General features: G+C 42.4%; 3 protein-coding genes, 1 non-coding gene and 2 pseudogenes across 7 annotated transcripts; 4 read left to right on the top strand and 2 right to left on the bottom strand.

The window, feature by feature from the left end:
- Positions 1-6805: 6805 nt before the first annotated feature.
- Positions 6806-8198, top strand: LOC123944352 (GTP cyclohydrolase 1 feedback regulatory protein-like). The gene has a single exon (XM_046009394.1). It carries the CDS (start codon positions 7496-7498, stop codon positions 7769-7771), a length of 276 nt encoding a protein of 91 aa, XP_045865350.1. The 5' UTR covers positions 6806-7495; the 3' UTR covers positions 7772-8198.
- A 127-nt stretch (positions 8199-8325) lies between these two features.
- EXD2 (exonuclease 3'-5' domain containing 2) lies at positions 8326-67168 on the bottom strand. Of its 3 annotated transcripts, XM_046009528.1 has the most exons (10): positions 65990-67168; positions 51448-51938; positions 36330-36586; positions 32419-32545; positions 25137-25468; positions 24002-24108; positions 23633-23768; positions 18275-18631; positions 14835-15092; positions 8326-13594 (listed from the first exon to the last, which is right to left on the bottom strand). In XM_046009528.1, exons 2-9 carry the CDS (start codon positions 51886-51888, stop codon positions 14876-14878), a joined length of 1974 nt encoding a protein of 657 aa, XP_045865484.1. In that variant the 5' UTR covers positions 51889-51938; positions 65990-67168; the 3' UTR covers positions 8326-13594; positions 14835-14875. The 3 variants fall into 3 exon arrangements, with proteins under 3 accessions (XP_045865484.1, XP_045865483.1, XP_045865485.1); XM_046009527.1 differs by lacking the exon at positions 8326-13594 and having other exon boundaries at positions 13602-15092; XM_046009529.1 differs by lacking the exons at positions 8326-13594; positions 32419-32545 and having other exon boundaries at positions 13602-15092; positions 25137-25394.
- On the top strand, positions 31128-31400 carry LOC123944773 (annotated as a pseudogene).
- Positions 67169-112335: 45167 nt separating the features above from the next.
- Positions 112336-215711, top strand: DCAF5 (DDB1 and CUL4 associated factor 5). 2 transcript variants are annotated; one of them, XM_046008783.1, is made up of 9 exons: positions 112336-112535; positions 138680-138823; positions 141294-141330; positions 142209-142348; positions 144037-144166; positions 167624-167837; positions 186306-186372; positions 204995-205122; positions 211057-215711. In XM_046008783.1, exons 2-9 carry the CDS (start codon positions 138712-138714, stop codon positions 212824-212826), a joined length of 2598 nt encoding a protein of 865 aa, XP_045864739.1. In that variant the 5' UTR covers positions 112336-112535; positions 138680-138711; the 3' UTR covers positions 212827-215711. The 2 variants fall into 2 exon arrangements, with proteins under 2 accessions (XP_045864739.1, XP_045864738.1); XM_046008782.1 differs by having other exon boundaries at positions 112336-112714.
- On the top strand, positions 128709-129226 carry LOC123944071 (annotated as a pseudogene).
- On the bottom strand, positions 158083-158185 carry LOC123945338. The gene has a single exon (XR_006819180.1). It is a non-coding gene; the product is annotated as a U6 spliceosomal RNA (small nuclear RNA).
- Positions 215712-226905: the final 11194 nt, after the last annotated feature.

Here is a 226905-nt window from a genome sequence, read left to right as displayed (position 1 = left end):
TCAGGTCATGTCCCAGGGTCCTAGGATGGAGCCCTGCATCGGGCTCCCTGCTCAACGGAGAGCCTGCTTCTCCCTCTCCCTCTGCCTGCCACTCTGCCTGCTTGTGCTCTGTCAAGTATATTAAAAGAAAAAAAAACTTAAAAAAAAAAAAAAAAAAGGAACTCCAAGACTCTTATCAGTCATCATTCTCCTATTTGGCTTTTCAGATTGGTTTCTGCTGCTGGGGTGTAAGCTCCATGAGGCCAGGAGTTCTTGTGTTTTGTTCCCCATGGTCTCCCCAGCACTTAGAATAGCTCGGCATATAGACATACATAGTACGTGCTCATGAAGTATTTGTTGCTGGGAGGGAGGGAAGAGGAGCAGGTAGTTGTGTACAGGAGTAGAGCTGAGAAAGGGAGTGACTCGTCTGTGGTCAGTGTGGGCCAGTGCAGGGACTAACTCAGGTTCCCCAACAGTGCTTCCTTGGGAGCACTGCCCCCTTCCCTGCAACCCCAGGACCAGAGGCCAAATGCTGTGGCCGCAGGATGGCAGGGTGGGGCATGGGGAGCAGAGAGGCCAATCAGAATTTGGGAGGAGTGACCCTGGTTCTGGTGGATAACTTCAGGAATATTATTACTAATCATGAAAGGAGCCAGCTGTTGCATTTGGGAATAATAAGATTGCAGAGGCTGAGGGTTAATTAGAAATGTGTCAAATGCTTTTTTTTTTTTTTTAACAGTAAGGAATTTATTTCTACAAAGGAGAAATGTATAAATAAAGCCAGCTGGTCAGCAGAATTGGTCCTGGAGGCAGGGTCCTTTGCAAGGCCTTCCTGACCTCCCCATCTCTCGGGTGCTCTACTTCATCCCTTCCCCCTCTCCACAGCCTCGAAGGAGATGAGCGGCTAAGGTCCTTAGAGGCAAACAGATGGCCCCAAATGCCAGGGCAGTGTTTGTCACATGCCCGTCTCCCACCCTTGAATGGGAGTTCCTCTGAGCAGGGCCTGGCAGTCTTCTGTCACCAGTTTCTAGCACAGTGTTAGGGCATCGTGGCAGCGCTCCCTGAATATTTGTGCAACGAGTGAATGAGTGAGTAAATACCTAGGGTCCACCCAAGGGCTGCTGCTACTCCCCATTCTGAACCATGGAAATCCCACAAGCCTGCTCAGATGACAGAGCCTGCTTACATAGGGTGGTATGCCCAGTCCCTTTCTTTCCTTTCCTTCTTGAGTGCCTACCATGCCAGGCAATTCTAGGTTCTAGGGATATGAAAATGAACAAAACCTGACCGCAGTTTCTGAGGAGCCCAGTAACTGTTCATGGGGAAAAACACACCCATAAGAGGATATAATGGAACTCTCTAGAAGCACAAAGGGGGCTTCTCCAAGTAAGAAGTCATCTGAGAGCTGAATCTTAAAGGGCAGGCAGGTAGGCAAGAGTGAAAGGGTGTTCTGGGAAGAGGAAGAGGCAAACAGAGGACACGAGGATGTGGAAGTGCGTGGGAGTGCAGGAAATGGCGAGGGGTTTGGGGGTAGGGGTAGGGGGTGGTGATGGTAACAAGGGTAGAGTTGTAGGCATTGACCAGTTAACAGATGTCTTCTCTGTCTTTGTAGGACATTTGGACTTACTCTGGTAAGCCATGGAGAACCATCTAAGATTTTAAACCAGGGAGTGACATGATCAGTTACAAATTTTAGTGAGGAGGCCGGAGATAGGTGGTGGCAGGGGGTCACAAGTATACTGTGATGGTCCAAGCAAGCAGTGCCATGGGCCTGGGTTACGGCAGAAACTCTGGAGGAGAGAGGGCAGACTCAAAGAATTTGGTGATCAGTTGGAAGTGGGGTTAGAGAAAGGGATGAAGAATAGCATGCACATTTCTTATGTAGCAGACAAGTGCTTTGGTGTAAGGTAACCCACTATTAACTGAAACAGGAAATGCAGGTGGAGGAACAGATTTGGGAGGCATGTTCAACTGAACTGGAGCTCTCTGCGGTCTGTCCACAAAAGCAGCTGTAAATCCCAGGCTGGGGATCAGGAAGAGGTGTGGAAGGAGCCAGGTCAGGTAAAGATGAGAAAACCAGAAGCACAACTGGGGCAAATGTGCTGGGTGGCTGCCCAGGCACCCAGCACCTAGGCATACGAGAGAACCATGTGCATCAGAGATTAGGACTTCTGGATCCCTCGAGTGAAAACGAAGCCATAGAGAATTGGTGGTTTTTTTCCGCCTCCATTGGATGTCTCAAGGCCCTGGACCCAAGCTCTTGGGAATACTCATTTCTTTATCAAGGACCTCATCACCTGATACATATTAGAATTGACCCCTAGACTTAGGGCTGGAGCGAAATTGGCTGAGAAAGAGATTATGTGGTAAGACCAGAGAGAATCTGAAATGCAGAGACCCCCGGCCTTGCTCCTGCGCCTCCTTTAGTCTAACTGGGCCTGTAGCTGGTACCTCCCTCCATCTTCCCTGTGAAACTTGGAGGTGGAAACTAAGGGAATGTTCCTGGGATTGGTACATCTTTTGAAGCTCTCAGCAAGGCTGAAAATATCCATCGATATATTTTGAAGTGTAATTTCCACTCCCTTACCAGCCAAAATAATTGAACAGGAAGAAAAAGCTGTTAATGCAGGAGGCGTGTAACATCAGATCCACATTGCCTGGAAATTTACCATTTCAAAGCAATTGAGGGTTTTTACTGCCAGTGTTTATAGTCATACATGTCCCCTCTCACTGAAGCCATCAAAAGGCCCATCAATCTGGGTTTGGACACTGAAATCGTTCAGTGTCTGGAGCGAATGTCAAAGCAGGCAGAATTTAAAAAAATTATCCTGCCGTTTTGTCAGCGTATAAATCAGGAAGAGGGAGTTGCCTCCTGGGAGGTGGCGTAAACAGTTGGGGTTGCCGGTGCTCCTGGATCCCGTGGTGGCAGAGCTCCCTGGTGGCATGGCCAGGCACACCCTCCTCGCGCCCTCAGCATCTCTGATCTGGGCTCCATGCACAGGTTGTCCTCTTACTTGAGTCTGGGTGGGCATTTCTCCCTCCTGCCCAACAAAAAATGCCTGCCTTTGCCTCTGGCCCAGTGACTCCAGGTCCAAGGGGTGCATGTTCCTCAGGAGGGGAGTGACGTCATGCTGCCTCTTACAGCCTCTGCCCAGCTCAGCAGGAGAGACAGTAGACTTTGCTGACTTTCATCTTCTGTCCGCTGCCACTGCCTGTGTGTATGTGCGAGCATCATGCACGCATGTGTACTGTTTTTCAATTAGAACGTGACTTCAGGTTTTTTCTGGAAATTACTGATTTGTTTCCCTATGTTTGTATCCAATGGAGGAAATTTCTAAACCCATGCTCATTCATTTGTCCTTCATTTTGGGATCCCTATTTTTCTAAAGGCCACTCTAAAAGTGCCATTGCCTCACTTGGTGACCCTGGAAAAGTCACTTTCTGGGCTTCTTTCTTGTGTTTGAAATGAAGGCTTTGGTACGAGGGACTCGGAAGGTCCTTTCTAGTGCTAGCATTTTAAGAGTTTATTTAGTTATTTTCATATTTTAAACCATTCCTGCTCCAGCAAGAATTATTGGCAATAAATGGAGACACAGTTTTCTTTATTATCATTTAGTCCCTCCACACACATTACATACATACATATACATCCAAACAATTTAAAATATTCCATTGGGTCAAGAACCTAAAAACTTCTGGATTACAGCAGACCTAAAAAGGAGAAGTAAGAAGAATGTACAAGAAAATTGGTACATCCAGGATGCCTGAAGAGGGGAACTTGAGAAGTGGGAGACTTCTCATCATACATTCTTTTGTATCCTTTGATTTCTTTGCCACATGTGTTTATTACCTCTTTAAACATTTTTTAAGCAAGGGAAGAGTTTTCCTTTCTCCTTCTCCAACCACAAGCCTCTCTGCAGCTCACTTGCTGGGGGGCAGAGGAGACCAGGACAGGGCTGGCGTCATGGGCCAGAAGCCATTCCTCAGCCCAGGCCCTGCTCAAGACCAGTCCCATCCCTCCAGCTGACACGGCCAATAGCTGCCCCATGCGTGTGGAGGGTTCTGCGGGTGGGTACCACTGCGGGCTGCGTTTGCTGCGGCCACTCCGGCTGAGCAGTCAAACGCTATAGGGCCTCCATTCGAGGCACTCCAGAAAGAGGCTAACTCTCCCAGCTCCAGCAGCCTGTGGGCAAAGGGGCCCAAGAGTCCAGCAAACGGGGAAGTACATGCATCTAGCTTTAAATTCTCCAGATCTTACCATTCCCTTTCAAAGACAGATTGATTTTTGTTTTGTTTTCTCTTGCTAATATAACATGAGGGCAGGAACATGAAAGGAAACAGAAGAAAAGGACCAGAGATGCATGGAGAGAAAGGGGCTTTAAGGCTCCCCTTTCTCCATACCCCCCCCAACCCCCCGCCGCCGCTGCTGGCCTCTACTCGGCAGAGCTGGGCTGCAGCATCTCCAGCAGGTCCCGCTCGCCTGGTTTTCTCCCCTAGTGTAGCTCCTGCTCAGCTTTCCCTTGTGACATCCAGCTGCCACTCAGCCTTCTATCTCCTTTTCTGATTATCACCTTTGAAGGGTGCAGGCCATCGCTTGTGTCCCCTACTTTCTTCCACACTCCTCTGACTCACCCACTTCCCTGCCACACTGCCCAGCACCACTCAGACTGGTGCTGCCACCTGCCCCACAACTGGGATAGGCTCCTCCATCGTCCGTTCGAAGTCCCTGTACCCGACTTCTTTCCGGGGTCAACTTTGTCCCCCAGCAGGCTACGGGAAAGTGCAGGCAAGAAAACAACCTGAGAAGCCACGGCAGAGTCCGACAAGGAGCAGCAGATGGAGACACGCACTTGATAGACTGGACACAAGAGATGGAAAGATACAGAGTATGAGGAAAAACAGCTTCGGGGAAAGAAAAAGCAGACAGCGAAAACCCGTAAAAGCGTAATGAGTACTAAAACCAGAAAGGCCTGAAGAGAAACCATCAGGGTAGCAGCAAGCGGAAGCCTGACACCAGTGGAGTCAGGTCAGAGGGAAGGAGCAGGAGGGCTGGCGCGGGCAGCATGGGAGGGGCGGGAGGCAGGAGGCATGGCGCAACAGAACCCTCTCGGGAAGGATCATTCACCTCCCGAGCTGTGGGGCTTACTGGCTGCAGTGAGCAGAATCTACTTAAAACACAGCAAGCATTTTACCTTGGTCTGTTTCCCTGTCTAGAAAAGGCTGGAGCCAAAGGCTTAGGGAACCATTCCAGCATTAGGACCCCGCATGGACGACAGAGAGGAGACCAAGAGATCCTTGCCCCTTCTAGGAATCAGCCTCCAGGCCACTACACTCACAGCTATTGATCCAAGTCCCAAAGGCCACTCGTGCTATCCACTTCCACAGGGAAAGCCTCCACGACTTCCTTCATTCTGTCTTCAAGCTTGTCAGAAAGCAGATGCTGTTCAAATGTGACAGCTGCACTAAAGGATGCTCACAGGGAGCTCCCTGACCAGTGGGAATATTCCGATGATGACTGGGTGATTGGATAACAGCAAGACAAAGAAGAGAGCACCAGAGAACACTGCAGATAAAATGGCCCCAGGGAAACCAGATGGGACTTGAATTGGAAAACACAAACAGCCTCACTCCTTTCCCTGGACTGTATATCTTTGGGAAACTCTAATCTGGGGAAGACCTGACTCTTCACCCGCCTGCCGCCTGCCGCAAAGGAGTACAAAATAAGGCTGGGAGCTCAAAGTGGCGTAGAAGAGCCATCCATCCATCACGCTTTGGTTTCTGTCTGACTGAGAGGGCTGGGAATGAGAGGTCTTCCTTCCCTGGCTCTGGAGTGTGTAAATTGTGTAAAATACTGTTCCTGGCTGAATGTAAGTCCTCCGCTCTGCATGACATTTATATTCTTGAAAAACTTAGTGTATAAAATCAAATCAAATTTTGCCTGCCAGAGAAGTTGGCTTTTCAAAGTAAATTTGAGGTCAATCCTATGTGTAAAGAGAAGAATGGCCTGTGAAGGTGAAAAATCATGCCAGTTCATGTCTGTAACTTTGGAGTTCTGAATGTCTGATTTGGGTGGCTGTGGGGTGGGGGCACGACTGTCTAGAGATCCAGCTATAGTTCACTTGCAGATTGGGATTCAGCATTACTCTAAAACAAACAAAAAACTTAAATCAGATAGGTATGTTGCAGAAGCCCCTGCTAAAAAAATATGAATTTTTAAAAACTGATCAGGGAACACTTCAAGCATGTTTTTTAAAAGTAGCGAGCCTAATCGCTTCTCGGCCTTTTGGCTAAGATCAAGTGTAAAAGTAGCGAGCCTAATAATTAAAAAACCCAACTCTGGCTATTAGAAACTCCGGGCCAACCCTGTGAGAAACATGGACTTTTGAGCCAGATGACAGATACAGAGAATGAATTTTATAGGACAGGACAAACAGGATTAGTCGTACTGAGTCTATAGGTCCAAGTTTCTGCATAAATGCCTTAGACTAGAGCCTGGAGTATAAAGAGAAAGGCTGAGAAATATATTCTTGGTGAACAACCAAAGAAAGCTGGGACTTAAAAAACAAAACTCCCCCTCCCCCCAGCCCCAGGCTGAACTCCCAAGTAACAGTAACAGAGGTTCCCTTCAAGGAGGGAAAGGACTGGGTGGGAGGTAGGGAGGGGAGACAGTCCCTTTTCATTACACATTAAAAAAGATTTTTTTGTACAGTGTGCACACATCACCTGTTTTCTTTCTTCCTTTAAAGCTTTTATTTATCTTTAAATAAAAAATAAAGAGAGAGAGTGAGTATGAGCAGGGAGAGGGGCAGGCAGAGGGAGAGGGAGAAGCAGGCTCCGTACAGAGTAAGGAGCCCAATGCGGGGCTTGATCCCAGGACCCAGGGATCATGACCAGAGCCAAATACAGACGCTTCACCAACTAAGCCACCCAGGTGCTCCCACATTACCTATTTTCAAAAGTAACTTGTAAAGAACAAGTATCGTGAAGAGTTGCAGTGACCACACCAACTACGTATGACAAAAGAGTAAACGCCCAGACACAAGACCACCAGTTCTTCTTGTTTTCACCTGGATTTGCGCTCGTATAATAATTTGCTCAGGTAGATGAATGTACAACCTTCCAATCCAAGGCCATACATCATCAGAATAGATGTTTCATGTACTATAAGAAACCTGAGCTCTGGGGCGCCTAGGTGGCTCAGTTGGTTAAGCGACTGCCTTTGGCTCAGGTCATGAGCTTGGAGTCCCAGGATGGAGTCCCTCATCTGGCTCCCAGCTCCGCAGGGAGTCTGCTTCTCCCTGTGACCTTCTCCCCTCTTATGGTCTCTCTCTTGCTCTCTGTCAAATGAAAAATAAAATCTAAGAAAGAAGGAAGGAAGGAAGGAAGGAAGGAAGGCAGGAAACCCAAGCCCTGAGAGCTGGAGTAACTGGACTTAGGACTGTCCTGGAGCTGGTGGGGTTGGCGTGTGCCCTTAGCCCAAAACCCTGGGTAGGGGCGTGGTTGGGACTCATGTATCATGCCCTACCTGCTCATCAGCACCCAGATCCACAAAGAAGTGGGCCTCACCCTAGTGGGTGCTGAGCCCTCAGTTCCAGAGCTGATGCGGCATCTGGGGGGCCTCAAAGAGAAGAGTGTTGGGAAACAATTTTATGAGTACTTCATCAGTGACCCTCCCCATAGGGTCCTGGACAAGCTGGAACACAAAGGTTTCCATGTGCTGAGCATGACAGAGGTGAGCCAGATGCTGGTGTGGGGTGTGCACAAGGACCGACTCTCTCACACTGAGGAGTAGACAGGGCACCCTTTCCTCGCGCGAATCCCAATCCTGAGTGTCCGTTCACTCACTGTCCAGCCCCTCACTTCCCAAATCATCATTTTCCTTTCCCAGCACCACTGGGCAGTGAATGGCCTTTTCTGAAACCTGCCTCAGGCTGTGGGAGAGGGCAGGGCCCTTACCCTGGGGCTTCTAGCTGCCCCTTCATCTTCAGGCCTGGCCAAGGGACTGAGAAGAGGTCATGATCTCTGGGCAGGCTAAGGGGCTCCCAAGAGCCAGGCTGTCCTAGGCCAGGACCTGGGAGCCCCCAAGGAGCATAGCCCCAGGTTTGGGTGGGAAGGTCCTGCATAGCTAGTCCAGGCCAATAAAGGGCTGTGATGAGTGGCTGCTAAAAAAAAAAAAAAAAAAAAAGAGGGGCGCCTGGGTGGCTCATTTGGTTAAAGCCTCTGCCTTCAGCTTGGGTCATGATCCCAGGGTTCTGGGATCAAGCCCCGCATCGCATCGGGCTCTCTGCTCAGCAGGGAGCCTGCTTCCTCCTCTCTCTCTCTGCCTGCCTCTCTGCCTACTTGTGATCTCTCTCTGTCAAAAAAATAAATAAAATCTTAAAAAAAAAAAAAAAAAGAAAGAAAGAAAGGAAAAGGAAGAAAGAAACCCCAGCCCTGAATGGTTACATGGCTGCATACAATGTCAAAATTCAGAGTACTCTCAAGATTTGTACTTCATTGTATGTTCATTACACTGTGCTTCAATAAAGTATTATTAACAACAACAAAAAGCTTAGCCTTTGCGAAGAAAGAATGAGTCAAAGAATCGCCATTCGGGGTTTATTGGGTAAGTGTTCAGAGAAACCTAGTGTTTTGAGAAGACAACACGATGTAGACTTTCTGCAAAAACTTGCTCTTTGGAAACCATCGCAACAGCATGTGCTTTTGGTTAAGCATTCCATGGCTGAAACGCAACTCTGTGCTGAGATGCCGAGAAGATGAGGCAAAATCTTGGCCAAGGTCAAGCTCTGCTGATGGTTTGAGAGGGGGACGGCAGCCAACTGCTCTGCACTTGTGTAACATTTACAAAAAGAAAAACTAACCCCAAGCCATCTTCTGTCCCTTTTTGGAGCCAACATTAGTCCTGCTCATTGCATCCAAGAACTCAGAGGAAGCTGCATGTATGTTGCTACAGCTCAGGCCTACCAAACCTCCAGGGCCCATACATACCTACTTTAATTTAAAAAAACTAAGCTAGCTTGCTGGGACTCTAGTTGGCTCTATGGGATATGATGGAAGATGTCAGAATTTTAGATGAAGTTAGGGTTCATCCATCAGAGGCAGAGAAATATACTTTAACCCCTTTTTGGGGATCTGGTTACTTTTTCTGGAACTAAACTGCAACAAAATGACCCTAATTTGACAGGAAATGGGGGCTCATGTCTGTATCTGGGTGACTATTATAAAAAGAGCTGCAAGCTTAGCATATTTGGTCCAAATATGGGCTACACAAAGAAAAGCCAATACACCAACACCCTCTTTGGGACTGAACGAAGCGCAAAAAGGAACAGGGAAACATATTTTTGGTCAGGTTATAGGGAACAAATATAGATACACAGAAATGTCTTTCAGCAGTTTATAGAATATAAACTATATTTTGTGCATGTCTGTCTTATAGATGCCAAAAGTAAGAGGGACAAAGTCCAAGGCCAGTCAGGGTTATACAAGATGCAGGCCCCAGAAACTTCCCAGTCTCCCTGTGAGGTGATCATGTCTTAGGATGGGTAACAATGTGTTAACACTGGATCCCTCAAATTTTCTTAGGCAGTCATGACAACATAAAAAAAGAGAGAATATTTTTAACTCATTGGTTTAATGTTTTCCTTTTAAAGTACCTAATTCTATTCAGTCCTCTATAGTATAGTCTTAATTTCTCCTATCCTTAAAATGAGAAACACTCATTCTGTTTTTCTCAATATCTTCCCATCTACAATACTTGGCAAACTTGCCTCATTTCCATTTTGTGCTTATCTCTTGTTAAACCTTACAGCACAAGCAATGCAACTGAAGATACAAATTTCTCTTCTTTCTTTATTGCTGAATAGTGAACTAAGTAGAAATGTGAGTTCCTAAGGCCACAGACAGCACACCTCTGGTGAGCAGTATATTTTGACCCCAGGTGGAACACCAGATGGAGAAACCAGGCTTCTCTCTAGTCAATGAGGCCAGGAGGACATGGTGTGGCATCCTGCTTCCCTCATTACCCCCCTTTCCGTGCACAGTCTCCATTCCCAGAGCTGGGGGCGGGATGAGGGTGTGCAACGATGAAGCAGAAGGTACACAGCTTCCAAGGGAAAGTGCCACATAAGAAACAGTGGGATGTACTGCCGAATGCTACAGCTAGGAGGGTCCTTACAGCACATCTAATCTTAACTTCTAATTTTATTGGTAAAGAAAGGAGCCCAGAAAAGTTAAGTGATGAGTCCAAAGATACACAGGTAATGGCCAGAACCAAAACCTAGGTCACCAGCCTGTTCATCTGATCCTTTAACACACAATAGAACTGAGTACAGGGAAAAGCAAAATAGAACGTTAAGTCCATGGGCTACAACCCCATCAACCCATGAACCAAATAAACATACCTCTTTTAAAACTACCCATATCTTAATCTCCCATTTCTTTTCAGCTATTAGCTTACTAAACTCAAATGTTTGATTCTTATCCAGGACTTAATGGATACCGTGGTGGCCTGGAGAGTCAGAATCCCAACCCTGCCCCAGCATGTTGAAGCCTGAAAAGGGAGATCTTTGGGAAGCAGGAGTAGAGTAAAAGTAGCCTCTCCAACTCAGGAATATTCTGGACCACACATCATGCTTATATTAATGCTGACTCCAAACTCAGCAGCTTTTAGAGCTTATGCAGGCAGAAAAGGCAACAGACTACCCACTTAGCAAGAGGAAAATGCAAGAATTAATAACAAATAAGGAAGCTAGAAGGAGGGTAAATGCTTTGGATTCAGTCTGGAAGGCAGGGAAATTACTTCCATTCAGAGCAGAAAATGACCTTTTAAGGCAGTGTATACTACATTTGAAAAGGATGCAACCCAGGATGTGTGAACCAGGTCCTTTGATATTCCCTATTCCTGTGCAAAGGAAGTCAGTTCCTGATTATCCTTCAAATGATTACCCATTTGGTCTAGTTACCCACAGTATCTAGGGACCTCCAACAAGAGTGGGCTATATAGACAGACCTCGTTAGATGGAAATACTAGTCTAATGTACTTCCCACTTTCCCAAATAACATGCTGGCATTCAAGCAAGGCCTTGGTGCCTCAAGCAAAAGGCGGAGGGTGGTGGGGGGGGCGGTTTGACTAAAGCATCTCCTAGAAGGCTGGTGGGATAGGTAATTGGAACAAGCAAGCTACCCGGATGCATGTCCCCAGGCCATCACTGGATATGAAACTGCTCCAGGACTGGGGACAAGAAGAAGGTATAAGGCTTCAGCATGAGGAGGTAACTTGGTGAATAGCTAAAGTATATCACTGAATTCCAAAGCAAAAGTATTCTGGGGACTATGTATTATATTTACACTACTCAGATCAAGAGTTCATCACAGCAATGTCATTCTTACACCCTCTTTCAGCTTATCTCACCCAAGAAAAACTGATTCCCACTGTATTCCTGAAAGATCAGGTATTCTAAAAATGGCCACTTAGCAACAGAAAAGACAAAAGGTCAAAAAGAAAGACTTTTTTAAAATATGTAATAATTAGTAAACTAGCAACCAAGAAACTGTCTTAACAGTAAAAAGTGATAGCATGGTGATGAGACATGATGAAGGACAAAAAAAAAGGAAACGATCAACGAATGAATGAAAAACTCAGAGAGGTAAGGTAAACTGAGAATTCAGATTATAGTCAAATGTTAGGGCCCCACACTAACAGGTAGGAAAGGAAGCTGAATAGAAGCTCTTTCTGACTGCTGGGCTCCTAGGAGTCTAAAATGAGGGATTAAAATGGCTTTATTTCAACAGAACACATTTTGTCATCTGATCTCCATCCGTGACATGGATAAGAATAAGTAACTTATGGCTGCACTCTTAAAAAGCAACAAATCCCTGAACATTGTGCCTTGTTCACTTTAGGATGGCAAATCACTGCTGTGTATCATACACACAAAAAAGACCTGTCTGTAACTTTTAAGTTTTTATTTTAAAATAGTGTTTCCAAAAAACACTGACTACAAGGGGAAATCAGTCAATAAAGGATGGGAGATAAAGGGGAAGCAGAGAGAAGATTCTAAGCCTAGAAACACAATGATCCAGGTACATTCAGAGGCCCTTGCCGTGACCCTGTCCTCTCACTACTGTTCACATGGAGGCTCAGTAAACGTACCGGGACACAAGCTAAAGGGTTAGAGAGAAGCATTCCCTTAATATAGGCCCCTAAAAGGTGATATCAGTTGGTACTCACTCCAGAAATGTGAGACCTCTCTGCCCCATCCAATCGCTAGGATTCTATCCTAAGTAAATTATCAAAGATATAGTCAAAGATTTATACAAAAGACAGTTAAACACAGTATCACTGACATTAACAAAGGATCTGAAACAACCAAAATTTCAATTGGGAATGGGGCATGGACAACTGAAGGTGTGGGAATGGACAACTTAAGTATGGAAGAGCCACTAGGAATCTACTTTCAAAGATGAGGGGCACAGGAAATTAATTACTTGTGGTACCACGTTAAGTGAGGGGTAAAAAATAGGATGTCACGGTCTATATATATACATGACTCTGAATTCTGTTTGTATTTCATGCATTTTTAAATAGTGAAAGGAAATTTGTGGACATCCCAGCAAAGGTTAGCTCTTTTCTAGATGGAGGGAAGATGGATGATTTTTTATTCCTTCTTTAGACTCATTTCTGATGAACATACACTGCAATAAATACTTCTTTTATAATTTGCCTGCCCTAAAATATCTCATTCAAGGTCACCACTGTCAGTCTTCGGGAAAGGGTGCTAAGGGCCGACTCAAGAGAATGAAGAGTCAAATCCACACAGTAACTTCTGAGAAGGGTGAGAAATCTTACGTGCCAGTCTAGCCTCCTTCTCTACGGTGGCTGCTGGCTCTGGGCTTTGCACACAGCTCTGCTGGAGAATCCATTCCTTCTTCCCACAGCAACCACTGCACCTAAATAACCTCATGTTTCTCCCCTCTTAGCATGAGGATCACAAGGAAGGAAAATGAAAGCACCCTACTCCCTGTTTCAGAGGAAGTTTTTCTGGTAACCCTATCCAAATGGCCCAAATCAGCTATACAGATTTGGAAACAAAAGTCATCAGTTATGTTCAGGAACCATATATAAAAGCCCTATTTCTCAAGACTGACTATAAAACAGAGTCTGTGAGTGCCACCTTGTGGCAAGCCTGACCACTCTAACGACCACCCGTCACGTCCCATGGTTCACCCCTGGACTCCGGAGCATGGGGTCCAGCCACTGAGCACATGGCCCACAATGACCTACCCCACTGAACATACGGTCCTGGAAGAGGCTGGTATTGTCCATCTTCAAGGAGCTCTAGTTTAGAGCCCAGAAATGCCTGTTTTGGGGCAAGAGGGCATGAAGCGGCGGACGAACAAAACGCACACCCGTTAGTGGACGCTTCGCTGATGGGCTGAAGCTGCGCTGTGCATGGTACGTCGTGGCGCACGCCGTGCGTGGTACGTCCGTGTGCGTGGTACGTCCATGTGCGCGCTGTGCGTGGTGTACCTGTGTGCGTGTCATGCTTCTGCCTCGCGGCAGGGACGCCAGGGATGAATATCTCCTCCCCCAAGAATATTTACCGATTTTACAAAGCTGAGAAGAAAAAAAGTTTTACATTTACAGTCAGTGAGCTTTGTGCTTAGAAGTTTTATTTATCAGTGTTAGAGCAACCATCACCAACTTGGGCACAATTTCAAAACAGCTCCTGTTGGATTCTGGCCATAAAATTACTAAGTTTGTTATGATCTTGTCAAGTAAAAAAACTCTCCTCATACTTTAGAAAAACTGCTAGTCACTAATAATTTATGCTTAAAGTGGTGGCTTCACGTAAAGAGATGAAACACCACACTGTTCTGAACATCTAAGTATATGAATTAATCTCAGAGTCCCACGCATGAGAGCGGGTGGAGAAATCCTCGCAACGCAACGCAACCCAACCAAAGGACTCCGAGAGAGAATCAAATGTTGAAAAGAGGTCAGTATTACAAATCAGAAGGAACACAGAACACAGAAGGGACGTGACACTGATTCTGAGAGTAGAGAATCTTCCTCTCAGAAGGGGATTCAGCTAGAAAACCTTGCAGTTCTGGACAGGAGGATTGCAATGAATAGACAACAAACAGCATGAAAGGGAAAGCAAAGCAAGTATCAAAGTTCTCCAGAGAGATGATGCTTGTACCTCTTTCTGCCCCACCCAGTTAGAAGGCCTATTTCCAGAAAAGGATTTCCTCCAGTGTTAGGGTGGAAGCATATGGCAGGAAGTCGCTGCTTTGGTCCTGGCTGTGTAAAGGGGAGCATCCTCAAGTATGGAAATAAACCGAAGTGACCTAGATGGGATGGATCTCAACCAGGTGAGCTGTGGGAGAGCATGAAGTTAAGGAATTTATAATTATGAGCTTGAACTGGGGAAATGAATCTGACTCCTGTTCATCTCTACAACCTCTGCAAGAATTTCTCCTGCCCAACCCAATGGGATTAAAATACTTGACTGCCCCTGTTTGAGAAAAAACAACATACTGGGCAGGGAAGAAATGTATTAAAAACCTGAGCGTCTTGACAAGTCACTTCAGGGGAGAATCCTTCATCTGCTGTCGGTGTACAGGAAGCAAAAGAAGGAAAGTAAAATAAAGGCCAAGGCCCTTTTGTCCACAAAAAATAAGAGGGAAGCAAAAGGAATTCTCACCCTGCCCAAGTAAAATCCAAAACTATAAGCTCCCCTTGAAGCAACAACCCGCCTCCACCAGAAGCATCCTGGGACTGGCGTGGGTTAGCATTCCAAGTTGTGACACTAGGCTCTGACAATTAATGACACAGGAAGAGGTGACTTTCCCACCTTGGCTCAGCTTCCCAGCCATCCTGGGAGGAGAGCAGCTCTCACGACAGCTTGATGGGAAGGTCTTCCCCGTATTTCCGGAGTAGCTTCTGATGGTTGTGGTCCACTGACCACTGCTGGGGCAGGTGCCTGGGCTGCATGGAGTCCAGGAAGTGCTGACGCCAGCGGCTCTCCAGCTGCATGAGGGAGCGCAGCCCGCCCTGGCTGTGGCACTGCACCACCTTCAGCCCATGAGGAATGTAGTTTTCGTTGGAAATCCTGGCAAGACACAAAGCACAAAGGTCTGAGAAAGACAAGCACAGGACGGTGTCACAGACGGCTCCAAATGCTGTGGGCCAGGGGGCTGCCACAACGGTAGATCAGGAGGTTGCTGGACTTCTAAAGGTTGATTACTTTAATGCTTTTTAAAAATTTTATTTATTTATTTGAGAGAGAGCACGTGAGCATGAGTGCGGGGTGGAAGAGGCAAAGGGAAAAGCAGATTCCCCGCTGAGCAGGGAGCCCGAGGTGGGGCTCAATCTCAGGACCCTGGGGTCATAATGTGAGACAAAGGCAGATGCTTAACTGAGCCACCCTGGCACCCCTACTTTAATGTTTTTAAAGCATCTTTCCTACATCTGCCATTTTAAGAAGTCGTTTGGACATACTGTACACAATCTGACAGAAGGTATTTGGGGATCCTGAGCTATATTTGTGGGGAGGCCACTGCCGGAAGCTCAGCCCCCACTACAGGAGCCACACTGTCTGGCTGACAATGAGTGAAGAACGTTGGTCTTTTATTTACTCCGGGGTTACTCAGGTACTAGCTTGTCCTTCTCAACATACTCAGTATTTATATGGGGCTGCTAAATCACCCTGCATGTTCTTATGTTTCAAATGCTGGAATACCTACATGTAAAAATGCAAGGTGGGACGCTTCTTTAGTGCCTCCTTTCTCACAGGAAGAGTGCCGAACCGTACAGCATAGGCAGTAGTCAGTGGTGTTGTAATAGCATTCTACGGTGACAGATGGGCGTGCCATTTGTGGTGGGCACAGCATAACACGTAAACTTGTCGAATCACTGTTGTACACCTGAAGCTAATATAACACTGTGCATCATGTGTCACAATGTTGTGTCAGCGACGCTTCAATTTTTAAAAAATTGAAATTAAAAAAGATGGGGGCGCCTGGTTGACTCAGTCAGTAGGACATGTGACTCTTGCTCACATGGTCATGAGAACGAGCTCCATGTTGGGCCGAGAGATTACTTTAAAAAAATCAACAAATAAAAATCTTGGGGCACGTGGCTGGCTCAGTCAGTAGAAATGCAGCTCTTGATCTTGGGGTTGTAAGTTCAGACCCCATGTTGGATATAGAGATTACTCAAAGTCTTTAAAAAAAAAAAAAGGGGGGGGGGCACCTGGGTGGCTTAGTGGGTTAAAGCCTCTGCCTTCGGCTCAGGTCATGATCCCAGGGTCCTGGGATCAAGCCCCGCATCAGGCTCTCTGCTTGGCAGGGAGCCTGCTTCCTTCTCTCTCTCTGTCTGCCTCTGCCTACTTGTGATTTCTGTCAAATAAATAAATTAAATCTTTAAAAAAAAAAAAAAGCCAAACCATATCCACAAGAGATGTGTTTTGGTCCCATGAAATACTCAGTTGTGCAGCCGGTACTGTTTAATTGGGAAGATAAATCCTTGCCCTCTTCCTAACTAAGCAGAGAGGCTTTAAAAAGTCCTTGGATGTCCTGCAAACAGTGCTTTCACCTCCTGTGAGTAACAGCTACTTTTCTGGAGAAAGCCCCTACCCGATGGACTCAGTTCCCCTCCTTGCATTCATACCCCACTCTCATTCCTCCCTCCCAACATTCCCTCCCCCATTCCAGCAGTACCAGTGCCCTCCGGAAATCTGCAGCCGCCTTACTGCTTAGCTGACAAGTGTCCCTAACTTGCCTATCTTCCCCCAAACAGCTTCCTCTCAGCCCCAGACAGCCAAGTCCAGCATCCCTCTATCCTAGTCAGCAAGGTGATTGGTTAGAAACGTCTGTGACTAAAAGAGGAAGTTTAGTTGTGTTAGCAAATACATCTGGGAATTGGTCGGAGGAACCATTCTCATTAATTTCTCATTGGACCTTGGCAAGTTACTTAACTTTAACCTCAGGGTAGCTAACATAAAAAATAACATCTATGCTACAACCTCACAAAATAGTTAGGAAGAATCAAAATAGGACAAAACTCATTAGTACTATTTTCTAACTTTGAAAGATTTAACAAATGCAAGATATAATGCTAACAGTTTCCAGTAAGAAATCTAAATCCTATTTCAAAGGGTTGTTAGAAGAACCGATTAAGACAATTTATAGAAAGTTTATTAGCTTTATTAAATAGAGCAGGATAACTTGGGATGCCTGGGTGGCTCATTCGGTTAAGCATCCACCTTCAGCTCGTGTCCTGATCTCAGGGTCCTGGGATCAAGTCCCACATCAGGCTCCCTGCTAGGTGGGGAGCCTGCTTCTCCCTCTGCCTGCTGCTCCCCCTGCTTGTGCTCTCTCCCTCTGACAAATAAATAAAATATTAAAAAATATATTTAAATAGATTAAGACACCTACAACCATTTGTTTGATAAATGTTTGCTGCTATCTTTAAGATTCTGGGGTAATGAAACTGAAGTACAGGCAAGCAGCATCGCTGTCACAGTTTTGGGAACTTACAGTGCAATTCTTTCGGGCTCTAGTACTCCTGGAAAAGTGGTAACAGGAAGCAAAACTGGAGCAGGGGGCCCAGAGTTTCTTTCACCTCAGCCCTGTACCCATTCATTTGTCAGGGCCATCGGCTTCTCGTTTAGAACACTGAATTAAATCATGAGTTCAACTCTGTACTCATGGGGAAGGAGAGAAAGCAAAGGAAGGAAGGAAAAAAGAGAACAGTATGAATGGTAAGACCAATTCTGGCCAGTATTCTATTTGGTGGGCCAGTACCCTGAATGCAGATGAGACAGCAAACATGAATCCATTGGGCTCAGTTCCCACAGACCTGGATGAGGTAAGGGACGCAAAGCCATGTACACTGTACTCAAAAGCAACTTCAGAGACTTGGGGTTATTTTTTGAGTATTATTTTCATCTCCTCGCCTGACTTCAGGATTTACTTCTGCACATAATCTCTAAGGCAGAGCTCCACTGCATTTGAACTCATCTGCTCATCATGAAAATGGCTGGACAGAGATGACTCGGAAGGGTCAGGACAGAAGGCAAGTCTCCTATGGAAAGGAAATTCTCACACCGATTCTTCTATCCCAGCCCCATGGTATTTTAAGCCATTAGACACTCAATGGGGTAACAGGAGGCTATGCTCTGCACCTAAACGGCTCTTGCCCCCTGCCTGGCCGGCATCCCCGCTAAGCAGGCGGAGCTAGTGCCCCCAGGATGTCCCCCAATCCCTTCCCAGAGCGGGAACCGTACACTACCTTGTCTCCAGGCTGGCGGCCTCCTGAAGCATCTCTTCCGTGACCGTGTCTGTGTTGTAAAACTCTCTGAGCGCCTGCAGCAGTTCCACCTTTCGGTGCGCGGGCAGGCTCTCCGCGTTGAGCAGGGCCCTGGCCCCAGACCGCACCTGCCGGCGCTCAGGATCTTCCAGCAGCCGCAGCCCCTCCTCAGAGCCGATGGGGGCCTGGAACTCCCTGGCCAGCTGCTGCTTCAGGTGGTTGTCATAGTAGTTAGAGACGGCGTGGCAGGAGGTACAGAGCAGCAGCACGTCGTGGGAGTTGTGGTCTTTCATCTCAATGGGGAAGTGCTTCCGGTACTCGTGCGGAATCACGTTCTTCCTGCCAAGCCCACCCAGAGGCAGTGCTCGTTAGCATCGGACATGGAACGCAGGTGGAGCTAGCAGGCAGGCTGCTGGCATTCTCATATGGGCCTCAACAGGACGGAGAAGCCTTGGGCACCACAACCCAACAGAGACTACATAAAGGCAATACTGCCTCTTCCACTCTCGGCCTACCTACCTACCTGAGCCTTAGTTTCCTCTCCCCGAGGAGCAAGTTCATACCACCTGCTAGCAAGAGTCAGTGGAGGGCTAAGGCAGAGGGAGGCTAACAACAACCTTTGCAAACACTGTGCTCCCAGAGAGGAAAAGTATCAGAGAAATGAAAAAAAATTCTAATGACCTTCAACATCTGGAAAATAACTCTCTCAAAGCATGTAGCAGGTCCCTCTACTCCTGAAATTTTGGAAGCCTCGTGACTTAAAAAAAAATACCAGTTTTCTCATCTGAGGAACCCCTTACTCAAACTATTTCCAGGCTCATCAAGGCCCATTGTTACTTTCTAAGGAAAACTGAGCTCTCAGGAAAAACTCTTGGCACACAACTATTTGTCTCATTTTGTAAGAGGAGAGTAGGAGAGTAAGTTACTCTACTGAAGGCAGGGAATAGAGCCAACGTGTGCCTTCAGGTCATCCAAAAACAGGCATACCTCGTTTTACTGCACTCTGCAGATACTGCATTTTTTACAAACTGAAAGTCTGGGGCAACTCTGCATCAGGCAAGTCTATTGGCCTCCTTTTTTTTTTTTTTTCCCCAACAGCATTTGTTCACTTTGTGTCTCTGTGTCACATTTTGGTAACTTTTCCTTATCATTATATTTTTATGCGGATGTGTGATCACTGTCCTAGGTGTCACTATAGTAACTGATTTGGGAGGCCATGAACCACGCCCACATAAGACCGAGCATGTGTGTGTTCTGAATGCTTCACCAACTGGCCATTCCCGTGTCTCTCTCCCTCTCCTCCGGCCTCCTTATTCCTTGAGATGAAATAATATTGCTCTCAGGCCAATCAGTAACCTGCTACAATGGTCTCTAAGTGCTCAAGTGAAAGGAAGAGTGGCATGTCTCCCACTTCAAATCAAAAGCTAGAAATGATTAGGTTTAGTGAGGAAGGCATGTCAAAAGCCAAGACAGACCAAAAGCTAGGCCTCCTGCTCCAGTTAGCCAAGTTGTGAGTGCACAGGAAAAGTTCTCCAAGGAAATTAAAAGTGCTGCTCCAGCAAACACATAAATGCTGTGCAAACAAAACAGTCTTACTGCTGGTATGGAGAAGGGTTCGTGGTCTGGACAGAAGATCATACCAGCCATACAGTTATCTTAGGCCAAAGCCTAATCCAGGCAAGGCCCAAACTCTTCAATTCTGTGAAGGCTGAGACGGGTGAGGAAGCTGCAGAAGCAAATTCTGAAGCTAGCTGGGGTTGCTTCGAGAAGTTTAAGGAAAGAAGCTATCTCCATAAACATCAAAGTACAAGATAAAGCCCCAAGTGCTGATGGAGAAGCTCCAGCGAATTATGCAGAAGATCCAGCTAAGATCTTTAACGAAGGTGGCTACAGGTAGCAGCAGATTTTCACTGTGGATGAAACAGCCTTCTCTTGCAAGAAGATGCCATCTAGGATTCTCGTAGCTAAACAGACGTCAAGGGGTGCCTGGGTGGCTCAGTGGGTTAAAGCCTCTGCCTTCGGCTCAGGTCATGATCTCAGGGTCCTGGGATCAAGCCCTGCATCGGGCTCTCTGCTCAGCACGGAGTCTGCTTTCATCTCTCTCTGCCTGCCTCTCTGCCTACTTGTGATCTCTGTCTGTCAAATAAATAAATAAAAGCTTTAAACAAAAAAGAGAGAGAAGTCAATGCCTTGCTTCAAAACTTCAAAAGCCAGGCTGACTCTCTTGTTTGGGACTAATGGCAGCTGGTGACTTTAAGTTGAACCCAGTGATCATGGACCACTCCCAAAATCCTAGAGCCCTTCAGAATTATACTAAATCTACTCCGCTTATGCTCTCTAAATGGATGACAGCATATCTGTTTACAGCATAGTTTACTGAATATTTTAAGCCCACTGTTGGGACTACTAATCAGGAAAAAAAAAATTCGTTTTCAAATATTACTGCTCGGGGCACCTGGATGCCTCAGTCAGTTGAGTGTCTACCTTTGGCTGAGGTCATGATTCCAGGGTTGTGGGACTGAGCCCCACATCAGGGCCCTGGCTGTAGAGAGTTGGCTTGTCCCTCCTCCCTGTGGCTCCCAGCCCCTACTCATGCTCTGCGCTTTCTCTCTCCCTCTCTCAAATAAATAAATAAAATCTTTTTAAAGTAAAATAAAACATTACTGCTCATTGAGAGTGTATCTGGTTACCCAAGAACTCTGATAGAGATGTACAATGAAATTAATGATCTTTTCAGGTCTGCTAACACAACATCCATTCTGTAGCCCATTGATCAAGGAGTAACTTTGATTTTTAAGCCTTATTACTTAAGAAATACTTTTCATAAGGGCTATAGCTACCATAAATAGAGATGCCTCTAATGGATCTTGGCAAAGCAAACTGAAAACCTTCTGGAAAGGATTCACCATTCTAGATGCCATTAAGAATATTCATGACTCATGGGAAGAGGTGAAGATACCAACATTAATTAACAGGAGTCTCTAGCCCTTATGGAGGACTTGGAGGGGTTTAAGACTTTGGTGGAGGATGTAACTACAGATGGGTGGAAATGCAAAAGAACTGGAATTACAAGTGGAGCCTGCAAGTGGGACTGAATTACTGCAACTGTTTCATCCCACGATAAAACTTACAAGGATGAGGAGCTGCTTCTTTTTGAGTGAGCAAAGAAAGAGGTTTCTTGAGATGTGAAGACTATTGAAATGACAACAATGGATTTAAAATATTACATAAACTTAGTTGACTAGACAGTGGTATATGAGCGGACTCTCCATTTTGGAAGAAGTTCCGCTATGGGCAAATGCTATCAAACAACATCACATGCTACAGGGAAATCCTTCATGAAGGAAGGGTTCATCAATACAGCAAACTTCACTGTTGACTTATTTTAAGAAACTGCCACAGTCACCACCCTGATCAGTCAGCAGCCATCAACACCATGGCAATAACCTCCCCCAGCAAAAAGATTACGACTCACTGAAAGCTCAGATGTGGTTAGCATTTCTTAGCAACAGAGTATTTTTATTTATTTATTTTTAAAGAAAATAATCTCTATACCCAACATGGGGCTCGAACTCATGACCCCAAGATCAAAAGTCACATCCTCTACTGGCTGAGCCAGCCAGGCACCCCAGCAATAAAGTTTTTTTTGTTTTGTTTTGTTTTATATAGAGAGTGTGAGGAGGGGGGAAGGGGGAGAGGGAGAGGGGGAGAGAGAGAAGCTCAAGCAGGCTCCATGCTCAGCACAGAGCCTGATGTAGGGCTGGATCTCACGACCTTGAGATCATGACCTGAGCCAAAATCAAGAGTCAGATGCTTAACCAACTGAGCCAGTCAGGCACCCAGCAATAAAGTATTCTTTATTTTAATGTATTTTTATTTATTTATTTATTTATTTGAGAGAGACACAGAGATAGCAAGTGGGGAAGAGAGGGAGAAGCAGGCTCCCTGCTGAGGAAGGAGCCTGACATGGGCCTTGATCCCAGGACCCTGGGATCATGACCTGAGCCAAAGGCAGATGCTTAACCAACTGAGCCACCTAGGCATCCAGCAATAAAGTATTCTTAAATGAAAGTATGTACATTGTTTTTTTAGATATAACATTAATGCACAACTAACAGTCTAGAGTATAATATAAACATAATTTTTAGATGCACTGGGAAAGCCAGAAAATTCATTTGACTCATATTTTTTTAAAAAAATATTTTTTATTTATTTGACAGAGAGAAATCACAACTAGGCAGAGAGGCAGGCAGAGAGAGAGGAGGAAGCAGGCTCCACACAGAGCAGAGAGCCCGACACGGGGCTCGAGCCCAGGACCCTGGGATCATGACCCGAGCTGAAGGCAGAGGCTTTAACCCACTGAGCCACCCAGGCGCCCCTGACTCACATTTTTTAAAAAAGATTTTATTTATGGGGCACCTGGGTAGCTCAGTTGTTAAGCATCTGTCTTCAGCTCAGGTCACAATCCCAGGGTCCTGGGATCAAGCCCTGCATTGGCTTCTTGCTCAGCAGGAAGCCTGCTTCTCCCTCTCCCACTCCCCTTACTTGTGTTCCTGCTCTTGCTGTGTCCATTTCTGTCAAATAAATAAATAAAATAAAATAAATTTTTTTTTTGGAAAAAGACAGAGCATGAGTGGGTAGGAGCAGAGGGAGAGAGAGAATCTTAAGGAGGCTCCATACCCAGCATGGACCCCAATGAGGCTTGATCTCATCACCCTGAGATCATGTCCCGAGTTGAAGTCAAGAGTTGGCCATTTAATTGACTGAGCCACCCAGGCAACCCTAAAGATTTTACTTTTAATTAATCTCAATACCCAACATGGGCCTTGAACTTACAACCCCAAGATCAAGAGTCGCACACTCCACCAACTAAGCCGGCCAGGCACCCCTGACTCATTCACTTTATTGCGGTATTTGCTTTATTACGGTGGGCTGGAACCAGACCCGCAATGTTGTACTCCATGAACGGTATCAAGGCTCAGAAATTTGTGAGCCACTCATGGGAGGATTATAAGGACACACAGAGAAAGGCAGCTTCTGAAGGAAACGGGTCTCCAGTCTTTGATGAGCAAAGGGAAACTACTTTCTTTATAGCAAACTGTTACTGAGAAGAGTGCTACATTCTTGAAACCAAGAACGGGGCTCAAGACAGGCAAGAGAGCACAACAACAGGACCATACAGACGGCAGAAATTCTCAGGAGAACTGAGATGACCCTTATGGACACGTCTCTCAGCCAAAACTGGCAGATTCAACCAAGACCCCTGAGGGCTCCACATGTGGCTACAAAGGCAGCTGCCATCAGAGGCAGACAATCTGGGTGGCTGAACCCCACACTCACCGAATGTACGAATCTTTCTTGCCACAGACTACACACAGGTTCTCTTTAACCATCAAGTAATAGTCTCCTGGAGATTCGGGTCTTCCTGCGGGTTCAAACTGCAGCTTGACCACAAAAGGCTCCTCACTCACCAGCTCTGAGAGAAAAGATAAGAGATCAGCATTTGCCCACCTGTCCCTCAGGCCTGAAATGTTCTCTGCAGTGTCCTAGCAGAGAGCACGATTTCTGGGTTTTGAACAGTCATGTCCCACTTGTCTCAAGGTTGTTCTGCCTTCTTCTGTTCCTCCCTGCCCCTTGTCTCTCTCCCCACTCCTGCCAATACCCACATGCACCTAAATGCAGATGCAAGAGGACAGGTGAGTCTCACACCTCCAATGCCTTTGTCCAGGTACCACTGAGCTTTCCTTCGGTCACAAGTGCAGAGAGGCTGTCCGTCAGGAGCATGGAGAAAGCAGTTATCATACAGAGGGGATTTTCTGCAGGGAAAGGAGAAATTAATAAAACTGAAGCTACCTATGGATCAAGGTAGTGGTTGCCTCCCATGTTGTCTTCTGAGTGACTGCTTTTCTCAACACTAGGGTCCAATATTGTATTTATGGAAAGAAAACAAATGGGGCAAAAAATCTTGATTGTTCCTCCATCTTCATGGGGCTAGGAACTAAAGATGAATTCGTTTAGCTAGTTTTTATATTTATGGAACAAGGAGTGAGTTGGGTAGTATATATACAACAGCTCTGTTGTGAAAGCAAACAGGAACAGAGCACCAAGAACACTGCTCTACAGAGTAATCATTGGGTTAAACAAAGTAAATTAAAATTAGAGAACTTCAAGCTAAAGTAATGAGGGCCACATGGGTTTATTTCTGGCTCATACGCAATACTGGCTTCAATTTAATCATCCAATTCCTAAAGGCACTCTGCTACAGGGGCCAAACTTCCACTCCAAAGCACTTATTAGTCATCTTTCTGCAACAGAGGCGTTAAGTTGTACAGAAAAACTCTCACTGGTTAGAGAATAATATTGGCTTAGAGCTGGATGCCTTTCTAAATAATCAAATACCAAATGAACAGGAAATCAGATGATGCATTTCTCCTGAAATGTATGAGGCAATTCATGCTATTCATTTTCACAGCTATCCTGAGCAAGCAAGGAGTAATAATTATACCCTCATTTATAACTGGAGAAGTTACAGGGCTCAAGTCATACCAGGATCAGCAACAAAGCTAGGTTAAGCTCTCCTTATGGCCACTCAATTCTAAAAATTAGAAAGTAAAAGAAGGGGAAAAGGAGGAAAACACATAAATAGACCAAAGGTTAGCTCTAAATGTCCTTGAAGGAAAGGAAAAAAAAAAAAATTAACTCCTGGGGGGAAAAAATTAACCCCTCGAGCACCTGTCGTCCTACCACACACTCTTCTCCCCAGACCTAAGATGAGGCATCATGCCTTTTGCTAGAGGCTGGGCCTCTGCATCTCTCTCTACCAGACAGAGAACAACTCAGTTACCTGGCTGAATAGCCCACCCCCAGGGGCTTTCTTTTATGTTTTCTGGGGTCTTTCCCTTGGTGGTTGCCTGGCGTCATTCCATCTGTCTTAGACTTCTTATTTCTTGGCTTCTGCTGAGCTTCTGCTGTTTCCCCATTAACCTCTTCCCCCAGTCGGCTGAGTCCTTTGCTTCGGAATGGGATGTCTACCACATCCTGGCAATTTTCCAAGACTTTTCTCCAACCCACATGGTCATCGTTTTCGTCTGCAGTTGAATTCCTAGAGAAAGGGTATCCAAGAAGATGGAGAAAGAGAGCCACTGAAATCTGGGCATCCCTGGCAGCATAAATCACCTGAAGAGAAAAGTCAGAGATCAGTGGAATCTGGAAGGCATACCACAGAGAGTAATTTCCAAGTCAGTCACAAAGACACAGACAACTTTCAGGATTCTAATTCAAGATGTACAATACCCAAAGCACTGTGTACTTCTTAAAAACCTTTTATGATGAAATATTTTGCACTATATGAAAGTAAACTGAATAGTATAATGAATCTTCATGTTTCTTGTCTATGTTTATAACTAAAATAGCTAAAATCATGACTTACTTTGAATATTCAAAAATCCTAACCTACACAAACCAGCAAAGTTTCTTTCTCTTTGTTACCAAACCTGATGGACAGACTTTTCTCAAGTTTGGGTGAGGGCCGTCCCCACAAGTGTGACAATTAGTCCATGAAATTCACTTTGGAGGTGGCCATCATCTAGACCACCTGAAAACAAGATTCACTGAGAGGCCTGTGTAATTGCCAATCAGAAACAACCTGCCATACCTATTAATAAGATGTGGAAAACAAACAGGCTTCAAGCATGGGCCTCAAGTCAAAAGTCACAAGGGCTCGTTTCTGAAAGGAATAAATTTCAGATTATATGGTATAATCTACCATAATAATAACGGCAAGTCACTCTCCCAAACAACTGGTGACAGGAAAGCTGGTCACAAATAAAAGTAGCCAAAACTGTCATTAAGAGCTTTTCCCAAAAAAAGGAGTAAAGACTTCAAAATTCCTTTAATTTACCTCTAGTAACCAAGCCTGGTAAATAATACTATTAGGAAGGATTTATTATGCTTTTAGAATAAAACAGGCTTGGATAAAATTTTCCATCTAGACTCAACAATCTATACATCTACCACCCAGCTGTCTCCCACTGGAAAAAACTGTGTTTGAATGTGAAGAGTTTAAAGTGTTTTCAAGGGGTACCTGGGTGGCTCAGTCAGTTAAGAGTCTGCCTTCAGTTAAGGTCATGATCCCAGGGTCCTGGGATCGAGTGCCGCATTGGGCTCCCTGCTCAGCAGGAACATGCCTCTCCTCCTGCTCATTCTCTCTCTCTCAAATAAATAAATTTTTCTTTTAAAGTGCTCTTTTAACAAATTGTTTTCAAATGATAAGGAAACCAAAGCACTTTCAACAGATGCTGTTGAGACAACTGGATGACCACATGTGAAAGAATGAAGTTGGACCCCAACCCTATATCACACACAAAAATGAACTCAAAATGGGTCATAAACCTAAATGTAAGAGCTAAAACCCAAGACTCATAAATGAAAACATAGGAGTAAATGTTCATCACCTTGGGGTAGGCAATGATTTCTTGGATACAACACCAAAAGTGTAAGTGATAAGTGAAAAAATAGATTAACCGGGCATCATCAAAATTAAAACCTTTTTTGCTTCAAATAATGACCTCAGTCAAATAAGTGAAAAGACCACCTGAAGAATGGGGGGAAATATTTACACATTATATACCTAACAAGGGACTAGCGTTCAAAATATATGAAGAACTCTTAGAAGTCAACAATATAAGAACAACTCAATTAAAATATGAGCAAAAGGGGTGCCTGGGTGGCTCAGTCATTAGGTGTCTGCCTTCGGCTGAGGTCAGGATCCTGGAGTCCTGGGATCAAGCCCTACAACAGGCTCCCTGCTCAGCAGGCAGCCTGCTACTCCTCTCCCACTTCCCTGTTTGTGTTCCCTCTCTCGCTGTGTCTCTCTCTGTCAAATAAATAAAACCTTTAAAAATAAAATAATATATGAGCAAGGATCTGAATAGATGTTTCTCCAAAGAAAATATATAGTCAACAAGCACATGAAAAGATGTTCAGCATCATTAGCCACTAGGGAAACGTAAATCAAAACCACAGTGAAATACTATTTCATACTTAACTAGGATGGCTCTAATCAAAAAGACAATAACAAGAGTTGGTGAGGATGTGGAAAATTCGAATCTCCATATATTATTGGTAAGAATATAAAATGGTGCAGCTACTTTGCAAAACAGTATGGCAGTTCCTTAAACAGTTAAACATAAAGGTTATGACTCAGCAATTCCACTCCTAGGTATATACCCAAGATAAGTAAAAACATATGACATATGTCCACATAAAATTTTATACACAAATATTCATAGTGGCATTTTTCATAACAGCCAAAAAATGAAAGCCATCCAAATCTCCACCAATTGATGAATGGATAAATAAAATGTAGTATATCCATACAATGGACTACTGCATAGCAGTAAAAAGAAATGAACTACCAATAAATGTTATAACATGAATGAACCACAAAAACATGCAAAATTAAGAAGCCAATCACAAAAGACCATATATTGTATAGTTCCATTTATATGAAATGTCCAAAACAGACAAATCTATAAAGACAAAATGTAGATTAGTGATTGCCTATTGTTAAGGTGTTGTGGCACGAGATGGGAAGTGACTACAGGATGGGGAGTAACTGCTAATCACTATGGAGTTTCTTTTTGGGGTGATAAAAATGTTCTAAAATTAGGCAGTGGTGATGATTGCACAACTCGATAAAACTACTAAAATCCATTGATTTGTACACTTTTTTTTTTTTTCTTTTTTTAAAGTGGGCTCCATGTCCAACATGAGGTTTGAACTCAGGACCCTGCGATCAAGAGTCACATGCTCTACAGACTGGGCCAGCCAGGTACTCTGATCTGTGTACTTTAAATGTCTGAATGTTATTGTATGTAAGTGATACCTCAATAAAACTGCTAAAAGAAACAAACCAACCAAGGCACAAAGAAGTGACTTACTCCTAGTCACAGAAAGTCAGAAATAGCTGCAGAAAACAAATTCAGAGAATTTGACTCCCAAAACTCTCTTACAGGATAATGTTAGCCTAAAGATACCAGCTAAATCTTTCCAATAACAACATTTTGGAAGGATGAACAAGTGGTGACCAACTCAGCAAACAAGAGAAGGCTAAAATCTGGGCCTATGGGCTGGTAAGCCAAAAATCCAAGAATCAAGTCAATTTGAGCCACAGAGAATGGCAAAGCATTAAGAATGGGAAGCACCAGGTGCTTCTGTGAAAGTAAGTACAAGTAGGGGTGAAAACAAGAAGATAAGGTGAGAGCTTCCATAAAGAACACTTAGGACTCTAGACCCTCTCCTTTATACCCCAGGGGTGGCAATGACTCCTTCTCTAATCCCAGAAGAGCAAAAGTTTAAGTCATATAATGGCTGACTCACAGAGGATCTGGATCTAGTAACACCAGGCCTGGCGCAGGGTGGGGGCAAAGTGTCACCTGGAAATGGGATTATGGGAAAGTGTACATATGGCTTGGTGAAAGTACCAACACCTTTCCCCACTCAGCAACCAGAATATAAGCAGAGGGGCTTATACCTCTTGGGCAGAAGACTAGATGATTCATCTCTGGAGAAACTGAGTAGCCTGAGGAAAAAAGAGTTTCAGTTACTGACATGTGACTATAATCTACAGGTATTGATAATAATGCCCAGTGGTCCAAAAGCCCTGGCTCTATTTGCTATATTCTCAACCCATTTCTGAAAATTCAAATTTAAACATGATTTTCTGTATTTTCTAAAATCTCATTAAGCATTATGTTTATAATTAGAACGAAATAAATAATAAACATTATTGAAATAAAGAATGAACAGGGGCACCTGGATGGCTCAGTAGGAAGAACGTGCAATCCTTGATCTTGGGATTGCGAGTTCGAGTCGCATGCCGGGTGTAGAGGTTACTAAAGAAAATAAATAAACTTAAAAAATTAAAAAAAAAAAAAGGAATGAGTAAGAGTCTTTAGGAATTCTGAATTCTCACAATAATAAGGATCACAAATCTGGCTTCAAGATTGGTAGCAATTACCTTTTCCTCTCCAACTTTTTAAGAGTTTTCAAACCCACAGAAAAAGTTAAAAGAAGCATAATGCCAACTGACATTCACAATCATCAATTTTTGCTTTATCACTTTATAATATGGACACCACACACTTTTTTTTTTTGCCTGAACACACTTCAAAATTAAGTTGCAGCTATTCTGATACTTCATCTCTAAGTGCGTCAGCGTGTACTTCTTAAGAACAAGGACATTCTTCTACATGATCTCATGATTACCACACCCAAGAGCTCTAAAAGTGACAAAGTACAATAATACACAGTTCTATTCAAATGTCTCCAATTGTTCCACACATGTTTTTTCAGATGGTGCAATATTCTGGATTTTTAGTAAACTTCTAGAACTGTACAACCCATCACCACAAGCAACGTTAGAAAACTTCCATCACCTCAAAAAGAAACCTAATACCCTGTAGCAGTCATCCTCGACGTCTCTCAGCCCTAGGAAACCATTAATTTATGTTGTCTCTATAGATTTATATATTCTGAACATTTCATCAAAATAGAATCTGATGTGATATTTTCCAACTGGCTTTTTTTCACTTAGCATAATGTTTCCAAGATGCATCCATGCATGTACCATGTGTCCTTTGTATTTCTGAAAAATACTCCACTGTAAGGCTATACCATATTTTACTTATTCATTCAATAGTTGATGAGCCCAATCAACTTTTTAAGGTGTCTTTAAATATGGACAGCCAAGGATCTAAACATTTAAGAAAAACATTCCATGTGAAAGACAAAGACCAAATCAAACATTTCAAATAAGGAACTCAGAGGAAAATGAAGCAGTACAGGAAGAAGAAAACCTCAGAAATCTTTAATACTCAAATATAACAGAAGATACTGTATCTCTTATACAAAAACAAAGTTATTTTTAAAGCGAATATTCAGAGGAGACCAAGAATCTCTTGTAACTTACAATTATGATAGGAATAATTAAAAATTCAATAGAAATGTTAGAAGACAAACTTGGGGAAATTTCCCAGAAGGTAAAACAAAAAACACAAAGAGAGAAAATATTTTTCCTAGGAAAGCAGAGAATCAATTCAAGGGGGTCCAACATCTAAATAATATGAGTTCTAAAAACAAAAGGGAGGGAAATTTTCAAAGAAATATTATGAGAATAATTCTCTTAACTGAAAGATAGATTGAAAGGGCCCACTGGCTTCTAATACTAAAATGGAAGATAGCCCACACTAATGTATACAATCATGAATTTTAAGAACTAAGAATAAAGTGAAGATTCTCCAGAAAGAAAAACAAGTGACATGCTCAGTATCAATACTGGAAGCTCTGAGACAGGGAACATTACCTTTGAAGTTCTGAAGGAAAATGATTTTCACCCTAAAAGCCGTACTCAGCAAAAATTGCAGGTCACAGACAGGCAAGCCAGTATCTTTTCAGACATGGAGGGTGTCACAAATGAACTTCCTATGCTCCTTCTCTTAATGTACTCCAAGACAAGGAAGGGAAAAGACATGGAATTTGCAAGACAGAGGATCTACTCCAGAAGAAAGGTGAAAGGACTCCCTAGGCTGATGGTAGATGCAGATTCCAGGGTCAGAGCTGGGCAGCAGCTCTGGAAGGAGGAGGATAAAGGATTCTGTCTGGAAGGGAGGGCTCCAAGGGAAAACAAAAGGATTAAGTCACCTCACATGCCTGAACCGGCCAAGAAAAGATACAGGGTTCCATTAAAGAGTCTGGGCTTGAAACAGATAATAGGTAGATAGAAAACAAAACAAACAGCTTTTTGGCCACCAATCTGCTTTGTGTGCCTCTTGCCATGTTTTCTCACAAGACTTTCAGAAATAAGTGATTTCCAGCCAAGAAACAAAAGCAGAATCGTCCCATTCCCCAGTGGACTTGGGTGAAAACTGGTAATAAAATCAGGTACAACTCCAAGAGGAGGCACTGAAGAAGAACCAGGCTGGGTCTAGAAGGCGTCACACGTCATGAGGGGGCACACCTAGTTGGCACCACATATTTAATTAAGCTGCATGAAGACCACGTGTTCTATCCTGTCACGGCCGACAGACATGTTTTATCAGGGAAATGATTTTTCTCTGTTACTACGCCTCTGCACCAGTAGGATGGTTCAGCAATAAATGTGAGAGCTTTCAGCTCTATGGATACTGGGCTTCTGATTTGTGAAGTACTGAAATCCCCTTCCTGTCAGTTCACACACAGCACTGTCCTACAGAACTTTCTGCAGCCACAGAAATACAACCTTGACAACCAAGTATGTAAAATGTGGCGAGGGGGCGCCTGGGTGGCTCAGTTCCTTAAGTCTGCCTCAGGCTCAGGTTATGATCTCAGGAGTCTTGGGATCAGGGTCCCCAGTGAGCGGGGTGTCTCCTTGTCCCTTGCCCCTCCCCCTACTGTGCTCTTTCTCAAATAAATAAATAAAATCTTAAAAAAGAAAAAAAGAAAGCAAACAAAAGTACAAATTATTACAGGAAATCAAAAAGCTATATAAGAAAAAAACTGTAGCTTCCTATGTGGCTCAGCTATAAATAATATCAATATAAGTAGATACTAATCTGATAAAAATGATGATTTACCTATATTGGGAAGATATGGAAGGGAAAAGAATTTGTCTGGGGACAGAGGAATTACAAGAGTACTAAATCATGTCTTCCACTATAAGAAGTCAAAAGATAATATGAAAAATAATAAAGAGTAATATATGCATGTAATTTAAAAATATAACGGTAATTACCAGGAAGAAATGAAATTAGTTACCATTGAGTGGGAGGAAGACAGAGAACCACTAACTGTTTCTTATAATAAGTCTTATAACACTCTGGTTTTCTAATTACGCATTTGTGTTCATAATAAAAAATTACATTTTCTGAAATGCCTGGCATATAGTAAATGCTCAAAAATATAAAACACAATAGGGACTCTTACTCTGTTACTTAAGTACCATTTATAAACCACAGACCAGTTATCTTCAGTGAGTCTCTTCTCAGGTATTTCCACCCAATACTTATAGTTGAAGATTACAATACAAGAACAACTATTCTTCGCAAGCAACGGCTCTTCCATTCTTCAACTACTCTGACAAGAAGTACCTGGTCCTCAGTAAGATTCTCAGCATCCCAGTTGCTGCAACGAAGCAGGAGGGACTTGTCAAGCGGAAAGTTCAAAACCGTCTCAGCAAGTGATTTCAGGCTTAGCCCATTACAGAGCAAATTGTTTCTGCAAGAAATAAGCAAGTTGTGTATCAAAAATGGGCAAAAGAAGAACAGGCAAATCAAAAAAGACATTTAAATGGCCAACACGGGGCGCCTGGGTGGCTCAGTGGGTTGAGCCTCTGATCATGATCTGGTTATGATCTCAGGGTCCTAGGATCGAGCCCCATGTCGGGCTCTCTGCTCAGCGGGGAGCCTGCTTCCCCCTCTCTCTCTCTCTGCCTGTCTCTCTGCCTACTTGTGATCTCTGCAAATAAATAGATAAAAATCTTTAAAAATATATATATAAAAGAAATAAATGGCCAATATACAGATAGACGGCAGACACTCAAACTCACTAGACATCAAACAAAATAAAATAAAAATTATAAATAATTTATCGGCCTGCAGATTTAAAAAAACAACTACATCTACTATTGTTGGAGCATGAAGAATCAGTCTAATCTAAAATTCATGAACTGTCCATTTTTACAAGCTTTATGGGAAATAGTTTAACAATAAAGAGTTTTCAAAATTTTGAACATGAAAATTCTCTGATTCAAGAATTCCACTTCTAGGAATTTATCCTATGGACAAATGTGCGTAAGATGATCTTCACTGCAGGACCATTTATAGGAGCAAAGAATTGGAAACAACCTAAATGTCCATCAACAAAAGGCTAGTTAAATATCTCTGCAATTAAATTCCATACAGCTATTAAAAATAAGGATGTGGATGGGGGCACCTGGGTGGCTGAGTCAGTTAAGCATCTGACTCCTGGTTTTGGCTCGGGTCACGATCTCATGAGTCCTGGGATGGAGCCCTGCACCGCCACTGCCCTGCTCAGCGGGCAGTCCACATGCTGATTCTCTCCCTCTGCCCCTGCCCCCCACTCACGTGAGTGCTCCCTCTTTCTCTCTCTCCAATAAATAAATAAATCTTTAAAAAAAAATAAGGATGTAGATCTATACTGATATGAAAAGATATCCATGACATATTCATTAAGTAAAAAGAGACTGTGCGAGAAAACATATGTTGTGGTCCCTTTATATTAATATATATACCACATTCCAGATGTATGTGTGTGAGAGACATAGGTATGACCTATGTCTAGGTATGACAGAAACAAAGCACAGAGATAACTAGAAAGATATCAATCATATATGTTCATGATATTATCTCTGGGTATGGGACTTACAGTGATTATCTATCTTCTTTACATGTTTCTATATTTGCATTGGCTAGTATTCATGTAATTACCTTTCAAATTTGAAAAAATGGTAATGGCATTTTCATTGAGCAGGTGAATGTACAAAAAACCCAAATAATCTTTCTGTCCTTCAAATACTTTCTGATTAAAATAGCTGCAGGGCAGCAGAAAAAATTAATTTGTCCAAGGTTTGGAGATTCCAAACAAGAAATAAATGTGAAATTAGGAACACATTGGTCTATACAAGTGGCGCTAACTTCCTGGCTACCAAGTGAGAGACTAGAAGCTTTAGAGCAGGAGGCTTGGAGGTGGGGGTTCACATCAGGGTTACGGTAAGCAGGACTCCCTCAGGAACCATAGGAAATGAAATCACTATAATGATGAAGAAAAGGAAGTCTTTTCCTACAAAAACCAGCAGTAATTGATGGATTTCATTTCCCCCAAAAGGCAGCACTGACTAAAAAGTAGAAACAGGTCCAGACATACTTAGGGAAAAATACATAATGTCTTGGTTCGATTAAGTGAAAATTCAGGCTTTGGGAGACATAAAATCTCTTTTGTTTTGTTGGAAACTATAAAAATAATGAATGCTTATTATTAAAAGTACAGACAACAGAAAAGCATCACAGGTGGAAAGTAAAAGCCTATCACCCCATACTTCCACTCCTTGGGAATATTGACTCTTACAGTAGGCTGTGGCCGCTCCAGACCTTTTCCATGCACAGACAGACAGATGGTTAAGCGGAGGAGGAGACAACATGTTTTTGGCATTTGTTCTGTTTTTTGCTCTACAACTTGCTTTATTACTTAATATATCAGAGACTTCCATCCGTGATGGTAAGTATAAATGTACTTTTTTCATTCTTTTTAATAGCTGTGTAATTTTTCAAGCATGGCTATTTCATAATTCTTGAAATCATTACCCCCGGCGAAGGACAGTACTTAATTTTCAAGCTACTTTATTCCATTTAGGTCATTAGTCCTTTTTTAAACGTCATATATGGAAAGGTTGTGCATTTCTTGAGGATTAATTAAAGACAACAGGCCATCTTTGCCATTTCAAATTTTCACTAGGAAAGATTCCAAAGTCATATACAACAATCTCTACAGTAAATCATCTCTGGTTAACATTTAACACAAAAGATAAAGAGTGAGAGCTGAACACAGCAGTACACTGCACTGTCTCTGTGGGACACACTCACACTCAAAGTGCTTCACGTAGTTTAACTCTCGAGATCCTCACACCAATCCTGGGAGGTGAGAACCTAATTATTGCCACAGAGGGAAGTGAGGAACAGCCACTGCACAGCCCACTCCAGGGTCAACTCTTGGCTCCTACACCCACCACCTCTAACAGCAGAGAGGGACAGGGGACACCTCCGGGGGAGCGGTGCCTTGGGAGGGTGGAGCGGAGGGAGGCCTGGCGAGAGGTGCCTGCTGGGGTGACACTCCAAATACTTCACAGATTTAAAATTCTTTACAGTAAGTATGCGATGTATTTCTTGAAAACTTTATGCTTACAAGAGTTGTGTTTACATAAGCCAAACTCCTAAGCTAAAATAAAATTCCATTTTATACTAAAAAAATGACAAGATGAGATTTTAATCAGGCCTTCTCTTACTTTATCAAATCCTCCGCACTTTCAATGTCTGGCATTTGAGGCAGGGAGAGAGGCTACCTCACTCCACTTTATTAAAATGAGGACACCCACCCACGCACACACTCAAGCAAATGAAGGTCATTGCCAATCCCTGAAAAACAATTTCCATAAGAATAGAATTAGTCTGCCACTGCTTTTAGCCTAAAGCAGGGTTTGCAAACTCCAATGTCTATCCGGAGGAGTTGGGGTTACAATGGATGGCAGAGGTGAGGACTGTGGCGATTAAACAGAGCATGGGCATCTAAGGAGGCCAACCTCTCCCCAGCAACTGTTTCCATCTAGAACCCCTGACCTCACTTAGTCAAATCATCTGATTTTTCAAAAGCCCCAAATACAGACTTTTACATTAAATCTTCTGGATTTAAACCAGAAATACCCAAAAATATCATGGTGTGAGGAGGGGGTACGGAAAAAGCAAAAGCAAGGGGAACCTGGGTGGTTCAGTTGGTTGGGTGGCTGCCTTCGGCTCAGGTCATGAGCCCAAGGTCCTGGGATCAAGCCCCGCATCGCGCTCCCTGCTCAGCGGGGAGCCGGCTTCCCCCCTCTCCCTCTGCCTGGGCGCCTGGGTGGCTCAGTGGGTTAAAGCTCTACCTACTTGTGATCTCTCTCTCTCTCTCTCTGACAAATTAATTAATTAATTAATTAAAAAAAAAAAAAGCAAAAGCAAAACATGAAGCCCTGATTAAGCCACTGGTGCAATCAGTTTTCCGACCTGTAGCTTATGGAGACACCTTATCCATGGTTCCCCTACAAAGACCAATCCCAGGTAACTAAAGATTTCTCAGAAGTTGGAATATTCCCTCACAAATTCATATGCATCTCAGAAGCCCCTAGGCTTCTAAAAAACTCTGGATGCTTCCTTACTGTTCTCAGTATTCCAGACATCTTGCTAAGACACTCGCCCCACGGCTCCAGGAACCCCAGCATTCATACGGACCCTACCTCTGCCTCACGGCTAGGTATCGGAGGTCCAGGCACCCCTTAACCACCGGGCCGTAGTCCTGCAGGAGCTTGCTGGCATCTTCTAAACATCCTACTCCAACTTTTAAAATAGTGCCATCTGCCAAAATGTCCAACAAAGTTTTTGGTAGTGTTTTTCCTCCACGGATCAGCTTTGGCAAGCGAACCAAGACACAGAAGCCGCTTGGGGAGGCCATCTGAAGGAGTGACAGAGGACTGACTTTGCCTTCCGAATTCACCTGCAACAAAGGAAAACAGGGCCATAGGTCATGCCTACCACAGCAGCAATTACAACATGAAACAGGCAAAAAAAAAAAAAAAAGTCTAAGAGGGATATCCTTAATCCCAAAGAAAGTGGCTGGCCGAATTTTGGTTCAAATCCAAGGTTGAGCCTATGCTAGCAAATGCAATGGACTCTGTGAAGCTGCAGCCTAAACAAAGGGGCCCCAGCGTGAGCCTGAAATGTGAGCAGCTGTAAAGACTGACACAGAGGACAGCTGGCTGAGTCATGGGAAACGTGCTGGTTTTAAAAAGTCTAAGTGAGAGGGGCACGTGCCTGGGTGGCTCAGTGGGTTAAAGCCTCTGCCTTCGGCTTGGGTCATGGTCCCGGGGTCCTGGGGGTCCTGGGATCGAGCCCCACGTCGGACTCTCTGCTCAGCAGGGAGCCTGCTTCCCTTCCTCTCTCTCCTTGCCTCTCTGCCTCCTTGTGATCTCTGTCTGTCAAATAAGTAAATAAAATCTTAAAAAAAAAAAAAAAGTCTAAGTGAGGCGCCCCTGGGTGGCTTAGTGGTTGAGTGTGTGCCTTCCACTCAGGTCCTGATCCCAGGGTGCTGAGATTGAGCCCCTGCTGAGCGGAAAGCCTGCTTCTCCTTCTCCCTTTCCCCCTCCCCCTGCTTGTGCTCCCTCTCTCCGTCAAAAAGATAAATAAAATCTTTAATAATGGGGCGCCTGGGTGGCTCAGTGGATTAAGCCGCTGCCTTCGGCTCAGGTCATGATCTCAGGGTCCTGGGATCGAGCCCCGCATTGGCCTCTCTGCTCTGCAGGGAGCCTGCTGCCTCCTCTCTCTCTGCCTGCCTCTCTACCTACTTGTGATCTCTCTCTCTGTGAAATAAATAAAATCTTTAAAAAAAAAAATCTTTAATAAACAAACATAAGCTAGGATCCTTCTCTCTTAAAGAGATGAAAATAACTTTATGTATTAATTGATCTAGTTTTAATCTTTTTGAGGTAATAGATAAGTCAGAGGGAAAAAAGCTGAAAATTAAGAAATTATTCCCAGGGCGCCTGGGTGGCTCAGTGGATTAAGCCGCTGCCTTCGGCTCGGGTCATGATCTCAGGGTCCTGGGATCGAGCCCCGCGTCGGGCTCTCTGCTCCGCAGGGATCCTGCTTCCTCCTCTCTCTCTCTGCCTGCCTCTCTGCCTACTTGTGATCTCTCTGTGTCAAATAAATAAATAAAATCTTTAAAAAAAAAAAAAAAAGAAAGAAATTATTCCCAGAAAAATTTACATGCAAAGTTCCCATTAACGCAAGATCCTCTACAGTTAGCCACAGAACCCAGGTTAAACGTCCAAGAAATCCCGCCCTTCTCATTTTGGGGGAGAAGAAATTTAGGACCTACAGGTGAAGCAGTTTGCCCACACATGGAGGGATAATGACAAAGTTAGGACTAGAACCCAAATTCCTCAATCCAGAAGGGCAGTTCTCAACCAAGATTCATTTGCATCCCCTCCCTTACCCCATGGACATCTGGCAGTGTCTGGAGAAATTTTGGGTTGTCCCAAGTTGGGGAACAGGGTGCACAAGTATCTAGCAGGTAGAGGGCAGACTGCTGTCAAACATCCCACAATGCGTGGGACAGCTGCTCACGACAACCAACAGCCCGCCCCAGCTCTCCACAGCAGGGAACGCCGCCGGGGCACTGTGGTGTTCTCACTCGCGTGCCAACTGTGCCAGGCCCTGTGCCACACGCCACTATGGCTATGAAGGCATGCAAGTGATGGAACGTGACTGAGGGATTCTAGCCTTATTGGTAGAGAACGATACATATCAGCTCACACCCCAGAAATGACACAGTAAATACCAAAGGAGTGGTTCAAACAAAGTGTTACAAGTAATCTGAGGGAGGTAGTTCATCGTTGAGGTGACCAGAACCACAGAGAGGAAACGGTCAAGATCACGGTGCTGCTGTGAGAAACAAAACTCAGAGGGACCTCATCTTTGACTTCTACTTCACAAAGTAAAACCATGGTTTGACTCATGGAAGGTTTAGGGTTTCCCTTCTCAGGTAATGCTTTATCAGTGAGGTGAGGGCTATTTTCAGATCCTCAAATAAAAGCATGCCAGTTTGATTTCTATTGTGTCTATTTCCTAGGGTTTAGCCGAGGCCAAAAAAGACCTACAAGAAACTTGACTACTGGTTCCTATTCTTTTTTTTTTTTTCTTTTTAAAGATTTATTTATTTGAGAGACAGAGAGAGAGAGAGAGCGGGGTGGAGGGAGGGGGCAGAGGAAGCAGGAGAGAAAGAAGCAAACGCCACATGTGGAGCCCAATAGGGGACTCGATCTCACAACCTGAACCTAATCAAGAGCCTGATGCTTAACTGACTGAGCCACCCAGGTGTCCCTACTGGTTCCTGTTATATAACAATTCATCTAGATGTGGCCAAACTGCCTTTTTATTAGTGAATAACTGCCTTCCTCCATATACCAGCTCTCTCCAAGAAAAAGCCACACATCTCTACTTCTGATATTAAGCACTGCTAACTGGACATAACACTCACTGCAAATTCCTAAGGCTGGATATCTGTACATCTTTTCAGTCGGGTTCCATTGTCTAAAATACACTAAGTAACTAGGTAGATAAGTTGTTTTTTAAATATTGTTTCTGGATTATGTTTACGATCTAATGCATCATATAAAGTTTTCCCACTAAGCATTCAATTGTTTATGATTCCAATAGGTACCCAATTCATACAGAATGTCTAAGTAGAAGGAGAATGTTTTTAGCAGAGTCAATTTGGCTTAAAGAATAAGATATCTAGGGTGCCTGGGTGGCTCAGTGGGTTAAGCCTCTGCCTTCGGCTCAGGTCATGATCTCAGGGTCCTGGAATTGAGTCCCACATCAAGCTCTCTGCTCAGCAGGGAGCCTGCTTCCTCCTTTCTCTCTGTCTCTCTGCCTATTTGTGATCTCTCTCTGTCAAATAAAATCTTAAAAAAAAAAAAAGAACAAGATATCTAATCTAATCTTCATTTCTCATATTTCCACCTTTTGCTTCCTATGATCTTTTTGCCTTGACATCACTTTCTACTCATGGAAAACAATGGAATTCTTGGTTTACCAAAGCTATGTTTAATAACAACAACAAAAGAAATACAATTAAATTTCATTAACATTATTTAATCCAATGGTCTCTGAATTTTTTAAATATTTATTTATTTTAGAGAGAAAGTGCATGCGTGCAAGTGGGGAGGAAAGGCACAGGGAGAGAGAGAATTGCAAGCAGACTCCCCACTGAGCATGGAGCGTGACACGGGGCTCCATCTCAGGACCCTGATATCATGACCTGGGCCAAAATCAATAGTTGGACGCTTAACTAATTTTTTTTTTAGATTAGTCAACTCATAAAAAATACCTGGGACATACAAAATACATATAAATACATTTTTTAAAAGATTTTATTTATTTGACAGAGAGAGATCACAAATAGGCAGAGGCAGGCAGAGAGAGAGAGCACCACCTAGGTGCTCTCTATAAATACATATTTATACATTATAAACTTGTAGTACTATAATGACATGTTATAGACATTATGAAATACATACAAAAGTAAAAACTTTTAATGAATGATGCCATCAAGAATTTTAGACAAAATTTCTAATGCTTTTTCTGTATTTCAGTGATTCACTTAGAGAGCACTGATTTAGAGAGTCCTTTCTGAGGGCCAGTGGATAATCCATTTTGGCTTCAGGATGTCCAGAGCTGATAAAACTTTTTCTAGAGCGCACAATTCTTTAAATGACCACACGATGGCAGCAGAGAGTAAAGAATGATTTGGGACCATCTTCTGGGCTTTGAACAGATTAATAAGCATCCTTAGTCCACAGAGTTTACGTATCATTTAAATTTAGACCATGCCTTTGAGACAAGAATGAGTTTGTCCTTTTCAAGTGACAGAATAAAGGCTTAATGAGGCTGTCAAGTAATAATAAGAGTATGAGGAGGAAAAAACAAAACAGAAGATGGGAAGAGGACAGAACACAAATGAGAGATGCTGAGAGAAGACAGAGCATATAAGCCCTTAAGTACAGATAAGTAATTAAGACATGTTGGCTCTATTCAGAGCAACGGAAGGGTTTTAAGCAGAGGACTGACATGGTCTGATTTCATTTTTAAAAGTTCATTTTGCTTACTATCTGGAGGCGGGATCATAGGTGTACAGAGGTCCAAGGAGGAAGGCTGGTCAGGAGAGTTCTACAAAGGTCCAGATGAGGTCACTTGAGATTTGGGTTGGGGGGAAGCAGAGGAGATGTAGAGAACTAGAGGGAGCCAACATCTTTTTTGGAGGTAGCACTAGATAGTATTACTGGAAAGGGGCTGATGATAAGCAGAAGGAAGCAGACCTCCAGTAGGCCTGAAGCCTGGGCCTGCAGAACAATGCTCTTCAAAAATGACCTTCACCACTTCATTCAGTCTTTGATGCACTAGTTATTTGCACCTGTTGACAAGGACATCTGTAGCAAGAGACTCTAGAAAAAAATCAGGCAGGAGACAGGGGCCAGAAAGATATTTAACATCTCTATTCCCACCTTCCTAAGAGAAAGGCATGTTTTAGCTTCAAAACACGGCAGAAACCTCATTTTCTATAAGTGATTTATGCACAATTGTACATTACCACGGGTAATTCAGGAGAGTCTGGAAACCCGTACTTCTACCTCTATCTGGTAGCATGCTATGTTATTTCCTATTTCTGCAACCACTTCTCTGAATTTCTATATATTTTGCTATTGAGGAATCCCAGCATACCACAACTGCCTGTGTGTCTGACTTTTTTTTTTTCCTTTTTAAGATTTTATTTAGTTATTTGAGAAAGAGAGAGGGAGAGCTAGAGAGAGCGAGACAGTACCAGCAAGGTGGGGGTGCAGAGAGAGAGAGGAAGAAGCAAGCTTCCCACTGAGCAGGGAGCCCCACTCAGGACTCTATCTCAGGACCCTGGAATCATGACCTGAGCTGAAGGCTGATGTTTAACTGGCCAAGCCACCCATGTGCCCCATGTGTCTGACTTTCAATCCTATCATTTCTGTTGGTTAGCCCTTAGGGGCCTGGATGTTTCCCTGATTTTCATCTTAAAGGTAGAGAAGACCAAGGATAATACAGATTTGGGAAGAAAACTCAAGACTTCTTTTAGGAACATGTTAAGTTTGAGATGACTATTAGACATCAAAGGGAAGATGTCAAGTAGGCAGGTGGATATAAAATGCTGGAGTTCTAATTTTGAGAGTCATCAGCATATCAATGATATTTAAAGCTATAAAACAGATGAGATAACTTAAGAGAAGAATATAGAGAGGACATAAATTAGTGATCCACAGACATGTTTAATATTATTATTATTATTTTGGTCTTCACATATTTAAAAACTTGTACCAAAATTTAAAAATTAGTAAAGCACATTTTAAAAAAATCTGTATTCAACGTTTCTCTTTAAAGAACTGGACAACCTGGCAACCCTTGGCTTGACCTGTACAACCACTTCCTCATTTCTATAAGGCATGAGCTCCTTAATTCACCATAATGTCTTCTCAGCACTAAAGCCAACTGTCATTTTCCAATTACCACTAATGTATACCGCTTTTTTTTTTTTTAAGATTTTATTTATTCACTTGAGAGAATGTGAGTGCATAAATGGGGAGAGGGGCAGAGGGAGAGGCTGACTCCTGTGAGCGCAGAGCCTCCCCCTCACCCCACTTGAGATCATGACCTGAGCCAAAGTCAGACCCTTAAACTAAGCCACCCAGGCACCCCACCACTGTTTTTCTAATAGAAAGAAGTATTTCTAAGGATCCATGTCTCTATTAAAACTAGGAAAATAAAAGATCGTAGAGGTCTTATATTTAAAGAAAAAAAGGAGGGAGCATATTTCTTTATGAAATTTAAGAGTATCTCTGTATGCTTAAAAATGTGAACAATCGGGGCGCCTGGGTGGCTCAGTGGATTAGGCCGCTGCCTTCGGCTCAGGTCGTGATCTCAGGGTCCTGGGATCAAGCCCCACATCGGGCTCTCTGCTCCGCGGGGAGCCTGCTTCCTCCTCTCTCTCTGCCTGCCTCTCTGCCTACTTGTGACCTCTCTCTCTGTCAAATAAATAAATAAAATCTTTAAAAAAAAAAAAAAATGTGAACAATCACTCCACATCTTCATTTACATTTCCCATCTGGAACTTGTAGGCATATGAGTTTGCAATCCCTGGGCTAGATAGAGAAGAGACCAAGTCTGAGCTGCCTCAATATTCAGATTCGAGGTAAAAGGGAAATCAGAGGATGAAAAAGAGGAAAGAACAGAATGATAGGAGGCAGGAGAGTGTGAAGACATGAGAACCAAGAAGAATATCTTACCTAGGAACTGTGCAGATGCTTTTTGAGAGCTAGAATAACACGTGTCCACATAAGCATCTGCTGGAGTAGAAAACAAGAACGCTGACAACTTGATCAGTTTCAGTAGGGTAGTCTAGGAGGAGGTCAGATTGAAGTAGTTTGAAGAATTAATGGAGGATAGCAAATTCTACCCAAGTGAGTAGAAGAAAAAAAAGAGAGCAGACATCAGTGAAATTGAACACAAACATATAATAAAGAAGATCAATAAAAGTGAGAAGTTGGTTCTCTTGAAAGACTAGTAAAATTGATAAGCCCAAAGGAGTAATCAAGAAAAAAAGAGAAGCACAAGTAAGTGATGTCAGAAATGAAAAGGAAGCCATCCCTACATATCCTTCCGATTGGGGAAAAAAACTGTCTGAAGATATTATAAACAAGTTTATGCCCATAATTTTAAAGCAAGTTTTTTTTTGTTTTGTTTTGTTTTTTAAAGATTTTATTTATTTGACAGAGAGAAATCACAAGAGAGGCAGGCAGAGAGAGAGGAAGGGAAGCAGGCTCTCCGCTGAGCAGAGAGCCCGATGCGGGACTCGATCCCAGGATCCTGAGATCATGACCTGAGCCGAAGGCAGCGGCTTAACCCACTGAGCCACCCAGGCGCCCCTATGCCCATAATTTTAAAATCTGAAAGCAGATTTAGATGAAAAAATAATTCACCAAAATAGACAAGAAGATAGGGCAACTGGCTGGTTCAGTCAGAAGAGCATGCCACTCTTGATCTCGGGGTCAGGAGCTCAAGCCCCACACTGGGTGTAGAGATCACTTACTTATAACTAAATAAACAACTTTTTTTTTTTTAAAGGCATGAAGAAGGGACGCCTGGGTGGCTCAGTTAGTTAAGTGGCTGCCTTCGGCTCAGGTCATGATCCCAGCGTCCTGGGATCGAGTCCCACATCCAGCTCCGTGCTCAGCGGGGAGCCTGCTTCTCTCTCTGTCTCTGCCTGCCGCTCTGTCTGCCTGTGCTCACTCTCTCTCTCTCTCTGACAAATAAATAAATAAAATCTTCAAAAAAAAAAAAATAAATAAAAATAAAGGCATGAAGAAACAGAAAATCTGAATAGCTCCAAAACCATTAAAAAAATGATATCCATAATTCAAATACTTCTCTAAAAAAAACAAAAACAAAAAAACTCCAGATGGCTTCCCCAATAGATTTTAACCAAATATTTAAGAAAAAAAGAATGGTGATCTTATACAAACTCTTTCAGAGAATGCAAAAATAAGGAAAGCCTTAACCTATTGTATGAGACCAGCATGACTTTTTTATCAAAAAGGGACAGGATCATTTCTAGAAAAAAAAAATTATAAGCCAGTATCACTCATGAACATAGTTTTTAAAAAATCCTCTAAAAAGCATTAGCAAAATGAATTCAGCAATGTATGAAAAGAGTAAGACATCATAACCCAGTTGAATTTGCTCCAGAAATAAAAAAATCAATGTATTTCACCACCACCACAGAATAAAGGTGAAAAACTACACAGTCATCTCAAGACGCAGAAAAGGGCACCTGGGTAGCTCAGCTGGTTAAGAGTTAGGCTCTTGATTTCAGATCAGGTCATGATCTCTGACCCACATCGGGCTCTACACTGAGCAGGAAGCCTGCTTAAGGATTCCCTCTCTCTCTCTTTGCCCCTACCCTTAAAAATTATTTTAAAAAATAATAAAAAAGGAAATGCAGAAAAAGCCCTTGATAAAATTCAATAACTATTCATAATAATAATAAATAAAAACCTCCTAAAAAACCAATAGAATGCAGTGTATTTAATCTGGTAAAGGGATCTATAAACAAACCTATGGTAGATATCATATTCAATATGAAAATGTTGAAAGCTGCCATTTTGAGATAAGGAATGAGTCAAGGATGCCTACTATCACCACTTCTCCTAAACATCACACTGTGATCCTAGTCATGGTAAAACAGGAGAGGAAACAAAAAGTTTAAGAACTGGAGGGGCGCCTGGGTGGCTCAGTGGGTTAAAGCCTCTGCCTTCCACTCAGGTCATGATCCCAGGGTCCTGGGATGGAGCCCCACATCAGGCTCTCCGCTCCGCACAGGGCCTGCTTCCTCTTCTCTCTCTGCCTGCCTAGTTGTGATTTCTCTCTGTCAGATAAATAAAATATTTCAAAAAAAAAAAAAGTTTAAGAACGGAAAGAAATAAAGTCATTTCTCAAATGATATAACACTGTACACAGAAATCCAAAAGACACTACAAGTGAGTAATTTGAATTAATGAGTTTAATAAGGTCCCTTAAAAAAAGAGACATACATAAAAATCATTTGCATTTCTTTATACCAGAAACACAAAAAATTTTAAAAAGATTTCATTTACAATAGAATTTTTAAAATCACAGAAAACTATAAATAGATTTTTAGGAGAAATTAAAGTCTAAATAAATATTCTTAGATTAGAAAACTCAATATTATAAGAAGTTACTCCCCACAAAATGAGCTATTGATGCAATACAATTTCAATCAAAACATAAAAAAAAAATTTTTTTGTAGAAACTGAAAAGCAGAAATAAATAAAATAAGGAAATGTAAAGGACCAAGTCTAAGATAGTCTGGAAAAAGAACAAGATGGCAGGAGTCATGATAAAATAATAGTAACTAAGATGGTTTGTGATCATAAGTGCAAGAATAGAAAAATGGACTCCTGGAGAGCCCAGAAACAGATCTTATAATCAGACACTTGTTTTGTGGCAAAGTGGCATTGCTGAGCAGTGAAGAAAGGTTTAGCTTTTCAATTCATGGTGCTAGAACAACTGGATATTCATATGGGGAAAAAATGAAACCTGACTCTACCTCACAGCCTACACACACACACACACACACACACACACACACGCACACATGCACGCAGAAACACACATCAATTTCAGGTGACCTGTAAATCTGATTGTGCAAGGTTAAAACCACAAATTTCTAAGAATACAGGAGAGTATCTTTATGACTATGAGTAGGATAAGACTTCTTCTATGCCATATAGAGCTTCTGATTATCAAAAGATAACATTAAAAGAATGTACAGATGGGGCACCTGGATGGCTCAGTCAGTAGAGCATGTGACTCTTGATCTTGGGGTTGTGAGTCTGAGCCCCATGTTGGGTGTAGAGATTACCTAAAAATAAAATCTTAAAAAATAATAATGTAAAGTAAATTCACAGAATGGGAGAAAACTTTTAAGGTATACATTTAACTCACAAAGGATTCACAGCCAGAATATATAAAAAATGCCTTTAAATCAGTAAGCAAAAGACAATTCAAAGAAAAAGGGGCAAGAGACTTGAACAGGCACTCCATGAAAGAGGATATCTAAATGATGAATAAAATGTAAAAAGATGCTCAATCAAAAAATAAAATAAAAACTTAAAAAAATTTTTTTAAAGATTTTATTTATTTGTATCAGAGAGAGAGAGAGAGAGAACAAGCAGGCATTGTGGCAGGCAGAGTCAGAGAGAGAAGCAGGCTCCCTGCTGAGCAAGCTCGATGTAGGACCCTGGGATCATGACCTGAGCAGAAGGCAGCAGCTTAACTGACTGAGCCACCAAGGCGTCCCTAAAAAAATTTATTTTTAAAGTTTTTATTTATTTATTCATGAGAGAAAGAGAGAGAGAGACACCGAGGCAGAGGGAGAAGCAGGCTCCCCAAGGAGCAGGGAACCTGATATGGAGCTTGATCCTAGGACCCTGGGATCATGACCTGAACTGAAGGCAGATGCCTAACCATCTGAGCCACTCAGGCACCCCAATAAATAAAAATTTTTTAGCACAGTGAAGGAAACAATCAACAAAACTAAAAAACAACCTACTGAAGGGAGAAGATATTTGCAAATGACATATCTGCTAAAGGGTTAGTACGCAAAATATATAAAGAACTTATAAAACTCAATGCCATAAAAATGAGTAATCCAATTAAAAAATGGGCAGAAAACATGAATAGATATTTTTCCAAAGAAGACATCCAGATGACCAACAGACACATGAAAAGATGATCAACATCACTCATCATCAGGGAAATGTAAATCAAAACTACAATGAGATACCACCTTAAACCTGTCAGAATGGCTAAAATCAACAACACCATAAACAAAAGGTATTGGTGAGGGGGTGGAGAAAGGGGAACCTTCTTGCACTGTGGATGAGAATGCAAACTGGTGCAGCCACTCTGGAAAACAGTATTGATGTCCCTCAAAAAGTTAAAACTAGAACTACCCTATGATCCAGCAATTACAGCACTCAAAGAATACAAAAATACTAATTCAAAGGGATACATGCACCGCAATGTTTAAGCAGCATTATCTACAATAGCCAAATTATGGAAACAGGCCAAGGGTCCACTGACTGATGAATGGATAAACATAGATGTGGTGTATATATATATATACACACACACACACATATATATACACACACACACACAAAGGAATATTACTCAGCCATAAGAAAGAATTAAGTCTTGCCATTTGCAACATTTAAGGAGCTAAGCAAAATTAGTCACAGAAAGACAATTATCATATGATTTCACTCATATGTGGAATTTAAGAAACAACACAAAGGGGAAAAAAAAGAGAGAGAGAGAGGCAAACCAAGAAACAGACTCTCACCTATACAGAATCAGATAGTTACTGGGGGGGAGGGGGGTTGGCGACAGGTTAAATAGGTTATAGGGATTAACAAGTGCACTTGTGATGAGTACCAGGTGTTGTATGGAAGTGTTAAATCACCGCATTATACTCCTAAGACTAATATTACATGTATGTTAACTAACTGGAATTTAAATAAAAACTCCAAATTTTTTTTTTAAAAAAGAAAGAAAATGCAAGATGGTGTAATTAAATAAATATACTGGATTTTTAAAAATCTTTTTTTTAAAAAAAAGATTTTATTTATTTATTTGCCAGACAAAGATCACAAGTAGGCAGAGAGGTAGGCGGAGGTGGGGGGGGGGGAGCAGGCCCCCTGCTGAGCAGAGAGCCAGATGTGGGGCTCGATCCCAGGACCCTGGGATCATGACCTGAGCCCAGGGCAGAGGCTTTAACCCACTGAGCCACTCAGGTGCCCCTAAAAAGTCTTTTTAAAAAGATGCTTAACCTCACTAGTAATCAGGAATGTGAAAATTATAAACCACAATGAAATATCACTACACACCCATGGACATGGTTAATATTTAAAAATCTGACAGTACTAAAAAATAAATAAAAATTAAAAATAAATAAAAATCTGACAGTACCAAATGTTGATAAGATATATGACAAAAACAACTTTCATATAGTCTTGGTGGGAGGTTAAATCAGTAGAACTACTACCTTTTTTTTTTTTAAGATTTTATTTATTTATTTGACAGAGAGAGAGAGAGACAGCGAGAGAGGGAACACAAGCAGGGGTAGTGGGAGAGGGGGAAGTAGGCTTCCCGCTGAGCAGGGAGCCCAATGCAAGGCTCGATCCCAAGATATGACCTGAGCCAAAGGCAGACGCTTAAAGACTGAGCCTCCCAGGCACCCCTGTAGAACCATTTCTGAAAACTGCAACAATGGTTACACTCATATAATACTGATTGGAGGATACATTAGTGAAAACCGCTTTGGCAAACAGCTTGGCAATACCCATATAGGTAAAACATAATACACAATTCTACAATCCAGGACTCCACTAGATACATATGCCCAATAGTAATGAGTGCATATGTTCACTGCGACATTCTTTGTAAGTGCTCCAAATCACAAACAACCCAAATATCCATCAATGTTAGAATAGATGAGTAAATCGTGGCATTTTTATACAACAGATTACTATATGGCATAGAACCACAGTCACACACATCATAGGCAAATCTCACAAACATAATGTTGAGCAAAAGACGACAGACACAAAAGAAGACATACTTGACTGTTTCATATATATTAAATTTAAAAACCAGGCACATCCAAATTAGAGTGCTTAGGGATGCACGCTTGAGTAATAAAAGCATAACAAAAAACAAGAATGTGAACACTAAGAAATCAGAATAATGACCACCCTTGGGGGATAATGATTACAAGGAGTCATAAGGGGATCTCCTGGGGTACTAGCAATCTTCTATTTCCTGACCTAGTTTCTAGTTACACAGCTGTTCTCCTCAGATAAATCATTTAGCTATTTTTGTTTCAGGCATTTTTCTTGATATGTTTTATTTCACACAAAAAAAGGTTAAGAAAAAAAGACTTAAGGGGCAAGTTAAACAGATGAGACAAAACTAAATAAAGTAAAAAGGGGACTATAAAAGAGACCTAAAGAAACTGTGCAGAATGAATCCAGAGGGATGACAATTATGTTAACTATAAAAGAGAGAGGTGCCTGGCTGGCTCAGTGGGTTAAGCGTCTGCCTTCTGCTCAGGTCGCGGTCCTAGGATCGAGCCCCGCATCAGGCTCCCTGCTCAGCACAGAGTCTGCTTGGGATTCTCTCTCTCCCTCTGCTCCTTCCCCATTTCTAAAAAAAAGAAAGAAAGAAAAAAGAAAAGGAAGAACAAGGAATGAATGACTCTTCCTAAAGCTTTTCTGTGGAAGCAATCACAGCTGAGGGAGATGTGGCCTCCAGCAGGAGCTCGGTACTTACCCAAAGCCAAAAGGAAGTAGGTTTAGGATTACTTGCCACTTTCACTTATCCCTGCCTCTGCTACAGTCATGAAACAACTGCTGTCACTAACTATTCCGTTCAGACTACCCTGCTGCTGCACGGATGCTTCCATTTAGTTAGAAAATCAAGGTGTTGGGCAAGAGTGAATTTTCCTCATCTACTAAAGCTCACTGTTGAGCAATAGTTTCGTCTGTTATTGTTGGTATAACTATTTCTAAAATGATATAGTTTCTTATATAGAATATACCAAAAGTATCCAATTCTTCCCTGGTTGCCCAAGGTCATTGGTAGAAACAACTACTATTATCACTGATACAACGAAATACCCTCCAGTAGCCAAGGAAGGTGGTCTTGTGTGACCACGAAGCCTTGCCCACGCTGCCATGTGTCCCCTTGGTCATCACTGCACTGGCACCTGCTAGGCCTCCCACCATGCTCTGACCTGATTTTGTGGCAGCTCTTCTGCTTAGGGCTTCTGCTGATTCCAGGTCCTGGCTCTAGGCCATATCCTAGATATCCCAAAGAAATACAGCAGAGAATTTTGGCAAGGCATTCTACTGAATTAGTCAGAAATGATAACTATGATTTATTTATACTTTTATAATATCTTCTGTTTCAAGGAGATTAAAGTTCACTCTGTGAATCAGAACAACAGAGGAACAGATGCCTTGTACAATCCTTATCCCAACTATGTCACAACTCTCCCAAAGGAAGAGCTCCTAGAAAAATTAACCAGATGTGGGTTGCCTGGGCTCAGTCAATTAAGTGCCCAACTCTCGATTTCAGCTCAGGTCATGATCTCAGGGTTGTGAGATCAAGCCCCACATTCACTTGGCATGAGTCTGCTTGGGATCTACTTCTCCCTCATTCTCTGACCCTCCCCCCACTCCCATGCTCTCTAAATAAATAAATAAAATCTAGAAAGAAAGAAGGAGAGATGGGGTGTCTGGGTGGCTCAGTGGGTTAAATCCTTTGCCTTCGGCTCAGGTCATGATCCCAGGGTCCTGGGATTGAGCCCAGCATCCGGCTCTCTGCTCAATGGGGAGTCTGCTTTCCTTCCTCTCTCTCTGTCTGCCTCTGCCTACTTGTGATCTCCGTCTGTCAAATAAGTAAGTAAAATATTTAAGAAAGAAAGAAAGAAAGAAAGATGGATTAACCAGATGGTTAAGAAAGCCCAGGGCTCAAGTGGTTACTTTTATGCCTCCTTTCCTAGCTATAAAGTAAAGGTAACAATAGTATCTTTCTACATAGGATTACTGCGTTAATTAAAGGAGACATGCAAACAAAACAGCAAAGTAGGGGGCTGAGAGTAAACAGTATTTCAAATTTTTACTGTTATCTCTTTAAATGCTACTTGTGTAATAATTCCCCTTTAAGTAGACTTCCTTAACTATCTTCTCCATGGCATCCTTACGAAAATACTATTAAAAATATTAATAGTAGCTAATATTTAATGAGCACTCACTACATGTGAAAATCATGCTGAACCCCTCATAAGACTTGTCAATACGAATCCTTTGAAAAGCCCAAGGAGGGAGATACCATCACTTCCCTATTGGACAAAAGTTCACTGAAACTCTGAGAGCTTAAGAAGCTTGTCCAAGTTTAAAGAATGGTAAGTGTTCAAAATGGAGCTCGTGCAGATCTGTCTCACTCTAGAACCCATGACTATGAGCACTCCTCTATCCTAAGAAGAGAAGCGGCTTCTTCTGTTAAATTCTATTTGTGAGCTAGCTGAGAACAAGCTAATTCTCCTTTAATCTTATCTCGATGTGACAATTCAAGTTACCTAGTTAGAAAAGCAGAAAAGATTTACATGTTTTGTTTTTGCTCTTTACTTACCCACTCACAGTCGATTCCAAGCACTGGACAATCTTGTAACTCACTCCTAAGCAAGGGCTCAATTTGATCCCACTCCTCCTCCTGGGACACGGTGACCACCTTCGCTCTGAGGATCCTCTCCTCCCACCAGGCTCGGGGGGCACGGGAATGCTGCTGGTCCTCCTCTGAGGAGGGTGACTCCCCCCTGCCAGGTGCTTGCTGCGGCTGTTGCTGCTGCTGCTGCGGCTGCTGTTGCTGCTGCAGCTGCGGCTGCTGTTGCTGCTGCTGCTGCTGCTGCGGCTGCTGCTGCTGCTGCTGCTGCGGCTGCTGCTGCGGCTGCCCGGTGCGGGTGTCGAGGCTCGCTTTACTCCTCCGCCTCCGGATGCCTTTCCACAGGACAAACCCCCCCACGGCCACACCGACGAGGGTGGTCACTGTCAAAGCCATTAAGTATCTAGACATCTTCAACTTTTTTTTTGCTGTTTAGGAAAGCATATCACTAATCCCACAATCTGCAAAACAAGTGGCAACAATACATTTACATTCAAGCTTTAAACCCAGATGGAAACATGTTTTCCCCTAAAAAGTGTTCTACTTATAATCTATGTGTCCACAAACTAACACAAAATGCTACAAATTTCCATGTGGAGTGATATTTATTTTTCTCACTTTTGTACATTCTGTACTCCATCTATCGCTATCCTCATTCCCACCAGAGAAAACCCACCTGCCCTCTACCAGAGGCCCAGCGCTCACTTAATCCTGTGACAACAGGGCATCTGAACATAGACACACTTGTACAGAATTTGAAAAATCATGGGCGCCTGGGTGGCCCAGCCAGTTAAGTGGCTGCTTTTGACTCAGGTCATGATTCCAGGGCCCTGAGATCAAGTCCCACATCGCAGGCCTTTCTCAGCAGGGAGCCTGCTTCTCCCTCTCCCTCTGCCTGCCGTTCCCCCTGCTTGTGCTCTAATAAAAAAATCAAACCTTAAAAAAAAAAAAAAGAAAAATCAAATTAATTAAAATCCTACTACCCTTAGGTGGTCACTGAGATCAGTCTGATGTTCTAGTATTTTATACAATTAAAAAAAATTAAGAATGGCAGATGGCTTTAGTCAGGGGAACCCCACACAATAGTCTCTCTTCCATTTTTCTTATCACATTAATGAGATTAAAAAATTTGCACAAACTTCTAGTTAAAATACTCTGAGAAGACTTAAAAAAAAAACAACTATCCTTTCCCCTTGGAAACAATACAAAATGCTGGAGAAAACATTTATCTTTTTAATATATATTAAATAACACATATTATTTATTATATATAAATAGATATTTATTACATATTGTTATATAATATATATATGTATAATATAGAGAATATAAGATAGATGTTTTCTCCATCTATCTTTTGTTTTCCTATTTTTGATGGAGAAATAGATATATAGTACCATTTCTGCGCTACTTAAATAACAGCAGAAAATATGTAACAATAAAGGGTAAGCAGCCCTTGGCCTCAGTCACGGAGAGCAATCATGGGACAGACACCATTCAGCACAAAGTGATTGATCCTTTTTGGGAAGCAGGTCCAGTATGATCTAGATATCTCCATTATTCAAGAGAAGTCAGATATCTAAATTTTATGCAAAATGTCACTATTTTTACGTGTCAGCAACAAATTTACAGTTTTTAAAACACTGTACCAGCCAAACAAAAACACTCTGGGCTCTGTGCCACCCATCTGTGGGCTCTGGCCTAAAATCTCTAATGCCCAAAGACACAGAGATCTGCTAGACCCTGCCTACGCTTATCTACGGCTGAGAGTTTCCCATTGAATGTGTACTATTTTTATCATTTTTCAAAGGTTCAGTAACAACTGTTTTTTAAAATAATTTAGTATTTACAACAACCCTGGGCTATGGTCATACCTACAGAGATATTTGGCATTGGAGATGAAAAATGAAATCATAACAATTATTACACTGCTAATGAAAACAAAAAAAATGGCTGTGTTGTTTTAAAAAGATTTACTTTATTGCAGAAACTGTGCTAAGTATTCATGTGTACTTTCTCCAGTACTTTTATTAAAGGCTTAATGAGATTAAAAAATTTGCACAAACTTCTAGTTAAAATACTCTGAGAAGACTTAAAAAAAAAAACAACTATCCTTTCCCCTTGGAAACAATACAAAATGCTGGAGAAAACATTTATCTTTTTAATATATATTAAATAACACATATTATTTATTATATATAAATAGATATTTATTACATATTGTTATATAATATATATATGTATAATATAGAGTTAAACTCAAAAAGAAGAAAGGGAAATCATCAGGTACCAGAAATGGAAGTGGGTGGAAGATACAGATGAGCAGAGACCAGAACTCATAGCAGCCCCAACGCTGGGGTATATTGCCAGCCCATGAGCGGAAGTCAAGGCCACAAGCCTAGGGCACAGCTGAGACCCAGGAGAGTGCTACTTTGTCCATGAACAGGAACTGAAAGCACTCACCCACCACAGTCCAGGCAAGCCACCTGCCCAAGGCTGGGAGTATGAACAGAGCTCCTCACGGGAAGGCAGATGCTCAAGCCTGTACTGTGAAGCAGTACAGGGCCCAAGTTCACATTAACCTCATGAAAGAAAACCCTAAGCCAAGAAACTAAAACTAAAATGGTTAGAATTTGTGCATTCTGTTGGAGTGTGTGTTTGTGTGTGCGTTTCTAACACACAGGAAACACAAAGGACCTCCACAGACCATCAGTCCCTAGAATAGCAATCATAAATGAATAATAATAATAAAAAAATTAAAAACCTTAAAGCCAATAAAAAAAACAGTTCACAGAAGAACCAAACAAAAATACCCGTTATCTGAGATCTGAAAGGAACTTTAAAATAATAACACTCAAGGGGCGCTTGGGAGGCTCAATGGGTTAAGCCTCTGCCTTCGGCTCAGGTCGTGATCCCAGGGTCTTGGGATTGAGCCCCGCATCAGACACTCTGCTCAGCAGGGAGCCTGCTTAATCCTCTCCCTGTCTCTCTCTCTGCCTGCCTCTCTGCCTACTTGTGATCTCTGTCTGTCAAATAAATAAAGAAAATCTTTTAAAAAACCAAACAAATAAATAAATAAAATAACACTCAGGGAAATTAAAGAAAATAAACTAATACATCAACAGGAAACAACAAAAAATAGAAATTCTGGATATTTGTTAAATTTTTTTAGAAGTCTAGTAATCAATAGACAGGTTAAATAGATCAGACAGGGAGACAAGAGTGTTAGGGAATTTAGGCTAAATCTGAGAAACTCACTCAGAATGTAGCACAGAAAGATACAGAAAACAGCAGAGACATAAAGGCTAGATTGAGAAACTCAACATCCATGTAATGAAGAGTGGGAAGATGGAGGTCATCAGATTTAGTACAATTCTCTGAGTCCCAAGCTGGATAAAATTAAATCTATCCACGAAAAGACTTACTTAAGAATGTTCGTAACAGCTTTATTCATAAGACTAAAGATAAATGCATGAATCTTAAATAACATTAGGCTGAGTGAAAGAAGCCAGATACAAAAGAGATACTGTATGGTTCTATTTACATAAAGTTCTAGAACAACTAAAATTAATCTATAGTAGAAAAAGATTTGAACAGTAGCTGTTTTGGGGTGGGGGGAGTGTGGTTACAGGGAAGATAGATTTAACCTGAGCACTGAGTATCAAAAAAAGAGCCAGTCATGAAAATTCTAGAGAACAGCATTTCAGGCAAGAAGGAACTTTCTAGAATTGCATGTAATATCCCAAGTTTTGATGGAAGCTTGGTTTACAGGTATGCACATTTGTCAAACCTCAGCAATATTTTTAAAAATCAGCAATATTTCAGATGTTTACCCATTGGTCTAATGAATAACTGTTGGTTCATTCACTGTCTTTCCCACTAGATTGTAAACTCCATGAAAACAGGGACCTTACTTGTCTCCTTCAACACAATATATATCCCCAGTAACTATCACGGAGCTCATAACAATAAATACTCATTGAATGAATAAAACTCAATCCAAGATGTTACATTTTATGATAAATGTCTCTATTTTAACTATCCAATTATAAAAATCTGCTTATTCCAATGAAAAAAGTATTCTTCCCCTTACTGAGCCTTGATGCTAATAAGAAAAAACAGTAAAAACAATATGGTTCTCATGAGAGACTATAGACTCTGAAAAACAACCAGAGGGTTTTGAAGGGGCGGGGGGGTGGGGGGTGGGAGGTTGAGGAACCAGGTGGTGGGTAATAGCGAGGGCACGTACTGCATGGAGCACTGGGTGTTATGCCAAAACAATGAACACTGTTATGCTGTAAATAAACAAATAAAAAAATTAAAAAAAAATATGGTTCAATGCAGGGCCAGAAATGAGAAAAATCAAATTTTGCATTACAAACTGAAAGTCTATGTCCCTCTAAAATTCATACATTGAAATCCTCTCCCCCAATGTGATGGTGTTAGGAGGGGGAGGCTCTGGAAGGTGATCAGCGGTAGGTGAGGTCATGAGGGTGGAGCCCCCATGATGGGATTCATGCCCTTATAAAAGCTTGCCTCTCTCATCTTTGCCATGTGAGGCTACAATGAGAAGTCGGAGGTCTGCCTTTTTAAAGAGGGCCCTCACCAGGACCTAACCATGCTGGCATCCTGGACTTCCGGCCTCCAGTTTGGGAGAAATCCATCTCTATTTTTTATGATTCACCCAGTCTGTGGCATTCTACTTTAGCAGCCCAAACAAATTAAGATACCTCTCTAAGGGCTTGCTCTGGGATCCAAAGCTTTCAATGCTTCACCACTTTCCATGACTAAAAACAATCTGCCATTTTATTTTTTTTTTAATTTTTTTTTAAAGATTTTATTTATTTATTTGACAGACAGAGAGAGATCACAAGTAGGCAGAGAGGCAGGCAGAGAGAGGAGGAAGCAGGCTCCCCGCCGAGCAGAGAGCCCAATGTGGGGGCTCGATCCCAGGACCCTGGGATCATGACCTGAGCTGAAGGCAGAGGCTTTAACCCACTGAGCCACCCAGGTGCCCAACAATCTGCCATTTTAATTTTTTTTTTAATTGTACATAGTAGGGGTGCCTCGGTGGCTCAGTCAGTTAAGTGGCTGCCCTTGGCTCGGGTCATGATCCCAGGGTCCTGGAATCAAGCCTTGCATCAGGCTCCTTGCTCAGCGGGGAGTCAGCTTCTTCTCCCTGGTCCCTCTGCTGCTCCCTTTGCTTATGTGCTCTCTCTAATGAATAAATAAAATCTTTAAAAAAATAAAATAAAATAAAATTGTACCAGTAATTGAACATCAAACTGAAAATAGTGATTACCTAATGGTAGTAGGATTATAATTTTGACTTTTCAAATTCTATCCATGTGTATCTCTTGATAATTAGAAAAGCACTTTTTAAATTGATGCTTTTTACTGATATGCAACATAAATATCCCACTTAAGACATGATTATATTCCTGAAATAAATCACATTTTTAAAAAAGATTTTATTTTTATTATTTATTTGACAGAAATAGAGAGAGATCACAAGTAGGCAGAGAAGCAGGCAGAGAGAGAAGGGAAAGCAGGCTCCCCAATGAGCAGAGGGCCTGATGTGGAGCTCGATCCCAGGACCCTGAAATCATGACCTGAGTTGAAGGCAAAGGCCCAACCCACTGAGCCACCAAGTAAACAAGTATGTTCAGCTGTTCAGGGAGCAGCCTAAGGTAGAGGATAAGGACAAGGGCCCTAGTATCAAACACCCTGGGTTCAAATCCAGCCCCTGCCACTTGCTAGCAATGTTACTTGAGCAATTCACTGAACTTCTCCAAGTCTCTATTTCCTCATTGGTAAAATGGGAAAGATAGACCCCGTAGACTCCTGTGAGTCTTAAAAAGTAAGGTGATCAATACACTTGACTTCGCAAACCGACTAGCACATTAGGGTTCCATAAATGTCAGCTCTTACTGCTACTGGGCACTATAAACCACAGAACTCCTAATTAAAGCAAAACAAAGAATCACAGAGTGAAAATGCAGGAGCCAAATTCAGCTCCTGCATAAGTTAAGAATCCTTGCTGTGTATCGCTTCTCGGCCTTTTGGCTAAGATCAAGTGAAGAATCCTTGCTGTGTAATCCTGACAGAGCATGACTTGGTCTCTAATACTTTTAGGAACAGAGTTCATTACTTTAAGAGGCAGTTTTTGTTGAAAAATCCTTGCATTCTGCAAAAGTTCCCTACTTAGAAATCTCTCTCAAAGAAAAGAAGAAGAAGGGGCGCCTGAGAGGCTCAGTGAGTTAAAGCCTCTGCCTTCAGCTCAGGTCATGGTCCCAGGGTCCTGGGATCGAGCCCTACATCAGGCTCTCTGCTCAGCAGGGAGCCTGCTTCCCTTCCTCTCTCTCTGCCTAGTTGTGATCTCTGTCTGTCAAATAAATAAATAAAATCTTTAAAAAAAAAAAAAAAGGAAAGAAAGAGAGAAATTGCTCTCATTTTAGGTGTTTTTTGTTTGTTTGTTTGTTTGTTTGTTTTGGAGAGAGGAAATTTTAAGCAAGCTCCACACTCAGCATGGAGGTGGACATGGGGCTCAATCTCACAATCCCAAGATCATGACTGGAGCGGAAATCAAGAGTTGGGCACTTAACTGACTGGGCCACCCAGTCGCCCCAGAAATTGCTCTCTTTGATGTCTTTGATGTTCAGTCTGGCCCCTGAAATGACAACAATGTTTCCTCCTTCCTAAGAGCCTGTGAGATATGTAAAGACAACTTTTATGGCTTCCCTTAGAACATTCTTCTTAATCCAAGCAGCCTTCCTGTGACCTAGAAGGGTCACCATTGTGGCCAGGTCCTTCTAAGCACCTCTAATTTTGTCAATGTATCTCTTTAAATGTGGCACTCAGGTCAGTGTTCAGTACTTGACACAGGGTCCGATTGGTGTAGACGACGCTGTTACTACTACTTCCTCATCTCTGGACCCTAGATTTTATTTTTATTTTTTTAAAGATTTTATTTATTTATTTGACAGAGAGAGATCACAAGTAGGCAGAGAGGCAGGCAGAGAGAGAGGAGGGAAGCAGGCTCCCCGTGGAGCAGAGAGCCCGATGCGGGACTAGATCCCAGGACCCTGAGATCATGACCTGAGCCGAAGGCAGAGGCTTAACCCACTGAGCCACCCAGGCACCCCTGGGCCCTAGATTTTATTAATGCAGCATGAAATGACTTGTTTTTGAGTAGAAAAGAAACCCAACAGTGGATCATATAAAGCTTGTAGTCAACTGAAATTCACTAATACCAAATCGAGTCCCCCATTTTATATACTTATAATGTATATTTTACACTTAAGTCCAAAACTTTACATTTCTTTTAAATTTCTTGTTTGTTTCAGCCAAATGTTTCATCCTTTGAGACCAATCTGTATCTTGACTATGCATTCCCTCTCCACTTAGAAATCATTTTGCAGAGATAAGTGAATTTTTGTTTTCAAAGAAAATTACATCTTCTCACATGTGTTTTAATTCATATTTTACATTTATTTTTGCATCTCCTACTATCTCCATATTTCATGACATTAAAGAAGAAAATGCCTAAAAAACAAAATATTATTGATTTGCTTCCACTGAGAAGGGCTCCCTCAGATATGGAGTTCCTAGGCATATGGTAAGGTCCTGACATACTCTTTGTCACCTGTGGCCCATGTAAGAGAAAGGCCTCACAGGGAACCAGAAGGAGCAAGCAGGGTACCTCCACATGAGGGAATGTTTGGCAACATTCAAAACACATATTAATTCATTCTTACATGGAGAAGTTTTGTGGGTGTATTTTTCCAGCCAAAGGGTTCCTTCAGCAAACACGTGTGTAGCACTTTCAATAAGCCAGCCACTGTGTCAGACTCCAGGTAAAGAGTTAAAAGGCACAATCTGCTCTAAAAAATTTGGGATTCAGGAAATGAGAAACACCTGTAGTGAACAGGTTGCAGGGCAGGGAGAGAACACCGCGGAACCCCGGGTTTGGCAAAGAGGAAGGGACCCGGGTATTGCTTACAGGAACGCTCCAGGAAAGAGTGTGGGGGAGGCTGGTGCTGGGGTCAAAAACTGAGCGCGAGATGTCCAGGTGTGCAGGCAGCTAGGAGAAGGGCACACCAGGCAGAGGGAAGAGCACGTACAAGATACAAAAGGTAGGAAACACCACAGTATAGGTGAGAAAGTTCAAGCAAATGTAATGTGTACTCTAAGTGTAAAATATAGAACGCTGCAGACTTACTATGAAAAAATGTGAAAGTATCTTATTGATCATTTCCATATTGATTTGTAAGGTGGATTTTATTTTAGTAAAATACACAAAACACAAAATCTACCATTTTAACCATTTTTAATTGTATGATTCAGTCAAGCAGAAACCCCACTGAGTGCAGAGCCTGAGATGGGGCTCGATCTCACAACCCTGAGATCATGGCCTGAGTCGAAATCAAGAGTTGGACACTTAACCGACTGAGCCGCCCACATTACCCCTCTTTAGATTTTTTAATGTGGCTACTAGAAATCTGTATTTATGGGGCTCACATTATATTTCTATTGGACACTGCTGAGCTAGAGCATAGTGGGCATACAAGAAAATAGAGACAGATGGTGCTGGAATCAGCAGATCTAGAGCAAGGCATGAGAGGCCTAATGGACAGCCAATAATGGACTTATAAGGGAAGTGCCAGCCTCAGACTCAGATTTCAAAGAACACCATGTGGCTGTGTGGGGGCTAGACTGGAGGAGAGCAAGGCAAGAGGAATGGAAGATGCACAGTAATAGAGCCTGGAAGGGAAGAAATCCAAATCAAGGCAGAAGAAGGCAGAATGAAAAAGAATCATGGGGTGGGTGGGGGTGGGTGGGACAGGAGAGGTCACCTTGGTCACTAGAGCACGGGACTCCCTGGATCATGAGATGTCTACGTTGGGTGTAGCTATTCGTTATAAAAAGACAAAGAAGAAGAAAAAAGGAACCACGGTTCCTAACAGAATGACTGCACTGGAATCACCTGGATAAGTAAACAAGTCATAACTTTCACACTTATCATTTTGAAAGTTTGATAAATATATAAAATCAAGAGCTTTCCAAAACCATTATAAAAACATGAAGAAAAGCCCACTCATAATAGCAACATACACTTTTTTAAAACCACACACAGAACTACCACATGCTCACACACACACCTAGGTATAAACTCAACAAGAAATGTGCAAGATTGATATGAAGAAAAATAGAAAAGTTTACTGGAGACACAGAAGACTGGAAGAGCAGAGAGAGATGATCACAGCTTTCACAGAGCATATAGCACGCGTGAGGTACAGTCCATTATATACAATCATGTATACAGTACTCAATCCTTTCAACAACCTTCTGCAATAGGTACTATAATTACTCTATTTTTTAATAAAGAGATTGCTTTACAGAAACAGTCAAAATAACATAAATATAATGCAAACTTAATTTTAAAAAACTTTTTAAAACATGAATTGACCATCAAGAGAATGAAAAGACAATCCCAGGATGGGAGAAAATATTTCCAAAGCATAGATCTGCTAAGAGCATGTATGCAGAATATATAAAGAACTCTTACAATTCAATAATAAAAAAGACAAACTGGTTGAAAACAGGCAAAGATCTGAACAGACATTTCTTCAAAGAAGATATACCTATGGCCAATAAGTACATGAAAAGCTATTAGGGAAATACAGATAAAAATGACAATGAGATACCACTTCACACCTACTAGGAAGGCTCTAATTTAAAAAAACAAAACAAAACAGGTACCTGAGTGGCTCAGTGGGTTAAGCCTCCGCCTTCCGCTCAGGCATATCTCAGGGTACTGGGATGGAGTCCCGCATGGGGCTCTCTGCTCAGCGGGGAGCCTGCTTCCCCCCCTCTCTCTGCCTGCTTGTGATCTCTCATTCTGTCAAATAAATAAGTAAAATCTTTTTAAAAAGCAGATAATGAATGCTAGCAATCATAAGGAGAAATTATAACTCTCACATATTGCTGGTGGGAACATAAAATGGTGCAGCTGCTTTGAAAAACACTCTGGCAGTTCCTCAAATGATTAAACATAGGGTTGCCATATGACCCAGCAATTCCACTGCTAAGTATATACCCAAGAGGAATGAAAACATGTCCAAACAAAAGTTCATAGCCCCATTATTCATAATAGCCAAAAAGTGGAAATGATGTATATGTCCTTCAGCTGACGAGTGGATACATAAAGTGTACCGTATCCATAAGGTTATGGGTTGATCCGGGTTCTCAAAAAAGAGATGTTGAAGTCCTAATCCCTGGTACCTGTGAACATGACCTTATTGAAAATTAGGTCTTTGCACACATAATCAAGTTAAAATGAGGTCATTTTAAGTAATGCAGGCCTTTAATCCAAGAGAAATGGTGTCCTCCCATGAAGGGAGAAGAGACACAGAAACAGGCTCCCAGAGACAGAATTACGGCATCAAGACAGACCCTCAGGGAAGAAGGCTCTCTGAAGACAGAGGCAGAGGCTAGAGTCTTGGCATATTCCAAGGATTGCCAATAATCACCAGAAGCTAAGAGGCAAGAAAGGATTCTCCTGTAGAGCCATCAGAGATGGAAAAGCCCTGCTGACACCTTGATTTTGGACTTTATCACCTCCAGAACAGGGAGAGAATACACTGCTGTTATTTTAAGCCACCCAGTTTGTGTTACTTTGTTACCTTAGCCCTAGGAAACAAATACAAGGAAGGATGGAATTCTGTTCAGCAGTAAAAAAAAAAGGATGAGTACTGATACATTCAACAACATGGATGAAACCTAAAAACATTATGCTGAGTGAAAGAAACCTGTTACAAAATATCACAAATTATATGATTGCATTTATATAAAAGATTCGGATCTATAAAAGATTTTATTTATTTATTTGACAGAGAGAGATACAAGTAGGCAGAGAGGCAGGCAAAGAGAGTGAGAGGGAAGCAGGCTCCCTGCCGAGCAGAGAGCCCGATGCGGCACTCGATTCCAGGACCCTGAGATCATGACCTGAGCCGAAGGCAGCGGCCTAAACCACTGAGCCACCCAGGCGCCCAAGATTTGGATCTATAAAAGCAGAAAGATTAGGGGCTACCTAGGGCTTGGGTACTGGGGAATGGGATGGGGAATGACTGCTAACTAGCATGGGTTTCTTTTTAGGGTGATGAAAATGTTCTAAAATTAGATTGTGGTAATGGCTGCACAACTGTGAATACACTAAAAAACCACTGAATTGTACACTTTAAACATTGAGTTATGTAAATTACATCTCCATAAAGCCACTTAAAAAAACTACTTGCCAAGCTAATTCTAAAAATCTGGAAAAGAAACTAAGATTAGCCTCAAAATAGTTGTTTTTTTTTTTTTTTAAGATTTTATTTATTTGTCAAAGAGAGAGAGAGAGCACAAGCAGGCCGAGCAGTAGGCAGAGCAGGCAGAGGGAGAAGCAGGCTCCCTGCTGAGCAAGGAGCCCCATGTGGGACTCAATCCCAGGACCCTGGGATCGTGACCTGAGCAGAAGGCAGCAGCCTAACTGACTGAGCCACCCAGGCGTCCCCCAAAATAGTTTTTAAATGAGTATGTGAGCTGAAAAAATATATAATTTTCAATAAAGTAATGACAGTAATAATCATAAGGGAGTATTTATCCTACTAAATATCAAATAGAACATATATTTAACATAAGATATTGTGGTATTGGTCCAGCAAAACAGAAAATTAGGCCACAGAATAGAGGAGTCCAGAAACTGTGTGTGTGTGTGAGAAAGTAGTAAATGATAAACGTGGCATTTCAGATTAATGCATCAGGAGTGTATTTTTTTAAAAAGATTTTATTTCATTATTTATTTGACAGAGATCACAAGCAGGCAGAGAGAGAGAAAGGAGGAAGCAGGCACCCCTCTGAGCGGAGAGCCCGATGTGGGGCTTGATCCCAGGACCCCGGGATCATGACCGGAGCCAAAGGCAGAGGCCTTAACCCACTGAGCCACCTAGACACTCCCAAGAATGTATTTAATATTCAGAGTGACACTGTTGGGAAAACAGTAACTATGCACACACCATTCACTCACACACTCACATACACTCACACACATCCAGAGGAACTGACGAAAAACTCAAACATGTAAGAATTTACAGGAGAAAAGATAGTTGTAAGAGAAAACCCTGTTGTGCAGGGTTTTTCCACATCAGCACTACTGACTTTTTAGTCCAGAAAAATTCTCTGTTGTAGAGGGCTTTCCTATGCATTGTAGGATGTTTAGCAGCATCCCTGGTTCCCACCCAGTAGATGCCTGTCATTCCACAACCCCACTTAGACAACCAAAAATGTCTCTTCACATTGCCAAACATCCCTGGAAGGGCAGAATATCTTGCACTGGAGAACCACTCTGGGAAGGAATGACAGCCACAAAATACAAAATACAGAGTAAAAAACTGATACATTTAAATGTAAAATTTAAAACTACGGTTTGACAAAGATGCTATGTAGTTAAAAGATAAGCACCAACTTTAAAAAGCAGTAAGTTGGGACTAAATACTTAAAACAAATATAAATGACCAAAAATTAATATCCAGAATACATAAAAGACTACTACATATTAAAAAACAGCCCAATTAAAAGGAGACATTTCTCAAAAGAGGAAATACCAATAGCCAACAATCATGAAAAGATGCTCAATCTCACTAGTAACTAGGGAAATGCGAATTAAAACACTGATCAGCATCATTTTTCACCCATCAGATTGGCAAAAATGAAAAAGATTAGCAGCATCAAATGTTTAAAAGAGCTAGGGAAATAGACATTATTATACACTGTGGGTGGGCAGTTGCCATTAAATGTCCACACCGTCCCACCCAGCAATTCAAACTGCAGATTTGAAATGTCCACATGGGCACACAGACACATGTGAAAGGATGTTCTCTGCCATGCTGTGTCTAACTGTAAGCAATCTATGGAATCTCGCATTCTGTGAAATCTTAATAAACCGTGGAATTTACAGAGCAAGTAGAAAGAATAAGGCAGATCTCTACATACACATGAACAAAGAAAAAGTTCCAAGACCCATTCTTAAGTATAAAAAGTCAAGCTGCTGAATAGGTACAATATGCCATATTTATAAAATATATATTAGTAGAAATTTAACATGAAATTTTACATCTTACATACATGTAACTTATGTGAATACTTGTCAATAAATGTCAAGAAAGAGAAATAGAAAAACACATCCCAAACTGGTAACGGGTCTTACTTTAGGGCTAACAGAGTAAAGATGGAGATGGGGCGAGACCAAACAGAATCCATTTTGTTTAAATTTCTTACATGATTGTTTTTTAAAGGCTGTATGCATGAACGACAACTAAAATAAATATAAAGGATAGGGCGCCTGGGTGGCTCAGTGAGTTTGGCGTTTGCCTAGGCTCCAGTTAAGATTCCGGGGTCCTGGGATTGAGCCCTGTTCAATCCCTCTGCTGTTCCCCCTGCTTCTGCTCTCACTCTCTCTCAAATAAATAAATAAATTTTAAAAATTAAATATAAAAGAATACATTTTTAGAACCAGCTCAGCCTGACCAAAACGAATCCTTATTTCCTATTAAGCCGCTTTTCTCCCACACTTCCTAATTCTGATCATTAACAAAATAGTCCCATGCAGTTCCTTCTATCCATGTAATAGAACTAAAACAAAAACAAAAACAAAAACAAAAAACGGTATGGGGCGCCTGGCTGGCTCAGTCGGTGGAGCACGCGACTCTCGATCTCGGGGTTGTGAGCTGGAGCCCCACGTTGGGTGAAGGCATCACTTAAAAGAAAAAAAAATCTTTAAAAATGGTAAAAATAATGTAGTGTGCTCAAGGAGCCGGTCTGTAAGAGAGTTTGCGCCCCATCAGTGTATCAAAAGCTCAGAAAGCGTTGGGTTTCCTTATATGTTAATGAACAAGGATCAATTTCGTAGGCATCTCTAGAGTCTCCATCCCGGGGATGAGGAAAGAGAAAGAGCTGGCTCCCAGCAAGGCCCAGAGCAGCGGGTGTGGTCTGGGAGGAAAGGGGTGGTAACACTGGGGGCGGGAGCAGGTCCCCACGAATGGAGGGGAGGGAACTCTAACTGCGGCCGCGTGCAACACGCAGCGCCCAAGGAGTTGCCAGGTGCTGTGGGCGGTGCCTCCTTTTGAGCTGACGGGGTCTAGAGGCCACGAACGTTTGGTAGGTGCTCCTAGAGACAGACGAAGGGGCCCGGGGAGCGCGTGGTGGGGTGGGCCCCGGGCCGGGGGGGAGACCTCTCGTGGCACACCTGGGTGCTGAACCGCCGCGGGGGTGGGAAGCGAGCAGGCCGCGCCCGGGGAAGGGAACAAGGGCTGGGCCAAGTCCCTCGGGGACGGCGGGGTCCCCACAATAAGTCGCCCCCACACACAGTGACATCTCCAGCTCCACAACGCTTCTCCTCAATCCGCACCGGAATCCCCCTCCTTCCCTCGCACAAGGCGGGTGAAAGGCCAGCGGATCCCTTGTTCTCACTTACCTGCGACCCGGGACCTAACCGGAACACCTGCGGCACCTCACGCTGAAGAACTGGAACCCTCCTCGGCCACCTGCGCGCACCCACCCGGATCCACTAGGGCCGAAACCACTTCCGGTCCTGCGACGGACTAAGAGGACGTAAACCCAGCCGGGGTGTACAGATGGGCGACGCCATGTTGTACGGAAGCTGCTGGGGCAGCTGTGCCCTCCCCAGTTTCTACACTGCTGAACAAAGGATCTGTTAACGTCTTAACGGTTAACGGCTTAACGTTTAACGGCTTAACGTCTCTTCAGAAAAGGGGTGTTTTGTTTTTGTTTCTGGGGTTGTACTTTTATTTGTGTTGGTTTTGGTCTTAACAGAAGAAGCCTCTGGAATCCTCACAAATGCAATATGGAACATCTAATTGTTATTACTAATTAGCTCAAGTCATGTTACTCTTCTGCACAAAAATTATCTTAACTGTTAAATGACAAAGGTAAAGAGGTAAAGAGACACTTGTTTAAATATTGTATTCCTGATTAGCAGTGCATTTTGTACTATTGCCATTGTAATAATTATGCCATCTTTTATAACAATAACCACAATACCTTATGTTTATATTTAAAAATCATTCATTCAACTAGTCTTTATCAGCAACTATTATATGTCAAGAGGCTAATGTGTGCGTGTATTGTTACTCTGTCAATAGAAAGTGTAACAGAAGGAGAAAAGAGATGAGCATACAGAATATAAGGTATAGTAATAGCTGCCATTTGTTGACTATGTACACACCATGTGCTGGGAAATTATTTTATGTATTTTATCTCATTTAATCCTCAAAACAAACTACTGAAGCAGTACTATTAGCAGTGACATTTTACATAAAATGGAGAAAGGTTAAATAAATTTCTCAAGGTAGTAGCAAGGAAGCATTAGAGCTGAAAATCAAACCTCAGTCTATCTTCTTGCAAAGCTTATTGCCCTCATTCTCTGTGTTATACTGCCTCCTATACAGGAAAAGAGGTTCTAAGTTCCATTAGGTAAGTACCCATACAGCAGAAATTTATGGCAGATGTAGAGGATTAGCCCCCTGCATTTTAATACTCCATCCTGAAACACCTTAAAAAAAAAAAGTATAAAGGAAATTCAGATTAAAACCACAGTGAGGGTGCCTGGGTGGCTCATTGGTTTGGTGTCTGCCTTTGGCTCAGGTCATGGTCCTGGAGTCCTGGGAGCCTGCTTCTCCCTCTCCCACTAACCCTGCTTATGTTCCCTCTCTAGCTCTCGCTTTCTCTCTCTCTCTCTGTAAAATGAATAAATAAAATCTTTAAAAAATAATAAAATAGTGGTGCCTTGGTGCCTCAGTGGGTTAAGCCTCTGCCTTTGGCTCAGGTCATGATCTCAGAGTCCTGGGATCGAGCCCCACATCAGGCTCTCTGCTCAGTGGGGAGCCTGCTTCCCCCCTCTCTCTCTACCTGCCTCTCTGCCTACTTGTGATCTTTCTCTGTCAAATAAATAAATATTTTAAAATAATAATAATAATAATAAAACCACAATGAGATGCTTTTACATACCAACCAGAAAGGCTAAAATGAAAGGGACAGAAAACACCCAAGTATTGACAAGGATGTGGAGCACCCAGAACTCTCATAGGCTGCTGAGGGAATATAAACTGGTACAGTCACTTTGTTAAACTGCTTGGCACTATCAATAAAGCTGAATATAGGTATAGCCTATGTCCCAACAGTTTCAGTCCGAGGTGTATGCCCAACAGAAATATGCACATATGTTCACTGAAAGGACCAACACAAAAAAAGCCCGACCTACAATTGGCAATAGCCCTAACCTGGAAACTACCCAAATACTATGCTGTTAGTCAGTGTGGAGTAATGACTGAAAGAGAACATGGGGAGGCTCATGAAGTGCTGATAATGGTCTATTTCTTTTTTTTTTTTAAGATTTTATTTATTTATTTGATAGACAGAGATCACAAGTAGGCAGAGAGGTAGGCAGAGAGAGAGGAGGAAGCAGGCTCCCTGCTGAGCAGAGAGCACGATGCGGGGCTTGATCCCAGGACCCTGAGATCATGACCTGAGCTGAAGGCAGAGGCTTTAACCCACTAAGCCATCCAGGCACCCTAATAATGGTCTATTTCTTAATCTGAGCACTGGTTTACATGCATAAACCAGGTTGCATATTTGTGGACACTTTCCTGAATGTATGTATATTTCAATAAGACTTTTTTTTTTTAAGATTTTGTTTATTTATTTGATAGAGAGTGCACAAGTAAGCAGAGCACTGGGAGAGGGAGAAGCAGGCTCTCTGATCTGCAGGAAGCCTGATGGGGGCTCAATCCCAGGACCTGGGATCGTGACCTGAGCTGAAGGCAGCCGCTTAACCGACTGAGCCACCCAGGCACCCCAAAACTTTTTTTTTAAATGACAGTAAAGGAGTGAAAAGTTTATAAAACCCGAAGAAGCAAAAGAATAATAATGGAGATAACAGCAGACAAATCTCAGTATCATTTTATGAGACGAATTTGATTAGAATGACAGAATATTGGGGCGCCTGGGTGGCTCAGTGGGTTAAAGCCTCTGCCTTCAGCTCAGGTCATGATCCCAGGGTCCTGGGGTCGAGCCCCGCATCGGGCTCTCTGCTCAGCAGGGAGCCTGCTTCCTTCTCTCTCTGCCTGCCTCTCTGCCTACTTGTGATCTCTGTCTCTGTCAAAAAATAAATAAATAAATCTTTAAAAAAAAAAAAGAATGACAGAATATTGACATTTGAGGTATCCCATTGAGAAAGAACAGAATACATGACACCAACATATGCCACTTTGGCATGTGGATTATTCTGAGCTAAAGGCAATTAAGACCCAGCAGATTCAAGAAAATTTTTACCTCTCCCTTAACTACCTAAAAGAATTCAGAATGGGGGTCTGGCCCAGAGAAAGAGCTATTACCAGAGATAACTTTTAATAACTTTAAATGTGTGGCAGGGCAAAGATCTAATTCCCAAATATCTGTTCTTCTTGTCCTGAATTACCCTCCTCCCATTTGAAACCCCAGGCCCCTATCTTAATCTTTAGCTTAGGATGGCATATAAGCCTCAATTGCCTGGCTTGTCCTTGGGTCTCATTCTTATAGGGCTTTCATGTGTACATAATTAAATTTGTTTTCTCCTCTTCCATCAGTCTTATGCCAATTTAACTAATAGACCAGCCAGAAAAATATAGACGGGTAGAGGAAAAATATTTCCTCCCTCACACCATGATAAACTGTCTGGGTCCATAAGCAATCACCCTAAATTAAAGGTCCAATCCAACAAGCCCCATCTGGGTATAAAGAATTCCCAGTGAGCTTTTTAGTACCTCACTCTTTGTCTTAGTCTATTTAGGCTATTATGACAAAATACCATTGAGTATGTGGCTTATAAACTACAAAAATTGATTTCTCATAGTTTTGGAGGCTGGGAAGTCCAGGATCAAAGCGCTGGCAGATTTATTGTCTGGTAAGTGTCTGCCATCTACTTTATAGACCACTGTCTTTTCATTGTGTCCTCACTTGGCCAATGGATAAGGAGCTCTTTCATTAATACCTTTTATAAGGCATTAATCTCATTCATGAGGGTCTTCTCTCATGACCTAATCATCTCCCAAAGCCCCTGCCTCTTGATTCCATTATACTGGGGGTTAGTTTTCAGCTTATGAATTTTGAGAAGACACAAAATAGTCAATGACACCTACATAGGTAATGATATCCAAGAATCACTAGCCATTGCAGGAATATCTCCAACACCATTAATTAACTTTTTTATTTTTTATTTTTGTTAAGAGAGCGAGCATGTGCACGAGGAGGGAAAGGCTGAGGGAGAGAGAGAGAGAGAATCTTAAGCAGGCTCCATGCTCAACACAGAGCCCAATCCAGGGCTCAATCTCACAATCTTGAGATCGTGACCTCAGTTGAAATCAAGAGTCATGCTTAACCAACTGAGGCACCCAGGCACCCCATTAATTAACATTTCCTAAGGAACTAAGGTATAGGACTCTGCACCTAGCATTTTAAGAACACAAATACTTTTTAAAACAAGGAAGGTTTAAGAAAATTAATTTTGATTTAGGCCATTGAGCAACTTCCTACAAATTGCAAAAAATTGCTATCACACAGATCTCATTCTCTGGTCATATTACAATTAAGTTAGAAGTCAATAATAAAATGATTATTTTTAAAACTATATTTAGAGATTTTAAAAACATCTTTTAAAAAAGGTTTTATTTGGGGTGCCTGGGTGGCTCAGTGGATTAAAGCCTCTGCCTGCAGCTCAGGTCTTGATCTCAGGGTCCTGAGATGGAGCCCCACATCAGGCTCTCTGCTCAGCGGGGAGCCTGCTTCCCTCTCACTCTCTGACTGCCTCTCTGCCTACTTGTGATCTCTCTCTGTCAAATAAATAAATAAATAAACTCTTTAAAAAATTTTTTTAAAAGATTTTATATATTTATTTGAGAGAGATACAGAGAAAGCCCAAGTAGGGGGAAGGAGCAGAGAGAGAGGGACAAGCAGACTCCCCACTGAGTGGGGAGCCCCACACAGGGCTCAATCAATCCCAGGACCCTGAGATCATGACCGACTGAGCCACTCAGGTGCTCCTGGAGATTTAAAAACATCTTTTTTTTTCCCCAAGATTTTATTTATTTGAGAGATACAGCCAGAGAGGGAACATGAGCAGGGGGAATGGGAAAAGGGGAAGCAGGCTTTGCACCAAGCAGAGAGCCTGATGTGGGGCTCCATCCCAAGACCCTGGGATCATGACCTGAGCCAAAGGCAGATGCTTAATGACTGAGCCACCCAAGTGCCCCTAAAAAAATCTTAATAATAGAAAGATCAAAGAAGAAATCCCAATGCAAAGTTGTAATATTTGATTTGAGAGGTAATAAAAATACTACATATGAAGTTTATAGGATACAGGTAAAATAATAACCTTATATGCATTTACAGTAGAAAATAAGACTAAAAACTAAATATATGTGATCGGGACACCTGGGTGGCTCAGTTGGTTACGTGGCTACCTTCAGTTCAGGTCATGATCCCAGTGTCCTGGGATCGGGTCCCACATCTGGCTCCTTGCTCGGCAGGGAGACTGCTTCTCCCTCTGCCTCTGCCTACCACTCTGTCTGCCTGTGCTCTCTTTCTCTCTCTCTCTCTTTCTAACAAATAAATTAATTTAAAAATAATCTTTAAATAAATAAATAAATATATGTGATCATCCTAATACATTATGAGAAACAAAAATATAAATCCAAAACAGTAGAAGGAAGAATATAAATAAAGAAGATAAAAATTAATAAGTGAGAAAAAGATATAATACAGATGGCAAAAAAACTAAAATTAAGTCTTTGGAAAGACCAATAAAGAAAACAAGTTTTGGGGCGCCTGGGTGGCTCAGTGGGTTAAAGTCTCTGCCTTCGGCCTGGGTCATGATCCCGGGGTCCTGGGATCGAGTCCCTGCTGAGCAGAGAGCCTGCTTCCTCCTCTCTCTCTGCCTGCCTCTCTGCCTACTTGTGATACCTCTCTCTCTGTCAAATAAATAAATTAAATCTTAAAAAAAAAAAGAAAAGAAAACAAGTTTCTATGAGATTGAGACAGATAAAAGAGAAGTAGCAACAAATAATATTAGGACTGAAAAGGGGAATTATAGCAAAATAAGAAGTTTGAGAAACTAGAAAACATGATGAAAAACTTCTCCCCCCCCCCAAAAAAAATGGCTAGACAAGAAAATGAAAAGACGTCACAGATTGAGGGGAAATATCTGCAAACACTAATCTAATAAAGGATTCCTATGCAGAATATACAATGAACTTTTGAAACTCAACACCCAATTAAAAAGTGAGCAAAAGACCTGAATAGACATCTCAATGAAGAAGATAAAGGCTAGGGGTGCCTAGGTGGCTCAGTGGGTTAAGCCTCTGCCTTCTCCTCAGTTCATGATCTCAGGGTCCTGGGATTGAGCCCCACATCGGGCTCTCTGCTCAGCAGGGAGCCTGCTTCACCCTCTCTCTCTGCCTGCAGCTCTGCCTACTTGTGATCTCTCTCTGTCAAATAAAAAAAAACTAAAAAAAAACAAAGAAGAAGAAGATATAGGCTATCCAAATGAACATATGAAAAGATGTTCAGGGATGCCTGGGTAACTCAGTCAGTTAAGGGGCTGACCTGGGCTCAGATCATTATCTCAGGGTCCTGGGATCGAGTCCCGCATTGGGCTCCTTGCTTATCAGGGAGCCTGTTTCTCTCTCTCTGCCTACAACTCTCCCTGTTTGTGCACTCTCTCTCTCTGACAAATAAACAAAAATCTATTTAAGGGGCGCCTGACTGGCTCAGTGGGTTAAGCCTCTGCCTTTGGCCCAGGTCATGATCTCAAGGTCCTGGGATCGAGCCCCACATCGGGCTCTCTGCTCAGCAGGGAGCCTGCTTCGCCCTCTCTCTCTGCCTGCCTCTCTGCCTACTTGTGATCTCTCTTTCTGTCAAACAAATAAATAAAATCTTTTTTAAAAAATCTATTTAAAAAAAAAGCCTACACACAAATGTTTATAGAAGCTTTAGTCATACATTGAAAGCAACCAAGATGTTCTTTAATATGTGAATGTATAATCAAACCGTGGAACATCCATACAATGGGATATATTTCAGCAATAGAAAGAAATGAACTATCAAACCATAAAGGGACATAGAAAAATCGTAAATGCATATTGCTAAGTGAAAGAAGCCATTCTGAGAAGAGTACATATTGTATGTTTCCAACTACATGACGTTCTGGAAAAGGCAACAGTAAAAGGATCAGTGTCTCAGTCGATTAAGTGTCTGACTCTTCATTTTGGCTCAGCTCATGACCAGGTCCTGGGATCGAGCCCTGAATCGAGCTCTGCACTGAGCACTGAGTGTGGGGCCTATTCGAGATTTTCTCGCTCCCTCTCCCTATGCCCCCCTACACCCACCCTTTGCATATGCGCTCTTTCTCTTGATAGGAAGGAAGGAAGGAAAAGTTCAGTGCTTGCTAGGAGTTCCTGGGGAGGAAAGGAGGGGTGCACAGGTGGAGTACAGAGGATTTTTTAAGGCAGTGAACCTATTCTCTGTGGCACTGTAATGGAGGCATGACATTACCCATGGAACAAAACCCATAGAATTGTGCAACACAAAGAGAAAACCCTAAAATAAACTATGCCCTTTAGTTGGTAATAATATATCAATATTGGTTCATCAATTATAACAAATGTACCACACCAGTGCAAGATTTAATAGTAGGGAAAACTGTATGGGTATGTGTGTGTTGGGGTGGGGAAAGTAGCATACGGAGCTCTCTTTACTTTCTGTTCAAATTTTCTATAAACCTAAAACTGCTCTACAATGAAAGGCCATTCATTTTAAAATATTGTGCCATGAACTGCTTGCTTTGTCTAAAAATGCTTTATTCATTTATTCATTGATTTTGAGGACAACTTAAGGTCAAACACTGGGACGTCATATACAGAAAATTCAAGAATTACGGCAGGAAGTGCTAGTGGCCTACCCACTGTCACCATTCTCTCCTCTGCTTAGGGACATTTTTCAAATACATTCAAAATTGCACTTAAAAATATGTTTAAATTGGATTCATTCAAAAGTTGTTTGTTTGTTTGTTTATGGGGTTTTTTTTTGTTTTTGTTTTTGTTTTTTTGTCTCCATTGGTAATAGGTATGGTCGTCTGATTAAGTTCTAGCCAAAGAGGTATAAAGAAAAGCTTTTGCACGGGACTCTCAGTGTTTCTTTAAAACTGCCACAACCCTATTTTGCCTGTTTGTTGTTACCCTCCCATTATTTCTTGCTAAGACTAGGACTTGATGGCTGGAGCTCCCCACAGCTCTCCACCACAGCGGCACTTTGTGAAGATGGAAGCCAGGTGCCTAGGAAGGTAGAGTGGAGAGACAGAAGCCTAGATCCTTGATGCCTTCCTTCTGTGGTTTCCATATCAACCCTCAACTGCCAACCTCTGGACTTCTTTATATTAGAAAATAAACTAATTTTTAAGCCACAGTAGTCTTTGTTATCCACAGTGAAATCCAGTCCCTAATTGATACATGAAATGAAAGGTATTAATGATAACGCACACTACACAAGTCAATTAAAAACTGTTGAATACATGGGGTGCCTGGCTGGCTCAGTGAGTGGAGCATTCAGCTCTTGATTTTGGAGTTGTGAGTTTGAGCCCCATATTGGATGCAGAGATTACTTAAACCTAAAACATTAAAGGGGCACCTGGGTGGCTCAGTCAGTTAAATGTCTGACTCTTGATTTCAGCTCCAGTTACCATCTCAGGGTCATGAGACCAAGCCCCGCTTTGGGTTCTGTGCTCAGCGGGGCATCTGCTTAAGATTCTCTCTCTGCCTCTCCCCTCCCCCTCCCCCACAATGTGTGCACTCTCTCTCTCTCTCTCATTCTAAAATAAATAAATAAGTCTTTAAAAAATAATTTTAAAAATATTAAAAATGAATGAACAAACAAGCAAATGAAAAGTGAAAACACTACTTTACTGTCTTTGTTTAGTGTCTTGAAGAAAAAGGTCAAAGCTTAGAGGAACCACTAAATAGGCCTTTCCTGAAAGTCCTATTTCCTTCCCTCAAAATTCTATCCATCCGTTCTGCCCACTGATCCTTTCTATAAACTTTTGTAACATTATTAGTTACCCTACAGACTGTAAACACTACATTGCTATCCACTCAAGAAGTGTATAAGCTAGCTAGAAAGAGAAAAAGATTATTTTTTAGCAAACGAGAAAAGATATCCTTTTTTTTTTTTTTTTGTGGTTTAGAGAGATACAGAACTTTTCTCTCTCTCCTGAAAAGGGGAACAAAATGTCCTCTTGGGAAAAAAGAAACTCATGAAGGCCCCTTAGAATGAGGGTGAAACGCTCCCTACCCTGGGACAAGTTCACCCAACAACAGAGGCTGAAAGGCTGAAAAGGAGTCAGCACTCCTTTTGTTTTGCAGTGAGTAGTAAGCACACTTGGGTGTTAAGTTGAATTTCTCTGCAAGGTAAAAGCAAAAGAAATAAGAATATTCAGGAGACCAGTCAGAGATAAAGAGAGGAGTCAGCGTCAAACTACCTGAGAGAAAGAGAAAGATATCTCAGAGGAGAGACTTTTCAGGGAGTAAGAAATGTTTCAAGCATTTGGGGAGTTGAGTTGAAGTTCTTTGGTGTGGCATGTATACATGTAATGTAACCTCATCTTCCGTCTCTCATAGGCAAGTTTCAATAAAGTCTATCATTCTCCAATGTTTTTGCTCCAGTAAATTCTTTGGAGGAATGTGAATACGTGTTTTTGTATCCATGTTTGCAAGAGGAAAAGCAAAGGTTATTTGCCAGCCTTCTGGAGCTGGAGGGTAAAGGGTAGATTGCCATCATCTAAGTCACACAGCAAGAAGCACGAGAAAAGAACTCCAGTTAAAGATGATGGATTGAACCACACGTAACTCCACTTCCTATTGCAATCTCTCTTTAAAATGGGAAAAAACACAAAATCTCAAGGCGAAAAAGACCACCAATATGAGAGCCAACACAGCCAGGAGTCAGCTACTATCCCTCAGATTTGGCAAAGACTCAAAGGCAGAAAGATGAGTGGGAAAGTTTTACAGTGAAAACGAAGACTTCAGATAATGCTCTGACTGGCAGTCATCCTTGTGCGGAAGCTGGAGATGGGCTAACTAGAAGCCAGGCTTCTTACGTGATTGGTTTGGCTGTCTCGGTTTGGTCCTGTGTTGGAAGTGGGAGTGAAATGTAAGAAAGCTGATTCATCAACAAGTTCTAACCATTCTGGGCTGTTTGCCTCAGAGGCTGTTTTGGCTTCCCAGGCTGGTTGCGGTAGAAGTTAGAGTCAGCTTTCTATTGTCATATGTAGTTTGGCTAGTGTCTGTTTGGACAGTCAGTCTCTTAGAGAATAGGAGATAAATCACTAACATTTTCAAAGTTGGAAGACAGAAGGAGAGTGGGAACTGACTTAGCAGACTCCTCATCTATCAAAAGTCAGGCCAGGAGCAAGCCTGGTTGGCCCTAGAGGACCACCAAAAGGCTCAAGACTTGGCAGCACCAGGTACTCAAGAAGCAGCAGTAAAGCTGGGACTAAGAGAAGAAGAATTGGTTAAAAGCCAATTTCAAAAGCAGTTAAACCACCAGATTTCCTCCCTAAGCTGCCAAGGGACGGCTTCTCCGGCCTCTGCAGGTTTAGGATTGCTTCCCTGGAAAGAATAAAGTAGATGCTACCTTGTCTAGTCAAGAATAGGGGAGCCAGGGGCGCCTGGGTGGCTCAGCGGGTTAAGGCCTCTGCCTTCGGCTCAGGTCATGGTCTCAGAGTCCTGGGATGGAGCCCTGCATTAGGCTCTCTGCTCAGCAGGGAGCCTGCTTCCTCCTCTCTGCCTGCCTCTCTGCCTACTTGTGATCTGTCTGTCAAATAAATAAATAAAATCTTAAAAAAAAATAAAGAATAGGGGAGCCATATGAAAAACACAAGAAATCAATGAAAATTATTTACTTTCAAGACTTCCACCTTACTTTCCTCACATTAGCAACCAATGTTAAAGGCCAAGTGTTTAGCGGCACCTGGGTGGCTCAGCTGCGTTCAGCTCAGGTCATGATCCCAGGGTCCTGAGAGCCAGCCCGGCATCAGGCTCCTTGCTCCGCAGGAAGCCTGCTTCTCCTTCTCCCACTCCCCTGCTTGTGTTCCCTCTCTTGCTGTGTCTCTCTCTGTCAAATAAATAAACAAAAATCTTAAAAAAAAAAAAAAAAGGCCAAGTGTTTAAGAAAAATTTTCAAAGGTGCCTGGGTGGCTCAGTGGGTTAAGTGTCCCACTCTTGATTTAGGCTAAGGTCATGATCTCTGCGCTCAGTGGGGCATCACTTGAAAGTCTCTCCCTCCCTCTGCCCCTCCCCTTCAAGCTCTCTCTCTTTATTTTTTTTTTAAGATTTTATTTATTTATTTGACAGAGATCACAAGTAGGCAGAGAGGCAGGCAGAGAGAGAGAGAGGAAGCAGGGTAGAAGCAGGCTCCCCGCTGAGTGGAGAGCCCGATGCGGGACTCGATCCCAGGACCCTGGGATCATGACCTGAGCCGAAGGCAGTGGCTTAACCCACTGAGCCACCCAGGCGCCCCTCTCTCTCTTTAAAATAAATAGATTTTTGAAAAAAAATATAAATAAATATATTTATATAATTATATAATATAATTATATAATATATTTATTATAAATATATTATATTTATAAATAAAAAATAAAACATTTCAGATAATTTTGTTATGAGCATACATCAAAATTTCTTTACTATCTTGCAACAAGGGAGAAGGCCTATAGTAGGACACTTCTAAGTGGACCAAAAGATTATCGGGAAATGGAAAAGTGCATTGTTCTAAGCATACCCTTCCCACTTATCAGATTCTATGGGGTTGGTGCATTTTATAGTCTTTGAGCACTTTTACTACGCTGGAGAGATAAAGGTTAATTTGTAGAAAACTAATAGTAATGCAAACACTTATTGTCTTTAGATGTGCAAATAAATGCTCTTCGGGGAAGCTTCTATTGACAACCCTGTCCCCATAAGCCCTCAGTAAGCCAGCTTTGTGTCTATTGAGATAATTTATTTCAACATTTTTTTAAAGATTGATTGATTGATTGATTGATTTTAGAGAGGGTGGGGAGGAACCGAGAGAGAGGGAGAGAGTCTCAGGCAGACTCCAAGCTGAGTACAGAGCCCCACTCGGAGGTCGATCATGACACTGAGATCATAACCTGAGCTGAAACCGGGAGTACAACACTTAGCAGACTGTCCCACCCAGGTGCCCCATATGTCAACATTTTTGATGGGCTTAGGTATCTGTTTGAGTTTCCCTTTAAACCGACTGTAACATCGTCTCCATTTCCCTCATTAATTAATGAGTTAAGTTAAATCTTTGACATGTATTTATTTTGTATCTGCAACTGAGTCATAATTTTCCTTTTTTTTAACCTATTAAGAAGTCCAATTAAAAGATTTACTTTTGGTAGAGATATTTGGGAGGAAAAGAGATTGATTGGAAAATCATTTTAGGGGCACCTGGCTTGGCTAAGTCAGTGGAGCGTGCAACTCTTGATCTCAGGGTTGCAAGTTCGAGCCCCATGTTGCATGAAGAGATTACTTAAAAATAAAATCTTAAAAAAAAGAAAGAGGGTGCCGGGTGGCTCAGTGGGTTAAAGCCTCTGCCTTCAGCTCAGGTCATGATCCCAGGGTCCTGGGATGGAGTACCGCATCGGGCTCTCTGCTCAGCAGAGAGCTGCCTCTGTGCCTGCTTGTGCCTGCCTCTCTGCCTGCCTCTCTGCCTGCTTGTGATCTGTCAAATAAATAAATAAAATCTTTAAAAAAAAAAAAGAAAAGAAAGAAAATCATTTTAAATTAGATACAAAAAAGAAAAGAAAGTGTGGTGAAATTCACTACAATCTGAACTGAAAGATGTGGGGGTGGATAACTGGTTTCTCGGAAGTTTTAATCCCTTCGGTTTTATCAGAATTTTGTGTAGGCATTTTATGAGAAGTTCTAATTCTTCCTAGAAGGCGGCTGCAATTACATCACTAAGATGAACACAGAAGTGCCTCCTGGTTCCAGTTTGGATTTTTTTTTTCTTTTACAGGTTAATGATTCACGATTCTCTAGTCCAAAGCTGTGTCTCTACTTACTCTCCATGCTCTCAGAGTGCTGTGCCCTGAGGAGAGAAGACCTTGCTCCAAAATGTAAATCATACTGAGCATACTGTTCTGACTCTTGATCTCAGCTCAGGTCTTGACCCCAGGGTCTTGAGTTCAAGCCCTGCATTATGCTTCATGCTGGGCATGGAGCCTATTTTTTTTTTAAGATTTTATTTATTTATTTGACAGAGAGAGATCACAAGTAGGCAGAGAGGCAGACAGAGAGAGAAAGGAGGAAGCAGACTCCCCACAGAGCAGAGAGCCTGATGCGGGACTCAATGCTGGGACCCTGAGATCATGACCTGAGCCGAAGGCAGAGGCTTAACCCACTGAGCCACCCAGGCGCCCCAGCAATTTGGGTTTTTACATGCATTTTTACTTTTGTTTGTTTGTTTATCCATTTATTTTTTTTTCAAAAGATTTTATTTATTTATTTGACAGACAGAGACCACAAGTAGGCAGAGAGGCAGACAGAGAGAGGAGGAAGCAGGCTCCCCACCGAGCAGAGAGCCTGACGCAAGACTCCATCCCAGAACTCCAGGATCACGACCCGAGCCGAAGGCAGAGGCCCCAACCCACTGAGCCACCCAGGCGCCCCTGATTTTTTTTTTTTTCAATTCATTTATATTTTTAAAAAGTAGTCTCCATGAGGGGCGTTGGAGAGTCTCAGTGTCTCAGTTAAAGCCTCTGCCTTTGGCCCAGGTCATGATCTCAGGGTCCTGGGATCAAGTCCGCGTTGTGTTCTCTGCTCAGCAGGGAGCCTGCTTCCCCTGCTTCCTCCTCTCTCTCTCTGCCTGCCTCTCTGCCTACTTGTGAACTCTCTGTCAAATAAATAAATAAAATCTTAAAAAAAAAACCACCAAATTGCTCAAAATGAAATGTTATTCAGCTTTAAAAAGAAGAATGAGATTATAATACAGGGTACAACAGGAGTGAAACTTGCAGGTATTTTTTTTTTTTAAAGATTTTATTTATTTATTTGTCAGAGAGAGAGAGAGCACAGGCAGACAGAGTAGCGGGTAGAGGCAGAGGGAGAAGCAGACTCCCTGCTGAGCAAGGAGCCTGATGTGGGACTCAATCCCAGGACGCTGGGATCATGACCAGAGCCGAAGGCAGCCACTTAACCGACTGAGCCACCCAGGTGTCCCACAGCTTGCAGGTGTTTATGCTGACTGACATAAGCCAGACACATAAGGACAAGTAATGCATGATTCCACTTACCTGAGGTTGCTAGAAGAGTCAAACTCACAGAGTCTGGAGTGGAATAGTAATGACCAGGGGTTTGGGGGGATAGGGGAATGGGAACTTACTGTTTTTTTTTTTTTTTTAAATCAGATTCTGATAAAGAATCTGATAATCAGAGAGAGCACAGGCAGGGGGAGCCGCAGGCAGAGGGAGAAGCAGGTTTCCTACAGAGCAGGGACCCTGATGCAGGACTTGATCCCAGAGTCGAAGGCAGATGCTTAACCGACTGAGCCACCCAGGCGCCCCGGGAAGTTACTGTTCATTGGGCACAGAGTTTCAGTTTGGGATGATGGAAAAAACCTGGAGATCGATGGTGGTGATAGTTGCAAAACAATGCAAATACACTTAATGCCACAGAAGTATACATTTAAACATGCTTACAACGGTAATTTTTATGGTAAATATGATTAATATGGTAAAATGGTAGATATATACATATATAATTGCAATTATAAAAATTATTAAAATGACATCTTTTATGTTTATTTTACTGCAATTCTTTTAGATTGCAGACCAGCGAGTCCAAAGACTACTTTGAATTGTACTATATTAGACTCCAGGCTTCTCAATCTAAATTTATCAACCCCAGCAGATCTTTTCACATGCTACCAACTAGCTCCTTTCCAACTGCCCACTCCACATTTATTCTACCTCTTTCTCCACTAGTCATTCAGTTACTAATGCTAGAAATCTGTGAAATGTCCTAGACTCCTGCTTCTCCCTCATCCTTCTGTGTGTCAATGAGCATTGCTTGGCTAACTGGGCCGGTTGTGAAGAAACCGTTCCTCCCCCGCAAAGTCACCCACCTCTGCCCTGTTTTGTGGGGCTGAGGCTGGGTCTCTGCACTTCCCATTTTCCCGTTGCCAGCCTGGCTCTCTGTCAGGTTCTGCCAACAGTGGGAGATCAGAGGCAGGAGGAAGGGAGAAGGGACTGCTCCTTCCTGTTCGCTTCCTGTTTCTATCTGAGTCACCCAGGCAACAGTTCTTCATGCCAGCAGCAGCAGCAGTTGGTTCCAGCTCTGGACTCCTTTCCATATTCCCAGAACTAGCCTCATCACACTCCTCAGAGACACCAGTACCAGCTAGGCAGCAACCGTCCTCAGAGGTTTAAGTCCCAACACCGCAGGGGCCCACAGAGGAGCTACTGAGGCTCTAGCCAATCGCAACACTGACCCTTTATTTCCCCATCTACTTCTTGCAATTACTACTTCTTTGTTCTACTTTCTCTTTTCAATTCTTCAATGCCTGTGATATCTCCAACAATTTTTTTTTTTTTTTTAAAGTCTGGGCTTTGTCCCATTTATCTATTGAGAGAGAGAGCGTGCACAAGGTGGTGTGGTGGGGGGGAGAGGGCAGAGGGAGGGGGCGCGAGAGTATCCCTAGCAGGCTCTACACCCATCACAGAGCCGGATGTGGGGCCCAATCTCACAACCCTGAGATCATGACCTGAGCCAAAATCAAGGGTCAGACACTTAACTGACTAAGTCACCCAGGAACCCTCCAGTAACTCTTTATATAAATTTTCTTAGTTAAGATAATTACTGGGTGCCTGGGTGGCTCAGTGGGTTAAGGCCTCTGCCTTCAGCTCAGGTCATGATCGCAGGGTCCTGGGATTGAGTCCCATGTTGGACTCTCTGATTGGCAGGGGGAGCCTTCTTCCCCCTCTCTCTGCCCGCCTCTGCCTGCTTGTGATCTCTCTCTCTCTGTCAAATAAATAAAATCTTAAAAAAAAAAAAGATAACTGCTATAATTTTTTTCTTTACTGAAGACTGACCATACAGAAAATGGTCCCAAGAGTGATTCTAGAAAATAGACTTTGAGATATAGGATTTGATTTGTTTATACCCTTAAACTCAAATGCAATGTAGAGCAAGTTGTCAATGGGAAATGGGATATAGCAGCATCATACATGCTCAGCTTATCACCGTTAGTCATTTGTGTTGCAGTGTCCACTAAAGCAAATGCTTTAGAGCCACATGTGACTATCCAATGGTAATGGTGACCGTAACAACTCTATGTTGGGAGTGGCTTCATTTGCACCCACCAAAGAGCTTATATAAGAAATGGAAATTCAAGTCATTAAACATTCAGTTCAATGACAGAGAATCAAAGTTTCTATGGCAGCCCTAAAGAATCCCTTATTTTTTATACCTGCAAACTAATCTTGCTGACAATTGAACATAAAATTTAATTGTAATTTCAGAGTTACAACATAAGTTGATTTTATAGCCTTGCCAGAACTCTCTGGAGAAAAACAGGGCATTGATGGGGAAGGGTATGACACTGAAACTGGAATGGTGACATCTGGGTTAACTCAAAGTTAAGATTCTAGACTGCCCAAACCTCTTTGAACCTCCAGAATCAGTGGAGACAACCTTCTATCCCTTGCTTAAAATCCCTGTAACAACATTATCTAAAAGATGTCTGTTTTCCTCAAGTTCCACTCCAACCACTATTTGTTATCCATAGATCAGGGTTTCTCAACATGTTGGACTATGGATAACTGTTGTGAGCAGATGTCCTGTGCATTGTGAGATACGTAGCATCATCTCTGACCTCTTACCCACTAGCTCCAGTGACACCTCCCCAAGCCCAAGTTGGGACAACCAAAAATTTTTTCAGACATTTCTAAATGTACCCTGGGAGAAAAAAAAAAAATCATCCCGCTTAGAGGACCACTGCTCTAGATCCGTAAGCAGGGTAAGATCTCAACATGTTCCAAGTCTGACTGGGATGAAATGACTTGCACTTATAATTGTGATATTTTCCTCACTTATATTTGCAGACTTGGAGAATATGTAAAAGAATGGATTCTTTTTCTTTCCAGGAAGGCAATAAACAAGGAAGACAGAATCTAACACCAGATCTGGTTGAATTATTAACCAATTCAACTGATGAGTAATTTTACCAGAATTCTTGATTTAACATGCCAGCTTGTGCAGCTGGAAATGGCTCTAACAGTTGGTTGACTGAAACTTTAAGTAGTGGCCTACATTCAATGAAGCTGAGATGCAAGAACTTTCTGATATATCTTAGAAGGAATCCAAGGTCTTAAGGAGATAGAAACTTTGGAGTAGATCTATTATGTATGAATGGACCCTCCCTCACCATTTCACCTAAGAAATCACAGAGGACACTCCATCCACTAAGACATTGAGAAATATATTAGTGGATGGGCACCAGTATGCCTGTAACCTATGCGGTGGCCATTTCCTATAGACAGATCTGGTGAAGGAAGAAGTTACAGTTGAGATGGATTCCCTAATTTCAATGGAGATATAGGATTCTAGAGTAGCAGAGGTCAAAGACAAGTCAAGAGTCAAGAGACAATATGTGGACTTCCTTCCAAAGAGTATAGTATGGGGGTGCCTGGCTGACTCAGTTGGTGGAGCACGTGACTCTTGATCTCAGCATTGCGAGTTCAAGCCCCATGCTGGGTGTAGAGACTACTTAAAAATAAAATCTTCAAAACAACAACAACAAAGAGTATAGTATGAAGAGAGGCTGGGGGGAAAGAGTGACTTTACAGTGTAGAAACCTGACAAAACTACCTCAGTCAGGTTATCAAGGCTATAAGTCATGTTGACACTACATGCCTGTCTAAATAAGCTTAGACTGCCATACCAAAATGTCGTAGACCGGATGGCTTTAAGAACTTTATTTCTCGTAGTTCTGGAGGCTGTGGAACCCAAGACCAAGGCACAGGACAATTCTGTTTCTGTTGAGAGCTCTTTTCCTGGCTTGTAGTTGGTCACTTTCTCACTGTGTTCTCATGTGATGGAGAGAGAGAGAGAGAGATCTCTGGTGTTTCTTCTTATAAGGACACTAATCCTATTAGATTAGGACCCTCACCATTAATGCTTCACTTAATCTTCATTACCTTCTAAAGACCCCATCTCCAAATACAGTCAAATTGAGGCTTAGGGCTCAACATACGAATCTGTGGGGTTGAGGGAGGACATAATTCAGTCCATCACAATACCCGCTGATAAAATTTGATGAAAATGGCACCTCACCTCTGTGGCCTTCCTCCCCCAAACATATAACCCCAGTCTAATGAGATAAACATCAGACAAATACCAAATGAGTAACATTCTACAAAATACATAAGTAGTACTCTTTTAAACTGTTAAGGTCATCAAAAACAAGGAAAAGTCCCAGCCAAGAAGAACCTGAGAAGACAGGTTAACTTAATGTTAAGTGGTATCCTTGATGAGATGTGGAAAACAACAAGGATATTAGGTAAAAGTTAAGGTAATTGAAATAAAGTATGGACTTTAGTTAATAATATGTAATGATATTAGTTAATTATAACAAATGTAACATACAAAGATAAGATTTAATACTGGGGGAAACTGGGTGTGGGATATATGGGAACTCTTTATTCTATCTTCACAGGTTGTCTATAAATCTAAATCTCCTCTAAAACAAAAACCTTATTGGGGTGCCTGGGTGGCACACTTGGTTAAGCATCTGACTCTTGATTTTTGGTTTTCACTAAAGTCATGATCTCAGGGTCATGAGATCCAGCCCCATGTCAGGCTCCACACTTAGCATGGAGTCTGCTTAAAGAACTTTTCCCTCTGCCTCTGCCCCTCCCTCCCATTCTCTCTCTCTCTCAAATAAATAAATAAATCTTTAAATAAAATAAAATAAAATAGGGGCACCTGGGTGGCTCAGTGACTTAAAGCCTCTGCCTTCGGTTCAGGTCATGATCCCAGCGTCATGGGATAGAGCCCTCTCCCACATCAGGCTCTCTGCTCGGCAGGGAGCCTGCTTCCCTCTCTCTCCACCTGCTTGTGATCTCTCTCTGTCAAATAAATAAATTAAATAAATAAATTAAATGAAATGAAAAGCATATTTTTAAAAAGTAAAAATAAACAAAAACAATGTGAGGGGCACCTGGGTGACTCAGTTAGTTAAGTGTCTGCCTTCATGATCTCAGGGTCCTGGGATCAAGCCTTGTGTTGGGCTCCCTGCTCAATGGGGAGTCTGCTTCTCTCTCTCCCTCTACTCCTTCACCTGCCTGCACTTTCTCTCTCTTAAATAAATAAATAAAAAAAATCTTTTTTTAAAATGTGGGTACAATTATATGAGTACCAGAAATGAAGTGGTATTCAGAAAGCTTTGATATGCAAGAATCTTTGGCAGTGGGTGCTCCATCCTGTGTCTTAAGTTAAGTGGATAGCTCCTGTGCTGGTCAAGACATAAACTCTGAACAAAATACACTGAAAAACAACTCCCTGAAGGCACTGGAGAGTGAACAAAAGCAGACCGATTCTGACAGGGAGTCAACACTTATGAGAAATAGCATGGGGTGAATTTTCTTTTAGTCTTTAACCTGAGGGTAGGCTCCTGCCAGTGCTATTTGGAATGCAAAAATACTGATAGAAAAATTCAGTCTTTGTGCCTGAATGAGAAGAGAGAGTTGGGGGGAACCACAGCTGCCAGACAATAAGAGGGGAAAATCCAACAAAGGATGGAACAAGAGAGAGGGAGCCAGAACGCCTAGGTGGCTTAGTCTGTTGGGCAGCTGCCTTTGGCTCAGGTCATGATCCCAGTGTCCTGGGATCAAGTCCTGCATCGGGCTCCTTGCTCCGCAGGGAATCTGCTCTCCCTCTGCCTCTGCCTGCCACTCAGCCTGCCTGTGCTCTTTCTCTCTCTCTCTCTTTTACTCTAACAAATAAATAAATAAAATCTTAAAAAAAAAAGAGAGAGAGAGAGAGAGAGAGGGAGCCGCTAAATTTGTGGTGATGAGCACTGCTCAGCTTCTAGTGAACCCCTGAAGCACACAGGCTCAGCACAGTCTGCAAGCAGCCCAGTCAAAGGAAAAACAACTGAACTGAGGTTTGGGCTGCCGCTCAGAGACAGTATTTGGAGTCTGAGTCCATCTAAATGAATGGCACACTGAAACAAACAGAGAACACAACAAAATAGATCCTCTTCAAGGAAAAGAACAGAATCCACTCTCCACAACAAACAACTCAAAACTACTTGACATATGAAGAAACAAGACTATGCGTCACATCTTCTTAAGAGAAATGACAAGCAACAGACATGGACACAAAGATGACACAGCTGCTGCAATTAGCAAAGATTTTAAAGCTGATACTAAATGATATTTGATAATATAAAGGAAAAATGCTCATAATGTGTGAATAGACAGGAAATCTCAGAAATATTGAAATGATAGAAAAGAACCAAATGAGATTCCAGAACTGACATATATGTATATGTATTGTGTGTGTGTGTGTGTGTGTGTGTGTGTGAAAGAATGTTAAGAATGCTATCATTCTTGGGACACCTGGGTGGCTCAGTGGCTTAAAGCCTCTGCCTTCGGCTCAGGTCAGAATCCCAGGGTCCTGGGATCCAGCCCTGCCTCGGGCTTTCTGCTCAGTGGGGACCCTGCTTCCCCCTAGTTCTCTGCCTGTCTCTCTGCCTACTTGGTATCTCTGTCAAATAAATAAATTAAATCTTTTAAAAAAAATGCTATTGTTTTTGGGGCACCTGGATGGCTCAGTCGTTGAGCGTCGGCCTTGGGTTTGGGTCATGATGCCAGGGTCCTGGATCGAGCCCCGCATTGGGCTCTCTGCTCAGTGGGTAGCCTGCTTCTCCCTCTCCTACTCCCCTTGTTTGTATTTCTTCTTTCACTGTCTCTCTGTCAGATAAATAAATAAAATCTTAAGAAAAAAAGGAATGTTTTCATTCTTAACATGATATATATATATATGTAATCTTACCTGTGAATTTTTTATTTCATATATATGTGTATATACATATATTTTTTATTTCATATATTTCATATATATATGAAATTAAAAATTCACAGGGTAAGATTACAACAGAATAGAAATGACAAAAGAGTCAGTTTAGCTTCATGATAGATTCATAGAAATGATCCAATATGGTTCATAGAAATGATTCATAGAAATGATCCAATATCGTTCATAGAAATGATTCATAGAAATGATCCAATATGAAAAACGGAAATGAACAATTATTAGAAAGAAAATGGGGGCGCCTGGGTGGCTCAGTGGATTAAGCCGCTGCCTTCGGCTCAGGTCATGATCTCAGGGTCCTGGGATCGAGCCCCGCATCGGGCTCTCTGCTCTGCAGGAAGCCTGCTTCCTCCTCTCTCTCTGCCTGCCTCTCTGCCTACTTGTGATCTCTGTCTGTCAAATAAATAAATAAAATCTTTAAAAAAAAAAAAAAAAAAAAGAAAATGAACAAAACCTCAGAAATCCCAGAAAGCAGCAAAAGATCTAATGTATATCAAAATGAGTATATGAGAGAAGAGAAAAGGAGACAGAAAAAATATTTGATGACACAATGATCAAATTATCAAAAAATTCCCAAATTTATAGATAGACATATATTTACAGGCTCAAAGATCTTAGCAGATCCCAAGTTACATAGATTCAGAGAAAATCATCTCTAGGCATAGCATATCCAGGCTGCTAAAAACCAGCCAAAGAGCATGTCTTGAAAGCACCAAGAGAAAAATGACTCATTACATACAGGAGAATGAATTTAAAAAAAAAACCTAACTTTCACCAGAAAAAATGGAAGACAGAAACCAGTGGAACACCATTTTTAAATATTTTATTTTTAAGTAATCTCTACACCCAACTTGGGGCTTGAACTTACAGCCCCCAGATCAATTGTTGCATGCTTAACTAACTTGTCCAGCCAGCTGCACCATGGGCGACCATTTTTAAAGTGCTATAAAATACTCTGATAATCTGGAATTCTATACCAGTGAGAACATCCTTAAGAATGAAAGTAAAAGAAAAACTCTTGTAGATTAAAAAGAAGAACCAAAAAGAGGGCACCTGGCTGGTTCAGTGGATAAATTTGCAGCTCTCGATCTCAGGGTGGTGAGTTTAAGCCCCAAGGTGGGCATAGAGCTTACTTAAAAAACAACAAACAAACAAAACTATAAGAATTCATCACTAGCAAGAGTGTACTACAGGGGACACCTGAGTGGTTCAGTCATTAAGCATCTGCCTTCAGCTCATGATCCCACGGTCCTGGGATTGAGCCCTGCACTGGGCTCCCAGCTCATTGGGAAGCCTGTTTTTCCTTCTCCCACTCCTCCTGCTTATATTCCCTCTCTCTCTCTCTCTGTCAAATAAATAAATAAAATCTTAAAAAAAAGGGGGGGAGTGTACTACAAGAAATACCAAAGGGATTTATTCGAGCTAAAAAGAAATGGTACCTGGTAGAAAATCAGATCTTCAGGAAGGAGTGAGGAACATCAGAAATGCAAATATCTGAGTATATAAACAAGAGGGTTTTTTTTCCTCCTCTCATAATTAAAAACAACAACAACAACACATATGACTGTTTAAAGTGAAAATTGTCTTGTGAGGTTTACAACCTCAACTAGAACAATTGTAGCTGCAATATATAAGACAGGTATAGTATAAAGGAATGGGGGGATAGAAAATCGCTCTGTAGACCTGCAAAGTTTCTACATTCTATGTAAAGTGGTAAAATATTAATTCTAAGTAGATTGTGAAAATTTGAAGATGTACACTGAAATACCCAGAGCAACTGTTAAGAATATAAAAAGTGCAGGGGCGCCTGGGTGGCTCAGTGGATTAAGCTGCTGCCTTCGGCTCAGGTCATGATCTCAGGGTCCTGGGATCGAGCTCCGCATCAGGCTCTCTGCTCCGCAGAGACCCTGCTTCCTCCTCTCTCTCTCTGCCTGCCTCTCTGCCTACTTGTGATCTCTCTGTGTCAAATAAATAAATAAAATCTTTAAAAAAAAAAGAATATAAAAAGTGCAGCTAAAAAGATAGCACATCAATTAAAATTAAATTTAAAAAATATTTAAATAATTAAAAAGGCAGGAAAGGAAAAACAGAAGAACAAAAATCAGAGGGGACAAATACAAAACAAATAATGAGGTAGAAGACCTAAATCTAACCATATTAATAATTGCATTAAATGTTGATTTTAAGATTAAACCCTTCAACTGACAGGCAGAGATTGACAGAATCACTTAATAAAAAAGCAAACTCAGGCATTTATACCTATAAAACACACACAGTAAATAAAATACAATATAAAGACACAGATAGTTTGAAAATAAATTGAAAGAAGACATGCAGGGATGCCTGGGTCACTCAGTCAGTTAAGCATCTGCCTGTGGCTCAGGGTCATGATCCCAGGGTCCTGGAATCAAGTCTCACATCTGGCCTGCTTCTCTCTCTGCCTCTGCCTGCCTGCCACTCTGCCTGCTTGTGCTCTTTCTCTCTCTCTCTGACAAATAAATAAATAAAATCTTTAAAAAAAAAAAAAGACATGTAGATAGTAAGCATATGAAAGTGGAATAGATTTTGTGTGCCCTCTGGTACTTTTCAAGATGAAAATTACCAGAGGGCACAAAAAGGGGCATTTTATAATAATATAAGTGTCAATATATTGGAAGGCATCACAATCATAAATATCTGTATCCCTAATAACAGAGCTTCCAAATATATGAAGCAAAAATTCACAGAATTAAGAGGGAAACAGACAATTCCTCAATAATAGTTGATTTTAGGCAATTGATAGTCCAACGAGATAGAAAATCATCAAAGACATTTAAGAACTGAACAACACAATCAACTACTTTGTCCTAATTGACATTAATAGAACTCTAAGCCCAATGACTATAAAATACCATTCTTTTCAAGTGCAAATGATATTTTCTCAAGGATAGAGTGAATGTTAAGCCATAGAACAAGTACTGATAAATTTTTAAACATTGAAAATTTTAAAGAAAATTTCTCTGGCATTGGAATTAAATGATAAGTAACAAGATTCTTCCTTTTCTTATGTACTTTTTTTTTAATTTGAGAGAGAGAGAGAGAGCACACGCATGACCTGGGGTTAGAGCAGAGGGAGAGGGACAAGCAGACTCCATGCTGAGTGGGGAATCTGATGCAGACCACCCTGAGACCCCAACACCATGGCCTAAGCTGAAACCAAGAGCTGAAGTTCAACCGACAGAGCCATCCAGGCAGCCCAATAACAACAAGATTCTAAGAAAACTAAAAATATCTGGAAATCAGTATACATACTTATAAATAACCCACAAGTCAAAACATCAAGAGACATTAGAAGATATTTTTATTTTTTTATTTTTTTTTTTAAAGATTTTATTTATTTGACAGAGAGAGATCACAAGTAGGCAAAGAGGCAGGCAGAGAGAGTGAGAGGGAAGCAGGCTCCCTGCAGAGCAGAGAGCCGGACGTGGGACTCGATCCAGGACCCTGAGATCATGACCTGAGCCGAAGGCAGCAGCTTAAACCACTGAGCCACCCAGGTGCCCCTAGAAGATATTTTTAAATGGATGATAATGAAAACATTTTGATGGTTGTGGGATACAGGTAAAGCAGTGTTTACAGGGAAAGTTATAGCTTTAAACATGTATATTACAAAAGAAGACCTAAAAGCAGTAATCTACGTTTTCACCTTAAGGAATTAGAAAACGAGCGAACTAAGCCCAGGGGAAATAGAAGGAATAATCAAGATAAAAGAAATCAACAAAATAGGGGCACCTGAGTGGCTCAGTGGGTTAAGCCTCTGCCTTTGGCTTAGGTCATGATCTCAGGGTCCTGGGATTGAGCCCCGAATTGGGCTCTCCACTCAGCGGGGAGCCTGCTTCCCCGTCTCTCTCTGCCTGCTGCTCTGCCTACTTGTGATCTCCCTCTGTCAAATAAATAAACAAAAATTTCAAGTTAAAAAAAAATAAACAAAATAGAAAAATGAATAAAAATGGCAATAATCGGGCACCTAGGTGTGTCTGTTGGTTAAGTAGCTGCCTTCGGCTGGGGTTATGATCCTGGAGTCCTGGGATGGAGTCCCTGGATCAGGTCCCACATAGGGCTTCCTGCTCACAGGGCGTCTGCTTCTCCTTCTGACCCTCCCCTCTCTTGTGCTCTCTCTCATTCTCTCTCTTTCAAATAAATAAAATCTTCAAAAAAAAAAAAAGTCAATAATCAATGAAAACAAAAGCTGTTTTTTTAAATTACTAAAATCCACAAGCTTCCAGTCAGAATGACCAAGAACAGAAAAGACAAAAATTTTTTGAGGATTTGAAAGTTGATTTAACATTTGACAATGAACCAACATTAATTACCTGTAGCATGCTTAATTTACGGATAATTCTGCACCCAACAGGAGACACTGCTCCAGTATTACAACCCTGACCAGGAGTATCCTTGAAAGATAGGAGAGTGGTGAAGGAAAATCCTCTCAGTGAGTAGATCTCCAGGAAATACATTTGGTTGTCCACTTTATCTGGACTGTGAACTGGCCAGAACCCATCTACCCAGAGTAATGAGTTGTTGCTAATGATTTCACTGTATGCTTAGAGACTTGCAAAGAGCAGTGGCATTTGAAGATAAGTAGAAAGAAGGTGTGGGTAGAGAGGCATTGTGGATGGACTTCTCAAAAGGCAGATTGTAGCGATATTTGAGTCCCATAAAAATGCTCACAAAAGGTCATCCATTGCAGAGGAAGCTCTCAATCAGCTGGACAAGATGACATGAAGTATAAATGTGACTCTACCTTTCTCCAGACACAGCAGTGCTTGTTCAAGTTCAAGTACAGCGTGGCCGTGTTAAAGGGATGGAGGCTATGCATGGATTCAACATCAACTTCCCCTCAGTGAGTCTGACCTGGCTAAGTCCTTACCTACAGTAAGGACTTAGGGCTGAACCCTCAGTATGACATTCCCTGGGGCAGCAGCCAGCCAATTAGCAGCAAATTGATTATGCTGGACTCCTTACATCACAGAGGTAAGAACAATCTGTCCTTATGAAACAGACATAGATTATAGGTATGGATTTATCTTCCCTGCTCATAAGGTGCTTCTGCCAGCACCACCATCCATGGACTTAAATAGAACGCCTTATTTACTGTAATGGTGTTTTATATAGTGTTGCTTCTTCTTCTTCTTTTTGTAAGATTTTATTTATTTGAGAGAGTAGAGAGAAAGAGGGAAAAACAGACTCCCCACTGAGCAGGGAGCCCAACACAGGGCTCAACCTCAGGACCCCGGGATCACCACCTGAGTCAAAGGCAGACGCTTAACTGACTGAGCCATCCAGGTGCCCCTACAGCATTGCTTTTAATCGAGAAACATGTTTCACCAAACAAAAAGTGTGGCAAGGGACTCACGTCTATGGAACTCATTGATCTTTCTATATACCTCGTTATCCAGAAGCAGCTGGGCTGATGGAATGCTGGAATAGCCTAGTGATGGCTTGGTTTCAATGCCAATGCCAGTGGGCAGAGAGCATCTTGAAAGATTGGGATTGTCTTGCCAACTTAACTCATCCTTCAGTGTATAGTGCTATTTCTTCTACAGCCAGAATGAATGGATTCACAGATCAAAGGTTGGAAATGGAAGTGGCTTTCCTCATTCTTACACCTAATAGTCTATTTGCAGGATTTTTACTTCCCATTTCTGCAACTTTGAATTCTGTTGGTTTGGAGGCCTTAGCTCCCAACAGGGAAAAGCTTCTACCATGAAACACAGTAATAGTTCCACTGAATGGGAAATTGAGATGTCACCTAGCCATTTTGGGCTCTTCATGCCACAGAACCAACTGGCAAAAAAAAAAAAAAAAAAAAAAAAGGCCTGCTCCCTGGGTGAGGGGATTGATCCTAATTACCAAGGTGGAATTGCATCTCTGTTACATAATAAGGACAGTTTCCTGAGAGTTTCTCTGGAAACCAGGAGATTTTCTGGTAAGCCTCTGAGCATTTATACATCTAATAGGAAAGATTAGTGGGAAATTGAAGCAATCAGAAAAAAGTAGGATTTAAATTTTTTTTTTTTTTTTTTTTTTTGGTGAGTAAAGCGATATAAGTTTATTAAGTGAAGATACAGAAAAAGCTCTCAAGACTGAGAGGGGTCCTGACAGGGTTGCCCCAAAAGCAGGATCCTGAAAGAGATTCAGGAATGAAACTTTGTTCACCCCACCAGGTAAAAAACTCGAAGGTTCTAGTGGAGGGCAAAGAAAATAATGAATGGATAGTGGAAGAAAACAGTTACAAATGTCAACTAGGACCTTGTAACCACTTACAGAAATGAGCATGATAACAGCTATGCATATTTTCTTATAACTTTTTATGTGTGTACATAATAGTAAGACTCTCTCTTGATTCCCCTTTATTTCATATAAGGAATCCTGGTAGGGACACCTGGGTGGCTCAGTCAAGCATCTGCCTTGCAGGGTCAGGATCGCAGGGCCCTGGGATTAAGTCCTGGTTCTCTGCTCAGCAAAGAGCCGGCTTCTCTCTCTTCCTCTGCCTGCCACTGCTTGTGTGCTTCTTCTCTCTCTCTGACAAATAAGTAAAATCTTAAAAAAAAAAAAAAAAAGGAATTCTGGTAGTCATTAACTTTATAATTTAATCTTTTGGTTTCAGCATATTGGGACTAAATATACTAACAGGACCTTGACTGAATGTGAGTAGTTGTTAACATCACTCATATATGGATTCTGTAACTATAACTGAATGGCAAGTATTCTCTGACCTCAGGGCATTTGCATTTGCTATTTCCTTCTCTTGAAATGTTCGTCTGCTAGATATCCACAAGGGCTTCTCCTTCACTTCTTTTTAATCTTTATTACAAAGAATATTCCATTCTCAGGTATGCTTTCCCTGACCACTCTATTTAAAACTCAAAAGTACTTATTTAACATGTATTTTACTTGTTTACCCTACTGACTTTCTGATTCCTGCTCCAGCTTAAATGCTATATCCTCAGGCCACCGGGGTAGCTCAGTCACCTAAGCATCCCACTTTTGATTTCAGCTTGGCTCAAGATCTCAGGGTTTTGAGATCGAGCCCCGCCTCAGGCTCCACCCTGGGATTGGGACATGCTTAAGATTCTCTCTCTCCTCCCTCTTCCTCTGCCCCTCCCTTGCTCCTGCTCTCTCCCTCTCTCTCTCTCTCTCAAAATAAATGAATAAAAATGCTACAGCATCAGTGCAAAGAAAAATGTAGACACTCAAGAAATATTTGTTTATTATGGAACATTATGTTATGCAATTTAAAATAACGAGGTAGGGGCACCTGGGTGGCTCAGTCAGTTAAGCATCCGGAAGAGTCTTGATTTTGACTCAGGTCATGATCTCAGGGCTCTGAGACTGAGCCTCCTGGATGGCCTCCTCTGTCCCTCCCCACACCCCAGCCTTTGGGCTGGTGTGAAGCCTGCTTAAGATTCTCTCTCCCTTTGCACCCCCCATGCACCCACGTGTGCTCTCTCTTTCTCAGTAAATAAAATAAAATAATGGGGTAGATCTATAAATACTAAAGAAGCTGTTATTTCTAGTTTCCTTCCAGAAAAAGCGGAAGAGCATGAATATGGATTTTTAACTTATTACCCAAGTTAAAAAAAAAATTTTTTTTTCAGTTTTTTGGTGTTGGGAGATACTTGAACATACTTGCCAACTTAAGGGAAAAGGCCAACAGCATTGGAGCAGATTAGTACATAGGAGAAAGGGAATAATTGATGGAACAAGGTCCACAAAGAGATAACATAAGACCACTGCAGAGCATAGTTAAAGCGCTGTGCTTAGATAAGAGGGGTTTTGCCATGGGGACACCTAAAATTGAAGGAATTCTCAACTGATGGCCTCCATGGTCCTTGTGAATAGATGGAGGGGTCAAGGCTCAGGGCAAGGGTTTGGGGAATGTGCTCAATTTGTGAGGGTTTAGGAAAAGTATTATGGTTATATATATATTTTTAAAGATTTTATTTATTTGATAGACAGAGATCACAAGTAGGCAGAGAGGCAGGCAGAGGGAAAAGAAGGAAGCAGCCTCCCTGCTGAGCAGAGAATGTGATGCAGGGCTTGATCCCAGGATCCTGAGATCATGACCTGAGCCGAAGGCAGAGGTTTTAACCCACTGAGCCACCCAGGTGCCCCCATATTATGGTTATATTAACAAAATTATTTTATTTAATACTCTCCTCAGTCTCATGAGGTATTATCTTCACTTTAAATATTATTCCATTTTACACATGTAGAAACAGAAGGACTGAGATTATGTAATGTTCACAAGACTACGTAGCTGATGAAAGAGGGAGCCATTTTAGTAAGCTCTAACCCAGGCCCTCTGTGACTTCAATTAACTGCAACCTGTCTAGATCTCACATTCCTCAGCGATGATGTAGAAATGGGCCCATGCTACCCCCTCCTCTAAAGGAATGGTCCCCAAAGTGGGGTAGGATGGGCACAGCCAGGGTCTCCATGATGGTCCACCCTGGATGTTAAAAGACAATGTTAGATTTCTACTTACATTTTATATCTAAAATTTTTTTTTAAAGAAATTCAGATTTGCTACTGTTTATTATGCAGATGGACACTGGCATCCTTATTTGGTCTGGACACCAGCTGGTAGTGAGTCATTTTGGTATCTTGAGGGAGACATAGGAGCTCCATGGTGCAGATGGGTGCTCGCCCATGTTATTTTTTATGCTTAGGGGATGACAGCAATGTGTGCATTTTTGTAGAAACAAGACATGTAGTGGAATCTTTAATACAGTAGTTTATGGGGACTGATGACAAAGGTATTCGGCTTCACTCAGATATGTGAGGTGTTTCTGGTCAAAGTATTAAAATAGTTGTCAGAACCTATAAGTAACTTTGACTTTTCTTTCACAAAAAGACAAACATTTGGACTTTGCTGACTTTTTCAATGACAAGGAGGCTGTCGGTAGTATGCTACTTTATAAACACTAAAGAAACATGCATATAACTGTTCCTTCAAGCTAAAGTTGATCATGTAATGAACGAGAAAACAACTGTTTTTTTGAAAGCTATTACAAACAAATATTTTGAAAAATGATGTTAATTTTGGTGGTTTTCTTTTTAAGATTTTATTTATTTATTTATTTGACAGAGAGAGATCACAAGTAGGCAGAGAGGCAGGCAGAGAGAGAGAGGAGGAAGCAGGCTCCCCGCTGAGCAGGGAGCCAGATGCGGCACTCGATCCCAGGACCCCAAGATCATGACCTGAGCCGAAGGCAGAGGCTTAACCACTGAGCCACCCAGGCGCCAGTGGTTTTTTTTTGTTTTTTGTTTTTTGTTTTTTTTTTTATCAAAAAGTATAGATGTCCTAGGGCACCTGGGTGGCTCAGTGGCTTAAAGCCTCTGCCTTCGGCTCAGGTCATGATCTCAGGGTCCTGGGATTGAGCCCCACATTGGGCTCTCTGCTCAGCGGGGAGCTGCTTCCCCCTCTCTCTCTGCCTGCCTCTCTGCCTACTTGTGATCTGTCTGTCAAAGAAATAAATAAAATCTTTTTTAAAAAAAGTATAGATGTCCTATACCTATATACATTTACTGTTTTTTTTTATTTTATTTTATTTATTTTATTTTATTTATTTATTTGACAGACAGAGATCACAGGTAGGCAGAGGCAGGCAGAGGCTCCCCGCTGAGCAGAGAGCCTGATGTGGGGCTCGATCCCAGGACCCCGGGATCAAGACCTGAGCTGAAGACAGAGGCTTTAACCCACTGAGCCACCCAGGTGCCCCACATTTACTGTTTTTAAAAAAGATTTTTAAAAATCTTTATTAAAGATTAAAATCTTTATTAAAATCTTTTTTTAAAAAAAGTATAAATGTCCTATACATATATACATTTACTTAAAAAAAAAGATTTTATTTATTTATTTGACAGAGAGAGCGAGAGAGAGAGAGAGAACACAAGCAGGGGGAACAGGAGTGGGAGAAGCAGGCTTCCTACCCAACAGGGAGCCAGATTCAGGGCTCCGATCTCAGGACCCTGGGATCATGACCCAAGCTGAAGACAGACGCTTAACCAAACAAGCCACCCAGGTGCCCCTATTTTTTTTTTTAAAGTAGGCTCTACACCTAACATGGGGTTTGAACTCAAGACTCTGAGATCAAGAGTCACATGGCAACCAGGCACCTTGTTAGAAGTATGTCACTTATAAAAAGACTCGTGTTTGCACAGGTAAGAGTTTAGAAATACTTTTCTACTGTGTTAAGAGTCTTCCAAATAAAAAGGATTCAGTGGATTTTAAATATGTTTGTTAAAAATATAACGTCTTCTGGGGTACCTGGGTGGCTCAGTTGGTTGGGGGTCTGACTCTTGATTTTGGCACAGGTAGTGATTTGGGGGTCATGGGATCGAGCCCTAAGTTGGGCTCCATGCTCAGCGCAGAGTCAGCTTGTCCCTCTCCCTCTGTTCCTCCCCCACTCATACTCTCTCTCACCAGAATAAAATATATATTATATAAATTATATATATTTATATAATACCTTCTGACTAATTTGCAAATAGAACTGGTTGATATCATGGAAAATAAAAATTGACCAGCTGTACTTCAATAAAATTGAATGGGACCTAAAAATTAGTTTCATGTTTGAGTAAGCCACCCAAGTATTTTTCCATTTGGATCCTTTATATATTTGTGAGTTTCATTTACCCTAAGCCAAGTAATAGATCATAGAAACTTTGGAAAACATAGTATCATAGTACATTAAGCAACCATTTCAAAAATGAATCAACATCAGATTGTTCTTACCTTTTTTTTTTAAGATTTTATTTATTTATTTATTTGTCACAGAGAGAGAGCACAAGCAGGGGGAGCAGCAGGCAGAGAGAGAAGCAGGCTTCTTGCTAAGCAAGGAGCCCAACACAGGACTTGGTCCCAGGACCCCAGGATCATGACCTGAGCCAAAGGCAGATACTTAACTTAACTAACTAACTGAGCTACCCAGGAATCCCTTTAAAGTTCGGACTTTAAAAAATAGTTCAGGTGCCTGGCTGGTTCAGTGGGTAGAGCATGTGATTCTTGATCTCAGGGTTGTGTGTTCAAGCTCCACATTTGGTGTAGAACCTACTTAAAAAACAACAAACAAACAAAAAAAGTTCATGGGAACAAAAAGGGCTTTTTGTATACATAATAAACAAAGTTTTATATTTTAAAATACTGTTTTTTAAAATCTTCATCTTATCCTTTAATTTTTTTAATTTTAAAACATTTTTGCGATTTAAAAATGTACACAATACACCAGGATATTATTATATGTATACAATAAATCAGTAATATAGGCTCATGTTAAGCAGTGTTTAAAGGAGGGGCCCTGGGGTGGCTCAGTCAGTTAAGCATCTGCCTCTGGCTCGGGTTTTGATCCCAGGGTCCTGGAATCAAGCTGCTCAGCAGAAAGTCTGTGTTTCCCTCTCCCTCCGAACCTCCCCGCACCCTACCTTGTGCTCTTTCTCTCTCTCTCCTCTCAAATATAGAAATAAAATCTGGGAAAAAAAAAAGTTGAAAGAGAATTTGTGGCAACAAAAACTTTGGAGATCACTGTCCAAATACCAGGTTTTTCAACCTGATTACTACTGACATTTTGGGCTGGAAAGTTCTTTTTGTGGGGACTGTGCTGTACTCTGTAAGTTACTTAGCAGTATCCCTGGCTTCGACCTACTAAATGCCAATAGCAAGGCCCACACACAAGCAGTTGTGACAATCTAAAGCTTCCCCAGCAGTGATAAAGGTCCCCTTAGGGTAGGGTTGCCAGATTTAGCAAAACAAAAAAAAAAAGCAAAAACAAAAACAAAAGGGCATACTTATTTTTAATCCTATTCTTTATCTGAAATTCAAATTTAACTGTGTTCCTGTGTTTTATCTGACAACCCCCTAAGGGATGAGAGCAACCCTACTCTCCCACTGGAACCACAGTTGGAAAGTCTATTATGCCTACATTACTCCCTACATCCTTGCCTCTCTCCCAGCCTCTACTACCTTCCAAACTCTTCCTTCCACTGTGCTCGCTGGAACTCATTATCCATAACTTGCAAAAATCCCTGTCTTGTCAAGCTTTCCCTTCAGTTTATCTTTATTAAAATCTGACCGACTCTCCCTTAAAGACGGGATTTTACTGTTGCCCCACCCAAATGGTGCTGTTTATACTTTCAGCTTCCACATACCTCAGAGATGAGAGGTGTGCAGAAATCTGGAATAAGCCAAAACTATCACCAGTATTTCCAATGGACAGCTACGCATTCTTCAGAGCAGACCTTTTCAGCTTATCAGATTCTAGCCTTTTATTGCTTTTGAAGTATTTTGCAACTCTGTGAACTGTAGACAGTTGAGAGCGATGCAAAATAATTCTTGTCTATAGCCATGCAGTAAATTCTGTCCAGTGGAAATTCAATTGACTTGCCTCCCCCAATATGGGTAGAAGCCAGTTTTGCCTGTATTTTTAAGTTCATTTCAATTTTCCTGACTTATACATGTGGATTTACCTTTGGGCATCTTACCAGGTCTCTCATTAATTATGGTTAACTAAAGTATTTAACACATTTCATTTTATATCTGTGTAAGAGTCAAGGTTTTCATTTTTTTTAATAGTTTTTAAAATTTGCCTTTAATAGAGGTGGGGTTTTGTTTTTTTGTTGTTGTTTTTGTTTGCTTCCCATTGATATTTCCTGCCTATTATTCTTATACTTCTGTTTAAAAAGAAAAAGAACAGGGACGCCTGGTGGCTTTGTCAGTTAAGCATCTGCCTTTGGCTCAGGTCATGATTTGGGGTCCTGGGATTGAGTCCTGGCATCAAGATTCCTGCTCAGTGGGAAGCAGGCTTCCTGCTTTTCCCTCAGCCAGTGTTCTCTCCCTCTCTCAAATAAATAAATACAATCTTTTAAAAAATGAATTTACCTTAAAAAAAGAAAAGAAAAAGAACAATTAGATTCTCTGAGATCCATGTGACTCACCTACTACCCAACACTTTTCCTCTTCTTGCTTTTATCTGTTATACTCATGTAAGTCCCCTTGCATTTGAGCAAAGACTTTGGCCTATAAGCCTATAACTCCTATCATAAGACCTGCCATTATCCTGGGTGACTTCAACCATCAAAAAGATGATCCACCCACTTGGGTCCTGGCAGCTTATCTCTTTGATCTCAACATCTTTCTTGACCTCACAGGAGCCACCCACTCCTTCCATCGCCCTTTGGACCCAGTCATCATCTGTAACTGTGCAGTTTCAGAATCTCTAATTCAAGCATCTTCATTAACTAAAATCTCCTGTCTTTCCAAATTGCATACTAACTACTCCTCTAGCTTTTTTCGACCTCACTGAAACTTTCATTCATTGACCCTCATCAGCTTTCTCTCAATTCCTTTCTTACTCTCCTTCCTGATCCAGGTTAGAGTCCATGATCTACAAATTCACTGTTTTGTCAACATTAACAACTCTAAATTCATTGTTCTCATTCTTTCCTTTTTTCACTTCATCTACCTGGAAAATCCCCAAACCTTTATTATCTGCTTTCTCTATGGCTCTAGTTACGGGCAGTTTGCACACTGCTTTAGAAAGTCATATAATAGGGCAAATTGGCTCCACGGAGTTTCCAAATGAGCCCTAAACATCATTCAGGTTGGGTCACCTCACTCTCCAGTTTTTCTGTTAACGCAATCATTCTCTCTCTCTTCAAACTTGGTTCCCAGGGCACCTGGGTGGCTCAGTGAGTTAAGTCTCTGTCTTTGGCTCAGGTCATGATCCCAGGGTCCTGGGATTGAACCTCACATTGGGCTCTCTGCTCAACAGGGAGCCTGCTTCCCTCTCTCTCTCTGCCTGCCTCTCTGCATGCTTGTGATCTCTCTCTCTCTCTCTCTGTTAAATAAATAAATAAAATCTTAGGAAAAAAAACCCACAAAACTTGGTTCCCCTCTTCTTGCCCTATATTCTCAAGAGATGACTTTGACTTCCTTAATAGAAAAAGGCAGAAATTACCACATGGGCACTCTTTTCCTAGCAAACATATAATCCTACCGTCACCTATACCTAACCTGTCTTCCTTCTCTCCTATTTTAACGGAGGAGCTCTCCTAACTAGGTCCAAATTTTTTTCATGTGCTTCGTATCTCTTCTGCCCTGCCTCATCAGTACCCCTCCCTGTTGACAATCTGGCTTCATCTGTGTATCTTTTTCAATTTTCCCCTCTGAATAGGGTCCTTCTCCATGGCTTTTAAACATTTTCAAATTTTTTTTCTATGAAAAACAAATAAATCCTTCCTGGATCTTAAGTTCCCTTCTAGCTACTTATCTAACTACCTCCATTTCTCTTCCTTCCACTTGCTGTTCAGTCCATCCTCCCCTGAAGGAGCTCTGATTGAGATCATGGGGGTGTCTCTTTAGTGAACTACTGGTGTCAACAAATCTAACATTTTTCAATCATCTTCTTGATGTTTCAGCAACAATTGACACAATTGACCACTCTTTCCTTGAAATGCTCTTTTGTTCCAGTTTCCATAACAATAATATTCCAATTTTTTTCTTATACTTTTGGCTATTCCCACTCTTTGTAAGTATATCCTCCCCTACTCAAGCATTAAATCCAAACATCTCAATACTAGGCTTTCAGCCTTCTTCTCTCGCCCACCCCCCTGTAACCCTTTTAAAATTTATTATTTTTTTAAAAGATTTTATTTATTTGTTTGACAGACGGAGATCACAAGTAGGCAGAGAGGCAGGCAGAGAGAGAGGAGGAAGCAGGCTCCCGGCCGAGCAGAGAGCCCGATGTGGGGTTCGATCCCAGGACCCTGGGATCATGACCGGGGCCAAAGGCAGAGGCTCTAACCCACTGAGCCACCCAGGTGCCCCTAAAATTTATTTTTAAAGATTTTATTTATTTATTTGACAGAGAGAGAGTGTACACAAGAGGATACAAGCAGGGAGAATGGCAGGCAGGGTGGAGGGAGAAGCAGGCTCAAGGAGCCTGATGTGGGGCTGAATCTCAGGACCCTGAGATCATGACCTGAGCTGAAGGCAGACGCTGAACCAACTGAGCCACCCAGGCACCCTCTTCTTCCCACTTGATACTTCTGAATATTCTTGCCCATGCCTAAGACCTAACCACCACCTCCATTTCAATGACTCCTGCCTTGATCATGTATCTGAGCTCAGGCTACTGTCAGTTCTTGGAAGCTTCAGAGCCACCTCAGATTCAATATGCATATAACTGAACTCATGGTTTCCCCTCAACACTTAGCCTTTTCCAGGGGTCCTATTTCAGTGGGCATACAAGTAAAAAGCCTAGGCATTTCCTGTGTCTTGTCCCCTCATTCCCCACTCTCTCAAATCCATCACCAGATTTTTTTTATATCAACTCCATCTACTTCTCTCCAACTCCACTTTCAGTAGCCTCGTCTAAGCTACCATCTTCTCATTCCTGTAATACTGTAAAATTCCTAATCATCTACTTCAATCCACTCCTCGCCACTTTCGATCCTTTCTTCTTGTAGCAACCAAAGTAATCTTATAAAACACATGTTGTTTTGTTTTTTTAAAGTAAGCTCCACATCCAACATGGAGCTTGAACTCACAATCCCAAGGTCAAGATTTGCATGCTCTGTTGACTGAGCCATTCAGGTGCCTCTAAAATGCATGTTTGATCCTAGAAGGCCACTGGCAAACATAGACTCCCCACCCCAGTGAGTCTTAGGTAAAGACTGAAATCTTAAATAGGGCAGGTCCCTGCAGAACGAAGCAGCAGTCTAACTGCACCCTGACCAGATATGGTGTCCCCATCTTACCTTCAGCCACTTGGGCCTTCTGGGTTTCCCTCCCCACAGAGCCTTTGCATGTACTGTTACCTTTGCTGGGAGCACTACCCCCAACCATCCATTCGGCTTCATCCACAACAACCTGTTCTTAAGGTCACAGTTCTCTTTAATGTCTCTGAAAGGATTCCTTCTTTTATTCTCTCACTGTCATCATCATCATAGCTAATACAAGTTGGACACTGACCTAAGGGCTCTACCAATAAGACCTTATTTATCATAACAACCCCACTGAATGTATGTGGAAACCGAGGTATCACATCCTTTCATGTACCACAACTGGTATCTTCCTTTTGTGCAAAATGGAACAATAGTAATTTCTCAATAGTAATTGAGAATATTAAATGAGTTCATATCTGAAAAAGACTCAGAACGCTGCCAGTCATCTGGTGAATGTCCAATAAATGTTATCAATTATCAGTATTGTTGTAATCTCACATTTACTGCATGATTATTTGGTTAAAGTCTGCCCCTGTCCTATAAGTACTATGAACATCGGTCAGGGGCTTCTCTTCTGCTCACTATTGTATCCTTTATGCCTACTTACAGCTGTGGCCCACAGTGGCTGCTCAATAAACATTTCTTTTTTTTTTTTTAAAGATTTTATTTATTTATTTGACAGAGAGAGATCACAAGCAGATAGAGAGGCAGGCAGAGAGAGAGAGAGGGAAGCAGGCTCCCTGCTGAGCAGAGAGTCCGATGCGGGACTCGATCCCACGACTCCGAGATCATGACCTGAGCCGAAGGCAGCGGCTTAACCCACTGAGCCACCCAGGCACCCTCAATAAACATTTCTTGAATGAATGGTGAATTCATGTCCACCTGCACAGGGTTGTTACAAAGCTGAAATAAATGTAAGTTATTTTTAAAAACTACATAGGGATATAGAGATGCTAAACATTTAAATGGTAGATTGTGATGTTAACTGTAAGCATAACAAGAATCTAAGGGGAAAAATTAATGTGGGTTAGATTTGTCAGACAAGGCATTCATGGATGTATAGGGTTTGGATAGATGAGGTGGACCTCAAAATATGTAAAGGTTGGGGCGCCTGGGTGGCTCAGTGGGTTAAAAGCCTCTGCCTTCGGCTCAGGTCATGATCCCAGGGTCCTGGGATCGAGCCCCACATCAGGCTCTCTGCTCAGCAGGAAGCTTGCTTCTCCCTCTCTCTGCCGGCCTCTCTGCCTACTTGTGATCTCTGTCTGTCAAATAAATAAATAAAATCTTTCATAAATAAAAAAAATATGTAAAGGTTGTGGAGATTACATGGAGGTATATAGGGAAAAAGACTAACTGGTGGGTATGTGATGAGGGGTAACAGAATCTCATTATAGATATGGTGGAGACAAATCATGGAGGGAATTGACAGGCAGATAAAGGAATATGGACCTGACATAAAAGAGAAAAGGGAAATGGGGCGCCTGGGTGGCTCAGTGGATTAAAGCCTCTGCCTTCAGCTCAGGTCATGATCCCAGGGTCCTGGGATCGAGCCCCAGGTCATGATCCCAGGGTCCTGGGATCGAGCCCACATCGGGCTCTATGCTCAGCAGGAGGCCTGCTTCCTCCTCTCTCTCTACCTGCCTCTCTGCCTGCTTGTGATCTCTGTCTGTCAAATAAATAAATAAATCTTAAAAAAAAAAAAAAGAGAGAGAGAAAAGGGAAAGTCCTGAGCAGGGGCATTTCAGGAAGATTCCATCACCTGACAACAAGTGACTCAGGAACTCTTCTTCATGCTGTAGATTCAGTGTGATCAAAACAAATCACAAATGGTGAAGGGATTTGATCAAGTGATTTCTAAGATCCCGTAAGTTTTATCATTTTGTGATTTGAATAATAAATATCTTCCAGCAAGCTCATCGATAATTAGGTACATCACCAGCTCCAACTTAAAAGGGATCTGTAGCCAAGAATGTTAATTATATTGATATTATGAGTTCATGCAGTTTCTTCAGAAGGAAGGGGGAACAAGTTTATTAACACACGCTGTGGTCAGTTCTTTTTCCAAAAGCCTGTCCTTGATTATCATTGAGCCCATAAAGACAATTTTTTAAAAAAAGATTTTATTTATTTATTTGACAGAAAGAGATCACAAGTAGCCAGAGAGGCAGGCAGAGACAGAGGCGGGAAGCAGGCTCCCCGCTGAGCAAAGAGCCTGATGCGGAGCTCTATCCCAGGACCCTGGGATCATGACCTGAGCTGAAGGCAGAGGCTTTAACCCACTGAGCCACCCAGGTGCCCCAAGACAATTTTTTAAAAAGATTTTATTTGTTTGACAGAGAGAGACACAGTGAGAGAGGGAACACAAGCAGGGGGAGCAGGAGAGGGAGAAGCAGGCTTCCTGCTGACAGGGAGCCCGACGTGGGGCTCAATCCCAAGACCCCAGGATCATGACCTGAGCCAAAGGCAGACACTTAATGACTGAGCCACCCAGACACCCCCATAAATACTATTTAAATTTGACGTCTGTACCCGAGAGTCTTATTACTTCTCCTTGAGCATATTTTATTTTGGAGAAAGGGAATTGCCCAATTTTATTTTTTGAATGGTATTTATTTTCTAAATGGTATTACACTAAAGATGCTCAATAAACATTTTAAATCCATGGGACCATCTCTGGAAAAGATATCTTGACTATATGCTTACATACCTGGTGCAATAAATGTCAACAGTTTCTCACGCCACTCATTTTTCATGTGGAAGCCTAAAATTAAAAATATGTAAAAGCAGCTGGCTCATGATGATTTTGTCAAGGAAACTTCAAATATACAAAACCCAGATGGTTGGTATAGAATAGCGCAGAAAATGTCACTGAGTAAATATCAAATGAATAATCGTGGCCATTGAGAATTTTTGTCCACTTTCACTCCATAAAGGTTATTTCAAACTAGATTTCATTCATCATGAAGAATTATGCATGGCAAACTTGAACCAAAAGTTTGGAAAGTAAGTTGGAATATGATTTAAAAATTTTAGTAACAATTAATATTCTGACTTTACTGAATTCAAGTAATACACAGCCTGGGAACTCACTTCAAGATCTGTAAAAATGCCCCCCTTCAAAAAAAGAATTAGAAATCAATGAATAGATGGAAATTTGGGAAATTTGCGAATGTGTAGAAACTATACACTCTTAAATAATCAAAGAGTCGGGTGCCTGGGTGGCTCAGTGGGTTAAGCCTCTGCCTTTGGCTTAGGTCATGATCTTGGGGTCCTGGGATTGAGTCCCACATCGGGCTCTCTGCTCAGTGGGGAATTTGCTTCCCCCTCTTTCTCTCTGCCTGCCTCTCTGCCTACTTGTGATCTCTCTGTCAAATAAGCAAATAAAATCTTTAAAAAAAATAATCAAAGAGTCGTGGAAGAAATTAGGGAAATTAGAAAACACTTTGAGGGGTGCCTGGCTGGCTCAGTCGTTAAGTGTCTGCCTTTGGCTCAGGTCATGATCCTGGGGTCATGGGATAGAGCCTTCCATTGGGCTCCCTGCTCAGCGGGATGCCTGCTTTCTCCCTCTCCTGTCCCCCCACCCCGCCCCGTTTTGTTCCCTCTCCCGTCTCTCTCTGTCAAATAAATAAAATCTTAAAAAGAAAAAAAGAAAACACTTTGAGATGAATGAAAACACACAACATACAAAAATTTATAGGATGCAGTTAAAACAGTGCTTAAATAGAAATAAAAAGCTATAAACATCTACATTAGAAATAAAGATCTCAAATCAGTAACAACCCCTCCAACTTAAAAAATTAGAAAGAGACGGGCACCTGGGTGGCTCAGTCGTTAAGCATCTGCCTTTGGGTCAGGTCATGATCCAGGGTCCAGGGATCCACTGCATCCCATCGGGTTCCCTGCTTGGCCGGAAGCCTACTTCTTCCTCTCCCACTCTCCCTGCTTTTGTTCCCTCTCTCACTGTGTCTCTTTCTCTTCATCAGATAAATGAGAAAAATCTTTAAGAAAAAAAAAAAAAGAATCATACAATGTGAATAGAACTATAACAAGGAAAGAGATTAAATCAGTAATCAAAACCTTCCCACAAAGAAAAGGCCAGGTGATGTCCCTGGTGAATTCTACCAAATATTTATTTTTTAAAAATTATTTTTAGGGGGCGCCTGGGTGGCTCAGTGGATTAAGCCGCTGCCTTCGGCTCAGGTCATGATCTCAGGGTCCTGGGATCGAGCCCCGCATCGGGCTCTCTGCTCTGCGGGGAGCCTGCTTCCTCCTCTCTCTCTGCCTGCCTCTCTGCCTACTTGTGATCTCTCTCTCTGTCAAATAAATAAATAAAAAAATAAAATAAAAAAAAATAAAAATTATTTTTAGGGGCGCCTGGGTAGCTCAGTGAGTTAAAGCCTCTGCTTTCCACTCAGGTCATGATCCCAGGGTCCTGGGAAGGAGCCCCACATCGGGCTCTCTGCTCAGCGGGGAGCCTGCTTCCCCCCTCTCTCTCTGCCTGCCTCTCTGCCTGCATGTGATCTGTCAAATAAATAAAATCTTAAAAAAATTTTTTTAAATAGTCTTATGTATTTATTTATTATTTTTTAAATAAGAAGTTGTTTTTTTTTTTCTTTAAGATTTTAAATTTATTTATTTGAGAAAGAGTGAGAAAGAGTGATAGTGGGGGTGGGGGGGTGTGGCAGAAGGAGAAGCAGACTCTCTGCCAAGGAGGAATCCAGATGCAAGGCTCTATTCCAGGACCCTGAGATCATGACCTGAGCCAAAGGCATATGCTTAACTAACTAAGCCACCCAGGCACCCCTATTTATTTAGTTTTAAAGTAAACTCTACCCCCAACGTGGGGCTTGAACTCATGACCTGAGAGCAAGAGTCACATGCTCTATTGACTAAGCCAGCCAGATGCTCCCCTACCAAATGTTTAAAAAAGAATTAATGCTAATCCTTCATAAACTCTTCCAAAAAAATAGAGGACGGACTTCCCAACTCATTATGAGGCCAGTATTTCCCTAATCCCAAAACCAGACAAAGATATCATCAGAAAACTAAAGACAACCTTATGTCACAAAAATCTTCAACAAAATACTAGTAAAGTGAATCCAGCCACATATAAAATGGATTAAATACCATGATCAAATAGGATTTATCTAGGAATGAGAGATTGGTTTAATGAAATCAATCAACATAATATAGCAAAGGAGGAAACCGTATGATCATCTCAATAGACAAAGAAAAAGCATTTGAAAACATCTAACACCTTTTCATATAAAAACATTCAACAACTTGGAATAAAAAGGAATTTCTGCAACCTGATAAAGGAATCACATAAAACCACAGCTAACATACCATTTAGTGGTGACTAAAAGACTAAAAGCTTCCCCCTAATATGAGATATAAGCCGCCAAGATGTCCACTCTTTTTTTTTTTTTAAAGATTTTATTTATTTATTTGACAGAGAGAAATCACAAGTAGACAGAGAGGCAGGCAGAGAGAGAGAGAGAGAGGGAAGCAGGCTCCCTGCTGAGCAGAGAGCCCGATGCGGGACTCGATCCCAGGACCCTGAGATCATGACCTGAGCCGAAGGCAGCGGCTTAACCCACTGAGCCACCCAGGCGCCCCAAGATGTCCACTCTTAATACTTCTATTCAACATTGTACCTAAGGTTCCAGCCAAGGCAATTGGGTAAGAAAAAGAAATAAAAGGCATCTGGATTGAAAAGGAAGAATTAAAACTATTTCTATGAGTCTATGACACGCTCTTGCATACAGAAACTTTGAGAAACACAAAAATTGCCAATAAATTGGTGAAGCAAATTTGCAGGATATAAGGTCAATATACAAAAATCTATTGCGTTTCTATTTACTAGCAATTCAATGGGGGAAGAACAGTCTTAAAAAAAAAATACTGCTTAGACAACAGGATCTCCACATGCAAAAGAATAAAGTTAGACCCCTACCTCACACTATATAAAAAGTTAACTTGGAGTACCTGGGTGGCTCAGTTGGTTAAGCAGCTTATTTTGGCTCAGGTCTTGATCTCTGCATCCTGGGGTGGAGCCAGGCTCCCTGCTCAGAGGGGAATTTGCTTGAGGATTCTCTCTCTCCCTCTGCCCCTGCCCCAGCTCACTCTCTCACATACACTCTAAAATAAATAAATCTTGAAAAAAAAAGTAATTTAAATTGGATCATAGACCTAAATGTAAGAGTTAAACTATAAAATTATATCCTCTGATCCTATAGATCTTGTTGGAGGAATTTGTATTTAGATTTTTTTTTTCAAAATTAAAATTGACTGCTGTGTATTTGAAATGGCCAATAAATAACATCCTTTAAAATATAAATGACAGCCAAATTATATGTATAGTTAGGGCATTGATCTTTGTCTGAATTAATGTCTCTTATCTAAGTAGTTTATTTTTATTTTAGAGTTGAAAATGTTTTTAAGTGAAATGTTTCTGAGAATGTTAGTGTCCATATGTAGTTCTTAATAAGCTAGAATTTAGTAAATATGTGAGCAGGGGCTTAGTCTTTTCTTGTTTTTTTTTTGTTGTTGTTGTTGTTGTTTGTTTTATTTTTTTGTTTTTTTTAAGAGCATTTCTTTAGCATCTAGTCAGTTTTTAAAGATCTTTTTACTCTTCCTTCAGTGATATTGGCTCAAACAAAATAGAAACTAAAGAACAAATGAATTTCTGGGAACTCTATGTTTGATCAGTATTCTTCAGATGGTGGAGCAAGGAGTAAATGGTTCCCATGTTAAGTAATTTCCATATCTTGGTTTTTCCAGAATGAGTTTTCAAAACAACGTTCTTCCAGAATGAAATTCAAATGGTGTCAATATGTAGGAGTTTCTGGGCCTAGGTGAGAAAAATATGAAGTTTCCACTCTTTTTCCCTTTCCTAGTACATTCTATGTAGTGGATAGATTATCCAAGAGTCCAATTTCATTCCCTATTTTTAAGTTAAGTACACTGGACTTTTCACTATAAATGCCTGTATCAGAAAGGCCAAGCTCATATGATCACTGAAGTTGATTAAATGTTAAACAGTTATGTATAATATTAGTTTGCAATAAATGACACAAGAGACCATGTTAAATTCATAATAAAAGCAAATAGATATCATGGGGCTTGATCTTCTGAAGCTGGATTATATTATGGGTAGGGCTGCCAGATTTAGCAAAAGATATAGGATGCTCCAATTTGGTTTGAATTTCAGATAACAATGAATAATTACTTTAATATAAGTATATTCTGAATATTGTACAGAAAATATATATGCTAAAAATTACTGTTTTTCTGGAATTCATATTGAAGTGGGCATCCTGCATTTTATCTGGCAACCCCAATTATGGGACAATGAAGAGAGAGATTTTATGCATTTTCCTTACAAAAAGCTGCCCAGACCAGCAGTAGGAGATAAACAGACTGAGTGGTCCTACATTTCTGTTCTGGTTGGTCACTGAACGGTTAAGGAAGTTTCTAGCAAAGTCCTAGAATTGGGCTGGCTTGTGATCAGATCCTTGTCTATTTTTAGGCTGCGGTAAATGGGACAGTTATTCCAGGGATTGGGGAAAAGCAAGTCACATTTAAAGTTGTGGAGAAAAGGTACATGTTTAAAGAGGGGAGAGCTTGAGAGTGTGTCATATATTGCCACAGTAAAGGCCACTTGAACCACAACATCACTGTGTCCATCTCTCCCCTTGCAAGCAAATAAGGTAGGTATAAATGATGTCTTGTTGATCTAGAAGGTGCCAGATGACTTCTGTTTTTGAATATGTGGACTGACTGTGTTAAGCAAAGGAACAGTGAGATAGGAAACTGGCCTTGAAATCATCTCCACTGGAATGAAGTACAGATATCTCAAACTCAATCCTTCTATAAGTCATTACCTTCCCTTCCAAATTCTTCCCCACTCCTTAAGTTCATTCAAATATTCAACAAATATTCAAGTGGTCCCTGAGTGCCAGGATGTACTGGCTCTGGACATAAGAAACACATGGTCCCTCTCTGAGAGCTTACAGCAGAGTCGGGGACAGTCTGATAAAAATAAATGTTTAATTACACATTATGATATTGCTATGAGGAAAAGATGTTGGGGGGCACCTGGGTAGCACAGTTAAGTGAGGGACTCTTGACTTCAGGTCAGGTCGTGATCTCAGGGGCCTGGCATCCAGCCCTGCCTTGGGCTCTAAGCTCAGCATGGAGTCTGCTTGAGATTCTCTCTCTCCCTCTGCCCCTCCCGCTCGTGCTGTTTCTCTTTCTCAAATAAATAACATCTTTAAAAAAAAAAAAAAAAGATGTTGGGTGCTAAAAATCATTCATTAAGCTGGTATAGGATTACTGATATTTATGAGGCTATTATAACGAATAAACACAATGAAGCATCCTGAGAACAAAACTTTTTAAAAAGACAGCACTAGACATTTCCTATTTAGGAAAATAATCTCCATTAAAACCATAATTCCTGAAATTTGGTGACTATCTAAGCTATCAAATAACATTTGCTATTATGTTGACTTTTAAACACTTAATTGCATATGTTATTGGTATGATTAACCATATTGCAAAAAGTAGGAGTAGGTGATTTTGTCTGATGGGTGTCCTCTTCCGTGTTCAGCCCACCCTTGAGGGTGTATACTCAACCGCCCCCTGTGCCATCTTTGATACAGAGGATGCAATTCCTGCTAAATTGAAAAGGCAAAACGGACACCTGCCTGTTTTAGGAGCCGACCATGTTTTCTTTCAACGACAGAGGATAGCTTCTAGCAAACTACAACACGCGGACAGGGGGACTTTTACTGCATTTGGTAGAATTCCAAAGCACTTAACACCCAGTCTTCTTGCTGGGGTCAACAGAGAGGCTCCTGGTCTTCTGTAGTGCAGCTTCTTCTAGCCTGGAACACAGCTGCTGGCCAACAGCTGCACAGCGTCAGGGCTCCACACTCAACCTTGAAGAGCTCACTGCATCCAATTAAATAACATATATTGCTGTTTTCGGGTAAAGCTTCTTGTGTCTTGCGAATGAATGTACCTAGAATTAAAGGACAGAATACTTTGTTTCTCGGAGCTTCTCAACTCAGTTTGGGCAATTTTCGCCCTCCTTATTAAGAACCCCAACCCCTTCCCATATACCACTCTTACTATCTACTACTAGACGGACAGTATAGCCTTTTTACTGAATGGCTGTAGGAAGGGAGAACTGAACCGGGGGCGGTGGGGTGGGATTCGGGTAGTATTAAAACATTTACTTGGTAGGGGAGGGACGGGTGCACTCACAAAACCCCCAAGCGGCCTTACCCCGTGTCCAGCCCTAACTCCAGGTTCCCCTTCCTAGGACTGGGCTGGGGGCGGGTAGGACGAGACGAACCCGGGGCGGGCTACCACAGCCTGTCCCCCACCCCTTCGCCACCCACGGGCTGCATTCTCCCCACCGAAAAAAAGGGGAGCGGGGAGCCGACCTCGCCCCGACGCCGGGCCAGCGGGTGGGGAAGGAGCGCCGGCCGCCGGGGGAGGAAGGCGAGCCCGCAGCCCCGCTACCGCTCCGATTGTTACGCGCCCTCAACTTCACAGAGTGCGGCACTCAGGGGGCGCAGCGCCGGGAGGAGCTGCGGCGGGAAAGTCGCGCCGCCGCCCGCGGTCTCCAGGCCAGCCGCCCGCGTTCTTCCGGCCAGCAGCCCGCGGCGGGGGAGGGGTAGCCGCCGCCCGCGTTCCCCGGCACCGGCGGCCGGCGGAAGGGCCGCGCATCGCGGAAGCGCGGCCGCAGCTGAGGATCAGCTGCTGGAGGAGGCGGAGGAGAGGGAGGAGCCTAGGGGGGGTGGAAAGGGAGGGAGGGGACCCTCAGGAAGCCGCGAACGCCACCGAGTGTCTGCACACCTCGCTCCGTCTGCCATGGCTGGTTAAAGAACCATCCGGATCGCAGCGCGGGGGGAGGGTTGGGTGGGGGGAGCGCGGCGGCCGCGCGTGAGGCCGAGGGAGGGGCGGCGGCGCGAGCGGCGGCGGCGGCGGTTCCAGCATGAAGAGGAGAGCTGGCCTGGGGGGCAGCATGAGGTCAGTGGTGGGCTTCTTGTCCCAGCGGGGCTTGCATGGGGACCCCCTGCTCACTCAGGACTTTCAGAGGAGACGCCTGCGAGGCTGCAGAAACCTCTACAAGAAGGACCTCCTCGGCCACTTCGGCTGTGTCAATGCCATTGAATTCTCCAACAATGGAGGCCAGTGGCTGGTCTCAGGTAAATCAACCCCCTTCCCCGCCCCGCGCCTCCCGGCCCCCTTCCAACCTCCCCTTTCGCTCTCCCTCGCCACCCTCCTTCTGCCCTCCGCCCCCACCCCCTCGCTCCTCAACCCCCCTTCTGCGGTGGGAAGGTTTGGTGTCAAATTCAAACCCTTGCAGGGGGAGGGAGGGGAAGGAGAGGATGTCTTCTGTTTAAAAAAAAAAAAAAAAAGACCTAAAATGGTTGACAGGTCCTTAATTCGCTTTATCCCAAGTGCAAAGTGATCTCTCCTGATGACTGCCCTGGAAGTGTGGGTCGGGGGTTGGGGGGGGGGGCGAGATTACCGCCTGACAAAGTTTGATGGGAAACTCTTCCTCGGTGTACTTTAAAAGGTGCGGGGGGCATTTTGGGGATTCGGAGGGGGAGGAGGCCGAGGCGCGCCGGAGGCCAGGGAGAGCTCGAGTCCCTGGCGCCGGCGTCCGGGAGAAGGGGCCTTGGGGCTGGGGGCCGGGTGGTGACAGGGCTGGCCGCCGAGGGGTCGGGGGCCGCGACTCGGGGGGCTGACTGGGTGAGCGAGGAGAGGAGCCGGGCGGGTAGCTGTTGGCCGCCCCCCCGTCGGCGCCCTGAGGGGCCCGGCTCCATCTCCCCTTTGCTGTAGTGGCCTCTTCCGCGTCGTGTTTTTCTTACGGTGTGGGCAGTGCTGGGGGCTCTGGAGGCTATGGGGCACCGGCCAGAACTTGAACGCGTAACTTGTGAGGCGAGGGGTGGTGGGTGGGCGACCCCCAGAGACTTGTTGGCAGCAGCCCCCCGCCCGTACCCCCTTTGCCGGCCGCTGCCGTTGCAGGTGGTCTCCGCGCCTCCTCCCTCCCGCCCAGCTGGGCTCGGCTGCCCCGGGCTCCCCCTCTGGTGTGGGGAAAGTGGCGAAATCGAGGCCGGGGCTCCGGCCCGGCGGTGTAGGCCTCGCTCTCCCGGGGCTCCTAGCGACAGGCAGCTGAATCGATAGCCTATTGCTCCCGGGGAGGCCCGGGCCGGGCGGGCCGCGGCGACAGCTGCCCCGGGGGAGGTGCGCCTGCTGCCCGCGGGGGCGCTCGCCGCCGCCGCCCTCCTCCCGAGGGGTCTCGGGCCCCAGGCGGGCGAGTGGGGATGGGGTCCGCCGGGCGGCTCCCCGAAAGCGGTTTGAAGGGGAGGAGGGCGAAGACGATACGCCTTCTTCCCTGCTCTGTCCCTTTTCCTGCGTTGAGAGGGAGGAAGCGGGAGCCTGGCGCTGGACGTGGCGCTTCGCTTCACCCAGGCCGGTCCCCGAATGGTTTTCTAATTTACGTCAGTGGGCAGCTGGCCAGAAACTTCTGCGATCATGGCAAAGCATCCGTCTTCATCGCGAGTAACAGTCGGAAGTGGCACGGGCGTACAGTCCAATTTAGGGGTAGCAGAGATAAGACTTGTGTGATCCTTTCACGATAAACCTTCTGGGGTTTCTCCAGAACTCACTTGACTTTTCCACCCTAGATCGTTTTCTCTTTGACTAGGTAGATTTTGGCCCTAGATCATCCACTGAAGAAACCTGATATTCTACTTCAAGGCATACCCCAAACAAAAGCTTCCTTCCCCAACACTGCTAAAAAATTCCGAGGGCAAAAATGGGGAAGATCTCTTTAGAGAGCTCACCGTTTTGTTTGTTTTGTTTTTCCTTCTGTATTCACTATAGTCTCCTTAACAGACTGATGTTTTCCAACAGAGATGTCCCCAGACACAAGGAAATTCTTCCTACTTGGTGAGGGAATTTGGGGGGTACTCTTAAAGGCTGAACTAATTATGGTACAGTCATACGTTGCCCGGCTTAGCACTTTTTAAAAATAACAGATTTATTAAGATATAATTTACATGCCTTACAACTCACCCAGTTTAACTTAACACTTTTGAAGAAACACTGAAATGTTGTCTCTATTCTCAATAAGTTAACCCTTGCTCAGGACCCTCTCTTGTGTCTCAAATGAACCCCATTTTCTCTAGTCTTGGCCAGTTAATTTATCTTAATGGTAGTCCTATAGAAGAGGAGAGTCCTTTCCACAGGGCAGGCCCTGGCAAACCTCCTGGTTTCAGGCATTTATTTCCTTATTTTTCTAGGCCTGAGTTGCCCATCTCCATCATTACTTTCTGGGTTTCATTCTTCTTCGCTCCTTCCTTACTCCTCCTCCTTTCCCCTCCACACTTCCTCTAGCTCAGTCCTTCCTGTTTCCTTTTTATCTACTCCTGTCCTTGTTCCTAGTCCAGGCTACAGGACCCTGAGGGGCCAGCGCCCCCCCCCCCCCATACACTTAGCTTTTCTTTCTTATTTCCTGAACAAAAACTTTTGGTTAAAAGCCTTTTTAGCTATTCACCTTCCATTATCAGTACAACTTATGCTAACAGAAATTTCCTCCTGTTTGCTTCAGATAAGGAAGCCCCCTCTGGGAGTCATAAATACACCTTAACTTGTTAAAGCTAATTAAATATTGTTCTGGGAAGTCCTTCAATAATCTTCCCCAATTTAAAACTATTTAAAATGTCAGGTTTACATATTCTCTTATCTGTCATTGTCCTTTAGCAGTTAACACCAGGGGAGAGACTCTTAGGATTTTGAGGCTAATGCTGTGTATCCCTTATGTTTCACAATAATGTGGTGCAGAGGCCAGACTCTACGATGGTAATGAGATTACCTTTATGCATTTTGTTGTTCTTCTATCTTGTCTGGATTGGTTGAAGACTTTAGAAAGCCATGATTAAAATAGTATGTTCATAGTTTGTTCACTGTTTTTATTTCCTAAATGTTTGGGCAGGCTCACATTTCTTATAACTGACACATAACTATTTGGCAGAATTAACTTATACCTAGGGCAAAAATATTTGCATGGTTCTTGTGGCCTTATAAAATGTGATTTGTTAAGGATACATCATTGCTGTTTTGTTCTAAGAGCTGGGCCCTTTTCCAGGGCACAATGAGGCCAGCAGATACTAAGAGTAAGCCAGAGAAAATCAGGAAGGAGAAAAGGTGTTCTGCTGGGCAGTGAGACTGTGACAGCAACAAGTGGGAGGATTTTTTTTTTTTAAACGTTAAAATACTTTTAACTTAAAAAGTGTTTTTCTTTATTGTTGATCAGAAAAGGGCATTACTTCGCCATCCTGTAAGGCAGTGGGGGTATAGCATATACATAGTTGAAATCACTGTTGTGTCATTTAGTGTGTGACCTTGTAGTCAAGTTGCTAAGCCTCTCTGGGTCTGCTTCCTTGATGTACCAGCACTTACCTGAAGGGCTCTTGTGAGAATTACATTAGGTAAAGTTTAGGCTGTGAGCTGAACAGTGTGACCTGTCTCTCAGAGAAAATGCTGAGCTTGTTTTCCTTCCCTTTGGTACTTTTAACCTGTGATATTATTAGCTGACACTTGTTCTTACAGTATTGGTAACAGACCTGTGCAAATGGGGCAGACGGGATAGTTTTGTGACTTTTTGATGTGGAATGAAAAGGCACAGGGTATGTTGAAGTACTACTCATAAGATCCTACCAACATCAAGGAATTTATGCCAGAACACATATTTGGGGGATATCCTGGGTTTACCCTTTAAGTCTTCGGTTGCATCTAATAATACTATTTTCCCTGAAATTGATATTTGAGACTAATTGATAATGAGAACCTCTAGAACTAGCAGATTAATAACCTATTAGTATGAAGTTTTAAGTTTCAGTGAGAGATTATGATCTCTTTCTTGATGCTTATGGCTAAATGTAGGAAAAGCACCTTTAGAAGTTTTTCCAATAGCATCTGTAACTGTACTGTTTCAGCGTTAGTTAATAGGAGTTGTACATGGGGAGAAACATTTAACTATATCTACTTGGTCATAATATTTATAAGTGATAACTGTTTAGTTCTTTTTCTGTTTCATGTGGGTCTCTGACTTTATTATCATAAGTTAGGTAGAGATTAATAGCGTGAATTCTGGAGTCAGGCCCTCTGGGAGTGAATATCAGCTACTTGCTAACTGGGTTACCTTTGTTAAGTCACTCACTCTCTGATTCCTCAGCTGTATATTAAGAGCAGTAATACCCCACAGGGTTGTGGTGAGGACTGTAGAAATAACACTTGTTAAGTTCTTAGCACCAGAGCCTAGCCCCTGCTTTTGCTCTGGTTGCTATTGCTGCAAAGCTTTGTATGGTTATTTAGCTTGACCCTCACCAAAAGTTTTTAGGAGATTGACACTTTCAATATCTAACATTTATTTGTCCATAGGACTGTACAATGTGAAAAATTGAGAAAGGTCTCAATGAGATGAACTGTTAAAATGCTTTGTAAGGGGCGCCTGGGTGGCTCAGTGGGTTAAAACCTCTGCCTTCCGCTCAGGTCATGATCCCAGTGTCCTGGGACTGAATCCCGCATGGGGCTCTCTGCTGGGTGGGGAGCCTGCTTCCCCTCCTCTCTCTCTGCCTGCTTCTCTGCCTACTTGTGATCTCTGTCAAGTAAATAAATAAAATCTTTAAAAAAAAATACTTTGTAAATAAGCTTAATCCCAGTATTCTCATCAAAGCGTATTTTTAAACATCGAATAATAGCTGTGATAATAACCATATGCTCGATTTGAACCTATCAATTAATGATCATTTCCTGTTTCCCAATAGCTAATTCTGTCAATTTTATGGAATCAGTTTTTTTGTCAGTTCATCTAAGAGCATGTTATCTACAGGTAAAGTGTTTGGCTTTAGCCAGTGGAATAAAGTTTTAGCCTTATTAGAACTTCTCATGTGTTTAGTTGGAATGAATTTGTTGGTCCAGTGGTTAGTTGACCAGGAAAAAATATGGCTAGTGGTAGGGCAGATTTGTGACTTGAAAAAGCTTTCATAGTACATACATTTCAATAAGGTGATTAGGGAATCAATTATTGGATTTTCTTCTGGGCCTTTCTATTTATCCATAATCCATTGCTGTGAAGGTGTTAAATTTTATCCTTTGGTCTATTAATTAATTTAACAAATAGTTTTTGAGTGCATAGTTTATAAAGCAGAAGCAATTAGAACAGAAATGATGAATCAGGTATAAACCATGCTCTTAACCTTGCATTTTAGGAACATTTACTTATCATCTGTAATAGTGCATGGCCCTTTAAAAAATGTTTCCCCTCTGCTTTATGATACTTTAGTAGATACCTGATTTTTCTCTAGTTTGCTGTACTTATTATAGCAAATAATCCTTTTGTTTATGAGTTTTAGCGGAAAAGAAAGGGTTTGTAGAGATGGCCTTGGAAGACATTGCTATGACAAATTATAGAGATCGTGTCATAAGGATAAGGTAACATGGATATTTATAGATGCACATTATTTTTCCCACTTATTCTTCAGTCAGCTAATTGATACCTATCAGAGATTGGCAGATTTAGAATTATGCCCAGGTTTGTCACTTCTATTTTAAAATAAGCTAGTGAGGGGACACTTGGGTGGCTCAGTCGTTAAGGGTCTGCCTTTGGCTCAGGGCCTTGGATGGAGCCCTGAGCCCTCTATCAGGCTCCCTGCTCAGCGGGAGGCCTGCTGCTCCCTCTCCCACTCCTCCTGCTTGTGTTCCTCTCTTGCTGTCTCTCTCTCTCTGTCAAATAAATAAATAAAATCTAAAATAAAATAAAATAAGCCACTGAGGTTGAACTGATGACCCACCAGTCTTATTACACATTATTAGCACAGCAAAAAGTTGTCTTTGTGTTCTGTATTGTTCAAAGGATCATCACTGACTTAACTTAATGCCAGTGTGTTTTTGATTTTACTAAGAGTTTCCAAGAGGAGCAGTAGCCCTTAGTTATGTATCCTGGGGACCATACAAGTGCTTATTCACTGATTATTGTTAGATTTGGTTGTAAAGTGCAGTTGGAATCCTTTAGATCAGGGAAGATTTACTGACCAGTAGAACTTGAAACACAGATAGATGCTGCCTTCTGAATTGTGAGTTGAGAAGTAGTTTCACTTATCTTACTCATTGAACCAAGTGAAGGGCACTTTCATTTGTTAATAAACAGCACTTAATTTTAATTTTTTTCTTTTTTATGGTTCAAGAAAGAAGTAATTGCTTTCCTTATTGTTTTAGTCTGAATTTAGATACTCAAGGGTAGTATTAAAGCCTTTTAAAATTAAAGGAACTAAAAACCCCAGTTCAAATGAAGATTGTGTAGCTTAAGAGGGAATCAGTTCTGTTTTCAATTTTTGGTAACCCACATAAGTATTGTCTTTTAACAATTAAAGAACTGAATATTTATCTGTTAAGATTAACCTCAGATTATTGTGAGAATGTGAAATTACATTTCTTTTCTACTTGGTTCTCTGTTGTGTTTAAAATTTTGATTTTAAGTTATAAGGGTTAGGTTACTATTTGCCTGTGGACATGTAAGCTGATTTTAAGTGATCTTTGAATAAATATTTAAATGGAAAAGTTAACCAGCATATATAAAATATTTTTAATGAATTTATTGCTTAAGGTGAGGTTAAAATTTTTTAAAGTCAATTTAAAGAAAAATAATGGTGAATGTGTTACAGGGATATGGCTGAAATCAAAAGTTGATTGAGATTGACTGAAGCTTAGGAAGTACTGCATTAGGTGGTCTTTTTTGTATCTTCTTTCTTCCTCAATGAATCAGAGAGAAGGAAAGATCTTCATATTACGGAAAGGGGAGTGGGAAAGTAGAAAGATGACTTGCCGGGAGCTGCCTTGTAAGTGTTTGGCAGTCCACAGGTCAAGTTGGGCCCATTGCTCTGAGGCATGTGCTGTTTCTGAGTTGCCTTTTTATATTTTTCTTTCCCTTTTCTTATAGGGTAATTTACCTTTTCTGAATCTTTTAAAAATTGAAAACTGAAAAATTAGCAATTTCTGAGCACATGTGCAACTCTAGTTGCTCCTCTTAGATGATTAATTATATTTCTGTGTTTTGCTGTAAATAAAATTAACTTGTTCCACACAAGTATCTTATGTTTATTTGTTCATTAAAAATATTTAATGGGAATATACCGTGTGTGCCTCTTTAATCTTAATTAGCTTATAATGTATGCCAGGCTCTCTGCTAAGCACTTCATATGTTTTATTTGCCACTTGGAGAATAGCCAGTGTTATCTATGGCCTAGTCATTTGAAGGTTTTTTATTAATTGTCATAACTAAGTGCTAAAAAAAATCAAGAAAGGACACCGATCAATGAGTGCTGAGGGTTCTGTAATGCAGAGAACAGGTAGGGCATTGGTGGAAAAATAGATATTGGAATTCCTTGTTTCTGGTTAAAATTAAGTGAAATATAATTCTAGGGATGAAAAAAGGTTATTACCTTGGCCTGTTACCTTGGTCTTTGTAGAAAATTTGGTTCCAGTAGCTGCTTCAGAAGTTTTTATTCTTTTCAGCTTTAATACTTAATAGTCACTGCTGCCAACATAAGCCTCCCAGAACTTAACTGTCATGATCACACATCTGCTGCTGATCCCTCAAAGAAATCTGCAGTGCTCCCCAGGGTCCACCAAATTAAATAGGAATGCCTTACTTGGTGTTCATCTGAGACATTGCTGTTCACAAAGATAAATGTTAAACAAAAAATAGCTAATTTTTGAGCATGTCATTCATTTATCACGTATTATTTGGGGGTGTTTCCTATGTCAAGCACATTAATGTAGGTGACCACATTTAATACTTAACCTTACCAATGGTAGGGTTAGTGCTGTTATCCTTATTTTACCTATGAAGAAACTGAGGCACAGGGAAGTTAAGTGACTTCCAAGGCTCCTGTAGTTTGTGGTAGAGCTGGATTTGCAGCTGGAGTCTGCTGGAGCAGTTGAGATATGCTGACTACTCTGAAATTTTTAGACTGTTCTGTAGGCTCTGACTTTTCCCCAACATTCTCTTCTCTTGCCATCGATCTGATACTTTGCTAACTGCTTTGCCCTCTGCTTTTGTGTAAATGAAGAAAGGGGTGTATAGCTGTGGGGCTAGATCAGTGGGCTTCAAGCCAGTAGCCAGCTAGTCATAGCTACCATATACACCCCTCCATCAGATCTCTCTTGGTGCTAGAAATCACTTCACCTGGATGTTGGTCTTGGCAGTCATCTAAAGTCTCCTCCTTCCTTACGCTTTGTGTGTTTACACTTGCTTACATAAACCATGTAACTTCACACTGGGTTAAACTTTACCTGCTTTAGTGAAGTATAATTAGGAGTGGGTATATTCTGGTTACCGGTTTGGTTCCTCTTCTCCATTAGCCCAACCAAAAATACAAACAACATACATGACTCATACTGTTTACTGAGTCTGTAATTTGAGTTTGATATCTCCTGAAAGCATACTGGTTGAGTACATTTGCCTGATTTTATCCAAAAGAAATAGGTGTCTCCTCATAAGGACATAGATGAATAATGATAAAGTGCTTTTTGGAAGAAGTTTAAACAGTGTAACATGGGATAATTTGCCCAGAGAATACTGGTAAGTCATTTGGAAGTACATTGGCACAGACACAATATCAACAAAGGAAGGTATGACTCCTAGACCAAATGATAAGCCTGTTTAATCCTTAGTGAGCTTAACTATAGTGTTTTGCAAATAAAATTTACTTCTGTCACCAGCAACTGCACTTTGCTTTTGTGAAAAAGAAGGCATTTCCTTTCCAAGGTTATTCAAAGATTAGGTTAACAAGGAGGGTTAGAATCCACTTGCTCTTCACATCAGTTATCCTAAGTCCGGAATTCAGGGAAAGACTTGACAGCAGCAGTTTGTCACTTTTGTTATCTGCTCTCCCCATACCTTTATGGTCACACTTTCCTTGATATCTTACTCACTCATTGCACTTTGCAGTGTTGATACCCAAGATTCTATCACACACCTCTCAGGATGCAGAACTGACATGCATTGGAGGTCAAGTCCCTGTGCCCTGAGAATTTTTTTCTTACTCAGGCCAATTTTAAAATGGAAGTTACATTCTGGAGGGTTGGGGCATGTAGGAATCAATGAGAAAATGGCACCTGAGGAAATTGATGGGTTTATAACAGATCCTAGTAGCGGAGATGTTGGTGGAAAGACTGATTCCCATCTTCCCTTTTGCTTCTGCTGGCTCCTACCCCTTGATACAGCAAGGTAAGATTACCTTATACAGTTGATAAGGTAACTCTGTAGGTCCCCCGCCTACCTTGCTGCCATCTGGTCACCTGATAACAAGGTGACCCTATATTCAGGTTTACTTGGGACTATCCCAATTTCCCCATTGTGCCAGTACAATTATTAACACTCCTTTCTTAAAAAAAAGTCCTAATTTCAATGATAAGTTATATGGCTACCTACTCATAACCACCTGAGCTGCCTGGTACTCAAGTAAAACCGAAGCTGTACTCTCTTAGCTCTTCCTGTTCACCATCGAATGCCTCTGTGAGAAAGCTTGCAAGCCTCCATTTTGTTGTTAGGTCTTTAAGCTGCCACTTTTAAGGTACTGTGTTGAGCCTGAGAGGCTGAGTGACTGGTTAGTCATTTGTTCCTATCTTTCTTATTAGAAAGAAGTAGAGACAGCCAAAACTGTTATGCAAATGCTACATCCAGAGCCTAGAAGTTACCCCTTCCTTTGTATATACCTCCTCTTAGAGTTAGTGTTCTGATGTTCACTTGTACCTTCTTCCTTTCCCCTTTAAAGAAGTCTTCCTGTGGTTTTTTTCTTTTGCAGTTCATTTTAAGGAAAGGTGTTTTGGGGAATGATTCCCCGCTGAGTGGGATTTTTTTTTCCCTGAGGTGTTTTTATCCAAAATGTGGCATGATGTTGATGTTAAAACTACGTTAAGGGCACCTGGGTGGCTCAATTGGTTAAGCGACTGCCTTCAGGTCAGGTCGTGATCTTGGAATTCCAGGATCAAGTCCTACATTGGGCTCCCAACTCCATGGGGAGTCTGCTTCTCTCTCTGACCTTCTCAGCTTTTATGCTCTCTCTCTCTCACTCTCTTTCTCTCTCTCAAATGAAAAAATAAAATCTTAGAGAAAGAAAAAGCTATGTTGTTAAAACTCCATGTTATGGAGTATCTGCCCAGCACCAGAATACATTTGGAGTAAAAGTTGGCCCCTCAAATGTATAGATTGGCCCTGGGAAGGATTTTCAGGAATTGTAGCTTTTCAGGTATATGGCCAGTTGGCTCTAGACTATCTTTCATGTTGTGAAATGACATCAGTAAAGAAGTTTAGGGGCACCTGGTGGCTAAGCGTCTGCCTTCGGCTCAGATCATGATCCCAGATCCTGGCATGGAGCCCCACATCGGGGTCCCTGCTCAGGAGGAAGCCTGATTCTCCCTTCTCCCACTCCCTCTGCTTGTGTTCCCTCTCTCGCTCTGTCTGTCTCTCTGTGTCAAATAAATAAATAAAATCTTTTAAAAAAGGGTTTAAGAGGGGCGCCTGGGTGGCTCAGTGGGTTAGAGCCTCTGCCTTCAGCTCAGGTCATGATCCCAGCATCCTGGGATCGAGCCCCGCATCGGGCTCCCTGCCGAGCAGGGAGCCTGCATCCCCCCCCACCCCCACTCTGCCTGCCTCTCTGCCTACTTGTGATCTCTGTCTGTCAAAAAAAAAAATAAATCTTTTAAAAAAAAAAAGGTTTAAGAGATTTGGTTTAGAGGCCTAATTTCACCATTGTCACTGTGCTCTTTTACTACTAATGTTCTGTCTCTGTAGAATCATAGAATTTTATTGCTGGAAAAGATGAATGGTCATCTAATTGAAGCTTTTAATTTTACTTACAGGGACACAGAAGAGCAAAGAAATGATTTGCCCAGTAGTTTGCAACTAGTTACGTAGTACAGTCAAGATTAAAAACTTGTCTCTCAGTAGGGAAAGTCACAAGGTTCTGTGTTTCTAAAGGGCTTTACTCAGGTAAAGTGTTAAACTCTTTTGTTGGCTTCCTCTGTCATTACATTCTTTCCTTATTTATTTTTTAAAAAGATTTTATTTATTTATTTATTTATTTGACAGAGAGGGAGAGAGATCACAAGTAGGCAGAGAGGCAGGCAGAGAAAGAGGGGGAAGCAGGCTCCCTGCTGAGCAGAGAGCCTGATGTGGGGCTCTATCCCAGGATCCTGAGATCATGACCTGAGCTGAAGGCAGAGGCTTAACCCACAGAGTCACCCAGGTGCCCCCGCATTCTTTCCTTATTTATTTTTTTAGATTTATTTATTTTAGAGAGAGTGTGTATGTGTGAACAGTGGTGGGAGGTGGGAGCAGAGGGAGATGGGGAAAGAGAATCCTCAAGTGGACTCTCTGCTGAGGGCAGAGCCCAACACAGCGCTTAATCCCAAGACCCTGAGATCATGACCTGAACTGAAATCAAGAGTCAGGCACTTAACCAACTGTGCCACCCCGGCACCCCACGCTACTACATTTTTATGTGCAGTTTCATTGTCCCTGAACGTGGTTGTTTTGAGTAAGTTGGCAGTGCCCGTTATTTTAGAGATAAGTCAGTAGAGATTTTCCAGTTTGGAGGCACATTGTCACTGGCTGAGTCTCGAATTTTAATTCTTGTCTGCCTATACTTCCATAGAACATTACTCAGGAGGAGGAATTTTCTGCAAACCTAGGTGCCTGTCAAAATCTTGTTATACAGCTTCTCTCATTCTGAATTTCCATTCAAGTCTTCTAATTTCAGTTGTATCTTTTGTGTTACTGCTTTAAGGCCAAGTGACTAATTGGAACCTCTGAGGATTGTTTTGTTTCCTTTTTTAATGGTGTCTTGACCAAGTTTGATGGTTTATACAGATACCACTCACTCCCTGCAATAGATGGCTGAAGCATGTGTTTTTGCCTTCCACATACTGGCAAGAAACAACTGAGATTTGCATGTTTGGCAACCAGCTTCAAGCAGCCCTTGACTCTCAGGGTTGACATCTCTGTTTATACCTGCTTGTGGGTTGGTATCGTATGCCTTCCTCAAAGGACTAAAAAGCATTGGGCTTGCATTGGCTCAACTTTTTTAGAATTGCTCAAGCAGAGAAAAGAAAACTTTATTATGTTGTTAATGTTGCTTTTGCAAGGAATTTTGCAAAAGTTAGGCAGGCAGTGTTTTTATTTTAAAAAAGTAAAAAATCGGAAACTATTCAGAATAAATGAAGAGAGTGTCTGTGATATAATCAGGAGACATACTGTCCAGGTTAGTTCTGTACGGAAGAAGTGAGACTGGACATGATCTGTGGTCTGGGAGTACCTTACTGTGCACCATACTATCTTAATAACTTCCTTGTGAATCCTTACTGTTATTGAGACACAAGAATCTGTTTTTAGTGTTCCCCTAGCTCTATTTGAGGAGCTTTTGTTCTTTGACATCTTATTAATTCCTTCCTTTACTATTGAGAATTTCCTGTTGAATCATGCAAGTCAGTAGAATAGGGTACTTAGAAGGCAGGCTTCCCACTTATTCATAAGTTTTTTTTTTTTTTTAAAGATTTTATTTTATTTATTTGACAGAGAGAGATCACAAGTAGATAGAGAGGCAGGCAGAGAGAGAGAGAGAGGGAAGCAGGCTCCCTGCTGAGCAGAGAGCCCGATGCGGGACTCGATCCCAGGACCCCGAGATCATGACCTGAGCCGAAGGCAGCGGCATAACCCACTGAGCCACCCAGGCGCCCCTATTCATAAGTTTTAAAAAAGATCATATATTAACTGTAGGAAATACAGAAAATAAAGAGATAAAGGAAGTACACCACCTACTCAGGATGACCTTTTTTTTTTTTTTTTTTTAAAGATTTTATTTATTGGGGCACCTGGGTGGCTCAGTGGGTTGGGCCGCTGCCTTCGGCTTGGGTCGTGATTCCAGGGTCCTGGGATCGAGCCCCGCGTTGGGTTCTCTGCTCAGCGGGGAGCCTGCGTCCCCCTCTCTCTCTGCCTGCCTCTCTACTTGTGATCTCTCTCTCTCTGTCTGTCAAATAAATAAATTTAAAAAAAAACCTTTAAAAAAAAAGATTTTATTTATTTATTTGACAGAGATCACAAGTAGGCAGAGGGAGAGAGAGGAGGACGCAGGCTCCCCGCTGAGCAGGGAGCCCAATGCGAGGCTTGATCCCAGGACCCTGGGATCATGACCTGAGCCGACAGCAGAGGCTTTAACCCACTGAGTCACCCAGGCATCCAGGATGGCCATTTTTGGTACATGCGACATATTTTAGCCTTCTTTGTATGCATATGTACATATTTTAAAAATAAAATTGGGGGGCACCTGGCTGGATCCATCGGTTAAGTGTCCGACTCTTGATTTCAGCTCAGATCATGATCTCAGGCTCCTGGGATGGGACCCCAGGTTGGGCTCTGTGCTCATCCAGGAGTTTGCTTGAGATCCTCTCTCTCCCTCTTCCTCAGCCCCTCCTTCTGCTCGTGTTCTCATGCTCTCTCCCTCTCTCTCTCAAATAAATAAATCTTTTAAAAAATTTTTTAAAAATTAGAATTAGGGGGTGCCTGGGTCGCTCAGTCAATTAAACAGCTGCCTTCAGCTCAGGTCATGATCCCGGGGTCCTGGGATCAAGCCCCACATCGGGCTTTCTGCTCAGTGGAGAGCCTGCTTCTCCCTCTCCCTCTGCCTGCTGCTCTGCCTGCTTGTGCTCTCTATCTCTCTAATAAATAAATAAAATCTTTAAAAAAATTAGAATTAGGTAATCTCTGCTGCTTTTTAACTATTTTCTTAATATTAACATTTTTTGGGTAGGTCATTGAATATTTCTCAAAAGCAGGGTTTCTCAGTCTCAACAGTATTGACATTGGGGCTGGGTAATTCTTTGTTATGGGGGGCTGTCCTGTGCACATGTTTAGCAGCATCCGTGGCCTCTGACCAGTATATGCCAACAGCACCTCCCCTGTTGTGATGACCAAAAATGTCTTCAGACGTTGCCAAATGGTTCAGGCGCGAGATCACTCTGGGTGAGAAAACCACTTTTGAAATAAAAAATTCTTAAACTCTTTGGTCTCAAGACCTCTGAAAAGTCATTGAAGACCTCAAAGAACTTTATGTGGGTCATCTTTATCAGTTTTTACTGTATAAGAATTTAAAGCTGGTAAAGCTTAAAAATTCCTTTAAGACTGGAAATAATAAACCTTATATTAACATAATAATATCATTACGAAAAGTAACTGTTTTCCAAAATAATAGTGAGAGGAGTAATATTGTCACCTCTTTCCACCTCTTTAATGCCAGACATTATGAAGGCATTTACATTTAATCTGTTGTGGAATATTGGTTTAGCTGACATATATGAAGAAAATTCACCCTTACACAGGTATGTAATTAGAAAAGGGAAGAGTATTTTAATGCCTTATCAGATGACTGTGCATACTCTTTGAGATTATATCAAAACTCAACAAGTGGAAGTTTCTTAGATCAGTTGCATTGTAGAATCTGAAACCATACCAGAGAGATTTTTGGTCTGTTACATTAAAATCCTTCAGTCTGTGGGAGCGCCTGGGTGGCTCAGCTAGCTGGTTAAGCAGCTGGCTCTTGGTTTAGGCTCAGGTCATGGTGATCTTAGGGTCATGAGTAGGGGAGTCTCCTTGAGACTCTCTCACTTTGACCGTTTTGCCCCTCCTCACCCCTGTGTGCACACGCTTTCTAAATAAATAAATAAGCAAATACATACATAAATAGAATCTTTAAGAAAAAAGCCTTCTCCTTAGGTTGCTGGCTTTTCTTGAAAAATTCAAAGATCAGGCAATCTTGAGGCTGCATTCCTCTATGGCTATAACTGGCTGGAGCTCAGTAGCAGCTTGTTTTTTAAAAGAGTTTTATGTTCTCCAGTCTGTCCTTCACTCTGACAGGTTTCGCTCATTTGCTTTGTCCTGGCCCCTGTTGTATTTGAGAGGCTGAATTGTATCCTGGTAAGGAGTACAGTCTTTGGAGCCAGAGTACCTGGCTGGGATTCATATCCCCCGTCCCACTCTTGATTGCTGTGTACCTTCAGGATAGTTAGTTTTTCTGTAGTTTTATCTTGATAATAAGGATAACAACAATACTTCTTTAATAAGATTGTTAAAAGGATTAGAAGAGCCACTAATTGTAAAACCCTTAGGATAGCCCCTGGCCCAGAGTAAATTTAGCTATGTTAGCTATTGTTGGAGTTCAAACGACATACAGTTGGCTAACATTTCTGTAGCTCACACGGTGTATCAGGCAATGGGCCAAGCCCTCCACACAGATCTATCTCATTAATCCTAACATAACACTATAAAACAAGTGGGGTTATTTTCTGAGTTTTGCAGAGGAGAGGATACAAGTGAGAGAGGTTAAGTTACCTGCCTGAAGGCACTCAGCTAGTAAGTGGTAGTGACATCAAGAGTTGAACCTTTGCACTTGTATGCCAAGCCTGTGGTTTTGAATGCTGTGCTGCCTCATGCTACATCTACCTCTAAAATAGGTCTAATTACAGAAGTGTCAGGCTTGGGTAAATGGAGATTAGTGCTCTTAATGTTTTCGTAAGTGATTTGAGGAGAGTATGCATATAAATATCTCAAATTTATGTATGACATCATTTCCTTCCAGTAGTGAAGCACCAAACCAAGGAGGATAAACTGCAGGCAACTTTTTTGTCCAGATGGAGTGAGAGAGCAGAAGAGTGACTACTCTCTTTTTCTTTCTTTCTTTTCTTGTTTTTGGAGAGGGAGAGCTTGGGAGGGTGGAGACAGAATCTTAAGCAGGCTCTACACCCAGCAGAGCCAAACGAGGGCTCAGTCTCATGACCCCCTGAGCATAACCTGAGCTGAAACCAAGAGTTAGAGCTTAACCGACTGAGCCATCTAGGTGCCCCTGATGACTACTGACTTTCACAGTAGGTAAATGTAAAATAAAACAATGAAGAAAAATAACAGACTGCATGATGTGCTTCAAGATATTCAGTAAGGACTTGAGAGTTGTTTTGGTCTATTATTTGAAGGTCAAAAAGGCCAGCAAACATTTCAAACCCATTAGGATAACTATTACTTAAAAACAATACAAGACCGTGGAGACTGGGCAGCCAGGGTCAGTGAAGGATTTCAAGATGGCTGGGCGATAACTTGCTCTAAAAACTATTGACTGGGTAGCTTTTGGGAAGATCATACCCCGAAACCAGAAGGCCATTGCTAACTCCCTGAAATCTTGGAATGAGACACTTACCTTCAAGTTGGCTACTGTCCTGAGAAACCCCCTACTATCGACTGGGCTTACTACAAGGCCAGTGTGGTGAAGGCTGGCTTGGTAAATGACTTTGAGAAGAAGTTCAGTGCCCTGAAGATTCCTGTGCCAGAGGATAAATACACTGGTCAGGTGGATGCTGAAGAAAAAGATGTGAAAAGTTGTGCCAGATTTTTGTCTGTCTCAAAGGCCAGAATTGTGGAATACGAGAAACAGCTGGAGAAGCTAAGGAACATAGTAGTTCCATTTGATCAGGACATGAGGACATGTCCACATGAGGACATGAATGAAGACTTCCCAGAAACTAAATTAGACAAGAAGTATCCCTATCAGCCTCACAAGCCAATCGAAAACTTATAAACTAGAGGTGGGGAGAGAGCTCTGGCCCTCATAAACGCTGGACATTAAAAAAAAAAAAAAAAAGACCAAAACAAAATAATAGGTGTTGGTGAGGATGTGGAGAAATTGGAAGTCTAGTGCAGTGTTGGTTGGTGGTAATGTAGGATGGCACAGCCACTGTGGAAAACAATACTCAGAAATAGTTTTCAGTTCCTCAGAAGAGTAAACAGAATTACTGTATTATCCAGGAATTTCATTTTTGGGTATAAACCCCAAAGAATTGAAAGCAGGGAGTTGAGCAGATAATTTGAACACTCATGTTCATAATAACATTATTCACTATAGCCAAAGATTGGGAGCATGAATGGACAAACAAAATGTGGTATATACATAAAACAATATTATTCACCTTAAAAAGGAAATTCTGACACATGCCACAAAATATGTATTGAGCCATGAAGACATTATGATGAATAAGCTAATCATAAAAGGACAAATATTGTATGAGTCAATTTATATGAGGTACTTAGAGTAGTTGAACTCCTGGAGACAGAAATAGGGTCTCTAGAGTTAGAATCATGGTTGCCAAGGGCAGGGGAGAGGCAGGAATGGAGATTTATTATTTTGTACAGAATTTCAGACTGGGAGGATGAAAAACTTTTGGAGATGGGTGGTGGTGATACTTGCATAACAATGTGAAAATGTGAATGTGTTTAATGCCACAAAACTCTGCACTTGAAAATGATTTAAAAACCCAGCAAAATGCCAGGCATCTCTAGGAGAAAAATAATGGAGACAGAATGGAAAATGCTTTTCTTTCCTGTCTAATGTGGTAGGGCAGACTCACTTAAAATTCATAGTAGTATTTTGGTCTCCCCACTTTGGGGTAAGAGGGATACAAGTTGGTTTTAGGCTCCAGGCCTCGCTCCTTGGATTATTAGCAAGTCATTATGTCTCTGATCCTCATCTGGAAAAAGGGTTTATATAATCCTTACCTCACAAGCAGAGATGTATGTGAATGAATTTCTGTACTGAGGATAATGCTAATTATTTTCATCTTTGGGAAAATAGCAAAACAGACTTCATTTCCCATTCACTGAAGTGGCTGGCTGTGTGGCCCACAGGCTGAGCCTCTGTATCTCCATGCCTACTCTTAAAACTCAGGAGAGGTATGGCCCACACAAAAAGTGTGGCTTCACAAAGTGGCGGTATATACACTGCAAAGAAGGTGTAAATAGGCTAAAAAGATTTAAGGCGTGCTGAATAATTTTTCCTTTTGTCTCTGTAAGTTAAAAAAAAAACAACTACAGCAATATAAAAGGGATTCTTTTTTTTTTTAAAGATTTTATTTATTTATTTTTTAATTTAACAGACAGAGATCACAAGTAGGCAGAGAGGCAGGCAGAGAGAGAGAGGAGGAAGCAGGCTCCCCGCTAAGCAGAGAGCCCCCTGGGATCATGACCTGAGCCGAAGGCAGAGGCTTTAACCCACTGAGCCACCCAGGCGCCCCTATAAAAGGGATTCTTAAAAAAAGATTTTGTTTATGTGAGAGAGAGCAGGAGCAGGGGGTGTGGCCGAGGGGGTTGGGAGAAGCAGGCTCTCCGCTGAGCAGAGGCTCCAACCTAGGACCCTGGGATCAGGACCCGAGCAGAAGTCAGGTACTTAACTGACTGATCCACACAGATGTCCTTACAATATAAAGGGTTATTAACTAAAATTGCTGTTCCCAAGAGATAAGCTCTGTTAAACATTTTGATTCTGCTCTTCCATGTACGAATTTGTGTGTGTGTGTACATACATATATGTTTTATTAAAATGTATCAGAGTGCTGATTGAATCAGTAGAGCATGTGACTCTTGATCTCCGGCTTGTGAGTTCAAGCCCCACACTGGGTGTGGAGATTACTTAAAAATAAAATCTTTTAAAAAATGTATCATGCTATTCATACTCTTGTGCTACCTAAAACAAGCGTTAGAAACATTAGGGCAAATTCATGAATGATATGTACAAGAAACTAGAACATTCTAAGGGTTATGTATACCTAATATATGACACACTGGGTAAGTGTTTTTACATATTTATCTCTATACAGACAACGACCCTGTGAGATATTTGGTATTTTCTTCATTTTAGAATCATAAAACTGAGGTTAGAGAAGTAGAGTAACTCACCCAAGGACACATGGATGGTGCATCTAGGCACTTTTCTTCCAGAACTTGTACTTCATGTACCCTTCTGTAGTACCACCTTTATTTACTAGAACTGCAAATCCTGGCTCTAATCCCATTCTGCCATTTTTAAAAAGAAAATATTGTTTTGAAAAATTAGTACAGTCACAAACACTTTTTGGTCGTAGTGATTATTCCATGTCAGTACAGACAGAAGTGCCTCGTGCCTCCCCCCATCATAGTACATGGTACATACATGAACAATAAACCTTCTTGTATTTTTGTTGTGGTAAAATACACATAACACAAAATTTACTATTTTTACTATTTTTAACTATTCCGTTCAGTTGTATAAAGTATATTTGCATTGTTATCGTTATACAATATCATCATCATTCATTTCCAGGAATTTTTCATCTTGCAAAGCTGAAACTCTGTTTCCATTAAACAACATCCCTGCCCCCTCCGCAGCCACCATCTACTTTATGTCACTATGAATTTGACTACTCTAGATGCCTCATATAAGTGGAATTGGACAGTCTTTGTCCTTTTGTGTTTGGTTTATTTCACTGAACAGTAATTTTTTTTTTAAAAGATTTTATTTATTTATTTGACAGAGAGAGATCACAAGTAGACAGAGAGGCAGGCAGAGAGAGAGAGAGGGAAGCAGGCTCCCCGCCGAGCAGAGAGCCCCATGCGGGACTCGATCCCAGGACCCTGAGATCATGACCTGAGCCGAAGGCAGCGGCCTAACCCACTGAGCCACCCAGGCGCCCCCTGAACAGTAATCTTAACCCGACTTCTAATGATGGACCTTTAAATGGTTTAGTCTCTTGCTCTTCAGACAATGTGCTGCAGGAGTATTTGAAGGATCAAGTTTTAGAATGCTCTCAGTCCTGTCCTCCACTTGCCTGAATTTCTGAGGAAGCCCAAAACAAATTCTTTTCCTTCTGGGCCTCAGCTCTTCTGGGCTATAAAATAAGACTTTTAAATAATTACTTTTGTTACAGTATGCCATGAGGGCTTGTATAGTTTTTGCTTCTATTATACCTCAGAACCCTTCGAAAAGAGTATTTATTTATTTATTTATTTATTTTAAAAGTAAACTCATGGAGCCCAATTCAGGGCTTGAACTCATGACCCTGAGATCAAGACCTGAGCTGAGATAGAGTAAGATGCTTAAACTGACTGAGCCACCCAGGCACCCTGAAAGAGTACTCTTTTTTTTTTTTTTTTTTAAAGATTTTATTTATTTATTTGACAGAGAGATCACAAGTAGGCAGGCAGGCAGGCAGAGAGAGACTGGGGGGAAGCAGGCTCCCCACTGAGCAGAGAGCCCGATGTGGGGCTCGATCCCAGGACCCTGAGATTATGACCTGAGCCAAAGGCAGAGGCTTTAACCCACTGAGCCACCCAGGCACCCCAAGAGTACTCTTTTAAATATAAAGTTTTTTTGTAACTTCAAAACTGTTGCCACTGTGTGATTATAGTACATTTTGGGATGAATTGGTGAGTTTAGTGCAGAATTAAATCAACCCCAAATGACCAGCAACAGAGTAGCTTATGTTCCTTTGGAATTCTCAGATGAATTAAAGCTAAGCAGTCGTTCAGGAGTCAACCGGGCTTAGAAGCCCTGTCCTCTGCTTGTCGTTTGCTTGGTCCTGGTGCCAAGCAGAAAGGCCTTGCCTTCCTATGAGGTCCCTGTGCTCCCCTCCACCCCCAGAAGCTCTAGAGAGACTGGGGACAACCAACCCCACGGAAGCACCCAACTGGCTGGCACTCAGAGCTGGTTTTATGGATCCTGCTCTCCACTTGATTATATATAGGTCCAACAGTCTCTCTGCGTGGAAGCACACAATACATCTCCGCTCCTTTGAATTTTTCTAGATGATTCACAGAGAGAGGAGAACTACCCAGTTTTTTTCAGGTTCTGAACTGATTTATCCTTGTTTCACTAGTCTTCCTTTGCTTTGTGAGGTCAGAGATTCGGTCACAGCTGTTATGCTCCCTCTACTGGCTCTAAAGCAGCTCCGCAATTTCAGTTGACCTAGTTTGCACCCACTGTGGTTTTTGCCAACACATGGTTGAAAAGTGTTGTCTTTGCACAGAATTCTTAATACCTTGCCTAAGGAAATGTATGTGTGTGTGTGGGGTGGGTGCACCTTATATCTTCTGACATTAAGCTCGAGAGCAAAGTGAAAGAAGCAGGCCCTGCCATAGCCGTAATTTCTGACTCAGTGATTCCAATCTCCTATGGACTTGGGCTGTCATCATCGTGTTAGATACTAAGGACACATCATTTTTTCTTTTATTTATTTATTTATTTATTTATTTGACAGACAGAGATCACAAGTAGGCAGAGAGGCAGGCAGAGAGAGAGGGGGAAGCAGGCTCCCCGCCAAGCAGAGAGTCCGACGCAGGGCTCGATCCCAGGACGCTGGGATCATGACCTGAGCCGAAGGCAGAGGCTCAACCCACTGAGCCACCCAGGCGCCCCTTTTTTTCTTGAGGTATTCTACAAATAACCACGTATTTTAAATTGCTAAGCATTATTTGGCAAAATTAAATCATCATATGAATGTCTAGAATGAACACTGACGATGATGCCAAAGAATGGTTATGTCTTTAAGTGCATAGGTGTAGATACTATTCTTTTTTTAATTAAACTTCTTTTTTTTAAGCTGCTCCAATTCAGGAGAGGTTGTGCTACCTGGCATTGGTCTGATTGAATAAGTAGAAGTGCCATCAGTTCTATATTTCTTTGCCATGAGTAAACCAGCCCATCCTGGGGAGTCTTATTTTCATTTTTCTTTTTCTATCATGAACATTTTCTAAAATTTTTATTTAAGTAATCTCTACATCCAATGTGGGGCTCAGACTCAACCCCAAGATTAAGAGTCACATGCTTTTCTGACTGAGCCAGCCAGGTGCCCCTCTTTTGTGAACATTTTAAAAATCCAAAATGTTTTGTTTTATGGAAATGTTCAAGCATTCACAACATTATAGTATACCCATCTGTAATAATTATCAACATTTTATTGATCACGTATTCCCTCCTACCTTTTTTTTCTCAAATATTTTAAAGGAAATTCCAGACATACTAGTTCACCTATTTCACTATGCATTCCTAGTTGATTAGCACTTTTTATCTCTTTTTTTTTTTTTAAGATTTTATTTATTTATTTGACAGACAGAGATCAGAAGTAGACAGAGGCAGGCAGAGAGAGAGAGAGAGGAGGAAGCAGGCTCCCTGCTGAGCAGAGAGCCCAATGCGGGGCTCGATCCCAGGACCCTGGGATCATGACCTGAGCCGAAGGCAGAGGCCTTAACCTACTGAGCCACCCAGGCGCCCCACTTTTTATCTCTTTTTAACAGCACCACAATGCCATTATTATACTTAAGAAACATAACAGTACTGGGGCGCCTGGCTGGCGCAGCTGGTATAGAGCATGTGACTCTTGATTTTAGGGTCGTGAATTCAAGTCCCAAGTTGGGCCTGGAGCCTACTTAAAATAAGCCTACTTAAAATAAAACAGATGAATGCATAAAGAAGATGTGGTATAGATATACAATGGAATACTATGCAGCCATCAAAAGAAATGAAATCTTGCCATTTGCGATGACGTGGATGGAACTAGAGGGTATTATGCTTAGTGAAATAAGTCAATCAGAGAAAGACAATTATCATATGAGCTCTCTGATATGAGGAAATAGAGAGGCAACATGGGTTTGGGGGTAGGAAAGGAATAAATGAAACAAGATGGGATCAGGAGGGAGACAAACCATAAGAGACTCTTAATCTCATGAAACAAACTGAGGGTTGCTGGGGGGAGGGGGGTGGGGTTATGGACATTGGGGAGGGTATGGTGAGTGCTGTAAAGTGTGTAAGCCTGACAATTCACAGACCTGTACCCCTGGGGCAAATAGTACATTATATGTTAATTAAAAAAATTAAAAATTATATTAAAAAAATAAGAGACATAACAGTGCTTCCTTAATAACATAAAACAAAAGTAGAGAGATGAGCACTGAGTAATAAATGAATTGTTGAATTGCTATATTGTACACCTGCAACTAATATAATACTGCATGTTAAATATGCTGAAATTTTAAAAAATTAATTAAAAAAGTGATTGGGTTTGACAGAATGTTGACAGTTTATTAAATTTGCTTATAGCCTTTTTTTTTAAGAAACAAAATTTACAGATACAGTCGAAGTCCCCTTTTACTAGATGTGTTTATCTACAAATTTATGGTATTTGTATATTTAAAAATATAAACTTAATGTTATCTTTTACATATCCTTCTGAAACTTTATTACTTACCATTAGGTTTTCAAGATTTACTCATGTTGTTACACATATTTCCAGTTCATTTTAACTGCTGTATGGTGTTTTATTTGGTTTAGATTTAATTTGTATTTGTGTTCTAGTGGAACTTACTAATTTATATATTAGTGAATACTTAGGTTGTCCACAGGTTTGTTTGCTTTTTGCTATTATAAACAGGGATGCAGTGAACATTCTTGTGCATTTCCTTTTGCCACTTTGTAAGAATGTATTTAAATTAAAATATGCATTCCCTGATTATTTTTTTTAAGGATTTTATTTATTTATTTGACAGAGATCACAAGTAGGCAGAGAGGCAGGCAGAGGGGGGGGGGGAGGGGGGGAGCAGGCTCCCTGCTGAGCAGAGAGCCTGATGGGGGGCTCTATCCCAGGACCCTGGGATCATGACCTGAGCCGAAGGCAGAGGCTTTAACCCACTGAGCTACCCAGGCACCCCTCCCCTGATTACTTTAGAGGTTGAGATGCTCTGTTACATTTTTTGGCTATATGGATTTTCTCTTCTGTGAATTGTCATATTTGCCTCTTTTCCTAATGGTTTTAAGAATTGATTTGTAGTAATTCTTTGAATATTTTGGCTCCTAAGCCATTGTCAGTTTTGTGTATTGTTAGAATCTTTCAACTCAGGCTGTCTTCTCCTGGTCCCTCCCTGTTCCTGGCCCCTCAGTTTACTCCAGTTTAGTCAGCTTCTATTTTTATTCCTATGCTCGCTAAGAAGGTATAAAGTAAAAATTAAAATATAAAAGTTTCCCAAAAGAATTAAAAGAATCCCGAAAGAATTAAAAGCAGGGACTTGAACAGATACTTGTATACCCATGTTGTTAGCAACATTATTCAGACTAGCCGAAAGGTGGAACCAACCCAGATGTCCATCAGTTGATAAATGGATAAACAAAATATGGTGTGTGTAAGTGTGTATAACAGAATATTATTTAGCCTCAAAAAAGAATGGAATTCTGATACATGCTACAATATGATCTTTGAAGATATTATGCAAAATGAATAAAAAAGACAACTACCGTATAATTCCACTTACATGAGTTACCTAGAACAGTTAAATTCATAGAGGCAGAAAGTAGAGTGGTGGTTACTGGGGATGGAAGAAGTTATTGTTTATTGGGTACAGAGTTTCATTTTGGGGTGGTGTGAAGATTCTGGGGATGGATAGTGGCGATGGTTGCACAACAGTGCAGATACACTGAATACCACTGAATTGTATAGTTAAAAATGGTTAGGATGGTAAATTTCACATTATATGTAAATTTTCCACAGTAAAAAAGTTTCCCAACTCTAGCCTGGAGGTGGTGTCCACTATAAACAATTTTTATAATAGCCAGATAAATGGGAGAATATAAGCATATGTATACAAATATGAACATGTTAGTTCAAAGTTTGCTCTTTGGGGGCACTCGGTTATGTTTTGGGGACTCCATAGTGTACAAAATTGACAAAGTTCTTTCAGTCATGGAGCTTGTTAAAATTTTGTTTTACACAAAGTAGAGTTTGATACACATATTGTTTTATACCTTACAGTTCCCCTTAATAAAGACAGACACCTTTCCAAGTTAGTTCTTACAGATTTACTGATTTCATGGCAGCACGGTATGCCCTTATATGGATGTGCTATAGTTTGTGGCTGTCGGATGGAATGGAGGAGGGGAAGAAGAAGTATAGAGAGCTGTGGTTTGCTGCTCGAGTTTGACCCTTTTGTAACTTCAGTTTTTATTGGGAGAATAATTTAGGCTTGTTATAAAAAGTCAGTGCCAAATATATCAAATAAAAGTAAAAACCCTTCAATCTGTTCTTTCCCCCTCTTTTAATCCTGTTCCTTGAAAACAGTTACCACTGTTAATCATTGTTAACACTTGAAAGTTATTCATCTTTCAGACATTTTTAATGCATCTACAAATATAAAAAATACATAGAATATACATATTCTCATTCTTTAGAAGCTGGCTCATGCAGTATCATACTGCTCATTTAATTCAGATGATTGTGAGTTATGCAGAGGGAAGAGCTGGACTGGGTTTCACGAGAGCTAGGCTCTGTCTAGGTGGTGCTGGGGCAGGCAGTTCCTTAGTTGTCACTTGCATGCTGTCCCATAGTCAGTGAGGACACATCAAGGAGAGAAAACTAGTATGCTAGAAGTATTACTGTAGAGTTCTTTGGTTGCAAGCTTTAGAAACCAGCTCAGCTTCTGTTAGACAAAAAATGGTGGGGGGGTGGGGGTGGGTGTGCCTGGGTGGCTCAGTCAGTTAAGCAGCTCCTTGGGCTCAGGTCATGATCTCAGGTCCTGGGATAGAGTCCCAGGTCAGGCTCCCTGCTCAGCAGGGAGAAGTGGAAGCAGAAGCCTGCTTCTCCCTCTCCTGCCTGCCCCTCTGCCTATCTATCTCTCTGTCAAATAAATAAATTAAATCTTTTTTAAAAAAGTGGTGGGGGGCATTATAGAAGGATTTTTAGGTAGCAAGTGAAGAAATATTTATTTAAAAATTTTTTAAAGATGTTATTTATTTGAGAGAAAAAGCACGAGCATGGGGAGCAGCAGAGGGAGAGGGAGAAGCAGGCTTTCCACTGAGCAGGGAGCCCAATGCAGGGCTCTATCCCAGGACCCTGGGATCATGACCTGAGCCAAAGGCAGATGCTTAACCAACTGAGCCACCCAGGTGCCCCATTGAAGAAATACTTAAACAACTGAGTCTCTGGAAAGTCAGGAATAGGATGGCTCTGAGGGTTTCAATATCAGTATTTATCCCTTTCCATTTCTGTATATCTGTTCAAGTTTTTCTGGGGGAAAGTGAGTGGCTTAGAGATCGTGTGTCTACTGATGGTTAAGGGGATAGAGTCCTGGGTTTATGTGCCCCATGAGAATCTTACAGAATTGGGGAGTTGCAGTTTTGGGAAGGATGGGATTCAGGGCTGGCAAAACTGAGTGTCAGCCTTAATGTCAGCCATTTTAACCCTAGATTCTTAACTCCCTTCTCAAGGAGGAGATGACCGCCGGGTTCTGCTATGGCACATGGAACAAGCTATCCACTCCAGAGTCAAGCCCATACAGCTGAAAGGAGAGCACCATTCCAACATCTTTTGCCTGGCTTTCAACAGTGGGAACACCAAAGTATTCTCTGGAGGTGAGGAGAAGGGAGATTTCTACCTTGGGCAATTCACCGTGGCTGAGATTTTAGATAAAGAGTGCTAAAATAACTCCTTGTTTTTCTTTATTTCACTGAGCTGTAGAATTACTGGTTTCCGATAGCTTGTCTTTTCTGTTTTACAGCAGTTTAGACAGGTATATGACTGCAGTTCCTCCCTCCCTTCCTCCCTCCCCTCCTTCCTCCCTTCCTTCTTCCCCTCCTTCCTTCCTTCCTTCTGTTCTTTTGATTCTTCACTGTCATTTTTTGTTTTTGGTAGAAAACTTCCTATATTGCAATCTGGCATGCAGAAACACACACACCTATTTAAAATAGTACTTAACCTTACTATGTGTGGTACATTCTGATTTCTAAAAAATGCTACTTCATTCTTAAAGAACTTAAAGGTTGTGACTCAAACTGATGTCGTGATCCATGGATGGCTCCTGTTCGAAAAACGTTGTGTTAGGGTACAGTTGGAATGGCTTGGGCTTAAGCCAGCCTCTCGGTGGTCCTGTATCCGCCACACTCCTTTCTGACCACAACATTTCTAGTTCTGACCTCTCTTCTGCACTGCAGATTTTGCCATGGAATATCTAGCTATGTGTTCTAAAAGCAGTTTAAGTGCAGCAGATCTAAAGCCAAGAGTATTAGTCTTCCTCTCCTCTACAAATATTTCCTCTTGTTCCCTGGATTCCTTTTGTCGGTTACTATCAGCATTCACTTAAGGATTTAAGCTATTAAATTTAACTTTCAGAAATTGCTAATATTGAAGCACTTTTAACTATAAAAATGACACTTCCACATAATTCAGCTTAACAGAAATCTTGAAGTCATCCTCAGACCTTCCTTTCTTTAATTTACGTATCTTGTCACTCACCAATCAAACTTGAAAGCTTCTCATATTCATCCTTTAGTTTCTGTTCTCTTTCTATACCCACTGCCCTGGTTCAGGTCCTTATCTTTGATCTGGGCTGTTGGAGTGGCCTTTGTGATTTCTGCAACCCGACTCTAACTCTCCTTATTTATTACAGGTTTTCTTTTAAAAATAAAGTTTAACCGTGTCAGCCTCTGACCCTACAGTGTCCTCAGGATGAAGTGTAAACTACTCTTGAGCCTCATACCCCTCCCCAGCATCTTGTACTCTAGCCCACTAAACCACTTGCCATCTTAGGTGCCCTTGTATCATTTGCTCTTTCTCTTCCTTCACGGGTCATGATTAATTGTCCAGTCCCCACCAATTCCCCTAAGTCTTCCATTGGTAAGAGTTTTGAGTTATTGGAGTTTCTGTTCAGATATCTTCTTCCCCATAAAAACGTTCTCCTTTTCTGCCATGTACTTTCAGACCCACTCCTGAAGGAAATAATTGCTCCTTTTTCTGTGTCCGCATTATAGAGCATATCACTACAACAAGATAACCCATTTTGTCATTATTAGTTGTTGTGTAGATGGACTGGGAGTTCCTCGAGGGCCGGGCAGAATCTTCCTCTTCTCGTATCCCCAGCACCTCAGCTATGCCTGTTACCTAGGATGCATTAGTCTGAGTTTGATTACTTGGTATGCACCCACAATAGAGTTTACAGCCAGGGATTTAGGACGTCCCGGGCCACATCTCTACTGCTGTTACTTTCTATTGAAGTGACTGTTGGTTGTGCTTTCAGTGTACAATGGGAATTTTTTTACTTTTATCTTTTCATATTCAGGTTTTTATGTTTGGTTATATAAACCCTTTGAAGGCAGGACTACACATATTGTGAATGTAGTATTTTTAGATTCCTTGATGGAATAAAGAAAAATGCAATAGAAAAAAGTTGTGGATAAAAATTTTCCCATCACTTATAATCACACTATCATCAGATTTTTAAATACCATGAGATGATAAGGATATGAATAGTAGGAAATATTTATTAAGAGCTTACTAAGTGCTCGGTCCTATTCTGAATGGTTTTACGAATGTACTCTTAACCTTCGCCATGACCCTATGAAGTAGGTACAATTATCCCTATTTTATAGGTAGATAAACTGAGGCCTAGGTTATCTGTATTCTAAGTCTCACAGTTGTTTTGCTTAAAAAAAAAAAAAAAGCTAGCTTGGATGAATTAATTTGCCCATGATCATTTACTCTTTTATGTTTCTTAATGGCCACAGTTTTTTGTTGTTTTTATTTCATATATATATATATATATATATATATATATGTATATATATGTATATATATGTATGTATATATTATAATCTATTTAGTAATTCATTTTGGAAACTTGTATCTAGTTGCTACTAGGCTTTCAAAAATTCTTGTATATCCTTCTGAAATTATTTTTATAAAACTTTGTTTTCTAATTAATACTCCTAATTTATGTTAACATTGACTTTGTTCATATGCTTTCTGAAAACTTGAAAATTTTATATTGTGATATGGACAGGTAGCACTTTGCAGGAATTATCAAATGTCTACTTTTCTCCCTTACAGGAAATGATGAACAAGTTATCCTCCATGATGTTGAAAGGTAAATAGATTGTTGGTATGTGAAGGTGACTGACTCTGGTTTTCACATGAAGAGAGGCAAATATCTCTTTAGACAGAAGTAGTTGTTTTTTGAAGGAAATAACATGAAGCCAGCTGTCCTTTTCTGAAACAGATTTCTGTAATAATTTTGAAATAAAATTTTGATTAAGGAAAGGATTTGTAAAGTTGGAATGAACTTAGACTATTTAGGTGAAAATTTAAAGGGAGAGGTTGAAAGAGAAGGAAACAACAACATAATAATAACTAATCTTTATGTGGGGTACTATTCTAAGTGCTTTACATGTGTTCATCAGTTTCACCCTCACAGTGATTTTATGAAGCAGTACTATTCTAGTGTCATTGTGGTTGAGGAAACTGAGGTGTAGAAAATTAGGTAACTTAAGGTCAGGTGGTACTGGGATTTGAACTTGGGCTGCCTGGTCCCGAGCCATGCTCTTGCTCACATACCAGACAACCACATCAATCCTCTTCTTCCCCTGCTGACATCAGATCTGACTGCTTTAAAGTTCCCTTGTTTTTAAAATCAGGCACCACCCCCCAGCTCTGTACAGAAGCAGATACATTCCGCAGGAAGTGAAAACACTAAACTCATCTATTGAGTCACTTTTTCAACTGTGCTCATTTAGTGCAAAAAAACAAACCATGAAATCTATAAAAAGCTTTTCTAATGAAATTTTATTTTTTACCTGAAAGTTGGGTACCTACTTTTTAAGGAAATACAATATCCTTTGGTTTTCGCTCGATTGACTTTTTAGGAAATGAGGGAGAGCCCTATGTGAGGAACTTGAGGGCTGGGACTCTGCAGTCTTTTTGTGCATGTGTGTGCCTGTGTGCCTCTTTCCGCTCTTTGTCTCTCAGCAGCGAGACCTTGGATGTGTTTGCTCACGAAGATGCAGTATATGGCTTGTCGGTGAGTCCGGTGAATGACAACATTTTTGCCAGCTCCTCAGATGATGGCCGGGTTCTCATCTGGGACATCCGGGAGTCTCCCCATGGAGGTAGGGTCAAAGGGCTGTTGGACTGTGTTGAAGAGTTTGATGTCAGGTTCATTGCAGAGGCAGTTTATGACCTGAGTAACCTGTGTGGGAGAGTTAGAAAGGGAGAGGCAGCTCTCACCGCGGAGCATAGATGTGTGTTTGTAGACGTCCCATCCTGTGCGTAAGCCAGAAGTGAGGCACCTTTCTTAGGCCTTCTCTAGCTGCTTGTGAGCCTCCATAAACCTTTGGGCCTGTCGGAAACACCACAGTATGTTGGTGTTCAGTGGCCTCAAGGAATAGAAGATGCAGGGCTTCACTGTAGAGGGCAGCTACCAGGGGCCAGCTCTGTATGGTGCTGACACGCACAGTTCTTGGTTATTCACAGAGAACGGGGGTGTTCTGGTGTTTGTGTATAGAAACTGAAAACGATGGCAGATACACTCCATTTAAGGGAGATTGTCCAGGTGAGTTCCACCTCAAAAGAGGTGTGCTCTTTGGGCTTCTGAAGTATAAAATGAATTGTTTTGTTGAATTTCTCTGAAGTTTTTCAGGAAACGCATCTTTTCAGCTCGTTTCCTGAGTAGAGCATTCACTCTGTAACTCTGCCTGTGTTCAAAGACTTTCCTCCAGCATCACCCTTGGTGCCCCCGCTTCAGTGCAGCTTTGTCTTGATCATACCTGTGTACACAGAATTACTCTCCTGCCTGTCTTGTCTGACAGGATCTGGATCTTTTTATTATTCTGTAGTTAGAGCATTTAACATGCGGGGCTGTGCCTCATCACAGAGACTCGGGCTATAGGAGAAGCTTGTTTCTGGGGTCAGGCAGATAAGGTAGCTGCAAGGAGCAGCTGGGGTTGAGTCACCATGTCCTTGGGAGGTGAAAGCCTCCTCTGTCTGGACTGCCCAGAGTCTCTGCTGTGTCCCACGTAGAAATCCTAGACTGGGCAGTGCTTTCTGTCTGTTGCTTCTAAACACTTGCCACACAAAAGTATGTCTTGGGTAGCAGAGTGATTCCTTCCCCGCCTGGAGCCCGCTAATACAAGCAGTGGCCTGCAGGGTTTCTGAGTGAAGTTGATTAGGAGCTGGCTGGATGTAAGAGTTCAGGTGTTAGGTTCCTTTTTTCCTTTCTTTTCTTCTCTTCTTCTTCTTCTTTTTTTTTTTTTTTTTGAAATATTCCAGTACTGGGAATGAAATCATAGAATTCTAGACTGAGGCTCTTAGATTGTTTAGGGAGCAATTTAGAGAGAAAACTGTGCTATTGTTTTTCCTCACCTTGCCTCATTAAATCTTTGCGTAGTTTTAAAAACTTTTAGTTTCTAAAACTAATAAATTTGGATTAAGGTACAATAATCTTATCAGTAATCGGTGTGAGATTTTTAAGTTCATGTGGAATTCAGTCTTACTTACTGTAAAACAGCTTACCTTCCCAGTTCCTGTGACCGTTTCCGTTTGTCACAGGATCTGAAGAGGTAGAATACTCAGTGTTTCTGAGTATTATAGCTTCCAGTTTGTTTATATGTGATAGAGTTGCTGTTTTCAGACTTTGTGTGTGCAGAGAATGAGCAGGGGTGACTGCTGGGGTGATGTACTGCTTTGGGGCTCCAGCTACTAGGATGGTTTCTATAGGGTCATATTCCTGCTTTGCCTGCCTCTGGCCCAGAGGCACTGAATGAGCTCTGGGGCTGATTGTCATTTTCTCTATTCACAGAGCCCTTCTGCCTGGCAAACTATCCATCAGCTTTTCACAGTGTCATGTTTAACCCTGTGGAGCCCAGGTTATTGGCCACAGCCAATTCAAAGGAAGGAGTGGGACTCTGGGATATTCGAAAACCTCAGAGGTGAGCCCCCTTTATTCATATGGTGTTAAAACTTGCCCCTGCCTCAACTTTCAGGTAATGTGATCAGCAGGGTCGTGAGAACCTGTTTGACCGTTGATCTCAGTTGGCCATCTCCTGACATATATTGGTGCCTGTGAAGCCAGGGGAGCCCTGTCCCCAAGAGACAGGCAGTCTGAGAAATCCACACTCCTTGCTGAAGGAGTCATAAATTGTAATCGGACTCTAGACAAGTCAGTTCTAGGCAAATAGATGAGAGCCGCCTTTCAGTAGTGCCTTCTGTCTTTAAGCCCAGGGTTCCCCAGATGCCTGGGAACTCTTGCAGGGGGGATGGAGGAGATGGAGAAGGAGAATTTGTCAAACTCATGGCCACTGAACCAGGGATTCTTAGCTCCAGGCAGGAGGGGTTTTCTACGTGGCTTTGAGAGAATCCACCAAATTGTGTGAAAATTATATTATGTACCCATCTAAGTGCATTTTTCTGTGAAGGGAGTTTATTCGTTGTTTTTTTGTTTTTGTTTTGTTTTTTTTTTTTTTTAGTTTCTCAAAGAAACCAGTGGCTAAGGCAATAAAGGTTAAGAGCCACTGCACTATAGTGTTAGGGACCTAATGTGTTTTCCCTTCTGTTTGCATTATTAAAAGAGTACACTTAAGACAATCTTCAACCGATGGTATACAAGTCACTAATGGCAGAATTTCAGGCATCATGAAGGGAAATGTGTAGGTGGGGGGTGAGTAGGAGGCTTTTTCATGTTCCTTAAAGCCCATGGACAACTTTTTATGGCACCTGTACTTAAAGCTAGCTTTGCTTAATAAAAGACTTATATGCATTGTCTGCTCTTCTGGAAATTCTGCATGGAGGTAACTTCCTACTTTGTAAAGCAGTATTGCAGAAGAATATAATGGAAAGTAAGCAAGGTTATGATTTATTTCATGGATCTCGATGAAAAGGGCAGTTAAGTACAGAGGATTATCTTCCTTGGTGATTTTAAGTTCTGGCTAATTCTCTCCATGGGGCAGTCACAGGGATCTACAGCTATTGCAGCAGATCTGTATAGGCCAGAGAGGTGCTGCTTTTGTTGAGCAGGGCTCCCTGAGGCTCTGTAGGGCAGCAGAGGTTTCTCCCGCCCTTTGGTACATACACACTCAGCCCTTGCTTTCCGCCCTACTGAAATGCACATAGTGGCGGGACTCCTACTGTGCCTTTGCACTGTGTGCTTGGGGACGCTCATTCCTTGCCTGTGTTTCCCTGTGGTCAGCTGTAACATGCTCTGCCACTTGAGACTCTTTGAGACACAGCCAGAGAGGGAACACAAGCAGGGGGAGTGGGAGAGGGAGAAGCAGGGAGCCTGATCCAGGGCTCGATCCCAGGACCCCAGAATCATGACCTGAGCTGAAGGCAGACACCCAACAACTGAGCCACCCAAGCACCTCAAGAACAGCTCTTCTGCCTTATCCATATTACAAAGGTCAGGAACTGAGTTAACTCTGCCAGCCTTCTCCCAACTTGCTACCTCCCATACTTACCATTGTAGTGAATAGCTGGCTACTGGAGTGGGGCCCTGAGCTATTCATTTCTAGTGGAAAGCTTGAGCAGTGCATGCTGTAGCAGTGTCTTGAGAGTAGAGGAGAGGTTGGGTGTTTTAATCCTCCTATTACCCCACCCCCAGCAGTTTCCTACTGTGTTTTGTATTTGGGCTCTCCCCCCCTTTCTACTTACCTCCTCACTAAACATGGCTTCTTTAAAAAAAAAAAAAAAAAAGTGAGATTATTGTTTTATTTTTTAAATAACATTTATTAGATACAAGGTTTATATCCAGAGAAATATTACGAAACAAAAAAGAGAAAAAAATCTCATCTCCAGATTATCTCTCTCATATTTTCTACATGTTCATACATCAGTATGGTTCTTCTTGGTCTCTAGTTATATTCTCCAAAGATAACTATAATGAACAGTTTCTTATGTATCAGAACATAATTTAATACCTGTACTAGCATATATATCTATCCTTTAAAATTTTAGGCTAAAGGAACCATTTTCAACTTCTTTTTTCAATTAATAATATGTATTGGAGCTTTATTCCTATCAGTACTTACAGATCTAGTATGTTCTTTTTTTTAATTTTTTTTTTTTTTTTTAAGATCCTATTAATTTGAGACAGAGAGAGAGTACAAGCGGGGGGAGCAGCAGGGAGAGGGAGAACACACAAGCACACACAATTTTACATGCAATAGGGCTCCATCCCAGGACTCTGGGATCAGGACCTGATCTGAAAGCAGATGCTTAACCATCTGGGCCACCTAGGCGCCCCTTAAGATTTCATTTTTAAGTAATCTCTCTACGCAACATGGGGCTCGAACTCTCAACCCTGAGATCAAGAGTCCTGTGCCCCACTGACTGAGCCAGTCAGGCACCCCCTCTAGCACATTCTTTTAATGGCTGCATGATGTTCATTTATATGGTGTATCCAATAGCCAGGACTTCTTGTTTCCAGTTTGGGCATTATAAACAGTGCTGCCTTGAGCTTCATTGGCACAGCTATCTTGGCCTACCTTTGCAAAATATATATAGGAAATTGCTGTATCAAATGGTGTATGCTTTTATATTTTTTGATAAAAATGGTCACATTGTCTTGTCACCACAAAAGACTGTAGTGATTTACAAACCTACCAACTATGCATGACTACACATCTTATGGGGGGAAATATTCTCTTCCTGTTTTGCTTATGTCTTTAATTATGGGTGAGGTTATATGATTTCCTTGGTAACCTGTAGTTTTCAAAGCCCATATGGGAGAAAAGTCATCTAATAAGACTAATTGATACTCTTGACTGATTCTTTTCTTGGAATAAAAAGAAGGAGCACAGTGGACTAGAACGTTTTTACCTGTTTCTTTCAACTCTTCTAAGGTTCTTTGGGGCTCTGTGGGAGTGAGGCAGAAAAGGGGCATGAAATATTCTTGGGGTCCTGTTCTTCATCTGCTGGCATTTTGGGACTAAATTACAGATCTTTTCTGTTTGAATTCTCTCAGTATAAATTGGTGTTGGGAAGGAAAAGGGGGTGCTTTGTCATTTCCATGCAGGATTGATTATGCTGAGTTGGCAGTAGATGATTTGTCTCCTGAACACAGCTGCCTAGAAACCTCAACCTAGCTTGTGGGGCAATTGTGAATCCCCTGGGACAACAACCCTAGAACAAGGTAGATCTGTTCTAAGGGATACATAAAGTCTACAGAAATATTTTAGGAAATTTGTGAACCCCTTAAAATTGCAAGTAAAATTATGTGTGCTTGTGTATTCAACTGAGCACACATGTCAGTTTTTTCTAGGGATTGGGAAAGAGTTTTTACTAGGTTCTCCTAGAGACCTTTGACCCACAAGAAGAAAAAGTTGTTCAGCGTACTAATGGTTCTAGATTTATTTATTTACTTATTATTATTATTTTTTTAAGATTTTACTTATTTATTTGACAGAAAGAAACCCAGTGAGAGAGGTAACACAAGTAGGGAGATTGGGATAGGGAGAAGCAGGGTTCCCGCGGAGCAGGGAGCCCAATGTGGGACTCGATTCCAGGATCATGACCTGAGCCAAAGGCAGACGCTTAGCCGACTGAGCCACCCAGGCTCCCCACAATTCTAGATTTAGAACTTACTGTGGTACCTTATAGCAGGCTTATAAGCAATTTTTAGCCTATAATAGCTTGGGCATGTGAGTGAATTCTGGGCCTACTTGGGAGGTCTGCTGGTGTCCTAGAAACAAATATAATCTTCACAGATCAATAAGGGGGCCTTACACAGAACACTTTTTTCTTCCAGGCTTAACCTATGTATTGTTCCTTGCTGAAATGGTTTCTTGAGCCTACCCTAAGCCTAAGCTGTAGCTCTCTCCTTTAGGTTGGTAGTTTGTAGGAGTGTGAGCAGGGTCTTGTGTGCTCAGCTCCTGCCCTAAAATAAGTTGACTAGAGGACTGGCTGGTAGAATAAAATGTCAGCTCTAGAGGGGATTTAGTTATCATCTGATCTGACTTCCTTGTTGTACAACTGAAGAAACTATCCCAGCAAGGTTAGGCAGAAGAGCAAGGTGGTTTAGAGCGCAGGATCTAAAGCTGTCATACTGGCTGTACATCCAGGAAGTATACCTTAATAGCCCTGTGACCTTGAGTACGTTACTTCTCCTCTCAGTGCCTCAAAATAATAAATAATAGCTAACATTTATTAAGCATTACTTGTAAGGGATAATGATAATTACATGAACAGTTTTCTATTTAGTCCTTATGACAGCCTGGTGAAGTTGGTTCTGTTATTCGTATTTTTTTTTTTTTAATTTTATTTATTTATTTGACAGAGATCACAAGTAGGCAGAGAGGCAGGCAGAGAGAGAGGAATGGAAGCAGGCTCCCTGCTAGGCAGAGAGCCCCATGTGGGGCTTGATCCCAGGACCCCGGGATCATGACCTGAGCCGAAGGCAGAGGCTTTAACCCACTGAGCCACCCGGGCGCCCCTGTTATTCGTATTTTAATGATAAGGATATCAGGGCACAGAGAGTTGAAATAGCTTGTGTGCGTATGAGTGTATCATGTCCCCCCCCCTTTTTAAAGCAGATCAGTCCTCTATATACTAGTTTTCTTTCATCTGTGCTTCCTTGCAGTAGAACTTTGTCAGAATTCCTCCGATTTTTCCAGTACAGATATGTCCAACTCTGAGGTCCTGAGTCCTTTAGATATTCTACTACTGAGAGATAAATCCCTTTTCACTGTCTCCTGGCCCAGCCCCTGTCTACATGCTGGCTTTCCAGGTTATTTGTTCTTTTAATCCTGGAAACCTGCACATGGTATTTATTTTGCTGCAAAGCTTTAGAACAGAGGTTATAAACTAGTTGCCCATTGGTCAAATTCAACCCACAGAGATATTTTGCTATATCATTAATAGTGTTTGGGAAATTACACAGAAAAAAATCATAATTTCTAGCACCTCTTGAGAAAGTCAAAAGCTCTGGTATCATTGGAATTTCTCATATGGCAGTAGTCAGCTAAAGCTGTTGTGAATTCCTCCTCAGATCTTCGAGATGTGTTCCACCACTCCTTGATGTCTTAATCGAGGGGTGCTTCCTTCATTTACATTACTTGCCTCGCCCTGTAGACATTGGAGTTTTAAAGGTCTGTTTTAGGGATTGGAGTGGTAATGAGTGGGCCATTAGGGTGAACTGGGTAAGAGGAAAAACTTCACATGCACAAATAGACATTGCATGTTTAGATAAGGTGCCTTTCCTTTCATGCAGATTATTTCTGCTGATGTCTTTTTTTTTTTTTTTTTAAGATTTTATTTATTTACTTGACAGAGATCACAAGTAGTCAGAGAGGCAGGTGGGGTGGGGAGGTGGTGTGGGGAGGAAGCAGGTTCCCCGCTGAACAGAGAGCCCGCTATGGAGCTTGATCCCAGGACCCTGAGATCATGACCTGAGTGGAAGGCAGAGGCCCAACCCACTGAGCCACCCGGGCGCCCCTCTGCTGATGTCTTTTTGCAGCCATCCTGTTCTTTGTCACTGCCAACATCCCAGTTGTGTCTTGCTTGGACTGGTGCAGTGGCCTCTGAGCAGGTTTCAGATCTGCCATCTTCTAACATTGAGGGAATTCAGAAAAAGTAAAGATTCCCCTGCTGTTACTCAGCTTGTCTCATCCTTTTCATTCCCTGTTTCAGCTGACTGCTCACTCACCACCTCTCTCCTTTCTCATATCTTTAATTTCTGTCACTTGCTGTCAGAGACTGTTAGTTCTGTGACAGGTAATAGTGTCTTGCTTTGACAAGGATAATAAAGAGAGTGATTTTTTTCCCACTCAATAATAAAACTAGGGCAAGCCAGGAATTCCTATAAAGATTTACCTTATAAGATGGTGCTTTCACATGGTGTGTAAACGACACATATGAAATTGGGCAATAAGTGCAAAGTCCTACTATCAAAAAGGAAATTGCTCTCAGGACTTCACCTGGCTTTGGGAGACCTCTAGGTTAGATGTCTGTTTTGCAGGGCCTCTGTCAATTCTGCTGCAGTAGAGACCAAATTAAATGTAACTCCTTGCCTTCTGAACAAACCAGACCATCTCTGCTGCATTGCATTTTGAGGGTTGCTTATGCTAGAATGGGGCTCAGGGTACAGCTTCAGAGGCTGGAGAAGGTGCTCATGCTCTGGTGTTTGTTGAAACTTTAAAGAGTGAGCCTGTCCAGACCAGAATGCAAGGCCATTAGGGTAGACAAAGATTTCTTAAACATGACCCAAAAAGCACTCTACATGAAAGAAAAAAATGATAAATTGGATTTCATTCAAATTAAGAACTTCGGTTCATCAAAGACACTCAAGTGAAAAGATGAACCAAAAGACAAGCCATGATCTGGGAAAAAAATATTCATCATACATGTATTGAACAAGAATTCCTATCTACAGAATCTGTTCTAATAGAACTACAGATCAGCAATGGAACTACAGATCAGTAAAAGAAAATGTAACTTTTAAAATGAGCAGGACTGTTGAATAGGTGCTTCACAAAAGAAGGTAGACCAAATAGCCAATAAACATTTGAAAGGCATTCAGCTTCACTACTCCTGAGGGCAGTGCAAGTTAAAACCACAGTAAGTTATCACTATACATCCTGGATGGTTCAAATTAAAGAGACTGATAGTACCAAGTGTTGATAAGACTGTGGAGCAACTGAAAATCTCATACATTTTAGGTGAGGGTAATTTGCTACAACCACTTGGGAAAACTCCTTTGTCAATGTCTGCTAAATCTCCACGTGACTCTGTGACCAGCAGTCTCACCCTTAAGTATATCTAAGAGAAATGAGTACGGACTTCCACCAAAGATGTGTACGATAATATTCACAGATGCTTTATTCATAACGACCGAAAGCTGGAAACAACACAAATGTCCATCGAAGGAGAATGGATAAGTAAACTGCAGAATAGCCATACAATGGAACACCACATAGAATAAGAATGAACTGTAGGTACCCACTTTGACATGGGTGAATGTTGAATGAAAGTAGCCAGATAGATACAGAAGTGTATATGGCCTTCAGGAACAGGCAGGTTGTAGAATTCAGAATAGTGGTGACGTTTGGGAAGGGTATTAATATCCGGTTTTATACCTGGGTGGTAGTTTCATGAGTATATACTTCAGTAAAAAAAATTACTGAGCTACTGGGACGCCTGGGTGACTCGGTGGGTTAGGCCGCTGCCTTCGGCTCGGGTCATGATCCCAGGGTCCTGGGATCGAGTCCCGCATGGTCTCCTTGCTCGGCAGGGAGCCTGCTTCTCTCTCCACCTCTGCCTGCCTGTGTGCTCTCTCTCTCTCTCCTTCTCTCTGACAAATAAATAAAATTTAAAAAAAAATTAAAAAAAAATTACTGAGCTATATACTTAGAATTAGTATACTTTATTAAAGTATATTTAATATATTAATTTAAATTATGTTTTTTTAATTCACTTGTCAGAGAGCACGAGTAAGGACACACAAGCTGGTGGTTGGGAGGGAGAAGCAGGCTCACCGCTGAGCAAGGAGACCGAAGTGGGACTCCATCCCAGGAATCTGGAATGATGACCTGAGCTGATGGCAGATGCTTAACCAACTGAGCCACCCAGACACCCTATTTAATGTATTTAAAGTACATTTAAGTCTCATTCTCTCTCTCTCTCTCTCAAATAAATAAATAAATAAATAAATCTCTTTGAAAAGGGGGCACCTGAGGTGGCTCAGTTGGTTGGGAGACTGCCTTCGGCTCAGGCCATGATCCTGGAGTCACAGGATCAAGTCCCGCATCAGGCTCCCTGCTCAGCGGGGAGTCTGCTTTTCCCTCTGACCTCTCGCTCTCATTCTCATTCTCTCTCTCTCAAATAAATAAATAAATAAAATCTTAAAGTACATTTTAAAAAATCCAAGATCACTATTATCTTCACCTGGTTACTTGCCTTCCCTGTGACGCCAGTGGTTGTAGCAATATCACCAGCTCTTTAGGAAATGGTTTGAAGGAACAAAAGAGGGAGAGAGGACAGTCAGGAGGACCCAGCTGTTTGGATGGTGTAGAAAACTGCAAGAGAAAAGCTGGGCATCATTGGCGTTTAATTGTCAGAATGATTAGCTCTAATTGGGGGACATGCCTTCTCGTTAGCCACTCCTTTTTTTCTTTCTGTCCCCACTCAGCCATCTTTACATACATATACAATACTCAGACGGTATTCCATCCACCAAAACCTATAATAAACCCTTGTTTTCTCTCTAGAACTGTATTCCTTTCTTGTTTCTTTTTATCAGTGTCACCATCACTCCCACAGTCATCCTGGCCCAAATCCCAGAGTCCTATTTTCCTTTTCTATCTCTCTGTCCCTCTGCCATACCCAGCCTTGCTATGTGTTAGTGCCTGGCCACTATTTTCAGTTCTGAAAGCCCTAGCTCCATCTCAGGCCCATAGCACTATTTCCAGAAGGGACTGACTACTGGCTTCTTAACTTGCCTCTTGCTTCTGCCATGTAGTACATTTCCTTAAACATCACTCTTGCCATTCCCCCACCCAGGAGCTTTAGTGGATGCTTGTTATCTTTGTTCATGGCCATATCCCCAGAACCTATGTGTGGGATGCTCTAAGAAAATGTTTTTTGGAATGAATGTTTGACCTGCTTTACTAGATAAAATAACTCCTTCAGTAAGCAGTCTGCTTCTTCTCTGGTGCCATTGTCTCTTCTCTCTCTCCTTGTACTCTCTTCCATATACAAACACACATAGAGGAGTATGTCTCTGTTTTTTTTTGCGCTTTTCTTTGGCCAAATTTTAGTTACTTGTCAGGGTCCACAGTCAAATGGTAACTCATCAGGAAAAGCACCCTTGCTCCTTGTTGCATACTTTTTTTTTTAAGAATTTATTTATTAGAGAGAGAGTGAGAGAGAGAGAGAGAGCAAGGGAGGGGGTAGTGAGAGGAGGAGAAGCAGACTCCACACTGAGCAGGGAGCCCAACTTGGGGCTCAATCCCAGGACTCTGGGATCATGATCTGAGCCGAAAGCAGACACTTAACCGACTGAGCCACCCAGGTGTCCCTGTTACATATTCCTATAGAGATTTTTTTTTTAAGATTTTTTATTTATTTATTTATTTATTTATTTGACAGACAGAGATCACAAGTAGGCAGAGAGGGAGGCAGAGAGGAGGAAGCAGGTTCCCTGCAGAGAGCCCGATGCGAGGCTCGACCCCAGGACCCTGGGATCATAACCTGAGCCGAAGGCAGAGGCTTTAACCCACTGAGCCACCCAGGCGCCCCCCTGTTATATATTCTTAAGCACTGGGTGTTATATGCAACTAATAAATCATTGAACGCTACATCAAAAACTAATGATGTACTATATGCTGGCTAACTGAACATAATAATAATAAATACATACATACATATGTACATGGTACTCTGAAAAGAAAATAAAAAGCTTCTTTTACTCACTATGTCCCCAACACCTAGCACAGTCTGGGCACAGAATATGTGCCAGTGAATGAAGCTTTTTCTTCTGCAATAAGGGATCTCTCTTCGGAACCTCTGTAAAGTACTTAGAGTCTGTGGCATGGATGTTGCTTGGCTTAGTGGTTCTGTTGCTGCTTTTGCCATCATTAGTGATCTTTTTTTTTTTTTTTAAAGATTTTATTTATTTATTTGACAGAGAGAAATCACAAGAGAGGCAGGCAGAGAGAGAGGAAGGGAAGCAGGCTCTCCGCCGAGTGGAGAGCCCGATGTGGGACTCGATCCCAGGATTCTGAGACCATGACCTGAGCCGAAGGCAGCGGCCTAACCCACTGAGCCACCCAGGCGCCCTCATTAGTGATCTTTTGATAGGAGTATTTATCTCCAGCTAGACTAATAGTATTTTTTTAATTTCCTTCCCAGTACCCAGGAATTGCTTCTCAGAAATGAAGTGCTTGTCCTGAGCTGTACTATTACCTGTCATGTTTTCCTTTATTTATTTATTTGAGAGACAGACAGACAGACAGACAGAGATAGTGAGAGAGAGAGCACCAGTGGGGAGGAGAGGGAGAAGCAGACTCCCTGCTGAGCAGGGAACCTGATGTGGGTCTCAATCCAGGGACCCTAGGATCATGACTTGAGCCAAAGGCAGACGCTTAACTGATTGAGCCACCCAGGCACCTCCGTCACGTTTTCCTATGGATTTTTAAGGACAGGGCCTTGTTTTATTTATCTCTGATCATTGGAGCCTAGAACAACACTTAAGACTATTGTGTTCAGTAAATACCAAATGAATGCAGTTTTATATTATCCCCAAATAGTCTGCATATTCAGCGTAAGCTTTCTGTAATGTTTTCTGGACCTTTTAATTCCTTCAGTGTAACGGCATGGATCAAAATTTTGTCTCTAAGGAATAAATCCCTAAAGGAGGTTGTAAGGGTTCTTACTGGGTTTTGACTGCCTGTCAGAGTTCTGTGTAAGCCAGAGATTCTCGTGACGTTGCTCTCTAGTTTTTAGGCCACGAGGTGGAGCTCTAGAATCAGCTTTGTCCATTGGAAGGCACCACGGCCCCTGGTAGTCTCAGACTTTAGAGGGCATCAGAATCACCTGGGAATCTAGTTAAAATGCTCCTTCCTGGAGCACAGATCCAGAGATTGAATTGTTAAGACCTGAGGCAGGACCTGTGAATCTGCCATTTGCAATGGCTCTTCCAGATGATTAAGCAACTTCACATTTCCTGCAAGATGGAGCTGTGGTTATTAAAAGGTCCATGTTGGGGTTGGGGGGTTAGGGGAAGGTCCGTGTTGAATTTATTTCTGTGTTCATTCTGATCCAGGGTCTTTGGACTTTAGGCCAGAGCTTCCCCATTCCCATTCCTTTGCACAAACACAAATGTGCCTTTTATAACAGGAGACTTCAGAACATCTGGGGAATGGATGGGAGTTCTGGAAGCATGTACCAGTCCATATCCTTCCTTTAATATTCCCAAATATTGCTATTCGGAAGGAGGTGATGTCAAATCCTTAAATCAAGTGGGCTTTCTTGTTGTAAAATCAAATCTTTTCTCTTTAAAAAAATTTTTATGGTAAAAAAAAATTTAGATACAAATATTAGTAAAAGGAATACTAATGTACCATTACTCAGCTTCAGTATTTAACCCATGGACAGTCTTGCTTCATTTATTCCTCATCTGTGACGTCCCTTCCCAAATGAATCGATTTCCCTGTAAAATGATCTCATTTCTTTGTAAATACTTTAGTATGTATCTCTGAAAGATAACTCTTTTCCTTTTTATTTTTTAAGGATTTTATTTATTTATTTGACAGAGCGGGAGAGCACAGGCAAGGGAAGTGAGAAAGGGAGAAGGGGACTCAGGCCCCCCACTGAACAGGGAACCCAGTGTGGGGCTCCATCTCAGGGCCTTGAGATCATGACCTGAGCAGAAGGCAGACGCTTCACCACTGAGCCACCCAGATGCCCCAGGATAATTCTTTTTTAAACTGAGATAAATTCAGGAGCACTTGGGTGGCTGGGTCATTAAGCATCTGCCTTCAGCTCAGGTCATGCTCCCAGGGTCGTGGGATCGAGCCCCACATTGGGCTCCCTGCACTTCAGGAAGCCTGCTTCTCCCTCTTCCACACCCCGCTTTTGTTCCCTCTCGCACTGTGTCTCTCTTTGTCAAATAAATAAACTAAATCTTTAAAAATAAATAAATAAATAGAGGTAGAATTCACATAACAAAATTAACCATTTTAAAGTGAAAAGGTCAACAGCATGTAGCATGTTTACAGTGTTTTATAACCACCATCTCTATCTAGTTCCAAAACATTTTCATTCTCCTAAATTAAAACTCATACCCTTTATGCCGTGACTCCCCAAAATACTTTTCTCTTGGTAGCTTCTGGCTACCATCTGTCTGCTTTCTGTTTCTATGGATTTACCTGTTCCAGCTGTTTTGTACATTATGTTACCTTTGGTCTGGCTGCTTATACTTATCATCAGGTTTTCAAGACTCATCCACATTGTAGCATGTATCAGTACTTCATTCCTTTTTATGGCTGGATAATATTCTATTGTATGGATATACCACATTTTGTTAATCACCCTTTGATAGGTATTTGAGTTGTTTACATTTCTTGGTACTATGAACAGTGCTACTATCAACATTCATGAAGAAGTATTTGTTTTGAGTACCTGTTTTCAGTTCTTTCAGGTATATACCTAGGAGGAGAATTGCTGGGTCATATGGTAATCCTATGTTAAACTTCTTGAGGAACTGCCAAATTGCTTTCTATAAAAAGATAATTCTGGGCGCCTGGGTGGCTCAGTGGGTTGAGCCGCTGCCTTCGGCTCAGGTCATGATCTCAGGGTCCTGGGATCGAGTCCCGCATCAGGCTCTCTGCTCAGCAGCAAGCCTGCTTTCCTCTCTCTCTCTGCCTGCCTCTCCGTCTACTTGTGCTCTCTCTCTGTCAAATAAATAAATAAAATCTTTAAAAAAAAAAAAAAGAATCATTTGTTAAAAAAAATAATAATAATAATTCTTTTAAAAAACATAATCCCAGTATTATCATACCTAAGAAATAACAATAACTTCTTAATATCATTGCATCTATTTAATTAGTGTTTAAATTTTCTTAATTGTTGGGGTACCTGGCTGGTTCATTTGGTAGAGCATGTAACTCTTGATCTCGGGATTGTGAATTCAAGCCCCACACTGGGTATGGAGATTACTTAAAATCTTAAAAAAAGAAAATTTCCTTAATTGTCTCATGAATGCTACAAATGAATCAGGATTTAGATAGGGTTCATACAAAGCAATTAGTTAATATGGCTTCTGAGTCTCTTAATCTATAAGTATTCCCACCTCTCACATTTTTCCCTTGCAAATCTATTTGTTAAAATAACAGTATTATTGGGGGGCACCTGGGTGGCTCAGTGGGTTAAGCCTCTGCCTTCAGCTCAGGTCATGATCTCAGGGGCCTGGGATCGAGCCCCACATCGGGCTCTCTGCTCAGCGGGGAGCCTGCTTCCTCCTCTCTCTCTGCCTGCCTCTCTGCTTACTCGTGATCTCTCTCTGTCAAATAAATAAATCTAAAAAAAAAAAAATAGTATTATTGGGGCACCTGGGTGGCTCAGGCATTAAGCGTCTGCCTTCAGCTCAGGTCATGATCCTGGGGTCCTGGGATCGAGTCCCGCATCGGGCTCCCTGCTCGGCGGGGAGCCTGCTTCTCCCACTCCTACTCGCCCTGCTTGTGTTCCCTCTCTCTCTCTGTGTCAAATAAATAAATAAAATATTTTAAAAAAATAACAGTATTATTTATCTTACGGAATTTCTCACATTTTATATTATAGTGATCGCATTTTACACTGTTGTTTAGCATGTTTCTTCTGACCCATTTTTTCCTGTAAACTGTTTTTAGATTAAGGGGCTTGAAGTGATTCAGGGTTTTGTGGGTGGTTTTATTTTTGGGGGGTTTTTTTGGTTGTTGTTACAAAAATATTTCATAGGTGGCGTTAGATATATCCATAAGGAAGCTAAAAATGTCTAGTTTTATCTCTACTTTTGTTTTAAAATACATTGACCGACTTCTAATTTGGCTTTTTGAAATACAAGTGGTGCTGCTAAAGTTGCGGAGAAACCGGATCCCTCCTACATTGCTGGTGGGAATGTACCATTGTATAGCCACTCTGAAACATAGTTTGGTAGTTCCTTTATAGATTAAAAATGAACTTCCCAGTCTCAAAAGTTACATACTGCATGATTCCATGTAAACATTCACAAACTAATATATTTGAACAGATGGAGAACCGATAAGTGGTTGCCAGATGTTAGCAATGGGGATAGAGTGGGGATCAATGTGGCCATACAAGGAAAGGTAGCATGAGGGAGTCTTGTGATGATGGTAACATAAGTGTCTTTTTTTTTTTTTTTAATATGGAATGCTTCACGAATTTCCCTGTCATCCTTGTGCAAGGGTGATGCTGATCTTCTCTGTATCGTCCAATTTTAGTATAGCTGATGCGAACACCACAGGTATTTTAATTATAGTGGTTACGTGAAGCTGTGCATGTGATCTAATTGCATACAGGTACAAAGACACACACACACCATACACACACACACACACACACACACACACACACACACACTTACGCACAAATGAGTGCATGTGTAGTCGACAAAATCTGAATAAGCTCTGTAGATTGTATCAATGTAAATTTCCTGGTTTTGGTATTTTACTATTGTTATGTAGGATGGTAACACTGGGAGAGGGTGGCTAAAGGGTACAAAGGACCTTGTACATGTCTCTGCAACTTCCTCTGAATCTGTACTTGCTTCAGAATTAGAAGTTAAAAAAATATGAATTCTGTCTTAGTAATGTTCTCCTTTTAAAATTTTGAATAAAGCTGAAGTCCATTCTGACTACTACTTCTTCCAGTCCTGGTCCCCTGTCCCCTCCCCTGAGGGTAATGAGTGTTGGGAATTTGTAGTATATGCCTCCAGAACTTTTGTGTTTTTTTACTTTTATATGCTGACATATGTACCCATAGAAAACACACAGAGTTGTCTCTGTATGCACGTATGTTTTTCACTCATCAGTATGTGTTGGAAATTTACCCATACATTAATATACCTGGATTTATCTCATTTCTTTTGCCAGTTAAGAATTTGAGTCAACTCTCTGACTCTTTCTGTTGAGTCAGCTGAGATTTTTCTTCTAGAATTCTACTGTAAGCACTCCCACCCCTGTGTCCCCAGTGGAGGGTGGACATTCTTCCTGTGTCTTTCACTACACATGTTCCCCTTACTACAACACTATTTGTGTTATAGATGGAAACTTCTGGTTTCCTTATCCCTAATTGGTTCTTGAGGTTGTCTCCTTCATCTTTTTTTTTTTCTTAAGATTTTATTTATTGGGGTGCCTGGGTGGCTCAGTTGTTAAGTGTCTGCCTTCGGCTCAGTCATGATCCCAGTGTCCTGGAATCAAGCCCCGAATCGGGCTCCCTGCTCAGCGGAATCGTGCTTCTCCCTTTCCCACTCCCTTTGCTTGTGTTCCCTCTCTTGCTGTGTATGTCTCTCTCTCTCTCAAATAAATAAAATCTTTAAAAAAAAAGATTTTATTTATGTATTTGACAGAGACAGCAAGAGAGGGAACACAAGCAAGGGGATAGGGAGAGGGAGAGAAGCAGGTTCCCCGCTGAGTAGGGAGCCTGAGAGGGGCTCCAGTCCCAGGACCCTGGGATCATGACCTGAGCTGAAGGCAGGCGCTTAACAACTGAGCCACCTAGGTACCCCATCTCCTTCATCTTATTTCATACTTGAAACTATGGGCCTAGTGCAGTATGTAAAATAGTTAGCAGATATTCAGTAAATGTTTATTCAGTAAATGCATGCATGAATACAAGTTAATGAATGACAGGACAGGGTGTGAAGTGAATTACTTAGATAAATCCTCTGGCCCTGATGCCTCCTCATCTGATACTATTCTCTTGGGTAGAATAATCCATCTCCACCATGTATTCTGTGAAATCTTGTTTTTTTGCTTTGCAGTTTATTTGTTTTTAAGAATTATTTATTTGAGAGAGAGGTGGGAGGGACAGAGGGAGAGGGAGAGAGAAACTCAAGCAGACTCCGCGCTGAGCATGGAGCCCCACATGGGGTTCAATCTCACCATCTAGTATCATGACCTGAGGCGAAACCAGGAGTCCAGCGCTTAACCATCTGTGCTACCAAGGTGCCCCTCTGTGAAATCCTGTTGAGCCAAGAAGCAGAAGAAACTTGCTGGTCCTACATCTGCTGCTTATCTGTCTTGTGCTCAGGACCAAATCATGTAACTGCTCAGGACCTTGGTTTCCACCAGTGTGAAATGAGAATCATGTAATCAAGGCCTGAGCTGAAGGCAGATGCTTAACCTACTGAGCCACCCAGGCGCCCTGCCTCTTACAGTTTTTCCAATTTTCTGCTGCTTTGTGCCTTGCTTCTCAGATTGGGTTTCATGTGTAGATAAATGTCAGGACCCATGTGAACTTTGGTGGATCCCATTTTCCTTTTTAATGTACAAAATCAGAGTTTTTCAAACTGCTGCTCACGATCCATTAGATCATTCATTCAGCAGCTCTTTATTGAATGACGATTATGTGTCTGGCACTGTTTAAGCACTTGGGATATATGGGGAAAACATACAAAAGCTCACAGTCTAGTGGAAAAAGACAAATAGGAAACAAAATAAATACATAAAAATATATGGTATATAAGGTGGTGATTCATGTACTACAGAAAAATAAAGCAGGCAAGGGAGACAGGGAGTACTGGGGAGCTTGTATTTTTGTACAGGGTGTCAGGGCCTGGTTGAGGAGGATACTTGAATAAAGAGGTGAGTGAATGAATCAGGAGAATCCCTGGAGAGGAGCATTCTGGACTTCAGGCTCTGCAAATGCAGACCCTGAAGCAGAAGCATGTTTGACTTGTTCTAGGATCAGCAGGAGGCATAAGGTGGTTGAAGTAGAATAAGGTAAGAAGAGTGCTAGAAGGTGGGGTCAGAGATACAGGGATCAGGGAGGTGGTTGTCTAGGGTTTTACTGGTGTCCTAAGGAACTGGTTTTTACTCTGGTGTAAATGGGGAGCCACTGGATGAGCTTTAGCAAAGGAATGATGTGTTCTGACTCATGGTTCAGCATCCCTCTGGCTGTGTTATTCAAGATAAATGAAGCATGGGCCAAGAGTGGAAGCAAGGAGGCTAAGGTAGGAAGCTCTTTCAATAAATCTGTGGGCCACGACATCAATTTAGATGGCCACAAGTATTTATTAAATAAAAAAAACATAGAATAGAAAATCAGTGCAGGGGCGCCTGGGTGGCTCAGTGGATTAAGCCGCTGCCTTCGGCTCAGGTCATGATCTCAGGGTCCTGGGATCGAGCCCCGCATCGGGCTCTCTGCTCCGCAGGGAGCCTGCTTCCTCCTCTCTTTCTGCCTGCCTCTCTGCTCACTTGTGATCTCTCTCTCTGTCAAATAAATAAATAAAATCTTGAAAAAAAAAAAAAAAAAAAAAAGAAAATCAGTGCATAGCATTGTAGTAGGTGGTAAGTATTGTTTAATGAAGTTATGCTAAAAGATGTGGGTGTACTGATGCGGTATAAAATGTACTTTACAAAAGATTGCGAGAAAAAAGTTTCAAAGCCATTATTCTAAGACAGTTCTATGATTGCCAACTAGAAGGGACTTTGGTGTTTGGATACGTTCTCAGTGAGCAGCTCCTATGAGAAACAGGCTGGCTTCCTGTTTCTTCTCCCGTCAGTCACCAGTTTGGCCTGGCCTTCCCTCCCTTTCTTTTGCATCCCTCGCATCTCTCCTTTTCAACTGTTGTGTAGGAGTTCTTCCTAGAAGGTAAGAAATTGTGATTTTGTTTTCAGACCCTCTTCTGCTTAGGAATTTTTCCAGACTTGGCGTCTTTCTTCTTTAACATTCCTCCAGCTTTGTGGTCTTGTACCCTAACAGTCATGTACCTACCCCAGTTTCCCCTCCTGCCATCAGGGACTGACTGTTTACCTGCATGTATTCCCACCCGCTCCTGCAGCACTGTCACCGTTGCTATAGGAGCTGCCGTCCCAGTCTCCCTCTTCCCTGGCTTTTTCCTGCCTCTTGCCACCCACTGTTCATTAAACTCTCCCTTTCCAGTTTTATGTACTGGGAGGTCGGGGCTGATGCTAATGTGAAAATCTGTCAGAAGGTAGGACCAGGAGTAGTTAGTTGTAAGTGAAGATTAAATGGCTGCTTACGAAATCCCTCTCTGTTTTCTGTAGCTTGGGATGAAGGAGGATTCTGAGTAAGCCAGGCCATCTGATGAACTGAGATGACTAAATGTTGAGTTCTTTGTTCTGTGGGAAATTCATGAGTGTTCTGGAACAAATCTTTTGGTTATGGCAGTGCCTCTTACTTTATTTTGCGATCTTGTTTGGTTCTGTGTGGTTTTGGGGATCTCTGGGCCAAATGCAAAAATTTAGGTTCCAGATCACGTCAACTTTGGGTATGTCCCTGTTCTGGAAGATGGTGTGATTAGAAACACTGCAAGCCTGCCATCCACGTTTGCTTCGTGGAGGGACTAGATAATGTCATTTGATCATTTAAAGAAGTGTCTCTCTTTTTTAAAAGATTTATTTTATTTTATTTTTTTAAAGATTTTATTTATTTATTAGTCAGAGAGTGAGCGAGAGAGAGTGAGAGAGAGTGAGCACAGGCAGACAGAGTAGCAGGCAGAGTCAGAGGGCAAAGCAGGCTCCTCGCCGAGCAAGGAGCCCCATGTGGGACTCGATCCCAGGACGCTGGGATCATGACCTGAGCCGAAGGCAGCCGCTTAACCAACTGAGCCACCCAGATGTCCCTAAAAGATTTTATTTTTAAGTAATCTCTGTACCTACACCATGGGGCTCAAACCCACAACCATGAGATCAAGAGTTGCATGCTCTATTGACTGAGCCAGCCAGGCGCCCCTATCCAAAGATCGATCTTTCTTTTTTTTTTTTTAAGATTTTATTTATTTATTTGACAGAGAGAGATCACAAGTAGGCAGAGAGGCAGATAGAGAGAGTGAGAGGGAAGCAGACCTGCCGAGCAGAGAGCCCGATACGGGACTCGATCCCAAGACCCTGAGATCATGACATGAGCCAAAGGCAGCGGCTTAAACCATTGAGCCACCCAGGCGCCCCAATCCAAAGATCTCTTTATCAGAAATTTACGAGGCCCTTCTGCCAGCTTCAGTCAAACTTAAATTTCTGGATGTTCAAGAAGGGAAGGAAATCTTACCAGGTATGCTGAACCTGTATCTATATTTCAAGCCAGAGAGGTTTGACAACAAATCATCTTCTGGGGAAAGTGAGTTTGTTTAGACACAGATCACAGCGTTACCTTTCTCATACTAGTTATCTAATAGTTCCAGCTTCCTCTAGAGAAGTCTCAATCTTGGAATTGAGGATTGTGTTAGAAAAAACAAAAGAAAAACCCCAGGTTTTCCTGCCAGTTCACATAAAAGAAATGGCTAAGGGATTATTATGACCCTGAGCATACTTAAATAAGATTGGTGTGGGCTGTGACTCCCTGAACTTGTTTGCTTTCTAATTCTAGTGTTGTCTAGGATTTGTCATATTCTATGGGTTCTGCAAGTACAAAATGTCCTTTACTCCTTATAGGTTATCCCATCCTAAAGCAGAAACTGGAGGGGAGGAAGGGATTTCCCCCACCTATATAGGATCTTGGTTTTGCCACTCTGGTTGTACAATACCAGGTCTGATGTCTGTGATTTGGAATAACAGTGCATTTCATGGGTGTTATTGAAGCTTTCACTTGGAAACTGTAAGGAATTTCATGCTGGTGGGCATTGGTAAATCATGTTGGTACCGGCAGATGAATTACTTAGTCATGGTTTTATGGAAATCTAGGTCCATAGAATCTAATCTTGGAAAAGTTAGCAGTGCCCTGTCTTGTGTTGAACATGATCACAACGTATCTTTGTCCCAGTTACTTTCCTTGGAAACAGCCTTAGCCTGTTTCTCTTCTATTCCAAGGCCTTATCCTTGGCCAAGTACTTTTAAAAATGTACTTTTTACTCCGTAAGAGCAATAAAAAAGTCCATTTGAATACTGGGGGTGGGAGGCAGCAAAAAAGGGAAAAATTCAGGAGACCACACTAGTGAGAAATATTTTCCTGTTGTTCTGTGGTTCTCTTGCTTTTCGTCCTGGATCTTTTACATGCTGACCCTTGGATTACCTCCTACCCCATTCTTGTTGCATTTTATGACAAATCATTGGTTGAAGATGGGTTGAGAATAGATTTTTTGCTTTTCTTTTTCTAAATAAGGATATTTTGAGTTGAACACATTTTAATCTGTTGCTTGTCCTTTCAAGATACTGCTCGTCTTGTCTGGGTGCATAATGGTGGCCATTTTTCTGAAGAGCGGGGATAGTGCCCTGTCCCTTATCAAGATCAAGAGTTGAGAAAGCAAGTAAAGATTGAGGCAGTCTTCCCTCAGTTCTCCAAGCGGAAATGAGAGACTTCTCCATTGGGGAATGTATTGATGACAGGAAAAAGACATTTCAGGCATTCTTGGTAGAGAGGAACTCTGATTTTCAAAAGGAATTAGAGTCCTTTCTGCTAATGGACATGGGGCTGTAAAAAGTGCCATATTGTATAGTTGGGTTTTTTTGAACCTCTGGTAATCTACCTTCTCTCCACCTTGTTTTCCTCCTGACCGCATTCTCTCTTCTCTTCCTGCTTCCTTTCCCCCAAAATGCCAAAAATGAAACCATGTTTCTCAAAGTGGTTTGAAAGTCACATGCATCGGAGTTAATTGGCGTTGTTAAATTCAGATTCCTGGGCCCACTTCCCAGATTGAATTAGAATATCTGGGGGTGGATCCAGAGAATCCACATTTTTAAAGAGTCCCAGATGACTTCTCAGGTACTTTGCTCTTGGAACCTTAAACTGCAGATCTTTGACATAATCTTTATATCTTGACTGTGAGGGCAGACTGCTTCTAAGCTTTTTCTTCCTAATGAACTAGGTCATCCTTACCATTCTCACCAGGAAGAGCCAGCTGTAGAGCCCCTGCTGAGAAATCATGGTTAACATCATTCTCTGTCTGGATTTCAGGTATCATTTTGCCCTCTAGAAGGAGTTGAATTTTGTGCCCAAACACGAAGTATTCCGTTTTAGCAGCTGATGCTTTTTAGACAGCCCCCCCAGACGCTCTAGGAGCGAGTTCTACACCCTTCCCTCTGTGTGAGAGAAAGGAGTTCTCTGCCCAGAAGCACAGGCGAGAGAAGTTAGTGACTCTCCTAGAGCCCACAAACAGACCTCTGTAGGGTGGCTAGAATGCAAAATCGGTCAAGGAGCTCTGGTGGGGGTGGGATGGGCCCGATGCCTGTCCTGGTCAGACTTCAACAGGTCTGACTAGAATCAGCAGAGGAAATTCCTGTTAACCGATGCAAAGGGTGTTTGCCAGAGGCCCCAGCTTTCCTGTCAGCTTTCCTGAGCCGATGCAAACCCCTGCTGCTGTTGCTGGTGTGGGGCTGGCCAAGTTTCTTGCCGTGGAGTCTTGTTTCCACCCCCAGCTCCTCTTCAGTCCTACAGATGGTGGTTTATTTGTACACTCTGTGCTGCTGTGGGATTGAAAGCCTCTCATTGTTTTTGAGCTCAGTGTTTACATAACACCACATGCCTGTGGCAGCTAGGGCACCCTGTGAAGGAAATGCCTGTACTCTAACAGCCCCGTCATTCATTCTCTCTATGTGAGTGAGTGTGGACTCTGTTGAGGACCATTATGAGAACATTTCTCTGCAGAGATTATTACTTGGGGCCTGCAGGGCTACTAGCCTTCTTCTTGATGTTGGGAGTACTAGGGTCTGTTTCAAGTCTTTTTTCTCTTTCCATTCTTTTCAATCCTACAAGGATTAAAGCCTGTTTTGCCCCAAGCCTCGTTTCCGCATGGAGCTGCAGTACCAGAGCTTGCCTCCCTCTGGTGAGAAGACTTCTCTGAAAGACACAGGGCTGACCCACGGTCGTGTAGGTGTAGATGGTTTGATGACTAGGCCAGGTTGCCAGTGCCTTTGCACGTGGTTCCAGGGGCTCCTTTTCCTATGGGAATATGGGAATTCCTATGGGAATATTCCTATAGGATATCTCTTTTCCTGTCCCCTTGATTTTACCCTTCACGCTCACAGCAAAAAAAGAAAATGTGTTGTCTTCATTCAATATTAAATCTCTTCTGGTAGTTTATAGCTCTTTAAGTTTTCACTTGGTAGAATGCTATTAAAACTTCTTCCTTAAAAATGTTCAGATAAATCTGCCAGGCTCTAATTTAGGTCTCTCAAGGCCGTTTCCAGTTCTTTGATTCCCTAGAATTTATAAGCTGTTTTTTTCCTAAAACTACTAGGACTCTCTTCTTTCCAGGACAACAATGTCTGTGTGCGGCAAAATGAGTTCGTAGTTCGTAGTTTGGATGTCACATAAATTTCTCCATCACTCCTGGTGTATATACTTAACCTCACTTTCCTGCCAGTAATTCAGCGCCCCAAGAATTGACCACAGAGTACAAAAGAAGTTGGTTATGATATGGTCAGTGAGTAGTTCATCCCTTTATAATGAAATAGAGTCTGGTTAATCAAGGGTGCTAATTACTGGAAGATAAACACACAGATACACACCCTTTGCTATTTAGTATTGTATAATTGTTAATGTTTATGGCCAGTCTGGTTCACTGTAAAACTGAAAGTATCTTCTGAGTCATCAAAAGAAATTATTTGGAACCATACTGTGTGAGTTTGTTTTAATGTTAGGAATATTATGAGACTCCAGAAGAATAGTAGGCAAACCAGAGTGTATCAGTCTGCCTAGTGAAGCTAGATAAATATATTAGCCAAAGTACATATAGACTTGTTGGGAATTCTACAGGAAAACAAGTCATCGTGCTTCTCTAATTGTTACAGTACTTACCCTGCATTTAAATTGAAATTTTTTGTTTAACATTTACTCTTTAGTTATGCCATATAGAACATAAAGTTTTTGTGAACAGATTAAAAATTCAAAAATAAATGCTTAAGTAATAAAATTATTTTTTAGAAGTTTTTTTATTCATAAGAGAGGGTGTACACGGGAGCACAGGGGTGGGGGGAGAGGGACAAGCAGACATACCACCGAGCAAGGAGCCTGACAAGGGCTCCACCCCAGGACCCCAGGATCATGACTTGAGCTGAAGTCAGATACTTAACAGACTGAGCCACCCAGGCACCCCAGTAATAAAATGATCATTGTTAAAAAAAATATCCAGGGGCACCTGGGTGGCTCAGTTGTTTAAGCAACTGCCTTCAGCTCAGGTCATGATCCTGGAGTCCCAGGATCAAGTCCCGCATCAGGGGACTTGACCCTCCCTCTTCTCAGGCTCTCTCTCTCATTCTCTCTCTTTCAAATAAATAAATAAAATCTTTAGGAAATATATCCAAAATAAACAGTTAAGTATCTGTTTTTCTTGCTGATGTGCTTTGTATCTCTAACACAAGGATAAATATGTCCCTTAAATGTCATCCATGATTAGCCAGTTAGAGTGGACACAACTTATCTTGCAGGGACTTGGTGAGTATCTGCTTGATTATGTAGTTAGCTCAGGAAAATGAAGTAACTAATCATTTTAATATGTCTCTTCTTTTATGATGCTTTTGTTCTTTATTTCCTTTAAATTAACTGGTAATTCACCTTTTGGAGATTGAAAAGAGGAACTGATAGGTTAAATAACTTGCGCTAATGAAATCAAGGAGCCATTCTTATCCCATTGTTATTGTCTAGCCTACTGCATAGAAATACTTCCAGATGTACAAACCTGGGAAGAGATTTTGGACACATTTTGGGAAGAAGTAAATGTGGTCATATTGTAGACTCTTGTCCATCCTGCCTCATGCCCAATCCCTCTGCTTCCTGCCTTCCAGTTCTCTCCTGCGCTATGGTGGCAATCTATCCCTCCAGAGTGCCATGAGTGTGCGATTCAACAGCAACGGCACCCAGCTCCTGGCCCTGAGGCGTCGCCTGCCCCCTGTGCTCTATGACATCCACTCCCGCCTGCCTGTGTTCCAGTTTGACAATCAGGGTTACTTCAACTCTTGCACCATGAAAAGTTGCTGCTTTGCAGGGGATCGCGATCAGGTAGGTGCCCTCTGTCTCCTGCATCCGACATTCTTGCTTTCCTCTCAGATTGCTCCTTCTGTGCTGGTCTGTTTCTCTTTAGCATCATGTCAGGAACTATTGAGGCATACGGTGTCTCTGGACATTTTAGCATAATAATGAGTTTCTTTATCAGAACTGCCTCTGAGTAATACGAGGCACACACCATGAACCAAGGCTGGCCACATTATAGTTCTGAGCAACCAAGCTTTGCCAGGTTTGGGAACAGACTTTAAGGTTCTAAGAATGTGTCATTTCAAAAGGAAGGAGGGAGTCCCTGGAAAATTAGCCTGCTGAAAAAAGAGAGACTGTGTATGTGTGTGTGTGTATCAGTAAAACACAATGATGAATGAAACACCCTAAGTACCATCCAAGACACATATATCCTGAATGGCCCCTTGGGATAGCATCTTTTTCATGGATGAGATGGGCTGAGCGGCTTTGTTTGAGAGAAAGCCAGATGCTGACTCTTACTTTTTACTGCCAGCGTCACAACTGGGAAGGAGAACCCAAGCTGCATTTCCAGCCTTTTCAAGAGTCTCACTGGGAATTGAAATACTGATGTTGACTTAGAACTGGCAGTTTAAAAACATGCTTGGCATTCGTGCACCTGTCTTGGCCATAGATGTTCTGAAGTGGGTGTCAGTGTGTGGACCAGTTAGACTGGTCTCAGTAATCAAGCTGAGTAAAGACAAGTATAAAGAAGCATTGATCAGATAAACACATTGGGGTTTTTTTTTTTTTTTTTCCCCTTCTCAAGCAAAACAAATCTCATGCTATTTCACATCTAGATTGGAAAGAGAGAGACCTTAATCTCATGCTAATGCTTGGTGTTTTCTTTGGGCTCATCATCATCTTTAACATATAATTCTCATATGCTCTGCTTGCTTCTTTAGATTTATTTGCGGGCAAGGGACATAAAAGAAACAGTTTTGGGGGAACCTGTGAAGACCCTGCTCTTTGAAAGCAGAACCTTGGGTTTTGGTTCCCAGACTGGAATTGCTACATGCTCCCCAACATTAGAGTTTAAAGACTAGTATATGCAGTAGGGGCAAAGTTGAATTGAGTTAAATGTTAGAGAAACTGAAAAATGTCTTTTAAGTTGTCTAGACTAGGGACGTCCCTTTTGTAAATAGAGAATATGTATCTAAATTCAGAACTATGTTGAAGTCAAGGGGCCTAGGGTCTGCTTAGCTGTGATCCACACTGGAAACCACTAGGTGGCCTCAGTCATATAAGCGATGTCTCCTCGAAGAAGTTAAAATGCCTGAATGACTTGGTTTTTACAGGCTGTGTGTTCCTGGGGTGGGAATAAGCATTGTTTCTAGACAAGATCAGACTCACAACATAACAGATCATTATCCACTCTTTAGATGGGTTGATTTCGTTTCACTTAGATGTGGAAATGACAACCAAGCCTCTCCCTCCCTTTCTCCCTTCCTTTCTTCCTTGTTGCCTTTCTTGCTTTTAAGTTTATTTTCCATCTTCTGTCACTCTCTTGTGATTCTTATTTCAATGACCAATAAAAAGCAGACACTAAATGTAATGGTTTATTAGGTTTTATTACTAGAAACATAGGGGCTGAGGGAAAGATGAAAGATACAAAGGAGAATAGATGTTAATTTTCTTTCAGTTCCTATATTAGCAGCCAGAACCTGTGTGGAGCCCTTAAAAGACCCAGCCAATATGGGTCTAGCCAGTTATTACTCTAGCCAATATGTAGAATACCCCGACCATGCTTTCTTAACCTCTGCAATACCAACTTTTTGGTTGAATAATTATTTGTTTTGTGGGCTTCTCTTGTGTACTTCAGAATAGTTAGTAGCACCCCTGGCCTGTCCCCACTAGATGCCAGTGATATCTTCCTAGTCATTCCCCAGACAACCAGAAATGTCTCTAGACTTTGCCAAATGTCCCCTGGGGGAAAATTGCCCCTGATGGAGAAACTCTGACCTACATTATAATAACCATTTTGGGGGCACCTGGGTGGCTCAGTGGATTAAGCCGCTGCCTTCGGCTCAGGTCATGATCTCAGGGTCCTGGGATCGAGCCCCGCATCAGGCTCTCTGCTCCGTGGGGAGCCTGCTTCCTCCTCTCTCTCTGCCTGCCTCTCTGCCTGCTTGAAATCTCTGTCTGTCAAATAAATAAATAAAATCTTTAAAAATAATAATAATAATAATAATAATAATAACCATTTTGCCCAAATACACTGGGACAGGTATTTCCACAGGCAGAACCAGAGTTAAGTATTCGTGATTGTCCTGGTTACATACATTGGCAAGATGTAGTTGTTTTTGCCTTTAAGGTTATACATAATGATAAAAACATTGAATAATTTTTGATTTTTTTTCTCTTCAGATTTGACCAATTTATTATGTGTGTTTTTAAAAAGAATAATTTCTACACCCAATGTGAGGCTTAAACTCATGACCTTGAGATCAAGAGTCATATGGTCTTCCAACTGAAGCAGCCAGGCACTCCTTATGTGTGATTTTTTTATCCTATGGAAAAAGTCTATGGGTACTGTATCCTCTCTAACAAACTAGATTGTTTTTTCGTTGGGATATGTGGTTTTCTGTGAAGGAGGATGCAAAGTCATTGAATCTACCTTTGGACCCATTTCAGAGGTAGAGTCTTTCAAGTCTGTTCATAGTCCCCATAGAGATGATCAGAAGTGTATAACCTAGGGAATAGGAAGTACAGAGATTTATGTTAGGCTATTTTGTTCACTCTTTGGGGACTACGAAATGAAGTGTGGCTAATTCATCATTGCCTTGTCTCTAATACCTGGCACACAGTGAAAGCACAATAAATATTTGTTGAAGCAAATCTTGAATACTTTGGTCAATGTGTAGTTTTTAGTTTGTTAGGCCTAAGGCTTCTCTGACTATAAATCAGAATTGATAAGTACCATTTTTTCCTGCTCAACTTTCAGGGGCTTTATGAGGATGAATTAATAGATTTTCAGTGAGGCTAATCTCCTGAGCTTATACTTTCTAAGTGTTGTGCGGGAGGCCAAACTTACTCTCTCATTGCTAGAACATGTCTCTCAGAGGTGATTTATAGGCTCTGACTTTCCACACTCAGAGCTAAAGCAGCAGCTGCCACGGTTACAGTATGATCTGCAGGACTGACATTATATTCTCTGACTAGTCCAGACAGGATTTTTTTCTGCTGCTTTCAAATTCCAATGCCTACTCTTTCCTTATATTGGTCTTTATATTTGCTCTTGTTTTTGAACGCCCACAGCTGGAGGCTCTGTGCTCTGGAACTCTTCATTTAGTCATAGGCTGGGTAACCATCCCAGAGAGGAATCTGAGAATTTCCATAATAGGAATGAACATGGTCTAGAAAGACTCTTAAGTGATCTGTCTATCTAAGACAGTCTTCTGGCTTTTAATTACAGTGAGGATTGGTCCTTCCACACAAATGGACTCAGATACTATGCCAGAGAGCCTGTACTTCCTTTTAAACTAACCTAGGTCACTAGGTATTTCTTCAGTCTCAAAATGAAGTTAACATTTCAAGAAATTGGACTCAGGGAATAGAGTATGAAATAGGCTGAGCCTACTTTGTGTCTCGCCTGTGCTCAGTGCTACCATTGTAGATGAATTCTAATTATAGAGCTTTTAGAGATCATTTTGTATAACCCTCCTTTTATAGATGAAAAAGAGAACTGAGTCTCAGAGATGTTGGGGACATAAGTCAAGACAAAATACATGTTTGTAGCTGAGCCAGGACTAGAACCCAGATTTTTGAGATCTCAGTAGAGCCCCTTTCTTTTTAAGATTTTATTTTTAGGGATGTCTGGGTGGCTCAGTTGGTTGGGCAACTGCCTTTCGCTCAGGTCATGATCCTGGAGTCCTGGGATTGAGTCCCACATCAGGCTCCCCGCTCGGCAGGGAGTTTGCTTCTCCCGCTGACCTCTCTCCTCTCATGCTCTCTCTCTCTCAGATAGAATAAAATCTTTAAAATAAAAAATAAAATAAAATAAATAAGATTTTATTTTTAAGTAGTCTCTATACCCAACGGGGTGTGGGGGGACACTCAAACTCAATAACCCTGAGATCAAGAGTCACATTACAGCCCTTTTCACTCTACACCTTGATGCCAGCAGAAGCAAGGCAAGCAGCAAAAATGAGTGAATTGGGTTAGAAGTCATCTGTGGAGGTGGTGGTGATTGTGGCCAATATAGAGATCCCACCCCATCTAAATATAAATGACTCCCATCTAAATGAAGCTTTGACTCAGCTTTAGCCCATTGTTGCCATGAGGGTCTCTGGGCCTTTTCAAGGGAAGCCGGAGATCAAGATTTTAGTGTAAAAATCTCCTGATTTTTAAAATATCACAACAAATTAAAACCTTACTGTATGGATAAATTAATCTGTACATCATACCTGTTATACATTAGGAGCCACCAGTTTGAAACTTCTGGCCTCCAGCAGGATATTTTTCTCTCATGTTTAGTTTCTTGGTCTGTCCCTAATTCATAGGTGAGTGGAGACAAGTCCCCTTTTCCTGTCTCCTACTGGATCCTTACTTCCTGCCTCTCTCTCCTCCCATCTTTTAAAATAAGAAAGCAGATACTTACTGAGCATCTACTGTGTGCCAGAGGCTGTGGTACACACATGACTGCCACTCCCTCCTCTGTGGGGAGTCTTCTTCCCCTCTCTCTCTGCCTCTCCCCCCTTCTTATGCTCTGTCTCTCTCTCTCAAATAAATAAAATCTTAAAAACAAACAAACAAAAGCTCACGACTGCCCGATAACAACCTCTTTCAAATTTTTTTCTTGTTTTTTTTTTTTTAAACTTTATTTAAAGTAATCTCTATACCCAATGTGGGGTTCGAACTCCTGACCCTGATATCAGGAGTTGCATGTTCTGACTAGGACAGCCAGGGGCATCATGATTTTCACTGAAAGCCCTATATACAATCTGTCTTCCCAGCTCTTGGCCAAAAATACATTGTTTGTTTATTTCTGATACAATCTTTTTTTTTTTTTTTGATTTATTTATCTATTTATTTGACAGACAGAGATCACAAGTAGGCAGAGAGGCAGGCAGAGAGAGAGAGAGGGAAGCATGCTCCCCGCTGAGCAGAGAGCCCGATGCAGGACTGGATCCCAGGACCCTGAGATCATGACCCGAGCCGAAGGCAGCGGCCCAACCCACTGAGCCACCCAGGCGCCCTCATACAATCTTTTTAATTATTCAAGTTTATAACTTCTGTCATCAGATAAGATGGTATAAGTGACATCAGATTGGCTGAACATCAACAGAAACAATTAACCCAAATACGGCCTTGAACTTTTTTTTTTTTAAACTAGCCCATCTTCTAGTCTTAAAGTATGGTGAGGAATCTTGCAGTTGGGGCACCTTGGTGGCTCAGTTAAGTGTCTGTCTTCTGCTCAGGTCATGATCTGGGGTCCTGGGATCGAGCTCCACATTGGGCTCCCTGCTCAGCGGGGAGTCTGCTTCTCCCTTTCCCTCTGCCTGTCTCCCCGGCTTGTGCTCTCTTTCTCTGAAATAAATAAAATCTTAAAAAAAAGAAAAGAAATCTTTGAGGAAAATAGCACTCCTTCCTTTGGAGGCTGCCTAAATGCAAGGGCTCTCCTCCTTGCTATCACCATCGTACTTGGATTTTTTGTTTTTTCTTTTCTCCCTAAAGCCTGACTGGGTACATTCTGTCTCCCAAGCTTCACACTCCCCTCTGCATACTCAGTGAGCCAGTCTCTTAATCCACTGAGCCACCCAGGCGCCCCAGTGAGCCAGTCTCTTAACAGGGTTAAAAAGAAGGCCAGTTTTCCACCTGCTAGCTCTTCTGGCACACACACTTGTAAGGCAGCACTCAGCTTTTGTTCCCTTTCCTTCACAATTCCTTAAATGGTTCTTGCCCTAGATTGTGAAAGTCTAGCAGAGCTCAGGCTTCTGGGAAGTCAGTCTTTCAGGCTAATAGGTATATATGTAGTCTGGAAATGGACAGTGTGGTTATTTTAAAAATTTTTTTAGATTTTATTTGTCAGAGGGAATGCAATAAATAGTGAATGCATAAGCAGGGGGAGTGGCAGAGGGAGAGGGAGAAACAGACTCCCCGCTGAGCAGGGAGCCCAATGTAGGGCTCGATCCCAGGACCTTGGGATCATGACCCGAGCTGAAGGCAGGCTCTTAACCCACTGACCCACCCAGGTGTCCTTGCTGTGGTAATTTTTTTTTTAAGATTTTATTTATTTATTTGACAGACAGAGATCACAAGTAGGCAGAGAGGCAGGCAGAGAGAGAGGGGGAAGCAGGCTCCCCGCTGAGCAGGGAGCCTGATGCGGGGCTTGATCCCAGAACCCTGGGATCATGACTTGAGCTGAAGGCAGAGACTTAACCCACTGAGCCATCCAGGCACCCTGCTGTGGTAATTTTTAAACCTTCTTTTGCTTTTAACCTAAAGCCTGGCCTTAACAATTCCTACCTCTTGCTGAAAATGGGATGGGGAAGGAAAGGGAAAGTATGATAACATTTTCTCGAAAGGGCGAACATTGGAGTTTCTGAGCACTGGAATCACTTACCCAGGACCTTCTTTTAAACTTGATAGATGGCAGGGCCCCCAAAATCATGAGAATGAAATCATCATAACTCATCCCCTGGAGAGAAGAGCTGACTTGTTCCCTGTGAGTGCAACAAAATGGCCTTGAGTACGTGGCCTGGCCTCAGACATTACATCATCACTCAGCCTTTCTATGTTGACATTATATGGGTATAGCAGAGGTGCAGGCATTCACCAGTGAGTGTGCTCCAGGCCAGTGAGGCACATAAAGTTTAACTTGATTCTTTCTCTAACTCCATGTAGCCCTGATTAAGCTCGCTGGGGGTGTGGCATGCCATATGTTCTCCTTTATCCGAAATAAAGGCACCCTCTTGGGGTCTGTCCTTTGACTTGCTTTGTGACTTGAGACTATTGTTTTCTTCTCCTCATCTTCCTTTTCTATATTGCATATTTTTAGCCCTTTAGCTTCTAAGGCACTTTTCATTTCATGTTGAATCCTCCCAGTGACAGATTTCACCCCAATGCAAAGCTGAGGCCTAGAGTGTTTGGAACAGCAGATGTCATCGGTCACAGGAGGAGGACTGGACTCAGTCTCTTGCTTGCGATCATGCTGTCTTCTCTTCCTCATAGACGAGCTGCTACCTGGGTTCTACAGAGGAAGTGTTGATAGCACCTTCCATGGGCTAAGAGGAATTCCTTGTTGTATATATTATTTAGGTGAATTACTTTACAGGCTTTTGTAGAGAGAAGGTAGCATGAAAATAATATCAGCCATGTATAACTCTTTTTGAATCCTGAACCTTTTCGAAAATCTAAAAGCTATGAACACTTATTCAGGAAAATGTACATATGCACATCATTTTGCGTATAAAATTAAAGAGTTCATGAAATTCTGGAAACCTGGCAGTTTCGGGTATTAGCCATCCTGAATTAAGAGTTTATCCATGGATTAGATCCTTTAGTTCATTTACTGATGCAGTTTTAGAGCTTTGAAAGCTTCAGAGGTTCTGGAGTATAGCAGCCTGTTCAATATGGTCTGGTTTATAAGTGTTTAGTGGAGAAGGGACACAGGTAAGCTTGATTTCTTCTTAGGAACAAAAAGAATTGATAGGATCTGGTGATACAACATGATAGTTCTCCCTCAATGTATAGTTCTAGCTCGGAGGCTGGACTCTACTAGGAAATTTCTGGTAGATACTCATGAAGGGAACAGAATATTACCTTTCCTGCTCTACCTGCCCTATCTCCCATAGAGATTTGCCTCTCTTTCGGGTGTCTTCAGACTTTGGAGAAAAAGGAAAGTAACATTTCTTCCTCTGAGTGGTTGGAGACCCTGGCTTGAACAACGAGTATAAATACTCCTATGCAGACTGAAATGAGTGATGCTGTCTCTCCACTGCCCAGGCCCCACATCCAGCAACTGAGGCCCACAGAGGAGAGATCGGTGCCGAAGGCCATTGGGTTGATTGCCCTTCCTCTTGCCCAGCTTTCCAAAAGAGTTTTGCCAAATAAAAATTCATATTTAAGTAATGCAGCCTACTTTGTTACAAACAGCTATTGGAGACTTAGAGCATTTTTACACTTCTTCCCTACTGGTTATTTGACTACTATTGGCTGTCTTTATGGAACATTTCTTTATTAATAGAATTTTCCTACTTGGTTATTTTAATAAACCAAAGAATTCCAGGAACCTAATGGAATTGAAATGGCAAGTGGATGCAAGAGTCATATAACTTTACCTGAGCAAAAAATAGTGGTAGTCTTATGGGTATGCATATTTTTATTATTTTGTTGGGAGCCAAGGGAATTCTGTTTCTCCTACCACGAATAAGATAAAATAAACTTAACGGCTTTGGGAATTTCCAAAGCAAAATTGCACTGATTGCTTTAGATGGCATTTGTGGCAGGTCCTGGGTGTAAATGATATGAATATTATATCCAGTTGCAAACTTTTTTCTGGAAATAGTCTTTGAAAGAGCACATCACGAAATTGTTCAATCACATTTTTTTCCCTTTCTGACAAAAGGTCAGAAGTAAGATTTAAATAGCAGTCTCTCTGCTGTTACTAATCTAGGCTAGAATAGCCATCTGGTTTTTCTATCCTAGTCAATACAGTTAATCAGGCAGGCATGCCATTTATTAGAGACTAATTAATCAATTACTATGGAAGGAGCCTTGGAGAAAACTGTGTAAGTTGATCAGTACTCAATGAATAGAAACTGATTGATATGTTCCCTTCTTTATGAACAGATGTTTGGGAATATCACATGCTGTGCAAACACACATACATACACTTAGAAATGGAGCAGAAAGATATTTCTCTGTTAGCAAAAGGCCTGTTAAGATATTAACGGGTTATTCTTGGAGCATATCAGGTGATGGCCTATCCCTCCTGCTGTCTAGAACATTTTCCTCTTTTTAATGTGGATTTTGGGAGGGAAGAAGGGGGCAGTTTTTGCTTCTATGTTTCTAAACCCAGTGAGGCCTTAGAATATTGTTAGTAAGGTTATCTGTAACACCTTTAAATAAAGGTGTTAGGGAAAGAAAAATAAGTTCTTTGCTAGACGATGGCTAATACATTTGGGGTTTTTTTGTTTGTTTTGTTTTGTTTTTTTTCCCATTTTCTTCTAAGAAGCTTCTATTTAGTAGGCAGTTTTGCTGTGGCAGGCCAGGCTATGCTTAGATCCCTCTTTGACCCTTCAAGTTATTAAAAATTTTTTGTGACTTGGGTGACTGTAAAGGTGGTCTCTGTTTTTAGAGGCTTGGACTTCCCTGGGTATTCAGCTAACAAAATGCCTTTGCAAATAGACAGAGGTCTTTCTCAGAACTTGTGTGATTGGAGAATGCTAAGAGATGAAAGGGGCAGGAGTTCCTGGAGGGGACACTGGATATTACAGCGGCCTACCAGAGAGTCAGAAGTGTTGGGTGAATGGCTGTTTTCTATAAAGGTTAATGGATTGACAAGGATATGTGGGCAAATGAGACAGCGACAGAGTGCTAATGCCGTCATCTTTTCTTCATGCTGATGGTAGTGGTTCCTTCTTAAAATCTATTGAGAAGAACAGCTGTTGTGTCCCTCTGCTTGACCAAGTTAATATTCCATACCGATAGTGGATTAGATAAAAGGATTAGATAAAATGCCCTGGCCTCGTGTTAACTCAGAAGCGACTGAGCTGCATCGAGGTGAATAAACAGACTGTCTTCTTGGGACTGTAGAATGAATGAACAGCGAGGTGGGTCAGAGTGTGGTCAGCCTTTAACCTTTGTGGCCAGCTAGCTGGGGAGGATTGTGGATGACAAGGATCCATACAACTTAATGCTTGTGTTTGCATTGGTGTCACCCATTTTACCCACAGAGTCCAACTAAAATTAAGTATGTCTCCCACTCTCTGATCTGAACTAGTCTCCCCCCGTAATCTAGAGCATTTTGGGAAATGGGGCTTTAATTGCCTAGATACTGGACTACAAAATATTTTTCTCCTTCTTTGGAGCCCTGCCCTGTTCAACTTTGGATATAAAATAAAAAATTTGTATGAAGTGAGTTTTTAATTTGTCATTTACCTCCCACACTGTTTAGAATAAAGTCAAAGAAAAGACCTAAGAGAAGGTGATTCTTTACATTCATGTCCTACTTGGTGATAAATATAATATCACCTTGTTTAGTTTTTGCTTTTCTAAAACGGAACAGCAATCTTTAAGTTTTTTCATGGTAGTGTTTTGTTATGTTTTGTTTTAATTTTATTTATTTATTTTGACAGAGAGAGATCATAAGTAGGCAGAGAGGCAGGCAGAGAGAGAAGGGGAAGCAGGCTCCCCGCTGTGCAGAGAGCCCGATGTGGGGCCCGATCCCAGGACCCTGAGACCATGACCTGAGCTGAAGGCAGAGGCTTTAACCCAGGCGCCCCCCCCCCCTTTTTTTTTTTAAAGATTTTATTTATTTATTTGAGAGAGAGAGAGAAAGCATGAGAGGAGAGGTAAGCGGGAGAAGCAGACTCCCTGCCGAGCAGGGAGCCCGATTTGGGACTCTATCCCCGGACTCCAAGATCATGACCTGGGCTGAAGGCAGTCGATTAACCAACTGAGCCACCCAGGTGCCCCTTGGTAGTGTTTTAAATGTGAATTTTGCTTGTGAAGTCCTCCATCATAAAAGGGAGTAAAAATATTAAGTGTGGGAATTTGGAACAAGCATTTTTTCTGTTATATTTCTGTAGCTTACCTATTTTTAAAGGGTTATCTGCTGCTGAACCATTCTGTTATCTACGCCAGAAGACTTTACTCCAGGTCAGCCTCAGATTCAACACCAGATTCCCTGGGTAAAAATATGCAGAGACTATTTGAAATTAGATATCAACATGAAAAGGGAAAGAGAGAGAAAGAAACCTGTATCTTCAGTGAAGTTCAGTTTTCTGGTTAATTCAAGTAATTACCATGTTACTAAATTTGGATATAATTATGCAGTTTGGGTAGTGATTTCTTTTGGTGGTGATTGGTGTTGGCACTATGTGGTCTTTGTTCTCTTGCTCATTTTTCCTTGTATCCCACAGCAAGTACTTAACTGCGAGAAGGCGGATCAAGACTAGCAGTGCCCCAGTTGTCTTCTTGAGCACTGTCTGTTAGCAGGGCCTCAGTCGTAGGCTCCAGCCTGACCCTGTGAGGAGATGGCCCCTTCCAGTACACCGTTAGAAGAGGGACCATTTCCAGCTGCTCTGATGATGTTAAAGATATCTCTGCAGTCAGCCTGCTTGAAATAATCTGTGTTTTTGCAAAGCTTAAAAAAAAAAAAAAAAAGACAAAGGAATTCTTTTGGCTATCTTATATTTTAAATTAGCCCAGAACCCTGTGCCCTCTCTGGAGGACTCTTTTCCCAGATATTCATACAACTTGTTCCTCATGTGAGCTCTGCTCAAAATTCCTTGTTGTCAGCGAGGCCTTATGTGATCAGTCTATGTAAAACAGAATAGCCAACCCCCAGCACCCTATATATGTCCTAATATCCTGTTCAATTTTTCTTTATAACACTTACCGCCATCAGACACGCACATATATTCTTAACTTTTTTTCCTCTACCCACTGTTCTCTCACATTACATGTGCATGTAATTTTTTCTCTCCCCACCCAGTAAAATATAAGAAGCTTCATGAGGGCAGGGATAGCATCTTTTTTTTTTTTCATCAATTCTGTATTTCTTTCCTTGGCACAGTGCCCAACACATAGTAGACATTGGATAAATATTTGTTTAATGAATAAAGAATGAACTCATTTTTATTTTAGTCTCTCACAGTCAGCAGTATCCCAGGCAGCCAACTTTTAATGCTGGAAGGGGCCCAGCAGACAACCATGAAATGCCATAAATGAATTCCAGGGCAGTTTTGTGATTTCAGTGTGTGAACACTTAAACGGTCTGACTAGACGGCAGTGGGTCAAGACCCCCGCCTTGGAAATCATCCCAAGCTGTTCCCTTGTGATGGTTCCAAGAGGAAGAGAGGGTCAGGAATTGCCCTTACTTCTAAGGTGAAGCCTGTACATTGTATGCATTTTCTACATATTTTAGGAGCAGTCATATTAAATCTCAGAGGCTTTTACTCTGTGGGAGTTTTCTTCCTTCTAAGGCAGTCTTCTGAGTCAGCATTCTGTCTGGGAGTCCCCTTTTACCTTTTCATGACTTTCCCTGCTGAATAGCTGAGCAAATAGGAAAGCACTGATCCTTCACTATGAAATACTAAATCTGTGATAAGCCCAGCCTGTCTCACTTTCATCCCCCACTTTTTTTTTTTTAAAGATTTTTATGTATTTATTTGATAGACAGAGGTCACAAGTAGGCAGAGAGGTAGGCAGAGAGAGAGGAGGGGAAGCAGGCTCCCTGCTGAGCAGAGAGCCCGATGTGGGGTTCAATCCCAAGACTCTGGGATCATGACCTCAGCCGAAGGCAGAGGCCTTAACCCACTAAGCCACCCAGGCCCCCCACTTTTTAAAAATATTTATTTTCTGTTTGTCTAGTTTGAGAAAGTTCTGGGGATGGGGACAGAGTAGCAGGAATTCTGTATGAAGTTTTGTAGCCCCTTTTAAACACAGAGCATGAAATGAGATGTTGAGTAATAAGTAAAGTACATACTATGTATACAAATAACGGGCAGATAGTTCTTTTAGGCTCCCTCTCCCCATGTGTCTTATTTTGGGTTCAGGTTTCAGATGCGCATGGTTAATTTGGAAACGCAAGAAATGCTAGAGCAGTGGGGGAGTCCGCTAGGGAAAGGAAGGATGACTTAGTGAGCCAGCAACAGCTGTGGGCAGTTGGAGCTTGATCCTGAGAGGAGAGAGTGTTGAGCACGCACTTCAGAGTTACTCCCCACAGGAACGAGAAAGCTGGAATATTGATATGCCCACTTCCGCCAGTCATCGGTTGAGTGCAGCTTCGAAGAAATGTTCATTCACCAGAGCAGCCTGCCGTCTCCTAGGCTTTGATTTCGATACTGGCAGTTGGCAATGAGGTAGAGCATTTGAAACAGCAAGGCCTGAGGGGTCTGAGCTGGATATCGAGGACTGAGCTATGCCTTGCTTCCTGTTTCTCCTGAAACAGCACCCATTGCTTTCCCTTTGCCCCCTTCCTTTCACCGTTTTTACGTCTTTACCCAAGGTCAGCCCCATGCTCAAATCTGTCTTGGTTTGCCGCTTATGATTCACCACGCATCTTATTTGTCATAATGGCACCTAGTGATCTCTACTTCCTGGCATGGTAGTTGTGTCCATGAATACACACATGTATATTTTCTACCATAAGCTCCTTGGAATCCAGGTATTACCTTACATGTCTTCATAAGTCCCAGAATACCTGGCACATAAGTGCCTGGTTATTATGTAATCAGTCAATCTTTCCCCCTAACTTGTAGGTGGTTTTGTAAACAGCTTTGAGAGGAAAGCCCTTGGGTTCCTGAATTCCAGCTTCCTAACTTCCTGTAAGGAAAGTATCAGAAACTTCAGGGAGTGAATCCTAAATCCCTAAAGTCAGGGAAACAAGGATTCACTTTTTCTTTTTTTTTTTTTCTTGTTTTAAAGAAACTTTAAAAAAGTGTATACTTTAGGGGCATCTGGGTGGCTCAGTGGGTTACGCCTCTGCCTTTGGCTCAGGTCATGATCTCAGGGTCCTGGGATCGAGCCCTGCATCGGGCCCTCTGCTCAGCAGGGAGCCTGCTTCCCCCTCTCTCTCTGCCTCTCTCCTTACTTGTGATCTCTGTCTGTCAAATAAATAAATAAAATCTTTAAAATTTTTTTTTTAAAAATAGAAAATAAAATTTAAAAGTATATACTTTAATAGTATTAAGTATATTCACATCATAATGTAACCGTTTCCACCATCCATCTCCAGAAGTTTTCATCTTCCTATACTGAAACTCCATGCCCGTTAAACAGCATCTCCCCATTCCTCCCTTCCATCCCCATCCTGGAAAATTACCATTCTACTTTCTGTCTCTATGAATGTGACTACTCTAGGTACCTCATAAGTGGAATCGTACAGTATTTGTCTTTTGTGATTGGGCTTATTTTACTTAGCATGTTCAAGATTCATCCATGTTGTAGCACAAGTGAGAATTCCGTTTTTAAAGCTGTATAATGTTCCGTTGTATGTATATACCACATTCATCTGTTGATAGACACTTGGATTGCTCCTACCTCTTGGCTAGTGTATTAATGCTGCTATGAACATGGGTGTGCAAATATCTCTTATAGATCCTCTTTTCAATTGCTGGATCATGTGGTAATTTTATTTTTAATTTTTTGAGGAACTACATGTTGGGTTTTTTTGATATGAGCCATCCTAATGAGTGCAAGATAGATTCTTATTGTGGTTTTGATATGTATTTCCCTAATTATTAGTGATGTTGAGCATCTTTTCATGTGTTTATTGGCCATTTTGTATATGACCATTGCATATTTTTTTCTTTGGAGAAATGTCTTTTCAAGTCCTTTGCCCATTTTTAAACTCAAATTGTTTTTAAGTGTGTCTAAGGAAACTTTTTAATTGAAGTCTTTAATTGATTAGTCTTTGGGTTTCCTTGTCTCGAGCGTATTTATGAAGTGATTTGTCGAGTAACCATGACCCAGCAGCTTAGAGACTTGTAGTTCTAATCAGATTTCCACCATTCCCTCACAGAGGAAGCACAGAATCTTAAATTAAATGAGCTTCAGAGGTTGTCTGTTATGGCTGCTGTAACAAAATAGCGCAGACTGGGTGTCTTATAAATTACAGTTTCTTTCTCACAGTTCTGGAAGCTGAAAGTCCAAGATGAGGGTACCAGCGTGGCTGGGTTCTGGTGAAGGCTGTCTTCAGGGTTGCAGAACGTGAACTTCTCTCTGTATCCTCACATAGTGGAAGGCACCTGGGACCTCTGTTGGGTGTCTTATTTATTTATTTATTTATTTATTTAAAGATTGCTTTATTATGAGACTTTTTTTTTTAAGATTTATTTATCTATTTACTTATTTATTTATTTATTTGACAGATCACAAGTAGGCAGAGAGGCAGGCAGAGAGAGAGAGGAAGGGAAGCAGGCTCCCTGCTGAGCAAAGAGCCCAATGCGGGGCTCGATCCCAGGACCCTAGGATCATGACCTGAGTCAAAGGCAGAGGCTTAACCGACCAAGAAACCCAGGTGCCCTTACTGGGTCTCTTGTTAAGATTGCTAATTCTGTTCATGAAGGCTCTACCCTATTCTCTGATCACCTCCCAAAGGCCCCACCTCCTAATACCATCACATTGGGCATTAGGATTCCAAAATGTATATTTGGTGGGGAACACAAACATTCAGACAATAATAGAGAGCTACCAGGTGAGGAAATTGGACCCATTTCTTTTTCCACTGTGCCCTGAGCTAAATCACCTAGCCCCTGTGGATAACATTTTCTTTATCTTTAAACATGCCTTTCTCGGCCTCCCTTCTCACTTTCTTACAAGTATTTTGAAGACTGGTGAATTGATTTTTTTTTTTTTAAATATTTTATTTATTTGACAGAGAGAAATCACAACTAGGCAGAGAGGCAGGCAGAGAGAGAGGAGGAAGCAGGCTCCCTGTGGAGCAGAGAGCCCGATGTGGGGCTCGATCCCAGGACCCTGGGATCATGACCTGAGCCGAAGGCAGAGGCTCTAACCCACTGAGCCACCCAGGTGCCCCGGTGAATTGATTTTTTAATTATTATAAAGTATTTACATAAGGCATGAAGTTGTGTGTAAGTTGAACTTAACAGTTTTTGGAATTGTTCAGTGTCATTTTTAAGTCAGAAGTTTTCTGTAGAAAACTGTAGGCCCTGGTGGCCTGGATGGCTCACTCAGTTAAGTGTTCAACTCTTGATTTCAGCTCAAGTCACAATCTCAGTGTTGTGAGATCGAGCCCCCACATTAGGCTTTGTGTTGGGCTTGCAACCTGATTAAGATTCTCTCTCTCTCCACCTTTGCCCCTCCCCTCCATGCCTCTTCTTAAAAAAAGAAGAAGAAGAAAACAAAACTATAGGCCTTTCTTTTTCTAGGAAATAAGGGGATGACACCAAAAGGCAGGAAATAGTGCTGACTTCAGCTTAAAGCAGTATACTTTTGTTAATCTTTGTAAATAAATGAGCTGTCAGGGTTGCTGACTTGTTGCTGTTAGACAATGTTAGACAATGCTTTTATAAGTCCTAATTAAAATCAGTCTGGCTCAGTGTCCTATCTGAGATCAAGTAGTTTGAAACTGCCACATAGATGGGGATTGCTTATGATCCTAGCACTAACTCATGGCTGGGTGGTGATGGCTTCCTGTTCAAAGATGTCAGTTGATAGCAGGGATGTTCAGGATGCTTACACTTAGAAAAAGATCTCTGGGAAGCTCCTAATTTTTTGTTCTGCATTAGAAGTGTTTTTGAAAAATTGTGATAAAATATACATAACATAGCGATCACTGTGGAGACTGTATGGAGGCGCCTGGAAAAATTAAAAATAGAACTACCATATGATGCAGTAATTCCACTACTGGGTATTTGTCCAAAGAAAATGAAAATACTAATTTGAAAAGATACATTCACCCCTGTGTTTTTTGCAGCATTATTTATGGTAGCCAAGCTATGGAAGCAACCCAAGTGTGCATCAATAGATGAATGGATTAAGAAGATGTGGTGTGTGGGGGTGTGTGTGTACACATACATGAGTGTATACACGTGTATACATACACACACACACACATATATATATGTATGGAATATTAGCCATAAAAAAGAATGAGATCTTGCCATTTGCAACAATGTACATGGACTTAGAGTGTATTATATTAAGTGATATCAGTCAGATAGAGAAAGACAAATCCTAGAGAAAGACAGACTGGTGGTTATCAGAGGGAAGGGGGGGGGTGTTAGGGAGATGTGGAATAGGTGAAGGGGATTAAAAGGCACACACTTCCGGTTATAAGCAAGTCACAGATTTGCAAAGTATAGCATAGGGATAATATAGTCAATAATACTGTCATAGTGTGTGGTGACAGATGATAACTACACTTATCATGGTGAACATTGAATAATGTGTAGAAATGTCAAAACATTATGTTGTACACCTGAAAGTAGTATATAGAATTGTAGGTCAACTATGCTTCAATAATACAAAACTTAAATATATGTATATACACAACAAAACTTTCCATTATAATCATTTTTAAGTGTGCTGTTCTGTGGCATTAGCTGCATTCAGATTGTTGTATAGCCATCACCACTGTGCATTTCCAGAACTTTTTCATCCTCCCAAACTGAAACTCCATACCCATTAAGCAGCAACTCTCCTGTCCTTCCTCCCCCTAGTCCTTGGCAACTACCATTTTACTTTCTATCTCTATGAATTTGAGTACCCTAGGCACCTCATATAAGTTGAACCATACAATATTTGTCTTTTTGTATCTGGCTTATTTCACTTAGCATAATGCATTTAGGATTCATCCATATTGTAGCACAGGTCAGAATTTCCTTTTTAAGGCTAAATAATAGTCTGTTACATGTATATACCTCATTTTATTTATCCATTCATCCATTGATGGACATTTGGGTTCCACATTTGACTGTTGTAAGCATTTTTTTATGAACATTGGTGTACAGATAGCTTAAGTCCCTGCTTTGAGTTCTTTGACATATACCTAGAAGTGGAATTTCTGGGTCATATGGTAGTTCTGTGTTTAACTTTTTTTTTTTTAAAGATTTCATTTATTTATTTGACAGAGAGATCACAAGCAGGCAGAGAGGCAGGCAGAGGGAGTGGAGGGGGAAGCAGGCTGCCTGCTGAGCAGAGAGCCTGATGTGGGGCTTGATCCCAGGACCCCAAGATCATAATGTGAGCTGAAGGCAGAGGCTTTAACCCACTGAGCCACCCAGGTGCCCCTATGTTTAACTTTTTGAGGAACCTCTGTACTGTATTCCATAGTGTTTGCACCATTAAATATTCCCACCAACAATACGCAGGGATTCAATTTCACCACATCCTTGCCAACACTTGTTTTCTGTTTTTTTGTTTTGTTACTTTCTTTGTGTTTTTTTTGGTATTAGCCATCCCAATGACTATGAAATGGTATCTCATTGTGATTTTGATTTTCATTTCCCTAATGATTAGTGATGCTGAGCATCTTTACATGTACTTATTAGGCATTTATATATTTTCTTTGGAGAAATAGCTGTTCAAGTCCTTTACCCATTTTGGAATTAGGTTGTTTGGTTTTTATTGCTGAGTTTTAGCCAGTGAACCTTTTAATTGGCAAATACATTAAAGAGGGTATTTGCTGTGTGATGCCTTATGAATATTTGCCCATTTGCCTCATTTATTTTTTAAAAAATCTTTATATAGATAGGTAGATAGATGTAGACATTTTGTCAGTCAAGATATAAATAATAAATATGTATTTTTTTTTTATCCCAACAGTACATCCTTTCAGGCTCTGATGACTTCAACCTGTACATGTGGAGAATTCCTGCAGATCCAGAAGCAGGTGAGTATATCCCTAGCATGAACCTACTGCTAATGTTGGCTCTGTTGATTGACCTTTGACATATGTTGTGTCCTGAAAGGAGTGATCTGTAGAAATAGAGGAGGATATTTCTCTTTTAATATAGTAAGTTTATCAGAAAAGTGACCAAGGGAAATTTAAACATAAAAAATAGAAGCCAGATTTCACTATAACCTCATACAGGCAGACCCTTATTGACTTAGTGATGCTCAGATTTCTTCCCAAGAACTTTCGTTAGGCTTCATAGATCTCCATTATGTGCATTTTCCTTGCTCCTGTTTCACCCCTGGAATATTTTTATCTTGCTTTCCCTTTTTGTCCATCTGCATATCTTGTTTATTTCTCTAGGGTCTTTTCCTTTCCTTTGGCCTCCCTAATGATGGTAACTAAAGGGTAACTTTCTTTGTTGATGGACAAGTTCAGTCCCTGGGGTTTGGCTTTTCCCAGATATCAAAGAAATTTAGAAAGAAATAGTTTTGCATTTTCTCTAGATGTATTCTGAAAAATGCCTGCAGCTTTCCATGAATTTGGATCTAGGCCATCTGAGCTTTCAAACATCATGGATCATTCTTCATTCTTGATAATGGTGTCTTCACAAACTCAGTTCAGTCTTCCACTGGTTGCTTCCTACTGGTAGAAAAATGTCTGTTTTTTATTCTCAAGACAGCTCAATATAGCCATCTGTTCCAGGTGATACATGGCATCAAACTGGAAAATGGCCATTGGGAAAGGAATAGAGGACTATGCCAAGTTTATTATGTAAAATTTGTCTAGTGTTTAGGGAAGTTGTTGGTTTGCCTGTTGCTGAATTAACAATATTGTTACCAAATGTCTGCCTTTCAAAACTTGTTGAAGGCCACTTTTGATGTAACCATCCTATTACTGCTGTCTGGTTACTAAACAATTTGCAAAAGACCTTTTTTCCCTTCTGGAATTTAGAAAGCATGAGTGAAGCAGCTTACCTATGAAGCACAACCAGATGGGACAGCAGCGGTCTAGCTGAACAAAAGTGATATTCTAGCACTAGACTATTGCGTCTCCACCCCCTGGTCTTATAGATTGATTATCTGAGAATTAATCTTTGGGCTTAATTATATCTTTTACCTGATCTTAAAAAGCTTTTAATTATTAAGTCAATGTGATTTTTTTTAAAGATTTTATTTATTTATTTGAAAGAGAGAGATCACAAGTAGGCAGAGCGGCAGGCGGGGGCGGGGGTGGGAAGCAGGCTCCCCACTGAGCAGGGAACCCGATATGGGGCTCGATCCCAGGACCCTGAGATCATGACCTGAGCCAAAGGCAGAGTCAATGTGATTTTTTAAAATAGAAAGTGGATAACCCCCTTCCCCTAGGCTGTTCTCTGGAATCTTTTTTCATGTTTGTATAAAGAGAGAATAGGGAAGAATTAACAATAGTATTACAGATATTTTTCCTCTCCCAGCTTATTTTTGTACTGATTTAAGGTATGGGCCACAGTGGGCTAACTTTTTAAGTATAGATGACTATGCAGTCTTCAGGTCAGCAGGGATCTGATAGCTGACTTAAGATTCCAATATTAAAACTGGGAAATGGATACCCAGACTTTCCAAGGGTTTTCTAGGCACAGCTGCTTTAAAGGTATTCGAGTTCTAGATTCTCAAATTCTATATGTATTCTTTCATAAAATCAGTATTCCTAGGAAAGTACCCATTCTCCTTTCCCACTTCTCCTTTCCTCTTCTTTCATGTTAGAAAACAAAAACAAAAACAAAACCCAGAAAATCAAAAATACTCCATAAATTTCCAACCATTTACCATAAGAGGTAAAAACCTCCAAGGTGCAAAAATATATTAGGCTGAAATGTCTGGGGGCGGGGGGTGGGAATAAGTAATGTGGAAATACTATTTCAAGGAGGAAAAACGAGTGATGTAAAATTTCTATTAGAAAAGTACTTGTAGGGGCACCTGGGTGGCTCAGTGGGTTAAAGCCTCTGACTTCGGCTCGAGTCATGATCCCAGAGTCCTGGGATGGAGCCCGGCATCAAGCTCTCTGCTCAGCAGGGAGCCTGCTTCCTTCTCTCTCTCTGCCTGCCTCTCTGCCTACTTGTGTCTGTGAAATAAATAAATAAATAATCTTTTAAACTAAAAAAAAAAAAAAAAGAACTTGTAGGGGCGTCTAGGTGGCTCAGTGGGTTAAAGCCTCCACCTTCGGCTCAGGTCATGATCCCAGGGTCCCGAGATGAAGCCCCGCATCAGGCTCTCTGCTCCGCAGGAAGCCTGCCTCCCCCCTTCTCTGCCCTCCTATCTGCCTACTTGTGATCTCTCTCTCTCTCTCTGCCAAATAAATAAATAAAATCTTTAAAAAAATAAAAGTGCTTGGGCACCTGGGTGGCTCAGTAGTTTAAAGGTTAAAGCCTCTATCTTCAGCTCAGGTCATGATCTGAGGGTCCTGGGATCGAGGCCCACATCGGGCTCTCTGCTGGGCGGGGAGCCTGCTTCCCCCTCTCTCTCTGCCTCTCTGCCTACTTTTGATCACTCTCTGTGTCAAATAAATAAAATCTTTGAAAAATATTTTTTTAATTTTTTTAAAAAAATTTTAAAAAATTACTTGTAGGGCTTCAGATCCCACAGAGTATGCAGTCGTGGCTCCCACCGCACAGTAGCTGCAACAGTCACAAAAGCCATAAAGGTGTCTGTGGCAACAAAATGTGCTAGAAACATTCAAGTTCTGAAGAAGGCAGAGCCCTTCTAGCCCACCCACAGATGCTGACCCTCGTCTGTCCTGGGGCGTGTGCACAGAGCCTACAGATTGGGCCACCACAGAAAAAATCAGAATGTGCACTGGTCACGTGGGTTGATATGACAGAATCTAGAGGTGCCCCAATCCCATGGCCAATCTTCCCTGTAGGACATTTGCTGAGTGCTAGGGTTATCCTGGGAACTATGGGACTGGCCGGGAGAGGCAGAATGCAGGTGGGTCCCACCTTAACACAGTGTTTTGGAGAAAAAGCACGCCCCTCCCAGGCCCCCTCGCGTGGGAAGGGCCTGCTCTATGGAGCTTTTGCCAGAACATGCCGGGGGAAAGAAGGATAAAGAGCTAAGCTTAAAATCTCCAAGGGGGGGGGGGGGGGCGCCTGGGTGGCTCAGTGGGTTAAGGCCTCTGCCTTCAGCTCAGGTCATGGTCCCAGAGTCCTGGGATTGAGCCCCGCATCGGGCTCTCCGCTCCGCGGGAAGCCTGCTTTCTCCTCTCTCTCTGCCTGCTTGTGATCTCTGTCTGTCAAATAAATAAAATCTTTAAAAAAAAAAAAATTTATTTAAAATCTCCAAGGGACAGAACATTCAGAGCAGAGGACAACAGAGACTTGCCAGACTCTCCATTAAAAGCCCAAGAGGTGGGACGCCTGGCTGGCTCAGTCTGTAGAGCTGCAGCTCTTGATCTTAGCATTGTGAGTTCAAGCTCCACATTGGACATAGAGATTAATTTAAAAAAAAAAAAGGCCCAAGAGGCTTACACTCAAGGATGGGCTGGACCAGGAAGGATGAGTGAACTATCCTGTATTCTCCTGGTGCTTAGGACACAGACCCCAGTTTGAGAAAGGCACCTGCAACAAGCACACTCTAGGTCTTGACTTGAGATATCTAAAGCCAGAAGTAGATGTATTCTTTCTAAAGAAGCAACCCAGCACTGAGCTGGTTCCTCCCGATTAGATTGAGGATGATCAAGCCCTTACTTTATTTTCTCAAGAGTAGAATGGGAAATGCCATAAGAAGGAAATCAGCTTTGGTCTGTGTTAGTCTGCTAGGGCTGCAATAACAAAATCCCACAAAATGGGTGACTTAAACCACAAAAATATATCTTTTCACAGTTCTGGAGCTTAGAAGTCCAAGAGCAAGTGCTGGCAAGTTTGATTTCTCCTGAGGCCTTTCTCCTTGGCTTGCAAATGACCACCTTCTCACTGTGTGCTCACATGACCTTTTCTCTGTGCACACACATCACTGGTGTCCCTTCTTCTTAGGAGGATACCGGTCTCATTGGATTATAACTTCATTTAACCTTAATTACTTCCTTAAAGGCCCTATCTCCAGATACCGTCACATTAGGATTTAGGGCTTCAGCCTATGTTTTGGGGTAGATAATTTAGTCCGTAGCAGTCTCTATGGTTTTTTTATACTCTGTGTCTAGCATATGATATCAAATAATGAGGCATGAAAATGTGGCTAGTAATCAAGAGTGAAAAAATAATCAATAGGAGCCATCCACAATATTATCCATATATTGAAGTTAACAGATAAGGACTTCAAATGTTATAAACAAACAAAATAGAAAAAAAGATGGAGAATTTCAGTGGAGAATTGTAATCTATTTAGAAAATCACATAGACATTATAAAACTGAAAACTATATCTAAAACTAAGACTTTATTGGGCGGGTTTAACCTACAGTGAGTGGACAGGCTTGGTGAATAAAAGGCAGGTTAATAAAAGCTATCAAAGGACAATGGGAACAGAGAACAGAAAGAGCACAGTGTAAGAGACAAGAGGAGCACAGATGATTCAGCATAGATGAAATTCAAGTCCCAGGAGGATAAGAGAGAGAAAATGAAGCAGAAGCAATATATGAAGAGAATTTTCTAAAACAAATGAAACAGACTAATTCTCAGATTCAAGAAACTCAGTAACCACAAACAGGATAAATACAATACACTTAGGCACATCATACGTCAGACTATTAGAGACAAAAGATAAAGAGAAAAAGCCCAAAAGCAGCCTGAGAAAATACACAAATTACCTGTAAATGAGCAACAGTAAGAGTGATGGCCAAATTATGGAAGCCAGAATATAATAGAATGATTTCTCTCAGGCGCTTAGAGAATTAAAACCTGCCAACCTAGAATTCTATATCCAGGGAAAATATCTACCAAAAATGTAGGTTTAATAAATACACTTTTAAAAAGGAAATTACAGAATTTTAATGCAATTGCTTCGCAGCCCTCAGTGAATTAAATACCGAGGAGTGACAGGTGTGCAGCGTCTTATAAAGAAAGGCAATTAGACATTATGTGCCTTCTGATAAAAAGAACACAATACTACTGATAGGCTTGCCAAATAAAACAACTCTGAATAAAACCTCAGGATCCAGCTTTCAGTTTGCAGGAAGCACAGAGGACAGAGGAACATATTGTACTACATTGTGAGCTTACAGTCCACAAAATCCAGAGTTCAGAAACATTAGGTCAAAGGGCCCATTTTCTCTAATAAATACATCCTACTGAAAAAAGGAAAGGATGGACAGGAGGAAGCCTATTGTATAAGAAATGTAAATGACATATTAAAACAAAAACCAGATCAAACTATTTAGAAATACACACTTGGATGAATAAAATTATTAAAAATGCAGGGAGGTGATTAATATAGAAATCAGGTAATAGCTGATTTCATGGGAGGAAAAGGGTTGTAACTGAAATGAGGTACATGAGGCATGAAAATGGCCAGAAAAAATGCCATTTTTTGACCTGGATGTCAGTTATAAGAGTGTTCACCTTAAAAAACTTTATTAAGCTCCACTTGTGCTGTTTTCTGTATCTTTTTAATTTCTCAGTGATGAAAAAAATTTGGAAATAAGTGTGGGTCAAAGAATAAATCACAATAAAAATATAATTTTCTCAACTGAACATGAAAACAAGTCATCCTGGCGTTCATCTCATGGATACTACAGGGGTATTTGGCTATAAAATTTTCTGTTCGTGTACCCACTCCGACAATAATTTTTTTCTTGAGTTATAACTTACATTTGTAAAGTACACTTTTATTGAGGAGTGACTTAAATTTATGCCAGGATGTCCACCATGATAAAGTGCTTGTTGCTCCAGGGTAACTCCAGCGACTAGAAAGTTCTTCCGTAAGTCTTACTCTGTTTCCCAGGAGTTGAGTGCTATCTTACTGAGAATGGCCTCTCTTCCTCTTTGTAGCCTTTTGCTCATTTGAAGGTAGCTCTCATGTCCTCTTCTAGATCTCTCCAGAGATAGCAACCTCCGCCCACCCCCGCCCCGATGTTGAGTTTTGCATTTCCTCAAATGATTTTTTTAAAATATTTTATTTATTCATTTGACAGAGATCACAAGTAGGCAGAGAGGGAGAGGGGGAAGCAGGCTCCCTGCTGAGGAGAGAGCCTGATGTGGGGCTTGATCCCAGGACTCTGAGATCATGACCTGAGCTGAAGACAGAGGCTTAACCCACTGAGCCTCCTAGGTGCCCCAAAAGAAATGATTTTATAATGTTTTTTTACCGTACTGATTTCTCTCCTCCGGATTTGTTCTACCTTTGTTTAAGGATTAACTAAATAAGCTCAGCAGATGTAGCCTGGCTAGACCAGAGGAAAATCTTGACTCCTTGATATTAAGTGTGCTGCAGGGTGTTTCAGGAAGTACACTCAAGATCACATAAACTGTTTTTGGAGGTCACAGAACCCATGATCTGCTCATACTTAGAGTTGGCTAGGGGCCCCCATGGCGTCTACGTGGGCTGTCGTTGGCCCTGGATCCCCATTCTTTATTTGATGCTTGGATTTCTTTGTACACAAGACAAAGAACAGGACCTTATGATTGCTTGTCTTTCTTGTTGGATTCACTAACTGGTAATTGAGGAGTTTGTTTTCTCTTTATTACCATTCAACATTACATCATCAGGTTATCACAGTAAGTCTGTCTCTTTGATCGTCATCTTGTTCTGCATGTAACTAAGCACCTTTTGTGATTATTTTTCATAAACCTTGGCTCATTTGGGGAATTCAACCTTTCTGCCACTCTTCTGACAACCCACCCACATTCTTTTCCTTTGTTAGTATAGCTTTCCTTTTTCTTTCTGTTCTTTTTATCTTTTTCTATAACTTTCACTGTTTTTATAATTAAGTACTTCTTGTTATCAAAATAATACAGGTACATAATTTTAAATCAAATTAAGATATTACAAAATTTATTTTTTTTTAAATGCAGCAGTTCCTTTCTCTTCCTGTAATTCATGCTATCTTTGAATTTTCAGTTTTGGACATTCTCTGTTGCCTTTCTACTCTTGAAATCAGCTACCTTTCCAGAAGGGAATCTTTGATCTAGTATCTGCAGGATATTTGCCTGGCATTTGAGCCATGACTCTAAGAGCCAAATAAGGGAATAGAGCTGTGAATCTCATAGGTCTGTGCACAGATTTTTGCTTAATCCCACCCTCCACTGCACCTGGTGTCTCCAGTCCAAAACCTCTTTAGGTCAGCTTCAGCTTGCAACCCCTAGGTCTCTGCCTATGTGGGGAACGGGGAGCTTCCTGGACATATGTGCTCAGAGGAGGCGTGTAATGGTGTAACTGCTCTTTATACAGGCTTTTAATTCCTCCTGGTTCTGGCCCTACCCTTAAGCCTGGCTTCAGGGATACTTAGCACCTCTCATTTTTATTTGTAACGTCTCTATATTTAAATGTTGACAATTCATAATTTAAAAAATTCTCAGCAATGTTTGGCAAGCCAGACATATGAGGACTAGATGTGGCCCTTGGGTTCTAGCTTTGAATACTTAGATGACAAAAAGTCTGTGGGGAAATCCCTACTCTAATCTATCTCCTCTGGAGGAGGCTGAGTTCATTCTGTCAGTGCATGCCTGCATGCTAGTTGAACAGAAGATACTAAGGCAGACTAATATGGGGAAGCAGCCTTGCTGTTCTATGCCTTAATGGTCCGACGGGCCATCAGCATTTATTGCAGACCTGCTGCGTGCTTCACAGTGCATACCAGATGCTGAGAAAACTAGATGGAGAGCAGTCCTGAGCGTTAGCCAAAAGCAAGGACATTCTTTTTTTCTCTACTCTCCTGTTCAGAAAGACAGAAAGTCACTGGGGAATTGCAGTTCCAAACTCAAAAGAGATGAAATGTATAAATAGTATAAGCTTAACAAATCTCTTAAGTAATTTGCATAGGGCTTCATAGTAGGCTAAGGAAATCATTTTTTAAAATATTTTATTTATTTGACAGACAGAGATCACAAGTAGGCAGAGAGGGTGGGGGGAAGCAGGCTCCCCACTGAGCAGAGAGCCCGATGCAGGGCGCGATCCCAGGACCCTGAGATCATGACCTGAGCCGAAGGCAGAGGCTTAACCCACTGAGCCACCCAGGCACCTCAGGAAATCATTTTAAGATGTGAGACCTAATAACCACCATAAGACTTGCTACCTGGCAAGGTTAGGCTCGGTTTTTCAGTTGATGTCAAATAATAACTTATTTTCTAAAAACCTCTCCAAAAATTAAGGGACTAGAACTAGGAATTTGGCTGTGGCAAAGAAAAAGCCCATCGGAATGTTTTACACCTCTCAAGTATGTAGGAAGAGCATCTGTTTTAATGTGATAATTCTGAAGATAAAATAAACAGACCAGCAATTATGTATAGAGCCAGTGTGGTATATTGGAGAGAGCATTTGAGCCTAATGCTCAAATGGATTCCAGTCCAATGCTGCCACTAACTAGCTGATGGAGTGATTCTGGGCAAGTTATACAACAGCAATTGTCTGAGCTTTAGTTTCTGCTGTAAAAACCCTTCCCCTTCCAAGGCCTCATATCACGAAATGATTTAACAGTCTCAGGAGCTTTTTGAAAAATGTGTGTTTTCAAAAATGTAAGACTTTGTTACTGCCATGTAGAGTAGGATTGTCGTCCACAGGTCCGTAATTTCCAAAGCATTTACTCCCTAGTAACTTAGGTATGGAAGTAATGAATTTGGCAACATGTGGAGGAGGTGGGTGTCTCTGGAAAATCTTCGTATTATCTTCTCCTTCCCTTTCCCCTAATTCTTGTTGGAAAGGGCTTTAGGGTTTTTACAGATAAGACTTGTTTCCCTTGAGATCTGCTTCTATGTGAAGACCTTCCTATTTATGGAAAGAAACATAATGTAATAGAGTTGGTAGGCCTGCATTTAAACTCCTGATCCATTCGTCTAGTTTCTGCTTTGGAAAAATTGTTTAATCTTGCCAAACTTATTTCTTCATCTGTAAGGCAAGAACATTAGTGCTATAAACAGTACAGCCGGAGTAATAACATCCACCTCCTGAGGGTGCCGGTGAGGGTGTTTAGCAGCTGCTCTGCCATGACTGTTACTCCTCCTGAAGAAAGCTTTCTCCCTTTGGACTCTTCTCTGAAAAACTCCTCAGAGTCCAAGACATTGTCTTCCTCTCCCTCAGGAATGGCTGGTTGAGTTGTTGCATCAAGGCTGCTCTTGATTCATCGGTAGTTGAAGAGGGGGAAGGTTCTGTGACAGATTTTTCCCTGAACAGAGGGGAAAACTTGCAGTTTCACTGCTCAGTCACTGCAGCCACCCCCACTGCCAGCAGGCCAATGGAAACAGCTGTAAATGCATTTTCACGGGCCTGCACATGTGTGTGTGCTATGCCTCTCTCCTTTTTCTAGACCTGTCTTCACTCTCAGTGGGGTAGGCCTGGGCATCTGCCTTTTCCCCCCCTCCCTTATGCCTGGAAGAACAACTGTTTTTAATTGGTCACAAGTAATTGGTTGTAAACACACGTGACATACAGATGATCAAAGAAGAACTAGTATATTTTAATTGACTTTTCGTGCAGTTAAGCACTGCTGTCTGTGGAGCTCTTTGAGCTTTAACTGAGCATTGGTTGTCCCCATCTGACTTTTTTTTTTTTCTTTAAGTCTTAGGTAGTTATGTGAGTCCCTAAGAGGCAGCCACCACTCTCTGATTGTCACTACCCTGATTTAATTAAATTTTTAAAGACTTTTATTTATTTATTTGACACAGAGAAAGAGACTACAAGTAGGCGGAGTGGCAGAGGGAGAGAGAGAAGCAAGCTCCCCTCTGAGCAGGGAGCCTGTTATGGGGACTTGATCCCCTGAGCCAAAGGTAGACACTTAGCGGACTGAGCCACCCAAGCGCCCCTCCCTACTCTGATTTAATTCTGGTGGTTTGAAACTTAGAGACACAGGGGATGTTCACTCAGGCCTTTCAGAATTACTCAGGTTATTTGGACAACTCTTTTAGACATAGCAAGGTAAAGAAGTAGTCCCTTGCCCCTCAGAACAGGAACCTCTTAATTCTACCAGTGGTATCAGGAATGAAATAGATTAATTGCCTCAAAAGGTACCTGCCAAACCTCATTTTGGTAGATAATAGCTTTAGCTTTCTCTTTCAAGCCTTGCTCCAGAGAAAATGATAAGGGAATTTACTTCAGTCTATTCACTTACTGAGTATCCTAACATAAGACAATATGCAAAACCCATGGTGCCTGGGTGGCTCAGTGGGTTAAGCCTCTGCCTATGGCTCAGATCATGATCTCAGGGTCCTGGGATTGAGCCCTGCATCGGGCTCTCTGCTCAATGGGGAGTCTGCTTCCCCCCCCCCCAACCCTGCCTGCCTCTCTGCCTACTTGTGATCTCTGTCAAATAAATAAATAAAATCTTAAAAAAAAAAAAAAAGACATTGTGCAAAACCCTATGGGTGATGGAAAGAATAAATACTTTCTTGCCCTCAAAGAACTTCTAGTCTAAGAAAGATGAGGAAAGGGGATGTGTGTGTGCACATGCTGAATTTAAAAGTGGGTTCCAGGGCCCACAGAAAAAGATAATGAAGGGAGGCTTGAAGAGATTTGGGGGATCAGTAAAGTTTTCATGGAAATAGCATTCCAGAGGACCATGATGGATAGGTAGGATTTTAGCCCCACCATTTCTCTGCTCTTACTATAGTAAAAATGCCATAAAAGAAATATCCAAATTTGACAGAAGGAAGATGGACAAACACTTGGATACCCCACACATTGGATGATGGGGACACTAATGGAGATTGAGTTGTACCCGGTATACCTATATTCTGCAGTCAAATACACTCGTATCTTTTCATTCACTTGTCAAACATTTATTGAAAACCTAGTCCATGCTAGGCACTGTTCGAGGCTTGATTGTGTAGCAAAAGACCCCTGCCATCATCGATCTTACGTTCTACCAAGAGAAGCATACAATAAACAATAAACACAATAAATTATATTGTGTTTAATAGGTTAGAAATGCTAAGGAAAAGGATAACATAGAGTGGAATAAGGGGGTATGGAAGTGGTATTGGGGGGTCAGGGAAGTGCAGCTTTTTAGGTAGGATGTTCAGTATAGAACTCTTTGAGAAGATCACATTTGAGCAAAACCTCAAAGTGGTGAGGGAGTTAGCCATGCAGAAATCTGGGGGAAGAACATTTTAGGTCAAACCAATGCAAAGTTCTGAAGTGAGATTGTGCCTCATGTGTTTGAGAAATAACAAGGAAAACTGTGTTTTGAGGTAGAGTAAGGGAGAGGGGAATAGTAGGGTTAAGTAGGGCACAAAGGGTGTCCCATTAGGCTGTTACTGTGGGTGAAACAGAGGACCCATTAGAGAATTCTGAGCAGAGGAGTGACATGATCTAACTTATTTTAACAGTATCAGTCTGGCTGTGGAGTTGAGGATAGATGGTGGGAGTGGGGCTGCCAAAGATAGGAATGAGGAGAACTAGTAGAAGTCTCCCATGATCCAGGTGAGTGGTGGTGGTGGCTTAAATCAAGGTAATAGAGGTTTCAGTCTAGACGTTTTTTTGAAGGTAAATCCTGATCATGATTTCCTTATAGATTGGACTGGAGGAGAGGAGGGGCAGGTAAAGTTTGAGATGTCTCTTAAACATCCAGGTGGAGATAGATATTGAACAGTTTGGATAATAGAGGTATGAAATTCTGGAGTTCAAGAGAAGTTCTGAACTAGAGATAAAAATTTGAGTTTTGTTTGCATATGAGTAGTGTTTAAAGCCACAAAACTGGATGAGATCAGCAAATAAGTGAGTATAGCTAGTCAGGAGAAGGGAAGCAATGACTGAGCTCTAAGGCATTCCAGTGTTATGGAGTTGGGGAGAGCAGCCAAAAAGGAAAGCAAGAAGGAGTGACCAATTACATGAGAAGGTAGTCCTAGGAAGGCAGTGAAGAAAGGGGAAGCAACTATATCAGATATTGCTGATAGGTCACATAAGTAGAATGAGGACTGAATTAAACCATTGGATTCTTTGGTATCACCGAGCCCAAGTCTTATTGCTTAGGGAAGGACTGTGTAATTACAGAGATTTGATTTCCATTATATCATTTGAGTTACCACTGCTACCTTTTTCAACTTCTCTGCACCCCTCCCCCTATAAAGTGGTACCACTCTTTTTTATGTATTTCTCATTATCTTGCCCTATTAATGCATTCTGCATAATTTTGTTTGATATTCCAACCTAGAGCCCACCAGATAGGATTCTCCCATGAAATGCTAAAAGCATTTCCTTTACCATAATCTGTCATTTTTATCTGAGTATTGAGGGTTTCTTTTCTTTTCCTTTTTTTTTAAGATTTTTATTTATTTGAGAGAGAGAGATGGAGAGAGCATGAGCTGGGAGGAGAGGGAGAAGCAGGCTCCCCACTGAGCAGGGAATCTAACTGGCGCTCAACCCCAGGACCCTGAGATCATGACCTGAGCCACCCAGGTGTGCAAGGGTTTTTTTTGGTTTTTTTGTTTGTTTGTTTGTTTTTTTAATATCACCATTAACAGTGTTCTCTAGGGGCACCTGGCTGGGTCAGTCAGAAGAGCATACAACTCTTGATCCCAGGTTCATGAGTTTGAGCCCCTTGTAGAGATTACTTAAAAAAAAGTTAAAACTTAAAAAAAAAAAAACAAACAAACCCAGAAATCTAAGAGCAATTTATCAATCTTACTGGGAAGAGGTCCTCAATGGTAGTTGGGGCTATAGAACAGGACATGTTAAGTATTTTGTTATAAAATGAACCCCAAATCAATCAACTGGATAAAATACCAGTATTAATTTTGCAGTCAGAGTTTTTGGGGTTTTTTTCCCCCCTTCCATTAATTAATGGGTAGGACAAACACCCCTCTGAGAACGGAATAGGGAAATGGTGGATAACACTGAGATTAGGGAGGGTGAAGTGTGAAAGTGGTAGTAAGGGACCCGGAACAGGGACCAGATGATTGGAAGCGGCTGATGGAAGACAAGAAATTAAGATGGCAGGAGATAACTTTGCATTTCTGAGTAACAGAGTACTGGCCTTAGACTAAAGCATCAAGAAATCTTGACCTGGCTGCTTTTACTTCTTGAGCTGAAAACGTCGTCATTCTTAGAGGATTTTTTTTTCAAAGATTTTATTTTTTATTTATTTGACAGACAGAGATCACAAGTAGGCAGAGACGCAGGCAGAGAGAGAGGCGGAAGCAGGCTCCCTGCTGAGCAGAGAGCCCGATGTGGGGCTGGATCCCAGGATCCTTGAATCATGACCTGAGCCGAAGGCAGAGGCTTTAACCCACTGAGCACCCAGGCGCCCCAAGGATTTTGTTAAAGCAAATAAAATTGACAAAGAACAGAAGTAACAGAAGTTGTCAAGAAATGGGAGTGGTGTCCTGACCCTTGAATCCTGAGGGGACAAATCTCTGGCTGAATGTTGTAGAAAGGTTTCCCTATACACTTAGCCCCTTGTCTTTTCTGGAGAGACACTTGGCCTTGGCGTTTTAGAATGGTGTTTATTGGGGTTCTGAGTAAGGTGTTTGCTCTGAGTCCCTTGTGTTTCCTGGGATCCCCCTGTGGTAGTGAGTCAGTCACTGATACCGGAATCTTGTAAGATGGTCCACTGCTTTTCTAAGACCTTGCAGGAAAATAGGTAAGGGGATTTATAGCCTTCTTCACCTCCCTAGTATCCCATCTGAACCAAAGGAAAGATGGAGATGTAGAATTTTGGCTTTATAAAAAAAAGAAAAAAAAAAAAAAACCCTACAGAATGATGCCAACGTGTTTGGTGGGCCAGTCAGTCAGAACAGATGGCTGAGAGAAATGATCGTTGGTTTGTACAGAAGTGGATGAGCAAATGACAGCTGAAGAATGAATGAGCTGGTTTTCCCCGGGCATGTGCTGTTTCAGTCATTGGTGTCCATTATTAGTGATGAGGTCTTGACTCAGCTCAGTAACCGTGGGTTGAGGTTGATCTGCATCAGGCCCCTCACCACTGTCTGAGAGATGATCCTGAAGGGACTTTTCTTTTAAATTAACAAATAATGTATTGTTTGCCTGAGGGTTACAGGTCTGTGAATCATCAGCTGAAGGGACATTTTGTAGCTTACATAGTTCTTAGAAAAGAATATTCCCTGCCTGACTCTTGCCAACTTGATGCTCCTGTTGATGGGTACAGTCTAGCTAAGTAATGGAGAGAGGAGACCCTAAGTTCTCATATTTGCTGTTATTTTTGTTAACATTATTGTTATTTCAATGTTTTACTGATACTGGCATCTTTAGCTATTTCAGATAGAAGAAATCTGGTTTATACAAATCTCCAGGACTGATAAAAATCTATTCTCTAATAATCATTGTATCTAAACTGTATAATAGCAGCTGTATTCAGTCATTTGAAACCCAGAAACCAGGAGAGGGACTGTCGAGCCTCCCTGAAGCCCATTCGCTGTTCAGATTCTGTGTACACAGCCTTGGATGACTTAAACAAATGGCAGCCATAATTCTTCCTGTACCCATTGTCACCATCAGTCTCTTGGCTCTGTGGATTTCCTAGTTACCAGTTTGGGCAGGAAGAAGGAGGAAAGACCTGTATTAAAATTGCTGCCATGGGCAGAATTGGAACTTCTGGCTTCGGTGTGGTTGTCTTTCTCCAGTATTACCTCAACAAGCAGGGAGACTGGGTCTATACTCTGAAGGAGCCTGACCCTGTGGGACAGCAGACCTGCTCGGCCCATCCTGCTTGGTTCTCCCCAGATGACGAATGCTCTCAACACTGAATCACCGTCAAGAAACGCTTCAAGGTGCTCATGAAGCACCCTTCAAGGTGCAACTGCGCCCTCTGAGGGTCCCTTACATTTCATGTCTCTTTTGCTACCCCTCAGAGACTTTGTGAAACTAAGCTCTTCAAACTGAGCCTTGAGGCCTTCTTACCACCCTTGCTCTTGGGAATCTGGTCTCATCATTGCCTTTGATCATGCTTGTGTGAAACAGTCATGGTAGCATCCCTACCATGAATCCTCCTTCCACAATTTGAATCATTGCAAGCTTATTAAAATGATTTGAAAGAGAAAGTAAATAAATAAAGTTGCTGCCATGAAGAGAAACCAGATGAGGTCACATTTATGGGAGAGTAGAAAGTTTTCCCATGGTCTGAGTTTACAGATGTTGAGATCCTTCGGTTATTCTTTAGGTCCAGAAGTTACTGAAGTTGTATTCCAAATCAGCTTTGGTAGGAAGGTCATTTTGGTTGATAAGCTTTAGGTCTATGGTAGTTGATTCTTTAAGACATGAGACCTTCCATCTGTCCTCCTATGGGTAGTACTTACTCTACAATTGCCCTCCCCCGGGACGCCTGGGTGGCTCAGTCAATCAGATGTCTGCTTTCGGCTCAGGTCATGACTCAGGGTCCTGGAATCGAGTCCTGTATAGGGCTCCCTGCTCAGTGGAGAGCCTGCTTCTCCCTCTGCCTGCCACTCCCCCTCTTGTGCTCTTTCTCTGGCACATAAATAAATAAAAATCTTAAAAAGGAAAAAAGAATCATCCTCTCCTGAAACACTGGCCATTCAGCAAGTACTTACTGAGCACCTGCTTTAGTTCAACCACTGCATCCCCCATTCTAGGTGTGCAAGCTCTCATGAACTATTCAGTATTGGCAATTTATGAAATGTCCTGGTGGATACGATGGAGCTTGTAATCTGGATGCCACTGGATAAAATCTGCCCCTTCCCATTTTTAAGTTGAGGGCTTAAAAAGAAAACCGACTCATATGGTAACTGCCAAAAAAATTTCCAAATATTTTATGAGCTTCAGACTCCATCCCTGTTTAAATCCTTTCATCTCTTAAAGGCCGTTGTTACAGTGAAAAGGGTATTGGAGGCATTATGGGCAAACAGACTGGTGCAAATCTTGACTCTGCCATTTACTTGACTAGGAGGAAGTCAATCAAATTCTCTGAGTTACTTAAATTACTTCTCTTGGAGGCAGTAGGATTAAATAAGAGATTGGTACTAGGTTTAACCCAAAGTTTCTTTGCTAGTGACTACCCCAGTGCAGGTATGAGTAGGAGTAGGGTGTTGGAAACACGGAATTCAGAAGGGACCCATGAGTGGGAATGCTACTTTTTTTTTTTTAAGATTTTATTTTATTTGAGAATGAGAGAGAGAGAGAGAACATGAGAAGGGGGGGGCGGTCAGAGGTAGAAACAGACTCCCCACCGAGCAGGGAAGCCCGATGCAGGACTCAATCCCAGGACTCCAGGATCATGACCTGAGCTAAAGGTAGTCACTCAACCGACTGAGCCACCCAGGCGCCCCGGGAATGCTGCTTTTTGAATCAACCTTACATAGGAAAACAACAACAACAACAACAACAACAATAACGAGGGAACTCCTTGAAGGAGGGTAAGATCCCTGTATGGGAACAGCTGTTTTAGATTCCCATGGATCTCTTTTCCTTAATTTTCTCATTTATTTTTATTTTGACTAGGCTCAGGTTACCTTCCCTTCCTTCCACTCCACTCTGGGAACCCAGTACACTGAGGCTACCTAGGATTTCCCATCACGGCAGCCTGCTTTGGTGCTTAACCTTACCTTTTATTTTTATTTGTTTGTTTGTTTGTTTATTTTTTGGTGAGAGAGCACAGGCGGGGGAGGAGGAGAGGCAGCAGCAGAGGGAGAAGGAGAGAGACTCAAGCAGTCTCCATGCACAGTGCAGAGACCAACAACGCAGGGCTTGATTTCACAACTCTGAGATCATGACCTGAGCTGAAATCAAGAGTCTGGAAGCTTAACCGACTGAACCACCTAGGCGCCCCTAACCTTTCCTGATCCATGAAAACATATGCCCTTTGTTTATGTCTCCATAAAGGAGAATGCCCTAGTCATTCTCCTTCATGGTTTATTAGCAAACTTGATGATGTTGGGTTGGGATATGGATAGCTTTAAGTGTGTCATCCATCCTGGATAATTCAAATATTAATAATGTCAGGGGCTCCTGGAGTGGCTCAGTCAGTTTAAGCTTCCAGCTCTTGATTTTAGCTCAGGTCATGATCTCCGAGTCATGGGATCAAGCCCCCCATCAGGCTCTCTGCTCACCATGGAGTCTGCTTGTCATTCTCCCTCTGCTTTCCCCACCCCCCCCCCGCCATGACACTGTCTTTTACTCTCACAAACAAACTCTTTTTAAAAAATAACAGCAAATATGGTGGAAAATTTAGGCAAAGAACATTTTCGTCACTGACCAAGTAGAGTAAGCACCTAGTGCTAGTTAAGTTGGCAGATCTGAAAGCTCCTATTGTCATAAGAGATGTTTATGTACATGGCAGTCAAGAGGAATATCTTCCATGAGTCAAAAGGGGATTTCTGTCAGGAGGCCAAAAGCAGAAGACCCTTTCTCCAGAACCAGATTATTTTTAGAGAAGGGATGTTGTGTAGTCGTTGTCCCTCTAGTCAGTGAGATGAGAAATGTCTGGAATGAGGGTTTAAACAAGGTGGAGTTGGAAGTGAAATGGAGGCATATGGAGCAGAAACTGCCTACTGATACTTTGTGCCCTAATGGCGCCATACTCCTGGGGTGGGGGGGAGCTAAGATGGTATTCACTGCTTAGATAAATGAACACTTAACTTGTTTGTGTCTGAATGCATCATATTTTACCAGTTGGCTGGGGACACAGGTTGGTCCATGTGTACTAAGCTGTTGATGGTTACCCAGAAGAGACCTTGTTCAGAACACGGGTGCATGTGTTCTGTGTGTGATCCATTGAAGTTGACCCTTCGAGATTATTCCAGGTTTATAAATGATGACATCTTCATTTGTGTTATAAATTCCAGGCATCTAGTGCTTTTCCCAGTCACTGAATAAGAAAGCCTACAGGATGGTCCTTAAAATGTAACTTTTTATCAGTGGCCTCTTGATTTTAATCCATACATCATGTCTTTTAGCCCCTTTTTCTAATTCAGATTCTTAGTACTTGGGCTCTCCCTATCAGGAAGGTGGCTCAAATCTTTCTTTACCCCTAGCACTCCCTGCTATCAGGGTAACAGAAGGATTTTCTCCATTATTTTCCCAGCGGCTTCTATATGTTTGTTTGTTTGCAGCTTTCATCATAGCAATTAAGGGCAAACGGATCGGAGATTTTTTTGTGCATTTAGGTAATTGTATGCTTCTGGTTCTGCATGTCCCTGGCTCAGATGCCTAACTATTCCCAAGTAGTTCAGTCTCATTCTGTTCATGACTGGCCTTTTCTAAGGTAACACTTGGGTTCTATCTTGGGGATCAAAAACTTGAGAGATGTTTTAAGTGGCTGTGGCTTCATTGACAATGGAATTGCAGTGGGTGGGCGTGGGCAATGCTTAAAGGCTAAATAAAGGCTCTTGGTAAGAGCACATATGCTGAGAGAATATTTCATCTTCCCTCTTTCCATAGCAACTTTATCTGTAAGATTAAGCATTCTGCTGGTGGCATAGTTAATAAAACATCTTGGCTCCACTTCAGAGCTGTTTGTGTGCCATTACTGGAACCTATTTACTTTTATCCATTTCATCATTTGATTTTTGTTTCCTTCTGTCTTCCCAGGTGGCATTGGTAGGGTGGTCAACGGAGCCTTCATGGTGCTGAAAGGGCATCGGTCTATTGTTAACCAGGTCCGATTTAACCCTCACACCTACATGATCTGCTCTTCTGGTGTAGAAAAGATTATCAAGGTGAGGCACCTTCCCCTTCTGTTCTTTAGACAAATTATTACAATTCATAATTAGAAGAAACTAGAACAATATATATAGGACCTCTGCCTAAACATACTAAAAGTCTATCAAAATTCTCAATTATTTTGGGGCACCTGGCTGGCTCAGTCAGTAGAGCATGTGACTCTTGATCTTAAGGTCATGAGTTTAAGTCCCATGTTGGGGATCAAGATTAGTTACAATTTTTTTCAATTATTTTAACATTACAAAATATTTTAAAAAATGATATTAAGAAGTGGTTTAAAACCCTCTTTTCAGGACCACTTTTAAAAATAGTCACTAGGCTTTGAAACTAGACACCACTTGTATGCCACTGCATTTCCAGTGGCCTTTGATCTTGAATCTGATGCGTTCTGCTTTCCAAACCTCATCTGGAAGCCACCATCCCCTCAGTTACTCGGTGTGTAGTTTGCATTAATTGCTGTACTAATATGGCACAGACATCACTAAGTGACTGCCAGAACCATAGCTAAATTGTCTCAGAACATATCAAAACCCACTGCATATGGTTGTGGTCGAGGCTAAGCACTTGCATTAATTGCACAGCGACTGAATGAACTTAACCCAGCCAAGGAATTTGTCTAGAGCCTGTAGCTAAGAGACCCAGCCTGGCCTGTGCCCACAGGAGAATGACCTACTACCTGTCCCTCACTTTCCAGTTGCTAGTGACCCCTTTCCACATCTGTGAAAATGAAGGTTTGGAGGGGCGAATGATGAATCCTTTAGGACTCTCTGATAACTTGATTTTTAAGTAACGATAGATACCCCCCCCCAAAAGTTAAAACCCCTAGTTTTTTTTTTTTCCTAAAATAATATTGAAAACCTGAGGGAAGGTATCAGGGAAGACGTAAAAATTGGTTTGCGATGATTTGGTGGTTTTCATTTCTTCCCTCCTTCCCTTCCTCCCTCCCTCCGTATAGAGTTAAGCCAAGTTGTATCTGAAGCAAGGGAAGCTATCAAAAATGTAATGTTGGAGGATGGGTCAATATTTTTATTTGTTCTCATTCCAGATTCCTTTATGTGAAGTTTTGTTGGTCCTGTGGATCAACGCTGACTTTCATGATTGCACATGTTTCCCCACAGCACTGGAGCAAGACTTCTAGATCATTTTTACTGACTTTTTCTTTTCAGAGATGATGAGATTTCAATTATAAACTACCCATCTGGGGTTAATTACACAGCCAGTTAGCGGTAAAGTCAGGATAGAGCCCTGTTCTTTGTTCTTCCCAGTGGCCCGTTACCTTCTCCATGCTGGAGGGAGGGCAACAGGGAGCCAGAGGCCTCTGCTGGAGGTGGTCACCTCAGTCGTCCTTCACTGGACAGTCATGGAATTGGCCCTGTCCCTTGAATTGCCTTCTCTTCTCCTTTGGCCTATGACTAATGGGCTGGCACAGTAGCACGTCCTTGCTAGGCCTGTTGACGTCATTCTGTTTCTCAGGGCTCTGCTTGGGCATCTCCTTTAGAAGAGAGATTCCTGCTTGGCCGTGCACTCTGGGATGCTTCTGTACTTAGTCTCCCCAATTATTGTTTAGTCAACTGGAGTCTTTACCGTAAAGGTCATAGTTTGGAAACCAGCCAAGTTCTCAGAGGAGTAAGAGAAGAAACTGCTTTTTCTCTGGGAGGTTATCCAGGCTGAACTATGGAGCTTCCTGCTTCCAGGTTCCAGTGGGGTCTGAATCCTTCCCCACCAGGAGGCACATTTAGCCATTTAAAACCTTAAGTCAGTACAGCTGGTACCCTTGGACAGTTCTTTGAGCCTGTTCCCCATCTGTCAAGTGAGGATATTTACGGTGACTTGCCGTCCAGGAGTTCCTTGTGAATTACCTGTGCCTGATAATATCTGACTATTTTTTTTTTTTATATTTTATTTATTTATTTGACAGAGAGAGAGATCACAAGTAGGCAGAGAGGCAGGCAGAGAGAGAGAGGGGGAAGCAGGCTCCCCACTGAGCGGAGAGCCCGATGCGGGGCTCGATCCCAGGACCCTGAGATCATGACCTGAGCCGAAGGCAGAGGCTTAAACCACTGAGCCACCCAGGCGCCCCAATATCTGACTATTTTAATAAGTGTCACTTTCCTGCTTGCCATTTCTGAGAGGATCAATGGCTTAAAGAGCATAATATTCTAGCCTAGCCTGAGACCTTTTTTCTCTCCACTTTACTCCACCCTCTCCCTTGTCCTTTACTGCTGCTGTCCTAGCCCAGAAGAGAAGAATCCCAGTTGTTGGGACCAGCTTCTTCTTCTTCAGTCCCCTGAATGTCCATGTTTAGCAAAAGAGGGGTTTGTTTTATAGTTAAGCCTGGAGGGGCAAGACAGAGCAAATGCTGACATTTTTTTCTCAAAAGACCAATATTCATTTGTTTACCTATGATATTTGTGATATTTATGATGTACCTACATGTGCCATTTGTGCTAGACCCTATGGGGAACATAAAGGCGAAAAAGGTAATGCAGGTCACCCGTAAGAGAGACAAGAAGTAAATACAATGAAAAGTACAGTAGCTACACAAGAGATGGAAAGAGAAATGCTCTGGGGGAGGAAGACTTTTTTTTTTTCCCATCTGTGATAACCTTGGGCAGGTAGGATTTGAGGTAGAATTTGGAGAATAAAGACTGCAAAAGGAAGGAGTAAGATATGAGGAACATTCTAAGTAGAGGCAATGGATAGTTAATTATTTTGTTGAATTAATAAATAGTTATTGATCACCTACTGTGTTCTAGCATTATACTTAAGAATAATTGCTCAGAAGCAGTGAAGCATAGGGCCTGTTCAGAAAATGACCATGTTTGGCCATAGGGAAGAGCACAAGAAGGGAGGACTAAGATAGAAGGCAGGAAGGGGGGCAGGAGATGGGCCCAGAAGGTCTTGGAAGCCATATTAGAGAGAGTGGAGAACCCTTAAATAGCAATTAGGTCCCTTTCAGTGTAGATTTTCTTGGTAAATGGCCAGATTTCCTAATTTAATATAATAGTACAAAGAGGAGAGGGCTTAGAGCTGCTATGACAGGCCTATCCTGGGCACCTGTGTAGATCAGAACACTTGCTACTTAATTGCTTTCCATTTGACAATATTTGAATAAGAATTGAAGGGCATCTTTCCCCCTCAGCAATCTCTTGAGCTTGGAGAGAAGCTCAGAGAAGCTTGGTGAGAAATCTGCTCATCCCTCTCCTCCTTTTCTTATGAAACGTGCCCCAGGAGGAGACTTGTCTAGGCACATTTAACATGTCGAGGCAGAAGGTTCTGTTTTTGGTGCTTTACTTCTGAGTTGTTGACTTTCGGTGTAAAGAAATAAATACTTTCACAAATATTTCGATATATTTTTAGGATGAGGACTAAGATAATTGAGATGGTCCATACTTCTGATGTTCAAAAGTCTCTTTAAGGATGGGTCTAAAGCTTTCTGGTTGAGGAATTCAGCTGCCAAGTGAAAGAGAAAGCACTACATTTTTTTTGTGCTTTGGTATTGGTTATGTCATTTCATCATTGTCATTTCTACAGATGAGAAAAGATGTGCTCGAGAAGTCATTTTGCCCAGGGCCCTGTGGGGCTGGGGTTCCTACCTGTTCTGCCCGTCACTGCAGCTTGGTGCCACAAGTCCCTGGAGGACTGCGGACTGGCTGTCTGGGATAATGGTTTTGTTTTGCTCTGAATCTTAGGGTTGGATGAGACCCATCTAATTCACTGTGTAGATAGGGAGCTAAGCTTTATCTGAGGTCAGCCCAAGCTGCGTAGGAACCCACACTCACGTCTTTTGCCTCCTGATGCAGCGTTTTTTTCCATTACTCCCGGCTTCAGGAATGAAAGTCTACCTCAGCTTAATACATTCCAGGGCCCAAATAAAAGCTGCTTTCAGTGTTAACGATTTTCATTCCTGAAGTGAGGATGCAAGGACTGGGTGGTAGATTAGAACCTAGAAACTGGCTTGTTGCATACTTGGACCAGCGTCCTACCCTTAATATTTTGTACTTCTGTTAACAAAGTTTGTGTTTCTCTGAAGCATGTAGAGATTTATCTTTATATTAGACAGCATGGTTAGTAAAATTTTACCATTTTTAAACTGGGAGAGTAAGAAATCTGGCCTTGGAATATAGGATAAGACCCCCCCACCCCAAAGTCCTAAGGGACCCCTCAGTTTCCTTTCTAAGCTACCGAACTTTAATTCTCTCGGACATTTGTTTGCAGAAATAGTTATGTGTAGCTTGAGCCTGTTGTTGAGGGCCCTGTCTAAATGGCTCAAAACATAGGGTCTCACAAAGAATTTGAGAATCTCTTCAGACAAATCCTTTATTTTCTCCTACTTATTTTTACCTGTATTCTAGTGTTTCTTAAGAAGTTGGTCTTCCCCTTGTTAAAACTGCAGAGCCCTGGTACCTGCTGATGACTTCATGAATCAGAATCTCTTAAGGGTGGGGCTCAGGAGTGAACACCATTAAGATTCTGTAGGTGACTCCTGTGCACTCCTGAGTGTGAGAACCACTGCCTTAAACCTCCCCTGGGTCAGGTGGTGAAGATGGAGAGAGGAGAACAGCCCGGGAGGTGTAGGCAGTGAACAGCTGAAGGAGAAATGAATCTGAGTTGGGAGTTGATGAAGAGAGCCAACCTAGGTTTTTCCAGCCCCTTTTGAACTGGAGATCCTCCAAAAAGGTGCTACCTCTCAGAAGTTGCAAACAAAGCATGGGAAGGATGGGGCCTCCAGAATACTCAAAAGGAGGTGAATTTGTCCTTGGATAGCTTTGGGGAAGCAAAGCCATTGTCTTGATAGAGGATAGAGAATGAAGAGCTCTGTTTTCTGGGTTGGATGCCATCTAAAGATAGACACCAGCCTGTCAGGCAAGAGAATCGCCTGGAATTTCATCTGAGTTGCCATGGCTACCGGCTAATGTAACTGAGCTTCTGTGTGCTGCTCTGTGGACCAGTCTGGTAGTCAGGTGAAGCTAATTGTTCTCATCTGCAGTGACAGCTTAATTACCTTGAACTTGATTTTTTGCATAACTTATTCTGCTTGTAAAGTTGGGCCTTTGCAGTCAGGCAGACCTGAGTTTGAGTCCTAGCTCTGCATAATTCCTTTGGCTACCAGCCCATGTGTTTGATGATAGCGTGGAGGAGTGTTAAGGTGGGGTGATGGTCTTTGGCGGGGGGGGGGGGGGGGGGGGGGGGCGGGGGGGGCGGGGGGGGGGCGTGTCCTGCCTATTCCTGCAGCTAACAGGAGAGTTGGGGAGCAGGTCAGCAGCAACCTGGTTAAGAGAACCCAGTTTCCTGGGTAACTAATGCTTGCAAGTCCAGGGGGGAAATGCAATGTAGGCAGTTGGCTATTCTTATCAAGCGCCAGTAAGCAATTCCCATTAGTTAAAAATAGAAATGTTGCAGTTGGGGAGAAGTGGAGTTATAGGCTGAAATATTAACTACCACAGAGGACTGACTGCTGGGTCTGTTTTCACTTTGGAAAAGTGGTACCTCTCTGTGCACAGCTTCAGTCTTCTGAGAGTTTTGAACACATTGGCCAATCTTCAAGTCATCCTCTATCCTTTGCAATTATGAAGGGGGTTATTGTGATTTCCAAGCTACTCCCAGAGGAAGCCAAAGGGGAGGGGGCTGGTAGGGGAGATGGTTGTGACTATCCTGGGTCAAGAGACAAGATTGAGGTCTCCTGACGCTAGGCTAATGCTATGTCCTAGACGATGCTTTTTCCCACATCTGACTCTAGAAGCCTCTGTTTTCATATGTGGCCCACATAATCCAGTCTGGTAGAGAGTGTATTTTTAAAGCTGGTTAGCAAGTCCTGGCTAAGTGACAGGAAGGGCCTGGAGAAGCTCTGCCTCTGTGTTCTTTATCACCACTAGCTTTGGAGTACTTTCAATCAGGCCTCCTTGGTTTTGTTTTTGCCTTCTGTGCAGATCTGGAGCCCATACAAGCAGCCGGGGTGTACAGGAGACCTAGACGGTCGGATTGAGGATGATTCCCGCTGCCTCTATACCCACGAAGAGTACATCAGCCTGGTGCTGAACAGTGGGAGTGGCCTGTCGCATGACTACGCCAACCAGTCCGTGCAGGAAGACCCCCGGATGATGGCCTTCTTTGACTCCCTGGTGCGCCGCGAGATCGAGGGCTGGAGCTCTGACTCCGACAGCGACCTCAGCGAGAGCACCATCCTCCAGCTGCACGCGGGGGTCAGCGAGCGCTCGGGCTACACCGACTCCGAGTCCTCAGCCTCGCTGCCCCGCTCCCCTCCACCCACAGTGGACGAGAATGCCGACAGCGCCTTCCACCTGGGGCCCCTGCGGGTCCCTGCCGCCAACTCAGTGGCGTCCCCTCCGCCACCGCCCACATGTGAGGACGCGGTGTCTCGCCAGCAGCGCCTGTCGGCTCTGCGGCGCTACCAGGACAAACGCCTCCTGGCCCTGTCCAACGAGTCCGACTCCGAAGAGAACGCCTGTGAGGTGGAGCTGGACACAGACCTCTTCCCGCGGCCGCGGTCTCCCAGCCCTGAGGACGAGTCCAGCAGCTCCAGCAGCTCCAGCAGCTCCGACGACGAGGAGGAGCTCAACGAGCGCCGAACAGCCACGCGGCAGCGCAATACCCTGCGGCGCCGACAGAAGGCTGCTCGGGAGGAGAGGCCCGCGCCCCCCAGCAAGCCCGCCAGCGCCTACATCGGAGAGGACAACTGTGACTACCCCCAGATCAAGGTGGACGACCTCTCCTCCTCCCCGCCGTCCTCCCCTGAGCGGAGCACTTCCACGCTGGAGATTCAGCCCAGCCGGGCCTCGCCAACTTCGGACATGGAGTCGGTCGAACGGAAGATCTATAAAGCGTACAAGTGGCTCCGCTACTCCTATATCTCCTACTCCAGTAACAAAGACGGAGAGAGCTCCCTCGTTTCTGGGGAGGCAGATGAAGGGAGGGCGGGAACCAGCCACAAGGACAACCCAGCCCCTTCTTCCAGTAAGGAAGCCTGTCTCAGCACCACCACAGGCCAGAGGAACCAGGACCTGCCCCCTGAAGGTCGCAGCAAGGATGCTTTTAAAGAAGGGACTTCTGCTAGAAATCCCAGCAGTGGCCCAGGCCAGGAGCACAACAGCCACCCTTGGGCAGAGGCACCAGAGGACCCCTCCCAGGATGCTAACAATGGTGGCTCTGTAGAACACTCTTTTGAAACCAAGAAGCTCAATGGGAAGGCCCTGAGCAAGGCCTTAAGCAGCCGGGCTGAGGAGCCGCCCTCTCCTCCTGTCCCCAAGGCATCTGGCTCCACTCTCAGCAGTGGGTCTGGCAGCTGTCCCAGGACCCAGTCTGATGACAGTGAGGAGAGGAGCCTCGAAACCATCTGTGCCAACCACAACAATGGACGCTTACACCCCCGCCCCCCTCATCCACACAACAATGGGCAGAACTTTGGAGATCTGGAGGCAGTGGCATGCTCTTCCCCGGGACATTCGGACACTGACCATGATAACTTGTCCCTGACAGGGCCACTCCTACACAAAGATTGTTGTGGGTCTGAAATGGCCTGTGAGACCCCCAGTGCTGGAATGAGAGAGGACCCCACTGACCCCCCAGACACAGACAGCAGCAGGGCTGTTCATGGCCATAGTGGCCTCAAAAGGCACCGAGTCGAATTGGAAGATACAGATTCAGAGAATTCCTCTTCAGAGAAGAAATTAAAAACATGATAAATACAAAGGGAAAACAAAAAGCTATGAAAAGTAGCTTTACAAAAAATTTTTTAATCCTGTTTAGTGAACACAGAGGAAAGGAAAAAAAGTATTAAAGGCACATAAAACCAGGGCCTGAAATTTTGTGTCTGATGCTGCTCCCTTCTGTTCAGTAATGGGTCTGAATGTCTAGCTGGCCGTTGGCTTGTGCTGTGTGAGGAAAGGAAAAAATCCAAGTGACTCCTTTCTAGTAAGACTCGAGCATCGCGTACTTGTGCGTTTTGTTAAAGTAAATCCTTGTTGAGACGTTTGACTTGTTCTCGTGTGTGTTCACCGGCCGTGTGAGCTCATTGTCTCAGAGGCTTTTCTTTCCCTTCTCCATGAGAAAGGATCTATGGATCTGTATCTTTTGCCATCTCACCTTGTTTACATGCTGTAGGTGTTCTGGTCTTAATGGTGAGTGCCTGCTGGATCCAGCTGTGCTGCCCATGAGTCGCGACTAATGGGACTAATGCTGAAAGAACGAAGGGGAGAATGGAAACAGGCCCTCAGCCCATTGGCTGGCTGGAATGGAAAGCATGGGTCGGTCCTTAGAGAAATCTTCCATGTTTTCCCTCAGTAGCACTTCTTCTCTGAGCATTTAATGTGGATGTACTAAAAGTGAAGCGTTTTTAACGCTAATGAGAGGTTAGCACTTAAGATCAGATTCCAGAGAACACAGATCCCTGATACATTTCACCCGTGGCAGGTTGAGCAGTGCGGCCCAACACTGTATGGAGGCCAGAAAACATGAATAGTTGCGGGTGACACTTTAACCAGTTAGGTGCTAGCTCCTAAGAGACACTCTAAGGGCCAGCGGGCACTCCCGGGGCCCCATGTGAGGAGAGGAGGGGTAGAGACCGGTCTCAAGAGCTTTGTGCTCAGACTATTTAAGCGGATGTTCTAGGTATGTTAATGAAAAAGTGTCGTGAAGAGCAGAGTGTGGTACTGTATTCATTTAATTCAACCCAAAATGATTGATCAGAATGGAAGGAACTGGCATCTTCCTGCAGGCTCGCACGTAGCAGAGGCTGTGGTGTCCTGACCAGATCTTGCAGAGCAGTGGGCATCTCGAAGAAACAGTCCTGTTGAGTTGGTATGTTAGGAGGCAGAGAGGAGTCCCTGGTTTAAGACTCCTGGCTCCTAGAAGAGACTCCATTTCACTGAGAGGGGGAAAGACCCAGGAGATTTTCAGCATCACGGTGGTTTTGCAGTCATTTGGTTATCAATGAAGGGTTGCACAAGACAGGAAGATCTAGGAGGGACCAGATATCTCCTCATCACAGGTGTCATGAAAAGGCAGAATAGTGGCAAGAAACGAGGAAGAGAGAGAGAAAGAAGCACACTCTTAACTTTCTTGGGTGCAGAGGTGCTAGACCACTTGGGGTGCAGCCAGCATTGGCATAGAAAGGACCGGATGTGCGACTGGTGTGGCCTCTCCGATCCAGTGTTCCTTTTAGAGGAGGACTTGTCCTACTGGGACTGGGACCATGTGGAGGATGAAGACTTGGATGAATTTAGGCACTGGGGGAAGAGGGATTATTTATAAAAGGAAGGTTGTTGATCTAAGCCAAAAGGAGACATCATCTGGCTAAGCTTTGTGAAAGGGAGGACGTGCCTGGTATGTGTGATGTGACTTGGGTGTGAAAACACTGTCTTAGGAGGAGATGAAAGAGTATGAGTAGCAGTGGGGATGCTTACGATTGAACAACTGTAATCTCACGGGGAGGGGGAGTGGGAGAGTGATTCTGTAACCATTAGAACTACTTTGGATTTGTAATCAAAATGGTTCTATGATTTGTCTTTGACTATTCACAGATAATTGTAAATTCTGGTTTTATAAGCCCAAGTCATTTTACATTTGCTTTTCCAAAATTTATTAAATTGGAATTTTTTAATCCTTTATATACAAAAAAAAAGATATAATCACTCAGTGTGTGTTTCTCTTCCCCTTCCTAGTCAGCCTACCTAATCTTTTTGTTTTGTTTTATTTAATCTAATCAGTAGCTAGCCCCTTCTGATTTCTCTAAGGACAATCCACTTTTCCTAGAGAAAAAGAAGTTAAGTTCCCTTGGGAACTTGCCACTTGGTGGTTACAGTTTCCAAACGCAGACCTTGGGTCTTTTCAGGTTAAAAGCCTTAATCCCATTTGGGTACTCCAAAGAGAAGTCAAGTTCATTCTGGTTTAATTTTAGTGTTCAAGAAAGACTTTTTTTTTTTTTTTTTTAAGCGATGAGAGACTCTTCCCAGCACCCCAGGTTCAACTTGCCAGGATTGATAAGCCCACAAGATAACTGGAGGAGGCAGAGAATTGCTAGTCTCTGTAGCCACTCTACTCTCCTTTCCAGAATCTCCTCCTGTCTTGTGATCGTGGGCCCGAAAACCTGGCAGGAACCACTTCTAGAGTCCCTTCGCCAAAATCCTTGTTAGATGAGGCCCCAACTTTGGAGGCTCATTTGATCCCCAAATTCTTCCAGGATGGTATTTTTACTAGCAGGACAGATGGCACTGATAAGATTAAGAACTATTCGAAAGTGCCTCTTACGGTTTGTTTTCTGCATCCTGTACATAAGTTTTTAAGTGGCTGGTCCAGATAGGTAAGACCGTTTCTTTCCACTTTATTTTCCACCTGGTTTTGTAAGTGATTCCAGTGTGTCTCGGACAGGAGTAAATGAGTTAAATGAGTAGTTGGCTTGGGGCAAAAGAAGGTTGCAACTGTGCTTGATTTACTAAGCCAGGAGTCCCTTGTTTGTCAAGGTGCCTTCCTCTGCTGAAGCCTTATCTCCTCACAAGCCTCTCCTCCTGTGACTCCCAGCAAAGCTAGCTCTTCTCTTGTGTATATGCAAATAAATCTTATTCACTTCTCCCGGCTTCCTCTTCTCTTCCAGGGAAGACTAGGTTGCTTAGACACCCCTGGTCCTTAATTTCTTTCCTGTTTTAATTCTTACCTAGTTGAAACTTGATTCAAAGCCACTCAGGACTAGAAGAAAAACTGGTATTCCATGTTCATGCCTCTTTCTAGGTATGGAACAAAGGTCACATCTAGACAACAAATGTAGGGTGAAAGGAGGTATCTACTTGGTCTCCTTTACCAGGCTTACGCGGACTCAGGATAGTGAGATCGTGGAATTGACCTATTAGTTGGAACTAAGGGAGGGATGCAGCGAAGGGACATTAAACAGCCCCAAAGGAAAGTTTTGATGTTTCCAAATACCAAATTGCTTTTTCTGCCCTGTTCCAAGCATGGTTTGCAGACGTTTTCCTTAGAAAAAAGGAAAAAGACCTTTTATATCCTGCCTGTAAAGCTGCCTCTTTCAATTAACTGAAAAGTTCTTGCCAACCAAGACTCTTGTGAGGAAGATAGATGCTTCCAAAGGAAGGCCGTCATCCACTCCTTCAGACCTACACAAAGCAATGGGCTTTCGTTGAAGCCGGTAAGGTGAAGTAAGGCCCAGTGAGTGCAGACTTGCCTACAACGGAAGATGATGGCTATGGACAATCTCTGTGGTTCTCTCCAAGACGGGATATTTCAGTCTAAGCGCTCATTTGTGCTTTAGTGCTCACACTGGGATGAAAGAACAGGAATTCAAGTGGCTTGGAAGTAATTTTGAAATTTTTCACATGCAACAGAAGAAAACTGAAAAGAATCTGAACCATGTACACCCTAAATGCATTTCACTGTTAATGCAGAGGTGATGCCATGGTACTCAACGGAGTCTCAGAGGCAAAGGGAAACTTCCCTGAGGCCAACACTAACATGGCCGGGGACAAGCAGGAAGAGTTGCTCGGTTCCACTCAGCAGGGTTTACTTGAGCTGTGCAGAAGAGTCCTGCAGTGCCTGTCGACAAGACAGTCACATTGTAGGGAAATGGGGTAGCTAGTATTTCCAATTATTGAATTGGGAAACGAGCTCCTTTAACCCAAAGCCATGAGCTAATGGAATATTCCAGTTGAAGTATAGAATGGCAGCTTGCAAGTCTCCCTCAATCTGGCTTTGTCAGTACCCCCACCAAGGCTGGAGAAAGGCAATAAACCACTGAGATAACTGGATGCCAACCTAGGATCCTTCGACGTGAGAGATGTTTTTGTGGCCTTGGGAAGCTGGGAGGGAAGGCAGTTGGAGGGAAGACTGCGATGGGAGAAATGAAATACTAGGTGAGTTCAGCAACTTTCCAGATCCACAGAATTAGCACCGAACATGCCATGGACTGGCCTCTAAAACACGGTCATCAAAATGCACCAAAATCCCTGAGTAAAATCCTTAATCCGTAATGGAAGTCAAGGGGCACCTGGCTGGCTCAGTCAGTGGAGGGTAGCTCTCTATGCTCAGGGTCGTCAGTTCGAGCCCCATGTTGGGTGTAGAGATTACTTAAAAATCTTAAATAAGAATACAATGGAAGTCAGTGAACATGCAAGATTGGTTTGAGAGAACTTCTCTCTGCAAGAATGCATACATTCCATGAAATAATGATCCTTGAAATAATGTAATGGTCTGAAACACCAGCACATTCTCACATGTACCAAAAACAGATGAGTGTGTGGCTGTTGGAGATTGCATAGGTTTTCAAAGGGTGGCAAACATCTTGACTAGTCCTAGACTGGTTAGTGATGGTATTTGAGGCTTACCCCTATCATCTCTTAACTTTCTTTTCATGTCAGTGTGTTCTAACATTTCTAGCCTCTCCAAGACCCTACCTTAACCATGAAGGCTAACTTCTTCTCTTCCTCCTAAGAGGAAATGGAAATGGAAATGGCATTGAACTAGCAAAGTAGATTCTATACTAATTCTTTTTTTTTTTTTTTTTTTTTTAAAGATTTATTTATTTGACAGATAGAGATTACAAGTAGGCAGAGAGGCAGGCAGAGAGAGAAAAGGAAACAGGTTCTGCGCTAAGCAGAGAGCCTGATGCGGGGCTCGATCCCAGGACCCTGGGATCATGACCTGAGCTGAAGGCAGAGGCTTTAACCCGCTGAGCCACCCAGGCGCCCCAGATTCTATACTAATTCTTCAGCGGAGTAGCTGCATGAGCCTTGGGCAAGTCACTCAAACTCTTGAGGTCCTCTCAATTCTAAAATTGGGTTCCTTTAATTCCATGGGTTCTTGGGTCCTATCCTGTGGAGTTCTCATTCCTGAGACATCCCTGCCATGTCTGCCAGAGACGACGGTCGGTGAGCCGAGTTCTTTGGCAGGTGTGCAACTGCTCAGAGCCCAAAGGTCCTCACCTATAAACTGGGGAGAGTGCCTGTCTCTGTGTATCATTAGAGGATTAAATGAGCAACTATAAATATAGCTTAGAACAGTGCCAGATATATAGAAAGCACTAAAATGTGTGCTATCATTAACACATCCTCTCTTTTTGGCTCTCCTTGCTTATTGCTAACAATGTGTACACCATGTAGAAAGCTTTTTAAAATGGGGTCTGCCAAGGAATGTAGATAGTAAGTTTCTCTCTCAGAGAAAGAATTTACTATTTATTAGCAAACCTTAACCTGAAACCATAGGAAAAGAATACATTATCCCCATTAAAATGGACCTTTCTAAAGCAGAGTCTAGGGCCTTGAATATCCCCTCCAGTTTGGGAAGCCAACAATCTAAAGGTTATGCCTGTGAGCTGGGAGCTTAAAAAATAATAATAATAATAATAAGGGCCGACCTGGTTGACTGGGGCCTCACATTTCCTTGCTTATGACAGTAAGTCTGCAGGGAGTAGGGGAGGAGTGGCAGATTTCATGAAACTGTAGTCTTGGTGTGGTGGTGCTGGAGATGACCCAGACCTCAGGAGCTGGGACAGCAAACTTGTCTCTGGCCTTCAGAGCTGAAATTCCCCAGCCTGGTATTGGACCAGTCCTAGAGAATCAGGAAAGTGGCAAGCCATGGAAATGCTCAGCGTGTGTGCCAAGGAAAAGTTTTGACCAGAGTTTTCCATGCGGGATTGTTTTGTGTGTGTGTGTGTGTGTGTGAGAGAGAGAGAGAGAGAGAGAGAGAGAAATATTCTGTAACATCTGATTCAAGAAGAAGCTGAGCCATAACAAAGCCAACAGTGGTCTGGTTAGGCCAAAGGGGTAAAAGGGTCAGAGTGGGGCCCCAGCCCACTAAACCCTCAGGACAGACCTGGAATAGGGATCTAAGAGCACACTCGTGGCACTTGGAGAGGACAGGCAGAGAAACATGAGACAGGAAGGTTTTGAATTGCTGGTGGAAAGAGGCAATGGAATTATACTTGGGGGAAAAAAGCTTTTCAAATAGAATACATTCACCAGAAGAGAAGCCAGAGCAAGGGTGGGGGACACTGGAGGGCATGGAAGGGTTCAGACCTAAATTAGCACTTTTGACCTTGTCCTGAAGGAGGCAGAGGGGAGCGGGGGGAGGAGGGGGTTAGCTCCATCAACCACTTCAGCCCCCGCCTATTCGAGAGAAAATGGCCTGCCCTGGCCTCTGAGGCTAGCATTTTCCTGACATCTTGCTGTTCCTAAAGTGGTTTTTTGGTTGGGCGGAGGAGCTTCCCTTGATCTCACCCTCACCCAGCGTGACTCCAGGCTCTGATTACAATACACAGCCGTGGCAGCACGATTGAGAATGACTGGCAAGGAGGCGCAGTGAGGAGAGAAGGGCCTGGTGCAGAGAAAAATCCAGGTCAGCCTAGCCTGGACCGCCCTAGCCCCCAGAAAATCAACACAAGGTCCTTAAAGTCAGACTAAGGCCACCCATCCCTGCACCATTCAGCAAGTCTGACCCCTCCCGGATTGCTGCATGCCTCCCTGACATTTCAGCCCCCGGAGATGTCAATAAATCCCTTGGAAGACTTTCAGAGAGGAGCAATAAACATGCCACAGCGACTGGAGGAAAAGATCAAAGGAACCAGAGGGTGGGAGCTGAGGTGGTGGGGCTTGAGGTATGCAGGGACTTAAGGACAGAAGCAGGCCCTCGAGTTGTGAGCACTCCAGGACCAGAAGAGGATGGAATAAATTTTAAATGGTATCTGCCCAGTTGCAGGGCCAGGAAGACTGGTTCAAATCACTGTGCTCTCCTTAGCTGTCAGGTCCTGGTGAGATTTTTTTCCAAAATGAGCTGGGAGAAGCCGCTTACAGCTCAGACCCCTTTATCTTTATTCCTGTCTTAAACTTTCCTGCCCAAAGGAAACTCCTGCATTTTGTTCCCCAAGCAGCAGATTGGACCTCCCTGGACAGGAGCTGCCAAGCTTCGCCTCCTGGGAAAGGCTGGTGGAGACTGCCTCATTCCAAGTCTGACTGTGGGGCAAGGTATGGCATAAAGGCAAGCTTGTCCTTCCTCTCAGGCCGTGTCCAAATCCTGCAGCTCCCCAAGCTTGTGCTTCTGTCGAGGGACCTGTGAGGACTTCCCAGGTGTGGGCTCCTGTTGAATGAGGGTATTCCTAGTGAGGCCGGTAGAGTCTAGTCAGCAGCTCCATCAGACCTACTCACTCCTCCTCCCCTGACTTGGGGTCCAGGCAGCAACCATCCTTCCCCCTAAGACCAGCAAGTCTGCTTGAGCTATCCCTGAGGAGTGGGGTTTGAACCCCCTGCCTCCTTAACGGCTACACTGCTTTTACCTCTTCATTCCTCGTGTTAATGTGTGGAACGGAGAACTCAGGAAGAAGCAAGTCCTTGGATTCTGCTTGCAAGGGAGGGAAAAGCTTTGTCTGGGCTGATCCTGAAGTCAGTGCGCCAGACAACAGGAGCAAGGGGGGAGCCAGGAGGCGGGATGGGAGCCTGAAAAGGCAGAGGACCGAGGTGAGTGTGCCTCTGGGTCTCCTTCAGAAAGAGGTCAAACTTACGGGATAGACTGGAGTGGTTGGGGTAGCAGGCCCTAGAGGCCAAGCTCTGTCTTCATTCAAGACGATCAGCTTGTTTGTGTCCAGCAAGATCATTTAGATTTTGTTTCCAGTTGGTGTTGGCTCTTGTGATTGCTGATGTGTAGTAATAGATCAAAGACTCTGCCACAGCAGCCTTGGGTGCCCGTGGGGCCAAGAACAAGGACTTGGTATTCAAGAAGGGGATCTCTGGGGGCGCCGGGCTGGCTCACTTGGTAGAGCATGCGACCCTTGATCTTGGGCTTGTGGATTTGAGCCCCGCACTGAGTGTAGGGATTACTTAAAAATAAATTCTTAAAAAAAAAAAGGGAAGGGGATCTTTATCCAGGCCCTTGCCGGGGACACCTGACCCCATGATAAGTGACAGTCTCTTCAATTCCTGGTTGGTCCTTAAGCTCCAGGGTGCCCACCTTCAAGATCTGAAATGATGGGAAGCCTCTTAAGATGATCTCTAGGCACCAGAAGGCAAGAATCTGCCTATGCTTCTGCCTGTCCCTGCGGGCTACCATTCAGCTGGGTCTGTAGGAACAGCCTGTCCTGGAGCTGTGGGAGGCACTCCCGGCCCAGCTCTATACCACAGGCCTGCCGGCTCCGTCAAGTGGAGCTCCCGGTCCAGAAAGGGAGACATTTGAGCTCCACAGTTCTGCTCCTTTACTCGCTCCCTGCCCGCATGCCGAGTGCACTGTGGGGCTCTTCCCCAGAGCACTGCGCATTCCCCTACTGGGTCTTCCTTTCCTCTTTCCTGGCAGGTCCACCAGCCCCATGGCCAGCCAGCCTGAGAGCCCAGGTCACTGCGTAGTGGGTGGGGAGGAAGTGGGCACTTGGAGGGAAAACTTGAGCCCAGCGCGGATCTGTGCCACCTGCTGAGCCCCACAGTCATATCGACTTCCTTCCCTTTGGGCCCCAGTGTGACTTCAAGGCCTAGGAGAGGCTCAGCTGCCCAGTTTCCCAGGCTGCTTCTGCTGTTCAGCCTGCCTCCCTCAGGGGCACACTGGGGCTCTCTTTGGGAGGGGCAGTGGGGTCAGAGGGTTAGACTGAGAAGTGGCTACTGCATCAGCCCTGCTTTCTCATGACCAGACCCTCCTTTGCCCCCCCCTGCCCACATCTGGGCCTTTCTCTGCAGCTGCTGCTTCCCCTCAGTCCCAGCAGAGAGGGAACTAACAAGCTTTATTCCATCTGTAAACTGTCTCCTGAGCCTTGTGTCCCTTCCTGGTGCCAAGAAACCTCCTTCCCTCATGCTCTGAGTCAGAGCCCAGTTGCCTTAGAATAGCAGAAGTAGTGAGTCAGGGCGAGATGGGGGCCCAGGAGGGGTGGAAAGTGGGGGTCCAAGGTAGCCCAGGGAAGCAGAAAGTAAAACCAGTAAACTCTGTGACATGGGCCAGGTCAGTTAACGCTACTGACCCTGAATTTCTTCACACACAAAGTTGAGATGGGGCTTACCTTCAGTGCTATCGTGCGGATTCGTGCAAGCACACGCAGGGCCCCTGACACAATGTCCAGCACGCAGCAGGCTTTGGATAAGGAGAGCTGCTCCTATTGTCACCATAATCGTGTCTTCACTCAAGTCCAGTGACCGGCTGACCTTTGGCCCCATGTCCATGATGCTGGTGTTAAGCACCGTGTTGAGGACAAGTAAAAGTAGGGAGTCCCGGTGACTTCCAAGATGTCACCTTCTCCTACCTATTCTCTCTTGGGATTTACGAGAACCCAACTCTAGAAATAAACCTCAGTGTTGGGAAATGCTGGGTTCTCTTTTTGTCCTAAATCCTACTGAGTCAAGCCAGCCACAGAAGCGTCTCCACAGAGGTAGAGTTTGCAAACCAGCCGTTGGTGAGGAGGAAGAAGTAGCAGCAGGCCAAGGAAGCAGGAGGCCCTCACAGCCACTGTGTCCTGTCCCAGGCGCTTGCTAGGATAGTCCAGAGAGCTTTGGTCCGTCCAGCAGGAGTGTGGCCTTCGCTTTCAGAAAAGCCAATCAAGAGAAATCCAAACTCAGGAAACCAAAATGAGGACAAAGGGATTCATATTACATACAAATGGATTCGTTGCAAAAGGCTTTTGATGACGCCCATCTGCTGTGTAAGAAGAGGGCCCCCCCTTGGGTGTAGGTGTGTCAGGTAAGCTCTGAGCGAGTACTTAACCAAGGAACCACTCCAGTCATCTGTCAACCCCCAACCTCGCCTGAATGGTTGACCGTCCCCACATGTAGGAACTTCCCCCATGGAAGAAATTTCTCAGGTTCTACTATTCATAAGGATTTTAATCTCTCTCTCTAGGAAGTCACTGACATCAGAGCTAAAAATTCCCAGTGGGTCATTTGAATTCTCCCTTTTCCTCCCATTCCTTGGCACTCCTGAGTGCTGGCCAGGGTTCTCTGAGCCAGTTCCCTGCCAGAACCTTCTCCCCAGTTTGAAACGAGAAAATGGTCATTATAGGGTCAAAGATCTTTGTACCCTAAGAACAAAGCAAAGTGTTTAGAACAGTAGTCTTCCTTCAGAATTGTTATCCATAAGGGATAAAGAACAACCCTCCTTTATGAGACCAGAAGATTTAGTGGATTAAGTTAGAAACTTAGCAAAGTGATGCGACATGAAAGAAAAAGATGAGAAATGAAGGTCTATCTTTATTCTTCAGTAGGCACAGTGCATCTCAGTACTGGTGTCCTGGGGCTTGGCAAGGCTGGATGGTGAATGTATGTCTTGGCTATTATGGCTCTGCAGGAAGCATGAATGAAAGCAATTCCGTCTCCTCCTCGTGTCCCCGATCTTGTTCCCCACCGGCACTACTGACAGTAAGTATGCACGGATTCCATGCCCCAGCAGTCCATTCCTGGACGCATATTCTAGACATTCTCACCAAGGTCCCGAAGGGGACCTGAACCACGATGTCCACTGTGGTTTTGTGGGTGGTGCCGGGGAAGTATTTGTCCCTGGGGGAGTAGGTATGCCAAATGTGGCAGCATCCCAGCCCCCCAAGAGCCACACAGCTGCTGGCAGTAAAAGATCAGATACACTACTCATGGCAACATAGATGGATCCTAAAAACACAAGGCTGAGTGCAGCGCCAAACAGAATAAGAACTGTAACACCATACCGTGTACGCAGATTAAAAATGCATGCACACGAGAGGAATACACATTTATCGTAAAAACATAAAACCAGGGGCGCCTGGGTGGCTCAGTGGTTAAAGCCTCTGCCTTCGGCTCAGATCATGATCCCAAGGTCCTGGGATCGAGTCCCGCATCGGGCTCTCTGCTCAGCGGGGAGCCTGCTTCCTCCTCTCTCTCTCTGCCTGCCTCTCTGCCTACTTGTGATCTCTGTCTGTCAAATAGATAAATAAAATCTTAAAAAAAAAAAAACAACAAAAACATAAAACAAAAGATACACATGACATATAGGAGAACTGTCCCCCGTGGGGGAAGGAAGATGAGCTGAATACACAAATAAACCAAGAGAAGAGAGGGCCACACAAAAATGTGTAGATGAATGTTCATAGCAGAATTATGCATAACACCCAGAAAGTGGAAACAACCTAGATGTCCATGAGCTGGTGAGTGGATGAATGTAGGTGGTCTATCCATGTAAGCGGTATTATTTGGCCATAAACAGGAATGAAGTAGGGACACATGCTACAACACGGATGCCCTTTGCAAACATCATGCTAGATGAAAGAAGCCGGTCACTGGATCCCCCACATATTGTATGATTCCATTTATATGAAATTTCTAGAATGGACAAATCTGGAGAAACAAAGTACATTAAGGTTACCTAAGGCTGTGGGTGATGAAAATGTTTTAAACTTAGACTGTAGCAATGGTACAGCTCAGTAAATACACTAAAAATCATTGTACACTTTAAATGGGTGAGTTTCACGGTATGTGAATGTTATGTCAATAAAGATACTATCTTTTCTTTTTTTTTTTTTTTTAAGATTTTATTTTTAAATAATCTTTCCACCCGAACTTACAACCCTGAGACTGAGAGTTGCACACTCCACTGACTGAGCTGGCCAGGAACGCCTCAATAAGGATATTTAAAAAGAAAAACAAGGCGCCTGGGTGCATCAGTCAGTGAAACTTCCGACTCCTGATGTCGGCTCAGGCCAGGATCTCAGGGTTGTGAGATCAAGCCCCATGTTGGGCTCCACACTCAGCTCAGAGTCTGCTTGGGAGTCTCTCTCTCTCTCTCTCTGCCCTTCTCCCAGCTTGACCACATGCTCTTTCCCTCTAAAATAAATAAATAAAATCTTAAAAAAAAAAAGAAAGAAAGAAAAAGAAAAACAAGATGGAAAGTATGCTCATGTGGTTTCCCGTGGGTCCTTCCTCTTTGTGCTTCTGGTTTCGTACTGGAATTGAGTGAGCTTCACCTACCTTAACCCTGCCCATGGGCCACTGCCCTCAAATGGTGCGCACTTGCCTCTGGCCTTCCGGCTTGGAAACCCAGCACAGGCCTATGGCCCCCTGGAACTGACTCGGAGCTGATTCCAGGGCAGGACTGACTGGCTCCACACAGCTCCCTTCCTCCACCCCCTAACGTGGCTCACAGCCAGACGGCAGCCGAGGGTTTTCTCACAATGGAAGTTAGAAAGGACATATTCAGGGCCTATGCGTTCTGTTAACCAACCATAAGTTTATCCTTAGTTGACAGTGTGACACTAAAAAGGCATGTTTTTCCTTCCTGGCTTTGCCAGCATTAGTTGTGAGACTTTTTTATTTTTTGAAAGTTTTTGTGGTTTTTTTTTTAATAAGTAATCTCTACACCCAATGTGGGACTTGAACCTACAACCCTGAGATCAAGACTCGCACACTCCACCGACTGAACCAGCCAGGCGCCCCGGTTGTGTGACTCTAAAGTGCTACTTCTGTAAGTCTCAGTTTGTCTCTTTGGACCACCTCGGCCAGGGCAATGCCCATGACAGCTCCTAAGGCCATGATGGCGAGAGGCATGGTGCTGGGCTGATGAGCTTTGATAAATCAGTTCACCTGGAAAATCACAACTTGCCTCACAGTGGGCGAGGGTGGAAGGACATTGAGCACAAGAACACGATGCCTACCACAGGACCCCATATTTATTTATTTATTTATTTATTTATTTATTTATTTGACAGAGAGAGATCACAAGTGGGCAGAGAGGCAGGCAGAGAGAGAGGAGGAAGCAGGCTCCCTGCGGAGCAGAGAGCCCGATGCGGGGCTCGATCCCAGGACCCTGAGATCATGGCCTGAGCCGAAGGCAGCGGCTTAATCCACTGAGCCACCCATGCGCCCCAGGACCCCATATTTCATTTATAGATGAGAAAACTGGGGCCCAAGTTTGTACGTTCAGTTCATGGCAAATCTAAGACCAGATATTAATGGTGTTGCCTAGAGTTGCCTGCTTTTGAATCAATAATGGAATAGAGGCCTTAATGGGTAATAAAACCCCATCACCCCATCACTAGGGAGCTTCAAGCCGAGACTAGATGGCATTCTGGCTATAAAAGGAATAACCACACTGATCTCCAAGAGAGGACGGAAAGCTCTGTTACAGATATTGCATGAGAACAGCGTGGAGATGAGACAGCTAATCCCAGAGTGGGATGGTGGAGATGGGGCCCTGCACAAGGAACAGGTTCATCCTGTCTACTTTCTTGGATTTGCAGCTTCCTGAGAGAGGCTCTGTCTCCCCTTTGCCTCCCCCTCCTCCCTACCCAATTCCCAGGCTGAGGGGAACAAGCCAGGGCTGGTAATTGTGTTAGCTCAGTTTCCTCCCTAGCCCTGCCCTCCTCATAATCTGATTTCCAAGGGACGAAGGAAAGCAGGGCTCAGGCTCAGGAAGAAATGTGTTCCCTTGTGTCCACTGGGCCTGTTAATTTGATAGGACTATTTGCTGAGCTTCCACAGAACCCCCATTAGGAACAAATTTCATCTGGTTTCCACAGCCCTCACCCTGGGTCTCAGCTCAGAAGAAAATTCAGCTTCCAATTCAATTTTTGCATAAGGAAATGAAGTCTCTGTTACAATAACAGCAACCAGAGATTGAGCACCTACTGTGAGTCAGCCCCAGCTTTGCATTCGATGACTCCCTAGGTGGGCTGTCGTCCCCCCACCCTGTGAGTTCACAGGTGCTGCAAGCTAGGTCCCTTGGCTGATGATTCCGTTTGTCATGGGATCCTCCCTCCAAATGAATGGATTTGCCCTTGTGTCGGGGGTCTTTGGCCAGCCCCAGTGGGATCCTCAGAGTAGCCGTGTTTCTGA

This window comes from Meles meles, chromosome 6 (assembly GCF_922984935.1).
Source record: "Meles meles chromosome 6, mMelMel3.1 paternal haplotype, whole genome shotgun sequence".
Lineage (NCBI taxonomy): Eukaryota > Metazoa > Chordata > Mammalia > Carnivora > Mustelidae > Meles > Meles meles.
The sequence above is the reverse complement of the archived record's forward strand: the minus strand, read 5'-3'. Positions and strand labels throughout refer to the sequence as shown.

Bases quoted from the DNA above. Each gene is read 5' to 3' on its own strand.
- LOC123944352 (XM_046009394.1), top strand. From the start codon at position 7,496: ATGCCCTACCTGCTCATCAGCACCCAGATCCACAAAGAAGTGGGCCTC.
- EXD2 (XM_046009528.1), bottom strand. From the start codon at position 51,888: ATGTCTAGATACTTAATGGCTTTGACAGTGACCACCCTCGTCGGTGTG. The intron at 24,109-25,136 runs GTAACTGAGTTG...CTTTCCCTGCAG, and splicing joins GGGGTGGGCTATTCAGCCAG to AAAATCCCCTCTGTATGATA. The intron at 18,632-23,632 runs GTGAGTGTGGGG...TGGGCTTGGCAG, and splicing joins AAGAAAGATTCGTACATTCG to GAAGAACGTGATTCCGCACG.
- DCAF5 (XM_046008782.1), top strand. From the start codon at position 112,501: ATGAAGAGGAGAGCTGGCCTGGGGGGCAGCATGAGGTCAGTGGTGGGC. The intron at 138,824-141,293 runs GTGAGGAGAAGG...TCTCCCTTACAG, and splicing joins CACCAAAGTATTCTCTGGAG to GAAATGATGAACAAGTTATC. The intron at 144,167-167,623 runs GTGAGCCCCCTT...CCTGCCTTCCAG, and splicing joins GATATTCGAAAACCTCAGAG to TTCTCTCCTGCGCTATGGTG.